This window comes from Prionailurus viverrinus, chromosome B2 (assembly GCF_022837055.1).
Source record: "Prionailurus viverrinus isolate Anna chromosome B2, UM_Priviv_1.0, whole genome shotgun sequence".
In the NCBI taxonomy this organism is placed as follows: Eukaryota; Metazoa; Chordata; class Mammalia; order Carnivora; family Felidae; genus Prionailurus; species Prionailurus viverrinus.
The window spans coordinates 131,751,351-131,998,206 of record NC_062565.1 but is presented as its reverse complement, the minus strand read 5'-3'; the positions used below and the strand labels follow the sequence as shown (position 1 = coordinate 131,998,206).

The window sequence follows — 246,856 nt, the reverse complement described above, 5'->3', positions numbered from 1 at the left end:
TAAAGAGCTTAAGCGTATTTGGATCTGAGGAAGAATGAATCCAAGTGAGCTTGTTAGGACTGAAAAGATAGAGTTACATACAGTGTAAAATACATGTGCCTAATTCCATAATCTTTTGTTCAAACCCAGATAGCTTTGCTATGTTTATTGCAGCTTCAGCTTTTCTCTTTGCACGTGATTTTAGCAAAATGATTCTTGCATTTGGTTTTTTAGGAATTCATCCTTTTCATGTCATATTAATAATAACAGACTAAAAACTGTTGACATGAGAATTCAACACGTAACCACAAATACTTTACAAATAGTTATCAAACTAACAGTACTCATCAAAATATTTAGGAATGGAATTTAACAATGCAAGATTAATTAGTCATCAACTTAAGCAACCCTTTCAAGTGGACAAAGGAACATATTGTCTTTTAAATCTTCTCTCATCTATTAGATTTAGTATATTAAAGATTTAGTGTGCTTGATCTTAATGTTTATTAAACTACAGAATAACCTTTGTGAAATGCAAAAATCACCTATGCTGAATGACCTCAGGCTTAAATAAACTGAATAAAAAGTGTCTTTCAGGGGCATCTGGCTGGTTCAGTCAGTAGAGCATGCAACTCTTGATCTTAGGGTCTTGAGTTTGAGCCCCATATTAGGTGTGGAGCCTACTTTATAAAAAAAAAAAAGTGTCTTTCAATTTTTCTAGAATTTAAACAAAATCCCCCAGTAATGGCATACCAATATAAAAATGAAATGTCATTAAAACAGTGCAGTGCAAGAAATGCATCTTGAACCTATCTATTCTGATAAAGAAAATCTAATCTTTCATAAAATTTCTTCAAAGTGGGATCAATTAACATATTTTATAAAATTTATGAGAATCTCCATGTACCTCTGTTCCATCGTGAAGCCCACAAGAGTGCTATCACATTAAGGGTTGAATATGAACCAGTCACAAGCCTTTCGTTAGAGGAGGGCTGTGCGGATAATTGATAACCCCAGGGGAACTCCGGATCTCATGATAGGTGTGCGGTGTTGCGTCTGAGTTAGAGAACACGCAGTATCACATACAGAAAATACGGGAACTTAAGTCTTCCCTTCACCCAGCCTTTCAGGGACACACATATCTTGTCTTTGAAGGTCCCACACCATCCTGCGGACCCTTTCCCATTATTTAGTATCAGTGACTCAAAACTGACTTCTTTAAATTGAAACTGAATCCTTTGTGCTGCCACCTATGTATGCAGGTTCTTTTTCTGCCAAGCTGGAAATAAAATTTAGCCTCCATTATCTGTATGATGATCTTTTGTACAGGTGTCTATTGTTATTAAGTTGTTCAGTAACCTTTTCTTTCTTCCTCTCAACCCGTCCCTTCAGTATTTTCTTAGTCTTTCTCCAACGCCCGTTGGCTGTTTCTCCAAAGCCCGGAAACGTGTTCTTACTTGTGCTCCACACCCCAAAAAGAGCCTGGTCAAGGAACAGTTTTGTCCAAGGACCAACTTTGTACGTGTGAAGTCTTTTCAGATCTGTGATTCGTATGCCAGTACAAAACTGATCACTGACAACCCCTCTGGTGCCTTCTGGAGAAAACATTTGTGCCCAAATTTCCTTAGAAATCTAGTTCCCCATCGCTTTATTAATAATTTATTTAGAGTATGTCTACTGAGATTACCCGTGTTATCTTCCTTCAAGACCATTTAGTTTATATTTACCACTGCCCTAATTCTGTACTCAGAACTACAAAGGCACCTTATGCCCCTTCTGTTTCCCAGCTTCCTATAATCAAATGAGTGCTACAGCCAGCTATCTTTTCAGACTCTTCTTAAAAATTTCCATTCGGGGCGCCTGGGTGGCGCAGTCGGTTAAGCGTCCGACTCAATCTTGGCTCAGGATGCGGTCTCACAGTTCATGGGATCAAGCCCCAATATCAGGCTCTGCACTGAGCATGGGGCCTGCTTGGGTTTCTCTCTCCCTCTCTCTCTACCCCTCTGCCTGCCTCTCTCTCTCTCTCTCTCTCTCTCTCTCTCTCAAAATAAATAAACTTAAAAAAAAATGTCCATTGATTAAGATGAGAGCATTGTTCCCTGTTGACTGTGTTGAAAAGGTTTTCCTTTGGCTGTCACAAAATGATATCTTTGGTAAATGCAAACCTATGTTTAAGAAGAGAATGTACTTCAATGCCTGATCTCACTTTATTGTATCAAGTTTATCAGCAATTAGTATAAACTGTTAAGCATCATTGTGGAATGCCGTACTTACTTAAAACTCCTCAATGCTTCTCACTTTTTAAGTCTCTAACTGATAACAGGTTACTTCTTTTATTCTGCAGGTGACCGTTTCCACCCCACTCCCACATAATTGCTTACAGGCGTGATAGAATACAAATAAATACATAGCACTTCTGTCTTCCTATTGCAGACATCTAACTTATGCAATAAGTTCTTTTAAAGGGATGATTCTTTTACTTACAATCTTTATGCATACAGCAAAAGATTAGCAAGTTTCCCTCTTAAATGGTTTTGGTCTTTCAAGCAATAAGATGAAGATCTTTACTAAGTAAACCACTTTTTAATTCTCTCCTTCCTTCCTTCCACGGTTCCTACCTTTCTTCCTGTTTTGTTCTTATGTCTTAGTATCAGAAAAGCTGTTTATCCACTGCTACATAAAAGGGTACTGATCAGACCCCTGCCCAAACACTCCTAAGCTGGAGTCCATGCACTTCCAGGGTGGGAGAAGCTCCTCAGATGAGCTTCCAAGGGCAAACGCCCCTCCCTGAATGGTACACAGTCTGCAGCTCCCTGGAGAGAGTTCAGTGCGCCTATAGCAGCCCAAACTAAGGACACAACCCATAGAAACAAAAGCCCTAACTAAAGTCCTCGGTAATTTTGATGCATATGAAGGTCCTGAGACCAAAAGTTTGAGAACTACAGTAGCCTATTTTTAAAGTATCTTCGGGGCGCCTGGGTGGCTCAGTCGGTTAAGCATCCGACTTCGGCTCAGGTCATGATCTCACGATGAGGGGGTTCGAGCCCCACATCCGGCTCTCTCAAGTCAGCACAGAGCCTACTTCGGATCCTCTGTCTTCCTCTCTCTCTACCCCTCCTCCACTTGCACGTGCTTTTCTCTCTCTCTCTCTCTCTCTCTCTCAAAATAAATAAGCTTAAAAAAAATAAAATGTCTTCAATGTCTTGTTAAGAACAAGGCAGGGAATGGGCCAAATTTTTCTAGCCATGCTTGGAGTGAGTTTGCTCTATGTACCTTTTCATGGAGCATAGTCAAAGTGCCTGGTAAAGAGACCTACCCCCACAGCCGCAGCAGCAGCAGTGTTTGCAAGTTTGGTGGGCCTTGTATAACAAGGTCTTCCATTTAATTTTGCATCATGCACTGTTTAAAAAAAAAAAAAAATGGTTGATTTGCATACAGCCGCTGACTTTTAAGCCAAATACTGTCTCCATATGAATATGAAATAAACAGTGATACTCTGTGATCACAGAGGTAATTCTCACCTGTGATGTTGAGCTTTATGAGTCACCTCTGCTAGGTCATCGTCTGTTATTCAATCAAATACGGATCTCTGTGTTGCTACAAAAGTATTTTGTAGATATGATTAAAGTCTATAATTCGCCAACCTAAAGGGAGATTATTCTGGATGACTTGGATGGGCTTGATTCCATCAGTAAAAGGGCCTTTAGAGGGGGCGCCTGGGTGGCTCAGTCGTTTGGGTGTCCAACTTCAGCTCAGGTCCTGATCTCACGGCTTGTGCCTTCGAGCCCCTCCTCTCCTCGGGCTCTGTGCTGACGGCTCAGAGCCTGGAGCCTGCTTCGGATTCTCTGTCTTGTCTACCCCTCCCCCGCTCATGCCCTGTCTCTCTCTTCTCAAAAATAAAAACATTTTTTAAATTTTTAACATCGGGGCGCCTGGGTGGCTCAGTCGGTTAAGCGTCCGACTTCGGCTCAGGTCACGATCTCAAGGTCCGTGAGTTCGAGCCTGCGTGGGGCTCTGGGCGATGGCTCAGAGCCTGGAGCCTGCTTCCGATTCTGTGTCTCCCTCTCTCTCTGCCCTTGCCCCATTCATGCTCTGTCTCTCTGTCTCAAAAAGAAATAAAACGTTAAAAAAAAAATATATATATATATATATATATATTGACTGGGGCACCTGGGTGGCTCAGTCGGTTAAACGTCCAACTCAATATATATATATATATATATATTTTTTTTTTTATTTTAACAAAAAAGGAGGGAGCCTTTAGAGAAGAAGTGAAACTTACAGGGGCGCCTGAGTGGCTCAGACCGTTAAGCATCCAACATCGGCTCACACGGTTTGTGGGTTCGAGCCCCGCATCGGCTCTGTGCTGATGGCTCAGAGCCTGGATCCTGCTTCCTGCTCCGAATTCTGTGTCTCCCTCTTGCTCTCGCTGCCCCTCCCCCACGCTCACTCTGTCTCTCTCAAAAATAAACAGTAAAAAAAAATTTTTTTTAATAAAAATAAATGCAACTCCCCCCACCCCGCCCCCAAATTCCATCTGTGGAGAGCAGCTTCCATTCATGGCTGGGAGTTCCTGCCTGCACTACAGACTTTGGACTTGCCAAACCAGCCTCCGCAACCACAAGCTGATGCCCTGCAACAGATCCTTAATGTCTCTCCCACTGGTTTTGTTTTCTCTGACCGAAACTTCACACATCACCCTCGGGTGCCACTTTTAAATAACATTGTAATATGTCTTAGAAAATATACCCAAAAATGTTTAGACATGACCTGACCTGAATGTTTATATAAAGTTTGCGGGGGGGGGGGGGGGGGGGGAGCCTTTAAGATGAGTATCACTGGTGTCCACGACGGCATCCAGTGTGGCAGGCACGCATTCCGGGAGCAGGCAATGCGATCCATGAAGCTGTGGAAAGAAGGTATTGGAACTTATATTGAGCGGAAGGATTATTTATAAAGGAGAAATGCGGCACTCCTGAGAGGTTCAGTGGGTTAAGCGTCCAACTCTTGATTTCGGCTTAGGGTGTGATCTCATGGGTTCGTGAGTTTGGAGCCCCCGCGTTGGGCTCTTCAGTGATGCACAGAACCTGCTTGGGATTCTGTCTCCCTCTCTCTGCCCTTCCCCAGCTTGCTGTCTAGGTCTCTGTCGAAGTAAATAAAAATAAACTTAAAAAAAAGAGAGAGAGAAACCCTTTTTAAAAAAATAAAATAGTTAAAAAAAAAAAATCAAGATCAGCCCTATAAATGCAGAGAACAAACTGATGGTTGCCAGAGGGGAGAGAGTATGGATATTGAGCAACATTTGGCGAAGGGATGTGAGAGATACAGGCTTCCAGTTAATGAATGAATGAGTTGTGAGAATAAAAGGTACGACATAAAGAAGACACTCAGTGATATATTAGCGATGTAATGGGAGAGATGTTTACACTTGTGAACATAGCATAATTTATAAACTTGACAAATCACTAAGTTGTACACGTGAAACTAATGTAACATCATGTGTCAACTATGCTCAAATAAAATAAAATCACAAAATAACCACTTAGAGTTAAGCCCATGAAAAGTTATGACCTCGGCCCCAACAACTTGAAAGGTAGTAAGTGCTTCTACCCAACTCTATCTCCTGCTTATTCATCAGCTGGCACAGAGGACTGCCCTTCTCCCAGCTTATTGCACACTCACTCTCATCTCTGGGATTTGTAAGTAATAAATCTTGTGGCTTAGAAAAAAAAAAAGATTAATTTTAATGTAAACTATGGACTTTGGGAAATAATGTGTCTATATAGGCATATTGACTGTAACAATAGTAAAAACAATGTATGTTTATCTATTGTAACAAATTTACCACTCTGGCGTAGGATGTTGACAGCAGGGAGGTTGGGGGCAGGTAGGAGCAATATGGGAATTCTGTATTTTCTGCTCAATTTTGCTGTGAATGCTCAAAACAATAAAGTCTATTTTTAAAAAAAACATGCACACACAGATAGAGCATTTCACACTTACTAGGATGACTGTAATAAAAAAAATAATGACAAATTTGGTGAGGAGGTGGAGAAAGGGGAAATCTTTTGCACCGCTGATGGGAATGCAAACTGGTGCAGCCACTCTGGAAAACAGGATGGAGGTTCCTCAAAACATTAAAAATAGAACTATCCTATGACCCAGCAATAGCACTACTAGGAATTTATCCGAAGGATACAAAACTGCTGATTCATAGGGGCACATGCACCCCAATGTTTATAGCAGCACTCTCAACAATAGCTAAATTATGGAAAGAGCCCAAATGTTCATCAACTGATGAATGGACAACAGAATACTACTCAGCAATGAAAAAGAATTAAATTTTGCCATTTGCAAGAACATGGATGGAACTGGAGGGTATTATGCTAAGTGAAATAAGTCAGAGAAAGGCATATCATATGATTTCACTCATATGTGGAATTTGAGAAACTCAACAGATGAACATAGAGGAAGGGAAGGAAAGGTAAGATAAAAACAGATAGGGAGACAAGCCATAAGAGACTCTTAAATACAGAGAACAAACAGGGTTGATGGCGGGGGGGGGGCGTGGGCAAAGGGGAGGGGAAAATGGGTGATTGGGTGATGGACATTGAGGAGGGCACCTGCTGGAATGAGCACTGGGTGTTGTATGTAAGAGATGAACCACTGACTTCTCCTAAAGCCAAGACTACACTTTATGTTAACTAACTTGAACACAAACTTAAAAAAAAAAAAGAAAGAAAAATGATACAATTCTTAGGAGAATAGCAAGTTGTCAACAGTTTTCTTTAAAAATGTATTGGGACTAGGGGCGCCTGGGTGGCGCAGTCGGTTAAGCGTCCGACTTCAGCCAGGTCACGATCTCACGGTCCGTGAGTTCGCGCCCCGCGTCGGGCTCTGGGCTGATGGCTCAGAGCCTGGAGCCTGCTTCCGATTCTGTGTCTCCCTCTCTCTCTGCCCCTCCCCCGTTCATGCTCTGTCTCTCTCTGTCCCAAAAATAAATAAACATTGAAAAATAAATAAATAAATAAATAAATAAATAAAAATGTATTGGGACTAAAGTAATTAGCAAAAGTGCAACTTGATTCAAAACCAATTGGTAAACCAAAGAAAATCTCAATAATACATCTTAGCCCTCCACTGCTACTGCAAGACACCGAAATAAAATGTGATACACATAACATATATATATATACGTGTGTGTGTGTGTGTGTGTGTGTGTGTAACCAGAACCTTCCTACATTGCTGGTAGGAATGAAAAATGGTAAAGCCACTTTAGAAAATTCTTTGTTTGTTTATTTAAAAAGTTAAGCATGTGGGGCACCTGGGTGGCTGAACGGGTTGAGCATCTGATTCTCAGTTTTGGCTCAGGTCATGATCCCAGGGTTGTGGGGCTGAGCCCGACATCGAGCTCCGTGCTGAGTATGGAGCCTAATTAGGATTCTCTCTCTCTCTCTCTGTCTCTCTCTCTCTCTGTCTCTCTCTCTCTCTCCCCTTCTGTCCCTCTTCCCCACCTTGCACTGTCTCTCAAAATAAATTTTTAAAACATTAAAAAATAAAAATTTAAATATGCACTTACCAGCTATACCACTCCCATGTATCTACTAAAAAGAAAACATATATATATATATATATATATATATATCCATACAAAGACTTGCATATGAACAGTCTGGCAGTTTTACAACTTGTTAAACACAGAGTTACCATATGACCCAGCAGTTCCCTCATAGGTGTTAGTTTGTTATGGCTGCCATAACAAAATACCCCAGACTGACTGGCTTACACATGAGAAATTTATTTCTCACAGTTCTACAGGCTGGAATTTGAAAGACCAAGATGTTGGTAGGTCTGGTTTCTTCTGAGGCCTCCCTTTGGCTTGTAGACAGCTGGCTTCTGTCTACACGGTTTCTCTTCTGAGTGCCTGCACCCCTGATGTCTCTCTTCTAAGGACACTAGTCATTGTAGAGTATAGCTTCACCCAAAAATTTGTTGTTACCAGCATTATTTACAGTAGGCAAATGTCCATCAATTGGTAAATGGACAAACAAAATGTAGGATGTACTTACAGTGGAATATTATGTAGGTATAAAAAGATACACACTACAAAAGGGTGAATCTTGGCAACACTGTGCTAAGGGAAAGACCCAGTAATATAATAGGGTATACTTCTATTTACAGGAAATATCAAGAGTAGTCCAATCTGTGGACTCAAAAAGTGCATTTGTGCTCAACCCCAGAGGAGCTGAGGTACACGGAGTGACTGTTAATGGGTATGAGGTTTCTTTATAGGATGATGAAGATGTACTAAACTTAGGTCATAGTAATGGTTGCACAACTTTGTGAATACACTAAAAACACCCAATTGTATACTTTATTTTTTCAAGTTTACTTATTTATTTATTTTGAAAGAGAAGGCACGAGCGTGGAAGGGGCAGAGAGAGAGGGAGAGAAAGAGAATCCCAAGCAGGCTCCATGCTGTCAGTGCAGAGCCCAACAACCATGAGATCATGACCTGAACCGAAGTTAATAGTCAGACCCTTAACTGACTTTACCAGTCTCCCCTTTAAATTATAGCTTTTGTGGTATGTGAATTCTATCTCCATAAAAATATTTTAAAACAGTACAAAGCATTTTTTAAGTCATGTGGGATGCAAATCTTTGGCAGAGACTATTCTAGATTAAAAGGAGAAAGAAGGTCTTCAAATTATAAGGCACACATTCTAGAGAATATTGTGCTGTGGGCCTGTGAATCTCACTGACACCTGGAAGCCACAGTTTAAGGGGCACCTGGTAGATCAGTCAGTTGAGCGTCTGACTTAGGCTCAGGTCATATCTTGCGGTTTGTGAGTTCAGGCCCTACATCATACTCACTGCTGTCAGACTGTCAGTGCAGAGCTCACTTTGGATCCTCGGTCCTCTTCTCTGTGCCCCTCCCCCACTTGTGCTCTTCCAAAAATGAATAAATATGTTAAATGTTGTAACACCTGGAATTACTGGCTATAGTTGCCACTCATCTGGAGAAATAGCCATGGAAATGTAATGACTAAACAACGTATTGATTAAGTTCTTAGACATGAAACAACATGACTATTACCTTTCAAACATTTGTTAACCTTTAGGATACGCTTATGAAAAGCCTTAATCTGGAACACTTGCCAGTTTTTAATTAAAGAATCATGTGGCCTTTCAACTCAAGTAATGACTACCCAATAATCAGGTAACTGGGTGCCTTACAACTGGGATTACCTGATTTTTGGTAACATTATTGGACTGTTTGTCTCTTTCCAGGAATACATCATAGCACAAATCTACCATTCACACTCCAATATTGACTTGAACAGTTAAACTATGAAGCTCTGATAAAGGAATACGATCGTGATATGAGCTATAGAATGAACTGTGAACAATGGCATAAAATCAGGGATTCTTAACGTTAGCACTACTGACATTTGGGGCCAGATAACTCTTGTGGGGGCTGTCTTGTGCATTATAAGATCTTCAATAGTATCCCTCACCTCTGCCCACTAGATGCCAGTAGCACATCCCACCCCGCCCCCCAAGGTATGACACCCCAAAATGGTTCCAGACATTACCAAATATTTCTTAAGGGGCAAAACTGAGAACCACTGCAAGAAGTCAGGGAAGACTTAGTGAGTTTTCATGGTAATGACACAGATCATGTACCAAAAGAAAAAATTCATGTTTGACTTCTACTTCACTTCTATAAGCTCTGCTGATTTGAAATATCCAGAATATTGTATAAAAAGCAGTTCCGTTGATCGTACTAAATTTAGGTGACCATATTCTTTGCCAATTTCATTTGGAAGATTATCATATTTTGATCTAAAATTTGAATCCAATGCTGAAATGCCAGCTTGGAGCCACAGAAGGAACATTTGTCTTGTAGTAAAAGACTGTCCTTGGATACTTATAAATGGAAACATTTAAAAAAAAAAACAAATGTAATTTTTTAATCAGTTTTACCACACAGTAAAAGATTTGCTATCTATTGACAGGGTTTGCAAATATACTAGAAATCTTTATCACTAAGGACACCAACTCAGCATGGCAGAACTCACTTTCATTGTCCTTTTTAGCCTATCAATTAAATCACCTAACAATGAAGGATATTGTCATTCAAGTCCTGATACATTGTTCTTCAAGGGTTTTAAAGGCGAACTTACTGCATTCTGAAACTATGGTATGGATGGATATCTGCTCACACATTTTGCTATGTCATAACATTAATATAATACCATTTTGTGACATAAATTTTCCCACTGAAAAGCCTTCACCTGCTTCAAGAGGACCATAAACAGAACTGATAGTCTTTTAGAAGATGGGGTGAAATGGTTCCTAACTTCCCCTCCTTTCCCCTTCCCTCCCTTCCTTCCTCCCTCCCCACCTCTCCCTCTCCTTCCTTCCCTCCTTCCTCCTTCAACAAATGTCACTGAGACACTAAAGCTAAGATCCTACCCACCCTTTGTAATCACACTGCAGGCAAGTATGGATGTACTAGCATCTCCTAATAGGATGGGAGGCGTTACCAAGAATGCACCCCAGAATTCACGTCCATGGTGTTGGTTACAGATGCCCACTGAAGGAATGTTAACATCACAAGCAATAAAGTCCTCTCCCAGAACTTTCAAAAAAACAGAATACACTTCTTTTTTAAAAATTTTTTAATGTTTATTTATTTTGAGAAAAAGAGAGCACGCACGTGCGAGCAGGCAAGAGACAGAAAGAGAGAGAGAGGGAGAGAGAGGACCCCAAGCAGGCTCCACACTGTCAGCACAGAGACCAGTGTGGGACTCGAGCTCACAAACCACAAGATCATGACCTGAGCCAAAATCAAGAGTCAGATGCTAACCAACTGAGCCACCCAGATGCCCCTAAAATATACTTCTTAATTGGGAGTTTTGTTAACTAATAGTGTAGGAATAAACCTACTGGCTGTTTTCTGTATCTCAACTAATGGCACTCCATCTTTCCCTTGCTCAGGCCAAAGACCTTGCAGTCATCCTCACCCCTCACCTCTAATTCATCAGTTCACCCTCAAAATGCACCTGGACTCCAACCACTTCCATCACTTCCATTGCTACCACTTCATCCATGCCATGATCATCTTAACTGGGTTATTGTGAGGGCCTCCTAGAGTCTTTTCCCAACACAGCCACCAGTGCAATCTTTTTAAGACATATGGCAGATAATGTCCCAGCTCTGTTTAAAATCTTCCCATGGTTTTTCAACTCACTCAGAGAGAAACCTAAATCTTCATAAAGGCTGGAGGCCCCTGCTCATCTGAGCCTCTGTGACCTCTGTCTTCATCCCTCACACCACCACCCCCTATCCCTCCATTCCATCCCCAGGAAGCTTCTTGTATTTAGAACATGTCAAGGCTGCTCCCTCAGGACCTTTGCAATGGCTGTTCCATCTGCCTATAAGAATCTTGCTCCAGATGTTCCTATGGCCCACTGCCTCACTTCTTTTCAGCCTCTGCTTCCAGTGCCAGCTGGTCAGTGAGGCCTTGAGCATTTTGCACATATTTCCCCCCTTCCTGTCCACCACTGTCATTCTATCCCCTTATTTGTTTTCCCCAAGCTCTTACCACCATCTGACATATTCATTTTATATATTTCTTCTGTCTTCCTCAATAGAAAATAAACTCCCTAAGAGCTGAAATTTTATTTTGTTCATTGCTATAGCCCAGCACCTGGTAAACAGCAGGAGCTCAATAGAGACTTGTTGAAAAAATGAATGAATAAGGTCTCATCTTACCATATTATAGATGGAGTTAGTACTCTTCTAAAGGCTTCCTACAGAAATGGGTGGGTTTAAAAAAAAAAAAACTTATCCCATAAGTAGAATATGGGATACATTTTAGTATTATAGATTCTAGTTTTTTGGACTAGTTCCTGCTAATCAAGGTTTTGCCTTATAATCATGGCTTCAGCTTCAGCTTCAGCCAAAACATTTATCAGTAATGCCCTAATTTTTATTTCCACTCTTTAACTCTCCTTCTAGCCCCAAACCCTTGTTTCTAACTTGCCTTCGAGTATATCCAGCAGCACATCAGTTTGGAGTAAAGCTATTTGAGCTCTTGACTTGATCTGACATTATCATTAACAAGCAAGGTCTCTTTGAACAAAACAGCTTCCTCATGTGTAAAATAGAGAGGGGTTAGCTCAGCTGCTGTCAACAACATAATGAATTTCAATCACTAGAGACAATTGGGATGAGATGAGAATTATGCCTAAATGAAACCTTTATTTTCCATACTCTGATAGTCGGAAATCCCACAAGTAGTGTTGGAACAATTGGACATCCCCATGCAAAAAAAAAAAAAAAAAAAAAAGAAAAGAAAAGGAAAGAATCTGGTCCTAGATCTCATATACTTAACAAAAAGTTGCTCAAAATGGATCAGGCATAAATGTAAAACTCAGAATTCTACAACTCCCAGAATATAACATAGGAGAAATACAGATGAACTTGGGTACACGTGTTGATGAGTTTTTTGACACACACCAAAGGCACAATCCACAAAAGCAAGAATAGATGTACTTCATTAAAATTAAAAATTTTTGCCTGGTGAAAGACACTGTCCAGAGAATGAAAAGACAAGCCACAGACCAGGTGGAAATATTTGTAAAAGAAACATCTGATATCCAAAATATGCAAAGAACTTGTAAAACTCAACAGTAACTAAACAACTGGTTAAAAAAATAGGCCAAAGACCTTAAGAGACACCTCACTGAAGATCTCCAGATGGTAAATAAGCATATGAAAAGATGCTCCACAACCTGTGTCATCAGGGAAATGCAAATGAAAAACCACAACGAGATGCCCACTACATACCTATCAGGTATGACCATTAGAATGGCCAAAATCCAGAACACTGACATGAAATACTGTTGAGGATGTGGAGGAAAAGGAACTCTGATTCATTGCTGGAGGGAATGCAGATTAGCACATCCACTTTGGAAGAGTTTGTCGATTTCTTACAAAACTAAACATGCTCTTATCATCTCATCTAGCGGTCATGCTCTGATGGCATTTACCTGAAGGAGGTCAAAGCTTATGTCCCCACAAAAACCCTCATATGATATTTATAGCAGCTTTATTCATAACTGGCAGAACTTGGAAGCAACCAAAGATGTTCTTCAGCATGTGAATGGGTAAATAAAACTGGGGTATATCCAGACAGGAAAATACTCTTCCAGGCTAAAACGAATGAGCTATATAGAACTTTTCAAACTTAGTAAGTGGAAGAAATGAGTCTGAAACGCTGCAGACTGTATGACTCCAATATATGGTATTTTGAAAAAGGTAAAATTATAGAGACAGCAAGAAGATCAGTGGTTACCAGGATCGGGGGGAAGAAGGGATGACTCAATGGAGCACAGGGGAATTTTATGGCAGTGAAACTATTCTCTATGATGCCACAATGGTGGATCCATATCATTACAAGTTTGTCCAAACCCACAGAATGTGTAGTACCACGTAAAGGATGGACTCTGGATGACAATGATGTGTCAGTGCAGGTTCATGGGTTGTAACAAGTGTATCACTCTAATGGCGGGTGTGGATATGGGGAAGGCTATACATGTGTGGGGGCAGGGTGTATATGGGAAATCTCTGGACCTTCCACTCAATTGTGCTGTGTCCTAAATTGAACTAAAAATAAAGCATATTAGAAAATAAATAAAAATATTAAATATATGTAGAAATAGAAATATAGATGGGGCACCTGGGTGGCTCAGTCAGCTAAACATCTGACTCTTGATTTCAGCTCAGGTCATGATCTCACAGTTCATGAGATTGAGCCCGGAGTTGAGCTCTCTACTGACAGCATGGAGCCTGCATGGGATTCTCTCTACCTCTCTCTCTGCCCCTACCCACCCCTCTCTCTCAAGATAAATAAATACACTTTTTAAATATTAAAAATAAACTAAACATATAGATAATAGATGGATGATAGATAGATAGATAGATAGACGATAGATAGATATTCCTACATATTTCAGAGCCCAGCTCAAATGCCTTCCCATTTTTTATACCCCTCCCCAAGCCACTCCTTCCCCAACCCAGGCAAAGATTATAGCTACCCTTTGTGTTTTTACATGTACTTTGGTTTTACCTTTAACATTTTATATGGTACTATATGTTAAAACTCTTTAGCTACATAGCTTCTCCCAAGAGATCATTATTTTTAATCCTCTAGGCAAAGGCACCGACTTTTTACATAGTAAAAAACTTAGCACAATTCAATAAATACTTATTATGGGCCTTACTGCAGCACTTAACTATTTACTAATTTAATTCCAGGATTTTTTAACCTTCAGATGTTTGGTTATGTCCCTTAACTGACATCTGTTCTCAAAGGCAGGTGCTATGGTCTCTCAGTTTCTCCCAGTGGCAAAATCTGGAGATTCTGGAAGACTTTCTGTAGTACATCTTTCCCAGATCCCTGTTAAAGAAGTTCTCTAAAAATACTCCCCCTACCAGACAATCTTCTCATTTCAAGTTCTTTATTTAAATTTGTTTCAGCTATAAATCAACTTAATTTTATCACAGATTCTGACTCTAAAAGGAAATCAAGAAGGTAATCAAGAAGAGTGTGAATGTCAGGCATATCTTTTTTTTTTTTTTTTTAACCCATATTTACACCTGGCTCAGTGGAAGCTTCATATTCTGATGACTCTTATCCTTTGGACAGGAATGTACTGTGTCACTGGTTCCCCAAATTACATCAAGATAACCTGCTTCAGAATCCTTTGGAGAGCTTGTTTAAACACAGATTGCTGGGTCCTGCCCTCAGAGTTTCTCATGCAGGCGGTCTGGGTGGGGACTATTTCTAACAAGTTCCCAGATGATGCTGATCATGCTGGTCCAGAGACCACACTATGAGAACCCTAAGACACTCCCTAATGGTGTATCTCCTTTTTAACTGTGAGAAGCATTGGTTGATCAGAAATGTGAAGTGTCAATGTTCTAGTACTCCATGATGTTATATGATATTGAAATAGACAAGCTGCATTTGTCGACCACCCACTTAAAAGGATCATTGCTCTTTGATCTCCACCAAATGAAATAAGCACAACTTAATGGATCCAAAGAACCAACTTTAAACAGGGCATAAAAAGAAGAGTAAGACAACTGTCATAAACCTTCAGGGCAAATACATTTGCAATCGAAGTGAGGGCATCCCCGGAGAAACACTGAGTATGAAAGTGTGTTAGTTTCCTCATATCACAGAGCCCTCCCATAAATTCCTTCACAGCCCAGGAAAGAGATGGATGACATTGAATCTCTAGACCTGGTGGAAAGTTAAGAAAAAAGCTGTGCCCTAATAATTTTGTATAAACATTTCTTTTAAGATTAGCACGTAAATAGCGCGCACTACAGCGGGTCCTGCTTCGATCTGCAACACTGAATCTTACGCAGGTATCAGTGAGATCAGCATTTGTTCCAAAGATTTGAATTATGTGAAAATACCAAGAGGCTGTTGTTGTTGTTGCTGTTGTTGTTGTTGTTGTTGTTGTTGTTGTTTTTACAGAGAATTCTCGGCCTTACTAATGTGGGTTTATTTCAAATACCTAAATGTGGACGTGCCTCCTTGGATAGATATTCTGGACTGAAAGGGCACTGTGCTTCATTCTCTCCTCAGGTGGTAGAGGCTACCACTTATTTTATTTTATTTTTTTTTTAATGTTTATTCATCCTTTGAGAGGGAGAGACAGAGCATGAGTGAGGGAGGGGCAGAGAGAGGAAGACACAGAATCGGAAGCAGGCTCCAGGATCTGAACTGTCAGCACAGAGCCCGAGGCGGGGCTCAAACTCGCAGTGAGATCATGACCTGAGCCTAAGTCGGTTTGGTCACTCAACCAACTGAGCCACCCAGGCACCCTGAGGCTACTATTTTAATAGGTGGAAACAAAGCAATCTCTAGTCAACCAATTATACACACCAGGCATCTTTTATAACTCCTTTCAAAGCAGTTAATGGCTTGGAAAGCAGATAATTTATTGTCCATACGTAAATCTATTAAAGTAATCATTAGTCTTATTGTTTGGAAGTTAGAACTAACCTATAGAAAATGAAATCGAGAGGAATAGGTTTATCTTCTTTTTGAGTATCTACTGTAACAAGCACCTTTCAGGTATTATAATTACCTATAAGCCCTCTTTTCAAATAATTAGGCAACATAGAAAATTCAGTTCTTTGGCTAGGAGTTTACATTCTGTTGAAAGAGACTGATCATATAATCGCCTCTGTAGCTCTTTGGAAATATCACACTGGTCTTAGAATGGCACCATATGCCAACAATTGCTTTTGAAACACTGTTTGTTGGAGGAAAAGATCCATAACATTTAACATAAAACAATCATGTGACCGGTTGAAAACACAAAGCTATTGCAATATAGGTAGTAAGAACATATTCAAGTTATAAACAACATATTGGTTATCTAGTGCTGAATAACAAATCACTTCAAGATTTAATGACTTTAAAAAACAATAATTATTTATGTCTCTCATGATTTGTGCAGACCAGGAATTTGGAAACTACTCTCATGAGGTTGTGGTCTTCTGTTAACCGTGGGTGCAGGCACTTTAAGGTACGACTGGTATGCACTTTGGATTTAATTTTTGACGTGTAATTGTTTACCATCTGCCTTATCCCCTAAAATGTAGGCTTCATTCAGGATTTTTCTGCAGGGTTTTTGTTCTTTATTCCCAATATTTAGAATAATATCTGGCATATAGTCTTTAAAAGTCTTTAAAAAATATGTGTGCAATGAATGATGTTATGTTTGGAAATCCCCTCCCCCATTAAAAATCATTTTAAGAAAGGGGTGCCTGGTGGCTCAATTGGTTATGCATCTGACTCTTGATTTCAGCTCAGGTCATGATCTCACCATTCATGTGTTTGAGCCACGCACAAGGCTCTGTACTGAGAGTGTGGAGCCTGCTTGGGATTCCCAATATCTCCCCCCCCCCCCCCCGCCCCTCTCTTTCTCTCTCTCTCTCTCTGTCTCAAAATAAATAAAAATAAAAATTTTAGGAGGGCTAGATGGGTGATGGGTATTAAGGAGGGCACTTATGATGAGCACTGGGTGTTGTATGTAAGTGATGACTCACTGAATTCTACTCCTGAAACCAATATTGCACTGTATGTTAGCTAACTAGAATTAAAAAAAAATTTTTTTCAACGTTTATTTATTTTTGGGACAGAGAGAGACAGAGCATGAACGGGGGAGGGGCAGAGAGAGAGGGAGACACAGAATCGGAAACAGGCTCCAGGCTCTGAGCCGTCAGCCCAGAGCCCGACGCGGGGCTCGAACTCCCGGACCGCGAGATCGTGACCTGGCTGAAGTCGGACGCTTAATCGACTGCGCCACCCAGGCGCCCCAAGAATTTAAATAAAAGTTTGAAAAAGAAAAAAAAAAACCATTTTAGAATTTGATCAAACTTTTTACTATGAAGGACTATGAAATATGTATGAGAAGCATTATATTTAAGAAGAATAAAAATAAACTCTTATGTAAGATTTCTAACTTTCTCCTAAAAGTAAGTCTAATTCATCATAGAGGTTTGTCCCAAAAATGATATTTCAAGAAATCAGCTAGGGGGCGCATGGGTGGCTCAGTGGGTTACGCATCCAACTCTTGGTTTCAACTCCGGTCATGATCTTGCTGCTTCTTGGGTTCAAGCCCTGCATTGGCCGGCACCTGGACGGAGATTCTCCCTCCCTCTCCCTCTCTGTCTGCCCCTCCCCCACTCGTGTTGTCTCTGTCTCTCTCAAAATAAGTAAATAAATTTAAAAATAAATCAGCTATAAGATTGTTTTATAGTAGATTTTTTAAATGGTTTTTAAAAGTTTATTTATTTATTTTTATTTTGAGAGAGACAGAGATGATAGAAGAAGGGGAGGGCAGAGAGAGAGGGAGACAGAGAATCCCAAACAGGCTCTGTGCTGTCAGTGCAGAGCCCTATTCGGGGCTCAAACTCACCAAACCATGAAATCACGACCTGAGCCAAAACCAAGAATCAGGAGCTCAACCAACTGAGCCACCCAGGTGCCCCTAAACTTTTTTTTTTTTATATTGTAACAATCCTGACTGCCTAGGCTGTGCTTCTCTCTTCAGTTTCAGATTGAACTTATTGAACAAGAAACCAGAGGGGCAAGGTATAAAAAACAAGACTCTTCTAAGGCAACTACATTATCTCTCTTTGATTCTTAACTTCCTATTGACTCTTTATATTCTGAAAGTACAAATACTGGAAGTTCATATATGTCATTCTGCTTTAATTTCATAATGTACTCTAGGGGGTTCTCTCATTTCCACTGACTGTCCTTTTGTGTCCTGACTTAACTTTGGTAACCTTATGTCAGCCTGACTGAAAACTGGTGACCTTATCAAAACTTTCTAATAAGAAATAATGTTTAACAAAAGTTAATTCTACCCTCAATAGTTTATTATTGCTCTTTTAAAAAAATATTTTTTTATTTATTCTGAGAAAGAGAGAGAGCAAGCAGGGGAGGGGGAGAGAGACAATCCTGCTGACGTCTCAATCTTGAGCTCCTAGCCTACAATACTGTGGGAAAAATAAATGTGTGCTGTTTCAGTCACCCAGTCTGTGGTATTTTGTTATGGCAGCCTGAGCAAACAGGTACACTTGGCAAAGTTTTCTTGCTTTTTGTTTAGTTTTGTCTTTTAGGTTCTACAAGACAGTGTCTGTGCAAGTACAGTTTCCTGGGACTCCTGTAACAAATTACCACAAACTCAGTGGCTTAAAACCATAGAAACTGGTTTTCTCCCAGGCTGGAAGATAGAAGTTTGAAATCAGTTTCACTGGGGTAAAATCAAGATGTTGGCAGGGCTATCCCTCCCTCTGGAAGCTCTAGGGGAAAATCCCTTCCTGTCCCTTCCGTCTGTAGGGGCTGTAGGCATTCCTTGGTTTATGGTAGCATCACTCCAATCTCTGCCTCCGTGGTCCTGACATCCTTTCCTTTTCTCCCTCTGCCTCTCTTCCATAATGATATTTGTTATTGTATCCAGGGTCCACCAGCTTAATCCAGACAATCTCCCTTTCTCATGGTCTTTCACTCAACCACTTTTATAAAGACCTATTCCTCTATAAGGTAAGAGTTACAAATCCCAGGGTTAGGACCTGCCATCTTGGGAGGCTTCCTGCAGCCTACTACTGTGTGTGGAAGAGGGAAGCCTTCAGAGTCTCTTTGGGTGAACCCAAGTTGCCTTCCTGCAACACATCGAGTTAGTATGTTTAATGAACAAGATGTTTAGTTTTTGAGATCAGGGAGAAAGAGTGGAACACCGAAGCTAAGAATGCGGAGACTGTTGGGGCGCCTTGGGGGTTCAGTTGGTGAAGTACCCAACTCTTGATCTCAGCTGAGGTCGTGATCTCATGGTTTGTGGGTTCAAGGCCACGTCAGGCTCTGTGCTGACAGCACAGATTCTCTCTCCTTCTCTCTCTGCCCCTCCCCTTCTAGCGTGTTCTCTCTCTCTCTCTCAAAAAATAAATAACATTAAAAAAAAAAAAAAAGAATGTTAATAACCAGCACAGGGTACCTCAGTCAGTTAAGCGTCCGACTTCGGCTCAGGTCATGATCGAGCCCCACATTGGGTTCTGTACTGACAACTCAGAGCCTGGAGCCTGCTTCAGATTCTATGTCTCCCTCTTGCTCTGTCTCTCTCTCTCTCTTTCTCTCTCTCTTACTCTGCCTCTCTCTCTGTCTTCCAAAAATAAACATTAAAGAAAGAAAAAAATAAACAGCACAGAATATTTCTATACTGACCTCCATTTTGAGTTTAGCATCCTATTCTAAAGTTTTAGATTTTGTATTTTGGAACTGAAATAAGTAATTTGAATGTAAAAAGTAGGACACACAGCTAGCCAATATGTGTTGCCAATGTTTAAGCGTTTGGACAAATCTTTACATTCACTGTGAGATTTTGTATTTGGGAAACCCTGCTCTCCATCCACCTCCTGTCTGTCCCCCCTTCAGCCAGCTCAGGCAAAGGCCAGGAGCAGTGGCAAGTAATCGTGTGTTAGACCAGCTGGTGTTTCTGCGGAGAAAGCACTTCTGACCTCTGAACCCCTAGTGGCAAAAGGCCCAGAAAGGAAGAGCTGACTCTTAGAGTCGCCTTTAACACCTCTTCCCTGGAATCGGAAACCACTATGTCCCCATTTGCCCAGCACGTGAGCTCTGTACCTTTGACTCTTTGAGTGTCACCTGAGATAAACCCTCTGGCCACTTTCAAAATGAGGTCAGAGGTTGCTGGCTCCTGACTGTCAATAATGTCTGATTATTAATAGCAACAATGCCTCTGATTAGTCTAGTATTTTACAATAAAGAGCACTTTGGTACCGATTCTCTTTCCCAGATACTAGGAACGCAAAAGGAGATAAGATACATGTTCAGCTCTTAGGTATCATTTCAACCCAGGTTATTATAATTCACTGAATCCCTAAAATTCAGGGAAGAAAGTGAAGAAGGTATTACTATGCTCCTTCTCCACATAAGGAGCTTGAGTGTTAGAAGGAGCTTGAGTGTTAATTTAAGAAAAAATAAAAAAAGAAAAAAGAAAAATCCTGACTTTAATACGGATTTTAAAAATGGACATGTATGAAAGATTGTGTTAAACTCCATCTGATGAGAAAATCAGGCATATGCTATAGCCGGTTCAAAAAGAAGTCAAGAAGCACATATTTGTATGGAATAAAGGAAGCTTGAAGTGAATTGTGAATGGAAGCAAAACCGCTGTCCACTCCACTGGAGGCAGAGGGAGACAGAGGTCAATAAAACTCATACCAGACCGGATGGAATTTGCATGTCTGTGACTTACCATGTACAGAGTAATAAAATAATTCCCATAGAATCAAAATCAGGTGACATGAGGAAGGAGGTATAGACAATACATAGGGTTTCCCAGTTAGGACCTGGATGTGGATCTCTAGAACCAAATGTAGAGTTTGCTCCACCCCATTGAATGGTCCCAGCTTCTGAATTGTCTCCTCCATTAGGTGAAAGAAAGATACCTCCAAAATTTGCAAATGAGAGAATCAAAGGTAAACTGGGAAAGAGCTTCCTGCTGTCCACAGTCAGCCCTGCTTTGACTCCAGACGCTCACTGAAGCAGCCAATAGACCAAGATGCAGATGAACCCAGCTCTGGGGGGACCACCCAGATGTCTTTTCATTTTCGGGCACGACTCCTGAACCGGGGCCAACGTTGTAATGTGCTCAAGTGCATTCTATTTCTCAGTGCAGTTGAAGTAGCAGCCTGAATTGGAATGAAAAGTAACTGCTCGCTTCCAAATCCAGGTGGGAACTGTCTCAGAGTGGTCAAAAGTGCCAATATGTGAACTCAAACAGAGGCTTAAGTCAGGGACCTGACTTGGTCATAACTGTAGGGAAGAAAATCTTCAGCCGAGAATAATAAAACTCTACCAGACAGGGTATGAAAATGTGACAGCTTATGGTTCTGAACGTTTCATACTAGAAATAAGTAGAAAAGTGCCACAGTCTCAAATTATGTGTTTGTATTTTAAATTTTATTTCAGGCTTTAGACTTACTGAGCTAAAAAAAAAAAAAAAAAAGCTAGTAGCATTAACAATTTTGCCTACCACCAATGACCTAAAAAATGTGGCAACTCAAAAAGAAACAAATAATCATTTCAGTGTAGACTGACCCAGAAATCTAGGACACCACAAACCTTGTGGTCCCTTTGGGCTTTTAACTTGGAAAGAATGCTACACCTTTTTTTTTTCTTGCCTTTATGCTCAAAACCTTTTAAAATCTTGTTCATAAGCTAAATGACTTAGGAAAAAAACAAAAACAAAAACAAAAACACACCTTAACACGAGATAGCAAAACACTGCTTCTTTACAAGAGGCATTGTCATTTGTTCTGTTTTGGTTTTACTCTTCCTGTTATTGTTGTTTTCACTTAAAATATTTTTAAATTATTTTTTTCAAGGATCTTTTCCAGCTTAAAGATGAGCAACACAGTAGGGGTTATTCAGTAATAAATATCCTGAAGGGAATAATGTAACGACCCCCAAGTTCAAGTCCAAAGCAAGGAAAGGTGAAAAATGAAGAGAATAATAAAACAAGGAGATGAGACTATCACTGGTAGCCCCAGGGGATTTGTCTGAAATTAGAGTCACACAACGAGGAGAGAAGAGGTGATCTAATCTGTCAACACGATGAGAAAATAACCCACTTAATATGAAGAAATGCTCTGAAGGTTCGTGGAATCACTGCCAGATATTCTTACAATTCAAATTACACGAGTAAAAAAGATTATCACAAAAGATATTAGCACAACCTCTTTAGCAATAATTTCCCCATGATACATCGTGAATAATTGTAATTCTTCCATGCCTCGTATCCTACTGAGTAAAGGTCCTTTTTCCTGACAACCACCCATTTAAGGAGTCAGGGAAGGCAGCAAGATGCAGTAATCAGAAGATACTCCCTTTCGAAAAATACTTAGATCATGTCCCTTTCCTTCTTCAAAGCTGTTACTGGCTCCTTGTTGACATTGGAAATGGCCCAAACTCTGGAACAAGACACAGTTTGTACTCTCTTAGCTGGCCCAGCTTTGCATGCCCAGCACCATCTCAGCCACTTCTATGAACTGAATTGTGTCCCCCCCCAGAGTCATACATGGGCCCTATTCCCTAGAGTAATGGTATTCGGAGATGGAGCCTTTGAGACGTAATTAGAATTACATGAGGTCATGATGTTGGGGCCCTCGTGATAGGATCAATACCCTTATAAGACAAGACACCAGAGACCTTGCTCTCCCTGCAGCCCTAAGCATGCACCTAGGAAAGGCCATGTGAGGACAGTGACAAGGCTGCTGTCTATAAGCAAGAAACAGAGCCTTCCACCAGAAAATGAACCAGCGGCATCTTGATCTTGGACGTCCCAGCCTCCAGAACTGTGAGAAATAAATTTCTGTTATTTAAATTATTTAAACCTCCAGTCTATGGTACTTTGTCAAGGTAGCTGAAGCAGACTAAAATAGCCACTTTTTCCAACAAACTTCTAGCCACACTAAACTCCCATCCCCTCAACATCTGAGTGCCTTTGCATTTACCGTTTCTTTACCCACAACGCTCTCCTTCCTCTTCCTTGTGTTATTAACAACGGGGGCTGTTGCGAAACAACAGCCGGCTACTGTCCGCTTCATCCTCAAAATATTTTGTTTCTTTTCTTTTTAAATTTTTTTTTCGTTATTTATTCTTGACAGAGAGACAGGATGTGAGCAGGGGAAGAGCATAGAGAGAGGGAGACACAGAATCCAAAGCAGGCTCCAGGCCCCGAGCTGTCAGCACAGAGCCCGATGTGGGGGGCTCGCACTCACGAACCGTGAGATCATGGACCTGAGACGAAGTCGGAAGCTCAACCGACTGAGCCACCCAGGCGCCCCAAAATATTTTGTTTCTTAAACTATTAATTTCTTAGGAAAGGAGTTATATGACCTAACCTGGGGAGATACGTTGCAATATATTTGCATTTACCTGTGCATTTCTTTGGGAGCTTGGTCTTACCTATGTCTGCTTTTTATGGCTAGTTTTGGTGATGTTAAACATATTCTGAAGAATTCCTGGTTAACTTTAATCAAAACTGCCTTTTCCCCCTTATTTTCAAGTCCCAACACAAGTAGCACTTCATCTGAGAAAACCTCCCCCCTTTCCCTGGGCTTCCATAGATCTTTCACACTTTAGTTATGGTGCTTTGACTGTATACATACACACATCTGCCTACTTCAGGCGGGGTGTGCCTGCTGTATGCACCTCTGTATCCTTGGCGCTAATACAGAGTCAGGCACATACTTGTCACTCAACAAAGGGCCAAAGGCCAGTTTAGTGAGATTTAACACGACACGGAGCTAGGGCTTATTCACTTATTCATTCATCCAACCAAAATTAACTGAACACTTACTATGTGACAGACACTGGGAATGCAGAGATTAATAAAACATGTTTTCTGCCTTGGATTATCCTCCAGAAAAAAAAGAATAATCCTACACTTTTGTTGCATAAAAGAGGGGGTTTCCCAAGACATTCACAGAAATGGTTTGATGGGGAAAAGAACAGGAAACTAAAGGCAAAATGTTCTTTGCTTCTTCATTACTCTTACTCGGGCATTAAAATACTGTTTCAGACAGAAATGCCATGCCTCATGCATTCCAAACAAAGAGTTTGAGCCCTGAAACACAAAAGGAATTGTTCCACGCCCTCTATGTGACTGGTAAGGTCTGTGCTATGTGCCAGGAATACAGATACCTGTCCTCAAGTGCACTTTTCATTCATCAACAACAAATACCTGTTCCAGAAATAATGTTAATAGTCAGGGGGTTACATTAATATACAATATAAATTTCAGTTATAAAAAGTCTAAATGTTAAAGATTAACAATCATTACACAAAAATCTACCTTCGAGACCATTAACATGACTGCAAAGTATACTTGTTTCTGCCCCTGGGAAAGAACAGAGAATTCAACTTAAGATTCAAAACCAGTTTCTCCCTCTCTGGTCATTCCAATACCTGCTGCTGTTCTCTCCCAGCATGGTATTCACAGCTAGAAAAGCTGCTTGGCCATCGTCACCAAAACTTCCACGTTTTGTACTGGTTTGGAAGCAGAAGCATCAGTTGGAAGCAAATTCTGTAAATGTACATTATCATATTCTCATTTTGGCTAGAATCCTGCTGCTTCCTAGTCTGTGACCTTTACCATGGTTGACCATTAGTTTCTTTGTTTCTTCTTTTGTATTGCAAATGCCTTTCATTTAGTGAAACCAATGGCACTCCTCCAACGTTGCCTTTTGTAACGGGGATAATTTTGTTTCTCAATTGGTGTTAACTATTTCCAGTCACTGATTTGACTAGACGGATCTGTTATTCTGAACATAATAATGATATGCACTTTAAAATATAAGTAGACCCTACACTCATAGCAAAGAATATTCCAGAAAAAAAACATATTACTTTGAAATGTTGAAAATTTATTCTGATTTTCCCATAGACACAATTCTATCAGAGTCCCTAACCAAGGCCCGTGCCCCAAATCTATAAATGATACAACACACCATATTAAACAAAAAAAGTCGTATATATATCATTTGAACAGTGTAATACTTTCTAACTTATACATAGATCAATTAAGAAAATGCAATAATTAACCATCAAAAGAAAATCGTATTTAATATGACAGGCTAATTAGATGAGGTCAGATTGTTAGTCTTTTGCTGAACTCAAAGTTGGGATTCTTTTCTTCAAAAATGGTTGGACCTGTACTTTGGTGATGTCAGATATTTTACAAGTACATACACACACAAAAACCACCTAAGCAAAAGTTCTGTGTTGCTTTTCATGCTTCTGAAGGTGCTCACATTATATTTCTCATGCTACCAAGAACACATGGTCCATGATAATCACAAGTACCTTGGTTAGTATCAGATTTGCTTGTTGTTATGCTATGAACTGTGTAGAAATACAGGCAAATGAGGAGAGCAAAGTCAGGGCCAACACAAGTAAGTCCATTTCTGTCAGCCCCTCATGAAGGACCAGGAGATGGAAACTGACACAGCACCACAGGTCTCTGTGATGGTTGGAGATAGGCCAGGTCACACACTATCATCCAGCACTAGTGTTTTGAGTCTTTAGACTGTCTCTTAGAATATATGCTTTCCATGGGGCGCCTGGGTGGCTCAGTTGGTTAAGCGTCCGACTTCAGCTCAGGTCATGATCTCACGGTCTGTGAGTTCGAGCCCTGCGTCGGGCTCTGGGTTGATGGCTCAGAGCCTGGAGCCTGCTTCCGATTCTGTGTCTCCCTCTCTCTCTCTCTGCCCCTCCCCCATTCATGCTCTCCCTCTCTTTGTCCCCAAAATAAACATTAAAAAAAATTAAAAAAAAAAAAAAAAGAATATATGCTTTCCATTTACCCAAACAAAAATTTGGAGGAAAAAAATGTATTCCGGAATTCATCCTTTAGTGGAAGGATTTATGACCCCTAGTTTATGCTTAGACCGATCATAAGAATAATCTTAAATTCATTTGTCAATGCAGAATGCAGATACAATAAGAATCCTTACTTATTGTAGACAACTGGAATATTCCACTATTCAAAATGTGACTTTGTAGCATAACTCAACCTCAATTAAATCAGTCCATTTGTGAAAAGTTGGATTATATTTGATGATAAACCATAATGCTTTAAACACATTATAAAATGAAAAGAACAACTTTAAATTCAAATAACAGCCCTGCCTTAGTTTAAAACTAAGGTCTCCTTTCTGCTTAATTATAAATTTTTGATAAAAAATAATAATATACAATTGCTGAGAAGTCTGTTTTGCTTGCTGTTTGCTACGAGCATTGTGAGGCCTTTCCTGAATGTAACCCGCTGTGTAGTAGAATGGGTTGTAAACCTTCCTAAATGTAGTCTGATATGTGATGGAATGAGTGATTGTACATAAACTAACCGGCATTTCTCACTTCTGTAAACCTGCTTGCTTAGCACATTCCTCACCTACCCTACCCCCTTCCCCCTTCCCCCTTTCTCCTCCTGCCACAAGTAAGGGACAAAGCCTTCCCGCCAAAGGACAGACAAAGGACGCCCAATCAGAGAACAACAAATGTCCTTACTTTAAAATCAACCAATCAGGCACCTCATAATTTAAAACCTCCCCTGTGCTACTTGTCTCTGTCTATAAAAGCGCTGTACCAACCCTGATCGTGGCCTCTTGCATCACCGGCGACGAGTGCGCGGGGGACCAGGTTCAAACCTGCAATAAACGACCCTTGCCGCTTGGCTTTGACTTACGACTCTGGTGGACTTTTGTGGGAGGTTTCGGAACTTTGGGCATTACAAAAAGCTAAATGAGAACTTTGGGCATTACAAAAAGCTAGCATTATAAAGCTAAATGAGATTCCCTTTACTTATTTAAAAAATCAGATATTGCTTCATTATGTAAAAAAATCAGATATTGATCTAAACTTGTTTGAACTCCTCTTTTGAAAATACCTTTAAAGGCTGTTTTTAAGCCACCACCAACACAGACTTCATTGCTTTTTAGCCATTTCTTAGCATTTTATGGGAAAAAAAACAAAAGCAAAGTTACTCATATTGATCATATATTAACCGCAAATTACTCTGTTTATTTTTTTTAAAGTAAAATCCTTTTTCAAAGAACAAATATAAATCATACTTCTTCTTACTGCCCCTGAGAAGCTGTAAATACTGTCAGGTCACATGGTCTTGGGATGATGAGCTAGACACAAATAACTCAAAGACACCCGGATGACATAACATCCCATGAGCTGATCAAAAGCCAAAGTAGGGGCTAGGGAAAGGTCTCAGACCATCTTGGAGGAGGCCCTTGACCTCTCTGGGCCTCAATTTCTTCACCTGTATTGTGAAAAAGCAGGTCTCAAGGATGTTCAAGATCTATTCTTGTTTTAACAAAGCCACTTACTTTCCTCTTCCATTGTAGAAGAAGAAATAAAAATAAATATTTCCAAGGTATAAAGTTGGAACATAAAGAAAAATCTAATCAGTATTTTTTTTTTCCATATTCACACAGAAGTTTGAGTTAGAGGAAATTAACAGCCAGGTGCAACCAAAAATGTGCTTAAGACGTGCAGGTATGGTTGGAGTACCTGGAGAAAAAGGACAAACAAAAAAATGGAATTCTTTGGGCCCTTTTCAATCTTAGATCTCCCCTTTAAACATCAAGTGCAAGGCTTTCCCCACAGGGGTCATTAAAACCTTCTGCATTACAATAGAAACCTTCTTGGTCCCCCCATCCCTCCCCAAACACACTTTTAAGCACCTGTTGATCATATAAATTTAGCCCATTTGACTAAATATAATTACTATCTTCTGAGACATTGTTTTTAATGGATAAGATAGACATTTTCAGTTTTGCAGACCATATACAATAGTGTTCCCTTTCTAAGCTGGAAAGACATATTACTAACATCGTAGGTATGACATCTATTCAGTTACATTCCTTATTTTCAAGTTAAATTCTTCATCTGGGTTCAAATCATTACACAAGAAAGAGTTGAGGGTATGGGACACAATTTATGGAAAATTCAACATGAAACTCTTCAGGCCATATTCATTCATTTCTTTTAGTCAAATTCTAGACTTACAATTATCCAATCTGAAAATTGTTGAGGTATCCTTCACATAATACCAGGTTTGATGTTTGCAAAACCCTGCTAGTGAAAGTGACAAATACAAACACAGACGAGTCTCCCCATGATATATGAAGCTCTGTAATAGAAGAAATCCCTGAATCCAGTTTGGGGACATTTAGAAAGTAGAGTCTGAACTGGAATCTGAAAAACGAATGAGGATTAGCCAGGTTTTGAGAGGGTTTGGGGGAAAGGGGAAAATGCTGGGATAGAAGGAATAGTATTTGCAAAGGTTGCAGAAGCGAGAGAGATCAGACAGTATTTAGGTATAAGTGCAGGGTTTAGAGGGATGAGGGCAGATAATAGTGAAAGGTAAGACTGGACAGGCAAGTAGGACCAGATCATGAAAGGACATGCTTGTTCAGCCTTAATTTCTAAACATTTCTCACATATATATTGAATCTTCATTTATTCTCCAAAACAAGCATGCTTAGAAAGTGGACAGTCATTTCTGGGGTAGCTGGTTGGCTCAGTCGGTGAAGCATGCGACTCTTGATTTCAGGGTTGTGAGTTTGAGCTCTACGGTGGGTATGGAGATTACTTGGAAAATAAAATCTTGGGGCACCTGTGTAGTTCAGTTGGTTAAGCGCCCGACTCTTGATCTCAGTTCAGGTCACAGTTATGGTTATGGCTGGGCTCTGCACTGACAGTACGGAGCCTGCTTGGGATTCTCTCTTTCCTTTCTCTCTGCTCCTCCCCAGTTGGTGCTGTCTCTGTCTCTCTCTCTCAAAAAATAAATACACAAACTTTAAAAAAATAAAAGATTTTTTTTTTTAAAAAAAGGAAGTTAATTGTCATTTCTATAAGAAGTTAAGGTTCAGAGTAAAGTGATTTGGTGGCATTTAATTAATAAAGTTGCTCTATATTCATTCATGAAACTGTTCCCTTGATGCTAAAAGGTTAAGTGGTTGGGAGAGGAATGTTAATAGCAGGTGCTCTTTTGCTTTTCATTCCTAAACCGCAGATTCCACACCCTTCTGCATAACCCATTAGGACATCCATCCGTGACTCTTGCAAGACTTTTAAATCTTAAACTGATTCCCCAGGGGTCGTTGGCAGAAATAAAAAGTGACTCATTCGACAGAATTAGGATCCTGGGATTCTTGCATCTATTTTTAAAGGTATTAGGTCTGGAAAATTCAAGTTAAAATGGCAAAGCTACATGGGTAAGTTTAACTGAGAAAGAATGACAGACTTAATTTTTGGAAGGAAAAAACACTATTGGAAATAACGAATGAAAAAAATCTAGAAAATAAATCCAGATATCTAGATTCATTGAGATTTAGTTTTAATGTTTTATTTCTTTTTGAGGGAGCACAAGCTGGGGAGGGACAATGAGAGGGGGGCAGAGGATCCGAAGTGGGTGGGCTCTTTGCTGATAGCAGCAAGCCGGATGTGGGGCTTGAATTCATGAACTTCAAGATCGTGACCTGAGTCAAAGTCGTACACTCAACCCACTGAGCCACCCAGGTGCCCCTGAGATTTTTTTATATAGTGATCTGTACTCCGTATTATAGTCCAAATGTATCACAGCTCTCCTAGTAGCTAACTGGTAAGCTTCCCATCTAGGAAAGGCTTGGAGTTGAAAATGCAAAAAGAAATAAAAATCAAGTTCTGTTTTAAAACAAATGTGAGTGTGGGATACTGCACTTCAATTAAAAAGTAATGGGCATGTTGGAACTTTTTCAAAGTTAGGCTAGAAATCAATCTTCAACCATGTTAAGTAAAAAAAAAAAAAGGAGGGAATTGATTTATCGTCTTTTTTAATTTTTTTTTAATGTTTATTTATTTTTGAGACAGAGAGAGACAGAGCATGAACGGGGGAGGGGCAGAGAGAGAAGGAGACACAGAATCGGAAGCAGGCTTCAGGCTCTGAGCCATCAGCCCAGAGCCTGACGAGGGGCTCGAACTCACGGAGGGTGAGATCGTGACCTGAGCTGAAGTCGGATGCTTAACCGACTGAGCCACCCAGGCGCCCCTGATTTATCGTCTTAAACAACTGGACAGTCCACTGTGAGCAGCTACAGGAGACCACGTGTTTCCATCTCTCAATGTTCCTTCCTCTGTTGTCTTTGTTCTTAGGCTCTTTCTAATGGTTGGCAAATATGGCGCCTGGCCACTCAAGGCTCCATTATCCTGATGGCTTCAGATCCCAGGAAAAGGGAGCATCTCTCTGCTTGACAATTAGAATTACAATCAGTAACCCAGCCTGAAATACCTGTCATCCTGACATTTTGGGAACTGCCTAAATTAACAGGCTAGTGTCTGTTTCTGAGACTTATACATTGTGCTATACAACCAAAACCCACTAGCTTACTGCTGAAAATTCTTAGGATCATTCATAACTTTCTTTACATGAGGAACTTTCAATAAAATATTGACAAACATGTCCTGATACATAATTTAGAAAGAAAACGCTTTATTTCATTGCTGTTAAATGAATGTTTACCTAATCTATTCTTTTTCTTGAAGGTTTTTAAATTTAAGTTTATTTATTTATTTTGAGAGACAGAAAGAGGGCGCATGAGCAGGGGAGGGGCAGAGAGAGAATCCCAAATGGGTTCTGAGCCATTGAACAGAGTTCAACGTGGGGCTCGAACTCACGAACCATGAGATTATGACTTGAGCTGAAATCAAAAGTCGGAGGCTTAACCCACTGAGCCACTCAGGTGCCCACCCCCCCCTGCCCTCTGCCCTCTTACTGTTCTTATAGATAACTTTGAGACACAGGCATGGTGGGAAGGGGGAGAAAAGGCTGCAAAGACAGAGAACAGCCTGTATTTCATGTTAGATGTAAGAAAGAGAGGAAACACAAAAGAAACAAAGAAAGAAAAGAAAAAGAAGGGAATTGTGAAAGCTGGCACAGTATCAGACCCATAAACAAAATGCCTTCCAGAACAGATTGTATAAAAGGCATTTCACAAGTTAAACAATCCCCTAACTGTCAAGGTTGTGAAAGAGACCAGAAACCAAGAAAGGAAGCTGTCCCTCTGCAATGTTTTCAGCTCTAGAAACGGCCTTTTGTCTGGTGTTGCCTTCAGCAGTGAACACTGTGTATCAAGTTGAGGATATATATATATATATATATATATTTTTTTTTTTTTTTTTTTTTAATGCTGGTTTAGTTTTGAGAGAGAGAGAGAGAACAGGCGTGGGGGAGGACAGAGAGAGAGGGAGACACCAAATCTGAGGCAGGATCCAGTCTCTGAGCTGTCAGCACAGAGCCGGTGGAGGAGCTTGAACTCACAAACTGCAAGATCACGACCTGAGACAAAGTCGGACTCTTAACTGACTGAGCCACCCAGGTGCCCCTCCAGTTGAGGAAGTATGGACCTCATGGTTCTTTTTCACAGATAACAGGCAATGGGCTGTGCGGAATATGGGGTCTGAAAGACAAGGGTGTCTCTCACAAAACCCTACCAGAAGTGAGAACAGAAGCCTCAGCATGGAGTTACTGCCTGAAGGCTCATCTTTAGGGAGGCTAGAGCACAGCGTCCAACAAGTGTCAGACACAAGGCTACTACCCTTGTATGCCTGACCCGGCCATTCTCCATCTGAGGAACTAAGCTAGTGTGAGCCTTGTTGCATTTATTGTTCATACTCTGCTGCCTACTCCGGGAAAGAAATTGAGAATGCTTATTTATATAAAAGATAACCATAAAATATGATCGCTGAAAGAATAAATTAATAAATGTTAAGTAGTTAAGGAGATAATAAGTAGATAGTTTAACCTAGTTTTATGCAGTTGAGCATTCAGTTTAGCTCTATTGTCACTAGACAAGGAGGGGGAAAGGAAAGAAAACAAAAACGATGGGGGAAGCTGAACAAAAAGAATCCACACAGTTTCTATCACTAGATACAAAAGAAATCAGCAATTCAGAAATGTCTTTATTTTTCCTGTAGGGCAAAATCCCAAGAGGGATACTTTAAGGATATTTCCGCAAAGGGATGTAAGTAATAATTATGCAGAGGATGCAGATACATAGATACAGCGTGTGTTACGAAAGCTGAAGGTAACTTGTTAAAGCTCTCAAAAGGTCCTTCTACGGGCAGGCAACAGAGTGATAATAGCTCCCACTTGTTACATGTTGATACTGCACTAGGGCCTTGCATACGTTTTCTCCAGCATTATGGGGTAGATGCTATAGATCTTCCACAAGTTACCTAAGAGGGACTTGAGAAAGACTGGGGAACTTGGCCAAGTTGTATAGCTAAGACATGGATCCAGGTCTGCCTGATCTAAAAAGTCCATGTTCTTTCCACTTTACCCACCCCAGCATGTACAATTCTGTTGACTTGATATAGAGATAGAAGTAGAACAATCTGAAAAATGCTATTGTGTCCCTACATCTCTATTCACCACTGTCTGAGTCCAACTTTTGACACAATCAGGAGTACAAACAATTTGAGTTTGAGTTTGCTGAAAAATACCTGTGATACTGGTATCTTGCAGAAGAAAATTCAGATGTTTTCCAAACCAGATCTATAAGAGACCTAGCTGAATTTCTTCTAAATGAAAATTAGAACCAGATATACACCTTGCAAAATGAAGAGTAAGTCACATCCTTGTGCAAAGGAAGGCTGTGGGGCTGACTAGGACTAGAACAAAAGCTTTTCTTCGTAAGCAAGTTGATGCACAAGATTCCACACAACAAAGCTTGGAAGCAATATACATCAGCAAGGACTCTTGCTTGAAAGTGACAGAAACCCACTTTGAACCAACATAGAAAAAAGAAAAAGAATTAGTCGTCTTACAAATGTAAAGAAGGCATGAACATCCAAACCACATGAAAAGCAAAGATTCCATTGGTTCTCAGGAAAGGATAGAACCAGAAATCAGTTGGGTCTCAGGAAAGGACAGAACCAGCAATTTCTGTTTCCAGATCTCTCCTCTGTCTTATTCTGTCTTGCTTGCTATTTGCTCTGTGCCAGCTTTTTCTCACAGGAAGCTAGGTTTTCTCCATGAGGCAGGAAATGTAATCACTCGCAGTCCCCAAGTTTGACATCTCAATTCCATCATAGGATAGGACTGTCTCACCTGTACTACACTCCTGGCCCCAAGAAACAACCCAAGAAAGCCCTGAGCTGGGCAGTTTGGTTTAGTTGCCCATCCCTGGAGCACCCAACACTTCCTCAGAGGCAGAGTTGGTTAGACGACAGTATGAATGCAGTGGAAAGAAAAGCTATTTCCAGAAGATTGAGTTGCTTTTTCCAGAAGAAGGCGGTAGGTTGTTGGTAGAACAAACAGCAAATATACTCCACAAGATTGTCTTGTCTCAATGACTTCTAAAACCAGAGATTATGAATTGTCAAATTCTTCTATAAAGTAAACTTAATCTTTAATTTAACTGATGGATTAAATATTTCATTTGCTAATAACTTATTTTATTACAAAAAAGATTTGAAATCACTTAAAGGGATATATAAAATACATAATCAACTATCAATCCAATGCTAATAAATCATAAGTTACAAATAATATGAAGGTAAGAAATGAAACACAAACATATAGGGAAAAAATAAAAGTAGAAATAAATTAATTGAAAAATGCAATCATATTGGCATTTTGAGCTACAGATTTTTCTTTATGGCAGGGAATGGGAAAAGGGAAACTGATTGGAAACACAATTCATGATATCCATAAAATAAAAACAAATTCATTTCTCAAGATGAGCAAGACTGTTTGTTATATGAGGATGAGAAAATAAATATTACTGAGGTGTTTCATGAAACAGAGAGTGTGTATTCTAGTAACATGAGTTCCACAGGAGGGTCGAGAGAGAAATTCTTAGTACAATCCCAGGGCATCATACCAAATACAACTCAGGAACAATTTTGCAGGGGATAAAACAATATATTCTGGAAATACATCTCTAAGCTCTTTTTACTTTATTTTTTTCATCTCTTAGCTCTTAAGCGATTTAATCCAGTGATAGATCTCATGCATTCATTCGATTAACAAATATTGTGAAGTACTTACTACTTGCCTGACATAGATGTTGGGATTACATTGAGAACAAAATATAAAGGAATGAATGAAATGTGTATCTTTGCAAAATCATCTACGGACAGACATTGTTTCTCCTAGTTGAGCTTTTAATAGACACTTGAGTAACAAAGAATTCAAGAATGTATCTCTGGCAAGTAGTTGGCAACTCTTCTATGTTGCCAATTAAGGACACATTCATATGGCTCCTGCAGGGAAGAGCTAGGGTAAGAATGGATAACTTGGTCAAAAATAAAGAACTTAAAGACATTTTCTTGAAGCCATTCCACTTCGTGTTGGAGGTGAAGAGGATATTTCCATAGGCCAAACCAAGATTATCCTTAGAAATAATAACAAGGAGTTCAAAAGCCCCAAATTTGTCTTCCAGATAATTTGACAGTTACCTTAGTTGACAAAATTATAAATCAATGTACCTGAACGCCAGTCCCAACATTATAAGATTCTTAAAATGCACTCAATTCTTATATTACCAAATTTTGAACTGCTCTCTGACCTAGCCCCCAAAACAGACTACTTGTCAAATGTACATTGACGTCAGTGGACAAGATGTCATGCTATATTGATTCTTAATGATAGTTTAAAGACAGAGTTATCGGCCAAAAATGACTTTGAAGTAGGTATCCTTTTGGGGGGTGGGTGGGGAGGCAACAGTTAATAAAACAAATGGTCTGTTAAAGATCCTACATTACGATTGACAAAGGTGTATCATGCATATCTATCAATGTAGTTTCCAAAGATCCATACGCAGGCCTGTGGGGTAGTTCTTTTTTGGGCACACTATATCCCGATGGGCCTGCCTGGAATAGGCAGTCACAAAAGAAATATCCCAGAGAACTCAGTGTGTTGTTAATGTTAAATTCACTCATCAAAATGAGGTTAGATAGCATTGACTGCACACCAAAATGACAGTTTGGGTTTGGGTATCATTGAGATTGATCAGCAGATATATAATAATTATTATTATTTAATTATATAATTATACCATATTATAATGATATATATTATATATTGTATATAATTATATTATATTATACATTATACAATTAAATAATAATTATTATTATTAATTTTACTGTCACTAGTCAATAAGTTAAGCTGGTCTATGAAACCATTACTGTGATTTCTATAAGGATGTATTCCTTATTTGCTTTGTCAAGAGAGTATACATCTTATTAATACACCAGTTTATTAACTGTGCCAAATTACTGATTCGATTTAGGAATGAAATTAACCAATCGGTTACTATCCACTCTTATTTTTGCAGGTAGTTTTCTGATAAACTTTGCATCCACATTGAAACTCTGCTACTTATTTTAAAATGACAAAGTCTAACCTGTAGCTCCCTATGAAATCAAAAGATGACAATAAATCAGAAATAATGCAAAAATTCTGAACTTGTTTCTAAGCTTTATTTTTTGTTAGGTATATGAGAAAGAATATAGGAATGATCCAACAGAAGATAAATTTTGCCTGATGCTTGTCCTTGTAAAGGAACAGTCATAGTCTGGCATTTTTGATGCACTCATATATGAGGACTGTTAAGTGAACTCCAATGAATAGATGACTCTATAACTTAGGAAGACAGATGGGTTCCTTATTGTAAATAAGTAGACTGTTTTTTTTTTGTTTGTTTTTGCTTGTTTGTTTAGCTCTTTGTGCAGAAATTGAGGTGAATTAATTCAGGTGATATTCACTTAAAAATTTTTTTTTTAATTTTTTTTTTCAACGTTTATTTATTTTTGGGACAGAGAGAGACAGAGCATGAACGGGGGAGGGGCAGAGAGAGAGGGAGACACAGAATCGGAAACAGGCTCCAGGCTCTGAGCCATCAGCCCAGAGCCCGACGCGGGGCTCCAACTCCCGGACCGCGAGATCGTGACCTGGCTGAAGTCGGACGCTTAACCGACTGTGCCACCCAGGCGCCCCTCACTTAAAATTTTTTTAATGTTTATTTATTCTGAGAGAGAGAGTGTACATGGGGGAGGGGTAGAGAGAGAGTGAGACACAGAATCCGAAGCAGGCTCCAGGCTCTGAGCTGTCAGCATAGAGCCTGACATGGGGCTCCAACTCATGGACTGTGAGATTATGATCTGAGCCAAAGTCAGATGCTTAACTGACTGAGCCACCCAGTGTCCCCAGGTGATTTTGACTTTAAATTGAGAGTGTCCCCAGGGATCTGTGTCAATCTAAGTTGATTAACCAAATGCTGTAAGCAGTATCATTAGTTCTGTTTAGAGAAAAGTCTATTATAAATTTCCACTAAAAACTTGACTATCCAGGAACCTCTGGGAATTAAATATTCTAAAAAGTCAAGTAATAAAAGTCACCAACTGTTACCCTTCTCAGCTTGAAAATGATTTGGTTGTAGTTTGTGTTTTGTTTTAACCATTTAAAATCGAAATGTTGATACATACACATGCTTTTGTGTTCTTAAACAGAATCATCTGAACATGTCCACTGTTTCTTATATGCCACAGAATGTTATTATAACTCTCAGTTGTAACACTGTCCTCAGGACTGAATGAAGTGTGTAGTTGCAAGATACATTTTTTGTTGTTGCTGTTTTCTGTCTGAAAAGTACTATCAACTGTAGGCACAGTGTTGCACAGCAGATCTTTTGAATTTATTCATCTTGTGTAACTATAAGCATATACTGGTTACATCGCAGCTCCCTCTTTCCCCCTCCCCCAGCCCCTGGCAACCACTTTTGGGTATATATCCAAAAATCGAAATCAGGATCTTAAAGAGATATCCACCTTTTCATGTTCATTACAGAATTATTCATAATAATGGATGCCAATTATTCATAATAATAATGCCAAGATATGGAAACAATTCAAATTTCCAGTGATGGATAATTAATGGGCAAAGAAAATGTGGTAGATAGATACAATAGAATATCATTCAGCCTTAAAAAAGAAGGAAACCTTGCCATTAGCAATGACACGGATGAACCTGGAGGACACTGTGCTAAGTAATAAATGAGTTGTGGGTTAAATATTGCATGCTTCTACTTACATGAGATATTTAACACAGTGAAACTTTAAAAAAAATGTACAGTGTTTTTTTTTTTTTAATGGAACTTGCTCATTCTATGAAAAAATGAAAAAAAAGGCAGAAAAATAAATCTTTGTCAGAAAACTAGGGCATATGTGAAAACTCAGCATGAGCTGTTCTTCAAATCCCCAGATGGTTTTGCACACACCCGCTCACATCTTAATTGGAAATCCATCGTGTCTGGCATCAGTCGGTGCTTCCACACACTTGGTCCACCACTAAGCTAGTTCTAGCCTGATAGTAAGATAAGAAGTCCTGAGCTTCTGAGCTATTATTAACACAGAATCACCACATAGTCTTACATTAGCCTAAGAAAAATTAATGTTTGGCACAAGCTGTAGCCTTCTGTAAGTTTCTGCCAGTTGTGATCCGTTACTAGAAATGTTCATTGCCTTGCGTGTTTAGATCTCTTTCTCTTCTATTTAGTGTGGCTATACCTATTGGATTTTATTTCAGGTCATCTTGCTTCAAACTCTTGAATATGCAAATGGATTCATAAAGGAAGATAGTAGACACATATATTGGATCTTATTACAGAGTAGTTAATGATTTTATTCTACCGGGTCCTTTGTGATGGAGATATGTTTATTAATTAAAAAAACACAAAAAAACCTCCCAGGGTCTATGGTCGGCAGGCTTTTAGTATGCCTCTGTTTTTCATTCCCAAGAGAGTCAGGGAGGACAAGAGGCTGGATGGGACAGCCAGGGCCACAGGCAGTGGGAGACCACACTAGTGGACCAGGACCAGCCTGGCTCAAGCCAGAGTAGGAGGCCGCCGGCAACAGTCCCGCCAGAAACAGAAAGCTGGCAAGGGAGCTGGGGTCAGGCAGCCAGAGGCTGCAGGTCAGGGGAGGTGACAGCAGAGTGTAGCCTATCAGAGTTCTCAGGACGGAAGGCTTGGCCAGGCCCTGCCTTTCTCTGTGACCAGGCCTTCTTCAAGTGCTAGTATTTCAGGTGCTGATTCCAACCGCATTGCTTTCCCTCCCCACCTCCAGGGCTTCTGAATGGCAGTGGATTCCTTGGTATTTGCCCCTTCAGCAGCTCAATCTGAGTCTAAAGTTGATATTAATCAAATAGTTAACCGGTGTTAATGAGGGCAAATTGCAGAAACGTTATCAATAAACAGTTTGGACTGACTGATTTTTATGAGGGTCATGGGATTTTTTTTTTCATCAAGTGGCTTATTTCCAAACATAATCTCAAAGACTTTTTTCTTGTATTAAAAAGTAGTAAGTAGTGTTTCTTTTTTTTTTTTTAAGTTTACTTTATTTTGACAGAGAGAGAGCAAGCGAGTGAAGGACAGGCAGAGACAGAATCCCAAGCGGGCTACACACTGTCAGTGCAGAGCCCGATGTGGGGCTTGAACTCACTAACTGTGAGATCATAACCTGAGCTCAGATCAAGAGTCACATGGTTAACCAACTGAGCCATCCAGGTGCCTCAGAGAGTAATGTTTCCTTCATGTGTAGTTGATAGCAGAACCCTTTTATGGCATGCTTTATTATTCAAATGGTTTGCGAATGAAATGGGACACAAAACCATGATTTTCTAAGTCTCAAATACAGCACAATTTTAATACAATGTAGATGAGTTTTTGAAATGCCTTTCAATCTAATCTTAAAAACAAAACAATCTTTTTAATGCACCTCAATCTGAGCAGGTCTGTCCAACTGCGAACTAAGTGTTTTCTTTGTTTCCCTTCCTGGGACCTACTTATACCCAGACGTCCCTCTCCTCTTCCACCACCACACACCCTTGTCCCTGACCCATGAATCCCCACTTCCTATAGGATGGGTTCAGGATCTTGTTCCCAATCTTTCCATCCCCCAACGCCTCCTCGATTATCTATCGCCCTTTCCTCGTCTCTCCACAGGCACTCAAAGTTTTAAACAGTTTCCTTGCCACCCTAAGAAGTTATGATTTCACTTACAAGCGAGGAAACTTGATCCTTTATTAGCCTGTTTATGAGGTATAGCAGCTATGCAGAAATAAGGCTTCCTGGGCGACCTCATTCAGAGTTGGTGGTTGTGAGCACCACGACTCCAGAAAGAAACCACTGGAAACACTGAGAAAAGAGGTTCTCAGTTCCCCACAGCATTGTTGCTCTTTTCAATGTAAGGTGCTGCTCAGAGTGGCCCGGGTGCCAGATGGTAGGTTTACTAAACCCCAGTTGTTCTCACTGTAATGACTAACATTGACCTTGGGCAGCAGTTCGTGTCTGCTTTCGGTGTCTTCTTTTACAAGATGATGGGTTAATCATCTCCAAGGTCCAACTTATTTGCACATCTTGTTCCTGCAAGAGGACAAATACAGAATCAGGGGATCCCAGCTCTACCTCCAGTTCTGTGTGGCAAGACCTGGAGGTCGAGTTGCTTCAATGCTCTTTGTCCCTATTTCCCCAAATGCTAAGTAGGGACCTTTGAGTAAGTCACGAAAGTGACAGTGGAGTTACAATAATTAGATTATAATGGTTTAAGATATTTATTTTTTAAAGTTTATTTATTTTTGACAGAGAGACAGAGAGAGCATGAGTGGGGGAGTAAGGGAGGGGGAGAAGAGAGACAGGGAGACAGGCTCTGTCAGCACAGAACCCACCACAGGACTCGATCTCTTGAACTGTGAGATCATGACCTGAGCAGAAATCAAGACTCAGACGCTTAACCAACTGAGCCACCCAGGTGCCCCTAAAGTAATTTAAAATATCTTTTACAGTTGTAAAGGGCTCTTTACTTAAAATTAGCCTAGCTGAATTGTACTTATCAAGATGGAGTCACCTGACTTTTGGGGCAAAGAATTTCACTTTGCTAGTGAAAGTAGGGCGATAGTGTCCATGCCAGGACTTCAAGAACTGAGGCAAGAGCAGGGGATCAAAGGGAAGAATAGATTTCCTGACTTGGTGTGAGGTCCAGCCTCATCCCTTCTGGCCCAGGACACCTGCCTTTACAAAAGCAAAGTCTGGCTGAGGCCGGAACCTGTTGTGGATATTCACAGGTTCACATGTGCCTCGGAGGCTCTTAGGGAATAAAGAGGACTTTCTGGAGTAGCTCCCCATCTCAGGGAATTATTTTACCACCTCCCCCTCATCCCTGATCCTGAGATCTATATCTTCTCAGACATCTTAGGTCAACTCAATTCAAGGATGCTTTTTGTTTGTTTGTTTTAAGGATGCTTTGAAGTTGCTGTTCATGTTAGGCCAAGTCAGGACCCTCTTAGCCATGAGTTTCTACAACCATTAAATCAGGTGCACTTACTCTGATGCACTTGGCATTAAGGCCATCCCTGAATAGTACTATTTGCCTTCTGTCTCTTTCTAAAGCCTACTTTCTCAAATTTCACAAATGTTTATATTCTTTAATAAACATTAAAAGCTTTTAGCCAAATGTGGGAAGCAGCTGAGAGTTATTCTAGTGCTGAGGCATCAGTCAGTTCTATTTTTCCAAAGAACATTGTTACGTGATTTCACTAAGGAAAGGAAGAAATAGAAGCATATGTTGTTTATAATGTTTCCCTGCACATGATAAGCAGAGAGATTCTGGAGGGGCAGAATCAGGGTGTGGCCAGTTTATTCAATTCTGGAATGTCTGAGGGAGACGTGGGTACAGATTAAATACCCTAAGATGATGAGGCATTTGCATTGTAGTGACATAGGTTTTAATGAATGACCCACACAGGCTTGCATTCGGTCTTTCCAAATCACATTGGAAATGAAATTAAGCATCTGATAAGTGATCTGTAAGTCAGTTTAGGGTTAATTTAGTTTTTGTGCCAGTGTGTTTGTTTTCAATGTCTTCTTAATTAAATCACAGTATGTGGGAGCCAAGTCCTGGATGCGGGCCTTGGTTCAGAAATTGATTTTACTGTCCTTCCTACTTATAAAATACGGGTGATATGAACAGTCATAATGCCTTGGGGAACATATAATGTCCATGAAGCTAGCTCCAGAAATTCTGTGAGAAGGATATCAAGGGCAGTTAACTTTGGTTCTTCCTTTGTGTCCAAGAAACTCAATAAAATGTCTACGTGAAACAAAATTTTCCCAGGAAACTCCAGGCAAATTGGGCATGGTGATGTCAGCATTGTATGCTATGCAGTTCTGATTATGCCAGAATTAATGTGCAATCTGCATAAAACACACACACATACAGACTTAGACTTAGGGTGGTTGGGTGGAAAATTTAGCTTTTCACCCGAGGCCATAGGTGCAACAAAGAGGAGGTGAACTTTCACAGCTAAATTTGGAGACCTCTGCCACCCCATCCAGTCCCGTTCACCATCCTGAGGGTGCTGAGAATCTCCCACTCCCACACCTCAGATCTTCTATTGCTGCCAAATGTCCATAATCCTTAATAAAGTACTCCGATTCCAGGGTTATCTGTCTTTTAATAGGTGATTCTAGAAGACCTCATAATCTTCAAAGGAACACAGTGGTAATTTTGTGTCCTACTTGACTTTCACACAGCTACATGGACCTCAGACTTTCCACTCCTGCGGGAGAGGACAAGACACATCGCTTGCCTCAGTTTTCCTCAAGGGAGACAGTCCAGAGAGAAACCAGCAGGCCATTTGCCAGATACAAGCTTCAGCTTTGTAAACTGATAGAAATGAAGAATACTCTGACCCTTTAATTGTTGGAATGCTGGAAAGATGATTAGAAAGGCCCACTCCTTTCTAGGTCTTTCTGTTCTCTCATCTATTCTCTAAAAGACATGTAATTCTTCTTTGAATGAGACAACTCCCCTAAGTTTGCATTTTTGCTTTCCAGACTTATCTGATAGAGCTTTTCCTACTAAAATGACTTGACCTACCTTGAGTGATCATTAGTATCAACTCATAATTATTGATTTGCTTACACACATTTTTTTTTCTTCAGCCCCATCTTCCATACTCTGAACACATCCTGAATTATTTACATAGCTAAAGAGTAATGTTGGTTAATTTACTTATGTAGGATATTTTCTGTCTTAGCAAGATAAATCAATTTAGCTTGCCATTCAGATATTTATCTCCCTGGAAGTAGAAAATCACACACCCTGAGGACCAGCTTGTCTTTGCTCCTGGAAATATGCTATAGTAGCTGTGGGCAGGGAAGGTTCTGGCCCAATATTATTATGCATCCTTGTTCCATCACTGTCAAGTATAAGGTCAGGCAAGAGAAAGGTCTGTGAAAACTGTACTGTCATCTCCAAGTAGGAAGAAATAAGAATTTATATGTATTGGGGTAACACGAATGTCATTTAGCAAACGCTAATTTAACATCAACTATATCATCCTTCCCTGGATTCTGGGGATAGAAGAATACACAAGATAGACAACAGATCCCTCTCCTAGGCCATTGGGGGTTGCCTGATTGACACTAAAAGGCTTAAAGGAAGGAGTCAGGTACAATTCTTAATGGTAGGACTTACTGCCCTTCAGAGGCTCATCTCACAGGCTGGCTTAGTTGTTTCCGGTTTTCCCAGGAGTTCGTCACATATGCTCAAAAATAAATACACTGATGTGGGGCATCTGGGTAGCTCAGTCATTAAGCGTCTGACTTCTGCTCAGGTCATAATCTCGCAGTTCACGGGTTTGAGCCCCGCGTCGGGCTCTGTGCTGGCAGCTCAGAGCCTGGAGCCTGCTTCAGATTCTGTGTCTCCCTCTGTCTCTGCCCCTCCCCTGCTCATACTCTGTCTCTCTGTCTCTGTCTCTCTCTCTCAAAAATAAACATTAAAAATTTTTTAAAAATAGAAATAAAAAATAAACCCACTGACGAGCCTCTGCCTGGGTGCCTCTTCATTGCCCATTGGCTTACGGGAGAGACTGAGTGTCTGCTTTCTGTGTGGGCATGGCCCCCCTGGCTTCCACAGGCTCCCCTGCAGCTCCTCCCAGTTCTGTAGCAAAGTTGCCCTGGTGGTAGTACACAGATGGGAACAAACTTCCCTCTGTCCTGCACAATGTTATAATTTGTCACTTGGGTTTGAAGCAGCACCGAAACAGCTCTCTCAGTTTCTGCCTCCTATACCTTCCTTGCTAAGATGCCTGACTGGACTTCTAGAATCTGCCTGAGGAAAAGACACCCAGCACTACTGAGTGCCCATATGTACTGGGCACCGTCCTAAGCACTTTACTTAGAATAGATGAAGCTCATTGAAGTTTCTCAATAGCCTATGTTGAGGGTGGGCAGGGAGTGCTATTATGTTTCCCATTTTAGAGATGAGAAAAGTAAGGTGGACTCTATTGGTTGTCTATCACTACACAACAAACAACCACAAAGTTAGTGGCTTAAAACAACAAACGCTTACTATATCACATTTTCTATGTGTCCGGGCATGGCTTAATGGGGCCTCTGTTCAAGGTCTCTCACAAGACTGCAGTCAAGGTGTTGGCTAGGGCTCAGGTCTCAACCGAAGGGCTGAGTGGGAAAGATCTGTTTCCAATCTCATGTACACGGTTGTTGGCAAGATTCAGTTCCTTTGGTATGTTGAATTGAGGGCCTTGATTCCTAGCCGGCTGTTGTCCAGTGGACACCCTCAGGTCCATGTCACATGGGCCTCCCCAGCATGATGACTAGTTTCATCAAAGCTCGCAAGGGGAGAGTCTTCCAGTGAGGCAAACGTCACAATCTTTTGTAACCTAATTATGGAAGTGATAGCCCCATGCCTTTGACATAGTCTACTGCTTAGAAGCAAGTCACATCCCCTGCCCCACTCAAGGTGGAGATTATACAGATGTATACATACTAGGAGACATGGGTCATTTGGGGCCATCTCAGAGTCTGTGTGGCAGTAAGGAGAGGGTAAGTAACTTACTTAGTCTTAACCCTTTCGGGCTAATGTAACAAAGCACCACTGACCGAGTGGCTTATAAACCACAGACATTTCTTCCCCCCCTCACAATTCGAGAGGCTGGGAAGTGAAAGATCATGACACTAGCAGATTTCGCGTCTGGTAAGAACCCACTTCGCTATAATCTCACGTGGCAGAAGGGGCCAAGGAGCTCTGTGGGGTCTCTTTATAAAAACACTAATCCCATTCACGAGAGCTCTGCCCTCACTACCTAGTCACCTCCCAAAGGCCCTGCCTCCTAATACTATAACCTTGGAGATTAGGTTGCAACATAGGACTTTTAGGGGGAACACAAACATTCAATCCATAGCACTTGACCGCATTCGCTACTAATAGACAAGCCAGCATTTGAGCACAGGAAGTGCAGTTCCAGAGGAAAGTGAGACTCAAGTGGTTTGGGAATTGGCTACCCGTAGAAATAAGTTTGTACTTCTAGTTTGTCATCTTTTGGATGAGTCACTAAAACAAGGGTTGCTGAAGATGTAGGCTTTTTTGTAGTTGATATTTTACCCCACACAGGTTTTCCAAAAAATGTGAAAAAAACATTAGGTGGCTTTGACACAACTATCTAAATTTCCAGGAGCTTTTACAAAAATAATCAGATGATACGGTACCACGACTTCCTCCATTTTCAGGCAGCAACAACGATGGGCTAGAACTAAGTAAAAAACTTAGTAACGCTGTGCTGCTCTGATTCCAACAACTCCCTTTGAGCCCAATTGTTGTTACTAGCATGCCATTTAGCTGTAGGCATTCAACTTTGCTACTAGTGCAATTGAACAGAGAATGCGGTATGAGCACTGGATCGTGAACTCATTTGTGGGCAAATTTAAAGTGGTTTCTCCCAGGTATCTAACACATCTGAAATTGCTTTGAATAATGTGAAATTTATACATAGACATTAAAGATCACCTCCAAAATGCGAGGTTAGCTTCACAAAATTACATTTATATTTGTAGACAATTAAGATTACTTCTTCTCTACCCCCACTTGAGAGAAGGCTACCTGCTTATCTGCTCGTGAACCATCTAGTTCCATCTAGTGGCAGCTGACTGAAATATAAATGCAACACCTTGGAGGCACTCAACAGCCTTCCTGGAAATAGAATTATTTATGTGTTCCTTTATTTGGACAATGGGCATATATTCTGTATGCTAGGAATTATATTAATAAACCTAATTATAATAACTGAAATTATGAACCATTGAAATGCACATGATAAATAATTTCAATGACGTCCTAGACTGAGTCCTGTGGCATACAGGAACACTACCTGGGTCTTCTACATTTTCCAACATTCCATGCTTCCTTGGTTCAAATTCCCTTGATTATTTACATAAAACTGCAAGGTTGATTTGGGGTTATGAATACTATCCTTGGCAGGCTCCTTCTAAATTACCATATAATTGCATGTTAATTGTCATATTCTTTATCCTTGAAAGAAACTTATATAGAAATTATAATTACAGCTATTAGATTCTAAACTCTGGCAATTAGGTGATTCAAACTGGCTCTTTCCCTCTTAGAATTCCTTAGGAGCATATCACAAAAGAGGAATGGTATTTCCCACCGCAGTCCCAGCTGGGAATTCTGATTGTCCCACGATTTCACAGCTGCAAATCAGCCCCCACCCTCTTACACTTGTCTCTGGCCAATGATGCTTTCTTTAATTAGTACATGACTTAACTTCAGTCCTGACTTATCTGTTGCCTTGGTCCCTGGGCTACCTGAGTGTGGGCTGGTCTAACTGGGAAATAATACCTTCTTGTACATTGATGTTATTTGCCCGACATTGAACAAAGGGAAGAACGATTCGTCTGGCTGTTGAATTTGCTTTATCAACTGAATTTGCATTCTCTGGCAACTTCTCTCTCTTATAATCTAGTCTGGTGTCTAGGCTTTGTACTTCTATTTGTGGTGTTATTATATTCTTATAGTTCTTTTATCTCCCCCATCCTGAGAATGGCCTCTAGAAAAAATCACGAGGCTGCACCAGTTTGCATTCCCACCAACAGTGCAAGAGGGTTCCCGTTTCTCCACATCCTCTCCAGCATCTATAGTCTCATCTATAGTCTCTTTGTTCATTTTAGCCACTCCGACTGGCGTGAGGTGATCATTGGGTGTTGTATGGAAACCAATTTGACATCAAATTTCATATGTAAAAAAAAAGAAAAGAAAAAACCACCAGGCGCTGTGCTTCATCTAAGCCAGTGTGAAACAGCCTGCAGACTGTGGTTTAAGGAGCTTGTAGGGCCCTCCTTTTTTTGAGGCAGTATGTAGGTCAAGCCTACTCAATTGTAAAACATTAAAATGCACGTGATAGGGGGTGGGTGGCTCAGTTGGTTGAGTGTTCAACTTTGGCTCAGGTCATGATCTCACGGTTTGTGGGTGCGAGCTCTGCATTGGGGTCACTGCTGTCAGCCTAAAGCCCACTTCAGACCCTCTATCCCTCTCTCTCTGTCCCTCTCCTGCTCTCTCTCTCCTTCTCTCTCTCTCTCTCTCTCAAAAATAAATAAACATTTTAAATAGATAAATAAACATTAAAATACATGTGATAGATAATTTCAACAATGTCCTATAGCAAGACCTCTTTTTTTACTTTAAATTTCCAGGGTCCCTTTCACTCCCCTGGGTGATTAAGCCACATAGATAATAGCTTTGCTGTAGAAGTCTATGTCAACTACATGTATACTAGAGAGGAGAGCATAGTTGAGGAAACCTGTGATTCCTGGCATTTCTCTCTGCTGGCCCCTGAAGTTTTAGATAAATTTCCTTGAAAGAAAACTTAGAGAAAGCTACCCAAGGGGTTAGAACATAGGACAGAAAATGAAAGTGGGGATAGGATGAAATGACAGAAGTACATATTTGGTTTTTGAAGTAGCAAATATTCATTAAGTGTCTACATTATGCATGGTAAGATATTGGACACTGAGGGGAGATATAAAAACAACGCAAAACATGTTTCCAGGGGCTCGAGATGATCTGCAAGCTGACATTTATTTGTGAAACAGTTAACAACGGCATGAGGCACAAGTCAAAGTGCTGAAAATAAATGGTATGTGCTACAGAAGTCTCTCATAGAGGACATGGGGTGAGAGCCTAAGAGTGAAGAAGTTCAGGCACTATCCTTACATGGGCACAGGTGACTTAGAATTGGGCTATGTATGGTATTTGGTGGAGAAAAGAAGAAACTAATCAGGCTAGGATGATTTTCTCTGAGCAACTGAAGGCAGGAGTTGAGACTTTAGCCATGGACACTAGTCTTTATAGATATCTGAATAGAGACATAACATAGAAACACTGGAGGAGGAAAGACGAATTAGGGAACAGCAGAAAGCCAAATTTGCCTAGGATGATAACTAGGAATGAATGGGAAAGACAGGAAGAAAGGATTTTTTTTTCTTTTTCTTTTTTTTTTTTTTTTTTGGTTGCCTGGACATGGAAAATTACTGAGATGGAAGGGGCAAAGAAGACTGAAGTTTACAGCCTGAATGACTCAGCTTGTGGGAGTGACCCAGTCAGTATCAGTTAGATGATTTAGTAAAGGGGAAAGCCCCAGAATTTTAACAAGTACAATCACAGAGTCATGAGGTGGTTTTGTTTTTGGGTTTTTTTTAAGATTTTTTTTTTTTTTTATTTTTAGAGGGAGAGAATGTGAGCTGGGGAGGGGCAAAGGGAGAGAGAGAGAGAGAAAGAGAATCTTAAGCAGGTTCCACACTCAACACAGAGTCCAACACAGGGCTTGATTCCATAACCCTAGGGTCATGAGTTGGGCTGAAATCAAGAGTCAGACACTCAACTGACTGAGCTATGTAGGTGCCACAGAATCATGAGGCTTTAAAGCTAGAAAGGGCATCTATTCTAGCCCCTTCATTCTGCAAGAAAGCAACTGAGGCATTGACTTGACTCAATCCAGGATAGCAAACAGGGTAGCATAAGAATGTAGCCACATCTGTATCTTCTCTTACCAGGTCATCCTGTCTGTTCCACTATCCTTTCTGCCCAGTTCTCTGTCTCTTAAACTATGGACTGAGGACCAGAGTCCATCCGCAGCCAAATATGACCAAATAAGAAAAAAACAGACTGAATTTTTTAAAACGCTAAATTTATTCATTTAAAGAACTGACCTTTACTCTGTGACTGTGTCCGGGCTAATGGTCATTTATGAAATGAGGAATTGATACAAGCGGTGCAATTTTTACTGTCTTAGCATAGTAAAAATCTACTAATCAGGGTGCCCGGTGGCTCAGTGTGTTAAGGGTCTGACTCTTGCTTTTGCTCAGGTCATAATCTCACAGTTCTGGGTTCAGCCTCACTTTGGACTCTGTGCTGACAGCACAGAGCCTGCTTGGGATTCTCTGCCTCTGCTCTCTCTCTCTCTCAAGAACAAATAAATATTTTTTAAAAAGCTAGTAATCTAGGGGCGCCTGGGTGGCTCAGTCTGTTAAGCGTCTGACTTCAGCTCAGGTCACGATCTCGCCCTCCGTAAGTTCGAGCCCCACGTCAGGCTCTGGGCTGATGGCTCAGAGCCTGGGGCCTGCTTCCGATTCTGTGTCTCCCTCTCTCTCTGCCCCTCTCCCGTTCATGCTCTGTCTTTCTCTGTCTCAAAAATAAAAAATAAAAAAGCTAGTAATCTAAGTTCTTCATTTTTTTTTTTATAGTGCCCTTTAAAATCTAAGTCTGAGAGTCACTTCTCCGCAGGAGGGCAAATTGGGAGTGATCTATATTTTCCAAGACATACCCACTTGGGGGTAAAAATGTAGCCACAAAAAGCATTAGAAAACAGTGTTTTCAGGTCCCTACCCCCACCCAGGAGGCCAGGATTAGAGCCATTTTCTCTTTATCACAGTTCTCTTGCGCTGGGAGTGGGCAGGAGCCCACGGAATGGACACAGGTGTACGGGCGAGGGAATGAGAGGTACCCCCACCCCCAACCCAGGATTCTGAATCCGTTTCCTGGCATAGACCAAGGCTTAGTGGTAGTACCGGGATAATGAACCCCAATTCTTTGATGTGGCCATCTGATATTTCTTCAATCCTCGATCATTTGTAAAGTCTCCAGCAGAAGTGGCTTCAAGGCATCCTTCCAGCTAGATTGTCACTTTTCCATGCAGACAACGTTGCTGCTGTGGTCTGTGTGTGTAGAATGCCTCTGTCCCTTACAGAAATAGACCTGCCTGTGCTCCAGTGAAGCTTCGCAACGCCTGAATCCTGGGCTGAGCTCAGTCCCGGGGTAGGTGGAACATTACAAGGGTCACTAAGCTACAGGACTCAGGTGCACTGAGTTAGCAGGCACAAAGGTTTGCGGCAGGCAGCATCTTCAAAGATTCAGCGAGAGCTGCTCGCTTCTTCCTGAATATGACGTAAAGGGCAAGAGCACCGCACCGAGAATTAAGGGATCTGGCAGCTTATCCTACAATGTAGGGAGGGAAACAAGACACCGTACTTGGGCCTGCTGCCTCAATTCCAACAGTACAGGCCTAGGATTCCCTGCAGGAATACAAGATTCCAAAGTCCAACAGGATTTGAACTAGCACCGTCACGGCGGAGCCACGTGGGGCCCAGTGGGAATCCCCTGGCTGGGCGCTCGAAGCCCAGGACTGCAGAGACTCTACTCCCCCGCTACGCGTGGAGCATCAGTGGGCGGTGTGCGCGTCCCCGTCGGACTCAGCGTGCGCGTCCCCGCCGGGCTCAGCGTGCGCGTCTCCGCCGGGACTGCAGCCGCCGCCGAGGCCGGGCTCGGTCGGGTGGGCGGGGCCGAGCGGAGCGGGGCGGGGCGCGCGAGGAGGGCTGCCGCCAGGGGAGGAGGCGGAGGAGCTGGAGGAGAGGAGAAAAGGCGGCGGCGGCGGCCCGGCGGGGCTGAGAGGCCCGGAGAAGGAGGACTGCACGGGGGGTGTGGGGCGCCGAGCGGCCGGGACCGCGCGGAGCAGCCGGGCACGGCGGCCTCGGCAGCCTCGGCAGCCAGGGCCTGGGCCGCGGTTCGGCCGCGCGGGGCGGTGAGTGTCGGGAGGCCGGCGGGGGAGGCCGGCGCGGCGCGGGCTGCGCCGGGGACGGAGGCGGCGGCCGGGCAGTGCGAGGCCCGCGGCCGGGGCGGCGGCGGCCTCGGGGGGCGGCGGGCCGGGCCTGGGCGGAGCAAACACGGCCCGCGCCGGCCCCGCGGGTCCCCGGCCGGCCTGGCCTGGCGCGCCCACAGGGCGTCCGCGGCGTGGGCGTCCGCGCAGGTCGTCCTACCCGGCCCGCGGGGGAGGCAGGCGGTCAGCAATGGCGACCCACGCGCGAGCCGCGACCCCCGTGTCACCTGGCTGGCGTGTCCGTCCGTGTGCCGGGGAGGGAGGGGTGAAGCGGGGGGTGAACTTGGGAAGCCCTCCGAACCTTGAACACCCGGCTTCTCTTTCCTTTTGCCGTTGGGAAACTTGGGTTGTTTGGGGACAGACGGGTTAAAGGAAGATTGGGAGGCATTATTTACTGTCTTCACGGGATGAGTGAAGTTGGTAACTTTTCCATTCATGGTAGTGAGCGGATCTTAGCCTTAGCCTCTGAGAGCCCTTATTAAAGAGAAACTTCCTGATTTTCTGGATCTGAGGGGTATGGCCATTTCCAAGTTATTTGTGTCCTGTCCGTGGAGCAGTGCTTGGAAGGAGGCCACGGAGTGCACGTTGAATTCAAAGTAACCTCCTTTGAGTATGTTTGTAACGTGTGTGTTTGGGAGGATAGAGACAGACGGGCAGAACAGTATGTTGTTTACCATGGTTCTTGCACTCCGTTCCCCTCTCTTGTTTTTTTTCTGAGCTCTGTCGTAAGTCCCAGATAAAAGATGGTTGGGAAGGAATTGACCTTTTATTCCGTAATTACTTTGTTGACTCTGATCCAAGGGGAAGCTATTTATGGGCATTCTGATATCCGTGTAGATTAACTTAAAACTCTTTAAATACAAACCTCCCAAACTTTTTAAACTTAATTTTATTTTATTTTATTTATTTTTTTTTTTGCTGCATTTCAATACTGTGTTGTATCCTTTAGAGACCTAGTAAGTTACATGAGCAGATTTTTGCCTTTGCTCATGTTTGCTAAGGTTTTACAAAGTAGCACTCCAGTTTTCGACGCAGCAAAGGGAAAAGAATAGCATAAAATGTATGTTTAGGATTTTTCTAAGGGTTTAATTTTTCAGTATGCAGTTTTCGCTGAATCACTGTTCTTTATGCTTAGTCACTGTTTCTTACTCCAGAAGCCTAATTGAGGATAACATGGTGTTTTGGCAACTTTTACATTGCCAACTTGTTTTTACCTAGTACTTTAATGCAGTGACATAAGCTTTTTTTGTGGTTCTGGACTTGTTAGCGGGTGGAGTTCTGTGAGTGTTACCAGAGAGCTGAAGTTTCTGGTATAGGCAAACTTTTATGCATTCCAAGTGTGCTGGGTGTTTAATTTCAACCCAGTATTTCTCCCTGTCTACCATTGGAGACTTTTAAAAAATACAAAGTATCCTAATACAATACCTATGAAAGAGTGGTAATACTTTGAGATAATGTATATAGTTAGAGGGGTACTTTAAGGTCACCACATATGCGTGTTTACTCTTTGATCTAGTATATTACAGAAATGTGACTTTCAGTGGGGTAAGCCCTGTGCTATTTTGTATGATTTTGGATACATCTTTTAACTGAGTTCCTATGCCTGTTTCATTCAAAGGACATTGTATTTGTAGAATTCTTTGACAAAGTCTTCAATGAAAAGGCTATATAAAATATTTAATTTCAATTTCAGTTTGATGAACTATGCGAGATGAACTATGAACTATGTTCAGTTTGATTGAACTTTGTGAGAACTATGTGAACCATTAGACTAATGGTTTTTATGCTGTAGGCAGTTAGATAATTACAGACATACCCCAATTAAAACCCAGTCCAGAAATCTTTTATAAAAAGGATAGGTCTTGTTGTGTGTGTGTGGATAATGTTAACATAGGTTGTTTCCTCATGCGGTTGCTTTTGGTAAGCTTTATAATTATAAATGACTTGATATAAAACATTATTTTACATTAAGCTTTGTGTATGTAAATGTGGCTGTTGTGTAAAGTGAAGTACATCTTTTTCTGAGGAATACATTGTATCCTGTTGGGCGCATATAATTATAACTAACCTTTATAGAGTTCCAGGTTGTTTTAACAATAGAGTAATAGCCTCAAGGTCACAAAGCTGAGATTCCTTAGAAGCCCATTCCCCTCTGCCGTGATGCTCATTTCAGTAAGCTGAGTACCACCATTTGGGTGGATTATTTTTATCTGAGTATCTGCTCAAATAGGTCTGGTCTGAGTATTAAGTATTTGTTAATATTATTTTAATTTAAGTCTGTAATAGTTTCATTTGCTTTTTTAGTGGAGAACATTGCAAGCAGTTAGAACTTCACTTTGGAATAAACTACTCATGACCATATTTAGACTAGAAGATATATGTTTTGATTATATCAAAAGGGGAATAGTTAAAAATTTGAAAAGAAATTCCATATAATTAGGTCATGATTCTATAAATAAAAAGGCCGAACCAAAATCGAATACAAAGAATGTATACAGTGTAACCCATTTAGCCATTTTGGACTCATCAGGAGGGCATGTGCTTTGAGTTGGAAGTTTAATGATAGAGGATTTTAAATCTTGCCTAGTCACTGCCAACCCCCCTCCCGCTCCTTTTTAAACCAGTGAAATAAGATGTCCAACTGAGGTTATAGATTTATTATGGTCTTTAATACTGATTGCGCTTGATCTGCAAATCACCCAGCAGGTGTTTCTATTTAATATTACTTGTACAGTTAATTGTATTACTATGACCAGTGCCTCCAACTGTAGCATAAGACTTGCTTGGAGCCGCTTATAACTGATTGCTAAATGTCAGATTTCAGTTGTAGACTGGCTTGTGTTAACTAATTGAACATGTCTGTCTATTGTTCCTTTTCAGCCTTACATTGAAACAACATTTTATTGTTTAAGTGGAATTCTGTTTCATCTAGTACCATAGTAGCTGTAACATTAAGCAGTAGGCTGATGCCACTTCCTTTTTGGAGCTTCTTAACCATATTAGCTACTCAGGCATGTGCACATGTGCACACACCTCCACCTCTCTCTGCTTTTCTTTTTGAAACGGCACAGAGTCGATTAGGGAATTAAAATAGTGGGACAATATACAGGCAAACATTTACGCCTGTACCTTTTATGACTATTATTTTTTAAGATTTTAAAATAATGAGAGGTTGAAATCAACTTTCTTTGACTTCCTTTTCCCTTTGATTTGCTTTTTTCATAGTCAGTTTACTCTGTATATAATGCTTGGAACATATAACTTAGGTCCTCAGTAAATGTTTGAGCATTACTGACTTTTTATAGCTGGTACAGTGAGGTAATTTTGGCTCAGTCTGATTGTCTAATACTAGGTCTGTAAGGTTGTATTTTTTTGTGAAGTATGTAGACTCCCATGACATCAGGAATCTCATTTTGTTTTGGAATCCATTTGGCTCTTTCTTGTAGTATAATTCTTTCATATATTCATGTTTCTAAAATAAGTGAAGCTCCAATTAGGCACAGTCTGGAATAAGGGAACACAAGAATGGATGAGACAGAGATGGCTCTGTCTCCTTCAGGAAGCTTGAAGTTTTCCTGTGCGGGTAGGTATTAAAGGATAACGATTTACTTAAAGAATTGCGACTGGTATTACCAAGGAAGAATGCAGAGTGTCCTGAGCCCACAGCATAATGTGAGATCCATACCTTGTCTTTGGTGTGTGGAAAGTAACATTTACGCTGCGACCTAAGATTCCAGGCGGGAGTTGGAGGGGAGGTGTGCGTGTGTGCATGGGTCTTGCCAGCAGAGACATACCTAGCAACAAGCTGTGTTGAGTGCTTTGGGCGACTTGACTTAGTGTTGTAACGTCATGCTAACTTGCAATGTTGTATTTATTTATCTCCTTACTTACTTTGATGAATTTGGAAAAATAAAGAAATGGGTTTTTGAGGGCAGTTATTTTTATGTCTAGAAATAGCCTTAAATGACAAGGCCTCATTTCACTGTATGGGAAAATGGCATGTCTTAAAAACTATTTTTATGGATTGCTTGTCAGTCAGAGAGTATGAGTTGGCCAAGAATTTCTGTTGGAGAAAATTGACACTATTGTAAAGCATTTAATCATTTACAAACATTTTGTAGTCTAATGAGACTTTTCCCAGTCATTCAATTTTAAGTGTAAATTAAAAGAGATGTTATATGGAATGTTAAGATTCTTTTTAAAGAGAGTTTAAGAAAACTTAATACTGAGTTTTCAGTTAAGCTTATCTTTAATTTGAAGGCTCAGTTTTAGCAACTTGTTTTCTACTGAGTCTGCTGTGTCACTGTTCAACTGATAAGTCAGGGACGGATGCTTTAAACCCATTTCACAGGATTTATGACCAATTATAAAATACTTTATGGAGGTATATTTAATTTGGTGATGATCTTGATTAGAAAAAGAATGGATCTGGAAGTTTAAAATTTTTAAGCTGAGGATTCTACCCCAGAATACACTTTGGGTATTATCTAGTGCATTTTCTTAACTTATTTTTGAATATATTCACTTGTAAAATGGAATTGAACTTGATTCCTACTTTATATGGCTGTTTTGAGAATTGTTAAATTTGTATTCTTGTTCCATAAGTTTATACTGAGTATTACAAATGTAGGTTATTTTAAAAGTAGTTTTAAACACTTATATTCAAAGTGAAGTTATGTGCTATTGTAATTACAAAGGACCAGAAAGACTTCTTGACCACAGGGGTGACTAAGTGTTGGAATAAACTACAAGCAAAGTTGTGTAATCTCCATTCCTCAAATAACATCTTAAAATTGGATCACCAGTTACTGAAGTGTACTGCCTATTTTCTTAAGCTTTTATGAGTAAACATATCTGTTGTTGTCCGTGTGCATTGATCAGATACAGACGTAAATCCTAGCTCTGCCACTTACTAGGTGGATGACCTTGGGCAAGTCACTTAAACCTTTTTGAACCTCAGTTTCCTCTGGGTTGTTGTGAGTATTAAGGGACATTACATGAAATGATATACATCAGGGATAAAATTGGTACATAATTAGTGGGGTTTTTTTTCCTTCGAAGTCTACTTCAGTAAATAAATATTGTAGACTCATTGCTGTGGATGCTTTTATTTCTTTTTATTTTTTTAAAAACATTTTTCTTATTCCGAGGGGAGTAGTGTGGAACAAACTATTGTGAAGCTTGAGAGCCCTTCTGCATCTTCCTTTCAAAGTTGTTGCTGTTTTGCATTTAACTTAGTTGTTTGTAGCTGTTGCTATTTTAGAATTAAGTGATGTTTTTGAGATGTGTTCTGCCTGTGTGGTCATGTGATGTGCACATAACATAAAGTGTTTCTACAAGTTATGAGAGCAGTGGTCACTTCTTTAGAACTGCGTGTATTTTTAGGTTCTCTCTTGGTAACAGTCAAGCTTATAACCCCTCAGCACGTGAGAAGAACTCAGTCTTATTGCAAAATAAGAAAGCTACAGCTGTTTTCACAATCTAATCACTCAGTAAAATTTGTCTTAATTCTTACTAACATTTCTCTTTGAACCTCTGCTCAATTTACAAATGTTTGTCATCATTAGTCTTGTCTTTTCTTCTATTATGACTCTGTGAGCATGTGTGTATTTAACATACAGGTTCTGTCTTAACCTGTAAAACTCATGGGGATAAACATGCAGAAGTATTTAACTCATAATTTGTAATTTTTAAACACAATTTAAAGATACAGTTTTCTTGTTAAATGTGTGCTTTGGTTTTTACCCTCCAGGCATCAGTAAGTGCCATAATACCAACTCAGAAATTTTTCCAGTTAATCAAGAGCTCTGTCAGTATTAGGTAGACTTTTGTTATTGTTTGGCAAAAATCAACCCTGGACTGGAGAAAAATAAAAAGCAAATTTGGGAGTAGTTAGTTTACATTAGCCACCTGGAACCCAGGTAGAATTTATGGAAAAATATGTCAGAGAGCTAGTAATCTTTTATGCCCTGAAGTGAAGAAAATAGGCTAAGAATCGACTTCTTCCCCAGAAAATTATTATCTGTTACAATGTAATTTAATTTGGGAAATGTTGAGATGAGTTGCTTGTGCATGTAGAAGTAGAGATGTATAATAAGCAATCGGCTGTACAGATCTAAAGTTTGGAAGAGGGGTCCGGGCAAGTGGTATAGATAAGTTTTCAGCATATGGGTGGTAATTGAAGCTTTTGAGAAATTGAGAGCACCGAAGGGGAATGTATAGAATGAGCAAGAAATGACATGCTCCCTGAAGAAGAGAAATATTTTAGAAGAAAAGATTAAAGAATAATCAAAGAGATGGGGGCAGGGGGGCGCACGAAATCCGGGAAATGTGACATCTTGAAAACTGTAGGAAAGATAAATATGTCAAAAGGGAGGGAATAGTCAGCATAATAAAGGAAATGGCCAAGGAAGGTGAGGTCTGGAAAAAATGCCCTTTGGATTTAGCATTGAGGATCTCAGAGCCATTTTAATGACTGGTGGTAAAAATAAAGACTGATTAGAGGGCAGAAGAGTACATGGGAGAGTTGAAGGTTTGTTTTTGTTTTCTTCCCTTCTGAAAGCTTGACTAGGAAAAAAGAATAGTAGTAGAAGGAGGATATTGTTTTATTATTTAGGTTTTTAAAGATGAAATAGTTTTTTAAGTTTTTACTGCTCATAGGAACAAGTCAATAAAGATGTTGAAGATTAGAGAAAAAGAATACAGTGCATAGTGTCAGTAATTATATCAGTATATTTTGCTGATGTTTTCTCTTATTTTTGTATAAAATTTTTCTTGATAAAGGCAGGGAAGACCATTAGGTATCTGTAAACCCCTCCTAATGTTTTATAGATACTATTTCTTTGCTCAAATCCTCAGTGACTTCCTATTACTTAAAGTTTGACCTCCTGAGAGTAGCATATAGCGCAGTCTTAATGATTTGCTTTATTTCTACTATCCTGCCTCATCTCCCACAGCTATGTAGTGTTTCACCTCATGATCCAGCAACACTAGGAAACTTCAAGTTCCCTGAATATGTTTTGCCAATTCTTACTTTTCTGTATTTACATGTCATTACTTCAACATTGAATAATACTTCCCTACCTTTCCAAGTCTCCCCTCCTATGCTTAAGATTTCCCGTCTTTCAAGACTACTGTGAATTCTCTAGCCCCTACCATGCTGATAATTACGTTCTCCGTGTTACCATTCTACTTCTGTCAAATCGGTCACATAATGATGTGACATGATTTTTACTGTTGTGTCTCTGACCTGCTGTAGTTCATTGAGAGGAGGCACCACGTCTTACTAATAATCTTTATATTGCCACACCAAACACAGTGCCTGGTGCATACTAGTTAAACAATAAATAGATGTTTGATGAATGAATGGAAACTGTGACCCTCAGAAGTAAGTGATTTGCCCATAACCACCAATTGAACTGGAACTTAGGTTTTGTGGGTAAATTCCCTCTGTTCTAATTAAGGCTCACTATGATGATCACTATGTAGAAGGAGTGATCAATAGACGAAATCCTAAATGAATTCATATATTTAGAGGGAATAAAACAAAAGCTTCTAATACTTTTAGTTAAGTATATTCATGAAATTCAGATCATTCCCTTTTAAGAAATGATGAGATTTCTGCAGTCTGGGTGCTTCAGAATCAGTCTTAAAAAAATAAAAGCTGAAACATTCTTGGAATTTAGAAGTTAGACATGCATTAATTTGTTTTTGGCATCAATTTATATACTACATAGTATACTAGAATTCAAGTATTACATTTTGAAACACTTGACCTCTTTAGGCATATTGTTATATGATATATGGAAATGAACTGCGGTTCTTTGAAGTGCTTAAATTGTTTCAGGACGGACTGATTGTATGTAAAGTAAACTTGTTAAATATGTTTATTGTATGTATTTCATCCTGCAGTAAGTCAGTACACCTTTATGACTTGATTTATATTATTCAACAATTTTTAAAAATCGACCACTTTTTGCCTAACTTCTTATCTTTTTTCCGTCTCAACAACTAGAGCTGGACTGGCCATTATGGAGGAGGAGCTGCAGCATTCACACTGTGTGACTTGTGTCAGTAGACGGTGTATGATCAGACCGGAGCCTGGGATTTCCTGTGACTTGATTGGTTGTCCACTGGTTTGTGGAGCAGTTTTCCATTCTTGCAAAGCTGATGAGCATCGACTTTTATGTCCATTTGAACGAGTGCCTTGCTTAAATAGTGATTTCGGATGTCCGTTTACAATGGCTCGAAATAAAGTTGCTGAACATCTGGAAATGTGTCCTGCAAGTGTGGTGTGCTGTACTATGGAGTGGAACCGATGGCCAGTTAGTTACGCAGATCGGAAATCGTATGAAAATCTAAGCAGAGATGTCGATGAAGTGGCACAATTAGATATGGCCTTGGCCCTTCAAGACCAAAGGATGCTCTTAGAGTCTCTCAAAGTAGCCACCATGATGTCAAAAGCAACTGATAAAGTGGCAGAACCTAGAGAACAAATCTCAGTTAAATCAAGTGTCCCGGAAATACCACATACTAATGGTTTGGTATCTGTTGATGAAGAATCTTATGGTGCACTTTATCAAGCTACTGTAGAAACAACCAGAAGTTTGGCTGCTGCCTTAGATATCCTGAATACCGCCACAAGAGACATTGGCATGTTAAGTACAAGTCTTTGTGCTTCCCCAAATGAAGTGAATGAAGAGCAAAATGCCAGAGAAAGCTTGCAGAATAGACACTTGAAAGACCAGGACCATCTTTATGAGGAGGAGATAGGAGCAGTAGGTGGAATTGATCATAATGACGCAAGTCTGAATTTCCAGTCTGAACAAAATGGCTCAAGTGATTTATTGTATGACTCGAACACCAGTTCTTATGGCACTTCTGCTCTTTGTAATGGCTTTTCTTTGGAAAATATATGTACACAGGCCATAGACCAAAGTCAGAAATTACATGGTGATTCAAAACAAAGTAACTTAACAAATGGAGAATGTATAGCATCAGATGGCACTTCAGATCCTTCCAGTTCACTTTCAGTAGCAGCACAACTTAATGCTTTGCCTAATGGCACAGTTCAGCACATCCTCATGCCAGATGGTGAGCATGAAGGAGAATTGTGTTGGAGAAAAGTAGACTTAGGGGACTTGAGGAATGTGGATGTCTTATCTTTCAGTCATCCTCCTTCATTCAAATTTCTTTCTAATTCATGTTGGTCCAAACCAAAAGAAGATAAAGCAGTAGATACATCAGATTTGGAAGTTGCAGAAGATCCAATGGGCCTCCAAGGAATAGATCTAATCACAGCAGCATTACTGTTTTGTCTAGGAGATTCTCCAGGTGGGAGGGGTATATCTGATAGTCGCATGGTTGATGTATATCACATTGATTTTGGGACTCAGACTTTTTCACTTCCATCTGCAATATTAGCTACAAATACAATGGTTGGGGAGATAGCTTCAGCTTCTGCTTGTGATCATGCCAATCCACAGCTTTCAAATCCAAGTCCTTTTCAGACACTTGGGCTGGATTTAGTATTGGAATGTGTCGCTAGGTATCAACCCAAGCAGCGTTCAATGTTTACATTTGTTTGTGGACAGTTATTTAGAAGAAAAGAATTTTCTTCCCATTTTAAGAATGTGCATGGTGACATTCATGCTGGACTCAATGGCTGGATGGAACAGAGGTGTCCTTTAGCATATTATGGTTGTACCTACTCTCAGCGTAGATTTTGTCCATCAACCCAAGGAGCAAAGATTATACATGACCGCCATTTGAGGTCATTTGGAGTTCAGCCTTGTGTATCTACAGTATTAGTGGAGCCTGCTAGAAACTGTGTGTTGGGATTACATAGTGACCATCTAAGTAGTCTTCCTTTTGAGGTCCTACAACATATTGCAGGCTTTCTTGATGGCTTCAGTTTATGCCAGCTCTCATGTGTATCCAAGTTAATGAGGGATGTATGTGGCAGCCTGCTTCAGTCGCGTGGAATGGTCATACTGCAGTGGGGGAAAAAGAAGTATCCAGAAGGAAATTCATCATGGCAAATAAAAGAAAAGGTTAGTTTAATCTCAACTGTATCATCTCCTTAATTGACATATGGTAGACACTTAATGTTGCAGAATTAATAAAATTAAGATCTTGTTGAAAAATTGACCATTCTTCAATCTGACAGACTTTTTAAACATAATGATAGTTAATAGAAAACTAGGCTAGAATTGTTTGTCATAATCACATATTTACTGCAGACATCCCAGTATTGAGTTCTAATTTGGCATTCTGATGTGTAAGAGGCCACTTGTGTTTTTTTAGTTGAGCAGTTCTGTCCTTATTCAATTCTTCCGTAACAACTCCTTTTGAATCCATGTTAACCACCTTCTATTTTGAGTTCCATCTGAAACATTTTCACTATAGGACGATGAAGGAAGCGAGGACAAGGTTTTTCACTGCTTACAATTGGCAGTTTCTTTCCATTCCTAGCAATTTCTTTCTTAGAATTTGGTTATTTCAGGTAGAACTTAAATAGGGAGAGATGAAAAAAGTTACAAGTGCTTCTATTAGTAAGTGATCAGTGGAGTATTTGTGGGGATAGAGAGCATAAATGGATAGATGTGGAAATGTGTTAGGTTGAAGTGAGGTAAGAGTAGGGTAGTTGGACTTGATACTAGGGGTGGGGGCTCTGGATGTAGGACTGTACAAGAGAGTGTTGCATATTGGAGACTTGTACTGGGGATTGAGGCCGACCTGGGAACAAATCCTGGCTCCACCATTTTCTCTTGTGAAAAGTCTACTTCCGTCCACCTTCTTTTTATCTTTATAATTTTTTAATTATTTTTTTAAAGTAATTTTTATGCCCATCATGGGGCTCAAACGCACAACGTTGAGATCAAGAGTCGCATGCTCTACCGACTGAGCCACCCTGTGGCCCCTACTTTTGCCCACTTTCTGAGGTACCATCTAAGAGAAACTAGAAGGCATTACAAGTATCTTCTATTGCAGATTTTCATTTTAGAACATTTATAATGTGACATTTTGCATTTTATAAAGTGGAAGAATCTTCACCTTGGTTGCACAGGTTTCAAATCTCTAGCTACTTTGTTCTTATCACCTTTAGGTTTTCTCTGACTTTTATTCATTTGCTCCAGTTTTTCAGCATCTTTTGTGCTCTCGTGAAGCTTTGACCAACAAATGAATACACTATTTTATTATTTTTTTCGCAAATGGGAATTCTAGTGGCAGAAGGTTTCATACTTGCTGTGTACCTGCATACACATACAGGTGACGTGGTGTCTTTCTCCCATTCGGGATGGGATACTCTGAGCGTGGTCTCTTTTTGTCCTTGCTCATTAGTATTGACCTATGAGGTAACATACTTTCTGGGAATTCTGTTCCTGCAGAAAATCTCATCTACTCTTGGAGTTTAAATTGCCATCATTTGCGCAGAGTACTCCCACATCTGTATCCTGGCTGCTTTCTCCTGAACTCTAGACTGTACAAGCATCTCCTGGACATTTCCAGTTGACTGTCTCACAGGGCCATCAAACTCAGCATGTCCAACCTACTCTACATCTACATCTCTATCCCCCCTAATCTCAGCAGGTGGCCTTATCATCTATCAGATTGCCTAAACTAGGAGTTTGGGAGGTAGGGTTGACTTCTTTTTCCCCTCTTTATTTCCACGTCTACGTAATCACAAAGTCTTCCTGAGTCTCCCTTCTTCATACCACTCTGGTTTGTTTTATTGTTTCCACTGCCATTTCCTTAGCTCTGTCCCCTTCAGCTCTCTTGCTTACCGTAAGAGAGCCTAACTGGGTTTCTGTTCCTAATTGGGTCCTTCTCCAGCATATTCTCTCCGTAAGGACTAGAGTGAGAAATATTTTCTTGTTTTAAGTATTTTTTTTAATGTTTCATTGTTTGAGAGAGAGAGAGAGAGGTGGGGGGGGGGGAAGGGCAGTGGGGGGGTGGACAGAAGATCCAAATTGGGCTCTGAGCTGACAGGTTGACAGGAGCAAGTCCAGTGTGGGGATCAAACTCACAAATGGCGAGATCATGACCTGAGCTGAAGTCAGACGCTCAATCGGCTGAGCCACCCACGCACCTTAGAAATATATGTATTTTTTCAAATGTTTATTAATTTTTGAGACAGAGAGAGACAGCGTGAGCAGGGCCGGAGGGCAGGTTGAGAGGGAGACACAGGACCCGAAGCAGGCTCCAGGCTCTGAGCTGTCAGCACAGAGCCCGACGTGGGGCTCGAACTCACGGTGACATCATGACTTGATCTGTCTCTCTGCCCCTCCCCCGCTCACAGTCTGTCTCTCAAAAATGAATAAACATTAAAAATTTTTTTTTTTTAAAAAAACAAGATACTTTGGGGCACCTGGGTGGCTCAGTCAGTTGAGTATCTGACTTTGGCTCAGGTCATGATCTCACCATTCGTGAGTCAAGCCCTGCAACAGGCTCTGTGCTAAATGTCCAGAGCCTGGAGCCTGCTTTGGATTCTGTGTCCCCCCCTCTCTCTGCCCCTCCCCTGCTCATGTTCTGTCTTTCTGTGTCTCTCAAAAATAAATCCACATTGAGAAAAAATTTAAAAAACCAAAAACTTCCATGTTTGTTTATTGTTCCAGGATAGAGAAAGATTCCTTAATGAAACATTTAAGACTTTTTTATAATCTCAAATTGTAAGATTCATATTATAAATCTTAATGTCTTCAGTTTCCTCTTGTTCTTATATTCCACCTATGTTGACTTACTTACAGTTTCCTGATGTTTTCTTTCTTGCGTTCTTCACTTACAGCCTTCAAGTATGTTGTCCCTAACACAATACCTACATTTGAACATTTGCAATATGCCTGACAGTATGCTAATAAGCATTTTACTTCTGTTAATTTATTTAATCTACTGTCCCTGTTTTATGGATGAAGAAACTGAAGTTTAGAGAAGTTAAGTAACTTGTCCAACTAATTGATGCATTCAGACCTAGGGAACCTGTCTCTGGAATTTGCGTTCTTCATCTTCTCGCTATATTTCCTGCTTACTCTACAGATCTTACTTCCTCAGGAAAGCCTTCTGGAATCCCCACCCCACACTGAAGCCTTCAGGGAGGTGCGCTGCTCTGTGTTCGTGTGGCGCCTGGTTATGTTCCCCTACTAGAGCGCTCTGCTGTTTTGTAATTCACTGATGAATTGTCAGGTTTTTTTCATCAGACTGTAAGTTCCTTGAGAAGTGAGACTCTGGGAACTAAAATATCTACTGCCTAGCACAGCACCGCCATATAGCAGGCACTAATGTACTTGAGGAATACTTTTGAAAGAACAATTGGCCCATGACTAAGAAACCTTGTCATCAGGAGGTGGGAATCATCCAGTTTTTCCTGAGTTTGTTTCACCAGACTCTTAATTAATTGTGTGGAAGTAGGGAGGCTGTCTGCCACCATTGAATCTTAAACGAATTTGTTCTGCTGAAGTTTAACAAAACTCCTAATTCTTCCTCTAGTTTCATAGCTATAGGGGATCGTAAGGGATGCTGATGACATTTGTAATGTCTGTTGGTAGCTGCTCTCTCAGACTCATAGGAAATAACTCCATGCAGGAGGAATGGTTGGTATGACCCCAAGGGATACAGGGAGTAAGTACCCTCTGTGCTGAACAGCGGTGACCTCTATTGCCAGCTGACAACTAAGTGTTCCCACAGAATTTGAAGGCATCTGGCCACCCTGGAAGACATTGCCCTCCTTACCTGAGACGCTCTAATGAGTGAGTGCTGAGGTCTTTTCTGAAATCTGCTACTTTCTAGAGTTATCTGCTGTTTATATTGTATTCAGTGTTCTTCCACATGTGCCTGTTGATGAGCTTAGCTAGAAGGCCTAGGCCTGATCTGTCCCATTCATGCTTGTTACCTGAGTCTGTCCTCCATTCTTGCTTGTCACCTATGTTCAGGTAGCTTTATATTTAGAACTGTAAAGATGAGAAGGGGTCACAACTGTCATTGCTAGACCAATAAGGTAACATTGTTCAGGGCTTGGAGCTGTTGAGTGAGCAAAAGGGGAAGTAGCCCATATTTTTGCCAATAGACACATGAATAGGGATAGCAAGTGGATATTTTGCCTAGAAATGCATTTTACAATGATCTGGAATAAAATTTGACTCATTTTACAAAAGCTTTTTTATGTAAATTTTTTAGAAACATTTTGAATAAATTGAAGTACCTGTATTCATGAATATTACGAAGTACCTTGGGTACTTCTAAATAGTGTATTTTTTGGCATACTTCATATAGTGTAATAGGAATGGGAGAAACACTTGGGGAAAAAAATAATAATGTGTGTTGTCAGCATCTGCAGACTCTGAATAGTTCTCTGTGGCCAATTGGATAGGATGAAAGAATGTACAATATATTATTTTAGGAAGTAGCTCTGAATTAACAAGGTTATGATTTTTTAAAAATTGCTTAATAAGTCTAGTTGGATGTAGTTTTTAATGTTGAGTTTTTTCTTTTATTATTTTTGGTTACTGCATTTATTGAGATCGTGATGTCATAGAAGTGATTTACAGGTATTTGATAAACAGATTTGCCTCCAAATGGATTTACTCATTTACAGTTTTGTAGCTAACTGCTTGAAACATTATATTGGCTATTTCTCTAACAGTACAAACGTCTGCAGTTGGACCAAGAAGTGTATTTTGATTCCTGTAAATTGACTTGTTTAAATCTGAAGTAGAATTTTCTTTTAGGTATGGCGATTCAGTACTGCATTTTGTTCTGTAAATGAATGGAAATTTGCTGACATCCTAAGCATGGCTGACCACTTGAAGAAATGCAGTTACAATGTTGTAGAGAAACGGGAGGAAGCAATCCCACTGCCGTGTATGTGTGTGACACGAGAACTCACTAAAGAAGGACGTTCACTTCGCTCAGTTTTAAAACCTGTACTTTAGAGACTGTAACTCCACTTGCACATACATGCAAGCACCTAGTATAATTTGTCATATGTGACACTTTATTGTATTAAAGATTACAACTAGCTAAATTTATTGCCACTATGTATATAATGTTTTGAAGTGACATATATTTTTATAAAGTCCTGTTTAGTTGGAAAAAAGTTGCCTTAATGTTTGAAATGTGTGAAATTTTTGGAACTTGCTGGACAGGGTGATTTAATTTTTAGCTACATAGTTTTCAGAACTAGTATTTTTAATGGTGTGCATATTTTGGTTTTTAAATTTTTTGCTTCTTAAACTAACAAGATCCTGACCAAACAATTTATTCCTCATGTTTTCTGTGGGTTATAACCCATGCATTCAAAAAGCAAAACTTTGAATCAGATTTTTTCAGCATTTGTTTTTCAGATGAAAACATTCGATTGCTTAAGGACTGCCGTAAGATCATTATAAGATTTTTATTTTCTAGTGCTCCCCTTATACAATTGCTGATACACAGATGATCTTTAATATATATTTAAAATCATGACAGATGTTTGGTAATGCATTTATCATGTTTTAAAAAGACTCACAAAAATATTTTCACCTTATATATTTGCAGCTCTCATACAGAGAATGACCATATGCAACTTTTCGTTTTTGTTAGACACCGCATCCAAAGACTCATGGCAGTGTGTTTTATGACAGGTCAAAGTGAAAACAAAAAGCCTGTGAATTTATTTTAATTTGAAACTGTTCATCATATTCTGCATTTGCTAGGTTCCTGATATTTGGAGAGAAGAAAATATACCTCATTTAAAGTTTGGGTTGGGCACATTGTGTGAATAAATTTCAAATATTCAGAATGCAAAGGGCTTAACTAAGCATTTAAAATTTTGCGTTTTTATAAATCACAACTATATTGTTTTAAGACGTTTAACAATGTGAAATTCGGTGTCTTTGTAAGATGACAATCATGAAATGGAGAAACCTGTCTTGGTTGACAATCTCTTTAAAACATTTCCAAGTTTATTTCCCGTAGACTTCACTACCAAAATAGTAAGAATTGCATCTTTGTGTAAAGATCAAGGTATAACAGAAAAATACTCAAAGTCTTATTGTTGAGGTACTTTATTATAGTTTTCAAATTGCTATACACCATAATTCACCTGATGTTAATTAATCAGTTTAAAAAATGAATATACGGTGTCAGTATTTAGAAATAAATTGCAAAGATGGGGACATATACTTAAATAATTTGTTTTAAGTAACTCCTGGCATTTAGTAGTCTGAAATGGTGACAAGTTACTTTGCTATAAAACATCAGACTTCTCTTATGTTTTCTTACATTTGTCCCTGAGAATGCTCTATTGTTATTAGGGTCTTGATTACCATATATGGCAATCAGACTGGGCAGAGGTGTTCCTTGGGCAGTAGCAAAAAAACTCTCAACTACTTAAGACTTCTTTTGGTTGGATCACATCCTTATTACAGTTGGAAGTATAGCATTAAAGGCTAATCAGTTGTTTTGCCTCACCTGTCATTTTAATTAATAGAATAATTATTTCTCCATGTTGAAACTTCAACTGTGAGATTGAATTCTATACCATTTCTGTGAAAAAAGTCAGAAATATGATGTCAAATACTGTAAAATATAACTCTGCCTTTTAAAGTTTTGCTGAAGAATGTGTCTGGTTAGGATAGCACAAACATTAACTTTTTGTTTTATGGTTGTGCTTGTTTGGTTTTTAAGTTTAGAGTTTTTATTTCCACACTGGATCATGAGATATTTAACAGTTTTCCACCTTATATTTCTTTTACACATCTTTGGCTGTTTTCTTTTTTGTTTGTTATGCCACCATATGATTTTGTTAAAATGTTTTCTTTGTGCAGCATTTGTTCAAATTCTAATAAAATTAATATTTTCCCTTTATGTGGCTCAGTAACTTAAAAAGAAAAACTTTCTTTGAAATAAACTTTTAATACTTGTTTGAGAAATTCCAAACACAGTGTTTCTAATAAGTGTACATTTTGTGCATGTTGTAAAAGTTTGTTGATTATCATTGCTCACCCTTGTTTTACTGGTGGGCATTTTTTTTTTTTAATATGGAAAACTCATTGACTTTCTGTGCCTTTTCAGTGTCTTCCTGAAATTAGTCTCATCTAGGGGTATTGAAAGGCTGAAGAGTTTCTGGCTATATTGTTTTTCTAAAACTTGTAATGGGAACAATCTATCTAGGTGTTTAAGCGTGAAAAGGTTTTGTGTGTCAGTTGTCATTTGAGAGTCTGTTGATTTCTTAGTTTTTTCTGACCAAGATAAAGGGCAGGTGTCAGGATGGAAGGAAATACCTGTATTAAATTTTATCTGCTGCCTCCTTCCCTAGAACTGCATGTGTCTGTTTTTCTCATTCTCTCTCTATCTTTTCTGTCTCTGTAATTGCCTTTTGAGACTCACAGGTCACTTAACAGTAGGGGTTCCTAGGATCATCTGGGAATTTGTTAGAAATGCAGATTCTTGGGTCTCTCTGTAGACTTAATCAGAAACTCTATGAAGGAAACAGCAGTCTGCTTTAACAAAAGCCTTCAGGTGATTCTGATGCACTGTGAGTCTGAGAACTTAGAGAAGAGCCTGGGACATGCCAGCTATTCTCCTGAATGATGTACTATTGGAGTCGGTATGTTTGAGTATATACACACGTGTAATCCAAAATTAAGAGTAATGGTAATTTGTTATTAATGGTTAAATTAAGTGATGTGTGTTGTGTCAATCTTATAGCTGTATGACAAAATACATTGGGTGCCATGGTGGTTGGACATTTTTTTAAAAAACTAGGACTTACTAGTGTTTCAGTTTTACTAGTGTTATTACTAGTATTTCACTTGTGTTTCTTCTGTTCAAAGTAAATTGCAGTGCAACTTACAGTTCATTAGCATTAACCTTTAGCCTTGTCATCATCCATTCTTGTTTAGTGGTTGCAGAGTCATGTGAACATATTAGATTTCTAGGATAAACAAAAAGAGTAGACGTAGACATACTGGATTAAATCCTACAAAAATATTTGTAGGAATCCTTTCAACCCTATCATTTAGAGATATTAAAGGTTGATAATCTGGTAATCTTTTTTTAGTCTTTGAGCCTATGCTACATATCCCATCAATGTAGTTGCTGTTATTGACAGTGGATATTAGGATCTTAGTAACTTCACAGATAATGAGGTTTTCAACAAAACTTCCGTATCCCTTGACGATATGGTAGTTTCCATTACTATATTGATAGCATATTGTTAACCTCTAGCAATTTGCAGTTTTTGGCATTTAGAAGCAAAATAGATTTCTTCATATTTTGTATCCCAACCTGAAAAGATCTAGGATTTATTAATTGTAAAAATTTTCTAAGGAATAGTTATGCAGACATTTAAAAATTGTTTCATGCATGACACACCATGTCAGAAGGTGACAGGATTGGGTCCCCTGCAGGTGGAGGTTTAGGGTTGCAGTAGAAGAAAGCAGCTAGCCCTCAGTCTCTTAGTAGACTGGCCAAAGGACAAAGTCTCCCCTGGGAAGGATTTCTCTCATATGTGTTTGATTATCTAAATACTCCTCTAAGTAATCTTACCTAACAGGTTCATGAGGCCTAGAAAGTAAGGGAATGTTAGTTATCCCTTTAAAGAAAATCAACTCATGAGTGACTCATCCATTGTATTTAATTTAATTCAGTGATGGGTTTTGTTAGGATTTGACCTAAATATGATTTCCAAAAAAGTTTTGAGCTGTGTAAGCAAAGACCAATTCTTGTAAACTTCTTTCTAAATAAAATAAGGGAGAGGAAGGATGGTTTTGTTTTAATGTCACTTTTTATGTAATTATTTTCTTTGATTTAAAAGATCAAAGTAAGTTCAAAAGATAAGTCCTTTCAAGTTTCTGTTCTAATGATGACAAAATCGAGGTACTCAAAGTTCAGGTACTGATGATTGTATGGGGATATGATTGTGTGGGGATATTTCAGAGAAATGTGTCCTCACCGGGTTTACTTTTCTACTTTACTAATTCAGAAAGAAGGGACATTTAGATATAAGGAAATTACTTTGGAAAATGTTGTTGCCTGGCATATTTGATTCCTAATAAGTGTTTTAGAAAGAAATATTGGGCAATACCAAGAGGAAAAAAACTAGAAAGAAACTAAGTATGTGTGTTGTTCGGAAAGTCCTTTACAAAAACTAGGTTTTTTGCTGAGTTTTTGCCAAGTATTTTTTTGCATCTGTGATTGGTAAAATTCTATATAGGCTTATTGTTTATATGTATATTTATTTGCACGTATAATCACGAATTGGCCAAGTAGATTTTAATACATCTTGACCTATATTAATGGAGATACACCTTGAGGTACTTTTTTTTTACCTTAGAACATTTCAAAACTGACATTTTGTATTCAGAATGTTTGACATTCAAATATGTTATTTGGGGAGTGACTTTTCATTAATAACTGCAAAGAAATGGGCTACCAGGATGTCTCATGAATGTACTCTGTGGAAATACAGTAAAAAGTCATTGATATGAATCTCCTATAATTTTTTTTCTTTTTGACATTTTCTGGTCTGAGTGTTGTTTACTGTGAAGAAAAGTATTTTTGAAGCAAACCGACAACATAAGTGTTTCTTTTCACCGATAAAATTTTGGGCATCCTCCAAATCACTTTATGAATCTATTTGCATGCAAGTATTGTGATAGGAAGTGGTTCTTCAGTACGTAGCTAGTTCTAGTGCTGCTAATAGTGCATGTGTTTGAAAGTCCTAAAACTGCATTTCCGTTGAACTCTTAAGACCCACCACCTCATCGAATTATCTTTTCCCAGTAAAAGCAAATTCATTACTTTTTACCATTTTCTATTATAAATTGCCATAAGTATCTTTTTCTCAGACAAGATCCTTAAAGAGGTACATAGGTTGGTGTACATGTTGGTTCATTCTTTGGCAAAGGTTAGAGGTAGCTTTCCATACCCCTTTCAAAGAGTAAAATTAATTGTTGCATTAATATTCAGTGATGTAATGATATAAAAACAGTAGCAATAATGTGTTATTGCTCAAAAGATTGAAGTTGAAGATCGGAGATATTGCCCTTTGCTGTCCTGCAATTTTTTTTTTTTTCATTGAAATCCCCTTTTCCATGTTAATTGTCATTAATGCTTCAATTTTCTGACCAGGAGATCAAAATAACCTAGATTAAGTATATAGAGTTTTTAAAAACTTCTTCTAATCAGCACATGTTTAGTAGTTTGGGCCAGTACGTTTAGATTTGATTAAGTAACATATTTAGCTTCTTTTAAAGTCTCAGTTGACAAGTTGGTAGTATCGAAAAACGGAAGTATCAGCATTCAGTTTTAACTACATTATTTGATTAAAAGAAATCAAACCATAGAAATAGAAGTGATCACAAGTATAACATCTATTCAAGAATAGAATTACCCAGTGAATATTTAATGATGTCAAGTGGGTGTCTTTTATATCAATTGATAACTTTAAAAAACTAGGGCTTATATTAGAAAGGGATTTGAAATAGAGAATGGTATTAATTCCCTACAACATTCCAATAGCCTTGTGAGAAAAACTGACATGAAATAAATTGCTTTCAATGGTTACTAATTCAGTGGAAATGAATTCTTAAGATTTTAATGCTGCATATAAAATGTTAAAATTGTATTGTTCATTTGATCAGTGTCTAAACACCAGTCAGTCCTGGAAACTTGAATGCATTCTGAAAGATAATTGCACTGACTCATTCACTTACCTCAGGTGTCATTTAGTTTTCCAGTATATCCTTTTCCCCCATGGTTTACATTAATAGTTTCTCCTTAAGTGCTAAAGGATATGGTATTTCTTGAAAAATATGCTAAATGAAAGAAGCTAGATACAAAAGGCCACAAATTATGTGATTCCATTTACACGAAATATCCAGAATAGGTAAATCCATTGAGACAGGAATCAGTTTGTGAGGGGCAGGCAGGGAGGGGTGGGAGTAGTGGGAAGTGACTCCTTAATGGGTACTGGTTTTGTTTTAGTGATGAAAATATTCTAGAAGATGGTGTTGATTGTACAACATTGTGAATGTACTAAACGACACTGAAATGTACACTTTAAAATGGTAAATTTTATATGTATTTAACCACAATTATGAAGGGTAGGGGTAATTTTTACCAAAGCCAAAAAGTACCTTGTTCTCAAGGTTTATAAAATGCTCAAGTTATGGTTTAGAATTAATTTACAGCATTAGTAATCTGACAGATTTATTCAGCTTAAAGTCCTGATGAAATTCATGAATCCCATCACAGAAGTCCTGGTAACAGCACAGAAGTGAAGTTGTAATTCATCACGATTTCGTTATTTTCATACAATTTGGACAGTGAAAAATTGGCTTCCATGTCAATGTTCATCTTTCATCTTTTACCTTTTCTTATGATTCCTTGGAGAACATCACAATCACATTTTTTAAAGGTCTGTTTTTAAAATCATGCTTTGAAAACAATTTGTATAATTTTCAGGATCATTTTTTTATAGTTTTATACTTTGTGTTCCTTTTAAAGAGCAAATACATTGATGTATTACATAAGACTAAATTAATAAATTGAACCCTTGTATATATTTTGTATTCTTTCGTATTATCTCATGGGGAAAACATTTGAGTCTTGGGATTGGTAGGTACTTGAATGATCAGGTAGTGTCTCCTTTTCTGTTTGGAGAAATCAAAGCTGAGATTGTCAACGTGTTTGTTCATTCAACACACATTTATTGAACACTCATGCCATGCACAGTGGAGGCTAGATTTGGGAAGGTTGTAATGTGCTTAAGGTTACACAGGGAACTGCTACTTCTTCCCCTTCATCTCTTCTTTCTCCTCCTCCCCTTCCTTCTCCTCCTAATACCTAGTAATTATGCCAGACACATGGACGCATGGACAAGTTCCAAAGAAGGAAAGGGTTTAGGCAGAGATTCACTTTAGATGGTTCTTTACATAAATCTTCCCCAAATAGTTTAAAGCGATATTCTTTAGTGCAGTAAAATACACATGATCACAATACATTTATTTATGTATTTAGGAACACCCTTATTAACAAATTTACTTTCATGACTTTGGGAAGAAGTTATTTTCATATTCCTTTAAATTATTACAATTATTTTCCACTCTTTTCTAAGGAGCTGACTTTAGAAAATAATTTATTATATTCTATGTTAAAAAAAATTAAATTGTGGTGTGCCTGGGTGGTTCAGTTAGTTGGGCATCTGACTTCAGCTCAGGTCGTGATCTCGCTGTTGGTGGGTTTAAGCCCATGTCGGGCTCTGTTCTGACCACTCAAGCCTGGAGCCTGCTTCCGATTCTGTGTCTCCCTCTTTCTTGGCCCCTTCCCCACTCGCACTCTGTCTCTCTCTCTATCTCAAAAATAAACATAAAAGAAATTAAAAAAAATTTAAATTGCTTTGCAGATAACTGTGCCTCTGACATAATTGGGGATACATATGCCTTAAAGTGTGTATATGCTCCAAACTGAACAAGTATAATTGAATTAACCAAATGACACAGGGAGACTTGCCCTGTAAGCTTTTCTCACTGCAACGGAGTCTGAAGTCGAAGAGAATGGGAGGAAGGAAAATAATTGTGATAATTTGTACTCTTTGTTGTATGTTCATAACTTTGTTGTGATTTTTCACGTAATGATTTCTTGTTTACTTAATTTGATGTTTCTATAATAGTTGGGGGCTTATTACCAAATACATTATTTGACCCGTATTTCCTTAATCCTCACTTCTTATTCCATCTCCTTGCAGGTTACATTTCTGTATTTCCCAAACACCTTATACACTTTCATGTCTCTCAGCCTTATGCTTTTCTTTTGTCTAGAATGCCCTCTCCCCAACTTCTTTGTCTGGTAAAACTTTGGTTCATTGGTGAGGATCCAATTCTGATGTCACCTGTTAATTCCTGAACTATCCCAAGCCACTGAGTCACTCTGTTTATGACCCCCCACCCCACTTTTTTGTTGTTGTTGTTCATACCTCTTTTCAGTATTTATCACACCGCACTGCCATTATCTATTTGCTGGTATCTGTACACTTAACAGCTTGCGGATCCCTCTGGCTAGAAACCACGTCTTACTTGGCTTTGGATCCCTGTGCTTAGCAGAGGGGCTTACACACCTAGATGCCTGTTGAACTAATCATGAAAAATGAATACTTTTTAATGCTGTTTCAGTTAGCTTTTGCTGCATAACATGCCACCCCAAAACTTCATGACTTGAAACATGTTTAATTAGCTCATGATTACTTGGCTGGGCTATTCTAGACTGGCTTGACTTGGCTGATCTCTGTCCGGTTGGCTCACACATCCATGGTCAGCTGATGGGTCAACTGGAGGTTAGATGATCTAAGACAGCCTTACTGACATGTCTGGCAGTTGGCGGGCTGTTGGCTGGGGTCATGGGGATGATTAGGCCGTATGTCTCTCATCATACATCAGGCTAGCCCAGGCTTATTTCCATGACAGTGGCAAGAACAGCAAGAGAGTACGTCCCATTGTGCAAACCCTTTCCAAGTCACTGCTTGCCATATTTGTTAAAGTCCCATTTTCCAAAGCAATTACACGTCCAAGCCCACATTCAAGGGATGAAGAAATAGACTCTACCTCAATGGGAAGAGCAGCAAAGTCATGTTGCAAATGAGCGTGTATATGGGAATGGGGAGAATCGTGTCCACTGAAGCCTACCACAAATGCAAATTTCCCAATTTGGTAGTCCCTCCTTCCCGCATTAGATTTTTCTTATAAAAAAAAAAAAACCCTGAATATTTAAAACCAGGGACAATTAAAAACCAGAATTATCTTCTGCTTTTTTCTTTCTTGAAAACTGGAAAGAGAGTAAGAAAGTATTGAATTCTGTTCTTAAGAAAAATTTCATAAGACTTTTTGAGAGAGAGAATAGAAGAATCACGTTTTTGAAAGGCCTCTATGTTTCACTCCTCTGGGCTCAAGGGAGGACCTGGAAGTTACCACATCCTGTATTTTCCCCATACTGGTCCAGTGTGATGCAGAAACAGTGGGGAGATTTTCTATCAGGAAGGCTGGAGTAGTATGGGGTAAACATGCAAGGCATGGAGAAAAGAGAGTGGAAAAAAGTTTGGGAAAGTTTAGGGTCCAGGGTATCGGAATGGTAGGAGAGCCCCAGGTTGTTTTGAGAAATATTAATGTAGCTTATGATGTGGCATGTTTTTATGTTCTTTGGCAGAGACAAAAACCGCTTGGAATTCTTACTCTAAAACCACTTTGACTTATGAATCATGCTTCCTTGAATGTAACTCAGTGTAATGACTGAGCCACATAGAACACCAATTACTTTCGGTTTACAAAATTAGAATAATAGTCCTGAGGATATAACGTTGATAGATTAGTAGGCTTCAGAGGGATGTTATGGGTTGGAGAATTTTACGACCAAAATTCACGTGTGGGGCTAATTCTGAATAGCAATGTAGTGTGGGGCTCAAGGGGACTTCATTCTCGACGGCAGCTGCCCGGACAGAGGGGCAGAGGCGGGGTCGGTGGGGGTGGGGGGTGGGGGAGCACCGAGCCGGAAAGGGACTCCTTCTTATGTTTGGGTTTCCAAGATCTGCAGTCATGGCCCATCTTTCATGGCTGATATTAGTAATTTGTGTATCCTTTTCTCGTTTGACTTTACCGCTTTTGATAGGAGATTAAGAATTTATTAATTTTTTCAAAGAACCAATTTTGCCTTTTTAATATTTCTCCCTTGTTTGTCTGTTACATGCCACTGATTTTGCTTCTTCTCTTTGTTATTTCCCTTATTTTTACCTGTGTTTAATTTGCTCTCTACCAGCTTCTCATCGTGGAAACTTAGATCATTGATGTAAGCCTTTTTCCTTTTTTAATACAGGCACTGAAAGACGTCAGATTCCCTCTAATCACTACTCCTGTTGTATCCCATACATTTTGATGTCATTCCATGATCACTTAGCTCAAAACACCTTCTGGTTTCTCCTATGATTCCTTATTTTATTTATTTAGAACTATGTTATATTACATTTCCAAATGGGGGAATTTTATTGATATTGTTGGTACTGATTTCTAACTCCATTGTGTTCAGACTTCAAACTTTTGAAATTTTTCATGACTTTGATTTGATGGCCTGACATGTAGCCAATGTTGATGAAAATCCATGTGCACTTGGACAGAATGTGTATTCTACAGTTTGGACTATAGCATTTGTAAATACCATGCAGATGTTATATTTTCTTAACTGATTCTTTTGCATTGCTCTAACAATGATTGGGAGAAGGATGTTTAAATTCCCAACTGTGAGGGTGGATTTACTTCTGTTTTCGGTTCTGTTTTTGTTTCAGGTATTTTGAAGCTTGTAAAAGGTGTATACTTTTTATTATTAGGTCTTCCTGATGAATTGACCCTTTTGTCTTTATGAAATATTATGCTTGATCTCTGATAAAAGATAGGCTATAGAAAGGAAACACTGTGAAAAATAAATAAAAATAGGAGAAAGAGAAATCAGGAAGGAGGGGATGAGAGGCAGCCTGCAGTTAAAAAAAAAATCAGAGTAAGCTTCCTTAAGAAGACAATATTTAAGCAAAGACTTGAATATGTTAGCAGAGAGGTTATCCAGGGGAAGAGTGTTCCAGCCAGGCGGTCGTGGCAAGTACAAAGGACCTGAGACCGATGTGCTGAGTATTTTCAAGAGGCAGCAGAAAGCCAGTGTGACTTGGGAGGAATGAGTAGTGGGGAGTGGTGGGGGGTGGAGGAGGATAGCAGGACAGACAATGAGAGAGGTAACGGGAGACCAGATCAAGAACCTTGAAGGTTTTTGTGAGACTTTGGCTTTTTGTGAAATGGGAAGTCATTACATGGCTTTGAGTCTGACTTACTCCATGCTCCGATGTACTCTTACTGGTGTGCAGATGTCCAGATCGTTCTGGCTACTGTGCTGAGTCTAGATTGTAGTGGAGCAAGGAAGAGAAGCAAGGCAACCTGTTTGCAGCCTATTGTAATGCAGGCAAAGGAAGGAGATGATGTGGGCCAGGCTGTCAGCAGTGGGTACGATGAAGTGTAAGAGAAAAGGAGGGATCAAGGTTAAGTTCAAGTCTTGGGACTGAATAAATAAAACTATCATCCCCATTGTACAAGTTAGAAACTAAGCTCTGCCTCGATTCATTAGTAACTCTCCAGAAAATGGGTAATGGGGCAGTTAACATTTAGTGAGGCTTCTGTTAGAATAGCTGTTGTATGGATGGGGGTAGAGAGAATACTGCTAAGCAAAATAAGTCAGTCAGAGAAAGACAAATACCATATGATCGCACTCATCTGTGGAATTTAAGAAATAAAACAGATGAACATGGGGGAGGGGAAAGAGAGAGGCAAACCAGAAAACAGACTATTTAAAAAAAATTTTTTTAATGTTTATTTATTTTTGAGAGAGACAGAGACAGAATGCAAGTGGGTTAGGGGCAGAGAGAGGGAGACACAGAATCCGAAGCAGGCTCCAGGCTCCGAGCCGTCAGCACAGAGCCCGATGTGGGGCACGAACCCACAGAGCTGTGAGATCATGACCTGAGCCAAAGTCAGGCGCTCAACCGACTGAGCCACCCAGGCGCCCCAGAAAACAGACTATTAACTGTAGAGAACAAACTCAGAGTTCCTGGAGGGGAAGCGGGGGGTGGGGAGGCCAGATGGGTGAGGGCACTTGTTAGAATGAGCACTGGGTGTTGTATGTAAGTGATGAGTTGTTAGATTTTACTCCTGAAATTCATGTTGTACTGTTGCTTAACTGGAATTTATTTATTTATTTATTTATTTATTTATTTATATTATGAAATTTATTGTCAAACTGGTTTCCATACAACACCCAGTGCTCATCCCAACAGGTGTCCTCCTCAATGCCCATCACTCACCCACCCCTCCCTCCCACCCCCCATAAACCCTCAGTTTGTTCTCAGTTTTTAGGAGTCTCTTGTATTTTGGCTCCCTCCCTCTCTAACCATTTTTTTTCCTTCCCCTCCCCCATGGTCTTCTGTTAAGTTTCTCAAGATCCACATAAGAGTGAAAACATATGGTATCTGTCTTTCTCTGTATGGCTTATTTCACTTAGTATAACACTCTCTAGTTCCATCCACGTTGCTACAAAAGGCCATATTTCATTCTTTTTCATTGCCACGTAGTATTCCATTGTGTATATAAACCACAATTTCTTTATCCATTCGTCGTTGCTTAACTGGAATTTAAATAAAAACTTGAATAGCTGTTGTGGTGGCTGTGTCTGGGGCTCTCAGCCAGGAAAGGGCACTGGGTGTCTTTGGTCAAATGTGATAGAAGCACTGAGAGGCATGCTTAAAAGGAAACATTTCATAATGTGAACCAAATTGCTTACAAATTAAGTGAATTCTTTCATTAGTAACAAAGATGCATGCTATTATTTGTAATATTGCCTTAAAATCCATACAGATTATACTACCCAAAGGATAATGGACTTTATAAAGAGTCAGTCTCATTAATGTGCTGCAGAGAAGATACATCATGCATAATCCAGGTATATTCATGGGAAGCTTTGGAAGTGAACATCATAAGATACCTGTTGTTAATGTGAGAATATGAGATAAAAATGCTATTCTAGGAAGTAGATGTTTTAAAATGTTAGAAAATAGTACATGTGAAATATAGGAAAATATATAATACAGATAAACATGAGAAATATTACCATCAAATTTCTATCAGCCAACAATGACCGCACTTAACATTTTAGTTTTTATATTTCTAGATTTTTCCTACATGTATTTTTTTTACCCAGATGATACTATACTATAAATATTATTTTGTGATTTACTTTTTCCAATTAAAGATTTCTATTTTCTAGTTCAGTAAATTTTTGTTTTGCCTGCCACCCAAGCCATATTCAATTTTATCCAATTCTGCAAAATGTTCTTTATAGTTGGTTTGTCCAGTGCAGTATCTTATCTAAGCCTGCATATTACATTTGGTTGTTATATATTATGAGTGTCTTTTTAAACTAACAATCCTTTTTTGTGACACTGACTTATTGAAAAATCCAGACCAGATTTCTGTGAGAGTCATCTCCTGCCTCTGACTGCTTCCTCATTTTGCCTTTTCCTGTATCCCTTGTTTTACCTGGAAACTCAAAGTTAAATTGAATTAACCATTTTTGACTAGACTCTATCGTAGTAGATTTTGTACTTATGATACCTCTGATCCTTTTTTAAAAACATATGATGACAGAGGATACCTTTAACATAAAAAATATATGCATCAAGAAAATTCAACTCTTTCATTTAGTTATCAGACTCAATTCCATCATTATGAAATTCTTTACCACAGCCAGCCAGGAAAAGTCAAAGGTCAAGTTAAGTTTTATATCCTTTGCTTTTATTTTCTCTGTTTCTAGTGGAGGTGCACATGAGCAATGAAATGGCAAAATTGAAGAGCATTAGGAAAGAGAGAGGAAAAGAGACCTTGTCACTTATAAATTAGGTAATAGGTACCGTTAGAGTAATAAGCACACATGAATTTATTTCATTATTTAAAATTTCAAAATATGAGAGTGACATTATTGAGAATGCCAGAATAAGGACCTCAAATATCCTCTTTTCCATAAGAATAGTGAAAATACTGGCAAATATTGTCAAAATAAACTTTTTTCAGAACTCAGGAGATTAACCAAAGAGTTGCAACAATCCAGGGAATATTTATTCAAGAAGAATGGCTGAATCTCACTAAGAACAACAAGCTCTGTAGCATTTTGGCCTACCCCAATCCCATCTTCCTCTCCTAAGCGCCATGGAAATCTTGGAAACCAACAGCTTTTAATCCTGGTGAAAAACTGACCGCCTAGCTGCACCGGGAGGGGTCAGAATCGGTTTGGAGGAACTTCAAAGTCCCATTTGCAGAGAAATGTAATTATTTAACCTATCTGGCTGTTCCCTGGCAAACTCCACTAGCAATGCCTATCTTTATTTGATCTGATTGAGAGATCAACCAGGTGAACAAACTTCATCCAGGGGCATTTACTGGAAATAACCAGTGGTAGCTTAACTTAGTAGCTATGTGAGGCAGTGATAATAGCTGGTGCAAACTGTAGTCTAATGAAAAAATTTAAAAGGAAAGGCTGAGAAATGCTATGTTCATAGAGGGTGTTGCAGAGCTCTGATATATTGTAGGGAATTTGTAAGTCTATGTGCACATGTAGGTCTGTGTGCATGCTCCATAAAGACCCAAGAAGGCCATAAACCCTTACCTTTGACTTTGAGGCTTTACATGGAAGGCTGAATATTGAACTCACGTCCCAACACCCATATGGGGACCTTTGAGAAAGAGTGGACTTCTGAGGAAGAACCTAGATAGTAAATCAAATTCACATGAGGAAATAAAGAGCACTAGTAAAAGTAACTATCTAGGTAAATATAAAAAAAAAAAACAGTATAAATGCAGTTCTTGCTTGTAACTTTTTTTTATCCTAAAAGACAACCATATAAATTAATAATTAAAAATCTGTGTTTATGGGCATACAATGTATAAAAATGTGATTTATATAAAATAACAGCACAATGGAAGGGGAAAGAAAGGAGATATATGGGAACACAGTTTTTAATACTCTTGATATTATATTGGTATTAATCTGAACTAGACTATTATAGGTTATGATGTTGTATTAGTTTCCTAGGGCTTTCTTATCAAATCACCACAAACTGAGTGGCCTAAGACAGTAGAAATTTATTCTCTCAGAGTTCTGTAGTCTAGAAGGTGTCAGGAGGGCCATGCTCCCTTGAAGGCTATAGAGAACAACGCTTCCTTGCCTCATCATAGCTTCTAGTGATTTTTGAGAGTCCTTGGAATTCTTTGCCTTATGGCTGCATCACTTCAAGACCTGCCTCTGCCATCGCATGGTCTTCTTCGCTGTGTCTATCTCTTGGGTCTTCTCTTCTTACAAAGGCACCAGTCATTCAATTTAGGGCCCATCCCAATCTAGTCTGACATCATCTTAACTAAACTAATTGCATCTGCAAAGACTCTATTTTCTGAGATTCTGTGTAGACATGAATGTCGGGATAGACATTCAACCTAATGCTAATTGTAATCTTCCAGGTAACCTTTTAGTTGGGAAAAAAAAAGCTAAAAAAATGATAAAAGAGATCAAAATGGAATAGAAATGGTACACTGAAAATATTCACTATAAACAAAGGCAATAATGGAGGAATAGAGAAACATAAAAGATGTAAGACATTTACAAAACAAATAGTGAAATGGCAGACATAAATAGAAGAAAGAAATTGACAAAATCAATATAATCCAGTGATACGCTCTTTACAAGAAACACTATTGGGTTAAAGGAATACATAGATTAAAGGTAAGAGTACAAAAAAAGATATACCATGGAAACAGTAACCAAAAGAGAGCTGAGTTGCTATACTAATATCGGACAAAATAGACTTAAATTTAAAAAAATTGTTAAGAGATACAAAGAGGGAAATTTTGTAATGATAAAATTGGCAGTGCATCAATAAGATGTAACAGCTATAAATATATATGCATTTAACAAGGAATGGAAAAAATACATGAAGCAAAAACTGTAAGAATTGAAGGGAGAAATTTACAATTTAACAATAATAGTTAAACCTTCAATAATCTTTTTACAATAATGGACAGAACAAGTATCAGAAAATCAAGGATATAGAAAACTTGATTAACGCTATTAATCAATTAGACCTAACAGATATTTATAGAATATTCCCCCTGGCAATAGCAGAATACCCCCTTTTCTCAAGTGCACAGGAGCATCCTCCAATATAGATGATATCTTAGACATCAAGCAATACATTTTAAGTCACTGAGCATACATAATATATTCTCTAACCACAATGGAATAGACTTAGAAATCAATAATAGAAGGAGATTTGGAAAATTCACAAATATATGGAAATCAAACATCACCCTTTTTTTTTTAATGTCTATGTTTGAGAGAGTGAGAGAAAGCATGAGTGGGGGAGGGGCAGAAAGAGAAAGGGACAGAGGATTCGAAGCATGCTCTGTGCTGACAGCATAAGCCTGATGTGGGGTTCGAACTCACAAACGGTGAGATCATGACCTGAGCTGAAGTCAGACGCTCAACTGACTGAGCCACCCAGGTACCCCAAACATCACACTACTAAATAACCAATGGATGAAAGAAGTCACAAAGAAATTAGAAAATATTTGAGATGAATAAAAATGAAAACACAAAATACTAAACCATATGGGATGCAGCTAAAGCAGTGCTACAAAGAAATGCACAGCTGTAAATGTCTACATTAAAAAAAAAGAAATATCTCAAATTAGTAATGTAATCTACTTTAAGAACCACACTCAAAAAAAGAGCAGACTAAAAGCAAACAAAAGGAGGAAATAATAAAGACTAGAGGGGAAATAAGTGAAATGTCAAATAGAAGAAAGTAGGAAATATCAACCAACCCAAAAGTTAGTTCTTTAAAAGGATCAACAAAATTGACAAACCTTTAGCTAGAGTGACCAAGTGAAAAAAAAAAAAAAAAAAAAGAGAGAGATGAGTCAAATTCCCAGAACAAGGGGTGGAAGAAAGGACATTGCTATCCACCTTACAGAAATAAAAACAATTATATTGGGAACACTGTGAACAATTTTATGGCAACAAGTTAGATAGCCTAAATGATATGGATAAACTCCTAGAGAGACACTAGTTAAAAATGACTTAAGAACAAATCGGATATCTGAGCAGACTTATAACAAGTATAAGGGATTGACTCATTTTCAAACTTGCCACAAGGAAAAACCCAGTACTATATGGCCATGCTGTTGGATTCTGTAAAGTGTATAGAGAAGAACTGACAATAATCCTTCACAAACTCTTCCAAAAACTAGAAGAGGGGAGAACATCATGAGGCTACCATTACTCTGACACCAAAACCAAATAAAGACATCATAAGAAAACTATAGCCCAATATCCTTTATGAATATAAATGCAAAAATCCTCAGGAAAGTACCAGCAAATCAACTCCAGCAATATATAAAAAACACGCACCACATCATGTGAAATTTATCCCAGGAATACAAGGTTCTTTCAACATAAAAAAATTATTTTATGTGATACACCATATTAGTAGAATAAAGGACAAAACCCACATGATTAACTCAATAGCCACAGAAAAAGCATTTGACAAACTCCAGCACTCTTTCATGATAAAAACCACTCATCAAACAAAGAATTGAAGGGAGGTCTCTCAAACTGACAAAGGGTGTATACAGAAAATCCACATCTACAATTATACTTAATGGCAAAGACTGAAACTTTTCCTCCTAAGTTGAGCAACAAGATGAGGATGACTCTTCTCACCATTTCTCTTCAACATCATATCAAAGGTTCTAACCAGAGCAATTAGGCAAACAAAACAAAACAACACACGTTAAAAAAATCCAAATTTGAAAGGAAAAAGTGAAACTCTCCATTTATAGGCTGATATGATCTAGTATATAAAAAATTCTAAGAAGTACACTGCAGAACTATTAGGACTAATGATCTGTGTTCACCAAGTGTGCAGAATACACGATCAAGTTGAAATAAATTGAATAAAAACTTAAAAAGTCCATTGTGTTTCTAAGGGCGCCTGAGTGGCTCAGTCAATTAAGCATCCAAGACTCTTCATTTTGGCTCAAGTCATGATCTCATGGTTTGGAGCCCACATTGGGCTCCGCAATGTCAATGCCTGGTATTCTCTCCCTGTCTCTGCCCCTTCTTCACTTGTGTGTGCTCTCTCTCTCTCTCTCTCTCCCTCTCTCTCTCAAAATAAATAAGCATTTTTAAAAAATCAATTGTATTTCTATAAGTAAAAATGACCAATCTGAAAATAAAAGATGAAATCAGTTTAATTTATAGTGGCATCAAAACAATAAAATACTTAAGAATAAATTTAACCAAAGAAGTTTGGCCTGTATGCTAAAAGCTACAAAATATTGTAAAAAGAAATGAAAGAAGATCTAAATAAAGAGAAGATATCTCAAAAGACTTAATATTGTTCAGATGGCAGTAGTCCCCAAATTGATCTATGTATTCAATATATATTCAATTCAATCTTATCAAATCTCCAAAATGTCTTTTTTGGTATAGAAATGGACAAGCCAGGATCCTAAAATTCACATGGAAATGCCAAAATAGAATAGCCAAGACAATCTGGAAAATGAGCAGCTTTTTCCTCACCTTTTCCAATTTTGAAGCTTACTATAAAGCTACATTAACCAAGACACTATGGTGCTGTCATAGGATAGACATATAGACCAACAGAGTACAACTGAGAGTCCAGAAACCAACTCTTACATTTATACATTTTCAACAAGCATGGTAAGACAATTCAATGGGAATAAAGATAGTTTATTTCAATAAAGGGTTTTGGGACAACTGGATATTCACATAGTATAGAAGGAAGTTAAACACCTTCCTCTTACTACACCCAAAAATTCACTCAAAATGGACCAACAATCTAAATGAAAGAGCTAAACTATAAAGCTTTGAGAAGAAAAAAATAACACAGGCACAAATATTGGTGATTTTGGATTAGGCAATGTTTCTTGCATATGACATTAAAAACTCAAGCAATACCATTAGAAACAGAAAAATTGAATTTCACCAAAATTAAAGAGTCATGTGAAAGTATACTATCATGAGAGAGAAAAGACAATCTACAGAATGGGAGAAAATATTTGCATATTATATATCTGATATCTGCACTATCAAGAATGTTAAAAAACTTGGAGCACCTGGGTGGCTCAGTCAGTTAAGCTTCCGACTTCAGCTTGGGTCATAATCTCGTGGTTCATGGGTTTGAGCCCAGCATCAGGCTGTGTCCTGACAGCTCAGGGCCTGGAGCCTGCCTCAGATTCTGTGTGTCTCTTGCTCTGCCCCTCCCCCACTAGTGCTCTTTCAAAAATAAATAAACGTTAAAAAAATTTTAAAAAGAATATATTAAAAACTCAAAACTCAACTATAAAAAGACAACTCAAGTGAAAAACTGGGCAATGGGTTTGAATAGACACTTCTGCAAAGATCATATACAAATAGCCAGTAGCATACGAAAAGCTGTTTAATGTCATTAGCCATTAGGGAAATGCAAATCAAAACTACAATGAGATGACACTTCACACCTATAATTAATGAAAAGTTAATATATAATTAATTAAAAATTATACTTAAAAGTAGAAAAATAACAAGTGCCGGCTATAATTAAACTGTAGAGCGGGGGTCTGCGGGGGGGGGGCTGAGTCGGTTGAGCATACAACTCTTGATTTCAGCTCAGGTCATATTCCCAGGGTCATGGGATCAAGCCCTATGTTGGGCTCTGTGCTGAGCACAGAGCCTGCTTATGATTTTTTCTCTCTCTCTCTCTCTCTCCCTCTGCCCCTGTCTCCTGCTCACACTCTCTCTCCCTCTAAAATTTAAAAAAAAAAGTAGAAAAATAAAAAGTGTTGGCCAAGGATTTGGAGAAATTGGAAGCCTCATACACTGCTGATGAGAATGGAAAATGCTGCAGCTACCTCACAAATAATAAAATTGTTTTAATTTTAATTTTTTAAAGTTTTTAATTTTAAAAGGTTGAAAAATAGAACCACTCTATGGCCCAATAATTCCACTCCTAGCACACACTTGAGAGACTTATGGTTACACAAAAACTTGTACACAGATGTTAGTGGGAGCTTTATTTATATTTGCCAAAAAGGGATCAACACAAATGTCTGTCAGTGATAGATGGATAGACAAAATATGGTTTGTCCAAAAATCTATAAAGAACTCACCAGGGGTGCCTGGGTGGCTCGGTCGGTTAAGCGTCTGACTTCAGCTCAGGTCATGATCTCACGGCTTGTGGGTTCGAGCCCCGCGTCGGGCTTTGACAGCTCAGCTCTGACAGCTCAGAGCCCGGAGCCCACTTCGGATTCTGTGTCTCCCTCTCTCTGCCCCTCCCCTGCTCATGCTCTGTCTCTGTCTCTCTCTCTCAAAAATAAATAAAAGATTAAAAAAAAAAAAAAAAAGAACTCACCAAACTCCACACCCGAAAAACAAATAATCCAGTGAAGAAATGGGCAGAAAACATGAATAGACACTTCTCTAAAGAAGACATCCAGATGGCCAACAGGCACATGAAAAGATGCTCAACATCACTCCTCATCAGGGAAATACAAATCAAAACCACACTGAGATACACCTCACGCTGGTCAGAATGGCTATAACGAACAAATCAGGAGACTATAGATGCTGGAGAGGATGTGGAGAAACAGGAGCCCTCTTGCACTGTTGGTGGGAATGCAAACTGGTGCAGCCACTATGGAAAACAGTGTGGAGGTTCCTCAAAAAATTAAAAATAGATCTACCCTATGACACAGCAATAGCACTGCTAGGAATTTACCCAAGGAATACAGGAGTGCTGATGCATAGGGGCACTTGTACCCCAATGTTTATAGCAGCATTTTCAACAATAGCCAAATTATGGAAAGACCTTAAATGTCCATCAGCTGATGAATGGATAAAGAAGATGTGGTTTATTAGGGCGCCTGGGTGGCTCAGTCGGTTAAGTGTCCAACTTTGGCTCAGGTCATGATCCCACAGTTCATGGGTTCGAACCCGCGTTGTGCTGACAGGGTCTGTGCTGACAGCTTGGAGCCTGGAGCCTGCTTCAGATTCTGTGTCTCCCTCTCTGTCTCTCTGCCCCTCCCCTGATCACACTCTGTCTCCCTCTGTCTCAAATATGGATAATAAAACCTTAAAAAATAATTAAAAAAAAGAAGATGTGGTTTATATATACAATGGAATACTACTTGGCAATGAGAAAGAATGAAATCTGGCCATTTGTAGCAATGGGGATGGAACTGGAGAGTGTTATGCTAAGTGAAATAAGTCAGGCAGAGAAAGACAGATATCATATGTTTTCACTCATATGTGGTCCTGAGAAATTTAACAGAAGACCAGGGGGGAGGGGAAGGGTGGAAAAAAACTTACAGAGAGGGAAGGAGGCAAACCATGAGAGACTCTTAAATACTGAGAACAAACTGAGGGTTGATTGGGGGGTTTGGGAGAGGGAAAAGTGGGTGGTGGGCATTGAGGAGGGCACCTGTTGGGATGAGCACTGGGTCTTGTATGGAAATCAATTTGACAATAAATTATATAAAAAATATGGTATATCCATACAATGAAATGTTATTTGGCAATAAAAAGGGATGAATTGCTAATACATTCTATGACTTGGCTGAACCTTGAGACATTGTGTTATGTGAAAGAAGCCACACACAAAAGGCCACATACTGCATTATTCCATTTATTTTTGTTACTATTTTTTAAAAAATTTTATTAAGAATTTTCAAACATATACAATGGTAGTAAGAACATGAGTAAGCTAATATGTATCCATTACCCACTTCAATAATTATCAAATCATGGCCAATTCTGTTTCACCTCTACCCCCAACTTCATTGCAAATTATCTGGAAGCAAATCCCAGAGGGAATACTGTGTCATCAATGTCATCAGTAAAAGAGAAGTCTTAAAAATATACATACAGTAAAACCTTGGTTTACAAGCATAATTTGTTCTGGAAACATGCTTGTAATCCAAAGCACTTGTATATCAAAGCGAATTTCCCCATAAGACATAATGTAAACTCTGATGATTTGTTCCACAACCCAAAAATATGCATATAAAACTTATCACAAAATTATTATAATGCAAAGTAATAAAAAAAATACAGGATAGAAAGAAAAATTAACCTACACTTACCTTTGAAAACCTTCGTGGCTGGTGTGAAGGAGACGAGAGAGAAGGTTATTGTGTAGGACGACTTTCACTATCACTAACGGATGTTGACTACAGTACAGTATTAATAAACTCTTGTCATATACTGTATTTAATTTAACTGGCAGTAAAGTAGCAGAGGAGAGGGTCTATGTCTGCAGGCAGCCTGACCTAGAATGAAGCAAAGCATTCCTAAGCTTACTCTTGTATGGGAAAGCAAAGGACTGTCCACAGGTGCTTTGAAGTGACAAAAAATATACTAGTTCCAGTTGTGGGCACTTTCCAAAGTTCTGAAAAATAACTGCTTTCTGCCAAACACCACAGCCTGAGACCGAGCTTCTGAGCATGGGAGATGATCACCCACAATCCTCAGGGAGAGAGAGAGAGAGAGAGAAGAACCAAGGGCTCAGTTGTGATCATGTGACATTCAGTGTCACGTACTACTCGCATTGCAAGACATCGCTTGGTTATCAAGTTAAAATTTATTAGAAATGTTTGCTTGTCTTGAGGAACACTCACAGAACAAGTTATTTGCAATCCAAGGTTTTACTGTGTTGCATTATTCCATTTATATGAAGTATCCAGAAGAGGCCTATCCATAGAGAAGGAAAGTTTGTTAGTGGTTTCCAAGGGCTGAAGTTAAAAATGGATGTGGGGAATTACTATTTGTGGGCATAGGGTTTTAGGGATGGCGAAAATATTTTGCCCGACTAAGCCACCCAGGTGCCCCCTTTGTGAATCTACTATAAAGCAGTGAATTTTACATTTAAAAAGAATGAACTCTATGGCATACATTAATATATACCTCTCAATTTAAAATATCCAATATGCAAAATTCACAGAGTTTAATATCATTAACCTAAAGAGAATTTTCAAAAATTTCACCTGTGCCTTGTTGTCTGCTTTTAATTTGATCATCAACACTGCTGTTACAAACAGAAATGTTCGGAGCATTAATCTCGCTCATTTGTGTGCTGTAGGGTAGATCTACCACTCATAATTTCCTCATTTATCTTTACTTTTGTCTGCATTAAAAATTTATCCATGTGTAAAATTAAAAATAAAACAAAACTGATTACAACATCACAACTCATAAGCACTTTCAATAATTCGTTAATCCTGCGATGTAAATGTTTCAGCAGCAAATAGCCATCCATTAATGAGAACAGCATAGAAATAGACGGGTTATTTACCATTCTCTTCATGTTGACTGCAACTTCCTCTCCTTTCTTGCCCACTCAAGCAAACATTTCTGGAAAGCCAGTGAGTGGAAATGATGTTTGTACAGGGATGAACTTTAAACAGTGTGTTCCTGTCAAAATTCGGGTCTTTGACACTAATAGCAAATTAGTCGTCAGAGATGCTGGAGCTGGGAACTTGGGAACAAGGCAAGTCTTAGGTTAGTGAAATATATACCTCCTAAAATAACCTCCCCCAAGTAGTATCTCTTTATTTGATTGTTGTATTCATATCGCCACTCTACCATTATTCAGCTCTGCTTTACCTTTAATCAGTGTTTTGGAGTTGCAGTCACCACCTTGGGGAGGTAAAGGCAGGCTCTAGGAAGGTCTGAGCGTGCAGCTCACGGTTCTCCGCGAACGCTGCCAGGGTGCTGATAAGACTGAATGCCAAAAACATATTTTCTAGACAAAACACTGTAGGAGTGTGGAGCCACCCAGCCACTCTGCATTCCTGAGCTGTCTGGAGTGTCTCTCCAGCTCTTCCTTCTCAGCGGGGACACTTGGTTCTCACGTCACAGAAAACAGAAGACTCGATAAGACTACCCAGTGTTTTCCTACCCATATTTACTGCAACTTTTTCTGCGTGTCTACTCATCTTTACTCCTCCTCCCTTTTTATTTTCTCCTTAAAATACTTATTCCTACTTGATCACAGAGCTAATCCCCTGTAGCTTGTGACTGGGATTCCGTCTTTCTCTCCTACCCCTTGGTGGAAAGGTGCTCCATCCATCAGCATTTGTTGCTCTGTACATTCAAATTCTTTCTCCATCCTAACTTCCCCTCAGCGCGTAAATATGATCATCTCCTCCATTTTATTTGAAAGCAGAAACTTCCATATGTGCTTCACTGCCGTCCTCACTTCCCTCCAGCCCATCCTATCTCTCTGCTCTTCAGGTCAAGCCTCTTGAAAGAGGAGTTTGCTCTCACTCTGTATTAGCTCGTGTCTGTTCATTAGCCATCTTAAGCCATTTGATTTCCCTTCAACAATGGCAAAGAAATCATTCTCAGCAAAGACCTTTTGAATTTCCAGTTCCATTAGGGTATTTTTCTGTTCTTACCTTACTCAAACTCTCTGTGACACTTGAAACTCTTGCTCCTGTATCTTCCCTTAGACTACATCCTCCTACTTTTCCTTGTGTTGATTTTAGCTGCTCTTAGCTGGACTTCTTAAGGGCATGGACCACATCTTATTTGTTTTCCCATTACTAAGCTCCGTGCATCAGACAGAGCAGACACACAGATATTTGTCAAATGAAAAATGCTTCTCTCTCAGTCTCAGGGCTCTTCTCTTAATACCAGAGGACACCAGAGCTTTATCCTTGTTCCTCTTCTTCACTCATTCTGACCATTTAACCAGATAATCCCATTTACTTCTCACCTTCAGGCACACCAGATTTGGTGACCTCCAGATCTAAACCTCTTCTACTAAATTCCACGGTGATTGACCCAAGTCAATCCTGGGTGGCCTGCCAGTACCAGTTCAACACAGTTCAACACAGTTCAACACAAAGCCTTCTTCGTTTCTTCTGCCCAAAGCACTCCTTTATGTCTATGAGTTTTGATCAGTTGTTAGCAACATAGATGCTGAAGTCAGACTACTTCTGTTTCATTTACTTGCTCTCTAGGTGGGGGTGCTTTAGTTACTTTAGTTCTCAAAGAAAAACATTCAGGAGACAGACAAACCTTTTTCTTACCAATAGACTGCCTTTTTTATAGCATAACCTACATGGAGCCTCTGAATCTTTCCTTTGCCAAAGCCTGAGATTCTCTCTTTGATTATTCTAGTTGGGATGAACTACAGCCTGAAGGAATCAGTGGGAAAGGGGTGTGTGTGTGTGTGTGCACGTGTGTGTATGAGTCCCATTATGTGAAAAAATTTGATAAGAAAAAAGAGAGAAAGCATTCCATTTTGCCACAAATATAACATAAAATAAATATTAAAAAAATCTTTTTATTTATCGAGAGACACAGATATTGAGCATCAAAAAATGTTTAAATTTATCAAGCACAAATGTAATAAGTTTATGTTACAATCACATTGCTAGCTACTAATAATTGGAAGTCGCTAATAATGTCACTTTCTGCAACATATTCAGCTTCATGTCATTGACCTATCTGCTTGTCTAGAATCGCCTTAAATATTGATTATAATTTTTTTTAATGTTTATCTAGTTTTGAGAGAAAGAGAGACAGAGTGTGAGCAGGGGAGGGGCAGAGAGAGAGAAGGAGACACAGAATCTGAAACAGACTCCAGGTTATGAGCTGTCAGCACAAAGCCCGATGTGGGGCTTGAAGTCACGAGTTGTGAGATCAAGACCTGAGCTGAAGTTGGATGCTTAACCCACTGAGCCACCCAGGTGCCCCACCTTAGACATCGATTATAAATAACCACTGGTTTAATACTAATATATCCAAAGTTTTACCGTTTACTTCTTTAAGTAAAAAGTAAATTTGTTTGCAGTTTATAGATTTGTACAAGGAACAGTTTAATATATCATTTGTTCTAGAATATTTTACTAGTTTCAACATTTTTGTTTATTCAGTGTTTTTTTTGCTTTGATACTAAACTATCAAAGTGTTAAAAATTAAAAGGTTAGTAATTATACAAACACATGTATTTAATGTGAAATATATCTATAATGATGCAGAAAGTGGTTATGTAATTAGGAAGTCGAGATCAGCAAAGAACAAAATTAGTCTTATGACAATGAGTGCTGGGAATCAGTATCTACTCATTATGCTGTGAGGTAGGCAGGGGAGGTACAGTACACTGTCATTGTCCTTATTTTAAAGATGATACAACTGAATCAACGTGACAGAAGGTGCGAATTCTTTAGTAGGAAGTCTCATGAGTAGGCAGTGCCCCACAAAGTACTTTAAAGATATTCAACCATCTTCTGGCTTTCATTTTGGCTATGGGAAAGCAGCTGTCAGTCTAGTTATCTTTCCTCCGTACATTACCTTTTATTTTCCTGCCTGCTTTTAAGATGAACTCTTTATCCCCAGTGTCCTTTGTTTTCATTATGATAGATCTGGATACAGATTATTTACGTATCCTATTTGGGCTTCATCATAATTCTTGAACCTGAAGATTTGTATCTCTCCAGAAGATGTACTGTAAATGGTTATCAAAGACATGTGAACAGTAAACAGAAGGAGATGAGAGAAAGAGAGAGGTTGAGCTGGTTTGTTTCAAGATGAGAGAAATAGTAACATAAATGTTACTGATGTAACTGATCTAGTAAAGAAAGAAAAAAACTGGTGACACCGTGGGGAGGGGCCGTTGTCTCACGCCCTTGAGTAGATGAGAGGGGCTGGGATCATGCAATGGTGGAGTTAGCCTTAGACAGGATGACTGGCATGTCCTCTGAGAGAGGGAAGGCAGAGTGTATGGGTCCACGTATGTTTTATTGGGTAGAAGAGGTAGAGGCAAGAGCTTGTAATTCCTTTTTGATTATTTCTGTATTTTCAAGAAAAATTTCTTCAAATTGGCTTTTTCGTATGTTGCCATATAAGTCAACGTGAAAGAGCAATTTGTGTCAGAAATCTGTAGGAGTTTGGAAAACCTTGTCTAGAGCAGTGGTTCTCAATCAGGGGTGCTATACCCCCTAGGGAATATTTGGTGACATCTGGAGATGTTTTGGTTGGCATAACTGCAGAAGTGCTACTGGCATCTGGTGGGTGGAGGGCACAGACGCTGTTACATATTCTCCAATGCACAGAAAAGCCCCGCAAAATAAAGAATTATGTGACCCAAATGTCAGTAGTGCCCTGGCTGACAGACCCTGGTGGAGAGCCCTGGTAAGCCAGCTTTTTTGTCAAGGGTAAGATAGTAAACATTTTAGGCTTAGAGACACTTTGTTTTCTGTTGCATCTACTCAACTCTGCCATTGGCATGTGAAAGTAGCCAAAGACAATATGCAAATGAGTGAGCCTTCCCGCGTTCCAATACACATCATTTACAACAAGTGAGCAGCCCATTGACCAGTTTCCTGACCCACGATCTAGTAGAAACCTTTCCATTGTCTGCAAACACCTAAAACATAGAAGCAGAGTTTGAACTAATCGTAGTTGGCAACCGTGATTAAAGACTCCGCAATCCTGATGAATATTGGTGCTTTGATACGTTGGCTATGTACTTAGTTGGTGCTTAGCAAATATTTTAAATCCAGATAAATAACTGTAAGTCAGTGAGTCACCTATTTTTTTTTATTTCAGACTTTAAATATCTTCCTATCATCATTTCCCTGAGATGATCTAGTAGCCACTGCTCCTACCCACTCCTCGTGATCACACACACACGCACACACACACAGCCAAACTACACTGAAAGGTAATTATTACTGACTTCATTACTCATCTCATGGTTTCTTTTTCTTCTACTCACACATACTAAATAGATACAGTTTTTCATTTTATTGAAAAAGACTCACTAATTCTCTTTAGGATTTGTCAATCCCAAACTTCATGATATTATAGTTTAACCCCATCTTTAAGTCATTCAAAATCAAATGTTCACTGATCAGGCATTGGAATGATATTCCTTACAGAACTATACAATTAAATTTACTTTATTACTTTACAGTTTTCAGAAATCAAGAAAAATGCTACCATTCATCTCTTCTTAAAGTCATTAAGTTTCTTAGAAATATACCTTTCTTGATTTTGAGACACTAAGTTAGTAATATTGTCCAGAGTTTTATTCATATGTTATCTTTAGCTTAGCTAGCAACAAAATAACCATATCTAGATAGTGAGTAGAAAAGTTATCTTGACATTTTTAATATTTTCCGCTGAAGATGTGGCTCATACCTGTTTAGGAACTTATATGTAATTTGACAAATGAAAACTTTTTTCCTCATACCATACTAATTAATTTTATATTTATTCTCAGCAAGGCTAAAGTTCACAATACATAGAGATCTTTAAAGTATGACTTTTCTTTTTTTTTTTTAAGTTTATTTTTGAGAAAGAGACACAAAATGTGAGTGGGGGGAGAGGAAGAGAGAGAGGGAGACACAGAACCAGAAGCAAGTTTCAGGCTCTGAGCTGTCAGCACAAGAGCCCGATGAGGGGCTTGAACTCATGAACCACGAGATCATGACCTGAGCCAAAGTCAGCCGCTAACCGACTGAGCCACCCATGCGACCCATAGAGTATGACTTTTTTTCTAATAAAGGATCACTTTTAATGTACTGTGAAAGGAGAAACATAGCTGACATGGCTCAGGCATTTCAAAAGAATTTGCTAGAAGTTAAAAACTAAGATAAATAGAAGAAGGTAGGCCAGAGGGCAAGAAGAGTAGAGGAAAATAGTGATTCCCTTATGGAAATTAGATGGAAGAGTGAAACAAAAAACAAAAGAATTCCTGTGTGTGATGGGCAGTGAAAACAATCAGCAAGAATACTTTTAAAGCTTCTACTTTCTGTGCACCTTGGAAAGGTTAGGTTGCACGGGAACACTACTCCAAAGATTTCAAGTTTTCTGCTTCAGAATAATATCATACTCATACAAAATGGGTTAAAAATTTCTCCACTACAGTGAACTTTTATCATGGCAAAAGTTGGATAGAGTTGAGAGGCAACCAGAAAGTATCTTACCCCTGTGAATTTGGGGGTTAAATTTCTCCTACTAGATTACCTACACTATCATACTAATTAATACATATTTTTTCCTAAATGTACAATGTTTAAATTGGCTTTCCGAGAATGTGAAATTCAACGTTTTTAAAAAACAGTATCTATTTTTTTCTATTTTTTTTAGAGTAAGTCAAACTCTTTTTAGTGTTTAAATATTAATAATTACTTTGTTTTTATTCAGAAATACATTTTGGGAGCACGTAAGTGACTCAGTTGTTAAGTGTCCGACTTTGGCTCAGGTCATGATCTCGTGGTTCACCAGTTCGAGCCCCACATTGGGCTCTGTGCTGACAGCAGCTCTGGAACCTGCTTTGGATTCTGTGTCTCCTTCTCCCTCTGCCCTTTTCCCACTTGTACTCTGTCTCTCTCTACAAAAATAAATAAAACATTTTTAAAAATTAAAAGAAAAGAAATACACTTTTAAGGAAGGTATAGCGCCCCCAAATCTCTACTCATATATCATTTTGAATTGTTCTGAAAACCTAATATCCTCACGTCTCAGTACTGTATTTGCTGTCTCAATTAATTTAATGTAATTTGAACTGTAACATTTTTAAGTGAGGTGGTAACAAAATCAAAGGCTCTAAATGTTTTATGAAAAGCACAAGGACTTGGAGTCAAAAAGCTTTGGATTCAAAAGTCAACTCAGCCACTTGCTAACTTGCGATGGAGAAAACATTTAAGTAACAAGTTAAGTTTCAGTATTTTAACCGGCAAAATGGAATCATAATTTTTAGTTCAGGGGATTTTATTAGATAATCTGACCAAAGCCTAAAGCTCAGTGACTGCCACAACATAGCTCCCATTAAACAGTCATTTCTATTATTATTACCAAACTACTGGAGAACATCCAAGTATTTTTGAGGCAATTAAGCTTTTTCCTAAATATTTTGCATTTTTATTCAAACGTTTTGCTTATCTGAACAATGAGGTGCGTTATAGACTGTTCTATATAAACAAATATACTAACCCTGTGAGATTTCTTCATTTCACAATAAAGAATAGCTAAAATAGCTGTGTTTTGCCTATTTCTGCTTGTAGAAAAATGTCACACTACATTTTCCAAGAACAAATTGTCAAACAGTTTCTATCTAAAAGAGAGCTGTTTTCTGAAGCCAGTAAATATACGGGAAATTAGTAAAATTTTCCCAATTTTATCTTTTTTCCAATGCTGCTTAGCAAACAGTTAATGCTTTTGAAAAATATCCTTTTTGTACTAAATTGCCATTGAGATTCGTGTCTATTGCCAGACTGAAGATCAAATATGCAATCACAATTTCCCTGAAGGACACGGTTGAAAACATAGCTAATATTACCTTACTGCCATGAAGAGATCAATGTTTTACCCTTCCCGTTTAGAAATATCATGTGTATTGTTACTTACGCATAATAAATTAATAATAAAGTCTCTGAGACTGGGACTGTAATTGGGAATGTGTCATGTAGTCAAGCATGCCTCTTTAATACTTACTATGTGTCAGTCCTCCAGAAGCCTTCCTTATTTGCTTTGAGAACACATTAATAAAGTCTAATATGAGTAAGGTAACAGTACATTCTGGCTTGCTTGGGATGAATCTAGTTTACGTCTGTTGTAAATCAATTAACACTGTTAATTATTTTAACACCCCTTTTCATTCTCAAAATTGATCTGCTTTGGACAATAAATTACATGGTCATCCTGCATCTGAAATATTTGGAGGCAGTTCAGTTGAAGGTAATGGAAATAATTGAAGGCATAGGGAAAGCTTCTATGAAGCAATGACTAAAGGAATTAGATTTATTTATCTGTTGAAGAAAATGGAAGGATTAGGGAGATTACAGTCTTCAAGAAGAAAATGTAGGAGGTACTCTAGGAGGAATCAAAAGCCTCTGCCTTCTTTCCAACTCAGGTCTGCATAGAATTAAAACTCTTACACTGAAGGTATACTGTGCAGAAAGTAGAGACTGGGAAGATGTACATACTGGATTGCAACCCAGTAAAGGTTATTGTTTCCTATCTTGAATATTATTCAAAAACCAAATAGAATATGAACATACTCTATGGTTTCACAATTCTACTTTTAGTTACAGATCCCAGAGAAACTTGTGCAAGTGTACTTCAGGTTGTACAAGGCTCTTCATAGCTTTATGTTTGTAATAGGGCCATACTGAAAATAATTCATCCAACTATTAACAGTAAGATTTATAAAGTATGGGATATTCAAACAATGCAAAATGCTGCACATCAACAAAAATAATTGAGCTATACTTACATGCCACATGTATGTGTTTCAAAAACATAGTCTTGAGCAAAAGACTTAAGCTACAAAAGAAAACATGCAGCGTGGTTTTATTTATACAAAATTCAAAAAATAGGTGAAACTAAGTTTCTTTGTACAAGTGTCCCAGAAGCAAACCCTAAATCAAGGATTCAAGTTCAAGTATTAAGTTGAAACATATGAAACTCCTGATACTCCATCGTTTGTGACCTACACAAATGGCAAATATGGTTCGGTGGAATCATTTATCTGGGAAGGAAAGAAAAATAGCAGTAGAGATGGGGAAATAGACAAGGAACAAAAGCAGACAAAATAGGGTATATTTTCCAGCCAATTACCAGTGTGGATGACTAGAGCTTGCTGCCATTAAGGAAACTCAAAGGAGCCAGAATTCTGGACACACCAGAATTAAGGGGGGAGGCAAACAAGTTAAGATATTTATACATCATTTTCTGTTAATTTTTGTGGGAGGTCTTGCAGTGAAAGTGATGTAGGGCAGATACACAGCCAACCCAAGAAGGACATGTGAGATGGACACATAAACTCTGGTCATGGATACTTTGAGGACATTTGTTACCAAAGTGTTACCTAATCCCGACTGAACACCTACTGCCTCAGCCTTTCCCAAAAGGACATTTGAAGGGAATGTAGACAAAGAGAAAACAATAGGGAATATTTCATAGGTTAGAAGTTAGGAGAGCAATAAATTGCTCTCAAGTTAAGGGTGTGTGTTAGTTGTCTCCTGGCTGAGGAGATAAGATCAATCCCCATGTACCATGAGGTGCTTGGGGGTGAGGGGGTTGTCCGCCTGGGAGGTAAAGGAACATATATTGAGAATGATACACCTTCAACTCCTGAGTACAGAGAACATTGTATTTTATTGCGAAGTGTCAAAGATACTTTTCCTTTTTTTAGATGGGTTAACTTGGAAAGAAAGCAGTGTAATAAATATCTCTACTCTAAAAAATTTTAAGATGGCTCTTGAACATAACCCAGAATGGCACAGCTTCTTGGAATATCTCGAGGCATGGCGTGGGTTTAAAATGCAGATGATATAGGGAACTGTTCTCTTGGAAGAGTAGTAGAAGATGCTCCTAAAAAGTTCTACATTTATATTGGCCACAAAACCAAAATAGCACTAATATAGCTATTTTCTTAAAGAAAATCACTTTTACCAATCTTGGATTGTGTATGTTCTGGTGGATGTATCATTGACACTAGAGGTTACCACGTGGAGGGAGGAGGAAGAGCATGGAAACAAGGGGAAGTGTGTCTCTTTCATAATCCTTTATGTTTTAGAAATTTAGATTTGTAGATGAAAACAAATAAACGAGAAACTTAAAGCTGTTTTTGTAAGAGTCTCAGCTTCCTCATACATCAAACAAAGAGGCTGAAATAGAGAGATCCTTCTGGCGGTTGAAACTCTGATGTTTCAAATGCAATTGTTCTTTCTTTGGATTTTCTAACCCAGGGCAATATGGTGAGCAGACTATATTAAACTATTAATAAAGACTGTTGAAGGCTTTAATCTGGTGAAATAAATTATGTTTTCATTTATTCTATGCAGGAATTTCTAAATTGATCATTGAATCAATGGCTACGCCACCTGGGACATACACACTTAATGAAACCACAGTATGTTTTCCAGGTGAATTTACTGGTCCTGCAGTGACTGTGCTGGGCCTGGACATTTAGTGAAAATTAAAGATTCTGGAAAATCAATTCTTTCCTCCCAGTGATAATAAATCACACTTTCTCAAAAGAATGTTACTGCATCCCAAAGATATTTACTTAAAAAAAGCAATCTCATGTACCTAACATAATACTTCAAAGAGTTTGATAACTAAATGAGATTATTAAATATATATTAGCCTTGCAATGATTAATACTCTTTTCCTGGTAAGCTTGTGGGTGGTGCACTCACATACTCACTGCCAAAGGTAAAACAAACAGATTGTAACAATTTATAATATACTAAGTTTTGCTGTTGTGAAATGGCATAATTGCACTCGTTCGTTCCTTCATACTGAACTAAAGTGTACGAAATAGTTCACCTTTTGATTTTAAATAAGTTTGATATTCTCTCTTTGGAGAGTAAACACCCAAGATATTTTCTTTTCTCTATTTTCCATTTTTTAATTATAGAACTACCATAATACGCTTGTTACTTTATTTATTGTTTTTATTAAAAACTGTGAAACATATACATGACAGCATATTACTAGTCTAACATGTAATTTATTAATATATAACATGTTTGTCATATAGTTATCTTAGAAACACAATTTCTGGAGTCCTTATCCTCTGTGAATCTGAAAATTCAAATGACTTAAAGAGGCCCACGGCTGGTGTAATAGTTGACTTGCTCTGTTTGGTAACAGTTTTATTGAGATATTATTCATAAAAGTAATCATTTAAAGTGTACAATTCAATGATTTTTAGTATATTCACAGATTCAGGCAACCATGACCACAATCACTTTTATTTATTTTTATTTATTTATTAAAAAAAATTTTTTTTTGATGTTTATTTATTTTTGAGACAGAGAGAGACAGAGCATGAACCGGGGAGGGTCAGAGAGAGGGAGACACAGAATCTGAAACAGGCTCCAGGCTCCGAGCTGTCAGCACAGAGCCCGACGCGGGGCTCGAACTCACGGACTGCGAGATCATGACCTGAGCCGGAGTCAGCCGCCCAACTGACTGAGCCACCCAGGCGCCCCCACAATCACTTTTAGAATATATTATTTATTTTTAAATTGAAAAAAAATTATGTTTATTATTTTGAAAGAGAGACAGAGACAGAGTGTGAGCAGGGGAGGGGCAGAGAGAGAGGCAGACACAGAATCCGAAATAGGTTCCAGGCTCTGAGCTGTCAGCACAGAGCCCAACGAGGGGCTCGAACTCCTAGACCGCAACATCATGACCTGAGCCGAAGTCAGATGCTTAACCGACTGAGCCACCCAGATGCCCCTTTAATTTTTTTTTAATGTTTATTTATTTTTGAGAGACAGAGCACAAGTGGGGGAGGCACAGAGAGAGGGAGACACAGAGAGAGAGGGAGACACAGAATCCAAAACAGGCTTCAGGCTCTGAGCTGTCAGCACAGAACCCAAGGTAGGGCTCGAACTTGGGAACCGTGAGATCATGACCTGAGCCAAAGTCTGATGCTCAACTGACTGAGCCACCCAGGTGCCCCTAGAATATATTTCTTAAAGATTGTTTTTTTAAGCAATCTCTACAGCTAACATGGGGCTTGAACTCACAGCCCCAAGATCAAGAGTCACATGCCCACAGTCTGAGTCAACCAGCCACCCCAGTTTTAGAATATTTTTAACACTCCCTCTCCCAAACTCCATACCTTTCACCATCACTCTTCATTTGTCCTCATTTTCCCGATTTCTTTCAACCTGAGACAACCACTCCTTTCCATCTTGTAGACTTGCCTGTGTTCTGGACATTTCATATAAATGGAATCATACAATAGGTGGTCTTTTGTGACCGGCCCTTTGACTTAGCATAGTATTTTCAAAGTCAGGCCAAGTTATAACATACCTCAGTACTTCATTCCTTTTTATGGCCAAATTATATTCCATTGCATTTTGTTGATCTGGCCATCGCTTAATAGACTTTTGGGTTGTTTTCAATTTTGGGCTACTGGGAATAATGTTGCCATGCACATTCGTTTACAGATTTTTAAATGGACGTATGTTTTCATATGTTTCAAGGAGTGGCATTGCTAGGTCATATGGTAGCATGATGTTTAACCTTTGGAGGAGCTGCCAAATTGTTCTCCAAAGTGGCTGCACCATTTTACCTTTGCATCAACAATAAATGAAGCTTCCAGCATCTCCACATACTTGCTACTTTGTTTTTAATGCTATCATAAAGACTAACAAACAGAAACTCTTGGAGTGCACGGGTAAACAGCAACTTGGCCCCAGTTTCAGGGAGACTTTGTGGGTGTGGTGGAGACCTAGTGTCAGGAGTTCAAGCCCATCAAAGGGGCCGGCAGTCCCTACTGGTTCCAGCCCTTTATGCCTTGGAGCCTGGGGCACCTTCTTGCCAAATCTTGTTTTTCCAAGAGAAAACAAAAATTTGGATATTCCTGTGAAATTTCCAATATTTATATTTTGGCAAATTAAATAAAAGTTCATGTCTGTCTGTCTGTCTGTCAGGTATGGTCTGCTGTTTTGCGTCCTTTGCTATAGACAGTACCAGAGGCTTCTAAGGTCACAGACCAACGAGATTGCAACAACCATGTTACTTCCCTCAGAGGGAACAACAGGTGCTATTGTTACAATTTCTTTATCTGAAGGAGCTCTTCCCACCCTCATCCCTTTCTCCCCACCCCAGGGTGACTTTGGAAATTCTGCAAGCCCTTTTCTGTGTAGAGGCATAGAGACAAGGACACTGCAATCCATTTGGTCACATTTCTGGCTGAATTTGAAGGGAAATGTGCTAAGTCAGGTTACAAAAACTGTTTCATAGTAGCAGTCTCTGGCCTCCTTCTAAGGAAGTATGTATTTTTGTTTCCTGTTTCATTCATCTCTTGGAGATCCTTGAGCTAAAGAAAGGCTGTGGAGTTTCTGGTGAAGTTCCTGCAGAACTAAGTCTTAGTTCAGAATCTCCCAAATGGCAGATGCCAAAGACAGACAATTTCCACACAGTGACTGTATATAAAATCTAAGTTACTGTTTTAAGTCTAGTCAGATGCATCTGTATTTGTCCAGGCTGATGCATATAATGTTTACAGCTGTAATTTTACTAAGGATCTGTCCCAATGAGTAAAAATATTGAAGTTTGCCAACTGTATCTAAACAGCTATCAATTTTTTTTTTCTTACACTATTGGAGTCAGGGCTTTAGCTTATATATGCCTTTGTGAGAACTGGCAAAATTTTCTGCTGGGAGAAGGAAATAGTGAAACGTGTTACCCTTGAGCAATCACAGCCCTTATGGCTTTGTACGTAGGTTTGCCATGCAGCACGAAGCTTACCAAGGAGCAGATATTTTACGGGAGGAAAAAGGCACCCAGAACAAAAGGCTTTGCAAGTGGAGCATGGATGGAGTTTCAGCAGCCCCCTCCGTTCATCCCTTCAGCCTGGTGCTTCTGTGTAGTATTGAGCTGCACAGCCATGTGCTGAATCCCTGCCTGGAGACGTTACTAGGTCTGGCATTTCCAGGTGCAATTCTTGGCTCTGTCATTTATTAGCTCTGTATGGCTTTAGGCAAATCAGGTAATGTTCAGACAATTTGTGTCCTTCTTCTGGATAATGGAGATCATGACTACCTCATGGAAATGTGGACAGGATTAAATAAGGTGTGTTTGACACTCAGCACAGTGCCCAGCCCGAGATAGACAGGAGCTCAATAATGGGGATATTATTATTATTAATTATTGTCATACACTGTTAAGAAAAAGTATCCAAAACCTAGAACTGAGGTTGGAAGGGTGACCACCTGTCCCGCAGGCTGGAGCAGTGCACTCCAGGTTCATTCCATAGTTACTTAATTCTCTACAGGATATTCGTGCCCAGTTGTTGTTACTATTTCCTATTGGTTCAGACCCTCCTACTAAAGTTATAAATTCAATATTGTAGATTTTATCCATTTAGGATGCAAGTGATTTCTGTGTGGTAGGATAGACAAACCCAAGTCTTTCGTTGCCCAGTAGTAAATGAATCCATTTTTAAATTTTTTTTTTTTTCAACGTTTATTTATTTTTGGGACAGAGAGAGACAGAGCTTGAACGGGGGAGGGGCAGAGAGAGAGGGAGACACAGAATCGGAAACAGGCTCCAGGCTCCGAGCCATCAGCCCAGAGCCTGATGCGGGGCTCGAACTCCCGGACCGCGAGATCGTGACCTGGCTGAAGTCGGACGCTCAACCGACTGCGCCACCGAGGCGCCCCAATGAATCCATTTTGTATCTAACCTAGTAATCTTCTAGGAGTCTTTCAGAGTCTGTATACATTAGATCTTGAGTTCTTTTTGAACCATCTTTACCATCCTGCTGGTTCCCTCATTAATTTATACGACAGTCATTTTGGAAAATTAGACTTTGACAATGTCCGTAGTGCATGCTTGGACAAGTATATATTTTTGTATAAGTGGCTAGTTCCACTAATTAAAAATTTTTTTTTAATGTTTATTTTTGAGAGAGACAGAGATAGAGCTTGAATGGGGGAGGGGCAGAGAGAGAGGGAGACACAGAATCCGAAGCAGGCTCCAGGCTCCCGAGCCGTCAGCGCAGAGCCTGGCGCAAGGCCTGAACCCACCAACTGTGAGATCATGACTTGAGCTGAAGTCAGCCACTTAACCAACTGAGCCACCAAGGCACCCCAAAAGTTTATTTATTTTGAAAGAGAGAGATAGAGGGAGAGCTCGCATGAGCAGAGGAGGGGCAGAGAGGGAGAAAGAGAGAGAGAGAGAGAGAGAATCCCAAGCAGGCTCCATGGGGTCAGCACAGAGACCGACATGGGCCTGATCCTACAAACCGTGAGCTGATACCCACAAACCCCATGACCTGAGCTGATCCCAAGAGTCGGACGCTCAATCCACCGAGCCACCCAGGCACCCCTAAAATACTTTTATTCTTGATATAAACACATACAAGGGTTAGGAAAAATAAGCAAAGAGTGAATTACAGATTGTTCAAATTCTTTAAAAAATTTTTTTAATGTTTATTTTATTATTTTTTAATATGAAATTTATTGTCAAATTGGTTTCCATACAACACCCAGTGCCCATCCTAACAGGTGCCCTCCTCAATGCCCATCACCCACCCTCTCCTCCCTCCTATCGCCCATCAACCCTCAGTTTGTTCTCAGTTTTTAAGAGTCTCTTATGTTTTGGCTCCCTCCCTCTCTAACCTTTTTTTTTTTTCCCTTCCCGTCCCCCATGGTCTTCTGTTAAGTTTCTCAGGAGCCACATAAGAGTGAAAACATATGGTATCTGTCTTTCTGCGTATGACTTATTTCACTTGGCATAACACTCTCCAGTTCCATCCACGTTGCTACAAAAGGCCATATTTCATTCTTTCTCATTGCCACATAGTATTTAATGTTTATTTTTAAGGGGGAGAGAGAGAGAGAGAGAGAGAGAGAGAGAGACAGTGAGCGAGCTGGGGAAGGGCAGAGAGAGAGGGAGACAGAATCCCAAGCAGGATCCAGGCTCTGAGCTGTCAGCACAGAGCCCAATGCGGGGTTTGAACCCATGAACTGGTAAGATCATGACCTGAGCCAAAGTCAGATGCTTAACTGACTGAGCCACCCAGGCACCCCAAGATTGTTCAAATTCTTAAAAAGTACTTGTGACGTTTGCCAGCCCCCTGTCCCACCCCCACTGTCCCCATTTTCCCCCACCTCAGTCTCCATTCCCCATTTAAGTCTAAATGAACCAGCTCGACTTTCAGCTAACCTCTTTCCCCTTTCTCAAACGCTTTGCAAGTTCCCTTCGGAGTTTCAAATCATCCCTTCCAGCCACCACTCTTTTATTCCTAGGGGTTGAGTTATCAAGCCCTCTACCCCTTTTGAGAAAGGGTTCAACTGGCCTGCCATTCGAATTCCCCCAGACCTAGGAGGATCTTCTTACATCTGAAGGAAGCTCTGAGCTGGTGTCTCTACCCTCAAGGTCCAGTCACCTGGTTTGGCTCTCTACTGTCCCTAGGAAAAGTGAGCTGAGGTCATTGCCTGACAGAACCCAGGCTTGGCTGACCTGTCGGGAAGAGTCTCTCCTTTGAGAGGTGTGGAGAGAGGGTGTGGGTTTTGTAATGCTGACGGCAGGTGGGGAATGGGCTGTGTCAGGGAAGGGGTAGGGCAATTTCTTTTGAAAAGGTGTATGCTTCCTTTTAATATTATACTTGGACCATTTAAAAAAATCAATCTTTCTATGGCATAAATTACAGGAAAAAATGCTTGACTAAACTGACTGTTGGTGACGCATTACAAGTGCAGTACTTGTCTGCGGTGGGATGGGGTGGGAAGAGGAATTCCTGGAATCTTCTGCAGATAGGAGATTTTTACATGTATCATAAAGGGACATGCATTTTTAAAATAGTTGAGAGATGTGGAATTTTGGGACGAAGCTCTGGTGTGGATCAAATCAGTCTGTTGTTCCAGAGCCTCCAAGGGATTTCAAGTAGCTTAATGTACAATTTTGCAACCCAGAGAAAAGTCAGTTGCAATATGCAAAATTTCTAAGCAATCATGAAATTCTCTCTGGAAGGGTTTGTTTTTATTTTGTTTTTGAAGCCACAAAATTGGGAATAGTATATGTGGCACGTGTAATTCTTAGTGTGTTCTGACAAGCAATAAACTAATGCTCATAACGGTCCCTGAACTATTTCAATGAAATATGATTTGCAGCAGTGAGTGTGTCTGTACATATACAATATTATGAGGGAAGATTTATGATAACTCACTGACTAGTGAAAGATTGTTTCAGAAAACATAAATTACCATAGTTCCAAATAATAGCTTTCCCTGAGGGAGCTTTCAAAGAATTTACATTTGAATTGGATCCTGAAACTCTAAATGTGAATTTATCACCCATTCTTCAAGAAATATTGCGGTTATATATGAGATAGCACTATACAAATGAAATTCAATGACAACAAATTAGTTAGGTCTTTCAAAAATTATTATCAGAATTATGTTTCTTTACTGAGCTGATTCTTGCTCTAAATTCAGCTGGTCTTAATAGCTTCAAGAATCTGACCTCAAATGGATCCCATAAATAATCCCTTCTAATAAATACCATGGTTCTTTGAAATGTAAAAAGAAATCTCACATGGAGAACTCAACCAGGAAAAAAAAGCTGGGAATAACACAGCTTAATGCCTGGTAAAATTCTTCACCTTGACTTTTTAAATTTGTATTTCAGTGTCAACAAGATAGGTGTATAAAGGCGTAACAGTGACCATTTTCTGGGGCCTGAGGTCAAATCCACTCTAAGTACCAAGACATTTATGCCTTTATAGACTCATTGATTAGTTTAGCTTCATCTGTTTCATCATTCCTAAGGATGAAACTGGTTATTGGAAATAATTATAGGAAGTTCATTTTTCATTCAGAGCTAGTGTTGAATAATTCCTTTAAATACGCTGGGATTTGAAGGCGTTCTGTAAACGATTCTCCTAGAAATCAAATTATATATGTGTGTGTGTGTGTGTGTGTGTGTGTGTATACACACCTTTAACTGTAAATGGATGAATTTTAGCAATGTCTCTGTCCCTTCCTTGCTGTGGGCTGCTTACTGAAACTTTCTGTGCCTTTTCACTCACACATAAAAATGGAGATAACAAGGTTAGTTACCTCATAGGATTGGTGAGAGAATTAAATGAGATAGTAAGAGTTTGAAAACCACGTGCCTGGTTCATAATAATGGTGCAATGGCCGTTATAATTTTTATGGTTAATACATTCAAATGACTGACAAAGTACGACTGAGGCTTTGGTGTATGTCCTTTTGATCTTGTTATTTCCGACTGCATTTTACTCAGTGCACGGTGTAGCCATAATATTTGTATTATATTTCAATCCATGCCATAAAATAAGCTAGAACAGATTTTGTTCAGGGGATTAAAGGAGTACTTTCAACTGTTAAAATTACTCCTTTACGATAAGAGAAAAGGAAATAATGCTTCTTAAATATGTGGTTTCGTCTTCCTTCCTTCGTTCCTTTCTTTCTCCTTCTTTCCTCCCTTCCTTTTCTTCCTCTCCTTGTTTTATAAACCGGAATGGGCAGTACTTTGGAAGAGCTGGTAGGAATAATGCCATTTGGACAGTGTACAACACAAGCTGCCCAGGAGAACACAAGAAAGTCCTCAACTGTCAGCTCCCAGGGTCCTTGCATGGCCCAATGACTCTCAATTTCCTAAAATGAGCGTAAGAATATTTTGCAACAGCAATTTGAATAAACTGACTCACATGCCACTGTGATTTAGTGTCTGTTTTGCTACCGAGTCAGCCATGTTTGGCCAGCCTGGCTGTCTTCACGTTTTTCTTTGTGTTTACCGTTAAGCTTAGCAACCAACCAAACACTCAGTGGAATACATCAGTATTGAAGAGTCAAGCATATTCGTTTACTAGATGTTCCACTAAGACACCGAGTTTGTATGATTAACATTTTTGTACTTTTTTTGTTTTACTAAGGATATTATGAACACGTGAAATTTTGGCTCCCCCCCCCCCCTTATTCACAAGCTTTCAAATAAAAAGCTGGTAAAAAAGTGAACTAGAGGGTATTATATGGGTCGAATGGCGCCTCTTCCAGCAATCAGATCGACCTTCAAGAGCTAGCAGCGTCTTTCAACATCAGTTATTTTATACCTTCGATTTACAAATAACCAGAGGCGCAAGGCGAGTTTAAGGGCCGGAGCTCTCCAGATACCTGGTCCGGGATCTTCCCCTAACTTCACTACCGGCCACTCCTTTGTTCGTTACGACCGGCACAAAGATAATTTTGGGGCCTGGGGAAAGACGACTGGAAACTCGCGGGGCTTCTGATACGTTTCCTAACCCGGGTTGGCCTCCCCTGCCTTCCCTCCGCCGCGTCCCCAGCCGCCCGGCGGAGCCGCGCTGCAGGACCAGGCGGCCGGCCAGGGCAAGCGCCCTTCCCCGGCGGAGCCCACTTCTCCCGCCGCCACAGGCCGGGCTGGAGCAGGCCCCGGCTCCTGGGCCGCGTGATGCAGCCCAAAAAAGGTGCATCCTCGCACGTGTCCCCGCCGGCGCCCCGGCCCCTGGCGACCAGGCCCCCCGCGCCGCCGCCCAATCGCCGCGGCCGCCTCGCGCTCGGGCCACGTCCGCCGGCCGCGGGGACACGGGGACCGCAGCCGCGCCGCCCGCCGCCATGCGGTTCCGGTTCGGGGTGGTGGTGCCGCCCGCGGTGGCCGGGCGGGGGCCGGAGCTGCTGGTCGTGGGCTCGCGGCCCGAGCTGGGGGGCTGGGAGCCGCGCGGGGCCGTGCGCCTGAGGCCGGCGGGCACGGCTGCGGGCGCCGGGGCGCTGGCGCTGCAGGAGCCGGGCCTATGGCTCGGGGAGGTGGAGCTGGCGCCCGAGGAGGCGGCGCAGGACGGGGCGGAGCCGGGCCGCGTGGACACGTTCTGGTACAAGTTCCTGAAGCGGGAGCCGGGAGGCGAGCTCTCCTGGGAAGGTACTGGAACCCGGCGGCCGTCCCCGAGCGCGGACCGGGGGCTCGGGGCTCCGCCTCGGCCTGGGGCGTTCGGCCGGGGCCCGCTGCGCGCCCCCTCCCGGCCTTCGAAAGCCGCCCCGAACTCCCCGGGTGCCCCGGGCTGACCCTTCGCGGCCGCCCGGCAGAGCCGGGCCCAGCGCGCCCCTTTCGCCTTTGCTCCCCGACCCTCCGCCCTCTTCCCCGCACACCCAGCACCCAGTGCCCAGTGTGTGTCCCCCGCGCTCCGGTCGCTCCCGGGTTCGCCCGTCAGCTCCGCCTTAGTGGTTTCTGTGTCCTCGCTTTCCCGCCTCGTTCGCCGAGACATCACCCAACCGGAGGAGCTGGCCTGCTCGCTCATCCTCGCGCTTCCTTCCCCTCTTAGATCTGAGAGTGAGCGAGTTGCAAACACGTTGAGTGCTTCTCTTTTCGGCCAGACTCTGGTTTCTTAGGCTATACACACAGTATACGTAGTTGTGAAAACAGCCAACTTTCAAGGTAAAAACTTACTGTTTGCTCCGCACACCTTAAGCCCACTGCCAACTGCCCAGTATATGTGTCCGTCAACCTATTATGTATCTATCTCACGCGCAGATCGTGTAATAGAGGATTCTACGCCTTGCCTTTTCTCGCCTAACGATACGTTGCGGATGCTTTTTAGTGTCACCCCATAGAGATGTGTTTGGCTTTTTAAATGGCAACAAGATAGTCTGCATCTAACTTGGGTGCATTTACGTTGTCTCTTTCTCCTTTGCTATAAACAGTAATAGCTTAATGTGTGCAGCTGTCTTTGAGTGTTTGGGAGTGTTGCGGTGGGGTGGATTCTGCCAAGGGGAATTGTTGGGTCAAAGTGTGGCCATATTTTACGTTTCAAAAAGGACTGCCAAATTATACCCTGAAAAGGTTCTACCAATGTGGACTCCCGCCAGCGATGTGTGAATTCAGATGGCAATTTCTCTTAAGTGTGGTGTGCAAAGTACAGGATTGGAGTAGGTGCGATTCAGGAGTTGTCTAACGATGATGAAATGAATGTCTCTGTAGAAGTTTATATGACAAAAATGGGCCATTTAGTCATAATGGTGTGGAAACAAAGAATCAGTAAAGAGCTTGAGTATTCTGTAATACGTTTATATATTATCCTTGTCCCACTGGGTTTTATGGCCCGGTGGCATTTATTGTTACTTTGTATTACCATGCCAGAATTGAAAGGTAGCCTCACCGGTTTATATGCCCTTCTTTATAGGATACTTCAGTAGGATACTACTTTAGTAGGATACTTTAGTAGGATACTACTTTTATTAATGACATTATATACTAATTTTTTCCCAGTAAAATATCTGGTCATTTTATTAAAAATTAAAGACTTACCCTTCCCTAGTCCCTCTCCTTTTCTGTTTTTAGCTCTTCTGATATTCTTTTCAGAGTTCGAAATAATTTGCTTATTATTGCTATTTCTTAATGTATTAAGTTTAACTTTTCCGAGCTTAGATTTTCTGAGTTACTAGGTAAATCAAATGTAATATTTTAAAATTAGAAATCGACAGCCACTGTATACCCATAAATTTAGCCATCATACTTACTGTGAAATATGAAGAATTTAAGTTCATTATCTTTCTCATCTTTGCTGATTTTTATATTATTCTTTGATATAAAAATTATATATTTATATCATTGTTGTCTTTCTATTACATAGAAATTTCTGTGTTAGAATTCTATTATATGGAAAGTTACTCCTGTGTAAGAGGATGACAAAAATAACCGACTTACACATGCTCCTCTCTCTCCTTACTTTGGTTAATTATTTTCTCTACACTGGTAAGTTTTGTATAATTTATATTTTGTTTTACAATTGTTACTATTCCTTCTTGTTTTAGATTGGTAACTTGATTCTAAGAATGGTAAATTAACAAACAGCATTATGAGAGGTGTTGTAGGATTCTGGAGCCAGAATGCCTGGGGTCACTGACCTGTGTGTGACCTTGGGCAAGTTACTAAACCTTACTGTTCTGTTGTTGAAAGAACCAAGCTGACTAAAATCTAAAGGAATTAGAATAGGACTTACATTAAGTGTTAAGTGTTAGTGATTATTACCTTTACTGTTATGATTGGGAAATAACTACTGCAGAACCAAGTAGTGCAATTAGTCTCATTAAAAAGGAAATATAATTTTGTGACACGGAACCTGTGCCACCGGAAGGAAAAATTCTCTGCTCTTCTGCTGTAAATTACGATTAGAGTTTACTTAAACTTTGTATTTGGGTGGTAATGTTCTTCTACAACTTGTTTTAAAATTTCTAGTTAATTGTTTTAGCAGAAGACCCACACTGATCATCAGAATTTCCCAGCTTAAGTATTTGATGGATACAGATTTCTCACTCTTTGAAAATATTTGTCCTTGAAAAATTGGGGTTATTCTAATTTTCACTGATACAAAGCTTTCTGAGCACAGCTATCTGGGACTTTTTTCTTTTTCTTTTCTTAGTTGAACCCCCTGTGTTAGTTACATTGTTTGGGATTCCGTGTCTTCCTCTTTCTAATATCTTACTCATTTTGTTGGATTGTATCCTAAAATAATTTTGAAGAAACAGTAAATGAGAGATAACCTATCTGAGAGGTTAAATACCTGAATACTTAAATGCCTGAGGATATCTTTATTTTGCCCTCACACTTGATCATTTGGTAGAGTTTTCTAGTCTCAAATTAATTTTCCCTTAGAAGCCGTTGCCTCAGCGCCTTCTAGCACCCGTTGTAATTGACAATTGTGACGCCAAACTAAGCCCATTCCATTGTAGGCAGTCTGTTTATTTTTTTCCTCCCCTTTTGAAGCTTTACAAGCTTTCCTTAAGTTATTTTACCAGGATTTATCTGAGTCTCTTTTGTTTATATTCCTTGACAGTTAATTGGTTGGCTGTTTCAATTTCAGGAATTCTTTCTTTGAACTCAGGGAAATTTTTTATTTTTTCATTTCCTCCCCTGTTTTCTTTGTTCTTCCCTCTGAAATATCTGTTACCCATATATTGTACCTTCTGCATATATGTACGTATCTCTTAAATTTTGTCTTGTATTTTCTATGTTTTGTGTTTGGATGGATTTTCCTGACAGTGTTTCTCAGATCACTGTTTGGTTTTTAATTAAAAAAAAATTTTTTTTTAACGTTTATTTATTTTTGAGACAGAGAGAGACAGAGCATGAACAGGAGAGGGTCAGAGAGAGAGAGGGAGACACAGAATCTGAAGCAGGCTCCAGGCTCTGAGCAGTCAGCACAGAGCCTGACGCGGGGCTTGAACTCACAGACCACGAGATCATGACCTGAGCCAAAGTCAGACGCTTAACTGACTGAGCCACCCAGGCGCCCCTGGTTTTTAATTTTTTTTTAATGTTTATTTATTTTTGAGAGGGGAGGGAGGGGCAGAGAGAGGGACACAGAATTCAAAACAGGCTCCAGGGTCTGAGCTGTCAGCATAGAACCCTACGTGGGGTTTGAACTCAAGAACTGCAAGATCATGACCTGAGCTGAAGTCAGACACTTAACCCACTGAGCCACCCAGGCACCCCTCAGTGTTTGGTTTTTAATAGTAGCCATTCCATGATTTAGTCCTTACACTGGAATTTTTTTTTTTTTTTGGTAATCATATTTTTAATCTTCCACATTTTTTCTGTTATTCTCTGATTTCTTTTTTAGGAACTGCTTTTCTTCCTATATGGATACAATTAATAACCGAATCTTTCCGATGATGACATTAGATAGAATTGATTGAAAGTTGTTTCTGTCTTGCATTTATTTATTTTTCTCTATAGGCAATTGTTTTTTTATACTACAGATTTTCCTCAAATATCTGGTAATCCTTGGATGACCATTCATTTTTATGAATAAAGGCTATGTGGATTAGTATAGGTAGGTGGGCTGGTTTTGTTTTGAAGTTGCTTATGCTTACCCCAGATCCCCTCTACATGGGAGGTCATGCATGGGATACTGTGTAATTTGACACATTTTGCACAGAGAGGTTTCCTTCCTTAGGGTGTGAGGCTGGGGAGCCAGCCAGCTCCAGGTCCTTACAATTAGCAAGTAAAAACAGACAAACAAGCAAACCAAACTTTACTATGTGGAAAGATATTTTAGCTTATTTATTCCTAAATGGAATTGCTTTTGTTTGTTTGTTTGTTTTTGTTTTGTTTTGTTTTTACCTTTACCTCTACTGGGTGGATCCATAGATGTCTCAAGATCTTTCCAGAAAGACCTCTCCTTTCTATGTTTAGGGCATACTGAATTCATGTTGCTGATAGGGTGGGCTGGGAGGAGCCATGTGGGAAACCTTCTTTTCTTCCAGTCTTCTCCAGGTTTGCGTCTGTTTATTTGTTAGATCTCTTCTTACCTGTTGCTTTATTTTAGAAATCTTCCCTAACTCCTCTCTTAATCTTTCTCATGCCTCTTCCTTTCCTCATACTTCATCTTATAATTTAACATTACATTAGTTATATTGGCCTAGACTCTGATTGCAAGTAATAGAAAACTGAGTGTAAATGAGCCTTAAAAAAAAAAAAAAGAAATCATTATTAACTCATATAACCAAACTAAAAGAAGCATGGAATTTAACCAGACAGAGGTCTCCTCACTTGCTCTCCAGCTCTCTCTCTTCCCCCTTGGGTTTGCTTTACTCTGGTTTGGACTTCATTCTCTCAAGCAAACTCTACCAAGCTAGATTTCCCCACAGGGAGCTCCAGGCTTACACACTCAAAGCCAGAGAAGAAAAAAATGTTCTTCCCTGACAGCTCTAGTTAGTAAAACGTGTGGGAGGGGCGCCTGGGTGGCTCAGTGGGTTAAATGTCGGACTTCGGCTCAGGTCAAGATCTCACAGTTTGTGAGTTGGAGCCTGGTGTCGGGCTCTGTGCTGACAGCTCAGAGCCTGAAGCTGCTTTGGATTCTGGGTCTCCTTTCTCTGCCCCTCCCCGGCTCAAGCTCTCTCTCTCAAAAAACGAATAAATGTTAAAAAGAAAAAAAAGAAAACTGGGGGGGGGGGAGAAAACTGGAATTCACCTTTCTTGAACCAATCCTTCTTGCCAAGGAGGTGGGAGTACGATGAGCACTGTCAACAGCAAACCCTTCTTGGAGTTGAGGAGGAACACGTCCCCCCAAAAGTGTGTAGTGTTTCACGGACAGGTTAGAATACGGTGGTTAACGGGAGGTTATCAGGAAAACACAACAGTTGCTTAAACGCATAAGAGTTAAATTTTCTGCTACAGAAAGTACATAGATAGATGGAGGTGGTGATGGTCCACAGCTCATGGATGTCAGGAGAGGGGTCATCATATTTCCTTGGCTTTTTCCTCAAGACACCAGCGGCCGCTCTTATCACCACCTCTGCATCCAGTGGAATATGGGAGGAGAGAGAAGAGTGGAAGTGTCAGCCATGAGTATCCCTTTTATCTAGAAAGCTGTAACTTCAGGTCAGTCTTCTCCTGTCCAAAACACACACTTCTTTTCACTTGGTGATTGTGAGTAAAGCCGCCGTCAACAGTGATGTGCAAGTTTTTATATACACATAATAAAGATTTTGAAAAATATTTAAGAATGGCTTTGCCAATCATATAAAGCTAGAATGAGCTTTAGAAGAAACTGTCAAACCATCTTCCAGAGTGATTCTAGCATTTTTCATTTCTACCAGCAATGAATGAGACTTCCTATTGCTACACATCCTCATCGGCAATTGATTTTGTTAATTTTTTGGATTTTAACTATTCTTGCAGGTGTGCAGTAGTCTCTGAGTTTTAAATTTTTAATGTTTATTTTTGAAAAGGAGAGAGCGTGAATCGGGGAGGGGCATAGAGAGAAAGAGGGAGACACAGAGTCTGAAGCAGGCTCCAGGCTCTGAGCCGTCGGCACAGAGCCCCATGCGGGGCTCGAACTCAGAAACTGCAAGAACATGACCTGAGCTGAAGTCAGAGGCTTAACTGACTGAGCTACCCAGGCTCCCCTGATTTTTAAATTTTTAAAAAATGTTTATTTATTATTTTTGAGAGACACAGAGCATGAGCAGGGGAGGGGCAGAGAGAGAGAGGGAGACATAGAATCTGAAGCAGGCTCCAGGCTCTGTGCTGTCCGATGCAGGGCTCAAACTCACGAACCATGAGATCATGACCTGAGCCGAAGTCTGACGCTTAACCAATTGAGCCACCCAGGCACCCCTCTGATTTTTTAAATTAGCAATTTGCTAATAATAAATGATGTGAAGCATCTTTTTATATGCTTATTTGTCATCTGTAATGTCCTTAAGTGGGTGTCTGCTCAGATGTCTTCTCCACTTTTTTAGGTAGGTTGTTTGTTTTCTTATTGCTGACTTTTAACAGTTCTTTGAATATTTGGATACAATTCTAAAGTGATAGGTGATTTGCAAATATTTCCTCCCTGTTACCTGTCTTTTCATTTTCTTAACAGTATTATATACAATGTAAACCTTTAAACTTTAATGCAGTCCAACTTATCTTTTTTTTTTTTTTCTTTTATGGATTGTGCTTTTGGTTTTGAATAAAAAACTCATTTCTAAGTCCAGGTTATCTAGATTTCCTTCAGTGTTATCTTCTAGAAGCTTTCTATAGTTTGGCATGTTACATGTAGGTGTATAATCCATTTTGTGTTAATTTTTATTTATGATACAAAGCCTGTGTCTAGGTTCTTTTTTGGTTTTCATGTGGGCATCCAATTGTTCCAGCCCTATTTGTTGAAAACTTTGTCTTTCCTTTTTTGATGTGCCTTTTAAAACTCAGTCGACTGTATTTGCACTGCTCTATGTGCCCATTCTTTCACCCACATCACACTGGGTTGGTTACAGTAGTTTTAGGCTAATCTTGAAACATTAATAGTATGGGCCCTCCATCTTTGTTTTCTTCAGTATTGTGTTGAGTCTTTTTGATGTTTTGCCTTTTCACTTACATTTTAGAATCAATTTGTTGTTATTACAAAATAGCTTGCTGTGATTTGGTTGAGATTGCATTGACTATATATCAAGTTCAGTAAAACTGACATCTTAACAGTACTGAGTCTTTTAATCTATGAACCTGGAATACGTCTCCATTTAATTAGGTCTTCTTTGATTTCTTTCATTAGTGTTTTGTAGTTGTTCACATACAGATCCTGTACATGTTTTGTTAGGTTTATACATTGTTTTTGGGAGGGCTGTTATTTTAAAGGGTGTATTTAAAAACTTTTCCATTTTATTTTATTTGTTTTATTAAAAATTTTTTTTAATGTTTATTTATTTCTGAGACAGAGAGAGACAGAGCATGAGTGGAGGAGGGGCAGAGAGAGAGGGAGACACAGAATCAGAAGCAAGCTCCAGGCTCTGAGCTGTCAGTGCAGAGCCCAAAGTGGGGCTCGAACCCATGAACCATGAGATCATGACCTGAGGTGAAGTTGGTCGCTCAACCGACCGAGCCACCCAGGTGCTCCAAAACACTTTTCAATTTTCAATTTCAATTGTTCATTGCTGATACATAGAAGGAAATTGACTTCCATATCTATTGATATTTGTTTGGATGCTGGACATTGTGGTTTTACATTGTTTTAGAATTTCAAATTTTTTTTCTGGCAGTTATTTGTGAATTAGTTTGTTACCTTTGAAGTTTATCTTGAAGGTTTATAAGGTTTATATAGGTATATAGTAGTTTTTAGTGTAGGGCTAATTTAGCCCCACTACTAAACAATGACCCTTCTATGTTCTCTTTTGAATGCCCCATGTATTAAGTAAGATCTCCTCACCCTGATGGAAATGCACATGTTTCTCGGTTCTGTATTAGCTCTGCCAAGTCTTTAGCATACGATATTCAGAAATATACTCTGTTTTTTGTATGGCTTGCCATTTGTCCTTTGTATGGCTCTATCAAATTTCATTTTATGCATCCACAGATTGGCACGAAGCCGAAGAATCTAGGAGACTTTAGTGAAGATTTATCGAACTCTTTCTCTTCATTGCTTTCTCATTTCTGGAATTTGTTCTTACAAATTCTACTCACCCTGTTCTCCCCATATTTGTATTTCTGTTTTCTCAATTGCAGGTACCATTAAGTTCTATTTGGAATCCTATCCCTGTGTCATGGTTCAGAAATTCTCTATAAGTAGAAATCCATGGCATTCATATTGTTCGCCTTGTTTCTTTCTCTTCTCTCAGAAATTATAGTCCTGTGCTGCCTTTTGTTCAGCATTTGAAAGCAGTTGTTTCATATATTGTACCATTGTTTTAGTTGTTACTTTAACAGGAAAGAGAAGAAGTCTTGGACTGATTTTTAAAAGTTTGCAGGTAGATATTTTTCTAGCATATTTTTTAAAACTTTGCAGAACAATTCTTTTTAAAAATATGTTTATTTATTTTTGAGAAAGAGAGAGAAAGAGCCAGCACAGAGCCCAACTTCGGGCTCAAACTCACGAACTGTGAGATCATGACCTGAGCTGAAATCAAGAATTAGATGCTTAACCAACTGAGCCACCCAGATGCCCCACAAAATAATTCTTTTTTTTTTTTTTATTTTTTTTTCAACGTTTATTTATTTTTGGGACAGAGAGAGACAGAGCATGAACGGGGGAGGGGCAGAGAGAGAGGGAGACACAGAATCGGAAACAGGCTCCAGGCTCTGAGCCATCAGCCCAGAGCCTGACGCAGGGCTCGAACTCACGGACCGTGAGATCGTGACCTGGCTGAAGTCGGACGCTTAACCGACTGCGCCACCCAGGCACCCCAGTAATTCTTGATTTTGTTGTTTATTTCTAATATATTTATGTGTGTGTGTATTTATATGTACATGGATTCACACACATACAGAGTCTAATATATGTATTTTTCTTGTTAAAATTAGGTTGTTTTCCTGGTTTTCTTTCTTTTTTTTTTTAATCAAAAAAAATTTTTTTTAACATTTCTTCACCTTTGAAAGACAGAGAGAGAGACAGAGTGCGAATGGGGAAGGGGCCGAGAGAGAGGGAGACACAGAATCCAACGCAGGCTCCGGGCTGCAAGCTGTCAGCATGGAGCCCAATGCGGGGCTCGAACTCACAGACCGCAGGATCATGACCTGAGCTGAAGTCGGCCGCCCAACTGACTGAGCCACCCAGGCACCCCTCCTTGTTTTCTTTAATGCTGAAGATCCTTAACTCTACTTAGAACCTGGCATTAAATTTTGTCCCTACTCAGTAACACTCTGTCTCGGTTTATAGTTTTAGATGTTAATGGCCATAAGTTCAACATTCAAATTATCACTATTTTTACTCCACTCTTTTTTTCTCTTCAAAAATTAATTTATCTTCATTTCATATTACTTTTTGTGCCACAACAATGATTATGTTAAAGTAGAAATGACATGAACATTTCTAATTTTTAAATAATCTCTTATAATTTAAGGAGCTTAAACAAATCAACATGCATAACTTTATATTTTAAGATAACGTATTAGTTTTCTAGGGGTACCATAACAAATTACCACAGACTGGATGACTTAAACAACAGATTTATTTTCTCATAGTTCTGGAGGCTAGAAGTCCCAAATCAGAGTTTCAGCAGGATTGGTTTCTTCTGAGGTGTGTGAGGGAAAGATCTGTCCAAGGCCTTTCTCCGTGGCTTGTAGATGGTCATCTTTTCCCTAATCCTTACTTGATCTTCTCTCTATGCATCTCTCTGTCCAAATTTTCGCTCTTTATGAGGACACCAGTCACATTGCATTAATGCCTATCCCAGTGACTTCATTTTAAAGTTGACTACTACTATAAAGGTACTGTTTCGAAATAAGATAATATTCAGAAGAACTGAAGGGTAGGATCTCAACATATGAATTTTTGGGGACACAATTCAACCCACAACGTGTAGTAAATTTTTTCTAATATCTAATTTGTTATTATTAACATTCTAAATTATTAAAGAAGGTTATCAGTTGTCTTTGGGTGGGAAAACTTGCCCTATGCCTACTTCACTGTTTTCTATATTCTAGATAAAAGACATGTATTTAGAAGGTAATATGAAGGGATACCACAGCACAGTGGAAAGAACAAGTGTTTGGAATAGGATAAACTCTGATCAGACATCAGATTCTGCCACAGACTTGTATAACCTTATATAAATTACTTAACCCCATAAGTTTGTTTGCTTCCTTTCTAAAAAGGGATGATTAAAAACTGTACTAGGGTTGTTACGAGGACTAGTTCATAAAGTGCCTAGAAGAAAGTAGTAGCTATCACTTTAAGATAGCCAACAATTTATAGCAGCTGAATTACCTTGGTCTTTCCATTTTCAATAAAAAATTCATTGATCTTGAAGAAAGTTTATGTTCATAGAAGCAGCAGTTTTGTGTAATATTTGACTAATCCATACAATGGATTATATTCTAGATTATGCTACATCTTCCCAATATTACTTGCCTTTCCTATTTCTACTTCTGCTTCTACTCCAGCTATGCTATACCTTGGGGAAGACTTGGTTTGAGTGGAGGATAGATGGACATGTACTGAATAAGGGATATCATCCACGTTGCAGCTGAGTTTTGTGGATACGGTGCACTCAATTTTAATTGGATAAACTTTGAGTAGAAGAACAATCTCCTAAGTATGACCTTGGTCCTTTGTTTCATCCATTATGAGGTGAGAGTCTTTCAAGAACACAGTTTTGCTTACTACACTCAAAGGAACCATCAAAAAGGAAGGAATCAAAGTTAAGGAATCATTAAAAAGGCAGTACACACAGAGGGGCCTGGTAGAGCATTACAGGAGAATAGTGTAATGAGATATGAATGACAAGGATAAGGAAACCTTTGAAGAGTGACATATGACATGGTCAAGAAAGATTTATTTTGGTAATAGTTTATTACTGTTGAATGAAAAATTCCACCTAAAAATTATAATGCAACTTTACTGTTTCTTGGTCACCTGAAATTATTGTGTGATGATTTCATTTTATGATGGAGAAAGTGGGGTCAAAAGAGGTTTAGTGGATAATCTAAGCTCACACGGTGCTAACCTATGGGAAATGCTGGCTGTGGGAAACAGCTTCTTTTAAGCATGATTCAGCACTAAGCAGGGCATGGGAATTTGGTGAATGAATTTTAATATCCCATCTACAAACTCTTAACTGTGGGACTTTACAGATGAGAAAGAGTTCGTGCTGGCTGTGTAAGATCTGGGATATCTCTGTATTATCCGCGAGAAGGGACTTGACAGAGAATGAGAAAGAATGGGGAAGTGAGTTGATACTCTACTTACTCCAAATGATCCTTCTCTTGACATTCTCTCGGTGGCTCCCCAACTCCTTTTTCTTGAGAGCATTCTTTTTTGTGTTGTATCAGCCAAAATGACCCGAATTTTTAACCACATCAAGAAGGATCTTCAAACCAAAATGGCAAGCATTTCCTTGCCTTGTGGATCCAAACCAGTTGTACTAGACAGGAGGAAAATAATCCAGGAGTAGATATTATTGCAGTTTCTTATTCAATCTCCCCGAGTACCTGATCCTCTATCATTTGCCAGAGAGTTAATGAGAGCTGAAATGAAAATTCTTGCTGCTTTTATACGATTTGTTTATGTCCCCTAGAAGCAGAATGAGGTTCTAGTTTTAGGGTAGGTTAAAGAAAAAATATGTCGCATGCTCACACAGTGTGGAGGGAGAAAAGTTATGAACTCTTTCTTTTTAAAGGTGGTACATTGACTACAATCTTAAAAATGTTCTTTGCTGCTCCTAAAGAAACAAAATAATCAGTTGGATAAAGCATTAATTTAAACAAGTGTAGGGGCACAAGTATAGGGTTAAGCATCCGACTCGATTTTGGCTCAGGTCATGATCTCATGGTTTGTGAGTTTGAGCCCGTGTTGGGATCTGCATGGGCAGTGTGGAGCCTGCTTGGGATTTTCTCTCTCTCCCTATCTCTCTGCCCTTCCCTTGCTTGCTCTCTCTCTCAAAATAAAAAATAATAAGAAAATAATTTAAACATTTTAAACAAGTATAACATACTTTATGTTGTTTAATTTGGGAAAATAAAATGCATATAGTGGAGATTTTATATTTCACTGTGTTTCTTTGTGTAAAAATAATGCTCATGAGTATTTGGGATGCGAGAGGGAGTGAGGAAAAGATTTACAGTTGGACTTAATGAGATGAGAAACGTCAGAGGAGATTTCAACTTTCTGCAAAAGACTCAGGCTCTGCTGGCGGGTCAGGTCCCCTCGCTGGGCGTCGCTTAGGTCTTGCTATCGGCTTCTGCACAGGAAGGCTCATTAAAATGTTCTGTTATTCCGAGATCCTCAACTTGAATATTGTTATCTGGACAGTTCTCTGTTTTTTCCTCCGATGGTGGGATCCTGGGCTGCGTCCAGCCAGCGTAGGTCTGTAGTACAGCCAGTATGCACCGAGTGAGAAGCTTAACATTTTCAGTTCTATGACCTTCATGTTTTTAACTGTTAAATCATAATGTCACATTAACATAACATAGAGCTTTATCCTGAATTTTAGCTAATTAAACCATAGAGAATTAGATAAACGGTTACTGTGAAATCATTTTCTTTTCAGTTTAGTAAACTATAATTTTATATTATAGTTATTATATTGTATTATATTATATTATAATTATAATGATGTAATATATTATATTATGTTGTCATAATTCTATATTATGTCCATGAGCAAAGAAGATTTTTATCAACATTTCACTTATGATTGCCAAAATTTCTGGATGCTATATTTGTAGATTTTATGAACTATTTGTGCCTTTGGAAAAAGTTACTATAGTATTTAGATTCATGTCTTTTGCTATAAAGTACCAATTTATTACCTTCATCATTGACTGAAATCACTAAAAAAATCTATTTGAGGAGCGTGACGACCGTTACCCAGAACAATTCCAGAGCTGGAGAAATTTTGGACTCCCATTCACCGAAGATTGTATTTGGAGGTTACACTGTTATTTCCATGATCTTATATTCAGAGCTAATCTCAATATAGTCTATTAAGTTCTGAGGTTGTGCGGATTCTGAATGTTGAATACAGAAACATATTGGCTTAAAGCATCGCTTTAACACCAGTTCAGAATAATTATGAAGAAGTATTGAGCTAATACATATGAATATGCTTTGTAAATGGAAGTAATAATTATTTTATATTAAAATATTGACAGGATTTTATCACTGGCTTATTTATGCTTATCGTTTTTTAGTGATATTTTGCATTTATTTGCAATGAGGGAGTATCCTATAAAAATTTTCTTAGAAAAGCACTTTACCCCCAAACTGTGTATACATTTTTGCAAAAGCTTCAGTCTTTACTTATTCTGTTTGGAAATTTGAATCTGCAATTTTTACTTGATGATGTCTTTTGATTGTAGTTGAAGAGGTTTTATTATTTTTCAGAGAGATGCACTTAGAATTCATTAGTGAATCGATCTAATTAGGTGTGAGGAATGTAGAGAGACATAATCCAAATCAGACTTAAAACAGGGAACTCTTTTAGGTACTCTGCTATTACAAAGATGAAAAAAAATACTATGAAAATAAAAATGTATTAATTTCACTAAACTTCACATTTTAGTCTTGTTTAAAACCTTATTTTGGTATTAGCCATTGAGAAAGGATGTATATAACTTTCCCTTCCTCAATTAGAAAAAAATCCTAACAAATCAGAATAGGTGTTTGATTCACATATTCAACTCAACACAATTTTGAGGCTCAGTTACCCACCTGGAATTGTAATAGGTGCTTGGAAACAACAGTGAAAAATTCACAGCTCTTGAACTTAAGAGATTTATATTCTAGCTGAGAAGGCAAAGATTTATAATCAAGGAGGGACTGTGACAGAAATCTGAAAATCTATATGCAGTGATGGGGAGGAAGTATCATCCCAGTAAGAATTCAGGAATGGGAGAGGGGTTAGGGAAGTCTTTATAGAAGGGATAGTGTTTTAAACAAACCTGGTATTTAAAGAAAGAGGATCTTCCCTCATTATTTTTTTCTGTAATTGTGAAAGTAAAAGCATCAGAATTATTTTTAGAAATCAGCCAGATGTGAGAATCATGGTTTTATTAGAGTGACAAGGGAAAAGCCGAAGTCTGGGGTTCAAAGGCATTTAAGTGGTTAGGCCTTTTGAGATAGGACTCCCTGGAAGGCCTGTGATGGGTGGCTGAGCTGTACAGGGGAGAGTGCTTTGGGGGCAGCTGGTGAGGGAGGTGGGAATGGGGACTGCAGGAGGGAGGGGGGCATCCTCTGTGGGGGGGTGAGTAGGGCCTTCTTTCCTGAGGCCTGGAGGACTGAGGCAGGGACAGCCTTTCTCTCTGCTTTGTTCATTTTGAGCCACTGCTGTTGGCATCTTTTCTTTTTCTGCAAGTGTAATTCAGGGAACTCTGTAGTGAATTTTCTAGATGCATCAGTGATTCCCTAACCTGACTGAGCATTAGGATCACCTGGTGCATTAATTAGTTAATATACAGTGCAATATTGATTTCAGAAGTAGAATTCAGTGATTCCTCATTTATAAACAACACCCAGTGCTCATCACAACAGGTGCCCTTTTTAATACCCATCACCCATCTAACCCATTCCTCACCTACTTCCCTCCATCAACCCTCAGTTTGTTTTCTATCATTGAGTCTCTTGTGGTTTGTTTCCTTCTCTCCCCCCCCCCCCCCGCCCCCATGCTTCCCATCTGTTCATCTGTTTTGTTTTTTAAATTTCACATATGAGGAGGGATACCTGGGTGGCTCAGTCAGTTAAGTGTCTGACTTCAGCTCAGGTCATGATCTCATGGTTCCTGAGTTTGAGGCCTGCATTGGGCTCTCTGCTGTCAGCACAAAGTCCACTTCAGATCTTCTGTTCCCCTCTCTCTTTACCCCTCCCCGCTCACATTTTCTCTCTCTCTCTCTCTCTCAAATATAAACATTAAAAAATAAATTCCACATATGAGTGAAATTGTATGATATTTGTCTTTATCTGATTGACTTATTTCACTTAGCTTAATACATTCTAGCTCCATCCATGTCATTGCAAATGGCAAGATTTCATTCCTTTTGATGGCTAATTTCCAGTATGTATATGTGTGTGTGTATACACACACACACACACACACACACACACACACGCATCTTCTTTATCCATTCAGCAGTCGATGGACATCTGTACTCTCTCCATAGTATGGCTATTGTTGATAATGCTGCTATAAACATTGGGCTGCATGTATGCCTTCAAATCTGTATTTTTGTATCCTTTGGGTGAATACCTAATAGTGCAACTGCTGGATCATAGTGTTGTTCTATTTTTTTTTTTTTTTACATTTATTTATTTTTGAGACACAGAGACAGAGCATGAGCAGGAGAGGAGCAGAGAGTGAGAGACACACAGAATCCGAAGCAGGCTCCAGGCTTTGAGCTGTCAGGACAGGGCCCAACACAGGGCTCGAACCCATGAACCAGGAGATCATGACTTGAGCTGAAGACAGATGCTTAACCAACTGAGCCACCCAGGCACCCCTACTTTTAGTTTTTTGAGGAAACTCCATTCTGTTTTCCAGAGTGGCTGTACCATTTTGCATTCCCACCAACAGTGCAAGAGGGTTCCCTTTCTTCGCATCCTTGCCAACACCTATTTTTCTTGTGTTGTTAATTTCAGCCATTCTGACAGGTGTGAAGTGGTATCTCATCATGGTTTTGATTTGTATTTCCCTGATGATGAGTAGTGTTGAGCATCTTTTCGTGTGTCTGTTAGCCATCTGGATGTCTTCTTTGGAAAAATGTCTTTCACATCTTCTGCCCATTTCTTAACTGGGTTGTTCATTTTTTGGGTGTTGAGTTTGATAAGTTCATTATAGATTTTGGATACTAAAATCATATATGTTAATGCAAATTTCTTTTCCCATTTTGTTGGTTGCCTTTTAGTTTTGTTGATTGTTTTCATTGACCCAGTGAGCTTTTAAAATGTTAAAAACGGGGCGCCTGGGTGGCGCAGTCGGTTAAGCGTCCGACTTCAGCCAGGTCACGATCTCGCGGTCCGGGAGTTCGAGCCCCGCGTCGGGCTCTGGGCTGATGGCTCAGAGCCTGGAGCCTGTTTCCGCTTCTGTGTCTCCCTCTCTCTCTGCCCCTCCCCCGTTCATGCTCTGTCTCTCTCTGTCCCAAAAATAAATAAACGTTGAAAGAAAAAAAAAAAATTTAAAATGTTAAAAACATTTAAAAAATGTTTTTATTTATTTATTTATTTATTTTTGAGAGAGAGAGAGCGAGCAAGAGAGTGAGCGGGGGAGGGGCAGACAGAGAGGGGAACAGAGGATCTGAAGTGGGCTTTGTGCTGATAGCAGTGAGCCCAATGCAGGGCTCGAACCCATGAACCATGACTTGCCCCAACCTGGTGAGCTTTTTAAACATACAGATTCTTGAGTCAATTGCAGATTTATGGAATCTCCAAAGGTGGAATCTAGAAATTCATTTATTTAAAAGGAGTTTTATTGAGATCTAAGTTACATGTCATAAAATTCACCCCTTTAAGCGTAAAATTCAGTGGTTTTTAGTATATTTACAACGTTGTGTAATTAACATTAATTCTCCAACGTTTTCACAACAAATCAATCCCCATTCCTCCTTCCTCCATCCTCTGGCAAATGCAGTAATATGTTTTCTGTCTCTGTTCATTTGCCTATTCTGAACATTTCATATAAATGGCACCATACAATATGGGGCTCTTTGTAACTGATTATACATTCTTCATTCGTACTTTCATGATTTAAAGACACTAGCTCAGTCACTTAAGTAAGTTTGTAGAAGCATAACTTCTTAGGCTGGGCTGATTACATCGTGAACCCCTGGGGTGTGACCAGCATTTCCTAGTCTACATCCTTAAGAGATTTTGATTTAATAGTTCTGAGACTGGCCAGGGAATAAGAATTTTACAGTTTCCCAAGGTACTTTTGAAAACCAGGTGGTTTGGGAGACCACTGTAAGGGATTCTGCAAGTTGCAATAGTTCCATTCAACCCATACCCCACCCCCAGCCACCTCTTTTTATTTTCATCCTACTGCTTCTGTTATGGTTTGGTTTCTTGGCATTTCAGTGGCCTTTTACAAGATCTAACTCCTTTGTGTCCTTTCTCTATTCAGTCCTTCCTCCACACTGCTACCAGGATTATCTTCCTAAAATACAAATTGGATAGTGTCACATCTATGATTAAAAATTCTTTGATGATTTCTTATTTCCTACAAAATGAATCCAAACTTCTTACTATGACCTTTGAGGCTCCTCACAATCTGTCAGTTATCTACTTTTGTCTGCACTCCTGCCACTTGCTGAAAACAATCAAGAGTTCCAGCCACCCAGACTCTTTATTTCCCCCCAACATTTCATGTAACTCTTTGATAATGCTATCGCTTTTCTTGGATTTCTGTCACAGTTGTGGCAGTCTTAGATCTGCAGTGAACCATGCTGTTATTCCATTGGCTTTGGTGGAATAATATGAAAATCAGAGGTGGCTTCTTCAAATAATTTATACTTATGATACAGTTCTTAAATACAAATGATTATATGATGTAAAATTATTGAATCTATCTAAACCAAACCTTCTGGTTAAGGTACAACACCCATACAGGCATATAATTATTTCCTTGGATTAGGGATACAGGGGATTAGTATCTTAATCTCTATGGGGTGTCTGCCATGGTCCATTGGTGGCATTGTAGGACAGATTGCTTTCTTTTTCTCTGGCAGCTGCCGAGGCCATCCGTGTTGGTTGGACTCAGTATGAAGGCTTTCATTAGAGCTTCTGGTCAGAGGCTCAACCTTTCAGCATTAGCGACGGGAAGGAATACTATGCAGTCTTCCAACTGGAGATCTTATGGAGCTATGAAAATAGTAGCACACAGTTTAGTGAACTCACATAGTTTTAGTCATATACAGTAAAACTTTGGACTGCAAGTAATTTGTCCTGTGAGTGTTCTGCAAGACGAGCAAACATTTCTAATAAATTTTAACTTGATAAATGAGCGACGTCTTGCAATATGAGTAGTATGTGATGCTGAATGTCACACGATCACAACTGAGCCACTGGTTCTCATTCTCTCTCTCTCCCTCTCTCCTTCTCTCTCTCTCTCTGTGGGATTGTGAGTGATCATCTCCCATGCTCAGATGTTTGGTCTCAGGCCGCAGTGTTAGGCAGAAATAAGTGATTTTTCGGAACATTGGAAGGTGCCCACAACTGGCACTAGTGTATTTTCTGTCCCTTAAAAGCACCCATGGACCGTCCTTTGCTTTTCCAGACAAGAGTAAGCTTGGAGTGCTTTGCTTCCTTCTATGTCAGGCTGCCTGCAGATACAGACCCTTTGCTGCCTTATTGCCAGTTACATTAAATACAGTATATGACAAGAGTTTATTAATACTGTACTGTAGTCAACATCCATGAGAGCATGTACAATGGCCCTCATGCAGAAGAAGGTTGAAAAGAAAGGCAGTAAGAAGAAGGAGATGATTACAGTGGAAGTTAACAAAGAAATCATCAAGAAGTACGAATGAGGTATGTGAGTGGCTGAAATTGCAAGATATTATAAGAAATCCACATCTGCATCTTGTCTGCAGAGGAGGAGGAGAAAAAAGCGGACGAATCCCTTACTTCAAATGAGATTAGGGAGATATGTAAAATGTGGGAAACAGTGCCAAATTTTGTAGAAAAGCACCACCTGAATAAGGCCGTAGTAGTGTGAGCAATGAATCTATTCAACAACAACGCAATGTCACATTTTCACAAAATCCTCGAAAGGAGGCAAAAACAAATGTCATTGGATAGATTCCTTGTTAACGTTGCAAGAAAAGAAGAAGATTCCATGGGGCCAATAGACAGCAGTGATTTCTGTGAGTGATAGAGAAAGTTGTCCTACACAGTAACCCTCCTCTCTCTTGTCTCCCTCACAGCAGCCACGAAGGTTTTCAAAGTTAAGTGCAGGTTAATTTGTTTATTTTTCTTTATATTTTGTATTTTTTATTATTTTGTATTATATTACAGTATTGTAATCATTTTTAAGTGTTTTTTTCTTACTTTTTTGAGAGAGCATGAGTGGGGAGTGTCAGGGAGAGAGGGGGACGGAAGATCCAAAGCAGACCTGGTGCTGACAAGCTGACAGTAGCAAGCCCAATGTGTGGTTTGAACTCATGAACTATGAGATCATGACCTGAGTCAAAATTGGACGATCAACTGACTGAGCCACCCAGGTATCCCTATTGTAACCATTTTTATATGAATATTTTTGGGTTGTGGAACGAATCATCTGAGTTTCCATTATTTCTTATGGGGAAATTTGCCTTGATATAGAAGTGTTTTGGATTACAAGCATGTTTCTGGAATGAATTATGCTCAAAAACCAAGGTTTTACTGTATACGATTAGTGCCTGTACTGGCTCTGTTGCCCCACTCAACTGGTTGTGGGTTTGACATACATTTGAGTTAGGCAACCCTGACATGTTGATCCTGGATATAATTTGTGTACCACTCCCACCTCCATGGCTATGGTTTTATTTATAGGTACATTGAGCAACCCTGCCATATTGCTTCTGATCAGATGTGGTATCCTGCAGTAGAAACAGGCAGCTTTCAGGACTTTGTGCTGATAAAGTACTGTGTTAGTACTGAGACTTGGGACCATAAATCAGAGTTATAAACATTCGAAATACGTTTCTACTTGTCTAATACATACTCGTGTAGATCTCATGTGTCTGACATCTACATACTCCAAGTCCTCTGGGCTTCTATGATAACCCTTTCTTTTAACTGCTTGAATTCCCATCTGGCAGACTGAGAGATCTGACCTCTATCCTTTATGTTACCCAGAACCACCTTTCCTCAGCATATTTGGAAAAGGTGGGGTAAGGCATACTGTTAATTGTTTGCCAATGTTCACATCCTCTCCCTCTGGGTAAATTATTCTTCTTTGCTCTGTTGAAGAAGAATATCTTTGTCATATGGCTTGCTTTGGTTAATAAAATATAAGAGGAAATGATGTGTGTCACTTCCTATTGCTTTGCCGCACTCCTTTCTCTCTGCCAGGAGATTACTATTGATGTTCCAAGTAGTGACTACTCTGTCTGATGATCCCAGCCTGAAGATGATGAAATGTGAAGAATGGCCCTTGCTTAGCCAATCCACAGTGAACTCCAGCCCAGGCAAGAAATAAACCTTTGTTCTTCTAGGAGACCGGATAACTTAGGTGTTTATTATCATAGCATGCCCTACGATCTAAAACAATGCCTAGCATTTGGCGGGTGTTCATTAAATACTTGATGAATGAATGAACTTGAGCAAGGTACTTTCCAGGTGTCTCAAACTGGTATACTAAAACTGTCTTCTCATCTTCAGTGTGGTCCTGGACTAGTGAATAATAGAAATACACTATTGTCTTAAAGCAACAGTGTCTAAAAGACATTTCAGGGGGACAAAAACATTATTTCAAGTTGAAGGACACGTGCATATAATATAGAATAGAGCACAAATCTCACAGGAATTTTTAAGGGAAAAATACAAGTCTTCCAAGAATTTTCATGACAGTATGGGGTACTGCTTCAAGCTATGTTCCCAAGACCCCTTGGAGATGTTTGAGAAGCTTTGATAATCGCCGAGTCTCTGTTTTCTCTTCTCTGAAATACTTCCTGGCTGGAGACCTCACTGCCACCATCTCTAAGATGGCCATGACCCTGATCAGCGGGCTCAGTGGCTGCTGCAGGTGCGAGCAGATTGCTGCCAACCAGCGGTGCAAGGGCATCGCAGACTGCATCGTGCGCATCCCCAAGGAGCAGGGCGTGCTGCCCTGACCTGGCCAATGTCATCCGCTACTTCCCCACACACGCCCTCAACCTGGCCTTCCGGGATAAGTACAGCCAGATCTTCCTGGAGGGGGGAGGGGCGTGGACAAGCGCACGCACTTCTGGAGTTATTTTGCCGGTGATCTGGCTTCAGGTGGGGCACCTGGAGCCACCTCCCTCTGCCTCATTCCCCGACACCCCCCCCCCCCCCCCCTCACCCCGCTGGATTTTGCCAGAATCCAAGTGGCAGCCGACATGGGGAAGTCTGAGCAGGAGTTCAAAGGCCTGGGGGACTGTCTGGTAAAGATGACCAGGCTCCGGGGCCTGGATCACGGCTTCAGTGTCTCGGGGCAGGGCATTACCATCGTCCACCCGGCGGCCTACTTCGGCGTGTACGACCCAGCCAAAGGCATGCTCCCGGGCCCCAGGAACACCCCCAGACCGTGACAGCCGCGGCAGGTGGGCTCTCCTGCCCCTTCAACACCGTGCAGCTGCGGGTGATGATGCGGTGGGGCACAAAGGAGCTGACGTTACATACGAGGGGACCCTCGACTGCTGGTGGAAACCTTCCATGACGAAGGGGGCAAAACCTTATTCAAGGGCACATGGTCCAATGTCCTGGGGGCCAGGGTGCGCCTTTGTGCTGGTTCTGTACGCGAGCTGAAGAAAGTCATAGCGGTGTGCTTCCCAGACACGGGGACCAAGGCCATCACGTAGAATACTTATGTTAGGGACCACTGATATTCGAGAAATTCCAGTGTCCTTGCCCGGCCAGATCACGTATAGAGGACTGGGGAAGGTTCTAAAAGGAGCTCTTTGCGATGGACCATTGGCACCAGATTCCATGTATTGGTTGTGGAGGCTGGGGGTGGGAAGGGGATTTAGGACCTCTTCGTGAGTCCACAGGCAGTTCCGCCACACTGACCCTAGAGTCCAGGTGCTTGTGGGACCTTAGTTGTGTTTAAGCACTTAATTTAAAAATCATGTCTCCGTTTGTACTTAAGCACTGTTCTCTTTTGCACAGCTGAATGTTTGCAATTATGTTTCATGTCCAGCATTCTCCTGCAAAACCATAAAAACTGGGACACAGAGAAAAAACAAAACAAAAGAAAACAAAACTGTTGTTTGGACAAGAGTAGGCAGAGGGTCTTTCAGGGGGGCTCCGTGGTGTAAGCAGCCTTGACCTGGGAGTGCATCCTTGGGCTCCAGTGAACATAGGGCTCTGTCAAGTCACTTAATCCACTAGAACCTCAGACTCAGGAAAAGATGTGCTTACACAGTTGCTGTCTGTCCCACTGGACTTTTATTTTTGAGGAATAATATATTTGAAAGTACTTTGAAAATCACTAAGCTTTATCATTCCAATTAAAAATTGATAGGGAATTTTTGCAGTCTTTTCAAATTTCAAGATTTTATTTATGTTATAATTCCACTGGGTGGCAGTATTTCACTTGTACTCTACTATAATTCTATAGTTTGTATATAATCTCAGGAAAAAAAAAAGAATTTAATCACAATCTCATTATCTCCCCAACTTATCTTTCCACTTTCTCCTCCTGTGTACTCCCTATCTCCCGAAAGAATTCTGAGAAACAGTCACCATTCATTTAAAAAAGATTTAATGACATAAATGTGAGGACAGTCACCGTAAGAGAGAGGTTTGTCCAGAACTTCTGCTTCATTTGGGAGGAAGTGTTAGATAGCTTAATTTTGTTCAGATGTAAGCAAATTACTTTGATGTAGGTAATTAAAACCAGTTGAAAATCACCTATAAAAATCTTGCCACTGGCTTTTTTGTGAATGCTTTAACAATGATTTTTTTTTTTTTTTAATAAACTCATTTGGACATTTTTGACTGATATTATCATGGATGCTTGCTTATTTTATTCTGTGTATCATAAGATCATAAAGTTGTTGTGCAGATTCCTTTGATGTCTATGACGTGTTTGAGAAACACTTTATCATGGTTCCATATCAGTTAACTTTGTGTCAGAATTTCTTAGAGAATCAATTCTACAAGATAAGTTAAATAAGACAAGTACCCTTATAAATCTTGGTAAGTGATTCCTTGGTGACTTCTGTTAATATTGAGGCTTCAATGTAAGTGGCAGGCTAGGTCTCCTGGAGTAGTCTTGTTCTGTAGCATGGAAAAAGTAAAAATTCTTTAGCAACATGGTGGAATGCTAGTTTTCACTTGTAAAGAGACCGTCAATATGATTTTTATACGTCTGCAAAGACTACACTCTGTGTACAAGCGAAAGCAGCTAGGTGCTTTGGAAAAATTAGGCTGTTGAAAAGCTGTTTATAAAACTTGATGTCGATAGAGAAATCTTCATTTTTAAATGGTGATTCTTGATGTTTAATTTAAATTTTGTGCCAAATAGATCTTTGCTGTTTTCAGGGAGGAAAAAAAAAAAGAATAAGTTAAAAAAATATTTATGTCTAAAGTTGAATTGATATGTTAATGAAAATTTCATCTCTTTCTCTGATGGCCATAATTATAAAGCACAATTCCTTTTTCCACTATACATAATAATGATAAGCTGTATGCACTATGTGCATGAGCATTTAAAAACATTTTTTGAGGGGCACCTGGTAGCTCAGTCAGGCGTCTGACAGGCTCAGGTCAGATCTCACAGCTCATGAGTTCGAGCCCCGCGTCAGGATCTGTGCTGACAACTCAGAGCCTGGAGCCTGCTTCTGATTCTGTGCCTCTCCCCTGCTCATGCTCTGTCTCTCTCTCTCTGTCTCTCTGTCTCTCTCTCAAAAATAAATAAACATTAATTTTTTTTTTATTTTGAGGAAGATTATTCATAGCTTTTCACTGATTCTCAAAGGGACTTATGACTCACAAAAAGATAAAAAAAAAAAAACCCACCTTGATATTTCGCCATCATTACATATTTTTAAGGAGCTTTAAAATTGCTTTAGAAGTCTTACCTCATCAAATAATAATCCTCATTTGTACAAGGGGAAAAATGGAGGAATGTTGCATCTTAGTTTCAGTAAAGAATTTTAGAAAAATTTCCCAATTTTTTTGCCTGCAAATTGGAAAATGACTGGCTGGCTAATAGACAAGTTAGGTGGATTCACGCTAGTTGAACAGCTGACTGATGAACCAGTAGAACATCAGGGTGAGTGCAAGTGGCTTTTTACAAGTCACTTTTTTCTAGATCCTTTCCTGCTAAATCTTTATATCAGTAATTTAGGACTCATGCTTATCGAGTTTCCTGGTAAGAGATGAACTGGGCAAGATAGTAGCTATTTTGTTTGAGAGAAGCAGTATTCAAAATTTGAAGTCCCCAAAGTAGGAATAAACCCAACAAGAAGAAAATAAAAGTCAAGTCTTATATTTGCACCAATGAGCTATTTTTAAACAGAGAGAACTAAGAGAAATTTGCCTTGGGAACAATTCAAAGTGAAAAGATTTGGATGTTTCAATTAGTTTTAGTTTTAGGGAGAAGCTGGCATGATTTGGGCAGAAATTGGTCAGCATTTATAAACTAGGTGGGTTGTTGAAAAACTCAGTGGTCCTGTCTTTGGAACACATGAGCCCATGTGGAGTCACTGTTACTATAGTTTTGTCTTGAAACATATAGGTCTGGACAAAGCTGTTGTTAAAACGATACGAGCTTCTTTTCGGGGTACATCTGTTTTGTAAGTCAGCCTACAGTTTGCAAACTGACAAGAAGGACTGGAAGGGATATGAGAGGAATAGTAGTTAAGAATTCTTACTGAACACCAGCTGTGGTAGGTCCTATGTTAAATCCTTTGAATGGATTATCTAATGGAATTCTCTCATAACAACCCTGTGAAGGAGCTGGTACCAGGATTCCTTTTTCACAAATGAGACAATGGAGGCACAGATTGCTTAAAGGGATTTCTCATTCCTGTTTACAGATGGTAAATTCATATAACTTGGAATGGAGTCCCCGTCTGGATCATGAGCCCATGCATTTAACTGTTCTAATATACTGCCTTCCAGAAGAGGAGTATTATGGAGCCAACAGGGGAAAGATTAAACAGAGAGTGGTCACTATCTTTAAATGCTATAGGCAGGTAAAGAAAGATAAAAAATGAATCTGACAGGAGATGACTTCATTTCAAGTCTTTTTAGTGGAGTGTTGAGGGCAGATGTCAAATTGTAGTGCCCTGAAGATTGAATATTGAAGAAGGGTATATTTGGTGAGGACAGGGCTAGTTAGGGGAAAGAGAAGGTTATAAGAGATGATGGCAGGGCAGCCCACAGGAAAGCTGGAAGAGGAGGGATGGGGAAGGTGTATGGCTAGAAGGAGGAGGAGATTTTGTGTTACAGCAAAGAGGTTCTACGAACCAAACATATCAAGAACTGGACAAACAGACTGTTCCTCTCTCTCTCTCTGTCTTTTGGGCAATTTTCAAGTTTGTAAAGTGCATTAAAATGCTTTCAGTTTTACTGTTGGTTTATTTAAAAATACTTTACAATTGAAATGTAATGCATTGGGTACTTTTGAATAAAATCAAGTAGAGACACGTGATACCTAAACCAACGTGGTTCCTTTTCCAAAATGGTTTGCTGGGAAAAGATGACATACATGCTCAAGCCCATCACAGCCACTATCAGTGGCCTAATTAGCATTTGTCTCCCATGCTTTGTCTGATTTGTCTTGAGCGCACTGGGATGAATCATTAGTGCTTTAATCTGTGTGGTTCTCTTATCCCCCCAGGGCTAGCAGTTGGTCTCAGGAATGCTGTGTCATCTAGTTCTGGTGAATGAGATGCAAGAAGTTTTTTAGGTGTGGTTCCCAGGAGAGCTCTCACTTTTCCCATGAAAAGGAACCTAGGTCCCTCCCCCTTTTTATGACTGGGAAGTGGAGTGTCCGTCCGGAAGTGATGCCTAGGGGTCAGCCTATGAACATGAGGTGACAAGTATGACAACAAGGTCAATGTGTGAAGGGTGGCAAAGCGGAACAGTCAAAAAGCACTTGGTATTACATCACTTCTGGGCTGCCTGGCTTTATGCCTCTTATTATGAGAGGGATAGACCTGTATTTGTTGAAGTCCCTGTTGGTCGAATTTTCTGTTGCTTGGAATCAGACAAAGTCCGGAGACCAGCAAAACCCTTCTTCAACTATTTCTTAATACAGACGTAGTTTATGTTTATAGCTATGGTAACTTCTAAGATAATGTCTCTGATTGGCCCTCTTTTATTTTTTACAGCCTGTAATATCTCACTAATATCACATTGAAAACACTGTGGTTTATCAATTTCAGAAACAATTTTGTCTTTAAAAATTACATTTGACCACTCTATTTGCTATTTCAGTTAGCTGTACATGTCTAGTTTCTTTCCAGTAACTAGAGTCATGCCTGCATGATGTTTGCATCAACTCCGTAATATCAAAAAATACTTTTTCTGTGGAGGAAAGCAAAACACAAAGCCACTAGAGATGGTTCTCACTTCAGAACTAGATCAGGGAATACTTTATTAAACCATTTGATTGACACTCTAGAAAATCTTAATTGAAGAGAGATTTTTAGGCCAAACATTTACTTACTATGGAACCGCTAAAATGCATGTCTGCTTGGTTAGGAGGAGGTTAAATGTAAAATAATCCTCAATGTTCTTCAGAGTCCTGGGGTGAATATGATTATTTTGTGTTCTTTGCATCTAAATGTTCACACTCTTGAGATGTGCCTTCTAGGGAAGGTTATCACCTTCTGCCTCAACATTATTTGTCTTAAAGTACACGAGGTGGCCCAGGAGCTTTTGTAGTGGGCATGGAGCTATGAAAAACAAAGGGGTGAAATCTGGTCGGAAGCATATTCTTCTATATAGGGAGTCTAATACTAATATAGATGCTTCCTCTATTTTTAGAGTGACTTGGATTTGTGTTCAGATGATGAAACACGATAAAATTTCTACTCAATTCTGGGAGTGCTATGGTGAGAAAAATTGACCTGCCAATTTACAAACAGCAAAAGTCTAGACACTACCATAAAAATTGTTTAAATGACAGTGGGAAAATCAACATTAAAAATTATTAGAGCAATTAAGAAAAAATTTATTAAGCACATGAATAAGCATCTCTGCATGTGACACAGAAAGTAAATGCAATATCCAGAAAATATATCCAATTATGCAGAGATGGAGCATTTTAATATGCTGATCTGCTTGTTTAATCCCTTGAGTCAAGGCATAATTAGCTACCAAAAGATTTTATCACTTCAAATCAGATGGTCAAATCTTTTGGCTTTGCTCTAGACTATCATCACATGAATGAATTATTAATAATTCAGTCTTATGCTTTGAGTCAAGCCTATTAATAACAATCTTAGTTTTAGATTTTCCCTAAAAATTTTATAAGAAGGAGAGCTCTGTTATTATATTTAAATTTAAATGGAAGTATAATTGCCTGGTTATGCCATTGTTTGGGATACTTTTCAAGAGAGGCTTCAATCCTTGAGATGCTTCCCATTTTGAAATGTGTGTATCATCATGAATCCCTAATTAGTGTAAATCTTCTGCATTAGAAAAAAATCTGAGTTCTTAACTAATGGCTAGAGAAGTGGTAGTTCTGTTCTCTGCTTTTTCAAGTCAGTTGTTTTACTGTGCTTACTTTAGAATTTGGTAAGTAGGATCAACCCCCTGAGTCTATATTGTGTTGTCACTCTACCCACTGGAATAAACAGATTTGTTGCTGTTATCTACTTCCTGCTTTGAATCATACTCATTCATACATTGCTGTCCTCTCTGTTATGTATCCAGAACATACCCTATTGTCAGTCACAACTTGAGAGCCGTCCCCTCCATTGCAAACCCTTTCTTGGTAATTCTGGCCCACACGGATACAGCCGTCTCCACTTTTCAGTCTTCCATATCCGTGTACACATCATAAATCTATCATAGTTTTCTTTCCCAGTGGGCCAGTTGCCCATTAAAATATATCTTAACATAACATTTCAGTCACCATACATTGAAAATCGCATTGGAAAAGAAGCCTATTTGCCATTCTTGAATATTTCGTTTATGTGTTAGTATTTTGTCATATGGTTTTACAATTATTTTCATAATTTAAGGTAGCTTTGTTTCATTCACTAATTGCTTTGTGTAACTTTTGTGTAACTAACAAGGGTTCATTCATCGGGAATCATGTTTTAAATTTCATTTTTCAACCTCAGTTTACCACAGAGCTGGATACATAAGCTCTCAATAATACTTGGGTATGTATTAAACTCTAGGATATTTCTTGGGTATGAATGCATTAGTCTGCTCATGCTGCTATTGCAAAATATTCTAGATTGGTGGCTTAAACGACAGAGGTTTATTTTCTCACGGTTCTGGAAGCTGAAAGTCCCAGATCAGAGAGCCATCAAATTCGGTTTCTGGTGAGAACACTTTTTCTGGCTTGCAGTTGGCTGCCTTCTCACTGTATCCTCACACTGCCTTTCCCCTATATGTGCATGGAGAGAGATCTCGGGTGTCTCTTCCCCTTTTTGTAAAGACACGAGTCCTATTGGTTTAAGATCTCACCCTTATGATCTCATTTAACCTTATTTACCTCCTTAAAGGCTCTATATCTAGATACAGCCCGCATTAGGGTTTTAGAAATTCCACATACAAATTTGGGGGAAACATAATTTAGTTCATAACAAGGAGCTCTTAAATTATTAGTAAATATTTTAAGAAAATAACTATTGAATTTTTCTTTTTCTGTAAGTTCTTTTTTTTTTTCTGTTATATTTCTTCAACCTAGCTTGATGTAAGCCTCCATTTCACCTATATTTTTCTATAATCATGGAAGTTTTCCCTTGTAATGTTTTCTGCTTTCTATGGCTTGGCAGGTGTTAACTTTTTTCCTTAAAGTCTTAGCTGGAACTGGTCAAGACTCTTCTGGGAGTGTTACCTAAAAGGTCCCCCCCTGAAGGCTTGGCAGGGAGTGGGTCCAAGGCTGAGCTTTGTTAATCACTCCTGCTGCTCCCCTTTTCTGTATACCTCAAGCTCACCTTGAAGGGACCAACACATCATACCCACCTACTAAACAACTGTCTCAAGGACTTTTGTTGATAATCTCATAGGATTGGAAGCATATAGGAATGGTCTTAAGTCTGATTATTAGTGAGGCCAGATCTATTATGTGCAGAGGTTAGGGATGAGCCTGCTGACGTCTTAGTGTGAGTGGCTCATTTTTGACTAGAAGGAATGGACAGGTTTGTATGTCCAGATATACAGAAAGGATGATATTGATGTACCCCACATTTCAACTTACTATTTGCCATAAAAATAGGAATCATAATTAATCCTCAGTTTTCTACTTTGAAAGACAGTCACACACACAAGTGCATACATGCACATGTGCCCACGTGTGCACACACACACACATACATACATACCTGAGCCAGATGTTTGACTCATTACCATAATCATCCTGTCACATTTGATATTTTCTTTCTTGGTTCTCCAAACTCTAGCCTCCTTAACAAATAGCATTTTCATATCTCTAAGTCTAACTCCTGTTTTTTATCATGGCTAAGTGGGCCACTTTTTTGTGTTTGGAGTTATCATTTTTAATCAAAACCCTTGGAGCTCTTTCCTGAATTTGTTGGATTGCTTTTTACTGGATTTTTCTTAGATGTTATTTCAGCTCTAACTATAGGTATGGCACTCTTAACTGTATGAACTTCCTATTATTTTAATGCAATATTGTTCTACAGGAATGAGGTTTTGTCTGTGTGCCTGAGTTAGTATAGAAATTTCTTCATATCCCCAGGTAGTCATTGATTTCCTAGCTTTCATTAGCCAAATAACATTATTTTTGCCAGTAGCATGAAATGTTGTCTACTTATATTTTTCACTTAAGATTTGTGCATTTCTTTAATGAACTAAGACAAAAATCTTGTAAGTAAAAATGTTCTATGTAAGTGTTGTATTATGTATCATTCTCTTATTAGATCTTATTGTTTTATATCTTAACACTTTATTCTGTTGTGTGTGTGTGTGGGTGCTGATATTTATTTATTTAATTATTTAATCTATTGGAGAGAGAGAGAGAGAGAGAGAGCGTGAGCCGGGGAGAGGGGCAGAGGGAGAGAGAGAGAGAATCTTAAGCAGGCTCTATGCTCAGCATGGAGCCCAACATAGGGCTCGATCCCATGACGCTGGGATCATGACCTGAGCTGAAACCAAGAGTTGGGCGCTCAACTGACTGAGCCACCCAGGCACCCCCATATATGCTACAGATTCTATCCAGTCCCTGTTGTGAATTTGGGAGGTTGGAACCTCTCTAAGATGCCTGTGGAAGCAGGGAAGGTTTACATCCTCATGGTCATCCTTGAGTTTGCTTTCCTGCTTCTGCTCTGCTTAGCAGATGCACCTTCTTGTGGCCTTGCTTATGTTGCCCTGTTTTACATGAACTCAATGTAGGCGAGGAATCCAGTTTTTAAGTAAATTTTTCTTAGTGGACTGTCTTCTTTCTGTCCACGTAAGAAATTCATGTGTGAATGTAGTAGATAATTTTGAGGGTTGAGGAAGAAGAGAAGAGAGGGATGTTACAGGAGGGCAAACAACTTCAAAATAATATTAAAATGCTTGCCTTTAACTGCCCTTTGGTGTTCTCATGACCAGCCTGTTTTGACTATCCACTTTACCTTACGTAGCTTTCCCCTGAACTATCTCTTCTCTTTCCTCTTTCTCCATTTTACCTTTCCTTCTTAACCTTTACATCCCCCCCCCCCCCATCCTCTCCTTTAATTGCCTCTGAGTCCTCTAGTCTATGAGGCAGTTCAGCTGTCTCCCACCACTGGCCCCCAACTCAGCTATTTTCTACCATTGCGTATTGCAATCTATCAAAGGGCTCAACTGGAACAGGATCCACTCTTAAAGAGGCAATTTGCTGAACAAAAAGACTTTTTATGTTTTATTTTGTTTTACTTGTGCCATAAGAACAGAATATCAAAATGCTGAAGAGTTGGTTATGGTTATACCATGTTTGTACAACTTTATGCACCAATAACTTTTGAGGTAGTAACAGATGGGGCATGAGAGAGATTTGATTTGGGTGAATTACTAGCTAAAATTAGAGATTAATGTGTTAGGTTCAGAATTTATTTTCATGTGCTAGAAATAAAAACTTCAAAGTAGTCAAATTCTAAAGAGGATAGATTCACATAAAATAACATGTGCATAATAATTATAATTTTAATTTTAAGTAGACTACACTATCCAAATAGTTTTTGCTTATCTAATATAACTTCAAAACTTTTGACTTTGTAAAGAATAAACTTCTTTTAACCTGAACTTTCAAACTGGTAGAACTATTTGAAGTAATGTGTTATGATTTTAAATTCTGAGGTTTCTTCTCTGGTTTTTACTGGAGTGTCAGAAAGCAGGCGTCTTACTCCTTCACATTTATTCACTTTATGTTAACTTACCAAATTTGCCTTGATGAACAAATAACATGATAGCCAGATTTGGTCCCAGGAAACAGGTGTTTATTGTTCATTAAATCAATCCTTTCCCACTTTTCTGCCAATAACATATTAATTTATCCTACTTTAGTGAGCTATTTGTATGTTTACTTACACTAAATTAATGCTAATGAATAACTGGCAATGACCAGCTCCAACCTGGAAAGATAATTCACTTTTATTTTGAGGTAATTGTATATTCACATGCGATGGTTAGAAGTAATAGGGAAAGATCCCGTGTAACTTTTATTGTTTCCCTCAGTGGTAATATTTTCATTACCACAAGGATCTTCATGTTACTCTTTTATAGCCATGCCCACATTCCCCCTCCCCACCAACCTTCCAACCCTCCCCAATCCTTGGCAACCACTAATCTGTTCTCTGTTTCTATAAATGTTTTCATTTCAGGAATGTTAAATACATGAAATCCTAGAGTATGTATACCTTTTTGAGACTGGCATTTTTTCCACTTAACATAATTCTTTGGAAATTCGCCTAGGTTGTTGCACATATCAATAGATCATTCCTTTTTATGGCTAATCATGGTATACATGTATCACAAATTTGTTAAAGCATTCACACACTAAAGAACATCTGGGTTATTTCTAGGTTTTGACCATAATAAATAAAACTACTGTAAAAATTCTTCTACAGGTTTTTGTGTGAAGGAAAGTTTAGTTTCTCTGAGATAAATGCCAGGAGTACAGGTGGGTAGTATAGTACTTGCAAGTTTAATTTTTAAAAGAAATTGCCAACATTTTATCAGAGTGATTGTACCATTTTACATTCCCATTAGCAGTGTATGAGTTATCCAATTTCTCCCAGCTTTGTATATAGAAGTTGATGTCCTATTTTTTCTTTTATAAAAATATAAAAAAATTCTTATAGGTGTGTAGTGATATCTCATTGTGGCTTTAATTTGAATTTTCCTTAAGGCTAGTGATGTTGAACATCTTTTCAAGTACTTATTTGCCATCTGTATATCTTTTTTGGTGAACTGCCACTTCTTGTCTTTTCCTCATATTCTAATTAGATTGTTACTTAATTGTTGAGTTTTGAGAGTTCTCTAATATTTTAGATATTAGTCCTTTGTTGGGTATATGGTTTGCAAGTATTTTATTCTAATCTGGACTTGTCTTGTTTTTCTCTCAACAAGGTCTTTTGCAGAACAAAAGTATATAATTTTGATGAAATCAAATTTATAAATTTTTCCTTTTTGGATTGTGTTTAGTGTGAAGTCTTAGAACTCTGTCCAGCCCTAAATATTGCATTTTCCCCTAATTTTTTCTGAAAGTTTACATTTAAGTCCATGATCCATTTTGAATTAATTTTGTATCAGATGTAGAGATTGAGTTATCCAATCCATGAACATGGTATGCTTCTCCACTTATTAGATCTGCTTTGATTTCTTTTCTAACATTTTGTGGTTTTAAGCATATAAATTGTGTACATGTTTTTCTTAGATTTATACCTAAGTGCATGGTATTGTATTTAATTTTAATTGTCAAATGTTCATTGCTATTATATAGAAATAAAGTTTATTTTGCATAATTGCCTTATATCATGTGATCTTGCTAAACTCTCTTATTCTAGGAGGTTTTTTTTTTTTAATTAGTATTATTGTTTCCTTGGGGTTTTCTTCTAGACAGTTATGTCATCTGCAAATAAGGACAGTTCTTTCTTTCTTTCTTTTCTTTCTTTCTTTCTTTCTTTCTTTCTTTCTTTCTTTCTTTTTCTCTTCATGCCTATGTTGAGATTGCATAGAATTGGTATTGATTCTTCTTTAAACATTTGGTAGAATTATTGATTGAAACCACTTACTTGGGCTTTGAAACTTCTTTTTGGGGGGTTTAAATTATGCATCCAATATCGTTAAGAGTTATAGGAATATTCAAATTACCTATTTCATATTCAGTGAGTTGTGGTAATTTGTGTTTTGAGGATGGTCCAATTCATCTAAGTTGTCAAATTTATGTGTGTTTTAGTTTTTATAGTATTGTCTTACACTTTTGACGCCTGCAAAGTCTGTAGTGACATCTCTCCCTTTTCCTTTCCCTTTCCTTCCCTTCCCTTTCCTTCCTGTCCCCTTTTTCTTTTTCTTTCTTTCTTTCTTTCTTTCTTTCTTTCTTTCTTTCTTTCTTTCTTTCTCTCCCTTTTCTTTCTTTTGTAATTTGTGCCTTTTCTCACTTTTCTTTGCCAGTCTTGTTAGAGGTTTGCCATTCTTAATGATCTTTTCAACAAACCAGCTCTTTGTTTCATTGATTTTCTCTAATGTTTTTCTGTTTTTAATTTCATTGATTTCCATTCTTATCTTTATTATTTCTTTACTTCCATTTGCTTTGGATTTATTTTGCTCTTTTTTTCATAATTTCTTGAGGGGGAGCTTAGATAATTGATTTGAAACTGTTCCTATTTTTACTGTATGCATTTTCGGACTATAAATTTTCCTCACAGCACTGCTTTAGCTATGTCACACATAGTATTTTGATACATACTATTTTAATTTTCATTCATTGCAATGTATTTTTAATTCCTTTGAGATTTCCTTTTTGACCCATAGATTATTTAGAAATATGTTGATTAGTTTTCAAGTATTTGAATATTTTCCCATTATCTATTATTGATTTCCAGTTTGATTCTATTGAGGTCAGAGAAAACACTTTGTGTGATTTAATTCTAAAGTTTTGAGATTATCTTATGGTCCAGGATATGATTTAGCTTGGTATATGTTCTGTGCACACTTGAAAATGTGCATTCTGCTATTATTGTGTGGTGTGTTCTATAAATGTCAATTAAATTCCATTGGTTGATGGTGTTGTTGAGTTATTTTATTCCTTGCTGATGTTCTTCCTAGTTTTTCTATCAATTGTTGAGAGAGAGTGTTGAAATTTCCAATATAATTCCCAACTTGTCTATTCTCCATTTAATGGTCTTAGTTTTTGTTTCACATATTTTGCAACTCTATTTTTTGGTACATACACGTTAGAATTCTTATAGCTTCTTGATAGGTTGATACTTAAGATTTGTTTTTATTCATTTAAATTCAAGTTAGTTAAACAGTGTAGTATTGTTTTTTTTTAACATCAGATAATTTCCTTCTCTATCTCTAGTAATTTTCTTTGCTGTGAAGGTTCTACTTTATATAATATTAACATAATCACTTCTGCCTTCTTTTGATTAATATTTACATGGTATATCTTTTGCAACACTTTTACTTTCCATCTTGTATATAATTTGAAGTGAGTTTCTTCTAGATATCATACAATTGGTTCTTTTTTTTTAAAGTCCACTCTGCCACTCTATTTTAATTGGTGTATTTAGCCTATTTAACTTTAATGTAATTATTGGTTATGTTAGGACTTAAGTTTGTCATTTTATTTTTTTTCATTTTAGTTTTCTCTGTTTTTTTTCTCCCCATGTGTTTTTCCTACCTTTATATGCCATGTATAGTACATATTTGAACATTTTTTAGAATTTTATTTTTATTTACATACATCATACATACATAACTTATTATAGTTGATGGTGTCATTATTTTGCAAGTTTGAATAAAGTGGAGAAATCTTACCTTCCTTTTTATCCTTTTCCCCTTCTTCATAGAATTGTCTTAAATATTTCCTCTCTATACATGTAGAACCATATCAGGTAGCATTATAATTTTTGTTAGAAACTCAAGAGGAGAAGGGAAGTCTATTGTTTTTACTCCTATATTTGCTTATTCTGTTCATCCTTCCTGATGTTCAGTGATTTCTTTTCTGTTTATAGATCGTCTATTAGCCATTCTTTTGAGAAGCCTACTCACATTAGAATTGTTCTCCTAAATTGTTATGTTTCTCTGGCTACTTTCAAGATTTTTTCTTTGTTTTTAGTTTTCAGAAATTTAATTATGATATGTAGTGGCATGGATTTCTTTATTTTTCCTGTTTGGAATTTGCTTAGCTTCTTGAATCTGTAGGTTGTATTTATTGGCAAGTTTGGAAAGATTTTAGACCTTATTTTCTCAAGAATTTTTCAGCCACACACTTTCCTCTCTTTTCAGGATTCAACTGCATGAATGTTAGATGTATACAGCAATTTTATTTATTTTACAGTAGTTTTATTTATTATAGTCAAAAGCTAGAAACAACCCAGCTGTCCCACAGGTCTCTAAATCTGTTCTTTTTTTCAGTCTATTTTCTCTCTGTTGCTTTGATTGATTAATTTCTGTTGTCTTGCAGCTTGCTGATTCTTTCTTTTGTCTGCTCCATTGTGTTCTTGAGCTTATCCACTGAGGTTATTATTTCAATTGTTATATTTTTCAGTTCTAAAATTTCCATTTGGTTCTTCTTTACATCATCTATTTTGTGTGTGTGTGTGTGTGTGTGTGTGTGTGTGTGTGTGCAGAGACTTTCTAATATTTTCATTTGTTTCAAATGTGTTCTAATGGGTTGTTGAAATTTAAAATCCTTTTCAGATAATTCTCACATCTCTGTCATTTTGATGTTGGCATCTTTCAAGCATTTAAAATTTTTATTTAGCTTGAGATCTTTGTGATATTTGATGTAAGGAATGACTTTCTGTTGAAATGTGGCCATTTTGAGAATTATGTAATGTGACTCTGGATTTTATTAAAATCTTTGGGTTTAGCTGGATTCCTTTAACACTCTCCATTAGGAGGGTGGGAGTGCTGCCTTGTTACCCAGATTCCCCATCCATTGACAACTGAAGGGATTGACCTTATTATTACTGAGTATGGTGGGAGTCCCAGCTTTCTAGTGGCCTCCACTGATACCTTCTTGGTGAAAGAAATAGAAATGTTTTGTTACTTCTCCTGAAACATGTGTGTGTAAAAATGAGTATTTCCAAAAATTAATTATAGGGATGAGGTGGTTGATGTTATGTAAATAATTTTTCTTGAATATTTTAATTTATGTATATTTGAGCTCCTGAATAATTGTTTTTATTTTATTTTATTTTATTTTATTTTATTTGTAATATTTAAATTGTTGTAAGTCTACTGTACTGAACAGTGGGGGCCATAGGTATTATTCCTTTATTAAACCAAAAAGTAATACTTGTGCTCTGTGACAAATCCAGTGAATTCACAATAATTTAGAGTAAAATGGTCCTCCCCATCCCAACTCCATTCTCCAGATGTAACTACCTTTAACAGTCAGACCCAGTTTCACCCAGTTTTTAGTCTCTATTTACAGTTTTATTCATGTTTTTCCACCTCATTTACTCACTCCTGGTCTTTCTCTCCAACTTATTTCTGTACATCCTTTGTAAGCTTATCCTTCTCTATCTAGCTATCAAATGTTGGGATGCTTTCAGACTTTGTTCTAGAAACCTTTTCTTCTACATCAATATTGTTTTTCTTTGTCACTCATCTATCTCCTTGCCTCAGTTGCCACTTCGATGACTCATAAGCTTATTTTTCTAGTTCAGATCTCTGGTCTGAGTGTCAAACCAATTATGCCAACTCTGCATGTGACAGCTCCTTTTGTATCTAAATGGCACTTCAAGCCCCATACAAAAACCAGACTAGTGATCTTCCCTTCCAACCTCTTACAGATTTCACATCTTAATGAGTGGTACAACTATATATTGAGTTATATTTGCCAGAAGCCTAGAGTCATTGTTGCTTCCCTTTTTCCTTCACCTCCCATACCCAGTTAATCCACCATTCCTGTGGCTTTTCCTTCCTGAATCTGCCCACTCCTTCCCTTTTCTACCTCCAGGCTTTCATCATCTCCTGCCTGGGCTAATGAAGTCCTTTCCTAAATGGACTTTTTCTGCTTTAATCTCATTGCGTTTGAATTAATTTTTTACTCTGTAACAAGAGAGATACTTTCAAAATAAAAATTTGGTCATGTTACCAGCCTACTTAAAATGTTTCATTTTTTTTATTGCTCTTACAGTAAATACCCAAATCCTTAACATAGCATAGTGTGGATTGTGTACTTGACAATCAGTAAGTATTTGTGGAAAAATGAATAGATGAACTTACATAGTTTAGAGTGTTTGCTATTAAAATAGTATTGTTAATACATGTATCTCTATATATCATTTTTTACTCTTGTTATATTTCTATTTGATATATTTTTAGAAATGGGGCTGCTAGTATGGTTTGTTTCTCATCTATTAAGTATCAGGGGTAAAGGAGAAATTGGTGTAGTGCCTTGTAGTCATCAAGAGAAAAAGAGAAGTCTGATCTAAGAAGATCAGTGATGATTTATTAAAGGAGCTGTCTTGTACCTTCTATTGGATGGGGGGGGGGGAATTATATCCCAAAGAATTGCCCAATGACTTAAGGACTTTTTGTTTTTGACATTTTATGCCAAATAACTTTAGGTAAAATGTTTTGTAAGAGAGAGAAAAGAACAAATGAGTCAGATTTTCATATTTGTAACAAATGTGACTTATTCCTATGTTTATTTTGCTTACATGTTTTTCTTATTAAAGACAATATATGGAAACTAGGTTGTTTAAGGAAAGGCATGATTTGAAATAGGGTGGTCACATAAGAAGGGTGAATAGAAGTAATGTATGAATTGTAATTTTCATAGAAATAAAGGATCTGTTTACTAGTGTAGTAGATACTGGGCAGAATGTGATATAGACAAATAGTGTTTTCAGAGACATGTTCTTCCACCTGTCTCTTTTGGTTTACTCAATGGAAGGAAGGTGGCGGTGCTGGTGCTTGTGAAGTAGGTAGAAAACAGGATGAAGGTCCTGAACAGGGGCCTGAAAGATGGGGGACTAGGAGTATCAGTTTGCTACTGGTGCTGCATTTACTAGTTTTATGACCTTGGGCAAGGTAGCTAATCTCTATGATACTATGTGTCCCATCTGAAAATAGTACTAACCACTGATTTACATGCAAAGTAGGTTGGATGTGATCATTTGTTTTATTATTTATTAATGTATTTATTAAAAAAATTCATTTGTTTGAGATGATACTAAAATACTTTATTGCTGATTTTAGTTATGAATTTGCATACCAAAAGATAAAAAGGCTGTAAAATGACTCACAACGGGCAGTTAGGGCAGTGAGAGGTAACCATAAAAGTCTGAGAGTTAATATGCTTCTGGAAATATGCATTTATTCAAAGGGAGCACAGAACTCTGTGAAATTCATATGTAACTCTACAAATTTTTTTTCTGTTTCTCCCCTCACTGTAGCCTATTTTTGTTGATACTGAAATGTGTAGATTAAGCAGCTTTATATTTATTTTCTTCTTCCTATTAATTTTGCATCAGCTACTTTGTGGCTGTTTAAGCAAAACATTGATTTAATTTATCTGTTTGTCATTTCTTCTTGTTCCAGGCAATGGACCTCACCACGACCGTTGCTGTACTTATAATGAAAACAACTTGGTGGATGGTGTTTATTGTCTCCCAATAGGACACTGGATTGAGGCCACTGGGCACACCAATGAGATGAAGCACACAACAGACTTCTATTTTAATATTGCAGGCCACCAAGCCATGCATTATTCAAGGTAAAAATAGTGCCATGTTTATAAGCATAGAAGTAGGACGAGAGGTAGTATTAGGACAATGGAAGTGTTTACTGTGTTCAAAGCAGCAGTGTCTCCCTTTGGGGAGGCATGTGGGCCTGCAGTACTTTAAGGAGATAAATTATAGTGAATCATTGTGTGAGCTTTTCTGGTTCTAGATGTGAAGGATCCTTTTTATAGAATTCTTTTATTAATTACATAAACTGCCATCAACGTATTTTGACCAGACTGTAGTTGGCCAATCTTTGTACTTACATAGTGGATCCTAGACCAGCATGTATATCTTTTATGCTGCTGACCAACAGTGAAACAAAAACTGGTGTCTCTTTATAAAGTTTTATTCAGATAAACATGTGTAAATACAGACATAAAACTAGATCAGATGTGATCATTTGCTATACTATTTAATAATATATTTATTTTTTGTGTATGTAATTGTCAGGCCAGCAATATTTGCCGTAATAAAAATTGAAACACTAATGAGGCTGCTAACTAAAAAGTAAGGTTCAGTACACTTTCCTTCATTTTCACTCATCAGAAGTAATTATTTCCAATGATTTTATGGTTAGTTTTTCTGGAGGTTAAATCCAAGTCTTAAATAATATTCCTATCGTGTTATCAATTCATATAATGTATCAATTTAAAAATAGCTATTATTTCCTATCTGTGGCATGAGAAAGATTTAGCTCACTTCTATTTGTTCTCTTTCCCCACTGCCAATCCCTACCAGCTCATTAAAAAATTCCTTTGTTATTTGACTTCATAAAAATTCTGTTTCTCGACCCATACATTTTTGACAGTGCCTCTTGATTTCCTGCTGGATAAGTCAGGGATTTATTGTCCCCATATTTTCCTCCACATCTACTTCCGCCTGTTAACTCCTACTGTGCATTACTTTCACCTTCTCGAGGTTTATAGAATTTACACTTCATTTACTAAATATAAGTAAGTCTTTTATAGTTTGATGATTTAACGTTTATTTATTTTTGAGACAGAGAGAGACAGAGCATGAATGGGGGAGGGGCAGAGAGAGAGGGAGACACAGAATCGGAAGCAGGCTCCAGGCTCTGAGCCATCAGCCCAGAGCCCGACGCGGGGCTCGAACTCACGGACCGCGAGATCGTGACCTGAGCTGAAGTCGGATCCCCAACCGACTGAGCCACCCAGGCGCCCCTATAGTTTGATGATTTAAAAATGGAAACCAATATTCAACATTTAAAATATCATGTAAATACTATTTACTGTGGATCATGCAGTGTTTGTATCATAGACAAAGAGAGACATTCTCATCTTCTTAAAAACTATTGCTTTGGGGCTCCTGGGTGGCTCAGTGGGTTAAGCGTCCAACTTCAGCTTGGGTCATTATCTCACAGTTCATGAGTTTGAGCCCCACATTGGGCTCTGTGCTGACAGCTCAGAGCCTGGACCCTGCTTCAGATTCTGTGTCTTCCTCTCTCTGTGCCCCTCCCCTGCTCACTCTCTTCTCTCTTTCTCTCTCTCAAAAATTAATAAAAAAACATAAAAAAACTGTATTGCTTTGAATGAGAGATATAATTAATACAAACAGGGTTGTGAGTGGTAATATGAGTATAACATTTCATCATGGTATTAGGGAATTCATGTTCTTCTTGGACACGCCATTCTTTTAAATCCATGCTAGATGTTGGCCTTGCCGATGGATTGGAGGCAGAGCATGAGGAAGAGAGGAGTTAAGCATGACTTATGGCGTTATGGTCTGAAGAACTGGATTAATGGTATTGCTGTGTATTGAGATGAGGAAGACGAGATGAGAAGACTAGAGTATGGATTGAGATAACAATTCTGTTGTTGGCATATTACATTTGAAATGTGGGTTAGATTGCAGAAAGGAAATCAATTTGATATCTGGATGTTTATGGAGAGGTTGGGAGTGGACAGATAAAATTGGGGTTATCATTATCTGGGTGACTTCTAAGTAATGAGTTTAGATGGAATCATTTAGTGAATGAGTGAAATATAGCAGAGAAAAAGAAAATAAGGGAAAATAATAAGCCCGTGGATCCATATAACTTGGAGATCAAAGAGAAGAGGATCCAGAGAAGAGAACTGAAAAGAAGCATCTGTTGAGATGTTCTGACCTTTAATGAGGATGTGTTTATGAGTTATTTTTCATTTTTCCTGGACCACAATTGCTGAAGAGTCGTGTCTTAGGCTCTAGGGATTTTCTTCTACTATTTGATTATTCCTCTTCCTTCATTGTTTTTGTTGTATCATTAAAAACCTTCCCTAGATGGATTTTGGACCTCTTGGATTTATATATTTTGTTGTTTTTGTTGAATATCACATTTTCTGTTTAAATTTAACATCTCAGAACTAGATAGGAAAATTTTTTTCAATTATTGTCAAGTTAGCTAACATACAGTGTATACATTGTGCTCTTGGTTTCAGGAGCAGATTCCCGTGATTCATTGCTTACATGCAACCCTCAATGCCCATCATCCATTTTCCCCTTCCCCCTCCCCATCAACCCTCAGTTTGTTCTCTGTATTTAAGAGTCTCTTATGGTTTGCCTCCATTTCTCTCTGTTTGTAACTATTTTTTCCTTCCCTTCCCCCATGATCTTCTGTTAAGTTTCTCAGTTTCCACATATGAGTAAAAATGTATCACATCTGTCTTTCTCTGATTGACTTATTTCACTTAGCATTATACCCTCCAGTTACATCCATGTTGCTGCAAATGGCACGGTTTCATTCTTTCTCATTGCCAAGTAGTATTCCATTGTATATTTAAACCACATCTTCTTTGTCCATTCATCATTTGATGGACATTTAGGCTCTTTCCATAATTTGGCTATTGTTGAAAGTGCTGCTATAAACATTGGGGTACATGTGGCTCTATGAATCAGCACTCCTGTATCCTTTGGATAAATTCCTAGTAGTGCTATTGCTGGGTCATAGGGTAGTTCTATTTTTAATTTTTTGAAGAACCACCACACTGTTTTCCAGAGTAGCTGCACCAGTTTGCATTCCTACCAGCAGTGCAAGAGGGTTCCTGTTTCTCTACATCCTCGCCAACATCTGTTGTTTCCTGAGTTGTTAATTTTAGCCACTCTGACCAGTGTGAGGTAGTGTCTCAGGGTGGTTTTTATTTGTATTTCCCTGATGAGGAGTGATGTTGAGCATCTTTTCATATGTCTGCTGGCCGTCTGGATGTCATCTTTGAAAAAGTGGTTGTTCATGTCTTCTGCCCATTTCTTCAGTGGATTATGTTTTTCGGGTGTTGAGTTTATAAGTTCTTTATAGGTTTTGGATGCTAACTTTGTATCCGATATGCCATTTGCAAATATCGTCTCCCATTCTGTCAGTTGCCTTTTAGTTCTGTTGATTGTTTCCTTTGCAGTGCAGAAGTTTTTATCTTGATGAGGTCCCAATAGTTCATTTTTGCTTTTATTTCCCTTGTCTTTGGGGACACCTTGAGTAAGAGGTTGCTGTGGCTGAGGTCAAACGGTTGTTGTCTGTTTTCTCCTCTAGGGTTTTGATGGTTTCCTGTGTCACGTTTAGGTCTCTCATCCGTTTTGAGTTTATTTTTGTGTATGGTGTAAGAAAGTGGTCCAGTTTCATTCATCTGCATGTTGCTGTCCAGTTCTCCCAGCACCATTTACTAAAGAGACTTTTTCCCTTGGGTGCTCTTTCCTGCTTTGCCAAAGAGTAGTTAGTTAGCCATGCAATTTGTGGGTCCAATTCTGGGTTCTCTATTCTATTCCATTGGTCTATGTGTCTGTTTTTGTGCTGATACCACACTGTCTTGATGATTACAGCTTTGTCGTAGAGGATAAAGTCCGGGATTATGATGTTTCCTGATTTGTTTTTCTTTTTCAACATTACTTTGGCTATTTGGAGTCTTTGGTGGTTCCATATAAATTTTAGGATTGTTTGTTCTAGCTTTGAGAAGAATGCTCATGCAATTTTGATTGGGATTTCATTGAATGTATAGATAGCTTTGGGTAGTATTGACATTTTAACAATATTTGTTTTTCCAATCCATGAGCATGGAATGTTTTTCCATTTCTTTGTGTCTTCTTCAATTTTTTTCATAAGTTTTCAGCATTCAGATCTTTTACATCTTTGGTTAGGTTTATTTCTAGGTATTTTATGGTCTCGGTGCAATTGTAAATGGAGTCCATTTATTGATTTCTCTTTCTGTTGCTTAATTATTGGTGTTAAGAAATGCAACTGATTTCTGTACATGATTTTGTATTCTGCAGCTCTGCTGAATCCATGTATCAGTTCTAGCAGCTCATGGGAGTCTTTTGGGTTTTCCATGTAGAGTATCATGTCATCTGTAAAAAGTGAAAGTTTGATTTCTTCTTTGCCAATTCGGATTTATTTTATTTCATTTTGTTGTCTGATTGCTTTGCTGAAGCTAGGACTTCCAATACTATGTTAAACAACAGTGGTGAGAGTAGATACCCCTGTCGTGTTCCTGATCTTAGGAGGAAAGCTCTTAGTTGAGCATGATATTAACTGTGGGGTTTTCATATATGGTTTTTATGATGTTAAGGTATATTTCTTCTATCCTGACTTTCTTGAGGGTTTTTATTAAGAAAGGATGCTGTGTTTTGTCGAATGCTTTTTCTGCATCTATTGAGAGGATCATATGTTTCTATTAATGTGATGTATCACATTGATTGATTTGCAAATATTGAACCAGCCCTGCATTCCAGGAATGAATCCCACTTGATCATGGTGAGTAATTCTTTTAATATACTGTTGAATTCAGTTTGCTAGTATCTTGTTGAGAATTTTACATCTGTGTTCATCAGGGATATTGGCCTCTAATTCTCTTTTTATGTGGGGTCTTTGTCTGGTTTGGGAATCAAGGTAATGCTGGCTTCATAGAATGAGTCTAGAAGCTTTCCTTCCATTTCTATTTTTTGGAACAGCTTGAAAAGGATAGGTATTAACTCTGTTTTAAATGTCTGGTAGAATTCCCCAGGGAAGCCATCTGGTCCTGGACTCTTTGTTGGGAGATTTTTGATAACTGATTCAATTTCTTCGCTGGTTATGGGTCTGTTCAAGTTTTCTATTTCTTCCTGTTTGAGTTTTGGAAGTGTGTGCGTGCTTAGGAATTTGTCCATTTCTTTCAGGTTGTCCAGTTTGTTGGTGTATAATTTTTCATAGTATTCTCTAATTATTTTTTGTGTATCTGTGGTTTTGGTTGTGATGTCCCCTCTTTCATTTGTGATTTTATCTGTTTGGGTTCTCTTTCTTTTCTTTTTGAGACGTCTGGCTAGGAGTTTATCAATTTTATTTATTTTTTCAAAAAACCAGCTCTTAGTTTCATTGATCTGTTCTACTGTTTTATTGATTTCTATATTGTTTATTCTGCTCTAATCTTTATTATTTCTCTTCTTCACTGGCTTTGTGGTTTCTTTGCTGTTCTACTTCTAGTTCCTTTAGGTGTGCGGTTAGGTTTTGTATTTGGGATTTTTCTTGTTTCTTGAGCTAGGCCTGGATTGCAATGTATTTTCCCCTTAGGACTGCCTTTGCTTCATCTTGGATTTATATCTTATTCTGGACTTTTTAAAAATATTTTCATCTCTTGGTTTTATTGATTTAAATTTTGTAGACTTTATTTTATTTCTTCCAACTCAACTAACTTTTTTCCTTAATTTTGATAATTGTATTCTTAATTTTCATGGACTCTTATTTTGTTATTCCCTTATTGCATATTCATTTATTCTAGTTTGTGAATGGATATCTTGTTGAGTTTTTCTTATAATACTATTAAGAATGATTTGAAGTCCTCTTATCTTACTGGAATTATCTTGTTTCCTTCAGAATCAGTTGTTCTCTTCTCGTTTGACCTTTCTCTTTTTTGTCATTAGTTTTAAAACATTGTTTTTTGTTTGTTTGGTTGGTTGTTTGTTGTTGTTTTTTTTCCTGAAAGAGAGACAGAGCCCAAACCTCAGAGAGACAGAGAGAGAGGGAAACACAGAATCTGAAACACGCTCCAGGCTCTGAGATGTCAGCACAGAGACTGACATGGGGCTTGAAGTCACAAACCACAAGATCATGACCTGAACTGAAGTCAGACCCTTAACTGCCTAAGTCACCCAGGTGCCCCTTTTGTTGTTGGTTTTAAATATAACTGGAAATTTTTAGTTGTTCACATTTATTAATGGAAAGAATAGGTTGATTATTTAATTTGATGGGTATGAGTTTCCTCTGCTATTACTAGCTTCTAATCCTATAACAGTGTTGGCACAAGCTGTGTGCATGTGGGTAGATCATGTCTCCCTGAGTAGAACAGAAGCAGACAATCAGCTTGGGCACTATGGCTACCCTACTCTGCATGAAAAGATGAGGAGGACCTGTGTGGGACACACCTCTCACTCTGAGAGTCTTTGCTCCCCATATAGATGTTTCAATTTTTTTTTTGAGAGAGAGAGAGGGGAAGAGGGAGAGTGGGAGAGAGGAAGAGAGAAAGGGAGAGAGAGAATCCCAAGGAGTCTCACTGCTGTCAGCACAGAGCCTGATGCAGGGGTGATCTCATGAACTGTGAGATCATGACCTGAGCAGAAATCAAGAGTCAGATGCTTAACCAGCTGAGCCACCCAGGAGTCCCGGATGTTTCAGCATTTAAAAAAGGTATTTCTTCACATAAAGTATCATAGCTGTATGGGGGATGTGTATGAATCATATTCTCACAGTTCATTCACAGTTCATACAAAAAAGGGTAAATTAAAAAATTTTCTTTAGGGGCGCCTGATTGGCTCATTCAGTTGTTTGACTTTGGCTCAGGTCATGTTCTCAGGTTCATGGATTTGAGCTCCACATTGGGCTCTCACTCTCAGCACAAGCTTGCTTCATATCCTCTGTCTCTCTCTCTCTCTCTCTCTCTCTCTGCCCCACTGCACTTCTCTTTCTCAAAAATAAGTAAACATCTAAAAATTTTCTTTATTAAATTTTTTTATGTTTATTTATTTTAGAGAGTGAGAGAGACAGAAGGCGAGCGAGGGGCAGAGAGAGAGGGAGACACAGAATCCGAAACAAGCTCCAGGCTCTGAGCTGTTAGCACAGAGCCCAATGTGGAGCGTGAACCCACGAACTGTGAGATCATGACCTGAGCTGAAATCTGACACTTAACTGACCGAGCCACCCAGTTGCCCCCCAAAATATTTCTTTAAAGCAACTTAGTTTTACATCTAAGTATCTATTCTACTGAATTCTCAGATAATTCCACTTGTTATTATCCTTCTTAGGTGTGTGTGTGTATGTATATATGTATGTATATATATTACATAGAATTTATATGTATATAATATATATACATATTTGTGTATATATGTATATATATGTTCAGATATATACATATATATTTGTATGTGTATATATGTGTGTGTGTATATATATATATACACATATATATATATAATACCCATCTGTTGAGAGTTATCATAAATTGATATTGAATTTAATCATGCTTTTCCTGCATTTTGCATGTATATATTTACATCTGAGAAGGATAATAATAGGTTGAAAAAACACATAATATATATATGAAAATATAAAACATATAAGTAACACATACAATATAGAACATATATTTATACATGAGGTATATATGTAATATATAATACACACAGAAACACATAGCTAGATACATATATAAATGGGATAAAATTTCAGAATTATCATAGTTTAGAACTAAATAATGGTATTCTTTGTTCCTCTATTTATTTATCTCTATAACATAGATAACTGGAAACTTGGGAATAAATAACAATTGTTTATAATGGACCTGGAGCCATATCTTTACTTTTCAAGCATCCTCTTAACTTCCAAGATTTCTCACATTTCAGTTCCAGAGTCATCTACTTGAAAATCAGTTGAGTGGTATGATGTAAAAAAAAATATTTAAATTGAGGCATATTTGACATATGACATTACATGACTTCCATGTGTACAACATAATGATTTAATATTTATATACACTGGGAAATGATACCACAATAAATCTTGCTTCCCCTGTCACTATATAAAGTTACATAGCATACATACAATATTATTGACTGTAGTCACCATGCTGTACATGATGTCCCTATGGCTTATTTATTTTATGACTGTAAGTTTGCACTTTTAACAATTTTCTCCCATTTCACCCCACCTCCCAGCCCTCTCGTATCTGGCAACTATCAATCTATTCTCTTCATCTATGTGTTATGTTATATTTTATTTGTTTGTTTTGTTTTTTAGATTCCACATCTAAGTAAAATCGTATGGTGTTTGCCTTTCCTCTGTCTTACTTATTTCACTCAGCATACTGTTATGTTCCATCCCTGTTGCAAATGAATATTTGATTATTTTTTTATGGCTGAGTGGTATTCCATTGTGTGTGTATTTGTGTGTGTGTGATATCACATCTTTATCCATTCATCCATCAACAGACACTGGTTGTTTCCATATCTTGGCTGTTGTGAATAATACTGCAATGAACATAGGGATACATATGTGTTTTTGAATTCATGTTTTCATTTTTCTTCAGATAAATATCCAGAAGTGGAATTTCTGGACCACATGGTGGTTCTATTTTTAGTTTTTTTTTTTTAATTTTATATTTAAAATTTAATTTACTCAGCATGGAGCCTGCCGTGGGGCTCAGTCTTACCACCCTGGGATCATGACCTAAGCTGAAATGGAGAGTCAGATGCTCAACCAACTGAGCTACCCAGGTGCTCCTATTTTTAGTGTTTTGAGTAATTTCCACTGTTTTCCAGAGTGGTGACATAAATTTGGATTCCCACCAACAGTGAATGAGGATTCCCTTTTCTCCACATTCTCACCAACACTTGTTACTTCTTGTCATTTTGATAGCAACCGTTCTGACACATGTTAGAATGGCATCTCATTGTGGTTTTGATTTGCATTTCCCCAATGATTAGTGATGCTGAGCATCTTTTCATGTACCTTTGGTCATCTACATGTCTTATTTGGAAAAATGTCTATTCACATCTTCTGCCCATTTTTGAATTTTATTGTATGAGTTCTTTATATATTTTGGATATTAACTCCTTGTCAAAAATATGATTTGCAAACATCTTCTCCCATTCAGTAAGTTGCCTTTTTTATTTTGTTGATAATTTCCTTTGTTGTGCAGAGGTTTTTAGTTTGATGTAATCACATTTGTTTACTTTTGCTTTTGTTGATATTATCTTTGGAGTCAGATCCAAAAAAATATTGCCAAGAGCAGGGTCAAGGAGCTTACTGCCTATATTTCCCTGTAGGAGTTTTATGGTACCAGGTCTTACATTCAAGTCTTAAATCCATTTTGAGTTAATTTTTGTGTATGGTGTAAGATAGTGTTCCAGTTTCATTATTTTGCATGAGACTGTCCAGTTCTCCCAATATCATTTATTGAAAAGACTCTCCTATCCCCATTGTGTATGCTTGACTTCTTTATCATAAATTAATTGGCTATATATGCAAAAGTTTATTTCTGAACTCTGTGTTTTCTTCTATTGATCTATGTGTCTGTCTTTATGCCAATACCCTACTGTTTTGATTACTAGAGCTTTGTGATGTGGTTTGAAATCAAGGAGTGTGATTTTGCTTTGTTCTTCTTTCTCAAGATTGCTTTGGCTGTTTGGGATGTTTTGTGGTTCCATAAAAATTTTAGGATTGTTGTATTGCTATTGGGATTTTTAAGAGATCACATTGGATCCATGGATTGCTTTGGATAATATGGAGATTTTCATAATGTTAAGTTTTTAATCCATGAGCACAGAATATTTTTCCATTTATTTGTGTCTTCTTCAATTTCTTTTATCAATGTCATGTAGTTTTTAGTGTACAGGTCTTTCACCTCCTTAGTTAAACTTATTCCTGGGTATTTTATTCTTTTTGACACAACTGTAAATGGGATTGTTTTCTTAACTTTTCTTTCTGATAGTTTGTTGTTAGTGTATAAAAACAATGGATATTTGTGTCCTGATTTTGCATCCTGCAGCTTTACTGAATTTGTTTATCAGTTCTAACTTTTTTTTAGTAGAGTCTTTAGAGTTTTTTCCATATAAAGTCATGTTGTTTGCAAATAGTGACAGTTTTACTTTGTCCTTTCTAATTTGGATACTTTTTATTTCTTTTTGTTGCCTAATTTCCTGGATAGGATTTTCAATACGATGTTTAATAAAGGTGGCAAGAGTTGGAAACCCTTGTCTTGTTCTTGATCTTAGAGGAAAAGCTTTCAGCTTTTCACTGTTGAGTATGATGTTAGCTATAAGCTTGTAATATATGGCCTTTATAATGTTGAGGTACATTCCCTTTATTATCTACTTTAGTGAGAGTTATTATCATAAACAGATGTTGAACTTAGTCAAATTCTTTTCATACGTCTATTGAGATGATCATATGGTACTTATTTTTTGTTAATAACAGGTTTTTGTTAATATTTTGTTAATATCAGATTGATTGATTTGCAGATATTGAACCATCCTTTCATGCCTAGAACAAATATCAATTGATCATGGTGTATGAGGTTTTTTTTTTTTTTTTTTTTTTTTTGGTGTATGAGTTTTTTAATGTATTGTTGAGTTCGGTGTGTTTTGTTGAGGATTTAAAAAAATTTTTTTTAATGTTTATTTATTTCTGAGACAGAGAGAGACAGAGCATGAACGGGGGAGGGACAGAGAGGGAGACACAGAATCTGAAGCAGGCTCCAGGCTCTGAGCTGTCAGCACAGAGCCCGACACGGGGCTTGAACTCATAGACTGTGAGATCATGACCTGAGCCGGAGTCGGAAGCTCAACCAACTGAGCTACCCAGGAGCCCCTTGTTGAGGATTTTTGCATGTGTGTTCATCAGAAATATTGGGCCATAATTCTCCTTTTTTGTTGTTCTTATTTGGTTTTGGTATTAGAATCAAACTGGCCTTGTAAATTGCTTTTGGTGGCATTCATTCATATTCAAAATTTTAGAGGAGTTTGAAAATAATAGATATCAAGTTTTATTTGAATGTTTGGTAGAATTCACCAGTGAAGTCTCTCGTCCTGGATTTTATTTGTTAGGAGGTTTTTGATTACTGATTCACTCTCCTTGCCAATAATCAGTCTATTCAGATTTTCTGTTTCTTCATGATTAAGTCTTAAAAGATTCTATGTTTCTAGGAAATTACCCATTTTTCCTAGGTTGTGCTTGGCATATAATTTATCATAATAGTCTTTTATGATTTTTTATATTTCTTTGGTATCAGTTGTAACTTCTTTTCCATTTCTGATGTTATATATTTGTTAATATTCTCTCTTTTAAAGTGAGTCTAGCTAAAGGTTTACCATTTTTTTATCTTTTCAAAGAATCAGCTCTTAGTGTCTTTATTTTTTCTATTGTCATTTCAGTTTTTATTTCACTTTATCTTTGTTCTGAGCTTTATTATTTCCTTCCTTCTATTAACTTGGGGCTTCATTTTTTCCCTCCTTTTCTAGTCGTTTAGGTGTAATGTTTGCTCACTTGAGATTTTTCTTGTTTCTTTTTTAAAAATTTAGTTAATTTATTTAAGTACTTCTTTTACACCACATGTGGGGTTTGAACTCATGACCCTGAGGTCAGGAGTCGCATGCTTCTTCAACTCAGTCAGCCAGACACCCCTAGATTATTATTCTCATTTCTTGAGATTGGCCTATCTCACTATGAATTTTCCTCTTAGTATTACTTTTTCTACATCTAATAGATTTTGGTATGTTGTATTATAAGTTTTCATTTGTCTCAAGGTATTCTTTTATTTCTCTTTTGATTTCTTTGTTGACTCATTTGTTCAGTAGCAGTTTGGTTCTTCATATATTTGTGACTTATTTCATTTTTCTTTTTATGATTTCTACTGTCATATCACTGTGGTCTGAAAAAATGTTTTGTATGATTTCAGTCTTCTTAAATTTATTGAGACTTGTTTTGTGGCTGAATTATGATCTATCCTGGAGAATGTTTCATGTGCACTTGAGAAGAATATGTATTTTGCTGCTTTTGAAGAGAATATTCTGTATATAGTAGGATATTAAATCCCCTCATTATTATTGTATTGCTTTCAGTTTCTCCATAGGTCTGTTAATATTTGCTTTACATATTTAGGTGCTTCTGTGTTGAGTGTATACATATTTATGAGTGTTATATATGCTTGCCAGATTTGTTCCTTTATAGTTATGTAATGCCCATTTTTGTTTATTTCTTTTATTTTTATTTAATAAAATTTATTTGATTTATTTAATAAATAAACTATTTGTTTTAAAGTTTATTTTATCTGCTATCGGGAGAGCTGTCACAGGTTTCATGTGGTTTCCATTTGCGTGAAATATCTTTTTCCACCTTTCAGTTTCAGTGTTTGTGTGTCCTTATGTCTGAGGTGGGTCACTTGTGGGCAGCAAATATATGGGTCTTGTTTTTCTTTTTTCCTTCAGTCACGCTATATCTTTTAATTAGAGAATTTCCTTTAAAGTAATTATAGATAAGTATGTATTTGTTGTCTTTTCTTAATTGTTTTCTGGCTGTTTGATAGTTTTTTTTTCTTCCTATCCTTTTCTTTTCTTGCTCTCCTCCCTTGTGGTGTGATGACTTTCTGTAGTGTTATGTTTAGATACCTGTCTTATTATCTTTCCTGTATTTGCTATTGGTTTTTGCTTTGCGGTTACCATGAAGCTTGTATATATCAATCTATCTACATATGTATCTATATCCAAATCTATATTTCTCTATCTGTATCTGTACCAGTCTGTTTTAAGTTGATAGCAAGTTAAGTTTGAATGCGTTCTAAAACTACATTTTTACTACCCCCACCATGTTTTATGTTTTTGATGTCACATTTGACATCTTTTTATTTTGTGTAACCCTTAACTGATTTTTTATCACTATTATTATCTTTGTCTTTTTAACTTTATGCTACCTTTTTAAGTGATTAGTCCACTTCTTTTACTACTATACTTATTTTTCACTGTGAAATTTTTACTTTCCTGTGTTTTCTTATTATTAATCAGTGTCCTTTATTTTTAGTTTAAAGAAGTCCCTTTAACATTTACTGTAAGGCTGGTTTAGTTTTTGCTTGTCTGAAAAACTTCTCTTTCCTTTAATTCTGAATGATAATCTTGCCTAGGGTATTCTTAGTTGGAAGTATTTTTCTTTTAGCATTTTAAATATGTTACTCCACTTTCTTCTGGCCTTCAGTTTCTGCTGAAAAATCTGCTGATAGTCGTGTGTGTGTGTGTGTGTGTGTGTGTGTGTGTGTGTGTTGTCAGGAGGGTACCCTTGTATGTCACGGGTTATTTTTCTCTCGTTGCTTTTAAGATTCTGTTTTTATCTTTAAATTTTGACATTTTAATCATAATGTGTCTTGGTATGGATCTCTTTGGGTTCTTCTTAATTGGAAATTTCTGGACTTCCTGGATCTGGATGTTTGTTTCCTTCCCCAGGTTAAGGCAGTTTTCAGCCACAATTTTTTCAGATAAATTTTTGACCCTTTCTCCCTTCTCCTTCTGGGAGCACTGTATGAAGAATGTTGTTCCTCTTGATGTTGTCCGATAGGTACCTTCAGCTGTCTTTACTTTTTTAAAATTCTTTTTTTCTTTTTGCTGCTCTGTTTGTGTGAGTTCCACTGCCCTGTTTTCCATGTTGGTGATCCTTTCTTTTGTTTCATCTAGTTTGCTGTTGAACCATGCTCATGTATTTTTCACTTTACTTACTATATTCTGCAGCTCTGTGACTTTTGTTTGGTACTTTCTTATGTTCTATGTCTGTGTTTATCCATTCTTCTTCCAAGACTGATGAGCATTTTTGTGACCTCTTTATCAGTTAGTTTACTTATCTTTGTTTCATGAAGGTGTTTTTCTTTCTGGGGTTTTTATCTTGTTCTTTTGTTTGGAACATATTCCTGTGTTTCTTCATTTTGCTTAGCTGTTTCATTTTTATGTAGTAGGTAAAACGAATATCTTTTTTAGTCTTGAAGGATTGGTCACAGGAAGACTGGTGATGTGCTTCAGTCTGCTGTCTGTGCAGTGACCTATAGGTGGCAATCTGCCAAGCACTATCTCCCTGATGTTTCAGTTCTCTGGGGCCCAGAGACACAAGCCCCCTTGCCACCAGTGCCAGGCATTCAAGGGGAGTCCTCTGTGTGGACTGCATGCACCTGCTGGCTTTGGCAGGGCTATGGGAGAGCACTGGGTTGGGGTTGCCCACCTGCCAGGTTTAGCAGGGCAGAGTTGTAGGGGAGCATTGGGCCAAGGCAAGCCCACCAGGGTCACAGGGACAGGATCACAGGAGAGTGTAGGGGTCTGCCAAGTGGTGCCAGTGAGGTAGAGAAAGAGTGTAAAAATTGTGCCTGCTAGCAGCTCCGTCCCCGGAGACAGCTCTACTAGACCCTCACCCCTCTGGCAGATGCTTTTAAGATTAGCCAATGAATCTCCTTCGCATATGTCTAGATGTGTTTCAACCTGATGCTTTTGCACTAGGGGCTCAGAGTGAGTGAGTCTGTGCATGACCCCTTTAAGAGTCTCTTTTTACAACAGGCTTTTGGGTCTCCTGGATGTAACTCTCAGTTTCAAAGTCAGATGTTTGGGGGTGAAGATGTTAGTGAAGATCCCAAGGGCTGGGGTGGCTGAGGTGGGGCTTGAACCCCTCAGTTCTCAGGGATGTGCTTGGTATTTGTGAGACCCCATCTGCTTGTGGGTTGCTGTGCAGGGTGTGGTTCCCATGAGACCGTGTCTCTGCCCCTCCTACCCCATTTCAGTTTGGCTTTTTTATCCTTCGTGGTAGAAGAGCTGCTCAGCTAGTGTTCAGGTCCTTTTCAGAGAGAGTTGTTGTATATGTAGCTGTAGATTTGATGTGTCTGCAGGAAGAAGTGACCTCAGTGTCTTCCTACACTGCCATCCTGAAACTGCCTCCTGGGAATCTTGTTTTCCAACCTCTCCATATGATTCTTTTGGGCATACAAGTTTGAGAATATGTGTGCTTACTCCAATAAAGACAGTAACTTAGAATTTGGAAGAGGAAGGTCTTATGTGCTTTCAGCCATTTTAGTCTAACCCCCCCCTTATGAATTAATTCCAGCAACAATTCATCCTCATGTGAACTGGACCAGATAAAAATGCGAGTTAAGTTTCTAAGAAAAGAATTGTAAAGACATTCATATATTTCGTTATTAACTTGAAAACATCTAATTATCTGCTTGCTATATTCATCTGACTATGTATAATGCTAAAATAAGTTGTGAATTTACTGTAGCTGTTGAAATAGATGCATACATATATATGTGTGCACATATGTAAAAATAGAGATCTTCAAACTCACCCAATAATTTGTAATGTCAGACTATCATCTTTAACTTTGAATATGGGAGTGGAATTATGCCTGCACTTTTTTTTATGGTTGAGATAAATCTTATCAGAATTGAGCTGTCAGTATCTTTCATGATGACAAGTCTTTCAAGACTACAAATGTCCAACAATTAAATTTTATATAATGTGGCAAATTCAGTCACTCAGTGACAATCATGTGGATCGCTGCATGTAGCCCCCATCTTCAGTGCTAGATGGTTGAAGATGGAGACCGATGATCCCTGCTCTCAGAAACTCATGTTCATATGAAAACATATGTAGCTGCAACACAGTGTGAAAATTGTTATGCTCAAGTTGTATATGCAGTGTAATGAGGGTTGGGAGGAGAAGTGTTTAGTTCAAGGAAATCTTTATGAATAGAACTTGAATGGAAATGTGAGGGAGGACATTTGGGAGAGGGAAGTCAAGTAAGGAAGAGAGCAAGTGCGAATGTACAGAGGTAGGAAAGTAATATTTAGCTGAGCAAATAATTTTGTTCAATCAGGATAATTTTGAGAGTGAAAAGAGATACTTTTAATAATTAGCCTGCACAATGCATTACAATAACACAACAGTACATAGGGCAACCTAGAGACCATGTCCAGAAGAGAACCTTGTGGTGCCCTCTTAATATTCAGATCCAGAGAGAGATGCTGATAAACACTCTGGGTTTATGGATATTCTTTTATAGAAATTCAGACCCATTAGGTAATATAACTGTGTTTAGAGAGTTTGTGTGGTATATTTTAGTCTTAAAATTTAGTCAAGTTATACACATATTTAACACATTTAGTTTATCTACAAGGCTTGTAATGAAAAGAAGACGACTACCTACATCCCTACATCTCCCCTAATTTGGTCTTTCCACGGGCAACCATTTTCACATCTTAAGCAGATTATTTGCTAATTACCTTCAAAGATAAATAATGTGAATATATTCCTGCTTCTTTGTCTTAGTTTTAGGTATTACCTATTGATTTCACACTGCAAAGTATGAAGATTTAGCTCTTTTTTTTTTTTTTGGTCTTTTTTTCTGAAAGAGATTTCACAAAATCTCTTTAAATTGTTTATTTTATTTTATTTTTTTTAACGTTTGTTTATTTTTGACAGAGAGAGGGACAGAGCATGAGCAGGGGAGGGGCAGAGAGAGAGGGAGACACAGAATCCAAAGCAGGCTCTGGGCTCTGAGCTGTCAGCACAGAGCCTCACGCGGGGCTCAAACTCACAGACCGCAAGATCATGACTTGAGCCGAAGTTGGACGCTTAACTGACTGAACCACCCAGGCCCCCCTAAATTGTTTTTTAAAAGGGATTTGGTGAGAGTCTCACATTAAATATGTGGAATCAACTTGTCTAACATAACTTGGTAAATAGTAGCTCAATAAATATTCAATTCTGTGATATCCTTTCTGTTGTTCAGTCTTCCTGACATAGTTATACAGTAATTTTGATGAGATCAGTATTTTTCATGTTTATTTGTATGCCTATGTAAATGCTATTTAATACCCCTAACTCTTCACAAATGTCTAAATCTCCTTTGAAGAATGTAAAGTTTCCAGGGTTGCTATTGAGAAGTCAAAGTCATTATGGTTCTTGATCCTTTATATTTGAACTGCTTTTTTCCCCCCTCTAGAGAAGCCTGGAGAATCTTTTCATTTCTAATATTATGAAATTTCATGATGGTATGTCTTGATGTGGGTGTATTTTTGTCTATGTTTCTGGGCTCTCAGTGAGTAGAATTTTAAATTCTATAAACCCAGATACTTCTTTGAATGTAAATTTCTTGAATTATTTCTTTGATGATTTTTTCTCCTTTCTTTCTGGAACTCCTAGCAGTCTCTTCTGTTTTGGACATCTTTGCTTTTTTCCCTCTAACATATTTTTTAACCCATTTTATCATCTGCTATTTAGTTTTACTGGGTTTTTTAATGTTTATTTTTGAGAGAGAAAGAGAGAGAGAGGCAGAGTGTGAGTGGGAGATGGTCAGAGAAAGAAGGAGACACAGAATCTGAAGTAGGCTTTAGGCTCTGAGCTGTCAGCACAGAGCCTGATGCAGGGCTTGAATTCATGGACCGTGAGATGATGACCTGAACCGAAGTTGCATGCTTAGCATGCTGAGCCAGCTACGCACCCCAGTTGCTATTTAGTTTTTATTTCTGTTATCATCCTTTATTTTTTTTTTAGGAGCCCTTCATTTAATTATTGGAGTATTCCCCAGTCCAGAAACTTGTTTAACTTTCTCCATAGAATAAACTCCCAGTCTTATTCAGGACTGGGGAGGGAAGGGTTTTCCAGCTGAGGAAAGTGGGAAAATGAATCTGAGGGTCCGGCTGCTTCTTAAACTGAAAACAGTTCCCCTTATTCCTTTCACTTACTGCCTGGTGAACCCAATGTCTGAGCCTGGTGGGGATTCTTTAATGTAACTCCCATCTGTTTGTAGCGTTTTCCACTCCTGGCCTTAGGATTTGGTTTTTCAGGTCTGCTAAATTGTTCAGGAATCAGTCATTTGCTTTGCAGCTTCCAGAATTTTGATCTTGCCATTTTTCCTCCTGTTCTCTTCTTTCTTGTGGCTTTGTGTGTTTAGTTTTTCACAAAATCTCTTTAGGTTGTTTTTTAAAAGGGATTTAGTGAAAGTCTCATATTAAATATGTGGAATCAATTTGTCTAACATAAAACTTGGTAAATAGTAGCTCAGTAAATATTCAATTCATTCTTTATTTCTCACATTTAGCTTGTATTCTATTCTTCTGACCCAGATCAGATTCTACCATGCTAGAATAAGATTTTAAAAATCAGCCACATTCAGGCTACACTTGGAACCAAGCTACATCTCCCTCTTCAATATATATTTTTTGAACAGACTCTTTTCTCTCTCTCTCCCTTTTTTTTTGAGAGAGAGAAAAAGGGAGAGAGAGTGCTAGTAGGCTAGAATGGTAGAGAGAGAGACAGAGGGAGGGAGGGAGGGGGAGAGAGAGAGAGAGAGAGAGAGAGAGAGAGAGAGAGAGAGAGAAAATCTTAAGCAGGTTGCACACTCAGCATGGAGCCTGACACAGGGCTCAATTCCAACCATGACCCTAGGATCATGACCTGAGCCACAATCAAGGGTCTGACGCTCAACCAACTGAGCCACCCAAGTGCCCTAATAGATTGCTTTTTAATGCAAAAGAATAAATGTTTGCTAAAAACTGATAACTAATTCAATGAAGCTTTAGTGGAAAGGGATTGTAATTTCTGTATCTTTAAAAAAAATTTTTTTTAACATTTATTTATTTTTGAGACAGAGAGAGAGCATGAACAGGGGAGGGTCAGAGAAAGAGGGAGACACAGAATCTGAAACAGGCTCCAGGCTCTGAGCTGTCAGCACAGGGCCCAATGCTGGGCTCGAACCCACGGACCGCGAGATCATGACCTGAGCCGAAGTTGGACGCTTAACCGACTGAGCCACCCAGGTGCCCCTGTAATTTCTGTATCTTGAGAAGGCCTATTGCTAACTAAACACATTTCAAAAGACATAAATTAGACTTCATGAAAATCACACTTTATATGCTTTTTAAAAAGTTATAGTTCATAAAAAGTATTATGAAAGCATTCTTTTACTTTGTAGCCCCTTTGGCTTATAAAGATTAACAATATTTTCAATACAATTTACAATAATTTTCAAAACTCAAAATTGTTTTAAAGACTGTAGAACAATAATTTTGCACATTAATAAATCCTGTTGTATCTAGCACATTTTCTAACATGAATGAAATTAATTACTTTGGAGAGAGAGTAAGGACTTTGGGTACCAACCAACTCTTTCATTTATTGCTGGGTAGCCTTAGAACAACAATTCTGGATTTCAGTTTCCTGATTAGCAAAAGTGAGCTGGTTGAATTTGATGACTATTAAAGGCAGTTCTGGAAATAATGAAGCATTAAAATTAATTTAAAAAACAAAGGCTTATGCAACATTTTGCCGGCATGTTACATTGGCCGAACAATGACTACATTCTATATATGCTTCTCTGGTTTCAGATCCAGGGACTAAATGCCTTCCACATAGTGCTGCCTCTAGATGGTACTTTCTCTCATTTTTGTAGCCAAGGACATACATTCAGTCCAATTCCAGAAGCTGTATTTGGAAATACACATATTTTATAGCCAGTATACAAATAAGCCTTAGTAAGTATGTGTATGCTTATATAATAATATTTTTACACTGCTCATATTTATAATCAAATTTTGACAAGAAATCTCTTTTGGAGTAAATAAAGAATAGCTACAAAATTTTGTGTGCAGTAGGAATCAATCACATTGTCCTACTTCAGTAGTTCACATTCAAGATATCATTGGTTAAAGGAAGAACCTAATTTCAGTTGGCATTTACATCTGATTGAATGATTTGAGACTTTTTTAAACATTGAAGCCAAGATTATAATTGTTCATCCTAGTAGCAGAAAACAGCATAATCCTCCTTCTTGTTGAATTCTTTTGGTTAGGCAGTGATTTTTATTGAGTTTTAACTGAATGTGTGAGATTCCTCAAAGAATTCATTTTTCTTCTATAAATAAAGTTGTTCATATTTTATAAGGCAGATTAATTGATGGATATCCTCTTTTGCATATGATTAAAATATATTCCATATGAAACATATTTAAATATGTTAAGTAGATTATATATTATATACATAATTATATTGGGATGATTTATTTTCAGTATCATATCCAAAAATATTAATGATAGATAACAGCGTTCTAATGGTAGTATGGACTAATGCAGACATACCCCTTAATTCTTGTTTCTTAAGAGTCCTTTAAAATATCTGCTAAAATTCATGGAGAAATAAGTGTTTGCTTGCGTGCTGTTGTGGAATCATACAAGTATAAAAAAAGTAGCTAGATTCTGTGCTGCTTTGAGTGTCAACAGCATGTTATTTAAATTATGATTGAAATGTCTTGGTCACTGCTGATTGAGAGAGAAGCTTGATTGAAGGAGGAAATTGATGATCAGATCTCAGGTTATATCCAAATCTTAGTATAAAAGAGGGGGTATTCTATCATATAAATTAAGCAAATTGGACCCCTAAGTCATCATGTGGGTAAAATGTGAAAATATTATTCTATAAATATGGATTTTTACTACCAAAGAGAGCAGAGAAATAAGGATCTATAGGGTAGTGGAGGGTAGTTTGTAAGATGGATGCTACTATAGAATGTTTTGATGTTGAAGAACATCACGTAGAGTTGAGAAAAATTAATGATTAAGAAAAAGGAGAGTTGTAGGAGCAAAATCTCTGTGTAAGCAGGAGTGAACTGAATCCGGAACAAACAGTTCATCCAAGGTCATGGGAGGAAGGCAGAATATTTGGGCATGGTTACAGGTCGGTCAGTGTGATAGTGAGAAGTGTGGAAGTTCAGTTTTTCATTGCTTCTATTTTCTTAGAGAAATAGGAAGCAAGGTCATCAGATGACAGTAACAAGAGAGGAATTTTGGCTTTGAGTGAGATATATAGACTGGGTAACTAATGGAATGTAAATGTACTGACTCATGAATTTTAATTTTTACAAGACTTTCTCAATTCCAATATGTAGTGGCCATGACAACCAAAGAAGAGTTATTCTCTCATAATAAATGAGTACAGGAGACGGACAGAATATTTTTGACAATCTGAGATAGCCTTTTTCTATGTTTTTCTGTGTGACTCTAGCCTGATCAGAAAGGAGTCTATGTAGCACATTAAAATAGAGTCTTGGTAGGGTGGGGATTATATAACAAGTTTTTCAGAGCTAGAATTAAATTTCTTATTCTTAGCCATTTTGGAAGGTCCACTTCAGGAAGACCAGTGAATGTATTTATATTAGAATCAGTGAATACATCAGGGAATTCTGTTTTGTTTTCAGAGGGTTGGAATATTTAGATCATGTTGCCAATCATTGATTATGACCATAACTGATGAGTTTCTCAGATCATAGCCTCATCTTTGCTGAACAGTATAGAAGTATTAAACCCATGAGGAGAGATCAATTCAGAAATAGTAGTTAAAATGCATATGTTACTGTATATGAAGATCAGTTTTGCTATTGGTTATTTTTATATCATAAGTCTATTGTGACTTTTCGGTTCACAGACTTTTTTTTTTTTGAAAAATGAGATCTTCATTTTCATGCTTGGATAAATTATAAAACGCCTTCCTCATCCTTTTTTTCCTAAGTTCTTTGAAGTTTTTTCTTTGAATGTCATGTAGATTTATTGTTCTTGATAAGTGAATCAATAGCAATAAACATATTAACTTAATTGATTAGCATGTGTAAACATTACTCTGAAAAAAATACATGGTGTATCAACACACACACACACACACACACACACACACACACACACACACACCATGTACTTGTAAAGGCTCTCCATTTATAATGAAAGGGTTGTTTTCTACCCGCACGCCACTTGTGTTTGACAGAGTGCTGGGGCAGGACTACTCCAGGACCCAGGGTAATGAGAGCAAATTTTAGATGTTGAACGAGATTGTACTGGGCTAGTAAAACCAACATAATGCTCCATAACCCTTTGCTACTTCTGAGTGTGGGAGAAAAAGAATCTTACAAAGTATCCTCTCCTGTTCTAGAGGGCACAGTGAAAAACAGAGCTACATAACAGCTGACGTCATTGCCAGATTCTCCTCCATGTGCCTCTGTTTTCTCCTCGTAAGACAAGGAGAGCTGTTTCTTGTAGCAGAGTATTTTACTGCCAACTTCTGATCCAAATGCATTTCTGAATACAGACAAATGACCAAAAAGAGCCAACTTATTTTTTCTAATCAAATTTTAAAGTTTATATAATCCACATAAATCTCAAGAAGTTCAATTAATTATAAGAACCTGAAACCTTTTCCTTTCTCCCAGACCTTCATGCCATTTTTTTTGAAAAGCATTACTTATTCAGTTATTTGCCTTGCAGTTAACTCACTTGCTTATCCTTTCCCACCTTATAAATTTGAACTATTGTACCAGTTGCTTGTCTCATTTCCTCATTTCCTAGATTGTAGATCTTATCCCAACAATGCTTTCTTCCATAAGATCCCTTTGTTAGGCCTGTTTTGTTTTTCTCTAACAATTACTTTTAATCTTCTTAATTTAGTTGCTGGCATTTCCATTGCTACACCCTTTCCTCACAATGTTTCTTGCACTTGCCATTATGAATAGGCATATTGGTTTTAGAGGAAGGCATTTTATGAGAGGATCTTCTAGTATAAACTATGTCACATTGGTTTTCTACCGCTACTCCAGTTTAATTACTGAGGTCTGATTCCTCATGCTTAGTTTTATGGTTGCTGAGTATGTAAAGTTCCAAAGCTCAAAGAGACATATTTGCATTCAATAGGAAGTCACTGGAAAATTTGTTTAAATGGTGACCTCCCCAAGGATTTAAGGGTTTATTTCCAGACATTTTTAGCGGGGGAGGGTCTAGTTTTAGGAGGGAAGAGAAACCTAAAGCTAAAATTAGTGATCAATCAGGAGTGAAACTTAAGCATCTCAAAAACAACAAATCGATGAGAAGCATTGTTAAATTGTTATAAAAGGTTTACACACATCATGAGGAGCATTTTGTTGTGCAAAGTGGAGTTTGTCTATATTTGGAAAGCTACTTGTCTGTTTACTATAGCCTGGAAAGATTAGAAAAGAAGAAAAAAGAAGGAAGGGCAGAGAAGATAGTGGGAAGGAGGAAGGAATATAGAGTTTTTTGAGTGGTGGGTGGTGGGGTACTTGTCATTCAGTTTTTCTGGGATAGCAGGTGGTCACATGGATTATTTTTTTCGATGCCATTTCCTTCTGAAGCATGCTCTGTCCCTTGAAAGTTCACTCTGAGTTATCTGTTGTTTCTGGTGTTACCAGGGATTTGGGAGTAGGGCTTCACGGGTCTCGTTGCTTACAGCCATGACGACGACTTTTTACGACTTCAGATCTTTTCAAAGAAAGCAAAGCCTAGGGATGCAGTGAAAGAGAAAGGAGCATTCTCGATGCTTTAGTCAATGGTCCTCAGCCAGAATAATCACTATTTGCAGTTGCTGGGGTTTTGAGAGCTATTCTTTAATTGGGGATATTCAAATCAGATATGGTTAAGTCAGGAGAGAATAAAAAGGGCAATAAAAATGGTATCACAGAAGTTAGAAATCCCTGTGGTTGATTATAGAACTAGATTTGAACATCAGAACACCCAAGTTTCAAAACCTTTTCCATGAGCTTACCATCATTCCCTACATGAAAAAAATACAACCTAAAAAGCTTAATTTAGAAGTGTCATTTTGATTCTATACCATGTACCCTGTATTGTGTTGTGTGATGTTAAAAATTTTGTACTTAAATAATAATGAAGTTCTATGGCATTTACTTATATCACAGAAGCGTTCTTAGCTTCGTGAAGAGATGTCCTTACATTTAGAGGAATCAACATTTTGAGGATAGAGCTGAGAGGCATGATCAGTCCCTGGCCTGAATTAATAATACCCCAAGGAATGTTTATGTCCTGGTCACTGTCACTATGACTGGGACAAATTAGAAAGAAAAAAAATTCTTAAAACTATAAACAGTAATTAACCAGCTATTTCACATTTCAAAGATGAGTAATGAGAAGTTTAAACTGAAATTCCTGCTTGGGTGAACAGATTGTGGGATGGCATTTATAAAACTTAATGTACGAATGCGCCTTTTTGATCAGATTTTGCCCTTGTTTTTTGCCATGTTTTCTATTTCTCTTTCATCTTCTGTATTTCCAGTCTGCTTCTCTCCTGCTCCCCACTCACTTTGTCTTCCACTGTCTCTTCTGCTGTGCCTCTGTTTCCCTGTTTTTCTCTTATCCTTCCTCTGTCTTCTCCTATTTATCATTCTGTTTTTTTCATTTTCTTCTTGATACTTTATTAACTGGCCACACACAACATGGGGTTGAAGTCCATATTTAAACACATATTTAAATCACTTTCTGTATCCTGTTCTTCATATGGGTAATCAGGTAACTTTGGTCTGTTTTTGTTCCATTCATGCATTCAACTATTTTTTAAGCACCCCCACTTTTTTTTTTTTTGCCAGAAGCTAGACACTGGGGGAATAATGTTAAACACGATCTTGTGTCTGTCATTCAAATATAAATAGCTCCATGGTAGAGACAAATTAAATATATTACTATGAAGATATTAATCCAGTTAAATTACTTTTACTTCTCTGTGATTTTTCAACTTATTTCCTTTAGGTGTCCCTGACTGAAGTAATGTCTTGAATTCCTGTTAAAATCTCTCTACATTCAAAATGTGACTTGGGGACCCTGGTGGCTCGGTTGGTTAAGTGTCCAACTCTTGGTTTTGGGTCAGGCCATGATCTCATGGTTCTTGGTTCCAAGCCCTCTTGGGATTCTCTCTTGTCTTCTCTCTCTGCCCCTCCCTTCCTCATGCCCTCTCTCTCTTTTTCTCAAATAAATAAATAAGTAAACTTAAGGAAAATAAAATGTGACTTGGCTTACAAAAACTTAAATTTTTTAATAAAGGGAGAGTCCATGGTATTTAACATTTTATGAATTAAGGAAATTAGTACAAGTTTTATTTACCTTATATTCTTATTTTCTCATCATAATAAAATCTTTTCAATAATTACACTGTTGAGTTACAGCAAATGCCTTCTGGGTAAAGCACACTGTCTTAAAATTGTATTTTAGATTCTTACCATTGTTTAAAAATAAAACTTCATAGAGGGTTGGGTAGAGGACCATGGCTTTGCACAACTCCAGAACATACGATTCTTACGGCATTTTATGATATCCTTTCCCCACCCCCACTTGCTCTGTGCAGTACAAAGACTACTTTGCTGTATGTAGAGGGCTTGGTTGGGTAATAATTTTAGACACCACATAGAAATCTGGTTGTTGGCATTGTAATTTTTTGGGTTGATATATACTTTAAAGTTTTATAGTAGACTTGTGGTCCAAGATGTTATGAGTTCTAAGAAATTACCTCTATTGATTGTTTTTTTTAGTTTGTAAGTCAAATGATTGATACTGCATCACATCTGTTTTGGGACTCTGATTGAGGTAGGCCTCTTCTGTTATTTAATCTTCAAGCATATCCAACTTCACATTGATGGGGTTTAGAACACACTATCCCAAAATATGGCACCTTGGGATATTGAATATAGTAGGCTGAAAGAATTTGAGAAATAGCATGTATATAAAGGACTTTCTGACCTCCCTCCAAAGCAGATATTGAGACCCTTGTGTGAGAGGCACCTTCCTTATACCTGGAAGAAAGGAGCATCCTTATCCCTGAAGACTGAGAAGGCTCCAAATGGACAGGACTTGCTAAGTTTCTCCCAGTTTACTGCCTATAGCTCATATACTTTTGCCCCATGACGTTTTCCCACAACTTCCCACTCTTCATCAAACCTAGTATAAAAATTCTCAGGTTTAACCTCTTCTTTAGGTCCTCATTTCCTTTTGAAGCCTTCTATGTCATGAAAAACATATTAAATGTTATATAATATTAAATATATAAAGTTATATATTAATATAAGTAAATTTGTATCCTTTTTTCTTATGCATCTGCCTTTTGTCAGCCTAATTTACAGAGCCTCAGCCAGAGAACCTAGAAGGGTAGTAGGAAAAATAATTTTTCTTCCACTACAGCAGTCTGAAAGATCTTTCTGGAGCTTGTATAGGGAAAAGTATCTAAGCCTAGAAACATCTAGAAAATATTTAGAAAATATTTATAAATACAGTAGGACAATGGGGATTAAAAAATTAAATTAAGACCCCAATCTATTGGCAAGATTAACAGTTAGCATTAATTTCATAAAAGAATGAAAACCACTTCTGGGTTTTGAATTTAGAAAGCAGTTATAGCTTTTCACTACTTTAACTTATAAAAGGCAAAATAGATTTTTCTACCTATTTAGGTTTTTGAAATAGCCTTATAATGTGTGTGTCATCCCAGAGCAAATTTTTTATTCTTAAATAAGAATTGACTTTTAATGGAAACAACATAACTGTCATCTGGAATTCAGTGGACTGTGCCATCACAGAATGAGACTGAAATAAGATCTTTCAGTTGTATTTTAAATGAAAAGAATAGGAACGGCATCTACTGGGATTTCTGCTTTTAGAAATAAAAGTAAGAAACAACTAAATCTGATTGAAACTGTCTCAGAGTTCTAGTAATTATAATAAGGAGAAATAATGAGTTTAGGAGCAAAAGTCATCTCTTGTGTTGTAAATGGTGACTCCAAACTGCAGATCTTCATGAAAAATAAGGAGGCAGTAAAATTTTAAAATGCTGTGGAGTGCAGAACAGGTCAGTCATTTAATGGAACATATCTATAAATAAAACGCAAAATAAAGAGAAGAGTAAAATATGGCTGCATGCTCGGACAGATGCAGACAGTACTTACTATCCAGCTTTGGCTTAAAGTATTCCATCTTGGTGACTTGACTAATTTCTTCAACTTATTTAAAGATGTTTGCCTTGGGCTGCTTTCTTGCTAATGCAAATAGATTTTTTTGTTTGTTTGGAAAATCAAAATAGTAAATACAGAGTGTACATAAAGGCAGCTAGGGTACTGAGAAAAGTAAAGGAAATGAAACAGACAGTTGAGGAAACAATCACAGTTTTAGGATATATGAAGCAGGTGGGAATTTGGTATTATCAGTTTTGGAGAAAGTTAAAGCGCAGTTCAATGAGATGCGTTACCTGTGTGCCCATATGTCTTGAGTTCAGCAGACTCTGGGCACAGAGATTGTAAATCTTCAGATGTTTTAAGAGTGAAATGACAGTCTTTTGATTAGAACATGAAAGTAGTCCTTAAAATGAATTTGAAAAACTCAACAAAGGCTGCCTTATGTTCCTAAACTTCTAATAAAAACCCGCTCTGTTGCAGCCTCAGAACCCAGCTGACCAAACAAGTTCTTACAAAAATGCCACTGATGTTGAAACAGATTCCTGATTATGGATCAAGTGTTTTAAAGAAGCTAGCATAGGGGGATAAGGGGCAAACAGAAGAAAGGGAATAGAGAAGAATGTAAATGAGAAAAAGCAAAGGTCAGCAAGAAAAACTAAATATATCCTAATGATGAGACTACATCTTGTCAGATAGGAAGTACAGCTTCCATACAAGCAAGCAAACAAACAAACAAACAAACAAACAAAAAACAGCAAAACAAAACCTACAAAACCAAGCAAAAAAACCCAAGAAACAAAACTACTATACATGTCTGGAAAATTAGAATCAGAAGGCTTCAATTTCTCGAATAAAAAAAAATGGAGCGTATTCTTTTGTTTATTGTAATTTATCACTCTTCAATTTTATTCTTGACTCTAAACCTGTTACTCACATTAAAATGAATTCTGCCTTTATTAGTAGACATGGAGAAAATTTCTAGCATTTCCTAATAAATAAGGTAATAAACGTAAGACCCAAGAAGATCTTTTACCCCTATCCATGCAATATTGAATTGTGTTCATTTTTATTTACAAGACTGGGAAAATTTCATGCTGCCGGGCTATCAAAGGAATGATAAAGAGCTCTGTAGAGCAGGAGCTTTTTTTTTTTTTTTTTGAGACATCAAATACTGTGCATGGCATTTTGTGAATAAGAAAACAAATAGTCATGGTGGGTCAGGAAATTATCCCATCCAGCTTCATGTGGCTCCTTTGATAACAGCACTGTAACCATGTTAATTTTTCCATCATACTGACATTATGTAATCGTACTGACATATCCTGGTCTTGACCAGTTCTCTTCTCTGATGCCACTTCCTGTGGATCGTTCTCTGGAAATGAGTGTAGTGTTAGTGTGGTGTAATAGTGTATCTACTTCATCCACTGTTGTATTCCCAGCCTTGCTTGTATTCCCTGCCCTTTGGTTATATATGCTTTTTGATCACTTCTTATTTTATGGGAAAGTTATTTACTAATGCATCCTAACAAGAAGACAGTATATTCTTTCAGTGCAGGATATGTCTGAATTTAGCTTCACATTTATTGGCTGCTTTGAACATAATTCCTTGCAGATAAATGATGGTTATATGTGTGGATTGAATGATGAACTTCATAACCTTTCATGGATCATTAGTATTTGCCATCTAGAACTTACCCAAAACTTTGGGAACTCATAGGTAGGTCTTGTGTGGTGCCACAGGGTGGGGTAGAGGGGAAAACAACTGGATTGCTACGAAGTCATAGCTTGCCCACCATCAGACACAATGCATTCTCCCCTCTTTGATCCTCTAGAGTGCCAGTCTGCTCGTGTGTCATTGGCAATTCAGAGGGGATGTTTTTCAGAAGTAACTAATTATGATGAGTAAAAATTTCAGTGGACAAGTGTGCAGGTGGGCATAGAGAAAGGTGACGAATTCAAAATTATAAGAAAATTATGAATAAAGAATTGTAGAATGTTAAAAGGGAAGTGTTACAGGGTCATAGAGGGAAACTCAGATCATGTCTCCTGTGCAGCACAAAGTAGAGCAGCCTGAGATTGCCTCTTCTTAGAAAAGCCTGCTTGCAAGATTGGCCCTTCTGGTGTTGTCTGGGAATTTGGCTAGTGAATGGTACCCTGTACCAATTGAAAACTTTCCCTAACTAGTAATGGTGGCTCACTGTGCTTAAAATATGCAAAGAATGTATTTATACTTCAGAAATCTGCCTTCCTTCTGGGAGTCCAGAATTTTGGTGCATGCTACTCAGGTAGCCCCAAGTGAAAAGCATTGATAGTGTCTCTAATGAGCCACTCTGGTAGATAACACTTCTTATTTATTGTCACAACTTGCTGCTTGAAGAATTCAGCACATCCTGGGAGGGGACTCCGAATCTTGCAACTGGTTTAAAATCCCAACTTCTCCCATGCACTTTTTCCCTTTGCTGATTTTGCTGATCTATCCTTTCATTGTAAGAAATCTCAGCCATGAGTACAACCATATGCTTATTCCTAAGAGGTCTTCAAGCAAATCATAGAACTGGGATGGTCTTGCATGGCACATCCACTCTATAGGACTCAGTCCAGCTAATATCTTGAGTCAGTCCTAGCCAGGACTGCAGACCATCAGAAGGCTCATCATCACCAATCAGTAGGGGTGAAGGAAGCCTTTTTCTCTTAGACCAGTGTCTGTTCATCTGGTATGAATCCAAGGTACATATGTGCCTATAATGTGGGGGCAGGTTTTTTCATTATATTCTAAAGTTAATTTCTGCTCATGTAATGTGGTCATTAAACATATATGCTCTGAGCGGTGCTTAGCTGGCTCAGTCAGTAAAGCAGGTGACTCTTGATCTCAGGGTCATGAGTTCAAGTCCCACACTGGGTGTGGAGCCTACTTAAAATAAAAAATTTTAAAAGAAAAAAACAAAAAAACAAACATATTCTCTGAGTTGGGCTGCCAAGGTTTGAATTCCAGCTTTGCCACTCCCTAACAGTAGGACTGTGGGTACATTACTGTTGTGCATCATCTTAAGATAATGATAGCAGTACAACTTACTTTAATAGACTGTTTCCAGGCTTAAATGAGATAAAGTAATGTGCTGATTCTTTGGACTTGGTTCCATGGTTTTACATTTTGACCATTTCTTGAGGTTGGTAGTATAGGGTTGGTCTCTTCTATTTGTTGCAGACCTGGTGATATATTCTTCTTCACTATGTTGACTTCGGGTTAGGTGTGTTCTGGGAGGCAGATTTTGGAAGTCTATGTCAATGCTGCCTTTTGCTGAGATTTAATTAGTCTTCTATTCCTTGTGTATTTTTTTTATAAATCACAAGTAGCAGGAGAACACTTGAAAACAGTAGAAAAAACCAACATTGAGAGTAAGAAAGTAAATAAAAATTTCCTGAGCCATTTCCTACCTACTGAGTATTATGTTGGGTAACTACCTGCACTAATTCAGTTTATTCTTTCAACCCTTTATAATATGGGTGTTAATATTCACATTTTAATGATGAGGACCCTAAACCATAGAGAAGTTAAATCTGTTAACCACATTAATGTAGCCATTAAGTTGCAGAACTGGGATTCAAACACAGGACTCTTGGTTTTAAGGACTACTATCCAAGAATTATCCTGTCCTGTTATAAAAAAGTGTAGTGAAAATAAATACTCATTATCAGAAATGAAAATTAGGGGATGAGGAAGAAGACTCCGATGTTTACTATGTATATGCTTTTTTAAAAGTGTATTTAGCTACGTGAACATGGCCAAATTAGTCATACTTTTTGAGATTTTTTGTGGCAGAATTTGTTGTGTTTTCTATGGATTTGTTTTTAAAAAAGTTTTTAAATGTTTATTTATTTTTGAGACAGAGAGAGAGAGAGAGAGACAGTGTGAGCAGGGGAAGGGCAGAGAGAGAGGGAGACACAGAATCCGAAGCAGGCTCCAGGCTCTGAGCTGTCAGCACAGAGCCCAATGCAGGGCTCAAACCCATGGACCACGAGGTCATGACCTGAGCCAAAGTCAGACGCTTAACCCACTGAGCCACCTAGGCACCCCTCTGTGGCTTCATTTTTATCATCATCATAGAATTTTGAAATCTAACATCTTAGCTGATAACTTCCCTACCTTTTTGCATATTAGTAGATTTCTAGATTTGCTCTGAGCATTTCCTTTTCAATTATTGCAGGAAAAATAGGTCTTAGCTATGCCCTCAGACTGCGTTTTTGGGTCAAAACTTTAAAGATATCCAGCAGTAGCAACTCTTAAAAACATTTTCCCAACACTAAGGACTAAGCTTGTTTCCTGTGTTATGATGTAGTACATTTTAATGAGATAAATTTTATATTTACAAATTAAAAATCAATTTTTGAATTAGTAAATGCCAATGTTCTTTTCTTTTCCTTTTTTTTTAAAGTAGTTTTTTTTGTTTCATCAGAACCATTTCTTTTTTTTTATTTAAAAAAACCTTTTTTTTTTAACGTTTATTTATTTTTGAGACAGAGAGAGACAGAGCATGAACGGGGGAGGGTCAGAGAGAGAGGGAAACACAGAATCCGAAACAGGCTCCAGGCTCTGAGCGGGTCAGCACAGAGCCCGACGGGGGGGCTCGAACTCACGGACCGCGAGATCATGACCTGAGCCGAAGTCGGCTGCCCAACCGACTGAGCCACCCAGGCGCCCCTCATCAGAACCATTTCAACAGACGTACCAACCAAAAAATTTTTACGTATGCCAATCTCTGAAGAAATTCTCTTTAAAATTTTTTTTTTCCAACGTTTATTTATTTTTGGGACAGAGAGAGACAGAGCATGAACGGGGGAGGGGCAGAGAGAGAGGGAGACACAGAATCGGAAACAGGCTCCAGGCTCTGAGCCATCAGCCCAGAGCCCGACGCGGGGCTCGAACTCACAGACCGTGAGATCGTGACCTGGCTGAAGTCGGATGCTTAACCGACTGCGCTACCCAGGCGCCCCAAGAAATTCTCTTTTAAAAATATTTAGGAAGCTCTAAAGCCTAACAAGCAACATCTTCATCAAGTAGCACATTTCTTGCAAATTTGTGTCCTTCAGATTTTAAGTTATTATTTTTAAAGTAATTATGCTTGCAAACTTGAAAATAAATGATGTCTTCTACCTCTCAAATATTATTTTAGAGGACTTGGATCTCTGTTTTGGAAGTGGTTTTTTTGTTGTTAAGGAATTTATCTTATTTATGTCTATATTCTTGTAACTTATTTCAATGACTGGGTGGCGGACTACGTAGTCCAAAGTCACTACACAGTTCCTCGGATCGTTTTTTCCTTGATCATTGTAACCATACACGAGTAGCTTTTACTTGATAGCCGTTTTTCAGTTCTGTAACAACTTTGGATGGTTTCTAAGATGTGTAATAACATGTTTAGGCCCTTAAATACATACCATATGATAGAATATAATGGTAATAAACCATTAGGAAGACCAGTCCTGTTTTCATTTCACAGTAAAATATTGCTGTTTGGAATACCAGGTTCTTGGAACTTCCAAAAGTCCAGATTTGCTTTAGTGTCAACATGGCATGTATGTGTTCGCTTGTGTGCATGCACACACACATACACACAGACACACACAACCAAACCAAATAAACCAGACCAGCCGTACAATCTTGGGCTGAGACAAAGCAACTCACAAAGGTAAGTACAAATGTTATCCTCACGGAGCTGACAGTGTAGAGCAGGAAATAGACTTATAAACAGATCCAATTACTAGTGGCAAAGGTGTAACATTATACGAGTAAAGCAAGGGATTCTGGAAACAGGAAGATTGCCTAAAACTTCAGGAACTTTAGAAAATCATTCTGTTGGGACGGGAGACTCAAACTAGGCAGAAACTGGGTTCAATGTTAGCCACCCAGGAGCTAGTTATCAAACTGTAAGCTAAATCCTCTGCTTCACTTTAAACTTTGAGTAACCAGGAAGTGATATCAGTGAGAACAGATTACTCATACCTTCCCATGCTAGGGAAATAAAGAAGTGAGTTGGAATCTAGGTCAGATGGTAATAAGCTTGATAGACTTTGTAAAGTGCTTAAGGCAACTGGGAATTTTTGTTGAACTCTGGGTATGGCATATCAAAACCTTTTCTGTATTTCCCGCAATCAAAATTTTCAGTAACATAGAAAGTTAATTATTTTTTGGTTTCTGCTTCCTGGTCCTGAAATAGTTTTCTGCTTGTCTATGCTTTTATTTATTTATTTTTTAATTTTCTTTTTTCAACGTTTTTATTTTATTTTTGGGACAGAGAGAGACAGAGCATGAACGGGGGAGGGGCAGAGAGAGAGGGAGACACAGAATCGGAAACAGGCTCCAGGCTCTGAGCCATCAGCCCAGAGCCTGACGCGGGGCTCGAACTCACAGACCGCGAGATCGTGACCTGGCTGAAGTCGGCGCTTAACCGACTGCGCCACCCAGGCGCCCCTATGCTTTTATACATTAGAATTGCATGGCCTATGCAGAAACTGGTAAAACTGACACTTTAAAAACACACCATTTGATAAACAAATATAATGAATTCTGAGATCAGGACAGTGGAGGATCAAAGAAATGCAGGAACAGCTCCCTGACTTTTTAGAACTCACTGTCTGTTTGGAATGGTACAGCATTAAATGCATGAACATATTAGTAATAATGTATAAATTAAACAAGTTTAAAGAACAGTAGACTTGCTTCTAGAGACAGCATGTGATTGCTAATCTTAGGTGTCAGCTTGGTTGGGCCACACTATGCAGATATCTGGTCAAATGTTATTCTCGAGGTTTCTGTGAAGGTATTTCTTAGATGGGATTAACATTTAAGTAAGTAGACTTTAATAAAGTATATTACTTTTCATAATGTGGGTGGGCCTATTCTAATCAGTTGAAGGTCTTAATAGAAAAAGACTGACCTTCCCCAAAGAGGGAATTCTGCCAGCAGGTGACTTTGGAGTTTGGCTGCAATATTGGCTGGTCTCTGGGTCTCCAGCCTGCTGGTCTACCCTGACGATTTTGGACTTGCCAGTCTCTAGTCGCTTGTGCCAATTCCATAGAATAAATCTGTTTCTCTCTCTGCATGTATATAGTTAGTTCTGTTTCTCTGTAGACTGGCAACTAATAACAGTACCAGTGGAAGGTGAGCACTGTCACTTGAGCTGAAAGACTGAGTGCCATATATATCTTACTTCCTTTTCCCATACTTAATCTTTCTTCCTAGATGATGAGCTCCTAGAGATCAGTGCAAACAAGATCAAAGGGATAGTAGGGATAAATTATGCCAAGAAAGTGACCTTTAATTCCTGTATTTAAAGCAGTCAGAAATTAACGTACAAAAAGGCTACACTTCTCATATGGATTTCACTCTCCATTGGTTGTTAGGAGGCTTTTAGAGAACAGGCAGTCCTGTGGAAACCATTAGATGAGAAGTCTCGACTTCACTCTTCAAGATCTGCATGGCATTATACAAACTGCCCTAGGTGTTCTTGCCTCTGTTTCTGCCTGTAGATTAACCAAGATAATAGAAGTTCATGAACTCACTGGAAAGGCAAAAGTGATCTTTGTATTAAAAGTCCAAATAGTGGTTAGTCTTCAAAAAAATTTTTTTTAAGTATTTTATTTTTAAGTCTCTTGTCCCAACATGGGGCTCGAACTTACAACCTGACATCAAGAGTCGCATACTCTACTGACTGGGCCAGCCAGGCACCCCTCAAAATTAAAAAAAAAACCTTTAATTCCAGTGTAGTTAACATACAGTATTATATTAATTTATGGTGTACACTATAGTGATTCCACAATTCTATACACTAGTCAGTGCTCATCAAGATAGATGTCTTAATACCCTTTAACTATTTCACCCATTCCCCCCCACCCTCCCCTTTGGTAACTATCTGTTCTCTATTTTTAAGAGTTTGGTTTTTGGTTTGTGTCTCTTTCCCTTTGTCCATTTGTTTTGTTTCTTAAATTCTATATATGAGTCAAATCATATGGTATTTGCCTTTCCCTGGCTTATTTTGCTTAGCATTATATTCTCTAGATCCATCTGTGTGTTACAAATGGCAAAATTTCATTCTTTTTTATGGCCAAATAATATTCCATTTTACATATCTCTCTGTGTGTGTGTGTGTGTGTGTGTGTGTGTGTATGTATACACACACCACATTTTTTTATCCATTTATCTATTGATGGACACTTGGGCTGCTTCTATAATTTGGCTGCAGTAAACATAGAAGTGCATATGCCTTTTGAATTAATGTTTTTTTAAAGTTTATTTATATTTGAGAGAGACTGAGAGCATGAGTGGGGGAGGGACAGAGAGAGAGAGGGAGAGAGAATCCCAATCAGGCTCCCTGCGGTCAGCACAGAGCCTGATGCAGGCCTTGAACTCACGAAACCATAGGATCATGACCTGAGCCCAAACCAAGAGTTGGGCACTTAACTGACTGAGCCGCCCAGGCACCCCTTGAATTAGTGTTTTCATATTCTTAGCATAAATGTCCGGTAGTGCACTTACTGGATCATAAGGTAGTTCTATTTTTAACTTTTTGAGGAAACTCTGTACTGTCTTCCACAGTGGCTACATCAGTCTACATTTCCACTAACAGTGCACGAGTGTTCCTTTTTCTCCAGATCCTTGCCAACACTTGTTTTTTGCATTTTTGACTTTATCTATTCTGACAGTTGTGAGGTAATATCTTACTGTGGTTTTGATTTTCATTTCCCTGATGATGACTGATGTTGAGCCTCTTTTCATGTATCTATTGGCCATCTGTCCTGTCTTCCTTGGAGAAATGTCTGTTCGTGTCTTCTGCCCATTTTTAAATTGAGTTATTTGGGGTTTCTTGGTGTTGAGTGAGCTGTATAAGTTCTTAAATATTTTGGATATTAACCCTTTATTGGATATGTCATTTGCAAATATCTTCTCCCATCCAGTAGGTTGTCTTTTTAGTTTTGTTGATTGTTTCCTTTGCTGTGTAGTAACTTTTTATTTTGATGTAGCCTCAATAGTTTATTTTTGCTTTCATTTTCTTTGCCTCAGGAAACATATCTAGAAAGATGTTATGGCTGATATCAGAGAAATTACTTCCTGTGCTCTCTTCTAGGATTTTTATGGTTTCAGGTCTTTTAGGTCCTTAGTCCATTTTAAGTTTATTTTTTTGTGTGTGTGATAAAAGAAAGTGGTCCAGTTTCATTCTTTTGCATGGAGCTACCCAGTTTTCCTAGTGCTGTTTGTTGAAGAGACTGTCATTTTCCCGTTGCATGTTCTTGCCTCCTTTGTCAAAGATTAATTGACCATATAATTATGGATTTATTTCTGGGCTTTCTGTTCTGTTCTATTGACCTATGTGTCTGTTTCTGTGACAGTACCATACTGTTCTGATTACTATAGCTTTGTAATATAACTTGAAGTTTGGAATTGTGATACCTCCAGCTTTTTCTTTTTCAGGATTACTTTGGCTATGCAGGGTCTTTTGTGGCTCCATGCAAATTTTAGCATTGTTTGTTCTCGTTCTGTGAAAATGCTGTTGGTATTTTGGTAGGGATTGCATTAAATGTGTAGATTGCTTTGGCTGGCATAGACATTTTTAACAGTGTTCATACTTCCAACGCTTAAGCATGGAATTTCTTTTTGTTTCTTTGTATCATCTTCAATTTATTTCATCAGTGTTTTACAGTTTTCAGAGCATAGGTCTTTCACCTCTTAGGTTAAGTTTATTCCTAGGAATTTTATTATTTTTGGTGCAATTGTAAATGGGATTGATTTCTTAATTTTTCTTTTTGCTGCTTAATTATTGGTGTATAGAGATACAATGGATTTTTATATATTGATTTTGTATCCTGTGACTTTACTGAATTTGTTTATCAGTTCTAGCAGTTTTGGGGTGGAGTCTTTAGTGTTTCCTTTTTTTTTTTTAACTTTTATTTATTGTTGAGAGACAGAGACAGAGAGAGCATGAGCAGGGGAGGGGCAGAGAGAGATGGAGACACAGAATCTGAAGCAGGCTCCAGGCTTTGAGCTGTCAGCACAGAGCCCGATGCAGGGCTTGAACCCATGAACCGTGAGATCATGATGTGAGCTGAAGTCAGATGCTCAACCACCTGAGCCACCCAGGCACTCCTCTTTAGTGTTTTCTATATATAGTATCATGTCATCTGTAAATAGTGAAAGTTTTACTTCTTTCTTACCAGTTTGGATGCCTTTTATTCCTTTATCTTGCCTGATTGCTGTGGCTAGGACTTCCAATTTTATGTTGAATAAAAATGGTGAGGGTAGATATCCTTGTTTTGTTCTTGACTTTAGGGAAAAAGCTCTCGTGTGTGTGTGTGTGTGTGTGTGTGTGTGTGTGTGTGTGTGTGTGTGTTTTACTATTGCATATGATGTTAGCTGTGGGTTTTTCATATATGGCCTTTATTATGTTGAGGTATGGTCCCTGTAAATCTACTGTGTTGAGGGTTTTTATCACAAATGGATGTTGTACGTTGTCAAATGCTTTCTCTGCATCTATTGAAATGATCTTATGGTTTTTATCCTTTATCTTATTTATGTGATGTATCACATTGATTGATTTGTGAATGTTGAACTACCTTTGCATCCCACAAATAAACCCACTTGATCATGGTGAACAATTTTTTGAATTTATTGTTGGATTTAGTTTGCTAATGTATTCTTGAGGATTTTGCGTCAATGTTCATCAGAGATATTGACTTTTTTGTTGTGTTTTTGTTTGACTTTGGAAACAGGGAAAAAAGGTATCTCTTTTTTTTGTTGTATTTTTGTTTGACTTTGGAAACAGGGTAATGCTGGCTTCATGGAATGAATTTGGAAGTTTTCCTTCCTCTTCTACTCTTTGGAAGAATTTGGTAGAATTTACCTGTGTAGCCATCTGGTCCTAGAACTGTTTTGATCACTAATTCAGTTTCATTGTTGGTAATTGGTCTGTTCACATTTTCTATTTCTTACTGATAGAAATGATAGAAGAGTCCTCTTCTCTTTGTTTTTTGATGCATGTGGCTAGAAGTTTATTAATTTTGTTGATTTTTTTTCAAACACCAGCTCCTGGTTTCATTGATATGTTCTATTGTTTTTTTTCAGTTTCTATATCATTTATTTCTGCTCTAATTTTTATTTTTTCCTTTCTTCTGCTGGTTTGGGGTTTTGTGTGTTTTTCCTTTTCTTGCTCCTTTATGTGTAAGGTTAGATTGTTTGACATTTTTTCTGGCTTCTTGAGGTAAGCCTGAACTGCTATAAACTTCCCTCTTACAACTGCATTGGCTGCATCCCAAATATTTTGGATCATTGTGTTTTCATTTTCATTTATTTCCATGTGTTTTTGATTTCCTCTTTGATTTATTGGTTGACTCGTTCACTGTCTAGTAGGATGTTATTTACCCCCCAAGCATTTTGTGTTCTTTCTAGATTTTTTATTGTGGTTGATTTTGAGTTTCATAGCATTGTGGTCAGAAAAGATGCATGGTATGACATTGATCTTTTTGAAGACTTGTTTTGTGGCCTAATATGTGATGTATTTTCAAGGATGTTCTATGTGTACTTAAAAAGAATTTGTATTCTGCGGTTTTATGGTAGAATGCTCTGAATATATCTGCTAAATCCATCTGATCCAGTGTGTCATTAAAAGCTACTGGTTCCTTGTTGATTTTCTGTTTGGATGATCTGTCCATTGATGTAAATGTGTGTTAAAGTTCCTTACTATTATTGTATTACTGTCAATTAGTTCCTTTATGTTTGTTATTAACTGTTTTATGTATTTGGGTGCTCTCATATTGTGTGGATAAAGATTTACAATTGCTATATCTTCTTGTTGGATTGTCTGTTTTATTATTTTATAGTGTCCTTCTTTGTTATAGTCTTGTTTTAAAGTCTATTTTGTCTGATATAAGTATTGCTACCCTGGCTTTGTTTTGTTTTTTTGTTTAAAAACAATTTTTTTTTAACGTTTATTTATTTTTGAGACAGAGAGAGGCAGAGCGTGAACAGGGGAGGGGCAGAGAGAGAGGGAGACACAGAATCCGAAACAGGCTCCAGGCTCCGAGCTGTCAGCACAGAGCCCGATGCGGGGCTCGAACTCACGGACCGTGAGATCATGACCTGAGACGAAGTCGGACGCTTAACCGACTGAGCCACCCAGGCACCCCGAGTCTTTGTTTTTTTAAAAAAGTTTATTTCTTTATTTTGAGAGAGCGTGAGAAAGAGAGCAAGTGGAGGAGAGGCAGAGAGAGAGGGAGAGAGAATCCTAAGCAAGCTCTGAACCATCAGTGCCTAGCTGATTCAGGGCTTGAACTCATGAACCCTGTGATCACGACCAGAGCCAAAGTCAGATGCTTAACCAACTGAGCCAATCAGGTGCCCCTAGATGGGTCTTTTTTTGTATCCATTCCATCACCCTATGTCTTTTTATTAGAGAATTTAGTTCATTTACTTTCAAAGCAATTATTGGTAGGCATTTATTTATTGCTATTTTGTTACTTGTTTTGTGGTAATTTTTGTAGTTCTTCTGTCATCCTTTCTTCTCTTCTTGCATCATTTGCTGGCTTTCTTTAGTGATATACTTGTATTCCTTTCTTTGTATTTTGTGTGTGTCTATTATTGGTTTTTGATTTATGGTTACTAGTAGGTTTGTGTATAACATCTGCATATAGCAGTCCATATTTTTTTTTTAATTTTTTTTTCAACGTTTATTTATTTTTGGGACAGAGAGAGACAGAGCATGAACGGGGGAGGGGGCAGAGAGAGAGGGAGACACAGAATCAGAAACAGGCTCCAGGCTCTGAGCCATCAGACGCGGGGCTCGAACTCACGGACCGCGAGATCGTGACCTGGCTGAAGTCGGACGCTTAACCGACTGCGCCACCCAGGCGCCCCTATAGCAGTCCATATTAAATTGATGGTCACTTAAGTTTGAGCCTACTCTTTACCCCTCCCCCCTCCACATTTTAGGTACATGGTGTTATAATTTACCTCCTTTTATTTTGTGAGTTCTTTGACTGGTTTTTACATGTATACTTATTTTGGTTGCTTTTTTGATTCCTACTTTTTGAGTAGGAATTCCTTTTGTCTGCTTTTTTGATTCATACTCTTATTATAGTTGTTTCTTTCCACTCAAAGAGTCCCCTCCACCCCCCCTTAACATTTCTGGTAGGGCTGGTTTAGTGGTTGTGAACTCCTTTAGCTTTGTTTGTCTGGGAAACTCTTGGATTTCTCCTTCTATTCTGAATGATAAGATAGTGGCTATCCTTGTCATGATTAGAAAGGAATAGGAGGAGAGACTTCTAGGGTTTGTAGCAATTGTTTCTGGATTTGGGTGTTGGCTGTACAGTTATGTTCAGTTTGTAAAAAGATGTATTGAGCAGTCTACTTATGTGTATTTTTAATGTATATTATTTTAATAGAACATTTTTAAAACTCAGGTACCCAGTCTTGCAAATACTTAAAAAAATTGACAGAGTGAAAAAATCCTAATGTATTACAAAGATAAACAACCAAAATGACTGTTGTAACATTTCTCTTCAGTAGTTTCCATTAGAAAATTAGGTTCCCATTAAAAACAAACAAGTAAGGATGGTAAAATAGAGGGTAGAGGAAAATAAAATTGTTTTTGAAATCCATTAACTGATTTTCAATAGATCCACTCAAATTGTGTTTTAGATCTTTTGTACTGTACTAATTTTATTTGTTGATGTTTATCTCACGAATGTGATAGGCCAAATGGTTGTATTTGTGAAAGTGCTTTCTGCTGTTTGCTAAAACACATTGGAAAAGCCAACATAATAGCACGATAGCTTTTTATAGATCATAAAAGAAACAACGCCTCTTAAAAGTATATTGGATGCTTCATGGGTCCTAGTCAGAAAATGGAATTATTTAGTGTTTCAGTAAAGCCATGGGACCATCCTCCTTTTATGCACCGTAAATATCATGCCAGCTGCCTACTTTTTATATCAACGAGAAGAGGATAGATAGAATTTTCACATCCATAATTTGTGTTGGAAACAATAAAACATTTACCAACATTTTCTGCAGATCCCTTTGACTTATTTAATAAAGTAACAGAATCCTAAATTATGAAAATTAAAAAAAATGCTCTGAGTAGCTGAGGGGCATACGATGGCAGGTGTGTTGGTCACTAGCATGGGCATCAATATTACTCAGGGCTCTCAATCAGCACCACACTCCCTCTTCTCTTTTGGTTATTTTATATTCATGACCATTCTTCTTCCTTTCCTTACGCAAACATAAAAAATACACCACTTAATTCCTGATTCTGTTTGTTGAATAGAGAAGGCAATTCATTAATACATCACTCACTATTTCTCATTGCAGCCATGCTATGCATTGGTAGGCAGCGGTAAGGTCTCTCAGGAAAGCTTCCTTTACGTTGATGGAAACAGGTGTTCTCTTTTAGTTGTCAACTCAGCTCCCTTCTGAGAATCTCAGATAAGTGGTCCAAATTACATCTAAGAGGAAAATTCGCTCAAGCATAATTACTTTCCATCAGGGTGCCACAAATAATGAAAAGAACAGAACATTGGAAGTATATTGTAGTCTACTTAATCACCATCATTTTAAAAAGCTGATGTTGAATTCCTTACTTCAAGACAAATTGTATAGCTTTGGTGGAAAATTAGGCATATTTTCTAAACACTAAATTATGTTTCTTCTAATTCACATTTGGCTAAGAAAAGCTGGCTAGTTTTTGTAGCAATGGAATATAAAAGATAAGGTTTGCAGCTGCCATTTCAAACACTGCATTTTTTTGTCTGTTCTTTAATAACTTCCTGAGTTTTTACTCCTATTGAATGAATCCCCTTCTTTATATTTCTTGGTAAGATAAATTTCATCAGGGTTGCTATCTATGCAGGATATAGGCAGATGCCTTATATCACCTTGCCCCTTCATCTCCCATTATTCCTCACCCTCACCCAAGAGCCAAACATGTGGAGAGCAACAGATTGTTAGTATGGGTAGACCTAGTAAAACTTTGCCCAATGATAAACAACTATCTAGCACCATGCCTAAGAAATCCTGGTCATCAGAATTTTAGATAGGATTTCTCTGCACTTAAGAGCAGTTCTAGAATTAAAAATCTTCAGTTGAGGCATGATGGAAAATCTGAGACCAAAAAAAAAAAAAAATCCCAGTGTGACTACAAGCTCAACCATTGATTAGATATGCAGAAGTTGCTTTAACTTTGCATGGCTTGGTTTATTCATTATAAAATTAGGATAATAATACGTAAGAATCAAGTAGAATAACAAAAACATTTTGTTATGATTGTAATTGATTAATAGTAGTAATTATAAATGAAATGTAATATTTTGGGGAGGGTGTGTAGACTTTTGGGGAGATGATAGGAGAAAGTGCCCATCATACATTAGCACCTTCAACCAGGGTCAAGGGCTTCAGGTCACTTTCTGTTTTTCCAGTTGCCTTCTGTTTGTTCCCCATCAGCAGCTCTTCCTCTGTGGTCCTCGCTGTTTATCCTGTCCAGCCAATTATTGAGAGCCTCCCATCATCTCTTTTCATCCCACATTGATGAGTGTTTCTTTCGTTCCATCAGCCAAGCACATTGATGGACTAGAAATGCCCATTCATAAAATATAATTTGTTTGGTGATTAAGTTACCCTGGGTAGAGCTATAGGCTTCCCCATATATTACATATGTAAGGCAGGGATCGGCAAGCTTTTCTGTAAAAGGTTGGGCAGTATCTATTTTAGGCTTGCTAGGTTCTATGGTTTTTGTTGTAGGTACTTAACTCTTTTGTTGTAACGTGAAAGTAGATGTAGATAATACGTAATCAAACACGACAGTGTTCCATTAAAACTTTATTTACAAAAACAGATGGTGAGCTGGCTTTGGTTCATGGGCCCTAGTTTTCTGGGTCCCTAAGACATAGAGATGAATCACACCTTGAAAGGGTCACAACCATCATCACATAGTATGGCTTTCCTGAAAAGGGGCTCCATGGAGAGCTGTAGCCCCACAATCAAAGGTTAAGTGGTCAAATGTATTTTTGAAATTCTATATGATATTTTTCCTTCTTAGAAGGACTCCAGTGCATTAGTATACTAAAGGTCCTGACTTTTTTCAGGAGTGTAACATTAGTAACAGGAATGATAACTAATACTTTACCAGTGCTTACTATGTGCTGGAACTGTTCTAAATGCTCTTACATATATTATTTCATTTAATCTCCCTGTGAGATGTAGAGTTATTATTAATGTCATGTTATAGTCGATGAAACTGAGGCACCGGAAGGGTAATAATCTGCCAAAGGTGCCGTAATTAGTGGAGCTGGGATTCAAAGTTAGGCAGCCTGGCTCCAGGGTCTGTGGCCTGGGCCACCCTGTGCCTCTACATAACATGTAGACACCTGTGTGAGGTACCATGTGAGCTGGGAAGGTGCTTCTTTAATCCAGTTCTCTCAGTGAGATCTGGAGAGATTCAGTGACTTTGCAAGGGTCACAAGCATAATTAGTAACTGAGATAAGTCTACAGATCAGTTAAATCACTGCCCTTCACTGGAAGAAATGTTTAAATTAATCCTTTATAAAGATAAAAAAATCCTTTTAAAAATGAGTAATCATCTCTAATTTCCTTTTTCTAAATCAGGTTTTTATAACTAGTCCCATTTCAGTGGGGTGAATTTATAGTTTGATTTTTAAAAGATAGAATTATTGTCACTTTAAAAAAATGGGATAGGCAATCCTCTATCAAGGGGAAGATGACAGATCTTTATCTCCAACTCACATCTCTCTCTCAGGCTCTAAATCAGTGTTCCCAAGACTCAATGCACATCAGAATCACTTGGGCTGCTTGGAAAAAATGATGCTGAGCCCCACTCCACTACTTTAGAAATTCTGTTTTGATTGCGGATCTGGCTTAAGTATTTCTAAAGATGTCTGTATCCAGGGTTGCAAATCACTGGTCTAGAGTCACATTTGTTATTGTCTGATAAATTGTACACCTACATTAACAGCTAACATTTAAAATACTACATGGAATGAAATAAAACTTATGTGGGCCATGGGTTATAATTAATAAAAATGTGACCACATTGCAAGCATGAGTGGAACTTTATTATTGCAGATTGATTGTGCTGGCAGCTATAATATTCAATCAGTTTTATGTGAGTGGAGCCTTTGGTTTGACATGCATAGCTGCAGGATAGACTGAATCTGATAGGTTGCTGTAAGTCAGTATGGCTCAAATAGAGGCTGATCTCTACCTTTTATGTGTTTGTTTAATGCCTGGGACTTATTGTAGAAGAATCATGTATTTTGGAGGATTACGTTTTGCCACTCTTCTTCAGCAACTTAAATATATTATAATTGTTTATGATAGAAGACTTCAGAAAAGAAAGCATGTATATTAGAGGAATTTAGCATAGCAGTGGACCATCTGGAGATCAAAATTCAGACTTATAGACTGTATGAAAGTGATGGGGTTGAAATTCCCAGGATTTGAGATGGTCGAATTACTACTGTGAAACATTAAATTTATCTTTAAGTTTTCTGGCAGTTAAGGCAAAAAAGTAAAATATGCTAAGGACATAATTTTATATTCTGGATAAAAACAGCTTCCACACTCACAGAGAAAAATGTTATTTTTGGACTAATTTCAACCAATAATTTAATACATATATCTTTGGGATAATACAGCTGAAAACATCTTCACCACAGTTTTGCAAGTCATAGAAATGATGTTCAGTTTATGATAGTTGAATGAATCCTCACGTAGTTGAGTGAACCAAGTATCATGAAAAGGTAGACATTTCTATAGTTGTTCATTCACTTATTCATTTATTTGTTCAGTCACCTATTTGCTTTAAGTGCTAACAATGTACTGGATACACTGTTCAGTTATGGGAATATGATATCAATAAGATCATTCTTGTTCTCAAGGAGCTCACAGTACAGAGGAGGAAATGCTCAGTAAAACCAACATCTCAGAGTGAGAAAGGACAGAGCTCAAAATGAAGGTGTGTGATTGTTTATGTTTTGGAGACACAAAGAAGGAAGACCTAAGTGAGACCATGGGAGATCAGAGAAGACTGAATAGGCTTAAGATGAGCCATGAAAATGCATTTCCAGAGGAAGAGTAGCAGGTTAAGCAGCAGGGAAGAGTACTGAGCAGTCAGGAAAATTGCAAATGTCTCTCCTAAGTTGGAGGGTGGGGTTCACATGGGGATGTGGAATCAGTGATATGTGTGGGGATCAGATTCCAAAGATCAGGCCAAAGACTTATAGACTGCAAGAAAGTGATGGGTAGTCAGTTCCCTATTTTAGGCAGGGGAGTCACATGATCAGATTTGTGTTTTATAAAGATGACTCTAGCTACATTGTGGAAGGAAAGAGACTGGGAGGTCACGTGGGAGGCTGTTCGTATAATTCACTTCTTAAGTGTTAAGATCTGAAGGGAAGCAATAATAATGTAGAATGGGGGACAGATTCTACAGCTGTTTAAGAGATTGACTTATATGGATTAATGACTATAAGAAGGGGAAGAGAGAAGAATTAAGTAAAGTTACCTGGCTTAGATGACTGGGAAGCTGTGGGATAATTTACAGAGATGAAGAATGACAGTGGAAAATCAGGTTTGTGGGTAGGGAGCAAAGAGTGGAAGATAGTGAAGACGAGTTCAGTTGATAGTTATGGGACATTGACTGGAGAATTCGAGCAGAGCATTGAGGTCTGAGCTGGAGGCAATGGTTTTGGAATTTACCAGCATGTAGATGTCAGTTATAGATGGCAATGTATATTAGGGAGATGAGTTACATTCTGAAACTCTGAGAAACACTTACACTTGAAAGGCTTGTAGAGGATACAGAGTTTGTGAAGGAGACAGAAGCATAGTAAGAATACACTGAGAGTATGTGTGGTAATGGAAGTGATTAATAGGATACATGGGACCACCTGGGGATGTAATCTTGAACAGCGATTGAACTGAGATAGAAACACACTAAACTCTCTCTGTGAATATCAGTTGTGCTAGATGGGACTTGATAGGAATTGGCTCTTTGACACCAGACTGAATATTATTAATAGGAGTCTATGGGTTCATATTGTTTAAGGGACATACGCTTTAGATATCAGATATATTTCAAAAGTTGGAGATCCAAACATTTCTCCACACGCTTAAGTCCAGTTGTGAATGCAGAATAAATATCTTCAAAAGTCTTGAAAGAAACCTAAGTGCTTGCGTAGCACAAGGTGGAGACGACAATGTCCTGGGCTATGAAACATGGAAAATTAAGGCCAATTTCTACCAATTAAGCACTTCAATTAATAAAATCCTCGGTGGAATGGATGGTCTTAAATAAAACTGTATTGTGAAGGTCTTGCCGGAACAAATTAGCTGCAAGTAAGAGCACCACGTAACTGAATGCACTCTCATAACGAGTAGAGTTATTAAAGATTACCAATTTAAATATGACAATTTTGGTTTGGGTATAAGTGGTACTTCTCCTCCTTGAGAATTGTATTAGACTGCATGTCTGACTCTTTAAGACCTTTCTTAGGAATAACATAAGGAGATGAAGTATCACTGATACCTGGCCTCTTTTCCATATCTGTGGAGCCTCAGGACCCGCAGTTAACTAAAAACAGAGGGCTTTTTGATCTGCTCATCCTTAGGAGGGTTTATTGCCTATCATGTCTTCTCTCTATACACTGGGAAATATACCATGTGCCCTGACTCCAGGCTGAAAGAAAGAAGCAAAGCTTCTCAGGGATTTTGTAGGTCTCAATATTGGAATATTAATAGTTTGACATCTCTCCTCTGTTCTTACCATCGTAAGAATTCACATCAAATAGGGAAGGGGAGATGTTCATTGTTTGTCTTTCTGGAACCTTATCTAGTTTCTGACACCCTTTTCTGCAACACTGCTAATTGCATTAGAGTTTTCCACCATATTTTAAATCCCTTAGTTCCCCCGTAATATTCAAGCCTTATGTGAAATTTCCCCAGTTTTCAGCATCTATATGTAAAAGATCTCCAACTGCATTTTTAAAAGATAACACAAAAGGGAATTTTAGGTCACTCTCAAGAAGCCAATGAGTGCTGTAGAAAGGAGGAATGTCTTAGAGCCAAGCAAGATTGTTATGTAAGATAGTCATTTGGCTTCCTGCAGGTTCTTCACTGGAAAATCAAGAAAAAGGGCTAAAGAGATTTTAAAATGTTCTGTAATTAGGAGAAATTTTTTTAAAATAGCAGCCTCCCTGCATGGTTGATATCAGGCCTCTAATATTAGCATCAGTAATAGAGATAAAATGCTTGTCTTTCTGTTTGCTCTAGCACAAGGATCTTACTTCATTTACTTAACAGAGTTCCTAAGTACTGAAGTACTGAGTACTGAAATGTAGTGAACTGTTGTGACGTTTAATAAAATAATCCTTTTAGAGTCAACACCAGGGGCGCCTGGGTGGCGCAGTCGGTTAAGCGTCCGACTTCAGCCAGGTCACGATCTCACCGTCCGGGAGTTCGAGCCCCGCGTCAGGCTCTGGGCTGATGGCTCGGAGCCTGGAGCCTGTTTCCGATTCTGTGTCTCCCTCTCTCTCTGCCCCTCCCCGTTCATGCTCTGTCTCTCTCTGTCCCAAAAATAAATAAACGTTGAAAAAAAAAATTTTTAGAGTCAACACCATTGTTAGAGTACTCCTGGCTACTCAAAGTGTGTTCCAAGGGCCAACAGCCTTGGTACTACAGGGGAGTCTGTGAAAGTGCAGAATATTAGGCTCTAACCCAGATTTGACTGAATCATTATCTGCCTCTTAAGGTGATCCCTAGGTGATTTGTCTCCACATTAATATTTGAAAATCACTGGTCTAGATGAATAATCCCATCTTTTTATTTATTTATTTTTTTTTTGTCAAGAGATTTATAATGAGAGGCGCCTGGCTGGCTCAGTCACTAGAGTGTGCAACTCTTGATCTTGGGGTTATAAGTTTGAGCCCCATGTTGGGTGTAGAGGATATTTACTTATTTATATTTTATTTTATCATTATTTTTTTAAATATGAAATTTATTGTCAAATTGGTTTCCATACAGGGTGTAGAGGATATTTAAAAATAAAATCTTAAAGAAAAAAGAAATTTACAATGGAAACATCTGTTGTGCTGACAGTACTGAACAGAATTGTTTTTCTCACTAGAAACTCCTATTTTAATCACTCAAATGACTGGTTGGCAATGAAGAAGAATTACCATAAAAAAAGAAAAATCATGATTTTTTTCATTTTTTGATTGTCATGTTTCCTAAATTCATTTTTATTTGTTCTAGAGCTGAAATAAAGACCCACAGGTATAAAAAATAAATTTTAAAAATATCTTTAGTGAATTGATTGAGTAGATACATCAGTTTCCTGTGTACCACTTTGTGTACATGGATATTTCTTTCATATGAGTTAAATCTAGTTGATTTAACTTATTCTGTGTACAAAGTTCTCACATCAATAAAAAATCCTATGTTATTAGCACTTTTATAATGGGAATAAAGATTTGAGTGGAACATTGAAAGGAAGTGTGAATAGTTTGATATCATCAAGCTTTTAGGCATGTGGGTGCCATTAGCATGATGCCTGGTGAGATGTTGGTTAATCTGAAACTTGTAAAAATACATAATACACAAACTGAGAGCTGTAGGCTTCACTGAAGGCAGACCTGGTTAAGCAACTGTAGCTTAGGATATCACATTAGTAAATTTGGAGTCATTTTTGAATTTTTCCTTCCCCTCAACTATTTCATCTGGTTAATGTGCAAGTTCTGCTGGTTCCACTGCTAAAGTACATTTTGAGTTAATCCACTTTTCTCTATCTGCACCGCTGTGTTCCAAGCCATCACTGTCCCAGAAGTCCTCCCTCTTCCTCTCTAGTTTCTGCTCTATCTTCTGCCCAATCCATTTTCTCCATAACGGGTGGAGTCATCCTTTAAAAATGCTGACATAAGTCCGTGTAACTCCTCTACTTAAAAATCCTTCACTGCTTTTCTATTGCTTTTGTTTTGTTATACAAATTCCCTAGGACAGCAGTAAGGCCTGGCATGGTCTTCTCAGTGTATCTCCTGCCATAGTCCCTTCTTGTTCACCTCACTCCATGTCTCCAGATTCTTGTCAGTTCCTAAGGTATACCTCCTTCTCACCATAAGACCATTAAATGTCTCACTCCTTTTTCCACATCAGGTCTTGGTTTTAATGCCACCTTTTCAGGGAGGGCCTTCCTGACTGTCTAATTTTCCCATGATCCTCCATTTTAACTCCCTGTTTATGTCCTCAGTAGCGCATTACAGATTAATTGTATACATTTCGCATATTTATTTGCTAATTGCCTGTCTTTCTCAAAGAATGTAGGCTCAGATGAGGATGTACTGTCTTGCTCACAATTTATTAAGTTCCCAGCAAAAAGCAAGCATCATTACATATTTGTTGAATAGATAGAATGACTTTAGAACAATCTTAAAAAAAATCTTATGTTTAATTTTTAATTACTTCTTTGATCTTCAGTGTTTCCTCGTTCATTATGCAAGTGATTAATTTTAAACAAATCCCTTCAAGTTCATTATGTGAAAAAGTATTAAATGTGACACTTTACTCTTTCAAGGAGTGCTCAATATTGGAAACAAAATTAACATGCCAAGAGGATATTTTAATAGAACATTTTGTTGAGATTTGTATCACAGTAACCAACTGAGGCTGCTTAGCCTAGTTATTTGTCTCAATCTTTGTGTTACCCTGTGACTGACTTTAAGAAAATGAAGTATGCCAGTTGTCTTATTTACCACTGTAATCTATTGATATGGTCTATAAACCAAATTTCAGGGAGACAAATTCTCAAAACTCAGAAAGCCAAAGTCTCTTGGACTCAGGGTTAAGAATTTGTGAGTCTGAAGACTGTGCTCTTACATATTTCAGGTGAGTCTCCATTGAGGTCCAGTTTCTGAAAGCCAAGCAAAGGGGCCCAAGACTATATTGTAGTTACCAAAACTGGATATCTCAGAACTTCAGAACTGAGCTATTAGATCAAGAAGGAAACCCAAGGGCGCCAGGGTGACTCAGTTGGTCGGGCATCTGACTCTTGATTTTGGCTCAGGTTACGATCTCATGGTTGTGAGACTGAGCCCCGCATTGGGTTCGCAGAGCCTGTTTAAGATTCTCTCTCTCCTCCCTCTGCCCCTTTCCCACTTGCATATACATGTGTGTCCTCTCTCTCTCTCTCTCTCTCTCTCTCAGAAAATGAGAACAAGCAAACAAACAAACAGAATGAATTCATGAAAGAAGTAAGCCAAAATAGCCCAACCAGGGGCCTGATGATCTTGTCTGCCATGCTGGAGGTGCTCAAGTGATGGACTGAAGGACATGAGTTAAGGAATGTGGATGAGTAGTATTGTGTATGAGAGGACAATTGGAATGCCACAATCAAAAGTTAATTTAGACTTTCAGAGATCAGGATGAAAGCTGAAAAAATATATTAAAATGTTTTACTTTAAGCATACTTGATATATGGATATTTGAAGAATCTGGATGATTGAACGTATATATTTTAAATTGGAATGTTCAGACTTTGTGTTAGTTTCCTGGGGCTGGTCTGACAAAGTGCCACAAACTGGGTGGCTTTTAAACAACAGAAAATTACTATCTCAGTTCTGGAGGCCAGGAGTTCAGGATCAAGGTATCTACAGGGTTGACTCATTCTGAGGGCTGCAAGGGAAGGCTGTGTTCCAGGCCTCTCTCCTTGCCTTGTAGATGACTGTCTTCTTTTATGTTCACATCATCATCCCTCTGTACGTGTCTGTGTCCAAATCTCCCCTTCTTATACAAACAACAGTCATGTTGGATTATAGCCCACCCTAAGGGCTTCATTTTAACTTGATTGCCCTGTAGAGATCCTATCTCCAAGTAAAAAGAAGTGCTGGGGTTAGAAATTTAGAGGAAATACAATTCAACCCATAACAGACCTTAATAATTAATTATATATCATTTTAATATAGAAAATAAAAAGAACATATGTCAAAAATATTTGCTTCATGTGGTTTTAAACTCAAGCACATCCCCCCCCCCCCCAAAATCTAAGAAACTAACTACCTGTAGAAATTAGAATGTGGTATCTACATACTATAGTCTATAACCTGTAAGCAAACTATAATAAAACTATTTTAATAAATAAATTAATTAGTATCACTAAGTTGAAACTTGTCTTTGTGCAGTCATTTAGCCTTAACTGGAGTGTATTAGAAGCACCCTTTTTTGGGTAGAAGTTTGGTATTAATAACATAGCAGTTGACACAGAGGACAGATTTTCAGCAGGAGTTACATGTGCTAATGAAGCTTGGAGCTTACTGGAGGGTGATTTTAACGTTTCTCTTGCTTTCCCACTAATGAGATCTAAATGATAGGACTGATACACTTTTTTTTTCAAGTATTATTAAAAGCCAGGTCACATTTTAATTTAACATTGAATTTCCCATAAAATATTAAATAAGGTAAATGCAGCAAAATTATCCATCTTAGGAAATGTGCTAATCTTTTTTTTTTTTCTTTTAAATCCTTAGCTGGGTTTTATAAAGAACCTCAGCAAAATCCATTTTCTTCCTCTTTAAAATGGTGTTGTGTTTGTACGGCTAGGAACGGGGCACTGTCTTCAACAGTGGTGGTCTCTTAGCGTGATAAGAGATAAACAAATCCTATGTTCATTCATTGATTGCATGATTTCTGTGTTTCCTAACTTTTTTTTTCTTATGGACAAAATATAATGCTAATTTTCACCTTCAGGAAAAGGTTATTCTGCCATTTTTCAAGGCCATTAGTGATGGAACTTGTGATGTGGTGTCCATATAACTGAATTTTTTTTTTTTTTTTTTTTTTTTTTTTGCTGATATCTTCTGTTTATCCCATGCCCCCTCCTCCTGTCAATGCCCGGCGGTATTTATTTTGCAAAGTGCTTGGATGCTCATTCTGTCTGATGCACTCAGCATTGCCAACAAGGCCTCCGTTCACTGACAGCTGAGGTACAGCAAGCGGGCACTGGTTCATTCATACGCTTCAGTTGCTGTTGTAACACAGGCCCCAGCCTGACAGGTGAAGCGAACGGTGTAGTTTTGTGATGTGATTACCTGGAACCACAGGTCCACATTCACCCAAATGAATGAAATTGATTTTGATTTGCAGTCCAACAAAGTAAGGTTCCAGAATGTCAGCCATCCATCCATCCATCCCCTGTTCCCCCACCTCTGGTCTTTAGTTAAGTTGCAATATTAATGGGATGGATTTTATTTAAATACAGTTTGGTTGAATAAGGGTGGCAATAGTCAAGACTCCCATTAATAAAACTTTTTTTTCTGCAAAAGTTTATTCTTAGTGAATATAACTATATTAAATACTTGTCATGACTCAGAAGAAGATTTAGTTTTGACTTTTTAGAAGATACTACACATTAAACATAGACACATATCCTTGTAGCTACACTCTCCTAACAGTTTCCCATTCCTCAATCTGTCTAGGAATCATTTTTAGTCTTGGAAGTATTTTTTTTTAATTTTTCAAGTTTTTATTTATTTATTTTGAGAGAGAGACAGAGAGAATGAGCAAGAGAGGGGCAGAGAGAGAGGGAGAGAATCCCAAACAGGCTCTGCTCTGTCAGCTTGAAGCCCAATGTGGGGCTTGAACTCATGAACTTTGAGATCATGACCTGAGCCCAAACCAACAGTCAGATGCTTAACCGATTGAGTCACCCAGGCACCCCATAGTCTTGAAAGTATTTTTGGAGAAAGGCACAGACTTAATTTTCATATGCATGTGTAAGGCTGAGCACTTCATTCCCTCTCATTGCCATATTTTTGCTGCTATTAAAAGGTATTGAGATCTCTGTACTAAACTTCTGCATGTTTATTGCTATCTGCCAGGCTAGTGGTTTTGGAATCTGGCTGTATATGTAATATATATAACCTAGTCAATTTCTTGAAAAAAAAATTCCACAGACTCATAGGCCTCACTCCACAGCCACTTTATGACTGTCTCTCGAATAGATCCTGTTAGAGCCCAAGTAGCAATAAAAAATTGGTTTATCTTCTGGAGTGTAAGTAGGATTCAACTTTTAGATGATGCTAGATATTGTGAGATATTTTCAGTGAGGGTGGATAATACCCATATTTGAGGATTAGTCAATTGGCTTCTTATTAACATTAACAATTACAATAGCAACAGCCATAAGGAAAAAACCCCACAAAAACAAGCTGGATTTCATATAAGAAAATAGAGTGAATATTCCAAACTCTGCAGCATTCAAATGAAGGATACACAGAACAATGGGAAATTGTCTGAATAGTCATTACAATACAAAGTAAATTACTAAAATAAGTAAATTATAACAACTAGACATTAATGCCACTTGATTTATTGCACATACACTAGTATCAGTCCTGTTCAAATACCTTATTACATTGAATTTTCTTCCCATGAATTAGTTATTTTTAGACCCATTTTAAAGATGATCAGCCAAAGGCTTAGAGATGAGAAATAACTTTCCCTGATGTCACACAGTTATTACCAAGTGCTTTTAAAATTATCTTGCTATGGGGTCACCTGGGTGGCTCAGTTGGTTAAGTATCCAACTTTGGTTCAGGTCATGATCTCGCGGTTCACGAGTTCGAGCCCCACATTGGGCTCGCTGCTGTCAGCACAGAGCCTGCTTCGGATCTTCTGTCCACCCCCACTCTCTCTACCCCTCCTCTGCTTGCTCTCTTTCTCTCAAAAATAAATAACATTAAAAAAAATATCATGCTATGATTGGCATTGTTTCTGGCTTATGTTTCATGCCCTTTCCATTACACCACACTTAAAATGTTTAGTGCTGTTCAACTCTGTACTATTAGACTTTTGCTCATTCTCTAACTCTCTCTCTTTATGCACATCCATACATATTTTAAAATATGACGTGGAATATCGTGTTATCAGAATGGCATAACTGATGAGCCACAAACTCTGTGTCAGATATGTTGGTCTTATTCCCTGTCCCAGGTTCCCTTTCTTCCCTCCCATAGTAAGGAGGTCTATTCCATTTTTATTCCCCCAGCCCAAGGCTTCTTAATCACAGCATTATTGATGTTTTGGATTTGCTAATTCTTTGCTGTGCGGGCTACCCTATGCATTATAGGATGTTTGGCAACATCCCCACTTTCAATCTAATAGGTACCATTAACACCACCCAGTGTCATAATCTAAAATGTCTCCATAATTGTGGCCAAATATCCCTTGGGAAACAAAATTTTCCCCAAAAGAGAAGGATTGCTTTAAGCTCGGTCTGAAAGTAGCTAAATAAAAGTGTAGTCCCTCTGCTTTGTTTCTTTCCTGCACATCAGGGGCTTTAAGGGATTAATTATTTAGGCATCGAGTTAGAACAAGTCAGGTTATGCTGTGGTAACAGACAATGGCAAAATTGGCTTAAATCAACAAGCCACTGGCTCTCCAGGGCAGCTGGCCTCCTGAGATTAGTTAGCATTCTAGACCACTTCAGTCTTCTAGCAGTTCACTATCCACACATGTTTTCATGACCATTGCTGCAGGGAAAGATAGAGCATGGAGACCTGTGCATGAGGTCCTACATATGTCCTTCTGGAAGGTACGCATGTTACTTCAGCTCACTTATTATTGACAAAAGCAAGTCAGATGGCTCTAATTTGCAGGCAGAGAAGAAATTTAGTCCTCCATGCTTGAAAGAGGATAACTGGGAGCACTGGTGAGCATCAAGTGATATCTACCATCATCATTTATAAACTGTTGTCTGAATGCTTTGTATTGAACCTAGTAAAGTTCTAGGTGACGTGATTCAAATAAAGTTGAAATAGAGTATTTACCCATTATTTCAGGAGAGAATGTACACGTGTGAAATAATCAGTGTGGAAGACAATATATACCACACACAATAAATTATGATGGTGTTCATTAAAGTTATATATTGATTTGGAAAATATTTGCATTTTTATGATATTTGCATGGCATTTCTTTTGGGTTCTGGGACCCAGTTTCAATGTGTGTGAGGTGAGGAGATTTCCCCATACAGTCATCAATTTTCTGGGCACCAACTTGGGGTCCTACAATTCGACCTGCCTCTGATACTATCTACCTGGAAGTATCATCAGATTCCCAAGTTAAGATTTCAGTCCTAGAAGACTGTCCCCCACTCTCCACTTCAGATGTCAGTTGCAAGCCCAGGTTGTTACCTGTGCTTCTGACTGGTTATAAGTCACAGGTACTATGAGCCCTTCCTTTTTTGGGGTTTGATTAATTTTCTAGAGCAGTTCACAGACTCAGGAAATGTTTCACTAGGTTACTGGCTTACTTTAAGAGGATATAATTCAGGAACAGATGGATGGAATAGACGCACAGGGCAAGGAATGTGGGAGATGGCTTGGAGCTTGCAGACCTTCTCTGGGAGCCCCACTCTTTCTGTGTCACCAATCTGGAAGTTCTTGGAATCCTGACCTTGGAATCCTGGGTTTTATGGAAGCTTCATTATCTAGGGATAATTGATTAAATCATTGGCCACTGATGATTGGCTCAACCTCTAGCCCTCTCTCTTCCTGGAAGCTGAGGGGTGGGACTTCAGGTTCAGTCCCTCTAATCACAAAGTTGGTTCCCCTGGTCAACCAGGCCATCCTTAGGTGCTATCCAGAAGTTACTTCATTAACATAGCAAAAGACACCTTATGGCTCTCATGACTCAGGAAACTGTGCCAGGAACTGCGATGAAGACCAAATATATATTATTATAATATCGCAGTATATCTATTTATTCATTGTCTTTTTTCTTTAAATTTTTTTTTTCAACGTTTATTTATTTTTGGGACGGAAAGAGACAGAGCATGAATGGGGGAGGGGCAGAGAGAGAGGGACACACAGAATCGGAAACAGGCTCCAGGCTCTGAGCCATCAGCCCAGAGCCTGACGCGGGGCTCGAACTCACGGACCGCGAGATCGTGACCTGGCTGAAGTCGGACGCTTAACCGACTGCGTCACCCAGGCACCCCTCATTGTCTTTTTTCTTAATGTCCAATAAAGTTTCATAAATCTTTCTGGTTAAATGTCTTCCTAGTTGTTTTATAATTTTGCTTTTATTTTTGAATGAGATTCACCTCTACCTCCCCATTTCTTTTTTTTTATTGTTTATTAACAAATGAACGTAAAATTGTTTTTTGAGAGAGAGAGAGAGAGAGAGCGCGCGAGTGGGGGGAAGGGCAGAGAGACAGGAAGACACAGAATCCGAAGCAGGCTCCAGGCTTTGAACTGTCAGCACAGAGCCCAGTATGGGACTCAAACCCACGAAATGTGAGGTCACGTCCTGAGCTGAAGTCGGCCACTTAACCGACTGAGCCACCCAGGCACGCCTCTGGTTTTTTTTTTTAATGTCTATTTATTTTTGAGGCACAGAGAGAGTGTGGGATAGAGGATCCCAAGTGGGCTTTGTGCTGATAGAAGCCAGTCCAAAATGGGACTCAGACTCTCAAACTGAGCGATCATGACCTGAGCTGAAGTCAGACGACTGAGCCACAGCCACCCAGGCACCCCTCCACCTCCCCATTTCTACCTGGCTACTGCTGGCACACAGAAAAGCTGTTTGATTTTGGTACATTCTCCTTAATCCATATATCTTAATACCTGTAATATTTTGTATAGCTTTGTAATTGAGTCTTTTAAGGAGTGATTCTCAAAGTTTTGCCCTGAACTAGAAGCATCAGGATTGCTTGGGAACTTGTTAGAGAAGTCCAAATTCTTGGACTCTCAACCCAGATTTACTGACTCAGAAACTTTGAGGGTAGAATCTAGACTTTGGGATATTAGATATGGAAACATAGTTGAAAAATAATTACAACGTTTTCTTTTTCTTTTTTGATTTTTTACAGATTGTTATATTTCTTCTTAACTTGTAGCATTAGGTGAAACATGTAAGACAACGTTGGGTACTAATAGATATAATCTTGACTTTGATTTTGTTTAAAAGAAGACTATTGTTTGTTAGTTTCTGGTGTTTAAAAGTTCTCTTACTATTTGAAGTTTTTACGCAGAGTTTTAAACAGGAATGATGGCTGATTTTTGTAAATGTTTTACAGGATTTACTCCCATAATCATGGGAGTTTTGCCTTTAACTTATTAGTGTTTGAAATATGTGGATGAGTTTCCAAATGTTGAACCACATATACAATCAAGGAATAAATACAACTTGGTGGACTTATTTTAATATGTTGCTGGATTTGTCTTGCTATTGCCTATTTCCTAGCATTTTAGTTAATTGAATTGTTTCCTTAAAAACAACATTACGGTATTTTTTCTTTCAATAATAATATTATTATATCAATAATATTGTTACAACATCTAATATTGTTAATGCAGCTTTTCCTGTGTCAGATTTAAAGGTTAATTGCATTTTATTACCACATATTTTCTGTAGCTCCTCAGACCTCAAACCATAACAGTAACAATAATAATAGTTGCCTCTATGTATTCTCATTAGAATTCTCCCAAATATCTGGCTGGGTAGCTGCCCTCGTCAAGTGGAGCATGTAACCATCAAACTGAAGCACGAATTGGGGATTACAGCTGTAATGAATTTCCAGACTGAATGGGATATTGTACAGAATTCCTCAGGCTGTAACCGCTACCCAGAACCCATGACTCCAGACACCATGATTAAGCTATATAAGGAAGAAGGCTTGGTCTACATCTGGATGCCGACCCCAGATATGAGCACTGAAGGTAAGCATCAGAAAAATCTTTCTGGCTTCTTGTTGAAGTGTTTCAGAGAAGCCATCGCTGTCTGTCTGTCTGTCTGTCTGTCTGTCTGTCTGTCTGTCTTCATCTATCTATCTATCTATCTATCTATCAATCATCTATCTACCTACCTATCTACCTACCCACCTACCTTTATGTCTATAATTGAGTGACTTAAATATGAGTGATAGAAATGGAATAACTATAAGGTTTTAGGTTTGATAATTTGGCCAAGATTCTGTTTAACATGGCTCCTTTGATTTGTTTATTCATTAACTATATGTCTATTGTGTGCCTGATGTATGTGTGGAATTATGCCGGCAGCTGGGAACACAGTGGTGAGGAAAAGCAGGCATAGCTCCTGTCCCCATAGACCTTATAGTCCTAAAGGGAAGACACACATTAATCAAATAACCACAAACAGAAATTCACAAATACGATGAAACTTGTGTTAGAAAGATACTGCTGTGAAAGCATATGCACAGGCAAATCAGATGTAGGAAGAGGGTCAAGGAAGGTTTTCCTAGGTATGTTTGAGCTAGATCAAAGGATGGGGTTGCTGGGGGTGAGGTGGGAAAGAGGCTTCCAGCAAGAGGGGGCAGCTTAGGAAGTCTCTGCTGCAGGAGAACATAGAATGTTCTAAAAGAAGCCCAGTATGGCTGCAGGTCAGGGAATGAAGGAAGAGGATCTTGCAGATTTGGGCCACAATAAGGATTTTAGACTGTCTCCTAAAAGCAGTAAGAAGCAGTTGAAAGGGTGGGAGACTGGGCTAGTGCCAAGATCACCTTTTTTTTTTTCTTTCCCCTTCAGAAGTGCGGTTTGCCCCGTGGACAAAAGATGGAGGTGGGCTCTCAGTGGATCTGGGGACACCAGTTAGGAGGTCACTGCGATAGTTGAAGTGAGAGATAATGAGGGATGACACAGTTGGGGGCAGGGTGGCAATGGTGAGGCTGTAGTTACTGCACAAGTACTGGCTGAGCATGTCTTTGTGAAGAGGGGTCAGGACATGCGTGCTGCTGGGAAAATGAGAGAGACAGAAGGCATAGTTTTGATCTAATGGCAAGAGGTGATAAGACAAGCTCAAAACTAATTACAATGCAGAGAAGAATGTGATGTGAGTAACGAGTCACGTGTTCCTCATGGGTTAATGAGGTGGGGAGAAAAGCACAGGGAGGCTATATCAATGTCATGACATTTGAGGTGGGCGTGGCTTTGACAGGTTGATGGAGAGGGAGGAAGGGCATGCCAGATGGATGAAATAGTGTAAGTCAAGGCCTAAGGCATGGCATTTTACAGGAATGCTCTGTATTTCAGCATGGCGGTAGAGTAAGGTTCTCTCTGGGAAAGGAATGAGGGGAAGTGAAGCTGAGAGAACCAAGTTACACTACTAGTTCAACCGGCTGTCAGCAGGGGGCAGCAGAGGGCTGTGGGAATGGCATTGGCAAGGTACTTTGGTGAACTGCTATTCTGGGGGAAAGAAGGAAGGCAGGGATGCCTAGCCAGGAAATGTCTCCACCCTCAGTCGTCTTCCCCCCAAAGTACAAAACGTATCAGACACTCTCCTAAGCAGTTTCGTGCCCAACTCATATAATTCCGACAAGACTCCAGGCACATGTAGTTATCTCCATTTTGCAGAGGAAGAGACAGGTACGGAAATGTTAAGTAATGTGGCCAAGGTCATAGGGAAAGACACACAGCCTGGATTTCAACACAGGCAGTCAGACTTGGATCATGGCTGCAGACACAGCGCTACGGAGCTACTCCCTGCGTGCTCATGTGGACTTTCAGTCCGCTGTGACCTGGAGTTAGACAAAGACCATTTGCCAAGGAGATGGCTTGTCTCCCCAGAGTCAACAGTCCAGGATGTAGGTGGGGACAGAAGACCTTGAGGATCCTTGGGAACCTGGCTGTCGCCTGCCTTGGCTCTTTATGAATCTCAGGTGGTTCTCATGGCCGGGCTGGACTGAACCATCACTCGGGATGAGGTGTAATTTTTCTTCCTGAAGAGGAGATTGTTTGGTTACTCTTGGTGGTAATGCTGGTCCAAAGAAACTTGATTGAGCCATTAGAGCTGTGCTGTTTTTCAAGGAAACAAAATAACTTTGCTTGCACATAAGACCATCGGTTGAATCTAGGCCCACTATAGTTGTGTTAAAATCTTTGGTGGGGGTCATGCAGTCACCAGGCCCCCATCCCCGCCACAACAGTGGAGTGCCTTCCACCCCGGGGCAGTTTGACAAACACTGGTGACAGCAGAATGAAAGCCCCTGAGTAGCTGTGTGATATCGAGCAAGCTAGTTCCTGCATTTGGAAAATAGGGTAATAGTTTCTGCCTTACAAGACGATAACAATAGAATAAGATGATTGATACGAAAGTGCTTTGTGTTTCTGGTTTCAAAACAGAGAAGATTGTAAGGACCACGTGCCTGTAGCTTCCAGAGAGCTTTCTGATTCTTGCTGCTTTGATTCTGATTTCATAGCATCGTTACCCGTTGGGAGTGTAACGTGAGACAAGCTTGGAGTAGCTGAGCTGCTAACTGTAGCCGCGTCCCGTTCCATTCCAGGCATTGATTACCCGAGGGCCCTGGTGACTGATAGGTGTTTGCGCTATAGTTTGGGGTATGCAGAAGCCTAAGGGAAAACTCCACCCCCAAAGGCCCACTGTAGTTGTGTTAAATTCTTTTGGGGGGTCACAGGGTCACCAGGTCCCCATCCCCACCACAACAGGGGAACACCTTCTACACTGAGGCAGTTTGGCAACACCAATGACAGCAAATGAAAGCTCCCACTTGGCAAACTCTGAAGGTTAAATGAAGGCTTTCTTTGGCTCAGCATAACTGGGGGAGTAATCAAAGGGTTAATGACCATTCCAGAGTCGCAGGGGAGGTTTGGACCAATAGATTAATCTGTGTGGCTCACAATATTACCACAATGAACATATAGGTTAATTTAGCTGAATATTTTTAGAAATCTAGAGAAAAATCCATCTGGAAGTGTTTTGAGCTGTAGCATAATGCTGTCAGATAAAGTCTGAGAAAGAAGACAGTGTGTTAGGCCTGACTGTCACCACTGGTTGTCACAGGCCTGTTGCAATCAATTGTACTATCGATCCTTACTCTTGTACATTTTGTCATATGTAGAGGAGTTAGTTAGGATTTTTCTTTTCTTTTCTTAAAAAAAATTGGTTTGTGTCTTTCACCTGAGACATGAAAAGCTCCCAAATCTAGCAGTCACCTGAAAAAAAACCCAAGTCTGTTCATTAAAATTCAGTTTTCTTTCACATAGGAAGTACTCCGATTGTGTTTTGACCTCTATCAGTGCAGTGCTGGTGATAACAAATGGTCTGCCCTTGCCTCCCAAACGACTTAATGTGTTTCCCAGAGTCCCCAGCTGCCCCTTTGTTTGGACAGTTCTGTCCAACGCTACCCTGTGCGTGCAGCCCTGCCATGAGGCGGTCACTGACCTTGGGGCCACAACACCTTGGGCTTGGGCCTTGTTGCCACCACGGAGCTTTGTGATATCAAGCAGGCTAGCTCCTGCATTTGGAAAATGGGGTAATTATTTCTGCCTCATAGGTTTATAACAATAGAATAAGATGATTGATATGAAAGTGCTTTGAAAATCACAAAGTTGGGACTATATTTTTTAGTCCCAAGTTCTTAGTTTTCTACCAGAGGATGTACTAGACGGTATGGACCTTATCTATATTACACTGCAAAGGTGAAGAAGGAGATATGCTCAAATAAAATAATCATATATCCTGCCATAAATCTGCCTGGAGTAAAAAAGGAAGGGAGGGAGTGAGTGTGTGTGTGTGTGTGTGTGTGTGTGTGTGTGTGTGTGTGTGTGTGTATGTGTTGGAAAGGCTGAGAGATGTTCCAGAAGTAATTTCTTTCAAGGTCAACCTTAGGTAAAGGGCATCTTCAGGGCCTTTTCCACTCTTCTCCCTGATTTCAAGCCCTTGTCCCCTTTCTCCCAATCTTTGTTTGCTCACTGCATGCTTTCAAGAAGCTTTTAATCATTACAGAGTCGGATTAGCCTAGAGGAGGTGTGGACCACAAGTTAGATTAGAGGGGTCTGGTAGTGTCTCAGATCTAATTAGTATTATTGGATTTTGTTTCATTTTATTTTTTATTCATGCACTTAATGAATGCTTCTTGAGCATCCACGGAGAGCCAAGGCCTGTTTTAAATTCCAAAGTAAGAACCACAGACAGTTAAATGTTTTGTTAGACCTGCACAGGGTTTAAAATTTTCAACTTAGTTGCCAACAGTTAAAATTTGGAATACTTGCTATAAAAAATCTGGATTTCTCTCTTGCCTTTAGGTATTATCATTTGTATGCATGGAAACTTCTTATCTAATTAACTTCTATATGGAACCGAAGTATATGAAACATGAAAAATTAGAGGCCCTTGTTGACACCGGTTTATTGTGCAAGCTCTGATTATGGACACCCTCTTTTTATTCCTTGGTGGGTTTTGCATTAGCTCAGGCTCCCTAGAATGGGTTTTGTAATCGAGGGATATGGCCCATTGGGCACAGAAAGCTCCTGTAGGGCAGAAGGCCTAACCCCCAGCGAGGATGTTGCTCTCACCTGGGTTAGGAGCAACAGTGTAACCAGGTAGGTCCGGGTCAGAGGCTGAGGATTCAGACTGACAGCATGGGGGCCAGCAAGTACCACAGACCAGGCAGGCTAGGGAAGGGCAGTAGTATAGTGGTTAAGACCAGAGGCTCTGGAGTTGTGCTGGCTGGGTTTGAATGGTCACCTTGGGCAAATCTCCTCGTCTCAGTTCCCTCAGGTATAAACGGAGGATAATAATAGCACCAACCTCATAGTTGTTAAAAGGTGATTGCAAATGAACTATTGCATGCACAGTGCTTAGAACAGCACTTGGCAGGTAGAAGGGGCAGGTAGATGTTAGCTGTCATTAATCAAAGTAGACTGATTTGTAGTCCCTAGACATCAAAATAAGTGAGAGCTCCAGTGGAGGCCAGGCCGAGACAGGTGGACATCCTGGACCAGGTCCTTGTCTGCTGTCCTTTCTTCTTATTTAGTTTTTTGTTATGTTATTGAAATATTTGTGTGGCAGTTCTTAAGTGAGGTGGCTAAGTGATTCTAGGAGAAGACCACTGCAGGGTGAAACCGGCAATTAAACGGGGGGCCTTCTGGAGCTTCCCGATGGCAGCTGCCACTTACTTTCCAGGACTACATGTCCGAGGTCACAAAATTCCAAACTCACACATTTCCCTTTTCAACTTCTAAGCTGTATGCATGCCTCTTGAAGAACCTTTTACAGATAAAAAGGAAAGGGAGAGATACTGCCTCATTTGGGCCATTTGATGCAGACCCTTCCTCCGGGAATCTCTGGTCAGAGAGTGCGCTGGGGGAAGGGATCCTGATGGGTCCATGTGAACCTGGGCTTGGGCAGGTTGGTGGCACCGGTGCTGTGTAAGCTGAACACAGGGGCTAGGGCTCTGACTCCAGAAGCTCCTACAGCACATGGTCACTATTTGGACACTGGACACTGAATGAAAATCCATGTTAATAATAATTCTCAAGGCTATATTTTTTTATTAATTTTTTTAAATCTATCTATTTTTGAGAGGGAAAGAGAGAGAGAAAGAAAGAGAGAAAGAGAAAGAAAGAGAGAAAGAGAGAGAGATAGTGTGAGCAGGGGAGGGGCAGAGAGAGAGGGAGACACAGAATCTGAAGCAGGCTCCAGGCTCTGAGCTGTCAGCACAGAGCCCGATGCAGGGCTCGAACTCACGAACTGTGAGTTCAGAACCTGAGCCAAAGTCGGATGCTTAACCGACTGAGCCACCCCAGGCTCCCCTAGTCAGTAATCTTATAATATTGTGTGGTGACAGATGGTAACTACACCTATTGTGCTGAGCATAGCATGTAGTATATAGAATTGTCCAATTACTGGGTTGTACCCCTGAAACTAACATCGTATGTCAGCTGTATTTCAAGAAAATAAATTTGTTTTCAGCTCATCTCCTGGCAAAGTACACGGTAGCTAGAGAGGCGGCTGTAACAGGGAGCTTGGCACGTGATGCCAGCTGTGGCAGGAGCAGGAAGAGCCCGGCTTCACAGTTTGCTGTATGGTCATTCCCTTCCCAGCCAGTATTACTTGGGCTACACCTCTAACACCCCTTCCGCAGAACAAAAGCCTTGCACGTGGGCAGGCCTCACCCTTGTTGGCAGGGCTGCTCAAGCATATTTTGGAAGTTTTGCCTCTTCTGATCTCCCAGCTCACATGGTAAGTCAAGTACACAGTACTCTCCCTGAGGCACGCAATGAGACAGCTCTCTGGTGCATATGACATTTTGCATCTTTCCATCTCCAGTGATATGTGACTGCCTCTGGGGAAGTGCCATGAGCAGCTGCCTGTATGGGATGCCCCCCCAGCTCTAACCTCAGAGTACCCCACAGCCTCGTGAGGAAGTGCAAATCGGTTACAGTTGATGGCTGGGTTTGGACCTGCAAACTCAAGTGGCACAGAGGAGCTGGTGTGTCCCCACCTCAGACGCCCTCGGCGATCAGGCAGGGAGCACGAATGTATGGCAACAGGCAGTAGCAGGAGATGGAGCCTGAGGAACTGCAAAGGGTGCCCTGACTAAAGACATTCCAGTCAGAAATGGCCCTAAACTGCTGTGTGGGACCTGTAGCTTTAGATGCCTTGGAAAGCGATGAATAGAATGCCAGCAGCAAACGTAGAATATTGTACTGGCTTCCATGTAGATGTTTCTGCTCCTGTCTCAGAGCAAGGTGAGCCTGAGGCTAAGGTGGACCCACCCCAGATGGAGGGGCAAGTGAGAGGGCCTTCAAACCATGATGGGGTCTTGTAACATCTATCTGTTCTTCTGAGATGCTGACCCCTGATTCCCATGTGTTGTGTTGGCCTCTTAAGGGGCACTTGCATTTTAAAAGAGGACATCTAAAGAGGGAAGTCTAAACTTACTTCATTGGTTCTCATGACCTCGTGGCTCCACTCCACCATGGAATTCCAGGCCTCCGTGAGGATCTGCATTGAAATCATTTGAGGGGGGGCTTTCCCCCACCTTTCCAGTCATCCAGGGGGGTAGCAACATGAAGCGCCATTGTGCCCCTGTGAATTCAAGAACACAGAGTAGCTAGAGCGTGTCAAGTCACAGGCACGTAATCCAGGTTAGGTAATCCGTATAGTTTCCTTCTTTCATTCCCCTTTGAAATAATTTATAGTGACCGTCATCCACCCCCCGCCCCCCAGCCGCAAATTCACTGTCTTTGCTCTGAGAACCTGTGTGCAAAAGAAACTCCAGGCATCTAGGAGTTTGATGACTTTAGGGGGCTCCTGCCTCTCATGAGATAAGACAGTCCAGCAGGCCTGAGCAGACCATTGCCTATCCTTTCAGTGTGTAAAAGAGAAGACATTTGATCACCTGATAATCAAAATAATAGTCACGAGGTGATAATAACTATAATCACAGTTGCACAGCAAAGGAGAAATGGAATCATTTCAATACTCACTGGTTCATGAGGGAACAAATGAATGATCATTTATCACATGTGTATCAATTAATGTGAGCATCTCATTGGCCAAATGAAAATTAGCATATATTGAGTGAAGAAGATTGACTCCTTTGATGAGCATGGATTAATTCTGTGTTTTGCATTTATCCTGAAGATCCATTTGGATTAAAGAAAGTCCAGGTGAAATCCTCTAAATCTCTGCCCAATCTGTACAAGCCAATCTGATAGATGTAAAAATCCATTCTTCTGACTATAGACAGTGGTTAACTGTTCTTTGAAAGGAAAGTTGTGCCGATGCAGAAGTCACTCAAAGCAAAAGCAAGTGAAGGTTCAGAGCTGATCCATTGCCTCTGGAGGGCTCTTTCTGCTTTATCATTAGTGGGCTTTGATATCGTCTCACCTTCTCCGTCAAAACAAAGGAATGGAGCCAGCTCTAACATCCCCGCCTCTCTCTGCATGGCACTGATTTCACCAGGCGCTGCAGGACTTATTATTAGTGGCGATATTGGGGTTCGTTATTCATGTGTATGTGCTGTGCTTTCTCAATCCCAGGCCGAGTACAGATGCTGCCTCAGGCTGTCTGTCTCCTCCACGCACTGCTCGAGAATGGACACACCGTGTACGTTCACTGCAACGCCGGGGTTGGCCGGTCCACCGCGGCCGTGTGCGGCTGGCTCCAGTACGTGCTGGGCTGGAATCTGAGGAAGGTGCAGTACTTCCTCATGGCCAAAAGGCCGGCTGTGTACATTGATGAAGACGCATTGGCCCGGGCAGAAGAAGATTTTTTTCAGAAATTTGGGAAGGTTCGTTCTTCCGTGTGTAGTGTGTAGATGGCCCATCTGCCTCCCCACCCTCCCGATGTCCTTAGGAACCCAGTTTCCTTAGGTGACGTCAGTGGAAAGACCTAGAAATGAAGATTCCATCAGAACAAGACTGGTCACTTGGCTTTTCCCACAACCCACCCTCTCTAGTCTGGGGCTGACTTTCTCTTATGCTTTGGTTGGACTGTATTTTCTTTGAAATGTTTTACAGTAGAAATTGTGACTGACGCATGAGAAAAAAGCCACAAGCAATTGCGCTGTGCAGTGTTCTAGCATCAGACAGAAAAGTAATGCATCAAGTTCCTGCTGCCTGCCTGCAGACCAGCCCTTTGCTTTACAGTTGCTGGATTTGTTGTGCAAATTAATGACCACATCTTCTTTCTGCATTGTAATGTGACAGGCAGGATTGTAGATTTGATCACTTGTGTGTTGATACATACATACACACACACACACACACACACACACACAGGTGCATCGCTTTCCTGCTCAACTGAATTGAAATGATAAAATGAGAGCTGGCCAGTTGCCAGAGAAGGGAATAGGGGGAGAGGCCTGGGCTGTGACGAAGGAAGAGCTCACATTGACTGAAAAGTGATGGCTTTCTAGACTTCGTGTTGGCATCCTGCTTCACAGTTGTTCAAGTTGGTTCTAGGGAATCACCTTTCTTCTCTACCCACAACCCTGTGTGACAACCAAAGGAGAGTTACTGTCTGTCTCCTTGTTTTAGTTGAGGCTCAAGGAGCATTGACGGCTTGCCCGAGGTCTGAGGGCTAGTCGGGGGCCAGCTGGTGTTTAAAACCCACGTTGAGGTGACTCAGTGCTTTCAACACAACTTGTCTTTTCGGCACAGTATAGTGGATTCTGTTTCTCTCAGAATAGGGTCAGTTTTTCTGCAGCAGTGTCTACAGTGAGAAATGGAACATCATTCTGATTAGTTGCCAGAGAATTTAGGAAAGTGGTTATGTTTTGGGCAACCTAATTTGAAATATGATGGCCGGAGCCACACCCAAGTGGCCGGAGCCATCGCTCAAGAGGGGAGCTGTCCTACCAAAAGACCCCCAATCCATGAATAATTGTTGCACAGTTTAGGAGCGATCCTGTTTCAGCCCTCAGTTTAAAACAATACGTGGTTAACTGTGCCTCCAGGATATCTAGCTCACTACCCTAGGTTCTGTAGGAAATACAAAGATTAACAAGACTTTGCCTTCGAAAAGGTCGCAGCACAGAAACAGCTGTGTGTTCAGTCAACCACACTGCAGGGTCGAACCACGAATGATATGCCAGAATAGGGGAAAGGAGAAGTAACTTTTATTGGGTGCCTCGTGTGTGCCAGGTGCTTTACAATTTTAATTTAACCTTCACAGTACCCTATGAGGGCGGTTCGTTACTTCTGATACATAGATGAGGAAACGAAGGCTCAGATAGTTAAATCAACTGCCCAGCATCACACGGTGAATAAATAGAGGAAATGAAATACAAAGCTTGGTTTGTCTGATTCAATGCCTGTGCTTTTTCTATTAAGTTACAATGCCTGTTTATTTTTCTGCTCCTTTTTTTCTTCCATAATTATTTATTGATAGATATGAGAGACTGTGAATTAGGACGTATGGGGGACACATGGGTAAGTCCCCTGGAGTTCAGAGGAGGGAGGGGTGTCCTCACTGTGGGACTCGTGGGATGACTTTTGATTTGTCAGAGAAGGCCAGACAGCTCACATTTCTCCTGCAAGTTTACAAAGTTAAATTTATAAGGCAGGATTGAGTATTATGAAATCTAGCTCCGTTGCTAAAAATAACTAGAGATAACTATTGTATCCAAGTAACCCATTTATGATCATAATGTGTTGTGTAAAACTCAGTCTTAAAAATGGAGTATTTCTAATTATGTGTGTGTGTACATGTGTGCGAGATTTTCTTTAATGCCTAAGAAGTTCAGCTATGTAACCACCACTATAGAAAGACCCCTATGATGGATTTTCTTCCTTTTTCTCCTGATGGGCAAAATCAGTTTAGTGCTATTAAAGAATGTTTTAGAATAACCTCTCTTGTCCTCAATAAATGGATGTCTGATGTATTTCAAAATCACCTGGAATTTTGCTAAATAAAAGCATTAAAAATGACCTCTGATTGGGGCACGTGGGTGGCTCAGTCGGTTAAGCATCAGATTCTTGATTTCAGCTCAGGTCATGATATCACGGTTCGTGAGTTCAGATCAGGTCATGATCTCATGGTTCATGAGTTTGACCCTCACATCAGGTTCCGTGCTGAGTGCAGAGCCTGCTTGGGATTCTCTCTCTCTCTTTCTGTCTCTCTCTCTCTCAAAATAATAAGCTTTGACCTCTGTTTATAGGATTAAATTTTTTTATTAATTTAATCTGAAATCCAGGAGAACACACTGTGTTTCCCTATTTGTAGAAGAAACAGTCAGCTGAGCTAAATTGTTTTTTCCTTGTCACTTTTATTTTTTCGGTCGTTGATGAAAATCGGCAGTTACAGGACAAAAGGAAGACAAAGGTGAGGGCACCACAAAGAAGTGAGGATGAAAACCTCAAAAGTGTGTCACAGAAAATCAAAGCAGAAACCGTGCCATTAACTGCTTGTCACTGGCATTAACCAAACTTTCCAGTCACAGATTTCTTAAAGAAAAGCAAAATCTCACTCATGGTTAAGAAATGTCCAAATAAGTTTGCGTCTTTAAGCTTGAATCATTGTCCCTCAAATATTTTGTGTGTAATATTAGGAAATATCTAGAAAAATAAACCTTTTTTGACCAACTTAAGGTGTGGGTGAAATAACGATGAAAAAAAAATGTGGTTAGGACCTTGGAAACAGAGTATGAAAGGCAGGCTGTGAAGATGAGTTAGAAAGGAGAACTTGCCACCCAGGAAAAACACCGAGTCGGGTGTTCAGAAGTTACAACTGAGAGGCTCTTTACAGATGACCTAGTTAATTCCTTTATTTGACACAGGAGCAAACTATCACTCAGAGACACCAAGCAACAGTTCCTGGGGCAAGAGCTTGAATTGACAGCCAGAGGGAAGGGAAAAGCTGGGAAGATGAATCGCAGAATTTATTCAGATTTACTGAGGGGTTACAGCAGAATTCATGAGCGAGAACAGCCAGGACCGTGTGTGGGGAAGGATTAATGGAAAATGGAGCAAGGGGAAGAAAAACGGCTAAAATGAGAAAAAGCAAAGGGCAATGGAATTTCCAAAGGAAGAAAAGGCAGAGATTTCCTTTCACAAAGACTGTCCTGGGAGATTGAGAGGGAAGGTGTGATGGGAGGAACAGGGGTGAGATGAGGTCATGTTCCCAGGAGAGGGGGGCACACTCTGTGTCCACTGACTTCCCTTTGGGACCAGATTTCAGCAGGAAAAAGGGGCAGCTGGATGTGATGTGCTGACCCCAAAGTGGCTTGTTACCTATAAGGAAAAAAGAAGGTGCCATTGGAGACGGGACTGAGACTAAACAGGACAGCGTGGGTTAAGCCACCTCTCACTTTAATAGCAATAACTGAAGTAATAGTAAGGGGACGAGGAAGGACCACAGTAACAACTTCATTCTAACAATAAAAATGGCAATGAGAGTAACAGGAAGAGGAAGGATAACAGCAAAAAAGTAACAAATTCTAACAATAACAACAGCAATAATAGTAACAGGAAGAGGAAGGACAATAGTAGCAACTACTTTGGTCATTCTAACAATAATAACGGCAAAATTGCTAAAGGTAAGAGATAAGACAATGGTAATAACAACTTCACTCTCTCCTTCCCCAACCCATTGCTCCAAAGTCTGTTCCTTATTCGGTTAATGTTGCTCAGGACTGAACCTCAGAGCCATTCTTCACTCCTCTCTTTCATTCAAATATCACATTCAATCCATCGGGATAACTTGGCACTTCTCTTGTCAAAGCATCTAGAGACTATCTACGTTTTACCTCCTCCACTGACCAACTCTGGTCAGAGCCAGTGTGATCTCTAGACTGGACTCTGGAAACAGCATCCTTACTAGTCTCTCTGATCTCTTCTTCCTCAAATCTACTCTCACCTAGTGGCCAGGGTGATCCTATAAAATGTATGTCAGATCATGTCATTCCTGTGCTCAAAACCTCCAATGACTTGCCATGTTATTCAGGGTGCAAGCAAAAGCCCTCCTGGGACACGTACACCGGTCCTCTGTTACATCTGTGACCTCCTCTCCCACGGCCTCCCAGCTCATCCTGCTGTAGCCGCACAGGCCTTCTTGCTCTTTGAGTACTCCAGGCTGGCTCCTACCACAGGGCAATTGCACTTGCTTCTCTGTCTGCCTGGTGTGCTGGCTCAGGCTCTTACCTCCTCCAGGGATGCCTCTCTGGGCCTGCCTATCAACAGCTGCCATGTCCAACCCCAGCCCTCCCTCTCCTCATTCTCTGCTTCCTTTCTGCATATGGAACTTAGTACTGGCCCATACATTACATAATTTGCTTATTTGTTTTATTGTCTGCATCCTTTCGCTACAATGTCAGCCTCAGAAGGGCCACAGTTTAGATTGTTTTGTTTGGTGACTCATCTAGAGTAACTCTGTCGGAGCCTGGATTATAGTCCAATGGGTGCAGGCCAAGAATAGCTAGTAACTGTTGAGAGCATCCGTGTTTCATGTACTGTTCTCTATGCTTTATGCATATCAGCTTATTTCAGTTTCCCACCACTGCTATGAGGTACATATTGTCATAGCCCCTATTTTGCAGATAAGACAACTAGAAGCGTAGAGAAAACATTAACTTGTTCTAAGTAAAACAGTTTCATCCCTGGTCTGGGGGAGTAATCTGATGACCTCCCTGTATAAACACTGGGCATAGTATGTGTGTTGCTTTGCTGGGGCGGCCTTTAAGAAGTACGACAAATTGGGTGGCTTAAACAGCAGACATTTACTGTTTTACCATCTTGGAGGCTACAGGTCTGAGAACAAGGTATCAGCAGGGCTGGTTCCTTCTGCGGGATGTAAGGGAGGATCTGTTCCCAGACTGTCTCTGAGTTTGCTGTCAGTTCCTTGGTTGGTAAAAGCATCATCCTGGCCTCTGCCTTCATCTTCACATGGTCTTGTCCCTGGGCGTATGTCTGTGTTCAAATTTCCCCTTTTTATAAGGGTACAAGTCACTTTGGGATAGTGGTCCCCCCCATCCCCAAATCCAGTATGACCTTGTCTTAACTAGTTATATCCAAATGATGTCACATTCTGAGCTATTAGAGGTTAGGACTTCAACATATGAATTTTTGGGGGGAGAGACATAAGTCAAACCATAAAACTACAGTAAACAGCTACCTGAAGTCTATGGAAAGTGAAAAAACCCCAAGTAGGTTGGAGGAGAGTGGCAATTTGGAAGAAGGGACCCGAACGGCCAAGTTTTCCTTTTTATAGATATTAACCTGATGTCAGGCCACATTTATAGTATTGCTAAGACAGCTAAACACTGATAGAAAACCTTCTCATTTTTGGTTCAGGGATCCAGACTTGAGCAAAAAAAAAAAAAAAAAAAAAAAATAAGCCTTTCCCAGGTGACAGATTAGTACCGGAAAAAAACGTGCTTTACCACGGGCCCCTGCGATACTGGAAGAATTTCTGAGGGCTTCTGGATAAAGTTGTCTTATCCTGGAGAAAGAAAGAACTACAGGCAGAGACGCTCTTTCTTCCTTTGGTGTGTGGATGTGTGATCCCAGCTAATAGAATCATGCTCCTACCAGCCCGGGAATGAGCCGTCTTAAAAGGACAGAGGAGAGAGACTGACGAAGCTGGCGGTACCTGCTAAGTTACCCTTGAAATCTACCCACCTCCTTGGCTTCCTGTTGTGTATGATGGTGTTCTTCTTTGTGTTTGAGTTAGTTAGAGTTGTGTTTTCTGTTGTTTATAGCAGAAGACATTGTAATTGGTACGCTACCAATACATGCATTCTAGTTTTAAAGTAGTAGCTATTTTTGTCATAACTTGTAGCATGAAAACACATTTTGATCCTGATACAATTTGAACAGCTTATGTTTTACATTTTGCTTCTCCTGGGGGCAGTGCCCAAAAGTGGGTTTCAGAGGATAGTTCTTAAAAGGAAGATGGAGGGCGCCTGGGTGGCGCAGTCGGTTAAGCGTCCGACTTCAGCCAGGTCACGATCTCGCGGTCCGTGAGTTCGAGCCCCGCGTCGGGCTCTGGGCTGATGGCTCAGAGCCTGGAGCCTGTTTCCGATTCTGTGTCTCCCTCTCTCTCTGCCCCTCCCCCGTTCATGCTCTGTCTCTCTCTGTCCCAAAAATAAATAAACGTTGAAAAAAAACAAAAAAAAATTTAAAAGGAAGATGGAAACTCTTGAATTATGACCTGCAATTTGAAATCTTGTGATGGAGAAAAGCCATGTGAGGTGGATTTATTAGACTTCAGGACATGTATATATTTGGGATTTGTAGTTCTTGTCCTTTAAGCATTGGTTCTTATGTAGCTAGCTGAAAGCCAACTCCAAATGGAAGATATTGAAAGTTCTCCATTTTTTGGACAGTAGACAAATATGCTCCATAGAATTATACCTTCAGATAGTCTCCAAGCCTTATATGAAACAGGTAATCGTAATATCTACCCAAGTAGCTAGAAAAAAGTGAAATGGATGGAGCTGGCTTGAGGTTTATGACTTCTTCTTCCTACCTTTAGAAATAAATTATACTGAGTATAAAGGTTAAGAAAGAAGAAGAAGAAAGCGAGGGGGAAGAGGAAGAGAAGGAGGAGAAGCAAGCAGAGGAAGAAGCAATAAAAACAAGAGATTTTTTACAAATGGAATCATTAGCCCCTGAACATATGAATTGGGTTTTCTCATTTAAAAGTAGAACTCTTGTGATGCTAAGTGAAATAAGCCATACAGAGAAAGACAGATACCATGTGGTTTCACTCTTATGTGGATCCTGAGAAACTTAACAGGAACCCATGGGGGAGGGGAAGGAAAAAAAAAAAAGAGGTTAGAATGGGAGAGAGCCAAAGCATAAGAGACTGTTAAAAACTGAGAACAAACTGAGGGTTGATGGAGGGTGGGAGGGAGGAGAGGGTGGGTGATGGGTATTGAGGAGGGCACCTTTTGGGATGAGCACTGGGTGTTGTATGGAAACCAATTTGTCAATAAATTTCATAAAAAAAAAAGTAGAACTCTCAAGTAGAAATTTAAATGAGAGAAACTTTAGACGATTCACATGACAATGTTTAGTGTTTCCAGTTATACACTTACATTATAAACTTAGAACAAGTTCTTATCTAATAAAACATATTCAAAAATCTAGTACAACTCACATTCAAAACATTCTTTGGTTGAATAATGAGCTGTTTTTTCCCTCTGGTAAGGTCATCAAGAGTATGGTAAAAATGTATTTGTATGTTTCATATCATTGGTCTTGTACCAAAAAGTTCCTTGATCACTTTTTAAAGATGTTCTCGTAATCATTTTTATTTGTTTGTTTATCTTTGATTTCTTAGCATTAATTTAGTGTGGACATAAAATATGTGGTTAACATACAGTCTAGTAGGAGTGGAATAGTTAAAAAGTTAAGCGTTGGGCTCCTGTAACTAGAGGGTATGATAGGATTTCCAAGAATCTGTCCATGGGGAAAAACCTTTAAGCTTAATGCAATCTGAAAGTTATCATTAGACCAAAGGACAGAAACTCATGAATAAATTCCAGACAGCCAAAAGTCAGAAAATGTGGGGTCGTTCAAATAAAAGGATGAATTCCTGTCCCATAATTGTATCAGGCAGTATACCAGTATTACTAAAGGAAATAATACTTAGCATTCAGTGAATAGGATGGCTGTCATTTAAAACCTGAACTGTAACCAATTAGTATTAAATGATCTGGCATAGCATCAGAATGGTATGGATTATAAAGGAGAAATTCGGAAGAAACTGGACAGTGATAGAATAGAGAGCTGGACCTAGAACAGCACAGAATACGTAACTGTCATTGTCACACCTATCAAAGCTTCCATTAATTCTTAGAGAAAACTCAGAATTCACGGAATGCAATTTAGTTGGCTTCATATGGTTGTTTAGTAAAATGAAATATATTTTCATTCAGTAGAGATCCTCTTCTTGCCCTCTAAAGTTAAATGACAAATCCCAAAGTGGATTTATGTTCCAGACAATTTCAATGAAGATTTTGTATTGTGGACAAACAAGGTCACCATCCTCTATTTCTTACAGAATGGTGTTCAAACAAAGCTTATATCTGCCCAGTACCTCACAAGTTCAGGGACGTAAGCCATTTCTGTATATAGTGATTACTGATGTATTTGAGCTTATTTCTATTTACTTAGCTTTTATTTAAAAATTGTTTTTGCTTTTTTTTGTTTTATTTTCTCCTGTCTTGTTTTTATTTTTGACTTTAATAATTTCTTCTCCCTTACAAGGAAAGAACTTTGACATTGACTTATATCCACTGGTCTTTGCCTTCCTTCATGTTGAAATTATTATAATTATAAGATGTTTTTGATATACTTTCTCTTTTCTATCTTAGCTTAAAAAAATCTGTTAGATATGGCAAAGAAAATATTTGTGAGGGCACATGCTAGACTTAAAATTACCACACCATCCCATTTTTACTTTCTTATGTTCTCTCAACTTCCATTAAAATCGAGAACATGAAGCCCAGTGACTCTCAAGTTACTGGAAGATGAACATATTATTATCCACCTCCCCTGAGGTTCTCCATCTCCTCATCGCCACAGCTTTCTTTCCTTTGCTTCATCCACGGGCACGTTTCCAAAAGTGTTGTTTCATGCTGAAGTAGTTTATCTGTTGGGTAATCCTTCCTACCTTTCTCTTCATTGTGGCAGGTGGAATTCTGCCTTCAAATTTTACATTGTAATTTCCATTCAGATGTCAGGAGGTAGAGTATGTTTGCCACTTTAAATCAGAGTTTTCTCGATCATTATCGGTACCAGTGACACCCAAATCTCAATCTCGGCTCTAAAGCCCTTTCTTGGGGTCTAGGGCTCTATATCAAAAATTTTTCCTAAACATTTTTACTTGGACATCTCCCAGTAAATATGTCACAAACCAAAGTTTTCTTTCTTTTGCCAAGTCTCCCATGTTGTTGTTGTTGTTGTTGTTGTTGTTGTTGGGCAGACTGTGGCAACACCTTCTCTCCAGTTGCTCAAGTCAGAAAGCTGAATGTCATTTTTGTCGTCTCCTTTCCATTTAGCCCTCTTATAACCACTCAACAAGTTCTTTCAATTATACCTCCCACATATCTCTTAGCAATGTCCACTCCCAACTATCAGCTTTGACATAATTTAATAAAGGATCTTGACTTATCTTTCTTCTGCCATTCTTACTCCTTTCTGGTCCATTCTTTATTGCTACCAGAGAAACCATTCTCAAACTCAACTCTGATACTGTCTCTTTCTCGTTCAACATTTCCCAATGCCTCCCCATTGTTCTTGGGAAAAAGTAAAGAGTTCCAATTGTGACACATAAGGCACTTTATGATCTAGACCACACCTTTGCCTCTAGTTTCTCTTGTTATTCCTAAGTCCCCCAAGAGTACTCTTCAGTGACAGTGAGTTACTTAAATGTTCTAAGACCTTTGTGCCTTCTGGTTTTTGCACATGCTCTTTCCTCTGCCTGGCGTCCTCTTTCCTCCCATCTATGTGTGGCCAACATCAACTCATCCTTTGGGTCTCCAAAGTGACCCTCTTTGAGATATCTTCAAGACTCTCATGAGTCTTCAAGGTTACTCCTGTCAGACATTTTCATGAGACCCCATGTTTGTTGCTCTTGAAGCACTTAGCACCCTGCACTATAACATCTTTAGGACTTAAAAATAGCACTTAACAACATAGGCTCTTGCGCACTCCCATGTTATGTAAGCCAAATACTTCTTTGAATCCTGTGCCCAGATCTAATTTATATTGTATCTAAGAGACATGTGAGGAATATATTTCATGAAAGCTTTTTTAAAATGTAAGTTAATGATTGGGGTAACTTACTTAATGAAAATACTATCAAAGGTTTGCTTTTGTTCTTTTTTTGTTTTAAGCATTTTAACAACTATTTCTATATATGCTACTAGTATTTAACAATATTAGATCATAACAAGTATCATATACCAACATCAGAAAGCCATGATCCTGGGGCGCCTGGGTGGCGCAGTTGGGTAAGCGTCCGACTTCAGCCAGGTCATGATCTCGCGGTCCGTGGGTTCGAGCCCCGCGTCGGGCTCTGGGCTGATGGCTCAGAGCCTGGAGCCTGTTTCCGATTCTGTGTCTCCCTCTCTCTCTGCTCCTCCCCCGTTCATGCTCTGTCTCTCTCTGTCCCAAAAATAAATAAACGTTGAAAAAAAAAAGCCATGATCCTATAAAATATTGTTTTGCATTTTCAACCGAGTCTCTTGATGACAATTGCATGTATTCAATTCCTTTATGGTTTGTCATCATGGGCTAACACTGATGACCTTCCCAAAAGAATAGCCTTATGAAGTACACTGCTATGTGCACTAAGAATATTTTTGATTGTATTACATGGCACAGTATTCTCCCAGTAAGTGATCTCATGGAAGAAATTTTCTTCTGGCCAGGGAGTTAAGCACAGTTGTTATTTCCCTGAGCAATAAAAAAATAATACTTTATGCAGCTGTGAAGCTTACTAATAATTATGTTTTCCTCTTCTCAGTAACAATTAGGATTATGTAGGATATTTTTTTGAATTAACTTTACTCCTTGGCCTGCTTTGTATTTCCACCCATTTTTACCACATTGCCTTATCCATTATAAATGTCATATTTAAATAATTCCTTTTTATTTTTTTTATTAAAAATTTTTTTTCAACGTTTTTTATTTATTTTTGGGACAGAGAGAGACAGAGCATGAACGGGGGAGGGGCAGAGAGAGAGAGACACACACACAGAATCGGAAACAGGCTCCAGGCTCTGAGCCATCAGCCCAGAGCCTGACGCAGGGCTCGAACCCACGGACCGCGAGATCGTGACCTGGCTGAAGTCGGATGCTTAACCGACTGCGCCACCCAGGCGCCCCTAAATAATTGCTTTTGAAGGAAGAGAGGTACCTATAAATACACACGTAAAATAGTTGCCCTGCAATTGATACATTCAATGTAATCTGTATCAAAATACCAATAGTGGGGCACCTGGGTGCCTCAGTTGGTTAAGTGTCTGACTCTTGATCTCAGCTCAGGTCTTGATCTCAGTGTTGTGAGTCAGAGCCCCGTGATGCTCTAAGTAGAACATCTAAGTGGACTTAGATCCCACTTAAAAAATACCAATACTATTTTTCACAGAGCTAGAACAAATAATCCTAAAGTTTGCATGGAACCACAAAAGACTCTAAATAGCCAAAGTAATCTTCAGAAGGAACAACAAAACTGAAGGCATCACAATCCCAGATATTAAGATATATGCAAAGCTGTAGTAATCAAAACAGTATGGCACTGGCACAAAAATAAGCATATAGATTAATGGAACAGTATAGAGATCCCAGAAATGAATCCATGTTTTTATGGTCAACTAATCTATGACAAAGGAGGCAAGAATATACAAGGGTGGAAAACAGTCTTTCCAAATAAATAGTGCTGGGAAAACTGGGTAGCTATGTTAAAGGAAGAAACCAAACCACTTTCTAACACTATAATAAACTTAAAATGGGTTGAAGACCTAAATGTGAGACCTGAACCATAAAACTCCTAAAAGAAAGCACAGGCAGTAATTTCTTTGACATTGGCTGTGGCAACATCTTTCTAGATGTCTCCTCAGGCAAGAGAAACAAAAGCAAAAATAAACTGTTGGAACTACAACGAAATGAAAAGATTTGCACAGCAAAGGAAACCGCCAACAAAATGAAAAGACAACCTATTGAATGGGAGAAGATATTTGCAAATGATGTATCTGAGAAGGGGTTAATACCCCAAATACAACCTATACAACTTACCCAACTCAACACCAAAACCCCAAATAATCCAATTTTATTTATTTTATTTATTTTTTTAATATTAAATTTATTGTCACATTGGTTTCCATGCAACACCCAGTGCTCATCCCAACAGGTGCCCTCTCAATACCCATCACCAACCCTCCACTCCCTCCCACCCCCCATCAACCCTCAGATTGTTCTCAGTTTTTAAGAGTCTCTTATGCTTTGGCTCCCTTCCTCTCTAACTTTTTTTTCCTTCCCCTCCCCCATGGTCTTCTGTTAAGTTTCTCAGGACCCACATAATAGTCAAAACATATGGTATCTATCTTTCTCTGTATGACTTATTTCACTTAGCATAACACTCTCCAGTTCCATCTACGTTGCTACAAAAGGCTATATTTCATTTTTTCTCATTGCTACCTAGTATTCCATTGTGTATGTAAACCACAACTTCTTTATCCATTCACCAGTTGATGGACATTTAGGCTCTTTCCATAATTTGGCTATTGTTGAAGGTGCTGCTATAAACATTGGGGTACAAGTGCCCCTATGCATCAGCACTCCTGTATCCCTTGGGTAAGTTCCTAGCAGTGCTATTGCTGGGTCATAGGGTAGATCTATTTTTAATTTTTTGAGGAACCTCCATGCTGTTTCCAGAGCGGCTGCACCAGTTTGCATTCCCACCAACAGTGCAAGAGGGTTCCCGTTTCTCCACATCCTCGCCAGCATCTATAGTCTCCTGATTTGTTCATTTTAGCCACTCTGACTGGTGTGAGGTGGTATCTGAGTGTGGTTTTGATTTGTGTTTCCCTGATGAGGAGTGACATTGAGCATCTTTTCATGTGCCTGTTGGCCATCTGGATGTCTTCTTTAGAGAAGTGTCTATTCATGTCTTCTGCCCATTTCTTCACCGGATTATTTGTTCTTCGGGTGTGGAGTTTGGTGAGCTCTTTATTTTGTCTGATATGTCATTTGCAAATATCTTTTCCAATTCCGTTGGTTGCCTTTTAGTTTTGTTGATTGTTTCCTTTGCAGTGCAGAAGCTTTTTATCTTCATGAGGTCCCAATAGTTCATTTTTGCGTTTAATTCCCTTACATTTGGAGATGTATCAAGTAGGAAATTGCTGCAGCTGAAGTCAGAGAGGTTTCTTCCTGCTTTATCTTCTAGGGTTTTGATGGTTTCCTGTCTCACATTCAGGTCCTTCATCCATTTTGAGTTTATTTTTGTGACTGGTGTAAGAAAGTGGTCTAGTTTCATTCTTCTGCATGTTGCTGTCCAGTTCTCCCAGCACCATTTGTTAAAGAGACTGTCTTCTTTCCATTGGATATTCTTTCCTGCTTTGTCAAAGATAAGTTGGCCATACTTTTGTGGGTCCAATTCTGGAGTCTCTATTCTATTCTATTGGTCTATGTGTCTGTTTTTTGTGACAATACCATGCTGTCTTGATGATTACAGCTTTGTGGTAGAGGCTAAAGTCTGGGATTGTGATGCCTCCCGCTTTGGTTTTCTTCTTCAATATTACTTTGGCTATTCGGGGTCTTTTGTGGTTCCACACAAATTTTAGGATTGCTTGTTCTAGCTTCGAGAAGAATGCTGGTGTAATTTTGATTGGGATTGCATTGAATGTGTAGATAGCTTTGGGTAGTATTGACATTTTAACAATATTGATTCTTCCAAAATAATCCAATTTTAAAAATGGGCAGATGACCTAAAGAGACATTCTTCCAAAGAAGAAATACAGGTGACCAATGGTCACGTGAGAAGATGCTCAACATCACTAATCATCAGGGAAATGCAAATCAAAACCACAATGAGATATTACCTCACACTGATCAGAATGGCTAGAATCAAAGTGACAAGAAACAACAAGCATTAGCAGGGATGTAGAGAAAAGGAAATCCTTGTGCCCTGTTGGTGGGAATGTAAATTGGTGCAGCCACTGTGGAAAATAGTATGGTGGTTCCTCAAAAACTAAAAATGGAAGTACCATATGATCACGTAATGTTACTACTGTGTATTTACCCCAAAAACCCCAAAACACTAATTCAAAAAAATGTATGCATCCCTGTGTTTATTGTAGCATTATTTACAATAGCCAAGATATAAAGTGACCTAAGTGTCCATTGATACATGTATGGATAAAGAAGATGTAATATATGTACAGAAGGGAATATTATTGAACAACAAAAAAGAATGAGATCTTGCTATTTATGACAGCATGGATGGGCCTAGGGGGTATTATGTTCAGTGAAATAAGTCAGAGAAAGACAAATACCATATGATTTCACTTATAAGTGGAATCTAAAAAACAAAATGAACAAAGAAACAGACTCATAAATACAGAGAACAAACTGATGGTTGCCAATAAGGAGGGGGAATCTCTGAAACTAATATTACACTGTATGTTAATTAACTGGAACTTAAATACAAATCATTAAAAAAAAAGAAGGGAGGAGGACAAGGGAAGGGTAGAATAGGTAAAGGAGATTAAGATTACAAATTTACAGTCATAAAATAAGTCATGAAAATGGGAAGTACAGCATAGTTAAGATAGTCAATAATGTGATAATGTTGTATAGTGACAGTAATTACACTTCCGTGGTGAGTACTCTGTGATGTTTAGAATTGTCAAATCACTAGGTTGTGTACCTGAAACTAATATCACATGGTATGTCAACTATATTTCAATTGTAAATATTTAAAAAATCAAAGAAACAGAGGGGTGGCTCATCGGTTGAGTGTCCGACTTCGGCTCAGGTCATGATCTCTCGGTCTGTGAGTTGGAACCCCGCATCGGGCTCTGTGCTGACAGCTCAGAGCCTGGAGCCTGCCTCAGATTCTGTGTCTCCCTCTCTCTCTCTGCCCCTCCCCTGCTTATGCTCTGTCTCTCTCTCTGTCAAAAATAAATAAACATTAAAAAAATTAAAAAAATAAAAGAAACAAAAGGAAATAACAAAGAGAGAAACACTATTAACATTTTGTCATATTCTGTCTAACCTTTTGTTTCCATCTGTGGGTGTGGATATGTATTTTGCAATATACATATAAAATCATATTTTATAGAAAAATAGTGCCATGTTGAAGCGGTTGCACCACATACAGACTGACATCATGAATACTATTGGTATATATGTAAAAAAAAAGGTGAAATGTCATACATGTTTCAGGGTAAAATTCTAACTTTTGGAAATGAAGGTACTCTCAAAATAGTATAGTCCTTTACCCTTCACCTTATGGACACAAACATCAGAGGATTGTCTAAAACCTACAGAAGGTCTCCATGCTTATGTGTTAATTTGATTGATAGATGCATTGTCATGATTAAGCTAGAATGAACTAGAATTTATGTCATTGTTATAAGTTTCCATTTTCCTTTTCGTTTTCTAACCCAACAATTTGCCTAGTATCGATAATTACTCTTATAATCAGTGGAGTAAATAATCTGTTGTGACCACCTGTTCTTCCTCCATATATTCTGTTGAGCATAGAAACAGCTGCAGGCCTCAGAAAGTCATAAATAAAACTCATGACTAAAAGATTAGGCAGACCTGGTGACCCGCTACATTTCAGATGTCTGAGTAGTGGAATTCTCTCTTCCAGAGAAAACTGCAGACTTTATAGTCAGTGTTATTGCATTGTCAGTAGTCACTTTTAAAGTTAGCACCAAGTTGTAATTTTTTTTCCTATTCATAGTATATTATTTGCTCCAAGGGTAATCAAAATTTGTTAACTCGTTACTTAAAAAAGATTTATGTACACAGAAAAGTTTTGTATATTTTTAATATATTAAGCTGATGATTAGAAAATGGAGGTGACACTCTTTGGATGATACTGAATCATTACATATACAAACCAAACTGAGAAAGAAACCCTGTATATAGTCACTGGCAAGCAAAGATTGGAATTGCGTGCAAAGAAAATTTATTTTATTATTTAGAAAATTGTTCTGGATGTGCATAAGGAATAACAAGTGATATGAAACATGTTTGTTTTGCAAGGTGATTTTAAAATGTCCTAAGCAAATGTCCTAGTTTAGTTTGAAGAATTTGCCAATTTTCTTTCTCCAAGCATTACTTTCACAAAGATATTTGTAGTTAGTACAGAGTGTATCTTACCTCTTAGTGGTCTCTTTTCTTTCAGATCAAAAAGAAGGACTTTGTGACCTATTTCGTTTTTGATTGTCATTTTTTTTTAATTTTTTTTTCAACGTTTATTTATTTATTTGGGACAGAGAGAGACAGAGCATGAACGGGGGAGGGGCAGAGAGAGAGGGAGACACAGAATCGGAAACAGACTCCAGGCTCTGAGCCATCAGCCCAGAGCCTGACGCGGAGCTCGAACTCCCAGACCGCGAGATCGTGACCTGGCTGAAGTCGGACGCTTAACCGACTGCGCCACCCAGGCGCCCCTTGATTGTCATTTTTAATGACAGAAATAAAGGATACATAAATGAAATCCACATTTTAGTCAGGAGTCCATCTTCCCACAACTCATGGTAGAAATATTATCAATAAGATACTTTGCAAAAAGACAAAAGGGAGAAACCTGGGTTAGTAGTAGTTCAAGTAAACACAATCGAGGTTATTTAAACGAGCCAGCCATTTGTTTTTGCTGCTAAAAAGGCTAACAAAATGATGGGCTGATTTATTATACACAAAAATGTACAATCAAGGTCCTGACCACACAAAACACAAAAATTTTGCTCTGATCACTAATCAATTAAAGGATTATGTTCAGTACTGTCAGCATATTTGAAGTAGGATATTGACATTTACAGAGTAGACAGTTTTCCAAAAGGGACTTCTGATGTCTTCAGAAGTACAGATGAAGAAAAGAAGCCCCCGAGATCTTTTTGCATTAGTACTTTGACCTTTTGAACAATCATGCAAATGTTTCCTATCTTCTAAGTGTTGTGTGGGACTTTACTCACTTAGCTGTCACAGTGACTTTGTCCAGTGGACGTAAGTATCAAAATAGAAGGAAAGGAGCTTAGGAAGACTCCCTGGAGAAAAGAAGACCATGGAAAGAAATAACATTCTTTAAATGTTTGAAGGATTGGTGTATAAATAAGGCAATTACCTTGTGCTTGCTGCCCCAGAGAGCAGAAGTAAGCTCCACGGTCAGGAATTACAGGGAGGTAGCTTTTCGCTTCCTTTAGCAAAGGACTTTCTAAGCAGAATTGGAAGATGAGAAATAGATTGCTTTGTGAGGTAAAGAGCTTCCCATCACTATGTTAGTTTAAACCAGAAGTTGAAACCTTTCCCTCCAAAAATATTTTAAAGAGGATTGATTACTGGATGGAAGATTTGATCATATGACTTCTGAGGTCCTTTTCATAGTTAACAATCTATGCTTCAAATTATTGATTTATGTCAACTTTCAATTTCCTCTTTTCCCCTGAACATTAGACATTACAAATTAACATTTACCAAGGCAACCAAAGGACATGGGAGCAAAGTACAAATGTTCTACGATGCTCAAAGAGCAAACAGTACTCATTGGCTCTTGCCACTTCCAAGTGATGTTGGAGTAAACAGGGTAAAGAAAATGTACAGCCTAAATAAGTGAGAACATTCTGTAGCTCTGCAGAGGGTTTCACATTATGTGTGTAGGGAATACTGGAATAACTTGTGTGGGGCCAAATGGAGTGAGCTGAGGGTAGCTTCTTCTAAAGAAGAACTTTAAAGGACAAAGGGTCAGAGTCTGCAAGAGAGAATCTTTGCTACAGGAGTCAGCCTCTGAAATCATGTAGAGTTCACGTAGCTGGCTCGATTGGGTGTCAGTCGTCATTTCCATGTACCTCTGTGCAAGATTTTTATTCAGAATTCTTCATGAAGATTTCACTTTAAAACATGTCTGTCAAAAATTCGGTCCAGTGTCAGTAAAACAGTTTTATATTTGATCATTCTTGGACCCAGTTCTAGCTTATTGGCTGACAGTTCTTGGGCTGTGTTGGGTTCGATATATGGATTGGTCAAATCCTGCCTGCCTATCCATGTATTATTTTAACTTTGAGCCAAGTATGGAGTCAGATCAAATTAATTGACTCAGATGGGGCGCCTGGGTGGCTCAGTCGGTTAAGCGGCCGACTTTGGCTCAGGTCATGATCTCATGGTTCACGGGTTCGAGCCCCGCATCAGGCTCTGTGCTGACAGCTCAGAGCCTGGAGCCTGCTTTGGATTCTGTGTCTCCCTCTCTCTCTGCCCCTCCCCTGCTTGTGCTCTGTCTCTCTCTATCAAAAAATAAATAAAATGTTAAAAAAAATTAAAGAAGATTTAATTGAGTCAGAGCACTACTTGAGGCAAGTGTATTTAGACATGGCAGGATTTTACTGGTTACCAAGTCTTCTGGGCAAATACCATCCCTGCCCTCCCAGTGGAAGAACTTGACTGCTTTTTTTTTTTTTTTTTTTTTTTTAACTTTTTTTTTTTATTTATTTTTGAGACAGAGAGAGACAGAGCATGAACGGGGGAGGGGCAGAGAGAGAGGGAGACACAGAATCGGAAACAGGCTCCAGGCTCTGAGCCATCAGCCCAGAGCCTGACGCGGGGCTCGAACTCACGGACCGCGAGATCGTGACCTGGCTGAAGTCGGACGCTTAACCGACTGCGCCACCCAGGTGCCCCAAAACTTGACTGCTTTTACTGTTTTGTGAAACAAGAGCTGTTTGCTGTGATGATGTCTCAGCCAAGTACATTAAAGAGAAGGATACTTGTGAATGTGATCATATTCTCAAATAAATAATCCCCTGAGTTGTTTTCTCCCTGTTTTCCCTGCTGTTTAATTCCTTCCCTTTGACATAATTTGCTGCCTGTTTGGTTAAAGCAATTAGATATTTGTGTTAATTAGATGCTTGTTGTTTATCCTGAAGTGGATGTGCTTAACTTATGAGGTGAGCTGGCTCTTAGATGCTTATTCTAAGAGTAACTCTTTATTTTGCTGTTTGCTCTGTGGCACACTCGTATCTATTTCTTCAGCTGTGTACGACTCTCTGAAAATACATCAAACCTTAAATGAGTCCTCAAAGAAGTACTTCTTTTGTACTGTCTGTTGTTTAAAAATGTGTTGATTATGCTCTTATATTCTCTTGTACCTCTGGAGAAAAAGAGATGACCAGCTAAGGAGGTAAAATGAACATTTCCTCTCTAATTTAGCAAGATCTTGAACTGCTTATGAGGGGATACGCATAAAACAAATGCAAGGGGTTAGCAAAGAGAGTTTTCACAGGAGTAAGTGCAGAAAGTAAAGTCACTTTACGAAAGAAAACCACATGAAAAGTGCATTAATGAAGCAGTTTCATCCTAATACTTGTTCTAGCTGTGGAAGGTGTGTGTGTGTGTGTGTGTGTGTGTGTGTGTGTGTGTGTGTGTGCATGCCTTACTATGTGTGTACGTAAAACTCTTTCTGAATCCTGGGTACGGTCTGCCAAGTGTCCAACAGGCCAAGTGTCCAGCCCCTGGGAGTGACAGACGTCAAGGATAGGAGAGAAGCAGCAGAGAGTTATGATGGTAAGTGCTGACCTCACAAGAAAGCAAGAGCTTTGAAGTGCATATGTAGTTTTCCTTTAACCTGCTTTTTCCCTTGATTTATATAACCCTGACCACTGGACAAGTTGGGATGGAGATCACATGTCCGTTGAAGATTAAAGGACAGTGTTGTGTCTCTCCCTCCTCTGTTCTGCCTCACTGTCAATCAGAGCAGCTGTGTCAGCCCTTTCCAAGCACAAACTGGTGTCACGTTCACTTCCTCTGCCTTCCTCATTCTGTTCACACACGTTATTGCTAAATTAAATTTCATTTCATCTCATGCTTTCCCCCCTTATATCTGTTTCACCTGTTTTTCACTCCCGATGGCTAACACCTGTCCCAGGTACTTTTTCCTTTTATTTATTTATTTTTTTTAATTTTTTTTAACGTTTTATTTATTTTTGAGACAGAGAGAGACAGAGCATGAATGGGGCAGGGGCAGAGAGAGAGGGAGACACAGAATCAGAAGCAGGCTCCAGGCTCTGAGCCATCAGCCCAGAGCCCGACGTGGGGCTCGAACTCACGGACCGCAAGATCGTGACCTGGCTGAAGTCGGACGCTTAACCGACTGAGCCACCCAGGCGCCCCATCCTTTTATTTTTTTATTGTTATTATTATTATTATTTTTTACCTGGCCCAGGTACTTTTAAATGTTGTATCTTGATCAGTTCAATCTCTTCTGGACTCCCTGCCTGCACCTGTTGTGCATGTATCATTGTCCTCCTAGCAGTTAGCATTGTTGTCTTCTCCCATCTCTTAGCCTCCTAATGTTCTTCCAGAAACACCCTTTCCAGTCTTCCCTCAAAGACTTGTAGTGTGTTGTCATTAATTATGTTGTCCAGAATTCTAAGATCTACAGACTGTACATCACAGCATGCCAGGAACAAGCCTTGAACTTCATTTCCTTAGTTTCTATTCTTTGGTTCCTGGGTCTTGACTCATGTTAGACAAACCTGTACCAAATTCCCATGATACAGTCATTCCAGTCCAAATGCCAAACCTTGAAGAAAACAGCCTCATGAGCCTAGAGCAGTGGCTTCTTTTAAACCCACCCAGTTGTGTCTCTGTTGTCATGAAACTGTCACTATCATTGCTCTTCCATGAAATCTTTCTAGATTAACCAGAGGGGACCTGCACTTTGTGTTGTGAATACGGGATCCCCAGCAACATCAATGAATTTCTCAGCAATCACCACATTTTTTTTTTATAATCAGCACAGCACATCCATAGGTGATGTTCTTAATTGGATATCATAGAGCTATATATTGGCCACTTTGTTACAGGCTGTTTGTGCACATGTGAGTTTGCAAATTTTAAGAGGAGTCAATCAATGGATTCATGTAAATAAGGGTCTAGCAAAATATCATGTGTTACATGAAATAATTGATTCTTTGGGATGAGGATAAAAGCAATATCAAAATATCCTTTTGGTATTAGACATGATAGTAGCAGTGATGGTTTAAAATGAATTGGGTTTTCTGACAATTCTGTGATGTAAGTGCTATGATTACGCTTATTTACTGATGAGGAAACTGAAGCACAGAGAGGTTACTACCTTTTGTAAGGTCACACAGCTTGTAAGTGTTAGAGGCAGATGAAATCAGGCTGTCTGATACCATAAACCCTGCTCTTCACCGCTATGCCATGTTGCCTTACAGCTGATTTACTTTTCAATCTATATTAAAGGCAATCCAAACTATATTCATGGTTTTTAAAACAGAAAAATATTATTTAAAATATTGAGCAAAAAATTACAAAGCAAATACTTATGTCTTGGCAGAGCTCAAATAGATTCTGGTTAGTAATTTAGAAGTGTTTTCCACATGAAATTTTAATGCAATATATAAATATTTAAGTATTAAAAATTAATATAAAATGTGAATACATGCTTTTAAGAGCATACATTTTTTATCTACACCAGGGTGTTGAGGTTATTTTGTCTATATGTACAAAATACAAGCGGGGAAAAAAATGACGATGTCTAAGAAATTAAATAAATTATGCAGTTAAGATATGTCAGATTAAATGATACATGTGTGCTGCATACAGCTGTTCATGCAGGGCACTGAAATAACTGAATAGGGAGGCAAGAACCGTAAACAGTTGGTTTCTTTTCAGCCGGAGTCAAAATTTTCTGGAATTACTTCTGGATTTGGTTTTCATTTTCTTCTTTTTCTTTTTGTTGGAAGTGAAATTAAATAAGAATCTAGCCTGTTGGTAAAGGGACGATCAGTTGGCAGAAGTAAATTTCCACAGCTAGTCATGTGGTTCGAGAAGTATCCTGGAATAGGATAAAAAGCTGTAGGATGAACAGGTAGGATTATACAGGGCTTCTTTATCAATACATCCCAAGTGCAGTGAGTTTCCTGTGTTTTTGTTTTGTTTTGTTTTTTCCAGAATTTCTCCCTAACCATGCATGTTAAATGTGCCGTTCTTTGATGTATCACTTTTTGAGTCATTTCTTCTGACTTTGAAAGATTTTTTTTGTTTCTTCTTCTTTTTGTTTTTTTAATTTAAGTATAATTGCCACGCAATGCTACATTAGTTTCAGGTGTACAACTTACTCATTTGACCATGTTTTTTCTTGACCATGGAGCTTTTTCTTTTAATTTTTAATCTTTTTAATTGTAATGGACCTAAATGTTAAAATGTAATATAAACATTTGATGCCAAGAACTACCCCCCCCCCCCCCCCCCCACCGCTCCTTTGTCTCTGGAGAGCAGCATTATAAGCAATGTGTCTTTCCCTGCCTGAAAACATTGTGAGTGTAAGTTTTCTTGAATTACAGCAACGTTGGTCTTCCTCTGAGGCACATATATTCCTTTTTGGGGTTTGCAGTCAGCATAGTCACACCCCTGCCTTTCTCTGTGGTTGAACTTCAAAATGAATTCCTGTATGCCATCCTGTTTCAGGCAAGAGAAAGGCTAATGGAGCAGCCTGAATTTATGAGATACACACATCATAGTATAGGGCCAGGTTCCAGGCATTAGTGATATCAAAGTTAGGGCAAGTGTTTGAGCCGTTCAGAGTATGTTTTTTTATGTTTCTGTCGATGATGAAATTTGGTATTCTAGATTAAATACCAACGGGTATTTTACTTACCAAGTATATAGCATGTGGTTTTAATTGTAATTGTTGAATAATTATTATTGTCGGAAATTCTAAGCAGCCTCTCTCTCTCTCTCTCTCTCTCTCTCTCTCAAAAAAGGTACAGGTTTCTCTCAAAAAAAAAAAAAAGGTACAGGTTGTCAGTTAAAGCCACTTTTTGATTCTCAGGACCAATTTTTCTGTGGTAGGTGAACCATAAGAAATATAAACTGTCCTGGAAAAACTGTACATTTAATTTTTACTGTCATCTTGCTGTCTCTTTTGGCATGGTACTCTTCTCTATTCCTTCCCTCCCTCTCCCTACCCCCAGTGGTGGCAGTAAGCCACCGAGTGAGTGCCAGGAGTGCTTCAATCTGGTTCCCCAACCCGCCGTCCTCAGGTATAGGTCAGGTTCCCTCTCTTCCCGCATTATCTGATGTTCCTTCTGGCTTGTGACTTACTGTCAAGATTGAGCTAAGACTACATTCTAAATTCCAGATGCAACATGATTAAATAGTAGAAGTTTGATATATTTAATGCTCCCCCCAAAATTAGACACCAAAAAGAGACCTGCTTACACTGTGAAAATCCCTGATGGGATCCTAAGTAGTGAAGTAGCTGCACTGTGACAGTCTCTGTGATCTTTAGAGGCCAGTGGTCCTTATTAGTGTTTTTCAAATGTAGACCTTTTAGCAAACCATCTACATACATATATTTAAGACTCTCATGATTATCTGAAAGGACAGATTGGGAGGAGTTGGAGGTAATATGCTTTATTCTATTTTTCTAAAAGGAGGTAATAATATTATTGACTAAGCGATGTATTTTGCATGAGAATATGAGAAATAAAGCATCTATTCTCATTTACCTATTTTCTCCAAATTATCTTCCTTTTCTCTTCTGTTTCTTTGAAAGATCTTAATAAACTATTTGATTTATGAGAATTATTCTCATACTCCAAAGCAAATGACACTAAATACTGTGCATTTTTAAAGTAAATTAGTGTTCTTTAATCATATATTTTGAAGATTTTAATAAAGCTAAATGGGGAAAATCGTCTTCATGGGAGAAACATTATTTCATGTTGAATAGAGTATTGAGTGGATTTTCTGATAGCAGCTTTTTTGTAGAGTCGATATAAAATTTACATTTGTAAGAGCAGGGTGAAGCTAAAACTGAATTCAAATATACGTAAGTTTTATTCTTTACTAGAAATCAAATTTGTTAAAAGAGAATCATCCTAAATGGTCTGATGGCCCAAACATCTAATATATTTTTCTCGAGTATGACAGTGGATTCCTAATGGAAACTTTCAAATGTTTGTATACGGTAATATTATCCAGCAAGCATACAACATTTCTCAAATTCCCAAGAAGTATAAACTACCGTTTTTCCTAAAATGGTAAGTTTTTAAAAATATACACACATTTTAGAGATTTTTCTGCATGCCCCCAAAGAGTGTAAGCTCCTTATGGTTATCCAGTTTGGCTTTTGTAAGTAAACATTTTATTGTTTATAATTCCGCCGGGTAAAAATGAATCAACAAGTTTCCATCCCATATATTTTAATGAAAATTCTCCACACATCTTTAAATACACCTGAAGGCCTTTTCCCCCTCATTTAAATTACTTAAGATCTTGTTAGTGGTTTGAGATAGGAGAATGTATTTAGTATTTAGAATCACATAACTTTTAGCTTTTTTTAACTGGAAGGGATCCTAGGAGATCATTTCTAGAATAACTTCTTCAGTCTACAGATAAAAAAAATTGAATCTTAAAGAAGCTACATAATGCATCTGAGATATATGGCAGATATACCAATTCCCAGTTCAGGGCACAGATTGGTTCAATAAACATTTAGTACTTACTGGGTACTTTCAAACAACTGAGAAATAATGTCAAACTTCTGGGAGCTTATAATCAAGTAGGGTGTGCAGACATGTTCATAGCTAATATCAATAGAATGTGGTAATTATTAAATACGGTAATAACGGCAAGTACAGGAGAAACATATAAAAGAGAAAGAATTGACTCACTGGATAAGCGCTTTTATTTTTCTTCAGTGAACATTTATCGGGAACTTACTCAATGTCAAGTGATAAGTACTAGTGAACTAAAATAGACACAGTCCCTGATGTCAGTATTCTTAGTCTTTGGTGGGAGTGGGTGGGTAGGGTGGGCAGAGAAGTCAGTGAATTAATCACATAAAAGGTACAGTAAAAACTAAAATAGTGCCTTGACTGAAGTTCTAGGAGGGCACATAACAAAAGAACCTGACTGGACTTGGGGTTTGGGAAAGGTTTCCCTTCCATCTGGTCACTGGGACAACCCACAAGTTGAAGGGAACAGACTCACTGATTTTAGCAGTAAGGTTTTAAAGAAAAAAATTATGAAAAAAAAAATAGAAATAACAAATCCTTTTCTAGCCAGTGTAGTTTGTGCAGAAAAGGCATACACTAAGGGTATTTACAACTTCACAGGCTTGGGGAGTCATAGACAGAAATGAAGCCCCTGGTTGTACCACTGGGTGGCTTCAGTGGCTGTTTTCTCCATGGCCAAGTACAGATGCCACAGAGAATCTTGGCAACGCAGGGCATGGATGCCAGCATGAAGACTTCTTTTGCTCTGTCTCTGGACCCAGGATGTTTCACTCGTTTGGTTAACATTTTTTTGTGTGTGGACCCAGGATGTTTCATTCATTTGGTTAACAATTTTGTGTGTGTGTGTGTGTGTGTGTGTGTGTGTGTGTGTGTGTGTGTGTTAAAATTTGGAAAAGTAGACAATTTCAATCTCAACAAGTTAAGACGGTATTCCTCTATCCTAGCTTTCCCTCCTCTGTATCAGGTAGTTTTGAAGTGATTCCAAGAATTTATGAGACTCATGTAAGAGAAAATGGAATCAGGGTATTTAACTTGCATTGAATGGCACATGTTTGTATAGTTTTCAGCCACTGTTGGGTAAAGTTAAACTATCAACCATCAGATATAGGAATGGCTTCCCCAAATACTTCTCTTGCTCACTGTGCTGATTCACCTGGCATTATAATACGAAGGTATAGGGCCAGAAGTCATATCATTATATGAATGTGGCTTTTGGTGGCCACCACCACATATTTGTGGGTATTGGAGGAGAAACAAGATGTGAAAGGTACAGAGTCTTGAAGCTAGTCTGTGGAAAATCCTTCCAATGATCAGATCTGTAATACTGCAAACAGACAACCGGGTTATCATTGATGTCATACCAAAAGGAAAGCCATCCCTTGCTGGGTATAACCTGATAATGTTGCAAATGCACTTATCGATGCACCAAATTAAACTAAATGAGGAAAACAGGGAAGGTGAATTCTGAGAGCTGTAGACAGCATAGGTAAAGTGATATCAAGAAGGCTTTATCACATTCTATGTTAGCGTTCAATTGGAGATACGAGTGTCACACAGAAATGGAAACAAAGGAAGTTTAATATAAAGAAGTATTAACTATAACAGTATTAACTATAACCTACTAAGGAGTAAAGAAAACATAAGGAAAGGAAGAGTAATAGCAGACGTGGGGAGCAGCCCCCCATCTAGGGCTGAGGTAGAACGTCCAAGGAAGAAACACATTTGGAAGACCCTACCCTCCTCTCCCCTGCCCATGAGATTCAGACTTCACTGGAGACTCCACAGCCATGACCCACTGGATGGTGGAGACCTTGCAGTAGTGCTGTGAAGACTCTGTCCTCTGGTGTAGGGAAGCCATCCCTGAGAAGACGCCATGCTGAAGAATTCGTTGAGAAGCCATCTGCCAGGATATTGCCCTCTAGGGTGCCAGCATAAGCTGCCCATAGGGTGTCCTGTGCCGCATCTTGCTGTAGGAGCCAAAAGAGAAGAACATAACCAGGTACCAGAAGAAAAGCCCTTTCTTCCTTCATTGTCCTTCCATTGTCCTTCCATTGTTTTTCATTGTCCCTCCATTGACCAAGCTTAACATCAAGCCAACTGGCAAGGGAAAACTCTTCTAGTATCACAAACAGGCGATGAAGGGTGGGTTTGGAACTGAGAAGCAATAAGCTGATGACAGAACACACCCCTAAACAATGATCATTGCCAGTAACCTACAAATCAGGTAGATACTGTAAACTGAAAAATAAGGGGGAAACTGAAAAAATAAGGGGGAACTGAAAAATAAGGAAAATTGCTCCTCTTGTATGTCTCTTCTACTCTCCATACTCTACTATAACACTGCATTGCTTCTCACACTTTTGGTCATCAAATGTATGCTTTTATCCCCCCATACCCAGCAGTTCTGTGACACTTGTTAGGTGTCCTACAACTTAACTCAATTTTGACACTGTTGGCTTGGAGATACCATGAGATCCCACAAGTTAAGGGCTCAGTCCCACAAGACTGCCTCCCTCCAACTTCAAATGCCAACCCCATGTCCTGGTTGTCACCTGCGCTTCTGACCACCTGGCTATAAATTGGAAATTCCCACAACTTCTTCTTGGGTTTGATTAATTTGCTAGGACAGTTCACAGAACTCAGAGCAGGAGTTTACTTGCTGGATTCCTAGTTTGTTATAAAAAGATTTAACCCAGGAACAACTAGGTGGAAGAGATGCAGAGGGCAAGATATGTGGGGAAGGCACAGAACTTCCGTGTCCTCCACAGGTGTGCTCTTCCCCCAGCACCTCCAAATGTACACCAGTCTGAAAGCTCTCCAAAAGCTGTCCTTTGGGATTTAAAAACAATTTTTTTAATGTTTATTTATTTCTGAGACAGACAGAGCATGAGTGGGGGAGGGGCAGAGAGAGAGGGAGACACAGAATCCAAAGCAGGCTCCAGGCTCTGAGCTGTCGGCACAGAGCCTGATGCGGGGCTCGAACTCACAAACCATGAGATCATGACCTGAGCTGAAGTCAGTCGCTCAACCGACTGAGCCACCCAGGCGCTGTCCTTTGGGATTTTTTTGGCAGCTTCATTACATAGACATAATTGATTAAATTATTGGCCTTTGGTGACTGACTCAACCTCCAGCCCCTCTCCCCTCCCTGGAGGAGGTGGGGGTGTGGAAAGTTCCAACCGTTTAATCACAGGATTGGTCCTCTTCACAACCCAGGTCTTCGTCCTGTGGGCTTCCCAAAACTTGTTTCATTAACATAAACTCAGCTATGCTTGAAAGGTGCTTATTATGAATAATAAAACAAATTCATTTTACCTTTATCACTCAGGAGCTATTTCAGAATTAGGGAAGAAAATTAAATATTATAACAAAAGTTCCTTTGGCCCTTATATAGGTAACGGCAAGGGTTCTAGGAGTTATGAGCCAGGAACCATGAACAAAGACCTAATATCTATTTCTTACTTTAAGTCACAATATAATAAGTGTATGTTGAGAGGAAAGTGCCCTAAGGGTCAGGATGGGATTGGGAGATTGGGAAATGGAGTAGCAGGTGGCCAGTGAAGAACCCTGTTATTGTTGCGTGTAAGGAACACCAGCTTTCTGTTGTGAGAAATGACAAAACTAGGCAGAGATGAGAGAAGAGTTTTACTAGAAACTTCAGTGGATTGAGATCTGGCCACACAACCTGCCTTGTTGCTATCAGTCTGTTCACTGTAGGTATCCGTACACAGAGAGCAGAGCTGTTGACCTGAAGAAGAAAACAGCCAATCATTTTACCGGCGAAATGGCTTTATTTGGGAATAGAAGAGGAATTGCAATTTGTGACAAGTAAGCTATAGCAAAAGCCGTAGGCAGATCCAGAGAACAAAGGAGAGGATTGCTCTTATATAGAGGAAGGGGGGCGTTGGGAAGGGGTGTTATAAACAAAAGTCCATTGGAGTAAACTGGAAGTTTGAAGTGTAGTGGCTTTTCATTGGCTGAGTTCCGACAGTCTCTCAGTGGCTTGGCTCCTTGCAAGGCAAGGAGAAAAGCTGCCTTCCTCCTGCTGGGTAATCAAGTAGGCTTCTTCCTGGTGGGAATGAAGGGTATGCCTTTTCTTGTTGAGGCTGCAAAGGGCTGTGAGTGGTATCATGTAAGAGTTCCCCCTTCTGGCTTCCCAATTCCATTTTATTTTTATTTTTATTTTCAAAAAAATTTTAAATGCTTATTTATTTTTGAGAGAGAGAGAGAGAGAGAGAGAGAGAGAGAGAGAGAGAGAGAGTGCAATCAGGGGAGGGCAGAGAGAGAGAGGGAGACCCAGAATCTGAAGCAGGCTCAGAGCCTGATGTGGGGCTCGAACTCATGAGCTGTGAGAACATGACCTGAACTGAAGTCAGATGCTTAGACTGCACCACTCAGGAGCCCCTTCCCAACTCCATTTTAAATGAGGTTTCCTTTATTTAGTTTCATAGAACTGAACTGAATTCATTGATTACTGTTAGGTGAACAACTCCAAGTAGAACAGAGCTTGTCTTCCTCATAGATAAGTAAGGAGAGTAAAACAACATGCATTTTATAAAGTGTTACAAAACAAGAGAAAATTATGTATAAAGGGATAAAAATCGATGTGGCCTCAAATATGTTTCATGAAACAATAAATATGAAGAGACAGTAGTGTTACAACCAATATGATAAGATAAAAATGCAAACAAGTTTAAGAATGAAAATAAGGAGATAACGTTGTTTTCTCAGATGATCTGATGGCTAAAATATAGAATAGAATATACAGAAACTTAGAACAATTAAGAGGTTAGCAAGGATGCCAATCATAAGATCAAAAGATAAAACTTGATCATATTTCTACATTGCAGAAATAGTAAATTAGAAAATGTAATTTAAAAGGAAAAAATATAACTTTTGTAACATAAAAAACCATTATTTACTTAGATTATCTACCAAAAAGGATATATATGTAATTTCTGAAGAGAATTATAATACTGTACTTTGTTGAAGAAAGTAAAAGGAAATTTGTACAAATAGAGGGATATACCATGTATACTGATGACAAAGTTTGCTGTAAATACTTGTTATTCGTTAAAAAAGAAAGTTAGCCTAGAATGGTCTAGAATGGCGTCTAAACACAAAAAAACTATGATCATACATATAAGGCAGAGTCTAATGAGACTTTTAGTGTTTCACTCTTTTTTTTTCTTTTTTTTTTTTTTTAAATTTTTTTTCAATGTTTATTTATTTTTGGGACAGAGAGAGACAGAGCATGAGCAGGGGAGGGGCAGAGAGAGAGGGAGACACAGAATCAGAAACAGGCTCCAGGCTCTGAGCCATCAGCCCAGAGCCTGACGCGGGGCTTGAACTCACGGACCACGAGATCGTGACCTGGCTGAAGTCGGACACTTAACCAACTGCGCCACCCAGGCGCCCCTAGTGTTTCACTCTTAAATGTGTAAGAAAAGCTAAGGATTACCATGTATATAGGAAAGTTTCCAATATATAAGAAAGATATCAAAATATACATAAACAACGGGGAGGAGTTAAGATAGCAAAGTAGTCAGTGAACCGTGGTCCCTCGAACACAGCTAGATCAACATCAAATCATTTAGAACACCAAGGAAATCAATTTGAGGATTAAGAGAACAATCTGCCTAATCAGAGGGAGAGAATGTGGCAGGTAGGAGGGGTGGAGACATGAATTGTGGGAGAGAAAAGCCATGGTGCTGTGGAGGGAAGGGAGCCCTTTTTGTGGAGAGAAGACAGAGAAGGAGAGAGGGGGAGAATGTCAGTTTCACACAAGAAGAACACTCCCCCAAAACCATTGACTGGGGAATGGAGAGGCATGGATTATTGCAAGTTTTTGCATACAGTGGAGCTCAAATTCTGAGGTTTTAGAAGCCTGCGCCATTTGCTGACAGTGTGGTGTGGGGATCCCCTAGGTCGCACTGGGAGAGAACTTTCCTGTCTCTGGAGTAGGTTTGGAAGAGGGTATATTGCCTCTTCAAGGACAAAAGACCCGGCGGGAGCCACTGAGTGGCCATCAACAGCAGGGGACAGAGGCATTCGCAGAGGGCAGATAACCTTGTGGCAGCCTTTCACTGAGCTTCACCACAAACCCTAGGCACCTGTGTGGCCCTGCAACTGCTTTTCTGGACAGAATGGCACCAGGCAAAGTGCTGTGAGTCTGTCCTCCAGAGGAGGGGAGCAGGTCGGTGCTTTGCCCGGTCCTGGAAGATCTGGAGTTTTGAATCTGCGTGGGACACAGGAGGGGAGCTTGTTTGTTTTTCTGTGAGGACTTGCTGAACAGCTACTGGTGCAAACTACCCTCCCCGGGGGTGTTGCCATCTTCCCCCATCCCTACCCCCCCATCGCACCTACTAGCATGGTCTGACTTCACAGAGCAACACAATTCCCCCCCAGGGAGGCAGGAGCCGCTTACCAAACCCTGCCCCCCTGTGCTCTGCAGGGGCACCTTTACTAGGGCAGGTCTGACTGTGAGCCAGCAGAGGAGGCCTCTCTCCCAGGGACCAGCACAGGCCCCCCAACATGCACCCAGTGCTAGTGATCATGCAGTGCTTCAGAGGGCTTCAGTTCCAGTAGAAATAGGACCAGACTTTTTTTTTTTTTTTCCTGCCTTTGGAATCGGGCTTACAGTTCTTTTGTTTGTTTGTTTGTTTCCTTTTCTTGGCTTTTTTGGATCAGGCTTCCTTTTCTTTCTCCCCCACCCCCCCCCCTTTCTTTTTCTTTGGAATCGGGCTTATAGTTCTTTTCTTTCTTTGTTGGTTTCCTTTTCTTGGTTTTTGGATCAGGCTTCCTTTTCTGTTTTTTTTTTCCCTTTTTCTTTGGAATCAGTCTTATAGCTTTTTGTTTTCTTTGTTCCTTTTCCTTTTTCTCTTTTGGATCAGACCCCCCCACACTTTTTAAAAAAATCAGACTTATTTTAACAAACAAATCAAAGCATACCTAGTTAAAGGTCTAAACACTCCCTACTCCAAGTAAGGAGGAACTCTGCAGAGGACTGACCAGTAGGGAAGAGCAGCCCAAACACAACAGCCGGTGCACACAGCACATACCAGAAACACTTCCTGAAGCACCAGGTCTTGGACAGTATATGACCCGTTCTAATATAGCATTACTCTCAGGAGCAAGAAGCATAAGAAGCTTTCATAACATGCAAAAGAGAGAAACCTAGACAAAATGACAAGACAGAGGAATTCTCCCCAAAAGAAAGATCAAGAAGAAATCACAGCCAGGATTTGTTCAAAACAGATATAAGCAACATATCTGAACAAGAATTTATTTTTTATTTTATTATTTTTAAGTATAACTTATTGTCCAGTTAGCTAACATAGAGTGTATACAGTATGCTCTTGTCTTTGGGAGTAAATTCCCATGATTCATTGCTTACATACAACCCCAGTGCTCATCCCAACAGGTGCCCTCCTCAATGCTCATCACCCATTCTCCCCTCTGCCTTGACATTCCATCAACCCTAAGTTTGTTCTCTGAATTTAAGAGTTGCTTATGGTTTCTCCCTCTCTGTTTGAAACTATTTTTTCCCCTTCCCTTCCCCCATGGTCTTTTGTTAAGTTTCTCTGACTGACTTATTTCACTGAGAATAATACCCTCTAGTTCCATCCACATTTATCTGAACAAGAATTTAGAAAACAGTCATAAGAATACTAGCTGGGTTTGAAAAAAGCATAGAAGACACCAGAGAAACCCTTGCAGCAGAGATAAGAGACCTAATAAAAAAATGCTATAACTGAGATGCAAAACCAACTGGTTGTAATCACAACGAAGAAGGAAGAAACAGAGAAATGAGCAGGTGATATAGAAGGTGAAATTATGGAAAATAATGAAACTGAAAAGAATAGGTAAATAAAACCATTAGATCATAAATATAGACTTAGGGAATTCAGAGATTCCATAAAGCAGAATAATATCCATATCATAGGAGTCCCAGAAGAAGAAAAACAGGGAAAAGGGGAAGAAGGTCTATTTGAACAAGTTACAGCTGAGAACTTCCCTAATATGGGGAAGGAAACAGGCATTCAAGTCCAAGAGTCACAGAGAACTCTTAAAGTCAACAAGCAAGTCAACACCAAGACATATCATAGTGATACTTGCAAAATACAAAGATAAAGGGAGAATCCTGAGAGCACCTATGTACAAAAGGTCCTTAACCTATGAGGGTAGATGAAGAAGGTTAGTAAGACCTATGCACAGAAATCTGGCAGGCCAGAAGGGAGTGGCATGATATATTCAACATGCTAAATGGGAAAAAAATGCAGCCAAGAATACTCTATCTAGTAAGGCTGTAATTCATAACAGAAGGAGAGATAAAGGGTTTCCAAGATAAGCAAAACCTAAAGGAGTTTGTGAACACTAAATCAGCTCTGCAAGAAATATTAAAGAGGATACTCTGAGCAGGAAAGAGAGACCAAAAGCAACAAAGACTGGGAAGAAACAGAGACAGCACACAGGAACAGCAATTTTACAGGTAATTCAATGATACTAAATTTATATCTATCAATAATTACTCTGAATGTAAATGGACTAAATGTTCCAATCAAAAGACAGAATGGATAAAACAAAACAAAACAAGGCCCATTTATGTGCTGCTTGCAAGATACTCATTTAAGGCCCAAAGACACCTCCAAATTGGAAGTGAGTGGGTGGAGAACCATGTATCATACTAAGGGACATCAAAAGAAAATAGTCAGACAAACTGTATTTTAAACCAAAGACTGTAAGAAGAGACCAAGAAGAGCACTCTATCATAATAAAGGTATCTATCCAATAAGAAGATTTAACACTTGTAAATATTTATGCCCCCAACTTGGAGAAAGCCAAATATATAAATCAATTAATAAGAAACTTAATGAAAGTCATTGATAATAATATAGGAATAGTGGGGGACTTTAACACCCCACTTATAGCAACAGACAGATCATTGAAGCGGAAGATCAACAAGGAAACAATGGCTTTGAATGACACACTGGACCAGATGAACTTAGCAGACATGATCAGAACCTTTCATCCTACAGCAGTGGAATACACATTCTTTTCAAGTGTATTGAAATATGGAACATTCACCAGAAGAGATCACAGACTGGGTCACAAATCAGGCCTCAACCAGTACAAAAAGATTGAGGTCATACTATTTTCATATTTGTGTATTTTCAGACCACGACACTATGAAACTTGAAGGCACCCACAAGAAGAAAAAAAAACTGGAAAGACCTCAAATACATGGAGGTTAAAGAACATGGGTTAGTCAGGAAATTAAAAAAGAAATTTAAAAAAATACATGAAAACAAATGAAAATGAAAACATGGCAGTGTGAAACAATGGAATGCAGCCAAGGCGGTCCTACAAGGGAAGTATATAGCAGTATAGGCCTTAATCAAGAAAGAAGAAAAGTCTCAAATACACAACCTAACCTTCTACCTAAAGGAGTTGGAAAAAGAACAGCAAATAAAGCCTAAAACCAGCAGAAGAAGGGAAGTAATAAAGAACAGAGCAGAAATAAATGGTATAGAAAAAAAATCAGTAGGTCAATGAAACGAGGAGCTGGTTCTTTGAAAGAATTAACAAAATTGATAACTCCCCTAGCCAGACTTATCAAAAAGAAAAGAGAAAGGACCCAAATAAATAAAATCATGAATGAAAGAGGAGAGATCACAACCAACATCATAGAAATACAAACAATTGTAAGAGAATACTATGAAAAATTATATGCTAACAAAGTAGGTTATTTGGAAGAAATGGATAAATTCCTAGAAACATATAAATTATCAAAACTGAAACAGGAAGAAATAGAAAATTCGAACAGACTCATAATCAGCAAAGAAATTGAATCAGTAATCTCCTAACAAGGAAGGGTCCAGGGCTGGATGGCTTCCCAGGGGGGAATTCTACCAAACATTTAAAGAAGAATTAATAACTATTCTTTTGAAACTGTTCCAAAAAATAGTAATTGAAGGAAAACTTCCAAACTCATTCTATAAGGCCAGTATTACCTTGGTTCAAAAACCAAAGACCCCACTAAAAAAGAGAATTACAGGCCAATATCCCTGATGAACATGGATGCAAAAATTGTCAACAAGATACTAGCAAATTGAATCCAAAAGTACATTAAAAGAATTATTCACCATGATCAAATGGGATTTATTCCTGTGCTGCAGGGGTGGTTCAATATCTGCAAATCAATCAATGTGATACACCACATTAATAAAAGAAAGGATAAGAGCCATATGATCCTTTCAATAGATACAGAAAAAGCATTTGATAAAATCAGCATCCTTTCTTGATAAAAACTCTCAAGAAAGTAGGGATAGAAGGAACATATCTCAACATCTTAAAGGCCGTATACAAAAGACTCACAGCTAATGCCATCCTCAATGGGGAAAAACTGAGAGCTTTCCCCCTAAGGTCAGGAAGAAGATAGGGATGTCTACCCTCACCACTGTTGTTCAACTATGTTGTTCAACATAGTACTGGAAGTCCTAGCGTCAGCAATCAGACAACAAAAAGAAACAAAAGGCATCCAAATCGGCAAGGAAGAAGTCAAACTTTTACTCTTCACAGATGAAATAATACTCTGTAGAAAAGACTA

At 38.9% G+C, this 246,856-nt stretch overlaps 2 protein-coding genes and 1 pseudogene across 5 annotated transcripts; all 3 read left to right on the top strand.

The window, feature by feature from the left end:
- Positions 1-49,975: 49,975 nt before the first annotated feature.
- FBXO30 (F-box protein 30) lies at positions 49,976-67,475 on the top strand. 2 transcript variants are annotated; one of them, XM_047858554.1, is made up of 3 exons: positions 49,976-50,108; positions 58,198-60,235; positions 64,907-67,475. In XM_047858554.1, the coding sequence occupies exons 2-3, from the start codon at positions 58,214-58,216 to the stop codon at positions 65,108-65,110; spliced, it is 2,226 nt and encodes a 741-aa protein (XP_047714510.1). In that variant the 5' UTR covers positions 49,976-50,108; positions 58,198-58,213; the 3' UTR covers positions 65,111-67,475. The 2 variants fall into 2 exon arrangements, with proteins under 2 accessions (XP_047714510.1, XP_047714511.1); XM_047858555.1 differs by lacking the exon at positions 49,976-50,108 and adding an exon at positions 50,241-53,766.
- Positions 49,990-213,934, top strand: EPM2A (EPM2A glucan phosphatase, laforin). 3 transcript variants are annotated; one of them, XM_047858557.1, is made up of 4 exons: positions 49,990-50,108; positions 145,774-145,948; positions 203,238-203,479; positions 211,565-213,934. In XM_047858557.1, exons 2-4 carry the CDS (start codon positions 145,887-145,889, stop codon positions 211,840-211,842), a joined length of 582 nt encoding a protein of 193 aa, XP_047714513.1. In that variant the 5' UTR covers positions 49,990-50,108; positions 145,774-145,886; the 3' UTR covers positions 211,843-213,934. The 3 variants fall into 3 exon arrangements, with proteins under 3 accessions (XP_047714513.1, XP_047714512.1, XP_047714514.1); XM_047858556.1 differs by lacking the exon at positions 49,990-50,108 and adding an exon at positions 106,928-107,231; XM_047858558.1 differs by lacking the exons at positions 49,990-50,108; positions 203,238-203,479 and adding an exon at positions 106,928-107,231 and having other exon boundaries at positions 211,565-211,763.
- On the top strand, positions 127,758-128,949 carry LOC125165572 (ADP/ATP translocase 3-like; annotated as a pseudogene).
- Positions 213,935-246,856: the final 32,922 nt, after the last annotated feature.

Bases quoted from the DNA above. Each gene is read 5' to 3' on its own strand.
- EPM2A (XM_047858556.1), top strand. From the start codon at position 106,931: ATGCGGTTCCGGTTCGGGGTGGTGGTGCCGCCCGCGGTGGCCGGGCGG. The intron at 107,232-145,773 runs GTACTGGAACCC...TTCTTGTTCCAG, and splicing joins AGGCGAGCTCTCCTGGGAAG to GCAATGGACCTCACCACGAC. The intron at 145,949-203,237 runs GTAAAAATAGTG...TATTCTCATTAG, and splicing joins CAAGCCATGCATTATTCAAG to AATTCTCCCAAATATCTGGC.
- FBXO30 (XM_047858554.1), top strand. From the start codon at position 58,214: ATGGAGGAGGAGCTGCAGCATTCACACTGTGTGACTTGTGTCAGTAGA. The intron at 60,236-64,906 runs GTTAGTTTAATC...ATTTTCTTTTAG, and splicing joins CATGGCAAATAAAAGAAAAG to GTATGGCGATTCAGTACTGC.